The sequence below is a fragment of the Desmodus rotundus genome, chromosome 7 (genome assembly GCF_022682495.2).
Source record: "Desmodus rotundus isolate HL8 chromosome 7, HLdesRot8A.1, whole genome shotgun sequence".
Taxonomy (NCBI): Eukaryota; Metazoa; Chordata; class Mammalia; order Chiroptera; family Phyllostomidae; genus Desmodus; species Desmodus rotundus.
Window position 1 is genome coordinate 81,096,577 of NC_071393.1, and position 257,856 is coordinate 81,354,432.

The 257,856-nt window shown below is 41.7% G+C and overlaps 4 protein-coding genes across 9 annotated transcripts; 2 read left to right on the top strand and 2 right to left on the bottom strand.

The window, feature by feature from the left end:
• Window positions 1-18,370: 18,370 nt before the first annotated feature.
• CEP152 (centrosomal protein 152) lies at window positions 18,371-112,505 on the bottom strand. 5 transcript variants are annotated; one of them, XM_045202021.3, is made up of 27 exons: window positions 112,383-112,505; window positions 106,715-106,808; window positions 95,391-95,494; window positions 95,092-95,164; window positions 94,731-95,009; window positions 93,476-93,638; window positions 90,318-90,458; window positions 89,105-89,244; window positions 84,049-84,249; window positions 78,518-78,665; window positions 76,482-76,573; window positions 75,597-75,760; window positions 66,362-66,566; window positions 62,336-62,464; window positions 61,633-61,742; window positions 60,501-60,629; window positions 60,238-60,370; window positions 46,972-47,253; window positions 44,877-45,008; window positions 38,276-38,926; window positions 35,213-35,354; window positions 31,303-31,464; window positions 26,197-26,293; window positions 24,781-24,884; window positions 22,523-22,679; window positions 22,174-22,277; window positions 18,372-19,872 (listed from the first exon to the last, which is right to left on the bottom strand). In XM_045202021.3, exons 2-27 carry the CDS (start codon window positions 106,799-106,801, stop codon window positions 18,905-18,907), a joined length of 5,097 nt encoding a protein of 1,698 aa, XP_045057956.2. In that variant the 5' UTR covers window positions 106,802-106,808; window positions 112,383-112,505; the 3' UTR covers window positions 18,372-18,904. The 5 variants fall into 5 exon arrangements, with proteins under 5 accessions (XP_053784880.1, XP_045057956.2, XP_053784883.1 ...); XM_053928908.2 differs by having other exon boundaries at window positions 93,476-93,641; XM_053928907.2 differs by having other exon boundaries at window positions 46,972-47,256; window positions 93,476-93,641.
• LOC112311602 (thymosin beta-4-like) lies at window positions 105,846-106,064 on the top strand. The gene has a single exon (XM_045201728.1). It carries the CDS (start codon window positions 105,846-105,848, stop codon window positions 106,062-106,064), a length of 219 nt encoding a protein of 72 aa, XP_045057663.1.
• Window positions 112,506-123,384: 10,879 nt separating the features above from the next.
• On the bottom strand, window positions 123,385-228,285 carry SHC4 (SHC adaptor protein 4). Of its 2 annotated transcripts, XM_024568225.3 has the most exons (12): window positions 227,319-228,285; window positions 198,402-198,472; window positions 177,365-177,428; window positions 173,700-173,819; window positions 162,873-162,926; window positions 158,543-158,594; window positions 149,297-149,420; window positions 147,651-147,822; window positions 145,526-145,586; window positions 139,101-139,280; window positions 130,652-130,905; window positions 123,385-124,044 (listed from the first exon to the last, which is right to left on the bottom strand). In XM_024568225.3, the coding sequence occupies exons 1-12, from the start codon at window positions 227,901-227,903 to the stop codon at window positions 123,889-123,891; spliced, it is 1,893 nt and encodes a 630-aa protein (XP_024423993.2). In that variant the 5' UTR covers window positions 227,904-228,285; the 3' UTR covers window positions 123,385-123,888. The 2 variants fall into 2 exon arrangements, with proteins under 2 accessions (XP_024423993.2, XP_045057805.2); XM_045201870.3 differs by lacking the exon at window positions 173,700-173,819.
• On the top strand, window positions 166,171-167,918 carry EID1 (EP300 interacting inhibitor of differentiation 1). Its single transcript, XM_024568226.4, has one exon. It carries the CDS (start codon window positions 166,259-166,261, stop codon window positions 166,832-166,834), a length of 576 nt encoding a protein of 191 aa, XP_024423994.2. The 5' UTR covers window positions 166,171-166,258; the 3' UTR covers window positions 166,835-167,918.
• Window positions 228,286-257,856: the final 29,571 nt, after the last annotated feature.

Genomic DNA, 257,856 nt, shown 5'->3' on the forward strand with positions numbered 1-257,856 from the left:
TTCTGTTCCTCCTCAGCAAACACATGGCTTTTCCAGTTAACTTCATGGGCTGTACTGATTATGCTCACATTGGCACAGCCACCCACCCCAGGTGCTTGGCGGGAAAAGCAGAAATCCCAATAACTTGTAGACCCAAGATTTCTGGACTAGCATCAGTGAGAACAAAAGGAAGACATTTGCTCCCATTTAAATGGAAACCAGGCGTCTCTGCTCAGGATGAGCATCTTGATTAAGAAATCAAAACTGCACCCACCACAAAGGAGGCCATATATATGAGATACAGCATGGAGGGACTCTTTCTCTGGTTTTTTGCTAATAGAAACTCACATTATGGGTTTGGCCTTGAACAATTATCTGTAGTCTCTAGAATCGTGGCAGCAGAAAAGAATGAGAACACATCAATGTATTTTGCATCTTAAAAAACGCACAGAGAAGCTTTGTGTGATTACAAAGCCATGAATCTGGATGAGAGAGAGATCTGCCAGCTGGAGCCGAGGAGGAAAGGGCTCTTTGCGGTAAAGTAACTATGTGTCTTGAGAAAACAACTAGTATGTGTTACAGGCTCAGTGGAATTTGCTTAATAAGTTGCACATTTGTCACTGTAGGTCCGTTCTTTGGGTGCCAGAAGACATAATTTCTTCATTATATAATCAAATATTTGTCCTCGCCGGAAAATGAGTGCCAAAAAAGCATCAATCACCTGGCCGTTTCTCTGGCTAGCTGGGTGTTCTCATGGAGCCCACCATGGGGAACATTTTGAAACTATGTCTGCCACTGGGCTTGGTCCCTCTGCCACTTACCCCTGCACCTTCTCCGGGAGACTATGACCTGACCTCTCTAAACACACTGATGAGAAGGGGGAGGAGAGCAGCAAAGCGGGAAGTCAGAGGGTTCCAAATGTGTCAACTGGCAGGTTTCTATGTATCTGGCCACAGATTTTTGTCAGCTCCGGCAACATCTTCATTACTCTGAGGGACTTACAGACAAAACATTTTCATTCTTGAAAAATTTTTTCATCTTACAGTGCCCATACCCAATGTGTTCGGCTCTAAAATCTTTGAAGACTTCATCTAAGAACACAAAACTTTTCATTTCTCCTAAGAAGCCCCTTTGGTTAATCTTACCTATTTTGATTTTGAGCAAATTCAGAATTTCTTCTGGTGTTCTTTTTTGCTTCAGAGTGGGCAAATACATGTGAATAATTAGATTTGCTCCAGGGAAAAACCTTTGAAAGTAAAGTTCCTACAATATTTATTCAGGAGGTGACCTGAAGAAGGTAATTTGCTTCCAAAAGCCGTGACATCAAGAAAGTGGGTCTCACTCACCCCCAATCGAGAAGTTACACATTTCTTGTTACAGGTTAGTACTCCATTCCCATGTGGAAGGAGACACTTATTCGGAAGGAAGGTTTTCCAGAAGCCCTCCAGCCCTTTCCTTACATCAGCGTCTGTCAAAATTGAGTCATCACCACTTCTAAGCCAATCACTGGCAACTGGAACTGCGGGCGCTCATGCCAAACAGGAGTCAGCTCTGGAACTGGGACTGAGTCATGAGGGGAAGGAGCAGACACTCCCTCCATGCTCTGCCAACACGGAAGAGGTGGGTAATGATGTTGGATTCACAACCAACAGTGCCAACCACATATCCCTTTCTCAGTCGTGGGAGCTAGGTTCACTGGTAAGTGACGGAATAAAGATTTGAACCATGCTTGATTCCAAAGTTCTGATCCTAATCACTACCTCAGTGTCTAACCTGAGAAAGGTCTGGTTTGTACTGACTGGATTTGAGCCATTCAGCACATACCTAATCTAATTTCAGGAAAGCGTTTGGTTTTTTTTTTTTTTTTGGTTTTTTGGTTTTTTAGAACAGTGCAGCAATTCCTAACTGTTTTTAGATAGACGGCCTCTTATTAATGCTACAGTAGCATCCATATATATTTGGGGAGGGGAGCAATATCAATGTTAAAAATATATGGTTTTTGTTTAAAGACAATGCTTGCTGAGTGTATGGGCTCATATCTACCTTCATAGTCATGGCCACTATGGGTACCTGCTCAGCCACATGAGCCTTCTTGGTAAGTCCTTCCACCTTTCGATCCTTTCTCATCTGTAAAATGAGGGTGAGAAGACCTACTTTGAAAGACTATTGTAAGACTTAGTACAAAAACATATGTATGGAGCTTAATATGATGACTGCTCCATTATAGGTATCCAAAAACTACATGCTATTATTTTGTGTTTATGCCGAGGCCAAACCTTAAGAAACTTAACAGGTAGAATTTTGGAAAACTTTTAACCAATTAAAACAGAAATTTGAATTCATGGGAAGATTAGAAACAATATGTGAAAACTTAACCATCCAAAAATTAAAGTAACTAATGCATAATCAATGTGTTATGCATTACTTTGCAGAGTAGATTGTGAAATTGTGCTACATTTTTAAAAGTTTCCAAAAAACTCACTGGCGGCCCATAAAACCATTAAGGCCTATAGGGCCATTGTGATAATGCGTGAACACGGTTCGCCCCATGTCCTCATACAAATGAACTATGACTCCAGGGTGTGCGTGGTCCGAAAGGACGGGAAGCAGAATTTGGACCGATGTGTTGTGTACACAACATGATTAATTAAATTGTGAAATCAGACTTGTATGAAAACAAATCTTTCACACAAAAACAATTTTAAAAACCACATTTTTTGTGGGTTCTATTCAATTTACTTACTCCTCAGACAACACTTTTAAGAGCACAAGATTTAACTCAATTTCAGTCTCCATATTATTGTTGAACTTTATGAAAGAAGTTGTTCCATTTATACTGCTTTTTAAAATGAAGTTTTTCTTTAATGACATTTACTATTTTGATTTCTATTAATTTCCTGTTCTGAACCTTAAGGAAACATGTTGTTATAATAATAATAATAATATCAAGTTTTACAGGGGCTTGTTTACTGCTAGGAAATTTCTAAATGTCTTTTAATTTTTCTTTTTAGATTAACCATTATTGGTTGAATTTTTTAATTAAAAAATGGTTCCATTGTATTATGGGTTTTCCAGTTGTGTTGCTAAATTCCTAATTGCAACACAGCCTCCACATAATGTCCTATTGCAAAGATCTCCACTGAAAAGTTAAGACCTGTTTTTTCCTATATTCTACCAAGGAAGCAAGTTAAAAGGATTTCACATGTGGAAAAGCCTGCCGAATTTATTTTCCTTTTTGGGAGCATGGGAAAGAAGTGAAAGGAGAGGAAAAAGGAAAGAACTCCCGTTTAAAATGAATTCCAGCTCACCTATAAGCCAAGCCAAATAAAGACAGTATAGGGGTTAAGACCATAAGCTCTGCAGTAAAAAAAAGAAAGAAAAAAGACCTAGGTGAAATTGGCTCCTTAGTTGCGGCAAATACATCATAGTGATGTAAGATGTTAACAATGAGGAGTCTTGGTGAGAGGTAGATGGAGACCCTCTGTAATATCTTTGTAACTTTTTTATAAATCTAAAACTATTTTAACTGAGAAGTTCATTTAAAAAAAAAAAAAAAAGACCTGGGTGTGACTTCTGACTCTGCCACGTGTTAGCTATATTAACTTTGAGCAAATTATTTAACCTCTCTAAGCTTCAATTTCATTCATCCAAAGAACGTCCTTAAGGAGCCTACTTCACAGCCTGTTGTGAGGATTAAATGAGCTAATGAAGTACTTGGCACTAAGTTCAGCATGCAGTTAAGAGTCTAAATTACTTGTAATATGAACGTGCGCCCACCAAAGGCCCAGACGTTGTAGTATTTAATGGAAGGTCCAGCTATTTTGAGTGTTTGCCTTGTGCTATTTTCTTCCTAATTTCTCAAAAATCTCTTAAGCTTCACAGTCACACAAACTCTAAACCCGTTTTGGTGTTTCTTTTTCCCATGACCTTGTAGTCAATCAGGCAGCAGGTCTTGTTCAAGTTATTGCTGTAATACTCTCCATCTTACCACCTCTTCTTTCCTACCATTTCCACCCTGGCTGTGGCTTTGTTCCTGCCTAAAGTACCAGGACACTGTCCTCCTGGCTTCCCTGCCTGTCTCTCTGCTCCTTTAAGCCTGCCTGAAGCGGGGTCTCACTAATCCCTCTAAATCCTGCCCCCCAACCGTCCACAGCTCTCCATTTCCCACGGACACAGTCTCTCATTCTTTAGCTTTGGCATTCCAGACCAATCATGACCTAGCCTCAATTTACCTTCCAAACTGCATTTCCCACCCCTCCCCCTATATTCAGTTTTAGGTCTCCCTTACCCGAATCATTAGCTAGTTGTGAGATACACCTAAACATTAATAACAGCAGACACTGAGTCCCAGAAACAATAAGAAAAGGGTCAAATGTCACAGAGTTAATGGCAAAGCAGACTTCAGTTCATTGGATGACATTGTGAGTTAGTATTTGGGGAGTACCCAGCATCTCCCAAATATAGCAATAATGGGAGGGGGACAAAGAGAAAAAAAAGACATTAAAAAAGGATATCTCTGAGCACTTGAAGAATAAGGTATGACCTGCTCTGGATTCCAAAGCAGTAGAAGCCAGGAGTTCCTGAAGAGGAGCAAGGACTAAAAGCATCCCACTTGAAGGGGATGAAAGGCAAGCTAGCTGTTTAAACTAGTAACCCAAGCAGAGCTCCCTTACCCCAGGGAGACTGAAAAGCTACAATCCCTGTCTGAGGCTACAGCTTATATAAAAGCCATGCACTAGAGAGCCTGGAGACTGTAGGCAGAGCGTTGCAGCCAGGATCCAGGCCAAGCAGCCTGCTGGCTCAGTGACTAGATATAGGATAATGCTAATAGATCAGAAACCACCTATACAAGACCTGATTTTGGACTAGGAATACAAGGGGCCAGGGGGAAGCAACCACAAAAATCTAGAGAGGGTAGAGGGAGAGAATGCAGAAGGAAAAAAAAAGAAGTCCTCTGTACTATTAGACAGCAAGCTAAAATTCCACGCACATGGAGGAAACTAATTCTACAAAAGGCAATAAAATCAACAATTTGGATATGACCTCACTCCCAAGTGACAACATAATTACCTTAGAAGGAATTTTTAAATAAATTTTCTTAATTCTTTATAATATAAAGGAATAGAATCTATTAAAACACCAAGATTGTTAAATAAAACAAGCAGAAATTATACAAAAAGCATAGATATAAACACATTGACCAGCAATCCTGGACATGGAATAGACAAAGACAGATTTAGAAAACTCTTAAGATGGCACTGAGGAATTCCACAGAGCAGCACAGGAAAAGATGAAAATATACAGAAAAACAATTACGAGACACAAGGGATGAGACTGTGTTCAATAAGAGATCCAGAAGTAGAAAATATAAGAACTGGTGAAGCTACATTCACTTCCTTCAAGTCTTTACCCAAACATTACTTAGTATGACCTCCCCCTACTACTGCATTTAAACTTCTGCCCAGCCCTGTGCTACCACTCCTTCCCCTTCCCTGGCCCTAGTTCTCTCCACAGCACTTACCAGCGTCTAACACACTTCACAAATTAAGTACACTTATTGTCTCCCCTGACCTAAATGTGAGAGCTATGAGAGTAGAAACTTATGTTTTGATAACTGCTGTATCCCCATAGAACATTAACAAGCAATTAGTGCACTTCACAAATATTTGTTGAACGAATTAATAATTAATTATTGGCTGACTACTTTTCATAATGGAAGAACAATTTAAAGGTAAACAGCAAAGAAGTAAAAAAAAAGCTCTAACACACTGACAATTGGAGCATTTTGAAGAGACTGTAAGAAAATGTTTTTGTTCTTAGGAGAGGCATACTGACACATTTAAGGATGAATTTTCATGATATCTGCAACTAACTTTAATGGTTAAAGAAAAAATATATATTTATATGTTACATATGTGCATATATGTGAATATATACAAATAAATATAAAGCAAATGTGGGAATTTAACAGCAGGTGAACCTAAATGAAGGGTATATAGGTATTTATTTTCTATGGATTATGAAGTTTGCAAGATAAAAAGTTTGGGAAAATAAAGGGATTGAATTCCAGTACTAAATGGAATAAATAAAAATCAGGTAACTTCTGGTCATCGATTTCTCTCCTCCCACCAAAATAACTATAAAACCAGGAAAAGAGAGCCAAAAACAACCATTTCCGGGCTCTGTAAATCAACAAGAGGGAAACAAAATTAGGCTGCTGGGCTTTGGGAAACCATTGGGGCTCTCACGCATTCTTACCTGAGGCCCCCATTCTCCGCCGCAGATTGGTGGGTGAGTTAGAGCTAACAGGGCAGGGGTGGCAGTGAAAACTAACAGCTTCTCTGCTACAGTGGACTGACTTGATCCAGAGGACAAGATAAGGAGTCCATACCCAACTGTAGTGTTAGCAAAAGAAGAAAAGTTAGACGGGTAAAAATATAGTTCTTCTTGCCTGGGATTGTAGTCCCTGCTGGGACAAGAGACTGGCAGACTAATTTAAAAATTAGCAGACAGAAAGCCTGTAAATGAGGAGCTAAATAAGCTCTCCACACATCTGTGCCTGAGTGGGAGGTTGCATACAGGGACAGGGAGGACCTAACAGGGCCCAAAAAGGATACCTAAAGGATACAAAAAGGATGAGCACATGTGCAGGGAAGACCTGGAAAGGCTGAGGGGGTTGGGGGAGTCAAAGTGGGATAAGACTAGGAAATTGCCTGAACTTTGCACACTTTGACACACCACAGATACATCAGCAGGGGCATAGAAGACCTACTCACTCAAGGATTTTTAGTACAACCTCAGACCAATCACTGGGTGACCACTAAACTTATATAGATGCCAGGCTTAAAAACTAAAAATACAAATTAAAACAACTGAGCAGAGAAATCACCAACACATGACACAGTGGAGAGATTCTGCAGATTGAGTTCAGGTAAATTAAAGAACGAACAAAACAACAACAAAACCCAACAGCAATAAATATCAAATCCAGAGTTGCTATGTTACATAAAATCTCATTTTCAACAAATTTATGAACAGTATAAAGAAATAAGAAAGTGTGACCCATACTCAAAAAAAGTTGTCAAGAGAACGTGTGTATGTGCTCAGATGTTGAACATAATAAAGACTACAACTCACAGAAGGACAAATACTGCATGGTTCTACTTACACACAATACCTAAAATAGTCAAAGTCACAGAAACAGAGTAGAATGGTGGTTTCCAGGTGCTGAGAGGAACAGGGGGAGGAAGAAATTAGGAGTTGCTGTTTAATGGGAATATTAATTTTTTAAAAATAGCAACTATAAAAAAGATCCAAATGAGTACTGTACAATCAAAAATATAACTGAAATAAAAATTCCTGGATAGGCTCAATAGCAGAACTGGGATAGCAGAAGAATCAGTAAACCTGAAGAGAGATAGGTAAAAATAATCCAATTTGAAAACAACATACTCAAAAGTGAAGAAAAATGTACAGAGCATTACAGACCTGAGGCACAACAGCATGTACACCCATATACAGGAGAGTCCCAGAAGGAAAGGAGAATGACAAAGGGGGAGAAAAATTAATAGAAGGAAAATGATCAAAAAAGCCAAACCCTTCTAAATTTGATGAAAATAGTAATCTACAAATCCCAGAAGCTCAACAAACCCTAAGTAAGCTAAACACAAACAAATATACACCTAAACACACCATGGTCACTATTGAAAGCCTAAGTGAAAATCTTAAAAGTTGGAGAAAAATAACTCATCACAACTGGAGAATAATACAATTATAGCTAACTTTTCATTAGAAACTATGTTGACCATGATGCAGTAGAATGACATAATCAAAGCACTCAAAAGAAATGTCAACCTAGAAAGAAATACAACAGGAGGACCCAAGATGGTGGAGAAGTGGAAGAAGCAACACTAACCTCCTTCCAAGGCCAATCTGGAATTACAACTAAATTGTAGAGAAATCATCCTGAATAACCAACTGAACACTAGCAGGAGAGAAGCCTTATAACCACGGAAACACAGAAGAAACCACTTCACCACAATGTGACTGGTAGGGAGTATGGAGGAAGTGTGAGAGGGTTGGTTGGGCCCTGGGGCAGCTGAAGTTCCAGAGGGATATTTCAGGAGCTGGGGGCTCCCGCTGAGAAGTGTGGGATCTAAACCCTAAGCTGGGCTCCCCAGCCTACAGCATCACAGCAGGAAAGAAGCCCAGATGACATTCAGTTGTGAAAAGCAGCAGGATTTTTGTCTGCTAGGAAGAGATGGCTGGAGATGCAGACAGCCTCTTAAAGGACCAGTGCACAAAATTTTGTTTGCAGCCACTCACCCTGGGCTCTGGCAAAGGAAGGGCAGAGTGGACTAGAGACATGTGAGGAGAGTCTGGGATTGAGGGCTCTGGGGATAGAACTGAAGGAACAGCCACCAGGATCCCTGTACTGAGTCATCCCCCATACAACAGGAGCCATCTTTCTCAGGCAGAGCACTCCTCTCCAAATGGCATCACCTTGAGGGGAAGCAATACCCTACCTTCAGTAATTACTCTGTCCCACCCTGGGTGTTTAAGCAAGGCTGCTGATTACAACTCGATTAGATCAACAGCAGATCAGCTTAATAACTGATTATTTTAAAAGCTAAAGGAAAAAACGCAAAAAAGCAGCCAAAAAGGAAAGACAAAGAAACAGGCCCCAAATCAAAGAACAACAGAAATCTCCAGGTGAACTAGATGAATGGAGGCAAGCAATTTATCAGACAGTTTAGAGTAATGATTATGAGGATACTCAACAGCATCAAAAAAGACAGAAACCATAACCAAGGGCCAGTCAGAAATAAAGAATGCAATATCTGAAATGAATAATACACTGGAAGGAACAAACAGTAGGTTAGATGAAGCAGAAGATTGAATCAGTGATCTGGAAGACAAGGTAGAAAAAAAAAAACCTAGGCAGAGCAGCAAAAGGCAAAATAAATTTTTTAAAAAATGAGGAGAGCTTAATAAACATTTTAAACAACATGAAGCATAACAATATCCACATAACAGGAATACCAGAAGGAGAAGAGAGCCAGCAAGAGATCGAGAACACATTTGAAGAAATAATGACTGAAAACTTCCCTAATCTGGTAAAGGAAAAAGTCACACAAGTCCAGGAAGCTCAGAGGGTCCCAAACAAGTTGGACCCAAAGAGGCCTACACCAAGACACATCATAATTAAAATAACAAGACATAAAGACAAGGAGAGAATCCTAAAAGCCGCAAGAAAAAAAGCAAGTAGTTACATATAAGGGAGCGCTAATTAGACTGGCATCTGATTTCTCAATAGAAATATTTCAGGCCAGAAGGGAATGGCATGAAATACTGAAGATGATGAAAAGCAAGAACCTACAACCAAGGCTACTTTACTCTGCAAAGCTATCATTTAAACATCGAATGAAAAATAAGGAGCTTCCCAGACAAGAAAAAGCTAAAGGAGTTTGTTAACACCAAACCTGTACTGCAGCAAATGTTAAAGGGCTTGCAAGAGAAAGAAAAAACAGTAGAAAGTAGTCTAACAATAAAATGGAACTATATACATATCTGTCAATAATCACTTTAAATGTCAATGGCTTAAATGCTCCAACCAAAAGACATATGGTAACTAAAAGGATAAGAAAACAAGACCATATATACGCTGCCTGCGAGAGACCCTTCTCAGATCAAAAGATACATACAGACTAAAAGTAAAGGATGGAAAAAGATATTTCATGCAAATGGAAAGGGAAAAAAAAAAAGCTGTGGTAGTGGTACTTATATCTGACAAAACATACTTTAAAGCAAAGGATATAGTAAGAGACAAAGAAGTACACTACATAATGAGAAAGGGAATAATCCACCAAGAGGCTCAGACATTGTATATAACCCTAGTAACATAGGAGCACCTAAATATGTACAACAAATCTTGGTGGAGAGATCGACAGAAATTTAGTCATAGTTGGGGATTTTAACACCCCACTGATTTCAATGGATAGATATTCCAGACAGAAAATCAACAAGGATATACTGTCCTTAAATGACACACTAGATCAAATGGATTTAATTGATATATTCAGAGCATTTCACCCAAATAAGCAGAATATACATCCTTTTCAAGTGCACATGGAACATTTTCTAGGATAGACCACATGTTAGGACACAAAACAAGTCTCAATAAATTTAAGAAGACTGAAACCATACCAAGCATCTTCTCTGACCACAATGCTATGAAACTAGAAATCATCACAAGAAGAACACTTGAAAACATACATAGACATGGAAGGCTAAATAGCTGTTATTAAACAATGAACAGGTTAACAATGAGATCAAGGGAGAAATCAAAAGATACCCTGAAACAAATGAAAGTGAGGACACAACAATCAAAAATCTGTGGGACACTGGGAAAGCAATCCTAAGAGGGAAATTCATAGCATTAACAGGTCTGTCTAAAAACAACAAGAAAAAGCTCAAGTAAACAATCTAACTTCAAATGTGAACTTGAGAAAGAACAACAAACCAAGCCCAAAGGGAGTAGAAATGAGGAAATAATAGAGATCAGAGCAGAAATAAATGAAATGGAGTCTAAATAAATGATACAAAAGATCAATGAAGCCAAGAGCTGGTTCTTTGAAAAGATAAACAAGACTGACAAACCTTTAACCAGAGTCATCAACAACAAAAAGAAAAAGGACCCAAATAAATAAAATCAAAAATGAAAGAGAAGAAATAACAACTGACACTAAAGAAATACAAAGATTGTAAGAAAATACTATGAACAACTATATGCCAATAAACTGGACAACCTGGACAAAATGAATAAATTCCTAGAAACATACAATCTTCCAAAAATAAATCACGAAGAATCAGAGAATCCAAATAGACGGATTACACCTAATGAAATAGAAGCAGTAATCAAAAACCTCCCAACAAACAAAAGCCGTGGACCAGAGGGCTTCACAGGTGAATTTTACCAAACATTCTGAGAAGAACACCTATCCTTCTCAAACTATTTCATAAAATTCAAGAGGAGGGAAAGCTCCCAAACCCATTTTACAAGGCCAACATTATCCTAATTCCAAACCAGATAGACACTACAAAGGAAGAAAATTATAGGCCAATATCCCTGATGAACATAGGTGCTAAAATCCCCTACAAAATATTAGAAAACCAAATACAGCAGATTTATTCTGGGAATGCAAAGTTGGTAAAGCATTCACAAATCAATAAATGGGATTCACCACTTAAACAAAATAAAGGATAAAAACCACCCAATCACATCAATAGATGCAGAAAAAGCATTTGAGACAACCCAGAACCCATTTATGATTAAAACTCTCATAAAAGTGGGAATAGAGGGGACATACCTAAACATAATAAAGGCCATATATGACAAACTCACCACCAGCATCATACTCAATGGGCAAAAAATACAAGTGTTTCCCTTAAAATTAGGAACAAGACAGGGATGTCCATTTTCACTCCTCTTATTCAATACAGTACTGAAGTCCTAGCCACAGCAATCAGATAAGAAGAAGAAATAAAGGCACCCAAATTGGAAAGGAAAAAGTAAAACTGTCTTTATTTGCAGATGACATGATACTGTATCTACTTTTGTAGAATCCCTAAGATTCCACGAACAAACTACTAGAACTTACAAATGAATTCAGCAAAGTAGCAGGATACAAAATTAATATCCAGAAATCAGTTGCATTATTATATGCAAATAACAAACTAGCAGAAAGGGAAATTAAGAAAGCAATCCCATTCATAATTGCCTCAAAAAGAATAAAATAACTAGGAAAAAAAAAGACCTAACCAAGGATGTAAAAGACCTGTACTCACAAAATTATAAGGCATTGAAAAAAGAAACTGAAGAAGATACAAATAAGTGGAAGCACATAACATGTTCATGGACAGGAAGAATTAACATCATTAAAATGCCCATACTATCCAAAGGAATCTATAGATTCAATGAAATTCCTATCAAGATTCCAATGATGTATTTTAGAACTAAAACAAATATTCAAAAATTTATATGGAACCACAAAAGGCCCCACATAGCAACAGCAATCCTGATAAAGAAGAACAAAGCTAGAGGAATGACACTACCTAATAATCAAACTATATTACAAGGCCATAGTAATCAAAACAGCCTGCTACTGGCATAAAAACAGGCACATAAATCAGTGGAACAGAATAGAGAGCCCAGAAATAAACCCACACCTTTATAGTCAATTAATATTTGACAGAGGAAGCAAACACATACAATGGGCTACAAATAGTTTATTCAATAAATGGTATTGGGAAAAATTGGACAGATATGTGCAGAAAAATGGAACTAAACCACCTTCTAACACCACACAGAAGAATAAATTCAAAATGGGTCAAAGACTTAAATGTTAGACCTCAAACCATAATAATTCTAAAAGAAAACATAGTCAGCAAAATCTTGGACATTTCTTGTAGAAATTTTTATCGGCTCTATCTCCCCAGACAAGGGAAACAAACAAACAAAAAAATTTTTTTAATGGGAGTACATCAAACTAAAAAGGTTTTGTATAGCAAAGGAAATCATCAACAAAATAAAGCAACAACCCACAGAACGGGAGAACATATTTGCCAATACATCTGAAAAGGGGTTAATATCCAAAATATATAAAATACTTACAAAACTCTACACCAAAAAAACAACCCAATTGAAAAATGGGCAAAGAACCTGAATGGATACTTCTCCAAAGAGGACATAGAGTTGGCCAATAGACATATGAAACGATGCTCAATGTCACTAATCATCAGAGAAATGAAAATTAAAACCATGAGATACCATCGCACACCTGTCAGAATGGCTGTCATCAATAGATCAACAAACAAGTGCTGGTGAAGATGTAGAGAAAGGGGAATCCTTTTGCACTGTTGATGGGAATGCAGACTGATGCAGCCACTGTGGAGAGCAGTAAGGAAATACCTCAAAAAATTAAAAAAGGATCTTCCTTTTGACCTAGCAATCCCACTTCCAGGAACACATCCCAAGGAACCCAAAACACTAAGTCAAAAGAAAATAAGGACCCCTATCCTCATTGCAGCGTTACTTACAATCGCCAAGGTATGTCCATCGATACATAAGTGGAACATCAATAGTGTCCATCACTAGATGAGTGGATAAAACAACTATGGGACATTTACACAATGGAACTCTACTTGGCCATAAAAAAAAAAGAAAATTTTACCCTTCCCAAAGGCATGGACAGACCTGGAGAACATTATACTAAGTGAAATAAGCCAGTCAGAGAAAGACAAATACCATATGATTTCACTCATATGTGGAATCTAATGAACAAACCAAACTAAAAGTAAAACAGAGACAGGCTCATAGATGGAGCACAGATGACAGCTAACTGGGGGCAGAGGGAGGGGTACAGTTAAGGGGTGGAGAGATTCAGCAAAAAAGGAAAAAGTACTCACAGACATGGACAACAGTGTGGTGATTGCTGAAGGGGGGAGTAAAAGGGGACTAAATGGTAATGGAAACAAAGTACAACGAAGATTAAATTCTTTAAAAAAGGAAATGTCAACCAAGAATTCTAAGCCCATCAAACACAGTCCTTCAAAAACAAATTTAAAATATATTCCAAAATAAAGACTGAAAAAATTTGCTGCTGATATATTTGTTTTACACAGAATACTAAAATCCTTCAGATGAAAGGAAATGACAACAGACTTGGTAACTTAAATCCATAGGAAAAAATGAAGAGCGGCAGAAATGGTAAGTATGTGGGTAAATACAAAGGACTGTGCACATGGGTATACTTTACAAGACATGATTGTACAAAGACTTAATTATAACTGAATTGTTATTATATATAAGACAACAATATACAGATGTAATATATATGACAATAATGGCACGAAGGGGAAGAAAATAAAGCCATATTGGAATAAAGTTGTTATAGTCTACCGGAACTTAGTAGACTATAATAAATTAAGATGCCTAGGGAATAACTGAAAAATATGCAGATGATGTTTCATAGAATTGTACATTTGAAACCTATATAATAATTTCATTAACTAATGTCACTACACTAAATTTAATTTTTAAAAAACCCAATACTTTATTTAAAGAATAGTAAAAATTCATGAGTAAGTAAAATGGTACACTAATAAGTTTCTGTGTAACACAAAAGAAGGCAGTAAGAGACCAACCCAACAACAAAAAAAAGACGTAAGATACAGAAAAAGGAAACAGCAGAATGACAGGTGTAAGTCCTGGCTGGTGTGGCTCAGTGGATTGAGTGCCAGCCTGCAAACCATAAGGTTGCTGGTTCAATTCCCAATCAGGCCTGGGTTGTGGGCCAGGTCCCCACTTCAGGGCGTGGGAGAAGCCACCAATTGATGTTTTCTCTCACACATCGATGTCTCTCTCCCTCTCTTTCTCCATCCCCCTCTCTCTAAAAAATAAATGCATAAAATCTTTAAAAATTTTATAGATTACAAACTCTAATCCAAAAGCAAAGGTTGCTGACTCAATTTTTAATTTTTTTTAATCCTTAGCAGAGGACCTGTTTATTTATTTAGGGTGAGAGAAGAAGGGAGAGAGGGAGAGGGAAGAGGAGAGGGGTGAGGGGGAGGGGGGAGAGACAGAGAAACATAGATGTGAGAGACAAACGTCAATTAACTGCCTACCTCATATGTGCCTGGATCGAGAATGGAACCCACAACCTACGTAAGTGCCCTGACCAGTATGTGTTCTCACCGGGTCGCACGCAACCTTTTGGTGTCTGGGAGAACACTCCAAACAGCTGAGCCACCCAGCTGGGGCGCTGACTGGATTTCTAAAGAGGGCCCAGAGACATATGAAAAGATGCTCAGCATCACTAGCCATCAGAGAGTTGCAAATTAAAACCACAGTGAGGTACCATCTCACACCAGTCAGAGTGGCCAACATAAGCAAATCCACAAACAAATGTTGGAGAGGATGCGGAGAAAAGGGAACCCTGGTGCACTGTTGGTGGGAATGCAGACTGGTGAGGCCACTGTGGAAAACAGTATGGAATTTCCTCAGAAAACTAAAAATGGAACTGCCCTTTGACCCAGCAATTCCGCTGCTGGGATTATACCCTAAGAACCCTGAAACACCAATCCAAAAGAACCTGTGCCCCCCAATGTTCATAGCAGCACAATTTACAATAGCCAAGTGCTGGAAGCAACCTAAGTGCCCATCAGCAAACGAGTGGATCCAAAAACTATGGTATATTTACACAATGGAATTCTATGCAGCAGAGAGAAAGAAGGAGCTTATACCCTTTGCAACAGCATGGATGGAACTGGAGAGCATTATGTTAAGTGAAATAAGCCAGGCGGTGAGGGACAAATACCATATGATCTCACCTTTAACTGGAACATAATAAATAGAAGAAAAAAGCAAACAAAATATAACCAGAGACATTGAAGTTAAGAACAATCTAACAATGGGCAGGGGGGAGTGGGGAGGGGACAGTGAGGAGAGGGGATTACAGGAACTACTATAAAGGACACATGGACAAAATCAAGGGGGAGGGTGGAGGTGGGGGAGGGAGAGGGGTTCAGCTGGGGTGGGGTGGAGGGATGGGGAGAAAAGGCACACAACTGTAATTGAATAACAATAAAAAATTTAAAAAATTTTTTTAAAAAGTAAGACCCGACAATGTGCTGTCTACCAGAGATCCACTTCAAATTAAAAGACACAAATAGGTTTAAAAAACACAAAAAAATATATGTAGTAGAAATAGTAATCATAAGTGAGCTGAAGTGGCTGTATTAGTATCAGACAAAATGGATTTTAAGAAACAGTATTAGTGACAAAGAGATTTTATAAAGATAAAAAGTCAAACATCAGAAAATTTTATAAAGGTATATACAAATATAAAGGTATATACACCTAAACACAGAGGCCCAAAATACATAAAGCAAAAACAGACTTAAAAGGAGAAATAAACAATTTGAGAATTATAGTTGGAAATTACAATATCACATTCTTAATAATTAAGAGAACAAACAGGCACAAATCAGCAAGGCTATCACAGACTTGAAACAACACTATCAACCAGCTTGACCTAATTGACATTTTTTACTACTCCATCCAACAAGAGTGGAATACTGTATGCATTCTTTTCAGGTGTGACCATTCTCCAGGACAGACTGTACGGCGAGCCGTAAAACAAGTCTCAAGACATTTAAAAGAATTTAATCATTCAAAGTATATTGTCCAATGATAAAAAGTTAAAAAAATAAACAACAAGGAAATTTGGAAAATCCTTAACATCTGGAAATGAAGTGACATATTTCCATATAACCCATGGGTCAAAAAAGAAATCACAAAGTAGAAAATATTTTGAACTAAATGAAAACAAAAACACAACACATCAAATTTTGTAAGATGTGATTTAAATAATGCTTAGAGGGAAATTCAGAGGTTTAAATACCTTCATTAGAAAAGAAAGGTTTCATATCAATAATCTAAACTTCCACTTTAAGAACAGACAAAGAAGAGTGAATTTAACCTAAAGCAAGTATTAGAAAAGAAATTAAGATGGAGATGGGCGGGGGGAAATCAATGAAATAGGAAACAGAAAAATAGAAAAAAAAATCAAAGAAACCTAAAGTTCTTTGGGGGGAATAAGTCAACAAAATTGACACATCTTTGGCTAGACTGACTAAGAAAAAAGATGACAGAGAATACCAAAATCAGGGGTAGAAGAAGACACATCACTGCTGCTCTACTGAAACTAAAGAAATGTCAGGGTTTTGTCAACAAATTAAGACAATGTAGATGAGCCAACTCCTCAAAAAGCACAAAGTCCCAAGGCTGAAGAAGAAATAGAAAATCTGAATAGCTCTATAACAAGAAAATAAAGTTATTACTTAAAAATCTAGCCCAGGCTAGAACTGCCTCACCTAGTGATCCTATCCAGTATTTAAAGAAAGAGTACCAATTCTATACTTTTTTTCCCAGAAAATAGAGGCAGATGAACATTTTCCAACTCATTCTATGAGACCAGTTACACCTTTTCACCAAAGCAGGACAAAGTTGTCACAAACTAGAAACCAATATCCTTTGTGAGCATACACAGGAAAATCCGTAACACAATATTAGCAAACAAAAACCAGCAACATATGAAAAAGATTAAATGCCATGATAAAGTTAAATTTATAGGTTCATGTCGTCCCTGGGGCTCCTGCTCCCCTTCTGTTCTGACTTTGTTCCTCAAATGCAAATCACCTGAGCTGGTGTGGCTGCACAGTGCCTGCATTTGGACAATTATTGATGTATACCTTCCTTGGTAGTTGTGTGCATTTGAAATAAAGTAACCTAATCCTACTGATTAAGATGAAATATGGATATCAAAAAATAGATTGAAATTATAATATCAAAAAAGATTAAAGCCAACATAAAAGGAGCAGAAAGCAAGATTTCCCATTTCAACCTTGACGCTGAGGATTTAAATACCTGACAAGGATTCAAACAAACAGAAGGTGAAAACGTAGGTGAGCAATGAGCTAGGTTCTCCCCAGCTCAGTTATCCCCAGGGCTTAAAATGATCAATCACCAACAAGATCTATACATGCTCCTGGTTTAAGAGATTTCCTAGAGTCCAAAATTCCAGCCAAACTATTAGACAAGGGGCATTCTAATAGAGAAGAATTGCATCCTCAGGAACAGAAGTGAGACTTTGAAGAGATGGCGTGCTCCCTTCTCTAACTGCATGTCAACTCAAGGACTGAAATCCAGCGCTAATGTCACCTAACTGGTGTAAGCACCAGGTAGAGTGACGTAGCTTTCCAGGCTCCAGAAGGTTCAGTCATAGGTTCTTGTTTTTAGAGATGATTAGCAGCAGGATGATGCATCTTGCCACCCATCCCACCACCACGCACATTAACCTGGTTCTGGGTGGAAAATACACCAAATCAACCCACATATACAGTCCACAATACGGTTGAGGGTAAGTGGTACGAGAGAAGCACCTGCGTACACCTAAAACTTTCATATGCATCTCTAGGAATCTGACAAAGAAGTCCTCTAAAAACATCAGTATTTAGATGGTCATTCATTTCTGCATGGTGTAGAATTATAACCAGCAGTATTAATAAGTTAGCCAATTTCTACACCATAAATAAATATAAAAACTAACAGTTAAAATGTTTTTGGCTATATGACAAAGCTTATCATTTCCATTTTAAAAAGTCGTATTTTAGATAAAAGATTGTAAAACTGTAAAAGAGACAAAGAAAGCCTCTGGATGTCATAGGAGTTATGAAATGATGCAAATGTTAACTAAAAAAATTTACACTAATATTTTAAATAATATAACCAGGACACAGCTACATATTTTGTGGCAATCCCTGCAAAACCTCTTTTCCACTAACTGAAAGTAAGGATCAAAATTTTAGATACTTCCAGGAAAAGTATGTCTAGAATACGTATTCAATATATAGTCCTATTAAACATGGCCAATATAAAAAATTTAATTTGGCTGATTATACATGCAAATCATCAATGTTTACATTTTTTTCTGGATGAATTTCAAACATAATGTCGATAGAACATTTCTATATTATGAATTACAAAATAATTCATAACAATTCTATAGGCCATATGCAAGTTTTATTTAAATAATTTAACACTGCACAGAGAGCTAATTCATAAGTAAAAAAATAGACAGTTTAGCAACCAAATACAAACACCACACGGAAACAGATTACAGACACTACCAGTCCTTCGGAAGATTAAGGCAACAGTAATGTCTCAAGTAATTTTATGAGAATACTTTACTCATATGATAGATGTTATCAAAACATCTCAAAATAGAACCCACAAATTTTTCAGTATGAAGTGTTCCCTTCCAGTTTTCTTGTCAATATATTCTTCTTAAATACTGTACAACAATTAGCCGAGATTGACAATGGGGCTATCAAAGCCACTATCCTGTTGGCTAGACAGAGGAGCGATTAGTGTGCTGGAAGGCTGCTGATGCACGGAAGATGGTTCTGCACCGCTCAGCGTTTTGAAATCAGCCTTCCGATGCAGCGGGTGGCCAAGCGTCATCTGGATCTTCCCTGGCTGGGAATACATGGTTTCTTCTGACAGGTCTGGAAAGCGACAATTCTGACTATTTTTCTCTTTATCTGAAAGACAACCCACTGTTAAAAACTGTTTGAAATTACCAGACCCAGCTAGCGTATCCAGCGTTTCCCACGCCCCTCCATGACTGCTGCAGGGTCCAAGGGGGCTGCTGGAGCGCCAGCCCACGGAGTCACTGTAGTCCCCTCCGTCCTTCACGGGAGCTTCCTGGACACCCAAACATTCGCTTTTCTCAGATGCAGCATTCTCATTTCCCATCAGTGGAATACACTTATATACTTTTAAACCAAGTCTTTCATTAGGACCTTGAAAAGTTATGCGTGTAAATCCAGATTCAGAAAGACTAGGGACACTTCTAGGTGAGGATTTATTTCCACAAGTTCCAAGAAAGGGATTTTCAGCTGAATGCACACCTGATCCAGAGCCAGCATCACCAGCGAGTTCTTTCTTCTTGTGCAAACCATAGCCTCTTTCCCCTTCGCAAGGGACAAACTCAGGAGAAATGGCCCTTGGCAAAATGTCTGGTTGTTTGTGATTGTTACACCCAAACTGAAAGTCTGAATGTGACCCTTTGGGGCCCACAAGCTTTATGTCCCCATGTTCCGTGTCCTCCAACCGCTTTCGTAAGTCGCAAGCAGCCCTTCTCTTGGGAACGTGGCTGCACACAGTTTTCGTACTATTTGCGTTACTTCCAGTGTGACATGGTATATTCTGATTCGTGGCACTCCTGTTTGATTTTTCAACACCAATTATCTCTGAAGTCTGAGGCAGTACTACAACATACAAGGGAACACAAAATTAAGGAAATATAAAATTGGAGAAAATTAACATTGAAAGAAAAGGAAAAAAATTACATTTTTTATGTATTCCCAAAGAAGGTTTATTTATTTTAATCATTCTCAAAGAAAATACATCAATGCTGAACATTTTAAAATAATCTTTTACATACATCCATTAGATAAAGGTAGGGGATTTTGTTATTGAAATCTGATACATTATTATTGCTATCCACCTGATTATTTTCTGCAATAGATGTTACAGCATTTTAAGAGCCAACTATAACATTTCCAATCCTGTTCTGATGTCAAATATGGAGTTTCTGATGAAGAAAGTTTACTGGAAGAACCCCACTGCCCAAAACTTATGCCCAAACACAGTAACTCACAGTGATGAGAGTCTCTGATTTGATTAGACATTAAATCTGGTGGGAGGCAAAGCAGCCACATAGCATAGACTCACTAGAATCGGAGGCGTCTTATCTCCGAATAGTGTACCTTGATCTCAGTCCAGGAAAAGGGTTTGCTTCTACTGAAGATGTTATTTGCACACTATTGCTCCAGATCTAGAAAAAACTTTTCTTGTTGTATGCCACTGCCCTCTTCTACCCACAGTTCACATTACCATTGCAAAATTTACACAAATTATCTCTGTGCTTCTATGTGAAGAACATTTACAATATCAGACTCGTGGCTTCCTGAACAAGCTTTGCTTTCCAGAAGTCCAAAAATCCCATTTCCCCACAGATATGTTCAAAATCCCCTAGTGTGGAGTTTACCAAAGTTTTCATGTATTTTCATCAGTTTTGGCTTTCCTAAACATATCCTAAAGCTTTGTTTTCTTTTTGGTTGTTTGTTTTTCATGTAGAGAAAGAAACCATTTATATAGCTTCTTGGGAGGCTGTTGCTTTGTCATGAATTTTGGTCCCTTTTCATATTATCTCTGTGATTTACCTACTATTGTATTTAACTCTATCTACTATCAGCACTGCATTGGCTTGGGATGTCACCCTCCTCCCTTTATTTTGAAATTTAGATGTTCTTCCTGTGAAAATGACACACATCAGGATTATAAAAAACTGTTCAAAGTTGCGGTCTCTTCATGAGTCGGTTTAAGCTGTGCACATCTAGTTGATTGCCGGTATCTCAACCAGTAATTTTCTACTTACCCATCCTTTCCAGCTGTATTTTTCCTCTTTCTGGATTCCGTTAGATTGAAAACATTTTCTTTCAATCTTTTCCCCTACCGGTTTGAAAGTTACATACTCTATATCTCTATTGCTTATGGCTAGAGTTATCAGTGTCCATATCGTCTTGAAAATAGTAAAAATCTTAGCATATTGTAGTTTCCCCTACAATATCCTCTTAGATTTTCCTCTTACATTATACTTTTCTAACATTCTCAGGTCCTGCTGTTTATTCGAATGAATTCCATTTTTGTCTTGTTTTGAGTTTGGTGTCCCGTTTTCATGGTGCTGGCTTCCTATAGACACGTGATGACTCTTCGTTGAATGTTTATCTTTCAGGTGCCCTGCGTGTGCCATTTGTGCTGCTTGTTTAAGAGTTGGGAGTGGAGTGGGAAGAAGCGAGCTGCAGTGCAGAAAGACCTAAACGCTGGTACTCTGGGTATGTGGGCTCTCAGTCCCTGCCGCAGCTGGCCACCCACCTGGAGCACCGCCCTGCTTCCAGCCTCTTTCTTCCATTGCTCTTACCCAGCCCCATACTGAGGCTGAAAAAGGGAGAGGAGGAGAACTAAAGAGGGTGACCCCGCCTGGTTACTGCTGTTCTAGAACACCAGCTACTGATCCTGTTGGTATTCCCTAGGTTTGCTCCTCCAGTAACACACCACCTTCACATCACACGCAGACCGGTCGTAATGTTGCTCCTGCTTGCAGCTGTCATCTCTGGCAGTTCTGAACTGAGGTTCCCATCTCCAGTCTCAGACTGTCTTCTTTCCTTCGGGATTTCTCATGGCTTCTGGTCTGTCAATTATAACTTTTCTAAGCCCGGGTGTAACTTCTTCTTTTTGTCCTTTTAAAGTTGCTGTTTACCATCTTTTCTATCATTTCTATATATGGAAGCAGCAATAGAAAGCTGATGGTTTTGCTCACTCTGCCTACTTGAACTGGAAACTATACTCTTTTTTGGTACATTTCCATTTTAAGGAAAAAACACACACAACTTAATAAATTACCTCTTACTCCTTACATTTCCTGCTTTTTCATTCTAAAAATATTAAATATCTTTTTTTTAATAAAAGGGAGAGACAAGCCCTTCGAGTGACTCATTTTGACATACCTGACTCTGGAGTTTTGCTCTGGGATCTATTAGAAATAGGCGTTTCCAGCAATTTTGCCATTGTAGCTAGTTTGCTAGCAGCGTTCATAATCTTTTTCTCAGCTCTGTGGGAATTCCAGAATATGAAATTAATACAGTTTAAAGGAAAAAATGAGTCTCCTTAGCTCCAGGATTTCTGCTTTCCTATCAGCTCTGCCAACATTTAGGGTAGCACAGCATTTAAACAAACCTCTCTTAACCCCCGATGGCCGATCATGTAGAAATAGTGTGGTTAAGGAAAATGCTTAAAAAATGACAACATGCTGTCACGGTACTCTAAGGACACAGTGTTTGTTTAGATCAAACTTACCCTTCCTGTTTTCCATTATCCTGCAAGATCTGTTGGAGACAAGTCAAGTAATATTTGCGCATCTTTCGGGTGGTTTCTTGACGTTCTCGCAATACCTCTGCTTTCACCATTTCCGCGGCCCTTTCCTTACTCTCCCGAATGTAATGAAGCATATCACCTGGTGGTGAGGGGGAACAGAGGGATGCGTGTTCACTACCAGTTCTTCAAGACCAGGAGAGGCACACGTCAGACCGATTTTCTAAGAGATTAATTGATTATAGGTATAGTTTAAACACTAGTCTTTTCCACAGTCATTAAAATGGAATATTTCAGATCATTATTTTGGTAGACTCAAAGGAGAAGGAATCGTTTTAGAATTCTAAGTAAATGTAGCATATGCTCTAGGGAAATTCTGCCATATTCTGAAACAACGAGAGAAGAAAATAACCATAAATACAGGGTGAGGCAAAAGTAGGTTTACAGTTTTTTGCATGGAAAATACAATAATTAATAAATAACATAAGAATAAACTATGCTTCATGTGCTTACAACTATAAACTTACTTTTTCCCCATCTTGTATGAGGCACAGCAATGCATGCATTTTAGTTGTAAATTATGTCCAATTAAGAGAAGAGAAAAAAGAAATGCACAGGAAAGGGGGAGCCAGTAAGTAAGAGCCACCAGATAAAGACAGACAGAAGGAAGCACTGTGAGCTGAAGAGGCTCCTTTTCTGTTCACTCGTGGTCTGCAAATCCACGTTCACCATTTGTTCAGTTCTTTCAGCACCACTTACAAGTATCTGACCACTGTAATCTTACCGTCCATGAGAGATGTACGAAACACTACTGCAGAGAAAGGAATGAGGCTTATGTTGCCTTCTGAAATTTGCATTTAAAATAGTTCACACGTTTTCGAAACCTCTTCTTATCTTTAACTCAACATGCTTTGATTGGGACTACCATTTGTTAAGGTTGACAATTTTTACCAAGTCCAGGCCTGTTATATTAAGGATTCCAATTCAGAAAGGAAACTCCCTCTTAACATCAGTAAGCTTTCCTGAAAATCAGATGTTCTCTGCAGAAATTCTAACTGGTAGACTATTTTTAATTATTTGAAGTGGGAAAAATTAAAACAAAGTACATGTCAACACAAAATCTTCAACCAACTTCTCAAATGTAAAACAACACATACATACATAAAACAAGTTACCATATTAGGATGAAAAAATGCTTAAAATTTCACTTCCCAATCAATAAGATTACTAACAAAAAAATTGCCTTGTTTGTGGTAATAGGGCCCCTGTGAGCATGAGCAATGACTGAGATGCAAATCCTCTTAACTGATACTCAATAGGCTTTACAAACATCTACATGTGATTCTGATGATCTATCAATTACTGCTGGAACTTGAGACCTGTCCCACTCATTTTGTTAAAAATGAACGCAATTTTAGGAGGTATATATACATTTCTTCTATATAAACACTGGTTATTGTTCTGGAATATACATACATTCTATGCAAAATTGTGATTAAAAACCAGGAGTATTCTACTGGGAAAATACAACCAAAGATGCTCTGCAGGGTGTGTTGCACCTCCTAGCACTGCAAAGGACTTCATAAGTAAATTTATGTCTATGATTGAATCCATTATCCAAATAATGAGAAAAGAGAATGACCCTTAACTAGATCCATATTCCATGGTCCTTAAAAGTTTAAGATAGGAAAAATAATTGCTAATTTAAAACTCATGTGACATTTTCTTTGCTACCAGTTAAGGTGTAAGATTATGAAATTTTGTTCTAGCTGCTGTGGCTCAGTGGATTGAGGGCTGGCCTACAAACCAAAAGGTAACCGGTTCAATTCTCAGTCAGGGCACATGCCTGGGTTTGCAGGCCAAGTCCCCATACGGGGACGCGAGAGGCAACCAATCTATGTTTCTCTTGCACATTGATGTTTCTCTCCCTCTCTTTCTCCCTTCCTTCCCCTTCTCTAAAAATAAATAAATAGATAATGAAATTTTTAGTTCAATATCAGTGTCCAAAAAATAAAATAATCAACAACATACAATAAAAATAGCTCTATCCTTATGTCACTCCCAAAAGGTACTTGGGCAAAATGATCCCATACTGTCTAATTAGGAAATGTGTCAGTTGATCTCTTATATAAGCTTGTAAGAGTCGAACAAGGTAGTTTGAAAAATTCCTAAAAATTACTACTGTCAGTAACAAAAAAGGCCCAAACCATCTTAAAATCTTGGGACTCCCTTTAGGGACTTACGCTTGATTTTTTTTACTGCTTTAATGTACTGCCCACGAAGTTCCTCCAAGGCCCCCCGATGGCATGGCAAGGAAGCATTTTCAATGGCCCCTTCTGAAAGTGACCTAAACAGAAATAAAACATTGCAAAAACACAGCCAGTAAGTGAAAAACTTCACTTGAAAAAAATCTATTGGTATATATTCCAAAATAAACTGAAATGTGCTTAAAAATTCACATATGAGAATCTTTGTTATAAAGGAGAAAACTGAAAACAACTTATTTTTTAAAAGATTTTATTTATTTTTAGAGAGGGGAAGGGAGGGAGAAAGAGAGGGAGAGAAGCATCAATTGGCTGCCTCTCACATGCCCCCAACAAGAGACCTTACCTACAACCCAAGTATGTGCCATGACCAAGAATCAAACCAGCAACCTTTTGGTTTGCGGGATGATGCCCAACCCACTGAGTCATACCAGTCAGGGCATGAAAACAATTTAGGAGTTATGGTTTCTTAAATAAGTCATGGTAAACCCACATGATGAAAATCTATTTAGCTACTGAAAAGCATATAGAATATCTAATGAGATAGGAAAATGTTTATCTTATAAAGTTATTGTTTACAAAACAGCTTATCCAACATTCTCAATTTTTTTTAAACATGTACATATGATGTGTGTATATAAAGAAGTTTAAATGATACAAAACAAGAAGTCAACAGAGGATATCTCCCGGGGACAGGATTTTGGAAGATTCTTTATGCAATAGAGTCATGCACCACTTAATGACTGGGACGCATCCTGGAAAATATGTCATTAAGCTATTTTTGTCATTGTGCAGTCATCGCAGAGCGCACTGACACAAACCTTGATGGTCTAGCCTCCGACACACCTAGGCTAGCTGGTACAGCGCACTGACACAAACCTAGATGGTCTAGCCTCCGACACACCTAGGCTAGCTGGTACAGCCTGTTGCTCCCAGGCTGCAAGCCTATCTAGCACATCACTGGACAAAACTACATGAGATTAAATCAAGCACAAGACAAAATTATACCATCAAGAAACACAGTAGGTATGAACCAGTGACAAAGTTATCTTCAAGTATTATGCACTGTACATAACTGTATGTGTTGCACTTTTATACGGTTCAGCAGGTTTGTTTACACCAGCATCTCCATCTCCACAAACGAGTGAATAAGGTGCTGCAGCTCAACGGCTATGAAGTCTCTGGCAACAGGAACTTTTCACCTCCGTTACAATCTTATGGGACTACTCTCATGTATGAACAGCATCATTAACTAAAACATTGTTTTTTGGCACAGGATTATATAAACAATAACAATAACTGATATCCTTGGTATAATATTATTGATATGTTTAATATAAAACATTTTAAAGATACTTAGAAATAAGCAATTTCTGTACAATAGTAAAAGCATACCTTGGTGGTATTTTACAAAGTGCTCTCAGTTCTTCCAATTTACTCTTCATGTCATTGTTTTCTTCCATTAATTCTTCAACAACTTTACTATTCTCTTCTGAAAAAGAAGTTCATAGTGTATTGATCAATTGATCCCTCTTTTCCCTCAGTCTCCCATTTCCTTCAGTTCCCAACACAAATGTTTACAGAGGAAACTGCAGAATTTCCAGTTGCTCCCTGTGTCATTCATTCCCTGGTGAGCCCTAACATTACTACTCCCTGTTCTGCTTTCTCAGCCCTTGAAATCTGTGCTTCATCTTCACCTTCCCTTGGGTTACACACTGTTCTGGAATAGGTTTCCAATTGTTTCATATGTATGTGTTTTGTTTTCCAGCTGAGCTGCAGCTCTGTAGAAACTACAAGGTTTCTTGATTCCCTCTTTCCTGTGGAGCTTTGTGTACGGTCTCTGATCATAATGATCATTGAACAAGCACCTCGATACAAACATATTTTAAAAATAAGCTCATGTAAGTGCCATTTTCAGAATCACGGTCAGATTTTCAATTCTTTGAACTTTAAAAGACAAGATGGGGAGGCTGATGAGGTGACCTCATGTACCCTACTCTCTACCCTCTCAATGCACCCATAAACTGGGGAATGACTCATTCCATTCCCCCTAGTGATTGATGTTAACTTGTGTATTTTTAAGCCACTCACTCTTACCCTATCCCTTTCCAATAAATGGTACCAAGACAGTGGAAAGGAAATTTAAGAAACAAAAAGGAAGCAACCACAATAATAAAAATATTATCAACAAATTTACATTAACACAAATACTGAAATTAAACTACTGAATGACTTTCCATGACTACTGAATTCTGACCCTGACTGACCTCTTTTATCAGCCATTATTTTGAGCTAAGTACCAACTTTCTTGGATTATTTCTAAGTCCACAAATTACAGAAGATATCAGCCTCAAAAAGTACTGTGTAGAATACCAATTTCATGATCACAATGTTTGGTGTTAAATATTATTTATAAGTAATAATCCCATCCAGCTGCCCCTGTCATTTCATTATATAAAATAGATACGTGAGGTTTTCATCTAATTTTATAGTAGCTACATTTTATATACATCTACAGTTGGACAAATTAACTAAATAGTTAAGCAATCACTATGGGAACTATAACTGTTAACATTTCTTTTCTCAAAATTCTTAAAACCCATACTTCCAGCCAAGATGGAGGTATAGGTAGACTCATTTCACCTCCTTGCAGAAGCATAAGAAGGATAAAACCAATCTAAAAACAAAAATCAACCAGAACTGCCAGAAAATTGAAATGTATGGAAGTCCAACAACCAAGGATTTAACAAAACATTCATCCAGATGGGCAGGAGGGGCAGAGAGGACTCGGTGTGGCGCGGGCAAGGCAGCAGCAGTGGCAGCACGCACAATGGGTGGTCCCACATTCATGTGTGGCAGGTAGAAACCAGGAGGGACAACTGAGGTGCAAGCTATCCCAGCCCCAGGCCAGATTATGCAGCCCAGGGTTCCAGCACCAGGAAATAAAGCCTCATATCCTCTGGCTGTAAAAACCAGTGGAGGTTGGGGTGGGGGAAGAAAGTGCCAGTCTCACAGGAGAGTATGTTTAAAGGGCCCACAGGGTCCTAGAATGTATCCAAACCTACCCACTCGGGGAATCTGTACCAGGGTAGCAGCTAGAAGGGCACCAGTCGCTTACGGGAAGTGGAAAAAGTGACTAGAAACAAGGTGAGAGCCAAGCAAGCAGCATTATTCCTTCTCTGAACCCTCCCACACATACAGCATCACAAAGCAGCAAAGTGAGTTGCACCACCTAGGCAAATACCTAAGACTCTGCCCCTTACAACTTAACAGATGTGTCAAGACAGAGAGTCAAAGCAGCTCTACCTAATACACAGAAACACAAGAAGGCTGCCAAATAGAGGAGATGAAGAAATATGGCCCAAATGAAAAAGAACAGACCAAAATTCCAGAAAAAGAACTAAGCAACACAGAGATAGACAACCTATCAGATACAGAGTTCAAAACACTGGTAATCAGGATGCTCAGACAAATGACTGAGTACAGCCACAAAATAAAGAAGTAAAGTCTATACAAAGTGAAATAAATAAAAATATACAGGGAACCAACAGTGAAGGAAAGGGAGCCGGTATTCAAATCAACGATTTGGAACAAAAGGAAGAAATAAATATTCAACTGGAACAGAAAGAAGAAACAAGAATCCAAACAAATAAATAAATAACACAAGGAGAGGCTTAGGAACCTCTAGAACAACTTTAAATGTAATAACATCCAAATCATAGGGGTGCCAGAAGAAGAAAGGGAGAAGCAAGAAATTCAAAACTTATTTGAAAAAATAATGAAAGAAAACTTTCCTAATTTGGCATAGGAAATAGATGTACAAGTGCAAGAAGCTCAGAGAGTCCCAAAGAAGCGGGACCCAAAGAGGAACACATCAAGACACATCATAATTAAAATGGTAAAGGTTAAAAATAAAGAGAGAATATTCAAAGCAGCAAAAGAGAAAAGGGGACAGTTATCTACAAACAAGTTCCCATAAGACTATAAGCTGATTTCTCAAAAGAAACCTTGCAAGAAAGGAGCATCTGGCAAGAAGTATTCAAAGTGATGGAAAGTAAGGACCTACATCCAAAATTACTCTATCCAGCAAAGCCATCATTTAGAATGGAAGGGAAGATAAAGTGCTTCTCAGACAAAGTAAAGCTAAAGGAGTTCATCATCACCAAGCCCTTATATGAGATGTTAAAGGAACTTACCTAAGAAAAACAAGATCAAAACTGTGAACAGCAAAATAACAACAAGCTCACAACTACCAACTGAACCTAAAAAAACGAATTAAGTAAAAAACTCGAACAGGAACAGAATAATAGAAATGGAGATCAGATGGAGGGATACCAGCAGGAAGGGAGAAAGGGGAGAATGCAGAAAAAGGTACAGGGAATAAGAAGCATAAATGGTAGGTACAAAAGAGACAGGGGGAGGTTAACAATAGTATAGGAAATGGAGAAGCCAAAGAACTCATATGTACAAAACCCATTGACATGAACTAAGGTGGGGGGTAGGGTATTGCTGGAAGGAATGGGGGTACCAGGCAGAGGGGGGCAAAAAGGAAAAAAAAATGGGACAACTGTAAGAGCGTAATCAATATAATATACGTACAAAATAAAAATAAAACAAAAATTTTAAAGCCCTTTTTGCCTTAAATTTATTATTATCTATCTTTAAGGGACTTAGCAAGCAGTAGGTGGAAATTGACAGATTCTCATAGTTAACACTATTTACAAAGTGTGCTATGGTGACAGATATTGTGCCAATTGCTGGGACAGGACTTGGTCCTTGCCATCACCAAGTCAAAAGGAGAATACAGACAATCAATAGTTGTAAAGATGATGAATGTTTTAAAAATCGCAGGGAGTGTGGGGAATGTCCAACAGAACCTATTCAAGTCTGTGGTTGGGATTACTTTGCCGAGGAAGTAATGCATGAGGGACAGATGTGGATGAGTTAGCCAGGCAATGTGACCAGGATGGGAAGACAGATGTTTTAGTGGCAGGAGAAAATGTAAAGAGAACCAGAGAAAAGAGATGACGAAATCCATGCCATGGCCCTACGAAAGGGTAAGAGGGCCAGGGAAAGATGAGACTGGAGTGGGTGGGAGATGCTGGATCATAAGGGGCTTTTTAGACTCTGTTCAATGAGTATCTGTATTTCATACTGAGGAACACATGTGGCCCCGACAGGCTTTACGAGAGTATGATGATCCAATTTATTTTTTATAAGGTTGCTCTAGCTGCCTGATGGAGAACAGATAGGAGGAGCAAGAGGGAAAGCAAAAACTCAGCAAGTGACTGTTGTTGTCCAGGCAAGCAACAGAGGTGACTATAAGGCAAAAAGTAAACCTGTCCGCCAGTCTTTTATGCGTGATGCAATTATTTGGGACCAAGGGATTCAGTCTTTCATTCATTCAAACATTTACTATATTCTGGTATGTTGTGGGTGAACAACATAAAACATTCCTCATCCTCAGGGAACTTACAGGTTGGAAAGGGTATCAGTCAGGTAACCACAAAATTGAATACTGAATGGTGATAGAGGAGGAGCTATGGGTTATGGTATGGGGCCACACAGGAAAGGCCCATCTAACCCAGACTGGGGAAAATCAAGGAGGGTTCTGCAGACGAAGCACCTTCTCTGTTGAGTCTTAAAGGATGAAAGAGTTAGGCCAAAAGGAATGAGAGGGTACAGTGTAGGACACAGTGACATTATCACGTATAAGATCTAGCCGTAAAGAAAATTCCTGCCCAGTTCAGGAATCTGAACTGTTTCAAATGTAAAGAGCGCAGGGCATGGGATATAAGTGAGTAGTGGAAGGTAAGAGGATGCACCGTCATAAGCCCAACAGCTTCCCTTCTTATAAGGGCAACAGAAAACAGCAGGAGATACCCATTTTAACATTCCCTGAAACCACTGTGAAAATGGACTAGAAGGAGGCCCGATCAGACCAATATGCCTTTGTTCGCGTCTTTTCCCTCCACCTAGAATACTGTTCTCTTTGGCAAAGACCTTCATCTTTCAAGGCTTAGCCAAGCATTCCTTAACTCTAATAGGAGGAAGAGCCAATTAACATATTTTCTTCCCAGTTTACACGTCCATACTGCTGGTAGCACTCAATGCTGCAATTATTTATTAATCTGTGCTTAGTTCTCCTCACTTGATAACAAGCTTCTCGAAGGAAGACAGCAGGCTCGCACATCTCCATTGGAACCAGAATTTCGTCTGATGTATTTACTGTGGGACCCCCAGTGCCTAGAACTCTGCTTGACACACGCTGGGCACTCAGTGTCTACTCAGTCAAAACAGGAAGAAAGGAGTGTGATCTCTTCATCAGAGCTTTCATTTTCCTCTTCCTCTTTTGAGTTCAGTAATAGTAAAAATAAGGTCAAATTAGTTTACATGAATCCCCCCAGAGAATCAGTGCCTACATTAACTAAAATGTCATTTGGACATTTCACAAGGATCAAAGAGATTTATACTGGCAGCAGTGCTACCTTAAATGCTAACCTCCGATTTTCTCCACGACAGCTTTGTGCTTCCTTTCTAAATGCTGAAGATGCCTGCAGCATTTCTCCAGTTTTCCTTTGAGATCTTGACATTCCTGCTTTGCCTTTTCAAGTTCTTGGAAGCAGTGTCCACAGCATGAAGCTTTAATTTCAGGGATCTTTTCTGCAAAAATTAAATAGTAGAAAACCTTTATATATTTAGAATAAGAGATACAAGGAAGGAAAGAAGGAAGGGAGGAAGGGAGGGACACCAGATGACATAACTAAAGGCTACAGTGTAACTGGACAAAGAATGATGCTTAAGGGAGAGACCTGGGTTTAAATCGCATTTCCACTACTTACTGGCTGTGTGACTCAGACTGTGTTACTTAACCTCTCTGAGACTTAGTATTTTAATATATAAAATTGAATAATACCATCAATTTTAAATTGCTATGAAAAATAATGCTCAGACTTTAGTATTGAATGCCATTCCCCACTAAAAGGAACCTGGGATCTTCAAGAAATGGCTGATTCCAGTAATGGAATGGGGTATATATGAGATGAGGCTAGAGTATTTTGCTGTGCCAGAAAGTTAGAAATTACTCAAAAATACAGGCATGTCAAAGGACATAGGAGCCAGTTCGAAGAGGCTCTACTAGCTGAATCTGGGGCAATTTGAAATTTATTAACTACAGTAATGAGTCCATGAGTCATACCAATAACCCTACCAATCATGGGGTAGATGGATGGAAGGATGGATGGGTAGGCAGGTTGGTAAGTAGATAGGTAGATGGACAGATAAATAAACAAATAAATAAATAACCATACAAACAAACTGGAGGGGAGGATTCTTGACTATAACAAGCCACGTACCAACTGGCAAAAGTGGAGGAAGGTCTGGAGTTGGAAAAATTATAATTTTGCAACCACCGTGGTAAAGATTAGATCAGGTAAGTACCACCAATGATTGCTAAATATAAGAATATTTTCATGGCCTTGAAAGTGTCTCCTCACAGACTGCTCATCAGTTGCAAGGTGGGGAACCCAGTGAAGACGACTTCACAACACCTTGACCAGGTGCTCAAACAAACCTCACCAATAACAGACACCGTGCACCTCCAGACGTGAAACACGTCACCTACGCAGTACTCCAGCCAAGAAAACACAGCCTGGGTCCAATCATGAAGAAACATCGGACAAACCCAAAATGAGGAAAGTTCTGTTAAAAGCCTTGGGGGGAGGAGGAGGAGATGTTGGAGAGAGTGGAAAATGTGCCTCCCAAAAATGTCAATGTCATAAAAGGCAAAGAGGAGTTGTGGAAATATTCTAATATTCTAAATGAAAGGAAATTAAAAAGACATCTAAACATATGCCTGACCCCAGACAGAGTCCTGTACTGGAGGGGAAAAAAATGCTATGAAAGACAAAATTAGAATACAAACAGTAGACTGACATAGTATTTTCACCTAACGTTACAGTTACTGTACTAATAAGCTTACACGAGAAAAATTCTTTTTTTAAATACACACTGAGTCCTTTAGGAGTAGAAGGGCGCGATGTGTATAACTTGCCCACAAATGGTTCGGGAGAAAGTGAAATAGTCATGTACACACTCACAGAGAAGAACGCAAAATGGGTAAAATGTTAGCAATAGGTGTATCACGGTAGGGTACTTGAGTGCTCTTTGCAACTATTTTTATTTTTGCAACTTTTCTGTAAGTTTAAAGTCATTTCCAAATGAAAAAAAATGATTTAAAACTACCAGGAGGTATAAGTGTACAAAAACTGTTTGGCACAGAACCTGGCACAGAGCAAGCATGTAATAATCACTGTGGCTATCAGTAATATGTAGTAGCATGTAGAATTTATAAGATATCTAAAAATGACACAAAAATGGATTACTACTATTAATGTCATTGATATTATCATAAAGTAGAAATATCAACTGCAAAGGCTCAGAAGCCAATATCCAGTATGTTAATGTAAAATCACTGGCCCAGCAATATTACTCTTAGCTCTCTCCTCACTTTTTAGTTTCATTTAAATGGTGACATTTATGTTCATAAGCATTGAAGAATTAATAGAGCATCACTTTGGTACCATACACTGCTTTATATTCTTCACTTAAGATACTGTTGTAAAACTAAAAACCAGGCAAATGCCCATTAACAAGAAAGTAAATAAATTATTGCATGGTCATACAATGGAATACTATACAGCAGTGAAAAGGAATGGCCTAGAGCTATATGTGTTAACACTAACAAATCTTAGACGCTTGATATTAAGTAGAAAAGCAAGTTACAAAGATTACACATATTAATCCATTTTTACAATGTTAAATGACACACAAAATAAAGCAACAGCTTTTTGAGGGTACCTATACTTGATCAAAACATAAAGAAAAGCAAAAGAATAATTTTTTTAAATGAGACTAATTGTAGCCTCAGGGCGTGGGGAAGGTGTCAGAACGAAACTGCAGTGAAACAAGCGCACAGCAGTCTGCAACAGTACCGGTCATTTTCTGTTTCTTAGTCTGACGGCGGGTTCCTGGTTCCTGGCCTTCATCACTCACATGAGCGTGACATGTACTGTTTGCGTGTGTCAAGAATCTCATAATTAATGTTTAAATTGCTTTTAAAAATAATGCGATATTAGAAGAATATAACCACTCAACAGTGGCACTTTCTTGTAGGATTCCAAAGGACTTTATCTCTTACTATATGTTTTGGATTATTTAATGGATTTGTTAATGTATTTGTTTGTAGGACAAAAAAAAGACCGAAGAAAGAAAAATATATCCTTTTATAGTCTGATTTGACTTAGTTCAAAACACTTCTTTCATGTTGACAGGATTTCCCAAAGCCAAATGTTAACTAAAACTACCCCTTTCACAAAATAAAACATGATCCTCAGTAAAAAGCAAGATACAAATTAAGGTGGTATTACCGTGCATCTAATTAGCAATTAAATATTCTCAGCCATCTGGAACCTAGAAGTAAGGGAAAGGGGTCTAAGAACAATGAGGAAAAATAACCGTTGACTGATTTCTTAGGAAAGACAGAGGTTCTCTCAGATTCTGGTAATATTGTCTACCGAATTAGAAGTGAGGGAAAACTAAGGTTATTGGCTTAATGCTTGTGATTTGCTCTGGCAATTCTTAGTTCTTTTCAAGTTACAAATAGGAAGTGTGTAAGTGTTTGTATGTAGGGGGAGGAGCAGGCTGCAAGAGAATGCGAACTAAGATACGCCAATTCCTAGCACAAAAATCTCAGGCAGCAGGAATCTGTATTGCTCCATGAGCTCTGAATAACTCATTCCACGGCAGCACAGCACACTAATTCTTTTTCACAATGACAGCTCTAAGTCATTAAGGAAGAGTTAAACTGTTAATCCATCAAACTATTTAAGGAACACAAACTGTGCCAGTCACTCTGCCATATGTTGGGGAGGAAGAGGCAAAATCACTCACCCTGCCCTCAAGAAACTCACAGATCAGTCAGAAAACACCTAATACACTTCAAAAAGATTTCCGATTTTTAAAAAGAAAGGTTAAAATAAACGAATAATTTGAAATAAAAAGTCTCAACTATTTGGCAATTCTCTTACGTGAAAACTTGATTTCTCAGTAAAGCCAGGGAATAAAAACAAGACTGGTCTATTAAAATTCTTATTATTCTCCTCCTAATCAGAATCACTTCTGAATGGAGGGAAGGCCATGAAAAGACAGAAGTAAGAAGGCCTAAAGCAACCGTGTCTTCCAAATGCAAAATGAAATCTGCGGGGTGGACACGCACTGAGCAGGGGTAATATCACACACGTGTTTGCTCAAAAACTATGATATACCTTTGATCCCCTCTTATCTTGAAAGCCACCCCCCAGAACTGTGGTTATGGGTGTCACAAAGATCAGTAAGAATCAAACCCCATTACCAGCTTCTGCATCTGTGTCTTGCAAGGCCAAGGTCGGAGCATGGTGTCCAGAAGTGGGTGCAGGAAGGGCGACCAGGACTCCAGGGTCTCCTTTGCCAGTGACGCCCGTGCCAGGGTCCTTACAGACCTTGGCCATGTTGCTCTGAAACAGAACATCTTCATAGTTAATGCCTAGTATTTAACGTGCTAATATTAAAAATGTTCTTTAAAAAAATAATGCCTGAAAAAAAACCTGCCCAAATTGTCATCGATATTTTTCTTATAGTGTTAATGTGAATACTGTCATTACTATGAACTAGTCTCTGATGACCACGTTTTCCAAATTAGAACATTCTCTGGCAGAGGGCTGGTGGTTCACTATGAGACAGATAGAAGATATATATGAATTTAAGATACTGTAATCGTTTATGTGATCAACCATAGGACAGACTAGAAATCAACATTGTTCTTGAAAATCCAGAACATTTTCACTGCAGCATGAATCAAATTCATTAGAAACTATAATACCAATCTTTTGCCTTCCATGAATTGAAAGTAACAACCGTAAAAAAAAAAAAAGAAAAAAAAGGTCTTTTTTAACTTACATAGTATGCTATATGTCTCTAAACACTTTAATATACCCTGCCATTTTGTAAGGAAGGCCAGTTGAATTCCAATGTTAAAGAGAGAAACCGTGGCTCATCTAGTTATAAACCATCCTGCACAAGACCATTTCTTCACTGTCAGGTATAGGAAACTTGCATTCCAGTCCCTGTTACAGGGAATAGAGCTATAAAGTAATTAATGGTGAGACATTCTTTTAAGGCAATATTTTCAGATTTTGGACAACTACTGAATCCCAAAGAATGATCTGGAGAGGGCTGTCTTGCTTAATTACTTAAAACACATTATATGTGCTGATTCTAGAAGCCTTTCTCATCATCAAACTCATTTCACTGACTGTCAGGAAACCTACTTACAATGCCCGACAAAAGCAGAAATCAGCAGTTAAAGGGAAAAGGCAAATTCTGAGCCTTCAAAAGGACATGGAAAGGAGGAATCAAAGTGGAGCCCAAAGGCAGTTCGTGTTTCCAGTGTCTCCTCAAAACTGGAGAAAAGCTAAGATAAAACAAAACGTGAGAAGTGCCAACCCTTCTGTCATAGCTTTGACTTGACTTTGGTGGTAAGAAAAGATAGAATGCACATCCTTAAGTTTTGTTTGAAAATATTGTTTCAGTTGATATTTCTTTTCTTGTATCCATTATGAATTACTGTATTAATTCACACTGTATTGATAAGGCATTCATTTCCTTGGAGACTTGATTTTTAATTCATTTCATCCTTTCCATTTTAAAAAAACTTTTGATCATCCAAGTTATTTTAATGAGACTTTTTTATGTATACTGATCAGTTTTCCTGTTTTAATGTTCATGAACAGTTGCAAAAACTATAAATTTAATAAATCATCAATCATAGCTCTTCACTTTTATGGCATTTATATTGTAAATTTATAATCACTGCTTTACCTCCAGGTTCTGAAGTAAGTTAGCTTCAAAACAGCAAAAATCAAGTATTAGTTTATGACAAATAACAGATTAGGCATTTCAAAGCCACCCACTTTTAGGAATGGAATCTGATCCCACCCAAAGCCACAAAAGTCTAAGTTCTTAGCCAAATTACGTGATTCTGTCTCCATAGACATTGAAGCCACATTAAGTCATACAAATGATCTTACACTGTTTGCACAATTATAAGCCCTATTAAAGGACCTCAGGTTTGATTACATATTAATGGTAAGTGAAAGGTGTTAGATTTTTCTTGCTATGTATAGCAGAGATCGCCTTTTCAGGAAAGCAAACTTGAAAGCATATATAATGTGATTTTCCCATCAATTCTCATCATTAAAACCACCTATACATAATTCTTATTTTAATTATCTATTTTTCCCAAAATTCTCAGTAAAGTATTATAAACAGTATTCATGGGAAGTAGCTCACCCAATTACTCTTAAATTGAAAGCAACTACTAAGTAGTAACATCTTTGTGAAATCAAGAATTAAAAATATCAACTGGAATAAAATAGGATGAGGTGGACTGATCTTTCAGGTCCCTTCAGCTCTAAAATTCTGGGATGCAGAAAGGCCAAACTGCATTATGTATATCCTACCAAAACCCAAGGAATGAGACAAACCCCAAAGAATTTGTACTTTCTTTTTCCGATGATCAGCGATACTATATGACTACCCAAGGTAGTAAGTTAGTTATCCCCATGTATAACTAGACTCAGATTTTTTTCCTAGCTTATAAGTCTTTCCAGAAGATACTAGTATCAAATGCTCGATCCTTGCCTTGAAAATCTTTAATCATGCTGCATATCTCAATCCTTCTACCAGACAAACCTTATAATACTGGCATTTTTTCCTTCCTCTAATGTTGAAATCAGCTGAATCACAATGTCTAGGAAATCATTCTGGATTTTTCACACATACCTAATTTCTTTAATCATAAAGGGGCAAGATTTTGACTTTATCAACCATTCCACAAACTAAAAGCTGGTGTCAGAAAGTATTTATATAGCTAAAAGAATACAACTCACTCATTATACATGTATATATATAGTACACGAACAAAATAGTTTTGTGTGAGTGAGTCATACCTCTATGTGCTTGTTTCTACATCAATATTCTTTGTACTTGGTTGGTATTTTGCCTACATGAGACATAAATTTCTTGAGGGCAAGAAATAGGTTTCTAAACACTTTAGAAGCTCTTAAGAAGCCCTAGTTTAATGATGCATATTATCAAATATGCTGTGCAATGTATAGCATTTTTTTTTTGGAAAAAAAAGTATCTCCAGGCTAAAAGCTCTGCCTCATATTTATGGCATTATGAAGAAGTAGGGTTTTGGGCAAAAAAAAAAATTCAATCCTTTGGATTTGCTACAAAAAGATTTTTAAATCACTGGTTTAAAAAACACACAAGTCTTACATCTATTAAACTGTAAAATGAAAGGAAAAACTACCATATGCAACTTCTACAATCATCCTTGATATTTAATAGTTCTTTTCACTTCTCAGGAACATACCTTTGCCCATTCTGATTTGACATTTTCTTTAAGTAGGGACACTATATCTTGAAATGCTTTCTGAATGCAGGCCTTTAGTTTTTCAAAATATCGCACAGACACCCATTTTGAAGAACGAGTCAACACAAGGTCTGAGAGTTGCTTGTTCTCTGAACCACTGACATGCTCCTTTTGTGTGTCCTCTAAGAGAAGTTCAAGGACCTTTAGAATGTCTTCCTCATACTGATGGATTTCCAGTTGGATCCGCCTGGCTTCCTGCATAGTCCACTCTCTGCGACTCTGTTCTAGACATGTCTGTAATTCTGTCTCCTTCTGAAGAAGCAGTTCAGTTTTTTGTTTCAGAAAGTCTTCTTTAGCAGCCGCAAGCACCTCATTAATTTTATTTCGATGATCATCTAAAAATTGCCGGTAATCTTGCTCATTTTGTTCTTGAATTTTGTGAATTTCTTCCTGCTTTTCTTTGTTCCATTCACTCCAGGCTTTAGCCAACTCGGCCCTAACAATCACAGGGACTTCCTCATCCTTTAGTTCTAGCTCTCTCTGAAGAGAATGAATCTTCTCTTCCAATTCCTTTCCAGGTATTGCATTTTGCTTCACATTTTCAAGCTCACTTTTCCATTGCTCTTTAGCTTCAGAAACAGCGAATGATATCTAAAGGACATAACAATGTACATTTAATTCTCCTCATTAATAAAAAATTAAACTAAAGTAATAATTTGGGTTATAAGAGAACTTAACAAGAGATTTAAAATTAAAATCAAAGGCAAACAGTGAATTTAGATAAGACATTATTCCTAAAATATTGTTACACTACACTTACAAATGTTTTCTTCATTTTAAGTCACATAACATTGTATCTTATGGCAAAAACTACAAGCATTCCCCTTAAGATGGAGAACAAGACAGGGATGTCTGCTTTCACTATTGTTATGCAGCATAGCACTGGCAGTCCTAGACACAGCACTCAGACAAGAAGAAGAAATAAAAGGCATCCAAAATTGGAAAGAAGGAAGTAAAACTGTCATTATTTGCAGATGACAAGATACTGTGACATGATCCACCAAAAAAATACTAGGCCGAATAAATGAAATTTGGCAAAGTATTGGGATACAGAAATCAATAATCAGAAATCAATGGCATTTTTACACGCCAATAATGCATTATCAGAAAGAGAAACTAAAAAAACAATCCATTTACTATTGCAACAAAAAAAATAAGGTATCTAGGAATAAATTTAACCAAGGAGGTAAAAGACGTATACTCAGAAAACCATAGGACACTGAAGAAAGAAATTGAGGAAGACACAAATAAGTGGAACTGTGTTCATGGTTTGGAAGAATTAACATTATTAAAATGTACTACTACCCAAAGCAATCTATAGATTCAACACAATTCCTATTAAAATGTCAAGGACATATTTCACGGATCTAAAATATTCCAAAATATCACATGAAATCAAAAGACCCCAATTAGCCTCAAAAATCTTGAGAAAGAAGAACAAAGTTGGGGGAATCACAATTCCTGATATCAAGCTATACTACAAGGCCACTGCAATCAAAATAGCCTGGTACTGGCATAAGAACAGACCTACAGATCAATGGAACAGAATAGAGAGCCCAGAAATAAACCCACACCTTTCTGGTCAATTAACACTTGACGAAGGAGCCAAGAGCATACAATGGAGTAAGGACTGAGTCTTCCATACATGGTTTTGGGAAAACTGGACTGTTACATGCAAAAAAACAAAAATGAAACTAGACCACCAACTTACACCATACAACAGAATAAACTCAAGATGGATTAAACACTTAAATATACCGTATTTTTTGGACTATAAGACGTACCAGACCATAAGATGTACCTAGGTTTTAGAGGAGGAAAATAGGGGAAAAAACTCCACTCCACCACTGCCCCCCAACCCCCAGCAAGACAGGTAAGCTACATTTGGACCATAAGATGCACCCCCATTTTCCTCCCAAATTTGGGGGGGAGGTGCGTCTTATAGTCCGAAAAATACGGTAAGTTGCAAAACCATAAAAATCCTAGAGGAAAACATAGGCAGTAAAATTTCAGATATCTCAGGTAGCAAAAAAAATTTTAATATCCAAAATATATAAAGAATTTATACAATGCAACACCAGGAAGACAACAACCCAATTAAAAAAGGGGCCTGATTAGACACTTCTCTAAGGAGGACATACAAAATGCCCAGAGGCGTATGAAAAAAATGCTCAACATCACTAACCATCAGAGAGATGCAAATTAAAACCACAATGAGATACATTATCACTTCACACCTGCCAGAATGGCCATAATTAATACATCAACAAACACCAATTGCTGGCAAGAGTGTGGAGAAAAGGGAACCCTAGTGCAGTGTTGGTGGGAATGCAGACTGGTGCAGCCATTGTGGAAAACAGTATGGAATTTCCTCAAAAAATTAAAAATGGAACTGCCTTTTCACCCAGCAATTCCACTTCTGAGAATATATCCTAAGAATCCTGAAACACCAATTCAAAAGAACCTATGCACCCCCGTGTTCACAGCAGCGCTTTTTACAATAGCCAAGTGCTGAAACAGCTTAAGGGCCCATCAGTAGATGAGTGGGTAAAAAAAAATTGCAGTACATTTACACAATGGAAGACTACACAGCAGGAAAAAAAAAAAAAAAAGAATTCCTACGTTTTGCAACAGCATGGATGGACCTGGAGACTATCATGCTAAGTGAAATAAGCCAGTCAGTGAAAGATAAATACCATATGATCTCACTTATATGTGGAATTTAATGAATGAAATAAACTAACAAGCAAAACAGAATCAGAGGCACAGAAACATGGAACGGACTGACAGCAGTAAGAGGGGAGAGGGTGGTGGGGGCTGTGTGAAAGAAGGTGAAGGGATTGGCCAAAGAACACATCTGCATGACCCACGGACACGGACAACAGTGTAGGGATTGCCTGAGGGAGTCGGGGGGTGGGGGTGCTGAGTAGAGGGGGCCAAAGGGTAAAAAATTCAGAGAACTGTAATAGCATAAACAATAAAATATTTTTAAAAACATCAACAAAAAATCATTTTCTTGATGAGCTAGAAATTTAAACTGACAAAAATGTGTAATTATATAATTATTCAAAACCAATTTTAGAAAAACCCATATCGGTTTTTAATACAGAAGCAATCTCAAATTTTATCTAAGCCTCCCAAACAAATTAAGTATCTTTCACATGAAGCAAAAGCAGCCTCATGGGGAAATCTTGCTATGATTTAGGAATATAACATGTACCTGCATTATTACTTGCTGACAAACATAAATGCATTTTAATGCAATTTTAGTGGTTAGAACAGTTCATAAATGACCATAGCAAACAGAAAAAGTTGTTTTTTTCCTTTAATTTAATTTTCTTTTATAATGGAACAGAAATATTAGATCATAAAAAATAAGAATATATAACCAGAAAGTAATAGGGAATCAGAACACCCAGGCTCTAGCTCTAACCCTGTTTACGTGAGGAGGCTCTGGGGGTGAACTGCTGTGCGATCTCAGCAGTTAAGAGCTTCGGGACCTCAGGCCTAGCCCTCCACTTCTTTGAGCCTCAGTTTCCTCATCAATTAAATTGGGATAATTACCATGCCCACCTGAGAGAGTCATTTTAGGATCAAATGACAAGGAGATGAGCCATTTAAAGCACTTAGCCCAGAGTGTGGCAAACAATAAGGACTCAATAATGATATGTAGTTATTATTGCTTTTGGCTTCTTGTCCTTGGAAAAGTTAATCTCTTTAGCATTTTACTGTCTTCATCTGTATGATGAGCAAAACCGGATAATGACCTTGAGTCCCTTTTACTTCTAATATTCCCTGACTGAATCCAAAGAAGTCATCAGAATACAACAGTGTTAAAAGAACTGGGCAGCTCCAAAGGCTTGGCCTGGTCAGTGGTTACTGCTATAATTAATACTGCATCCATGCTCTGAATGTGGACATAGGATATCTGCTTGCTAAATTTTCTCTTCTATAACGATAGCAAACATCGTTACCAATACAGATTTATAAACACGTTACATACGTTTAGTCAATAGTATGTGCTCCTAAATAGTCGCATATAATAAAAAGTTTTTGAAATAACTGCATTTTAAGTTTACTAAATGAACCCAGTATCTAAGATGAGCTTTACAAAGGAATCACACAGTAAAGTTCTTTTGCTTCCAGCAGCATAATTCAGTCGCGTATGAAACATGTCTAAAGAATGTTTTAGAAAAAACAGTTCATGTTGCAATGGATACCTAGAAATCACTGGTTGGTGGCTTGGGGGGAGGTGGCGGATCCCACAGAATTTGGATAGCTGGCACAGTCTCACCAGAAGTGCACAGCCTCTCACGTGAAGTCTTACAAGGAGACTCGGACCGTATTTACTGACTCAGTGGCTCCCAGCTTTGCTGCACATGAGAATCAACTGAGCAGCTTTTAAAAATCCCAGTGCCCAAGCCACACCCCATAACAATCAAAAAAAAGTCTGGGAGTGGAAGCCAGAAAACAGCATTTTTTTTTTAAAAGATCCTCAAGTTTTTCCAATGTGCAGCAAAGTTTGGGAACCACCAAACCAACCTAAGTACTTATGGACTCTGGAAATTGGCCTTAAATTTCCACAGACTCGATGATCACTCTAATCCTGCAAGAACTCTCCTGCCAATGCTATGAAATCGGACCTAACCCACTTCCTCTGGTTTGAGCACTGATGCCCAACATGCTCGCACTGGGCTTTGAGGCGGCATAACCACCTAGAATAGTGTGACTCCTGCCCACGTGTGGTCCAAAGACTGGCAGTGTGTCACATCACCTGGGAGCCTGGGAGAAATGCAAATTCTCAGGACTCACTCCAGACCCACCAAGTCAGAATTTCCAGGAGCAAAGCCCAGGAATCTGATTTAACAAACTCCAGGCGACTCTTAGGCCTGCTCACCATCCTCAGCTTCTGTATGTCTGCACACCTTCAGGCCCTCTGCGTTCTTGAGGAATGATCTCTGGCTTATTTCCTATATTCTACACACCTGCATCACTCTTCTAGACTTCTCAGCTCGGAGACACATCTGCATACCATAATCTTATTTCCTCTCTCTCTCCCCCTCCTAAATTTCCTTTTGAACCGTTTAAACATACTAAAAAGTATAGAGAATAGTATAATAAACACTGAGGTACTTCCACATAACTTTAAAACATATTAAAACAGATTTTTATTTATGTTGAATTATTTCTTTAGTTTGAGGAATAAGCAGATGAGTACAGTATATGAAACCTTTATGTCCATTCTGCATATTATTGTCCCAAAGGGCTGTGACACCGGGAGAGCGGTACACGCTCGACACTGCAATGTGTCATGCTTTGTGTACGACAGTTAAGAGGGGTCTGTACACATGGCGCAAAATGGCACCTGAAGTTTGATCCAGTTTGCAGGTCTCCAAACTGGTGGATATGAATGTTTTCCATTGGTGTTTTGCTGTTTGGAATTCTCATGAACATTATTTGTTCATACCTTTGGCACACTTACTTATAGATGCTTGTTTTTCTTATATATTAGTATTAATGTCTCTCATATTTGATTCATTTGTTTTCCTTATTTTTTCACCCTCTTATTACAAAAAGTGTTTGAAATGTTTGTACCTATTTTATCCTATTACTTTATCTTTCCCACTGTGTCTGTTGCCTCAAAATGTATTATGATATACATCTGAAATATTCAATTTAATTTTTAAAAATAACTCCTTAATCAACCTGGATTATTTGTGATGCAGGGTGTGACTAAACTTAATTTTTCCAAAGTATTTTCTGGCTATTATTATAATATTATTTATCATTCTGTTGTTTTGACATAATTATTGAGTTTTTATGCATAGCTGGGCCTAACTCTGAAGTCTGTGTTTTACTGAATGAAAAAGAATTTTATATTTGTGACTCTATATTGTCTGAATTGTTGCTTTCCAACATATTGTGTGGGAGGGCTGGACTACTACTTATTTTCTACAATGTTTAAAAAAATCCTTAGCCCTTTTAGTTTTCCAAATAAATTTTAGAATCATTGTGTCAAATTTCATGACTGTGTTCAGTTTGATAGCATTTTGATTAGAATTGATTTACAAATCAAGTTGGGAGAATACAAATGATCATAGTGAAGGAACATGACATCTCTGGAAAGGAGTGTTGGATCGGGTATTTACCGAGGAGAATATATTATAAGACTACTGACACAGCACAAAAAAACAACCTTTAAGCATGTGAAAGAATGTTGTATAGCTAATAAACACAGAAACGCCTGTCCTCAATTCTTCCTAAGGATCTGGCAAGACAGAATGAAATTTAGTGTCACAGTTAAGGCTATCTTCCTGATTATGTGAGTTTCAAGACCCTAAAATACATTGTTTCTCCCTGAACAACTTGATGACGACGAGAACAGGTGCCACTAGCAAGGCTCTGAGCGAATAGTTAACTTTCATCATCATATATAAATCCTTCAACAACCCTGTGAGTAGCGAGTAATTCCCAGGACCGAGATGGGAGAAGAGGGCAGCGGAGGGGCCCTCCTACAGCCTCTTTCCAGGAGCGTTCTTACCCGTTTGGCCACAGAGATCTCTTGCTGTTCTTCCCACCTCTTCTGCTCTGCTCTTACACGGGCTTTATACTCCTCGAGCTCAGGCAGCTCTTGCAGCCATCGATGACGAGCATTTTGCACAGCTGTTTCTACCTGCAGGATATTGCAGGAGAAAGGGGTCAAGGGAAGTATAAAATTTCAAGAGGATCCCATTTGCAAACAGCAACCATGACATGATGTGTATTTTCCACTGCATTGTACTGCATCAGAGTTATTTATAACTGGCTTCAAGTACCTCACCTTACCCCAAACAACAGAATCTGATCCTCCTGTTCTAAACTTCCCATACTGTCCCATGTAAATGCCACTGCAGGAGGGCTGCTTGGTGCCAGCTGCTGTCCAACTGGCACAGCCACCACCTCCTCCACCCTCACACCCTACACATACACCCACTCACACACGTGCATGCCTGTGTGCAAGCACCAATAGAGTTTAGGGCCTTACCCCTGGCAAATTTTCCTGCTGTCAAGAATGAGTTTGTGACTAAAGAATAAGGGTAATACATCAATGCGGGCAAAAATTTCAGACTTGATGAATTGTAAGGGTCATCTGCTTATCTGTTACAAGTTTCCACAAGATCATTCATTAAATAATCATTCCTTATTCTCTTGTTTTGAAATACACACGTGCACACACACGTGCATCCACGAGTACACACAAAAGCTCAGGCGACAAGAGGCTGTATCTGTCACCAAAATATTAAATACATTTACAGGTAAACTTCAAAGTGTTAAAAATGTGGGGGAAAGATAAAGTTCCTATAGAAATTTATATTCTTTAAAAAGTTATTATGAACAATTTCCTTTCAACTATATTATGCTATTTGTTTGTCTTCACAAAATCTTTAATTTTATGAATACCAAAGCTGAACCCTTAAACATGTCTATTTGTTTAAAGAACACTCTCTTACTCTGTTCGAGTCTTACGGTAAACATTTCAGAAAATTATTTTTTATTGATTGAAGATATCCTTGATTCCATCACATATATTTGCCTGTTTCCAGACTTTAAGGGTGCCCTTTAAAATCAGGTAGAACAATTTAACAAATAAGCAGAATTTCATGCAGCAAAAGCTGAGTGTATTTTTCAAACATTACTTTAGGTTATTATCTTAAGACTTAATAAGTAATGTTTCTAAATAATACATATACAATAAATAATATTATATTAAGGTTCCAGAAACATCTAAGGACTAGAAGCCCTATCAGATGGTCTGTGAGGTCAGAACTATTTTGAAAATAATATTGAGACATCATTGGTATCTTTTGCTCCTACTCTGTCATGTGGAAACAGTGTAGTTCTGCAGGCAACACGCTATGTGACGGTGTCCCTGCTCAAACAGCCAAAGGGTTATGTGCCAGAGTGTCCAGTTTTTTAAAAATCTCTTATGCAAAGGTAAACTGAGGCCAAAAAATTCGAGAAGTACTATAATTGATAATAGGGATAAAACAAACAGCTCACCTTTATTCTGTTAACACAGAGCCGTACTTCCCTCAGTACGACATTTCTTGGAAACCAAGTGACGAGCCAGTTAAAAGTGAGTTGGTTTTTTGAGTGTGTCCAGGGGAGGCAAAGGCACTGCTTTGGGGCAGAAGTGGGATTTGTAGACCAAGCCCCACTTAAGGGACATGCCTGTACATTCCACTCCACAAGGCTCAACACAAATAATGCAAATACCTTATTCCCTTAGGCTTGCTTATCTATAACTGCTTTAGTGGAATGTTTTCTATAAAGTTAGACATGCAAGATTCATCATAAAATTGTGCTTAATTCAGCTGTAAAACCATCACCTTTAACCTTGGGTACCTGAATGCTTACAGTGACCCCAGAGGAGCCAACATTTTGTAAACTGAAAGAATATATAGAAACATCAAGGGCAACAGTTTTAAAACAGAAACATAACGAAGAAAATGTTTGGAACCACATAGGGGGTTCTCTACCCTAGAATGCACACAATGTTTAAAGTATGAAGTTATGAACAAGTTCAATGGTAGCATTTTATAGGCTTTGTTAATAGACAAGCAGTTGCAATAATTTTACCAAAATAAACCTATTACCTGCTTGGCAATGTTTTCACAATATTTTAGTTCCAACTCAACCTCAAGTTTCTTCAAGGCCCCCTTGACAGCTGTTTCCTTTTCTTGCTCTAAACCTTGCTGGACCTTTTGCTGCTGTTCTTCTCTGGCGACTGCCATCTCTTTCTGGGAAATAGCATCAATGGTGGTTACTGGGTCAGTCTGGCTGTAACAATCAGAGGTCTTCTTTTTCATTGCCTTTATAGTCTGATCCAGCTTGGACTGCCACTCCTTTTCGAGCTGTTGAGTAAGGTCTTCTTTCATCTGCTTTCAAAAGAAAAATCGTATGAGAAGAAAAATATTCAAATAATTATTAGTAAAAACTAGAATATAGCCAAAAAAGCAACCACAGCTGTGTCTGAAAACCATCTAGACATTGTTGTAATAATTACATGAGGTTTTGAAATTCAGTCTGTGGAAATACAGTCTCAAGTGAATCCTGAAAACCACTCTTTGACCTTATCTATGTGACATAAATCACCAGGGAGATTTAACTAAGTTGTGTAAGGTCAGGCTATCTTGCTCTCAAGATGCAACCAGCTGGAGGCTTTGACCTTGCCAATACAAAGATGGCACGACAGCCACGGCAGGTGTAGCTCAGTTGGCTGAGTGTCATCCCATAAACCAAAAGGTTGCAGTTTGATTCCTAGGTCAGGGTATATGCCTAGGTTGCAGGTTCAGTCCCCAGTCCAGGTGTGTGTGGGAGGCAACAGTGTGATGTTTCTCTCCCTCTCTTTCTCCCTCCCTTACTCTCTCCTTAGGGGGTAAATAAAAAAAAGGGAGAGAGATGGAGAGATGGGAGGGGAGGGGAGGGGAGGGGAGAAACTTTTGCTATTAATATGTGTTTTTCCAGCCCTGGCTGGGAGGCACAGTTGGTTGGAGCATCATACTAACACATCAAGGTTGCAGTTCAATCCCTGGTCAAGGTACACACAAGAACCAACCAAATGAATAAATGAGTGGAATAACTAATGTTTCTGTTTCTCTCTCTCCCTCTCTCTCTCTCTCTCGCTCTCTAAAATCAAGACTGTCCTTGGACTTCTGGTCAAGAGGGAGGCATTGGTAAACACAGCCCGCTTCCTCACACAACCACATTAAAATTACAACTAAAATATAAAACAACCATCACTCAGAACCATCACGAATCAAGTTGAATGGAAGTCTGACAACTACGGAATTAAAACAACCACATCCATCCAGACTGGTACGAGATATGGAGACAGGGCATGGGCTGGTCCCACACCCACATGTGATGGATAAAAGTTCAGGAGAGATATGTCAGGAGCAAGGAGTCCCAACCCCACGCCAGGCCCCCCAGCGCAGGGTTCCAGTGCCGGGAAGGTAAGTCCCTATAACTTCTGGCTGCAAAAACCAATGGCGACTGAGTTGGTAGAAGAAACTGATGGAGTCCCAAGGAGTTCCTCTTAAAGAACCCACACATGGACTTCCTCAGGCTCACTCCTCTGAGCTCCAGCACTGGGGTAGCAGCTTGAAAGGCACCAGTGTCATATAGGAATTTCAAGTGCCTGGCATCAAGTTAGAGCTGGGAAATGCTTTTCCCCAGACAGAAAAGCAGCGGGCAGAAGGTATTGTCCCTTTTCTGAACCTGCCCCCCCCCCAACCGGACAGAGCCACAGAGCTGGCATGTGGTGCCATATCTGAGACCCCATTAACCTGGCTAACACAGTTTGCCCCGCCCAGGAGATGCCCTGAGGCTCCATCCCACCCAACTTACAGCCCACCCAAGCAGTTAACAGTGGCTTTTCCAAATGAATGGCTGGTCTTGGCTCATGCTTCACAACTTCCTAAATCTGTTCAAACAAACAACTGCCCAACACCCGGTGTCAGTGAGCCCCCAACCCCCATACCTCTTGCTTAGTGACCTCAGGCCCTGCACTGGCAGCAACCAGCTTTGGGTCACTGGGAACCAAATCAATGATCTGAAACATAAGGAAGCAAAAACAACCAATCAGAACAAGAAGAAGGAGAGAGCCAAGATGGCAGCGTAGGTAGACACACTGCGCCTCCTCGCACAACCAGAACTGACAGAAAATCGAATGGCAAGGAAGTCCGACACCAAGGAAATAAAAAATAAACATTCATCCAGACCGGTAGGAGGGGCGGAGACGGGCGCCGGGGTGGAGAGGACTCAAGTGGCCATAGCGGGACCTAGACTGGCGGAGTGTGGGACGAACGGGGCAGGCAGTCCGACCACTAGTGGACCCTGCGGACCCACATTCCCTCACAGATAAACCGAAAGGGCGGGACTCAGAGTGGTGGAGAACGGGGCAGGCAGAGCGGCGGGTAGCACCCTGTGGCCCCACATTCGCGCACAGATAAACCAGGACGAATGGCAGAGAGCGAAGCAGACCTCGTAACCCAGGGCTCCAGCTCGGGGAAATAAAGCCTCAAACCTCTGATTGAAAGAGCCCGTGGGGGTTGGGGCGGCAGCAGGAGAGACTCCCAGCCTCACAGGAGAGGTCGTTGGAGAGACCCACAGGGGCCTGGGGCGTGCACAGGCCCACTTACTCAGGAACCAGCACCAGAGTGGCCCAGTTTGATTGTGGGTAGCAGAGGGAGTGATTGAAATCTGGTGGAGAGGGGAACGGGTGCCATTGCTCCCTCTTGGCCCCTCCCCCACGTACAGCATCACAGCACAGCAACCAGCATTACCGGCCTCAGGAACACCTAAGGCTCCGCCCCTTAAAGTAACAGACGCACCAAGACAAAAAAAAAAAAAAAAAAAAAATGGCCCAAATGACAGAACACTTCAAAGCTCCAGAAAAAATACAACTAAGCAAGGAAGAGATAGCCAACCTATCGGATGCACAGTTCAAAACACTGGTTATCAAGATGCTCACAGAACTGGTTGAATCTGTTCGAAAACCAGATGAAAAAATGAAGCCTATGCTAAGAGAAACAAAGGAAAATGTACAGGGAACCAATAGTGATGCGAAGGAAACTGGGACTCAAATCAACAGTGTGGACCAGAAGGAAGAAAGAAACATCCAACCAAAAAAGAATGAAGAAATAAGAATTCGGAAAAATTAGGAGAGGCTTAGGAATCTCCAAGACATCTTGAAACCTTCCAACATCCGAATTATAGGGGTGCCAGAGGGAGAAGAGGAAAAACAAAAAATTGAAAACTTATTTGAACAAATAATGAAGGAGAACTTCCCTAATCTGGCAAAGGAAGTAGACTTCCAGGAAGTCCAGGAAGCTCAGAGAGTCCCAAAGAAGCTGGACCCAAGGAGGAACACACCAAGGCACATCATAATTACATTACCCAAGATTAAACGCAAGGACCTACATCCAAGATTACTGTATCCAGCAAAGCTATCATTTAGAATGGAAGGACAGATAAAGTGCTTCTCAGATAAGGTCAAGTTAAAGAAGTTCATCATCACCAAGCCCTTATTATATGAAATGTTAAAGGGAGTTACCTAAGAAAAAGAAGATCAAAAATAGGAACAGTAAAAATGACAGCAAACTCACAGTTATTAACGACCACACCTAAAACAAAAATAAGAGCAAACTAGGCAAACAACTAGAACAGGAACAGAACCATAGAGATGGAGATCACATGGAGGGTTGTCAATAGGGGAGTGGGAGGGGGAGGGGGGGAAGGTACAGAGAATAAGTAGCATAGATGATAGGTGGAAAATAGACAGGGGGAGGGTAAGAATAGTGTAGGAAATGTAGAAGCCAAAGAACTTATAAGTATGACCCAAGGACATGAACTATAGGGGGGGAATGTGGGAGGGAGGGGGTGGGCAGGATGGAGTGGAGTGGGGGGGGAATGGGACAACTGTAATAGCATAATCAATAAATATATTAAAAAAAAGAAATGTAAAAAAATAAAACAGTATGCAAACTTAAATTAAAAAAAAAAAAAGAACAAGAAGAAAAAAGAATCCAAAAAAATGAGAATAGTATAAGCAGCCTCCAGGACAATTTCAAGAGGTCCAACATTTGCATCATAGGAGTTCCAGAAGGAGAATAGAATGAGCAAGAAATTGGAAATCTACTTGAAAAAATAATGAAAGAAAACTTCCCTAAATTGGGGAAGGAAATACATAGCTAAGTCCAGGAAGCAGAGAGAGTCCCAAACAAGATGGATGCAAAGAGGCCCACTCCAAGACACATTATAATTAAAAGGCCAAATGTTAAAGATAAAGAGAGAATCTTAAAAGCATCAAAAGAAGTTAGTTACCTACAAGGGGGTACCCATAAGACTGTCAGCTGGTTTCTCAAAAGAAACTTTGCAGGCTAGAAGGGATTGGCAAGAAATATTCAAAGTCATGAAAAGCAGAGACCTACAGCCAAGATTTGCTCTACCCAGCAAATATATCATTTAGAATCAAAGGGCAGATAAAGTGCTTCCCAGAGTAGGAAAAGCTAAAGGAGTTCATCATCACCAAACCATTATTATATGAAATGTTAAAGGGACTTATTTCTTAAAAAGATTACAACTATGAACAATAAAATGGCTATAAATACATATCTATCAACAATTGAATCTAAAAAGCAAACTAAGCCAACAAGAAGCACTGAGACAATCATGGATACAGAGAGGGTTTGATGGATTTAGGGGAATGGGGTAAAGAGGTGAGGAGATTAAGAAGTACAAATAGGTAGTCACAGAATAGTCATGGGAATGTAAAGTACAGCATAGGAAATGGAGTGGCCAAAGAACTTAAACACATGACCCATGGACATGAACAATGGTGTGGGGATTGCCTGAGAGGGGAGAGTGTTGGGTAGAGGGGGACAAAGGGGAAAAATCAGGACAGCTGTAATAGCATATCAATATAATATAATTTTTAAAAATTAAAGTATATTTTGAAAGAAAAAATAAATTTTAAAAATCAATCAATAAAATAATAATACGTGTTTTTCCATCAACACAAGGCTTTCCACAATGCAGGCACTGAGTATGTCTAATTAATGAACCTAACTTTACTCCCTAGAACACATTACAATCTTGTTTGTTATGATATTAAATTCTACTGATTAGAATGGGCATTAAAGAGGGAGGGTGTTCTTCTACCTTATGATTTCCACTTTCAACAGGGTAGTGGGATGGGTATAAACACAACCAATCATAGGCAAAACTGCAAAACAATGAAACTGCTTTCCCCTTCCCTGTCTCTCACCCCGCTGGGACCCAGGGGTCTCAAACTGCTTCCCTGGCTACCAGGCCCTGGATGTGCTGTGGCACTTGCAGTGGCCGTCCTGGGTAGCAGTCTATGATCTCCTGACATACAGTAACATTGGCCATCTATCTCATCCCCTCCACCCTCCCCATTAACTGGTTAGCAAATCCAACTAAAAAACAATGTAAACAGAGAATTTGTTTTGTGCCATCCAGATTTTAAATATGTTGAATAAAGTCAGGAGATATATATTTTTTTATGTTGAAAAATGACTAGTAGGAATAATTTTAGGTGCCATTACACAGCATGAGATTAATGAAATGCCATTAGGGAAAGGGGATGGGTAAGGAGGAAGAGTGAAGCCAAAACGCTGGACATCTTCACAGATCCCTGACCCCAACTACCAGCGATCGTGTGGGTAGGAGAAACTAAGTTTACATAAGCTTCAGAATGTATTTCACTTCCAACTCAGTTTTTAAGATCATAATTTGGTTCTTAATGTTCTAGAATGCTGTTAGCATCTCCTAGTCACGTTTGCTGTTAGGTAATAGAAGCAATGTTTTGTGTTTCTGAGTCTACCCAGTCATTACTTCTTCCTTCTAACCCATAATGTGGGTCTTTATTTGTTAATTATAGATCGGTCTAAACTTACCAGATCGGTCATTTCACAATATAAAATTAGGTCATGGTTTCATTTTAAAAAATCACAAAGTACCATAAGAAAGAGCATTATATCCTGAATTGGGTTGAAGAATCAAGTGGGGTGGGGGACTCTTTTTAACATCAAATTGGTGTAAGCTGCTAATAGCCCAATCCTGAGAAGTACAATGAAAAGTTATGCGAATGTTCAGGAAGCATTGTCTCTCAACAGTTAGTACACTTTTTAAACATGGTGACCCATGCCTCTTTCTGTTCCTCACCCCAGTGTGCTTCAGCTGACTTCACTTCACTTTCAACCTGCCCTGCAGTATCAGTTTCCTGTTCTTTGTGAGCCACTTGCTCTTCTCCGTCCTAAGGGTATCTTGGTAGTTTTCTTCTAGTTCCACCTGCAGTTTGCTTATATTTTCTTCTCTTTGCTGCAATAACTGTCTCTCTAAGCAAAATACAAGTAACTATCTCTGTACAGCACTAACATTCTCCAAGTTAAACTTATACAATAATCCTTATACGCGTGTAATAGAAAGCAGCAACAGAGACAAATGATCTTCCCAAATGCTAAGTCAACCGGTTGAACAAATTGCTTGTAAAGACCTGCATACATTTCAAATATTGAATAAAAAAAAATTTACGATGGCTTTATTAAAGGAAAAAAATCTAATGTAATAATAAGAAGTGAAACTCGCAACTACGTTTAGATTCCACCCATCAGGGGATTCATCAGGTATCTTAGCCCAGAGAAAATTTACATTTCTGAAAGCCTTCTCTTTTGAGATAAGCCAAAAATTATTGCTCCAAACTAAAAGTTATGCATCCTGTGATAAATCCAAATTGGTTTTTTCATTGTCAAAGACAAAAAAAATTTTTTTATCAAAACTAGCTAAAGCATTATCAAACAACAACTGTCAAGTATCAGTTTTTGAACTATTCATAAAACATTCTCTATTCTAGAAACCCAGTTCATCTGAAACCCAGAATCCCTTGCACTAGGCTACATCATTATAAATAGAACCCTACTCGGGGTCAAATCATCTCCAGGAGTTAGTTTGAGAATTTTTAGAAACAGTTTTCTGTTGGTCCCACTAAGATGCCATGAGAAGTCACACACTGCAGCCCGCAGCCCACAGGGCCAGAGGAGTACGCCTCACACGCCAGTGCCCACAGCCAGCGAGCTTTTGCTCTATACCTCTTTCGGTATTATTTCTGATCCCTGCCTACCTGGTTGTCTGGGTTTTTTCTGGTTCACAGCCGACCTCAACTATTTCTGTCTTAACTGCCATCTGATTCCTCTCCACCACTGGCATGTGCCAAGAAGATGATCTCTATGTTTGTTCAGGGCTGTATGAGTTCTGATCCCTGGAGACTGAAGGACTCGTTTCTTCACAGTCAGGTCTTGGGACTGCAGTTGTACTTACTGTAGGACAGCCTCAACCACATGGTTGAGACAGTTATCCTGTATCACATCATATGTCACTGTTATTATTTTCTGTTTGACTATAGAAGAAACCTTCAAATTTTCCTATCTGTCTATGTCTAACCCTCAGGAGTTATTTCCACTTGCATCTGCATTTCCTTTTGACCCACAGTAGAAAATTGCTGCCAATTTTCTGTTTGTGGGCATATACATTAATTTTGCTACATAATAACTAAGCCAAAATTTAGTGATTTAAAGCAACAAACCTCTATTATTTCTCATAATTCTGAGTCAGACAGGGCATGGTTCTGGTCTAAGCCAGTTCAGCTGATCTCTGAAGGTAACTGGGACTTCACGGTCTAAGACGGCCTCACTCGTATGTCTGCTGCTTAGTGTGATGTCTGCTGGTTAGTGTGGGGAATGCAAGGACAATGGCAATGACTTGATCACAAGTGCCACCATCCAACAGGTTACCCCAGATCACTCACTTGCTGGTGGTCACAGGCTTCCTAAGAGCATCAAGCTTCCAAAAGCCCTAATGCACCAGTGCTTTCTAAGCCTCTCTTTGCATAATGTTTGCTAGTATCCCATTGGTCAAACTAAGTCATGTGGCAAAGATCAAATTCAAGGATGAAAAACAAACTCTACCTCTTATCAGGAACAGCCACAAAGTCACATTATAAGGGGACAAGCACTCAGGGATAAGAGAAAGGTCTAGGCATTTTTGCAATTCACCAGTGAGGAAAAACTTGCTTTCCTCTCTTTACAGAGGAAAAATAACAGATTCATTGGGTATAGGGATCTGCCATCTGAACATACTACCAAAATACCTAATTCAGAAAGTTTTACACTAAAGGTAAAGAAATATTTGAATAGTTTTAAAACATTTAAACTTGTTTGGCATGGCTTGAACAGCAAAAACCTTTAACTCATAAAGACTCACTTAGCATGTATTATTATGAAATATGTATATAGGTATGGCATTATGAATGGGAATATTAAACATCTGTTTGAAGCGTTCTTTGTGGATGGCTTTTTTCCCCTTTCTCTGAACAAGCCAGGTTAACATGAGGAAAGTTATGTGTGTTAATAAAATCCCTAAAACTTGAAACTGAGCTCCTACTTAACCCCTAGCTGGATTCAACAACTGTTTCAAAAAAGAGCATATATGAAACATTTTCCACGCAACCTTGGACTCTTGGTGCTGAATGTCTTAAAAAATCTGTATCCATACTAAGTTCCCAACCTGAAGCTCAGCCACAGGAAAAAATGGCTTATGCCCCATAGGGGAGGGCTACCTCCAAAAGTTCCTTGGTTTGTTACACATTTTAATAACATTGTTCTGTTGTGTGAATGTGAAATATATCATAAGAAACTGGCATATCTTTACCCACCTCCGGAGGATATAAAATAATTAAAGTTTCTTAAATTTAAAGAAGTTCTGTTCTCACTGGCTTATAAAGATTCCTACCCTGGCTGGTATGGCTCAGTGGATTGAGTGCCAGCCTGCGAACCAAAGAATCACCAGTTCGATTCCCAGTCAGGGCACATGCCTGGGTTGCAGGCCAGGTCCCCCGTAGGGGACACTCAAAAGGCAACCACACATTGATGTTTCTCTCCCTTCCTTCCCCTCTGTCTAAAAATAAATACATAAAATCTTTTCAAAAAAAAAAAAAAAAAAGAGAAAAGACTCCTAAGCCTTATAAAGAGCTTATATACATATACAGGGTCCAGCGGAAGTAATGTCTGCTTGAGTGTGGTTGGTATGGTAATAATATGGGTGTTATCATTTATAGTTTTAATGTGAACATTTCACCTAAAGTGTCATATGGTGTGCTTGAGTATAATATTATGTTACACAATTACATGCTTATGATTTTGTAATAAAAAGGGGCATTATTTGTGCCAGACCCTTGTGTGTATGTATAAATATAAATATAAAAAACTAAAGAGAAGAAAGGAATTAAACTTCTCATGTTTTAAGTACACTTGTCCTTTAAGTGTGGGGTGTGTAACTACAAAGGGATAGTACAAAGGACTTCTTTTTAGGGTGATGAAAGTGTTCTGTATCCTGATCCTTGTAGAGAACTGTACAATAAATTTAAAAACGAGTTAATTTGAAAGGACTCATGGACAAGGACAACAGGGAGGAGGGTTGAATGTGGAAGAGGGGGTGGGCAGGGCAGGAGAGAGCAATGGGGGAGTAATGGGGACAACTATAATTAAACAACAATAAGAACTTTTTTTTAAAAATGAGTTAATTTGAGACATGGCTGACTTTTCACACAACATCAAAATTACAACTAAAATATAGAACAACCATCACTCAGGAACATAAGAAATCGAGCTGAATTGGAAGTCTGACTACCACAAAATCAAGTTGAATGGAAGTCTAACAATTATGGAATTAAAGAAACCACATCCATCCAGACTGGGAGAGATGCTGATGCCAAACTGGCTGGTCCCACACCTGTGTGTGGTGGATAAAAAAAATTCAGGAGGGACATCTAGGGAGCAAGGAGTCCCAGCCCCACACCAGGCCCCCAAACCAGGATTCCAGGGTCAGGAAGGTAAGTCCCCACAACTTGTGGCTGCAAAAAACAGTGGACATTGAGTCAGTAGAAGAAACTGCTGGAGCCCCAAGCAGTTCCTCTTAAAGAACTAACTCTCTCTCTCTCTCTCTCTCTCTTGCTCGCTCACAAATACACACGTGTGCGCGCACGCGGACTAATCTACTCAGGCTCACTCCCTCTGAGCTCCAGCACAGGGACAGCAACTTGAAAGGCACCAGTGGCATAGAGGGAAGAACTGAAATGTCCGGCATCAAGGCCAGCCAGAGGCCATTGTCCTTTTGCTAAACCCTCCCCCCACAGAGCTGGAAAGCTGGTGCCATATATGAGACTCCATCAACCTGGTTCACACTGTTTGACCTGCACTGGAGATGCCACAATGCCTGGGGGCTCCGCCCCACCCAACTCCCAGGCCCACTCAAGCTTCTTTTCCATAATAATGGGCTGGTCTCGGCTCCTAAATCCTATGAAACAAGCAACAGCTGGCTTCAGTGAGCCCTAATAGCAGCCAGATGACATTCACAGCTTGTCTTCACCTGGGAATCTCAAGCCCAGCACAAGTAGCAGCCATCTCAGATTCCTTTACAGCTCAGGCAGGATGCACCAGGCAAAACACAGGTGGGGGCTGACCTTGGCCTGCACCACCTGGGAAACCCCAGGGCCAGAGCACCCAGTGGACAAATACAGACCACTGTTAGAGCACCACTACACTGCCCCTGCACAGCTGATCCTCCACAGAGGGTGGATGTTGGGTGGTCAGTGGTCACAGCCAGTCTTTGCAGCTGACTGGCCTGAGTAAATCCCTCCCATTGACCTGCCAACAGCAACCAAGGCTCAACTGCAAGAGGGGGGTGTGCTCAGCCTACACAAAGAGTACCCAGCTTGGGTGATAGCGGAGGCTGTGCCACTGGACCCTACAGGACACCTACTACATTAGGCCATGCTACCAAGACACGGGGTCAAAATAGCTCTACCTAATCCATAGAAACAATCACAGGGAGGCTGCCAAAAGAAGGAAACAAAGACAGATGGCCCAAATGAAAGAACACATCAAAAGTCCAGAAAAAGAGCTAAACAAAATGGAGATAAGCAATCTACCAGATGCCGAGTTCAAAACACTGGTTATAAGGATGCTCAAGGAACTTAGTAAGGACCTCAGCAGCATTAAAAAACCCAGTCAGAAACAAATTATTCACTCATTGAAATAAAGAACAATTAACTAGGAAACGACAGTAGTGTGGATGAAGCCGAGAATCAAATCAATGATTTAGAACATAAGGAAGCAAAAAACAACCAATCAGAACAAGAAGAAAATAGAATCCAAAAAAATGAGGATATTATAAACAGCCTCTGGGACAAGTTCAAGAGGTCCAACATTCGCATCATAGTGGTGCCAGAAGGAGAAAAGAAAGAGCAAGAAATTGGAAATCTACTCGAAAAAATAGTGAAAGAAAACTTCCCTAATTTGGTGAAGGAAATATACATGCAAGTCCAAGAAGCACAGAGAGTCCCAATTATGACGGATGCAAAGAGTCCCACTCTAAGGCACATCTTAATTAAAAGGTCAAAGGTTAAAGATAAAGAGAGTCTTAAAAACCACAAGAGAAAAGTAGTTACCAGATGGTTGCCAGATGGGAGGGGGGAGAGAAAGAATGGGTGAAGAAGTGAGGGGATTAAAAAATACAAATAGGTAGTTACAGAATAGCCCTGGGGATGTGAAGTACAGTATAGGAAATGGAGTAGCCAAAGAACTTATATTTATGACCTGTGGATATGAACAATGGTATGGGGATTGCCTGAGGGAGTAGAGGGCACTTGGGTGGAGGGGGGGCAAAGTGGGAAAATTCAGGACAACTGTAATAGCATATTCAATAAAATATAATAATAAAGAGTTTACTGTAGGACAATTTTTAAATTTCAAAGTAAAAAGTTTAACCTGTAAGTTTCTTCGGAAGGGCCAAATAGCACTTCTGACTTTCCTTCCTGCCCCTGTGCAAGCACTCAACAGCCAAAGTATCAATCATAGCAGCTATTAGTTGCAACTAATTACATGAAATCCAATTTTTCAGCCACATTCTTTTTTTTTTTTAATCCACACCTGAGGATATGTTTTTATTGATTCTGGAAGGAGAGGAAGGGGGGGGAGATAGAGAGAGAGAGGGAGAGAATGACAGAGAGGGAGAAATCGACATGAGAGAAATACTGATCAGTCTCATCCCACTGGCCCTGACTGGGGATCGAACCCACAACCTGTTGGTACATGGGACAGTGCTCCACCAAGCCACCAGTCAGGCCCAAATTGTTTCTTTTAAAAGTACCAGAAAATATATTCCTGAAAAGAATGACTTCTCTGAGAGAATTGCTCATGTTCTTGCCAATTTATATATATTTTTTAAAAAGAATCACACTAGATATCTCCTTAAAACATTATTGAAAGTCAAGTCCTTAATTTCTAGGTAATTTAAGATCCCTTCTATTATACTGCCAGTACTAACTAAAACAGCTCCCTTTAGAAGTTGGTATACATGGCATGCTTTGTACCATATTAATCTACTCAAAAATAATCAAAATATTACATGAATTGAGTTCCTCACCTGCTCTTTACTATTCTTTTCAAGTCTGTGGTAGCAACAGCTTGCTTCAATGTAATGTATTCAAAAATCTCTGTATAAAACATTTACTCAGGCCTTTAAAAATATTTTCTAACCTTGATGCAGGTGGCTTTCAAATTGTGGTCTGTAGCTGGTCCAAAGAGGGAGAGTCAGATGTGTGTCTGGATGAGGCTCTGGCCAGGACAGGGCAGAAAAAAGGAGGGGCAGCTCTTTATGTGTGATTTTACTCCTGGACACTCACCAACGGCAACTTGGAGGATTCAGACAGGAGTAGAGAGTGCACTGTAGCCCCTCCAGGTTCCCTGAAAAAGGTCCCGCCAGCACTGACCTCCTTCTCCATGACCTCTACATCACCACCTTCCATCACGAAACCCAAGGGCAAATCCTCACTCCGCTCCCCAGAATAAAATGACGTTTAGACACTGACAGAGAAATGAGTCAGAGGAAAACATCTCTGAAGGAAATACTTTGTACAGGGCTCACAGGACTAGACAGGGTCACCTGAGCAGCGGAGAAGGAAATGCAACACAAGGATCCCTGGGTTTCAGACTCAGTCACTCAGGTCCTCTCTTATTTTCAGAACTCATTTCTGCCTCTTAGAATAAATCGACAAGGAAGAAAGATTTTCTTCTATATGTAGGCCAATTTCTACTAAGGTTTTAATCATCATCTCAACCGTATTTTGTGAGCTGTATTAGCGTGATACAGCCAAAAGTGAAGAGACTTCTAGGTATGCCTCCCCCATCGCATGAGAGAACAAGTGTATTGGTTTCACTCAATGACAATAGTGAGGCCGGAGAAATCAAATGAAGTAAACATAATGGGAACTTGTACTGCACCTTCTCCTGGGCCTGTTGCTCCTTTTCAATGGTCTTCCTGAAAGTCAACTCTAGATTATCCTTTTCTCTGCACACTTCCAGGTAACACTCCTGCGCAGCAGCCACCTCCTTATTCATCTTATCTAATTCAGTCCTGGATACACAAAACAGCAAGTAAACAACCACAAAAAAGTACAAGAGCTGCAGCACAATTTTCTCTAAACTATGAAACAGGGGAATATTATCTTACAGATTCAAGGGCAGCTAAACTCTTTTATTCTCACCTAAGTTGCAAGCGGGTGGCCTCATAAACTTCAAAGAGCTCCTGCTTCTCCAAAGCATGCTTTGCTAACAGGCTTTCTCGTATTTGGGCTTTCACAGCTTCATGGTGCTGCTGGTAAGTCCTCTCGCACCTGGAAACAGAAGGTGGACAGCAGATTCTAAGGCAGTGTCCAGCCTTAGAATCAGCATCCAGTGCCATGGATGAACTGGTTTCACATCCTTCCTTCCTCCCACTCTACTCTAATGCAATTATAATTGAGGTCAGATTGGTTTTCCCCAACCAAAAATGGTAATAATCTTCAATATATGATCTTATATGAATCTTCAAATTTTTATTTCTTCAAATGTTTCTAGAAAACAATTAAAAACTTGAATGTGAGGATGTCCCAGTCCTTCAAACAAAGATAATAGCCTGTGCAGAGGCCCTGGCTGGTGTGGCTCAGTGGACTGAGCTCGAGCTGTGAACCAAAGGGTCACCAGTTCGATTCCCAGTCAGGGCACATGCCTGGGTTGCAGGCCAGGTCCCCAGTGGAGGGCGCATGAGGCAACCACACATCGATGTTTCTCTCCCTCTCTTTCCCCCTTCCTTCCCTTCTCTCCGAAAATAAATAAATAAAAATCTTTTAAAAAATAGTTTGTGTTGAGGACTTAGTAAAAAAAAAAAAATTGAAATAATCTAGGTTGGGGTTCCAAAATTGCAAGTCATCCACATTAATACCAGCACTACCAAACTCACAAGTAAGTTATGCTCCAGAAGTCTGTTTCCCAGTTTATGATTTGGTATTTGGAAGACATATACCCTCCCACAGATTTCTTTCTTATAAAGAATAGTTTCCCAGACTAGCTTTTAAAACACCATTAAGCTATACCACTTCAATGAACTACCATTTGATGGTGCTATAGAATCCAACCCACTACATAACACCATTTCTATGGAAAATGAGTTCCAAATTCTAATTTGAGAAGCCAAGCACTCACCTTCTCCAATCCAAAGTCTCAACGGGGAGGGTTCACTCCATCATTTCTCTCCCATATCTTTTGTTGTTGTGGTTGGGTGTGGGGGGAGGGGAGATGGGGGAAACAAAAGGGGAAGGTGCCCAGGAAGCAGGCATGAGGTTTCTACACGGACCTTACCTATTAACAGTTTCTTGTTTATCACGGTCAAAATCTTGTACCATTTGTCTCATTTGATTACATAAGTCCTGATTTGTATTTCTCAGTTTTTCTTCAGTTTCTTTAAGTGCCTAGATACAAAATAATAAAGTATTTCATGGAAGTAAGTATCATTTTTTAATGATCAGTCTAATCTCATTAGCTCTACCCCGTAACATTATCTGACATAATATCATTTTTGTAATTCTACAGAAGTCTCTTCATGCCTTGATAAGAGTACAGAATCATTTATTCAACAAGTAGCTTTCTGAAGAGCAAAAATTTAAATTTTGTATTTAATTTGAAATGTATGAAATGAAAACACAACCAGAGAAGAATTGCCTAACTGATGCCTTCAAAATAAGTCTTAGAATTAATAGTCTTCAGCAACCTCCTAAATAAGCAAAGTTTTACTTTTTGGTCAAGGGCTGGCTAAGGAGGAAATGACATCTCTATCGGCCGAGTTACTGTGTAGACAGAAAACTGGATTTACACCAACTTACCTTCTAATAAACTACCACCTCGTGACTGATACTGAAGGGAAACAACTGGAATCCTTAATCACCTACTAATGTCCTTGTGTACTAACTCACACTGCCTCTGCATTTTTGAGAAGTCTATCACATCCTTTGCATTTAACGAGGCCATAAAAGTTCTCGCAAAATATAACAACTTTTTTAATTACCCGATTTTGTTGTTGTAAAACTTGAATTTCATTTTTAAGTCGCAGAACATCATCTTTGACGATCATTTCGGGCGTGGAAGAGTCAGGCCACAACTGATTAGCTGGTTTTCCTGAGGTATCTGTTTTAGCCTAAATGTTTTTAAAAAGTCAAAAGTTTTTCAGCTTTTAAAAACAGTCTAAGTAATTCTTTTGAAAATAATGTCATATTTATGAAGAAATTGCAACAACAGTACAAGTATTAATAATTTTCATACACCTTTTACCATGATCCCCAAATATAACCACAGCACAATTATCAAAATTAGGGAATTAACCAGGACACAGTACTATTAACTAACCTTCAGACCTTATGCATAATTTTCTAATTTTCCTCTAATATCCTTTTCTGCGTCAGGGTCCAATCTGTGGCTTCACGTTGCATTCCGTTGTCACATCTCATTAGTTTCCTGCAACCTAGGACAATTCTTCAGTCTCTGTCCTTCAAAGTCAGGGTCTTTTTGGATTGCTACCCCATTACTTTGTAGGATGTCCCTCAATTTGGATTTTTCTGATGTTACTTCATTATGAAATTCAGTTATGCATTTTGGGGCGTGAAGGCCACAGAAATGATGTGCATGCTTTTCAGGGGAGACTCGCTATCGATGTCTCATCACTGGCGATGATCAATTGATGAAGGCAGTGTCTGCAAGCATCCCCACTGCAAAGTTGCTCTTTTTCCACTTATATTTAATAAGGAGCTAATAAGGAGATACTTGGAGATTATGCAAATACTGTATTTTTCATTATACTTTCACCCATAGATATGTATTTTGTTCAATAGGTACAATTTAAGATTCATGATGAACTTGGGCAAATAGTTTCCAGAAAGTTTGTACAAATGTGTACTCTCATGACTTCGTCCCACTCTCCTTCCCTCCAGTGGCAGTGACGGTCTTTAAGTGACGACAGTATTTCGGGGGGAAAGGGTATTCAGCCATTGCTTTCACTTGCATTTCTTCTACTGCCCCACAGTGGAACCTCTTGCATATCTTCACTATTCATTTGGTTCATATCTTCCCACACTGGTCTGTTTACATGACTTTGCACATTTTCCTTGCCATCTAAATGTCTTGCTTATCTCTTTTTATGAGTTCTTTATTTAGTGAGAGGTCACAAAGATTTTTTTTAAAATACCTACTCCATTGGACTTGTTGGTTTATGTATTTACCCAAACTCTGAGCTTTCTTATACAATGTTTAAAAACTACCCTGTACCAAGGTCCATTCTACTCATTGGGGAGGAAGAGGTATGTGTATCTCAGTATCTCGTTCCCAGGTGGGGTGACAAGACACTGAGGCTTCGGCTCAGTCTTCCAGTTCACAGAGTCTTCACTTCAGAAGGAAACTGCTCCAGTTGTTGCTGTTCCTCTTTTCATTTGCCATCATTTCCCAGAAGCCACTGCTCCTACCCCAGGCAGAAGAGAGAATAGCTAAGCATACTCACTCTGTTAGCTTCTCTCCATTTGGGGGGATACTAATGAGACTTTAAAAGATTTTACTGACTCATTAAAACGGCTTTCATTTTTTTAACTTGGCCTCTACTTTTTAAAGTTTATGATACTCATCTCATTTGCCCTTCCCTCCCCACTGGTGAGGTTTTTATTACTAGGAATAAAAGTAATATCATACAGATACACTGGAAAACAATTTCACAGCTAGCTACTGCACCCAGTTTTGACATACGATCTCACCCTGCAGGCACACAGAAACTAGGAACTTTTCCCTGTCAGCACAAAACCCTTACAAACATCTTTAAAAAGAGAAGGACCACGTAAATGTCACAACAAAGTCTCTTTCTAAAGATGGAACACTGAAGACATTATCTTCAAGAAAACAAGAACCAACTCTCATACTACCTTCATAATTTCTACACCTGAAAAGATTCTAGCTAGGAAGCTTCTAAGGTGGCCACTGAACGCTGCCTATTAAGTGCCTTACAATCAGAGTACGGCTTTAACCACAACTTGTGGTAAGGATCTCTATCGAGTGTCAGACACAGAAAGGTCTCTGTGTTTTATTTATTATGCTTACAAAATATTAGGTGTAGGTGCAGGCCCCCGACTGCTAGTCAGCTAGCCTGGTTTTCCTAAGGCCTTTACCACATTCTACCTTAACGGCCCAGTTTTCAGCTGGAATGATCAGCACAGTATATGATCCATATAATACTAATATTTGATTAGTATTTTCTAACTCCATTAGAAAAGATGTGGGAAATAAGTGACAAAGGCAAGGTCTGAAGGTGTCCATGGGCTAATTAGATGACTGTAAACTTGAGTGTTTATTGAAAAAAACACCTGTTGGTTAAATTACTATATCCTGTCCTGTTCCCCCATCAAGGAAGTAGATCAGTATATGCATTAATTCAACAAATATTTACTGAGAAAATCTGCAGTGAATTATCAACACAATACTTTCAAGAATCTCCTATATAGTAAGTTGAAGCAGAACAGACATAAGCAGCAAGGGCTGAAGTCACACTTTAAGGAAAACCAAAGGCAGACTGCTGGGAAACCATGACAGCAAAGGAGAAGCTGGACAAGGAGTCTTCAAAGACGAGGCAGCTCCCGTCAGCTCACTGACCAACCAGACCACGGAGGCGAAGGACAGGGCCAAAACAAAATACAGCACGAGGCACGACCGCCGTCACTGCCACACACGTGTAGTGTAGCCGTACAACAAACGCCATCAGTAACTTCCAAACAAAATGAAGAAAGCACCGAGGCACCTGAGCTCAGGTTCAGACTCCATATCAGGGTCCTCCTCCCCAGAGTCTTAGGATCCTGAGTCTCCCCAAAATGCTTAAACCAATCAACTCTGATCTAACGCAAACTGAGACACAAACTTTCATTTCCATCCACTTTAAGAAACACATGGAAACAGTTAAAACAGCTTGAATTAAAGATGTTAGCGGTGCTGGCGAGACGGGGTCTTTCCTGTTTGGCTGTTAACGTTGAAACCAACGCTGTGCTCATCAAACACAGCTCCTGAGAGGAGGGAACCAGACTGGGCAGGCCGTTAGCAGTGGGAACACACTATTATTTCTAGAAAATAAATGAGTTAAAGTTCCACAATAACAGGGCACCCTAGAACATCCCGAAAACTTTCTTCTAAAAGGACTATTTTAATAAACACACTTCCTAGTTGAAAGGATCAGGACATAAAACAGTACTAACATAGGAAGTAAAAAATTATTTCCATCCAGAAGGAAAAGAAATACACTATCTACATTACTTTTCCTCCTTCCTTCTCCTTTTAGTTTGCTAAGTCTTTTCGCATTGCTTTCTGTTGGGAGTCCACATGGGCTCGAGTCTGTGAAATACAGAAGCGTGAGAAAGGCAGCTGCGGAAGGAGGGCCACCCTAGAAGGCTCCGTGATAGGACGATCTTGGGGAAATAGCCTTTGCCTACTTATTATTCAAGGGTTTTAATTCCAGTTTGCCTCGAGATTGACTCTGTAGCCTCAGGAGGGTCACAAACTGCTCCAGCTTCACTTTCCTCATGAACTAAGTGAGGAGAGTAACTGAAGGATGTAAAGGTGGATCAGCAAGTCTGACACAACCCGATTCTGTGCCTCTCCCCCCCAACACCAACACTATATAATTAATTTCCTTATATAGAATGACTTTCATTACAGAAATATGGGCCAGAAAAATCTCATGGACAACATGCCAAATAAAGAATTTAGTTAGATGTTAGGGCACCGTTGGTACAAGCCATCTTGAGGAAATACAGATACTTTGAACACAGGATGGATGATTCCTTGGATTTGTGATAAAGAAATTTTACCTAATGGGCATCTCATTTAGTAGGTGCCAGGAGTAGCCAGAAAATATATTCCTTTAAATGGCATTTCCTTCTCTAAATTTTACTTCTAAAAAAGTCAAATGAACCCCTGAAAAACAAAGGTCTCATTTAAATGTGAAAATTGTAAGCACTTTCTCTAGTAAGTCTTCTAAAAGTGGTGTTTTAGGTCTATAAACTCTACATACCTCAACCTCGATGCTTCTCACATCCTTCTGCATCTGCTGCAGATCTTCAATTCTCTCTTGACAGCCTCTGAGATCATTTTGTAACTGAGACACCAGGCGACGTTTCATTGAGTTGCTGGCGAGCAAACGCTGCACCTCCACCTTCAGCTTCAGGACCATCTCATCTTTGGAAAGCGCTTCCTGTGGGTCCTCTTGCTGTACAGTGCTAATGGGGAAATTAGCATATTTTCAGTTAAATCAAGTAACAAATCAAGCATGGCAATTCCTTAAAAACTACTAACTGCAATGAGAAACCCACAGCTAACATTCATGCTTTATGGAGAATGACTAAATACTTACTTCCCCCTAAGATCAGCAGCAAGACAACCATGTCTGCTCTTGCCACTTCTATTCAATGTTGTACTAGAGATTTTAGGTAGAGCAATTAGTCAAGAAAAGGAAATAAAAAGGGCCCAGGCCAGGTGGCTAAGTTGGTTGGAACATCATTTGTACACCAGAAAAGGTCACGGGTTTGATCCACAGTTAGGGTGTGCACAGGAGACAACAGAGCAGGGGTGTCCAACACGCGGCCCATGGGCCACATGCAGCTCGGGATGGCTAGAATGCGGCCCAACACAAAATTGTAAATTTACTTTAAAATATTACAAGATATTTTTGTGATTACATGTAGCAATGTATTTAATGTGTGGTCCAAGACACCTCTCCTTCTTCCAGTGTGGCCCAGAGACGCCAAAAGGTTGGACACCCCTGTTCAGTATTTCTCTCCTCTCCTCTCCCTTCCCCTTCTCTCCTCCTCTCTTCTCTTCACTCTCCCTCCCTCCATCTTATCAATAAACATTTTCTCAGGTGAGGATTTTTAAAAAATGAAAAAGAAACAAAATGCATCCACATTGGAAGGAAAAAAATACAACTATCTCTATTTTCAGATGACATGATATTGAATATAAAAAATCCTAAGGAGTCCACTAAAAAAACTTTTCGAACAAGTAAGTGCAGCTCGGCAATATGACAGGGTTCAAGGTCAACATACAACATCAACTGGATTTCCATATAGAAGTAATGAGCCACCTGAAAACAGAACTGAGAAAACAATCCAGCAAAGAGAATAAAATACCTAGGAATAAATTTAACAAAGAAGTATACCACTAGGACACTGAAAACCACGAAACTACAAGAATAGGTGACGGGTACACTAACAGAAATCAAAGATCTAAGTAAACAGAAAGACACCCATGGCCAGGGATCTGAAGACAATACTGTTGAGATGGCAATACCCCCAAATTTGATCTACAGTTTCAGTGCACCCCGTATCAAAACCCAGCCTGTCTGTCTGTAGAAACTGACAAACTGATGCAAAAATTCATGCGGAAATGCAAAAGACAGGGAACAGCCTAAACAGTCTTTAAAAAGAACAAAATTTGAAAAGCTCACACTTCCGAATTTCCAACCTTACTACAACGTACAACAATCAAGTGAGTGTGGTAATGGCCTGCACACAGACATATAGATCAATTGGAATGTAGATCTCAATGAGAGCCCAGAAATAAACTTCACATTTATAGTCAACTGATCTCCCACAAGAGTGCCAAAACAATTTAATGGGGAGTATTCTTTTCCAATAAATGATACTGGGACAATGGGATGTCCACCACATGCAAAAGAGTAAAGTTCGGCCCCTATTTCACACCACACACACAGACTCACACAAAATGGATCCAAGACCTAGTAAAAGAGAAAACTCTCAGAAGAAACCATGGGTACACATCTTCTGGACCTTGGATTAGGGAATGGTTTCTTAGATACCAAAAGCATAAGAAACCTAAGAAAAAAGGTAAGATGGACTTTCAAAATTAAACACTTTGGTGCTTCAAAGGATGCTATCAAAAAAGTAAGAAGGCAACCTACAGGAGACAATATTTACAAATCATTTATTTGACAAAGGACTTGTACTCAGAATACTCTTAAAATTAAACAATGAAAAAACAATACACTTTTTTTTAATCCTCACCTGAGGATTTTTTTTTAATTGACTTTAGAGAGACAGAGAGAGTGTGTGAGAGAGAAGGGGGAGGGGGAGCGGGAGAGAGAGAAAGAGAGAAACATCAACATGAGAGAGAAGTATCAATCAGTTGCCTCCTGTATGTGTCCCGGCTGGGAATCATACCTGTGACCTTGCTAAGTGCCCAGACCAGAAACCGAACCCATAACTTTTTGGTGTATGGGACGACCCTCCAACCAAGTGGGCCACCCAGCCAGGGCAAAAATAATGCAATTTTAAAATGGAATAAAGATTTGAATAGACGTTTCTTCAAAGAAGATATACAAATGGCCAATCAACACATGAAAAGATGGTCAACTTCATTAACTATCAAATCAAAACCACATCATTCAAATCAAAACCTCAATGAGAAACCATTCATACCCTTTAGGAGGATTATAATACAAAAAATTAGAAACTAACAAGTGTTAACAAGAATATGGGGAAATGGAAACCCTCATACATTGCTTGCAGGAATGCAAAATGGGGCAGCCACTTTGGAAAACAGCTGGATCACTCCTCAAAATGCTAAACATAGAGCTACCGCATGACCCAGCAATTCCACTAAGTATATATCTGAAAACATATGTTCACACAAAAAATTGTACACAAATGTTCATAGCAGCATTATCCTAACAGCCAAAAGGTAGATACAATCCAAATAAATGTCTATCAGCTGGTGAATGGGTAGACAAAAGGTGGTACATTCACACAGTGAAATGTTATTTGGCTATAAAGTGAATATAAGATGCTAATATAATAAGCCAATCACAAAAGACCACATGTTATATAACTCCATTACCTGAAATGTACAGAACAGACAAATCTGTAGAAACAGAAAGCAGACCAGTGGTTGTCTAGAGGCAGAGCAGGTAATGGGGAATGGCTGGTAACAGGCGTGGGGCTTCTTTTTGAGGATATTGCAATGTTCTAGAGTTCGGTTGTTGTGACGGTTGTACAACTCTGTGATTATACTAAAAACCACGGAATGAATGAATGAATAAAATAAAAATTAAAGCCTCTGAACTGTACACTTCAAATGGGAAAAATTTATGGTTTGTAAAAGGAAAAGAGCAAGCCTAAACCTAACATGTAAGTTACATTCATATGACAGCAAACCCAATCTATGGTGTTTAGGTACGAATAATTAGGTCTTAAAAGGATTTAAAACACCCAAGAAAGAAAATGACTGCCATAACAGGTAAGACAGCAGTCACTCTCAAGGGCATAACTGGAAAGAGAAATATGGGCCGTTTCTGGACCCGGGCAGTGGTCCCATGGGTACTCGCTGTGAAACCATTCATTAAGCGTATGCTTCATGTATTTTGTGTGTTACATTTCACAATTTCGAAAGCTTTAACAAGTGAAATAAAATTATAAAGGCACTAGAAGACACCCTCAAGAAGTACGGTGAAAGAGTGACGGATGTAACTACATAAAAATTTTGAACAGGAAAGTGCACTCTCAACACGGGCGAGGTACACAGCGACCGGCACTGACGGGGGTGGGCAGGGTGCCAGCCCCGGCCTGTTCAGCAGCACGCGCCAGGAGCCTCACATACTGCGCGTGCCTGTTAGCAAGAATATTCGTCCACCTCTCAAGGACATAATCCAAAGACATGAATAAAGATTTGACTACAAGGATGCTTGCAAAAATAATATTGCATTATTTACCATTTAAAAAATTTTAAACAGTGTATTACTAACTAAACTACATTACATTCATCCACATACCACTTAGTAAGTATATGTAACGATATTTACTGACATCTAAAGATTCCAGAATGTATTAAGGCTAATTATAAAACAGTATATTCTACATTATTTTATCTGTTAGAAACATCAAAACAGATGTGGAAATTATATACCAAAATGTTAAAAGTGATTTTCTTTATGAGAGGAAAAGATTGTGGGTGCTTTTGATTTTGTTTTCTTAACCTGTATTTTCTATTTTTTCCATAATAAAGGAAAAAATAACTTTTAAAAGAAATATTGATATTATGTACCCTTAATATCATAAAAATAGAACCTCATCCCTGTGATATTCAACCACAAAACCCATGAGAAAAGCATAACTGTGAGATACACATCAAATTCCAGGGGCTCCCTACAAAATAGTTGACCAGTATGTCTCCAAACTGTCAAGGGCATCAAAAACGAGGAAATTCCAGAGGAACCTAAGGAAATATGACTCCTAAATATATGCTGGATGTGATCCTGGAACAGGAAAAAGACATCAACTAAAATCCAAGACCATCTAAATCAATGATGGATATATTAATGATAATGTATCAATATTAGTTCATAAATTGTAACAAATGTACTGTGCTGATGTAGGATGTTAATAGGGCAAAATGGTACAGAGTATACAGGAACTCTTTGTACTATATTAATTTTTTTGTAAATCTAAAACTGTTTAAAAAAGTAACATCTATTTCTTAAAAAAGAAATAAACAGGATCTGATTTAAATTTTTTACTGCTTCCAGTTGCAAATGATTTGAAACATTAGAATATACGAGGTCTGTCCGGAAAATGTTGAGCCATTGTCAATATAACAAGAACGGTTTGCACGACATCGATGTGACCTGGAAGCCAAGGGGAGGGGGCTGGAATGTATATGTTTGAACAGTGATGACTTCACTGTACTGATTAGTGGGGGCAGTAGATGCATTGAGTGAGCCTGTGTACTGTGTGGCTGTCACACTCAAAGTGACTGAGCAAGTAGAGCAATGACTCTGCATCAAATTTTGGGTTAAGCTTGAACATTCCTCCACGGAAACTATCTGGATGACTCAGAAGGCTTTCGGGGATGATGCAATGAGTGCAGCGCAAATAAAAGTGTGGCACAAATGCTTCAAAGATGGTCGAGAATCTATTGAAAGTGATCCATGTTCTGGAAGGCCTGCAACAAGCAGAACACCTGAGAATGTTGAAGGCATACAGGCTGCAATCAACAAAGATTAGTGACTGACAGCAAGAGAACTAGAAGCTGATACAGGGATTCCAAAAACTAATGTGTCCAGGATCTTGATGCAGGATCTTGAAAGTGCACTCTCAACATGAGCGAGGTACACAGTCTTGAAATGTGTTGTGACAAAATTTGTTCTGCAGCTTCTGCTACCAGAGCAGAAGGAACATCGTGCTATAGTCACTAATGACTTGACTCAAACCACTGCCAATGAACCAGATTTCCTCAAGGTCACAACTCTGAAGGGGCCTGAGGTGTCAGTGTCCTATATACAATGTTTCTTGTATCTCGTATCTTCTTCAATATATGTCTCTATTTTTCATAGTACACGGATGGATACTTTCTGGACAGACCTCGTATATATACTGTGCACACATATACAGAGAGCAAGAATGTAGAACACATGATCATTTTAGCATTATGAAAGGCGCTCCTTCCCATATGCTACACATTTATCAATATACACTTCTGTGCATGCAGTATACATAGTATAAATGTCTGTTATATGTAGATCTAACCTATTTAAACCACTCACATTTATAAATAAATATAAGAAATAGGTGGGGGGAAATTGGGACAACTGTAATTGAACAACAATAAAAACAGAGAAAAAAGAAATAGAAAATAGAAAATATATTACAGTGCATCTTCCCGCGCCATGAGACGCGGTGAACTAACTTGAAGCAGAACACTCGTTTTGCCCAGTTAACAAATTATGCACTCATTTCTTTTCTTACTGAATGCTGACCACTGAAATAGCACATCATGTACTCCTAGAGGGAGCCAAGTCAGAGAGCACAAAAAGTGCTTGCTAAAATAATTTTCTCTTCTCTCTCAAGAGGGAAAAAGTCAGTGGTGGTGACCAGTCCTGCACAAGGCTCACTCCTGAGCCTTGCGGAAGTTGGTTCCCCTGAGTCCAAATAAACTGTACTCCCTTATGAAGCCTGCTGAGAAGACCAAAGGGAAAAGGCATTCCACTTGTTAAATGTTTATTATTTGAGCTTCGCAGCCAACTATAATAAGGAAGAGGGGAAGCTGTCTGCAAGCTGCATGCAGATTTAGTTACTCAAATTCCACGAATGTGAAATAGAACGCTGAGGCTGAATCCTTCAAATTTACTAGGCGGTAGCTTGAGGGAGGTAGTAGCTGAGAATAAAAGCTTGGAGCCACTAGTAATTGGGTCAGTGATTTGAAAGCAGCTCAAGTCAACAAAGTACTAAAATTCTCGACCCTGGGAAAACTGTCCCTTCCTCTTGTTCTAAGAATCACAGTCCAGCAGAGGAAAGGTACAAATCTCTCTCCTATATCTCCTCTCACTTCAAGCTAAGAATAATTCTTACTTTTTCCTCAAAACTGCATGCTTATCTGTTAAACTGCTGGTAAGTGGGATGACTATAAGCTAAGCCTTTCTTCACATATCCTGTGTTTCACTGAATTCCTTCGCCCTGAGCCTCAATGGCTGCCCACTATGTTTTAGTTACTCACTTTCCCAGCTGAACAGAGCTGGCATTCCTTCCACTACAACAGTGATGTGATGTCCCAGATTTGTCGTCTGTGGGAATGGGCTTTAACTTACGATAGGACTTGGGGAATAAGGACTAATTACATAGACAGGGCAAAAGCAGAATACATTTTGGTAGACATCGTGATGAAGTCAGTCGACTTGAAAAGACATATATACACATATTACTATTATTTACCCAATTCCAAGCTAATTATGGCACAAATTAAAATAAAATAATAGCTTATTGGAAAGAATATTTTGGCATGAATCTTTCCCAGCATTTATTTTAATCCTCTAAAATAAAACACATAAAGAATAAAGTTTTCAGGCCCAAAGGTTCGACTGTCACAAGAACATGAAACAAGAGGTTTACATGACAGTCACATTTTGGATTCAAGTACTGGCTCTGCTGATCATGGTCTGTCTTCCTGAGCGGAAGGGTTTAGCTCTCCGAGCTCTGGTTTTTCCAATTCTAATACGATGATAATGGATCTGATGCTTTTGTCAAGGTTGAGATGAGGATCGAGAACTTTTTATCAAGTGTGTGTTGAGTTGAAAGTGGATTAATATAAAATCCGTTGATGATATATTTTAAGGAACCATCTATTAACTAATAATAGTAATAGCTACCATCTACTGGAATATATACAAAGGCCCTTTTTCACTATCTATTCATTATTCATTATCTATTCATATTCATTATCTATTTTAATCCTCACTTTAACGCCCAAGGTATATGCTATAATCCACTTAACAGAAAAAGCCTGAGAAGAAAACAGGCTCAGAAAAGTCAAGAAACCTGCCCAAGATCACTAAGCTACTAATAAATGGCAAAACTATGATTCAAAACAAAATCTGGATCTGAAGACCAAGCTCTTTTCATTAGCCCGGTAGAAGTAATCTGGCATTAACAGGAAATGAGGCATGCACAGTAGACAATTTTCCAAATGACATTTTTAACTTTAAAATTTTATATAAATCTATCTCAAGAATTCGTATAACACTTACATCCTCTTTCATGTTCATTAACTAACCAAGCTGAAGGCTTTCTTGGACAGCATGGGATGGTGAGTGCGGATTGTGACGCTGATCAGCAGCCCCAGCCCAAGGGTTCCTCCAGCTCTCTCCTGGCAAAGGTGGAGCAGCCTGGCCGCACCGGCACCGTGGCAGCACCCGCCCAGCCCCCAGCCCCAGCTACTCTTCCATCAGTTAGGGAACCAGGTAACGCACAAGGCGCAAACAAATCCAAGTGTGTGCAAACAGACCACACAGCTTGGTTCTGCTGTTTTCAGCTTTGTTTTCTTCCAGATTGTCGCTGAGGTCTTTGGAGGTGACGGTCCCTACAACTGACCTCCAGACAACTGGAGCCTTATTCAACTAACATCTTGTTTCACAGTGTAACCCAATAACAAGTTATCAATGTAACAAATCTCATCCTATAGTTCTGAAAGTGGAATCCAGTAGTAAAATACATTAAGTTCCAAAACACTATAGAGCAAACCCTTCAGGAAATTTCTATGCTTGTATTTAGCTGCACGACGCCTGAAACACAACAGGCAGTAAATGCTCTCACTAAACAATAATGATGGTAAACTCAGTCCTGAACTAGAAACCAGACGGTGCTGGTGTGAGCCAAATGCATTCATGGAAGGTTTTCCTTAGACTGAGCGCAATCTCTCCCAAACACATGCCTCACCTTATCCCAGACCAGCAGAGAGAAGGATAAACACCCCTTTGTACACCAAGCATGACATGAACACAGAGCACTTAGCTGCTTACAGGCATATCTTCCTCTCCCCAACCAGACAAAAGGTAAACTACTTTTGGGAAGGGAGTATGTCCATCTACTCTACTCCCAGAGGCTTGCATCACACCTTCCAAAGAGCAAGTGCTTCAAAAATGTACATCTTCTCCTCCATTCATCTTTTAAGTATTTAATGATTTCCTAAACATACACTTTCCTCTACCACCACCACTTCCTCCCCCATCAGTCCCTGGGAAGGATGGCAAGACTTTAATCCCTTCCATAAGATTGCTAAAATATCTGTGTTAAGCAGTGGTATAAAAGACAAAATCCCTACTTTTTCAAGATGTTATTTATTCATTTTTAGAAAGAGGGGTAGGGAGGGAGAGAGAGGGAAACATTGATGTGTGAGAGAAAGACCGACTGGTTGCCTCTCACATGGCTCAACCTGGGACCTGACCCACAGCCCAGGCCTGTGCCCTGGGAATCGAACCAGCAACCCTTCACTTTGTGGGATGATGCCCAACCCACTGAGCTGCACCAGTCAGGGCCAAAATCCCTGTTTTAAAGTGTAAGGCCATGGTAAGATTCCTAGGGAAAATTAATGCTTATTCTTTCATATACCACTGATAAATGCCAGGTACCTGCTTTCAACACAAAATATTAATATAAAAAAATACGTTTTGCCTTAAAACAGATACATGATCTCCACTGTAGAAGTGACTTCGTATATTTTAGCTAGTCATTTTTTACCTTACTAAAACTGATGTGCCTATGGGTGTTGAAGACAGTACAGTATCAATTCATCGGGCTGCTGTTCATTTAGACCCGAGACACTGACACTTCCTTAGGTATGACTAATACACGCTGCCCACATTCCAGACCCCCGTCAGCTCGCCTCGCACCTGGTGCCCCTTGGTCACTGGGCATCACAAGTTTTATTATCACAGGCTCTTCTACAATGAACTATTGTCTCCATACCTCTGAACATTGTGCTTTTTCCAGTTGACTTTTTTAATACCCAAATCCACGTATGATTCAGTGAGTTCTGTATTTAATTCTCCTTCTGAGTCACTTGGAAGTATTCCTAGTTTTGCAGCAGATTCATAGAGAGAAATTTCATCTTTTAGTTCTGTTAATTCTTCCTAAAACACAAAATTATTCAAAGTTATTTTCATTATTTTCCTATGAAAAGGAATCATTCTACCTATGCTTCAAATTCATTTGAATGGTCAAGAGAAGGCAGAAACGCTTCTTCCAATACATTTTAGCACATGCTGAAAATAACTTTGTAAAGGCCAGCACGTATCAGGTTTTCTAGCACCTGAATGAACGAATGAATAAATGAATGAGAAAGCAAATGCAAGTAGTTTCTCTCACACCTCCCTCACTCACATGTTGTCCTCCACGAAAAGTGTCCCTTGAGCTGGGAAACTGGTGGCAGCACTGTTTGGCTCAGTGGAGGACAAGACAGAGTAGACTGGTTTTCCAACATGCTGCACTTTGTAGCAGCATGTCTGCCAGTGGTAAACAGGCAAAATCCCTCCTTCCAGTGGCGCCAACACTGGACCTCTTCCTCCAGCATTTTCCTTTTCCTGCTGCGGAAAATCTAAGTAGCGCCGGAGGGGGATGCAATAGGACTGCAGCCACACTGTAGGTTTCCCACACCTGTATATACCTTATCTCTAGGACACACCCACAGACAGACCTGGGCTTGACTACCCAGCTGTGTGGGTGACACTGTGGGCAACTCTCAGGGGCTGCTTTGGAGATGGTCCAATCCCCTTTTTTATACAGAGAAATCCAGGGTTCATAAAGGTGCTGTAATTCAGTTACCCAAAGTCTCCTCCAGGGGGCAACACTCACCTGCAAAGTCTTGTTCATGTTTTCACTCATAGCACGAGCCTTTTGTGCTTGCTGCAGCTGGAGCTGCAGCTGAGCCACCTCCTGTACTGAGCCTATGGGGCAAAGAGTCATAGAATACACCAATGTAAATGGCCAAGGCACCGGTAATGTACAGAAGACATGAATCCACTGAGACAACAGAAGGTGGAGTTCTGCGTTATTTCCTGTTTATTATCTTTCCAGGAGCACAGAGGAATAGCCAGTGGGGCCCAGAGGGCATAGGTCTGGAACACACATTTCCAAGGTTTAATATGACTCCCCATATGTCCTTGGGAAGTTGAAGACGTGGGCTACAGTGACCTTGCTATGAACTAAATCAGCCACACCTACAGACCTGACCACTCCAGAAGTCTTTTAATAGGGGCGTAACATTCCAACTCACAGAAAGCCAAAGCAAAATTTCTTCAGAACCCATTTCCACCCTCTAATAAGAAACTACATCTTGTTGCCCTTAGCTTCTTTCTAAATGCCTTTATTGCCACCACCCTGCCCTCTGTGTGAAAGAAGCCTATTAGGATTATGCTTCTGAAACTTTAGTAACCTAAAATTTTAAATGTACCAAGGGAAGTTCCCATTTAATCTTCTTCTTTTGTTTGTTTATTTCTTTTATCATTTTCTTTGGTGGGGGGGTTCCCATTTAAAAGGGACTTTATTGGGTTTCCTCAAAAGAAAATGAGCATCTGGGAAATGTTTAAGCAAAGTAATGATGACATATTATGCAACTAAAAGAAAATTCTTTTTTCAAAACCTTTAATGGCAAAGGAAACAAAGGAATACAACACCTAACAGGGAGGGGGGACGTAAATAGAGCATGGTCCAAATTTTGCCCCCAGCCAAAACATACACAAACACCTATTTACACAGTCTTTGATGTTAGCACTTTGGACTTTTGAACAACCCACTCTGTACACATTGTACCAATAATCAGAATTGTCTTAATGTGCCAAAGTGTGGCTTTCGTAAGCGGCGAGTCGGAACCACCGGACTCTCTGCACAGTGGAGCTACTCACCAGTAAACGGTGCTGCGTTTTCCGTGTGGTAGTGTTTGTATGTACGTTTGTTACTTTACTGTCTTCTATTCTAACATCACTTTATAAAAATGAACAGGAAATAAAAGTACTGCTGAAATTAACGATAAGAAACATATTCTCAAACTTAATACCATGGAGACCACAGGGGAAATCTTAAGTATGACAAAAACTGTAACTCCCTGGCTTCGATTGACCAGGTAAGTGCCTATTCCACTGTGAGAGGGGGAAAAAAATTAACGAAGTTCCCCAAAATGAGAGAACTATATGATCAAAGATCAATTCTAAAAAGCAAAATATAACAGGATTTCATATCATTTTTAGCTGTCAGAGATAAAATCTACCTTATAACATGTATTTTATTTTCAATTTCTGAACATTCAGCTTTGGTATATTTTCAAAAGCAGGAAATTGTGTGTGTGCATTCCTTTCACTTGAAGAAAATACATTCAAATGTTAACAATAGTTACCTCTGTGCAGTAGAATTATTGGTTATTTTTATTTTTTTTAAGGTTTTTTTTTTTTAATCCTCACCCTAGGATACGTTTATCGATTTGAGAGAGACAGAGAGGAAGAGAAGCAGGGGGAGAGAGAGACATCCATCAGCTGGCTTTTGTACACACCTGACCAGGGATCAAAACCACACCCTCGGCATGAGCTCTGGCTGAAGATTGAACCCGCAACTTTTTTTTTGGTGTGTGGGATGAGGCTCCAACCCACTGAACCACCCGACCAGGGCAAGCAGAATTATCAGTTACTTTTATTTTCTACTTTATACTTGCCTGAATTTTCCAAATTATCTAATGAATATGCACTATACCTTACACACATATGTACAACAATGTTGAAAAAAATTGTCACCCATGATTTTGCTATCTTTTCTTGATTTTTATAATTCAAGGATCCTCCTGTGTTCTCTCTGCATAGTATAGCGGCCTCCCGGGGACACAATCGCGCCCAGACGCCCACCTGAGTGCAACAAGCTGGCACACTGCCTCTGACTCTCCTCCAGACTTCTCGTCAGTCTGTTAATGGTCTCGGTCTTCCCTAGTTTGGTTGCTTCCTGATTCCTTTCCAGTTGTTTCACCTTATCTTCCAAATGGCAGCAGATGTCTTCCTAAACAGAGAAAGTGCTCAAGAAGTCATTTTCATGACCAGTTATTAAACGTGAAACTAACAACTATCATACATAATTGGGTTTTAAAGCAAATACGAAATCACCACATAGCAACAACACTTCTACTGGATAAGTGCACGAGACTGGGAGTCAGGCGGACAAAGCCACGTGATCTCAGGTAACTCATCAACTTCTTGGTCTGTTTTTTCTCTTGTAATTACAAAATAAAGGTTGTAATTACACTAATAAAGGTTGAATTTCATGATTTCTAAAGTTCCTTTCTGCGATACATTTACAAGACACTGCTGTTCTAAAATTACCTCTTATTCAAGCCAACGGAAATGTATTACACTCCTACCTGCACTTCACACTGTTGGTGTAAGTGTGTGCACACATGTGGAGGCAGACCACACTGACCCCGAGCCACGGATGGGGTCTGTCTCCCAGGACAGCGAGGACACAGATAAACACATGCAAACTCACTCGACTCTGAACATCCAAAAGCTCATTGTATTCTGAGCAGCCAAAAATGACCTCTCCCTCTTCTGAACACCTTTTACACTTGATTTGTTTCTCTCATGTTTTCCTTTCTACCTTTTACATGTCTCATTTCTCTTAACAGCCTCCTTGCAGTGCCTTTGTGGTGCCTTACACGTAGTGTGGGCTACAAAAAAGATGCATGCACGCATGTGTGTAACTGTATGGGGACACCCAGAAAATATAAAGCATGTAATAATGTATGGGGAACCGTTCCACGCGTGGGAAATGTGGCCCAGCCCCTACTCGGAAAAGCCAGTGGGGAGCGAGGTCCGGCAGGCAGGACCCACGCCCATGGATAGGTTCTGCAGTGGGGAATCAGGCCTGCATTGTACCTAGGCTGCTATGAGACTTGCTCTTGCTAAAACTCCCTCACCCTGGATTGAGGCAGCAAATTGTTTACTGAGTATCTTTAACTTCATAAAATCTGAGCTAAACCTCCCAAATATGGAGTGTAACCAGTTCAACCACTTTCTCCCTTGAGCTGTAACATCCTTCTCTTTGAAGTAATTAGCAGTATTCTGTCCTTTGTTGTCTGTAAAAGGTAATCACCTACAGTGAACCTGTGCATAGTAAATGAGGACCATCCTCGATGTAATGTGCCCAGAAAAGCAATAAAAGCCTGTCCAGGCAGGGGTCGGCTCTCTCTCTCTCTTGGACTCTCTCTCGCCCTCTCTCACTTAGAGAGTGGCCATGCCGTCCCTTTTCCTCCACAGGATTTCTGTAGTCCGTGTGTATTTGTCTATTGCAGCCACAACACAGGATCCTGCTGGCCAGGATCCGCATCAATAATGTATTCAAGGTTCTTCAAAAAATGCATTTGGGAAGTTGTAAGTCACAGGAAGGCCCACATAGAAGAAATCATCACCTCTCACTTAAAAAAGGCTTCAGAGGCTGAATTCCAGGCCAAAGGACCATGAGAGGGGCAGAGGAGTAAAGTAAGAAACTAATAGTTGGTTAAAGTTACCTGGAAAAGCCTGAAGAAGTAAGTAGAAGAGGAATATCAAGAAAGGGCTTTGAAGCAGAAAGAAGGTATTTGGGGCCAGGTCCAAAGGACAACCTAAACCCAGTAAGGCCTTAAGGACAGCAGCCCAGAGAACACCTCACAAGGGTACTGACAGCATCCTTAAGCAGAGGAAGGAGACTCTGAAGTCTGTTTCAGCTTAAAAATTTGTGTGAATTTTGTGTTCTATTTCATAATGTAGCTAGGTTTGCTTTAAATTTTTCTACTGAATTTTAGAACAAAACGAAGCTGCTGGAAACTGGTCCATGTTTATTCAACACTGTAAACCTCGTAGCACACTGCTGCTGATTCCCGGGCCAGCGTGCAAAGCACGGTCCCAAAGTGCCACAGTAACACAGCAAACACAACGAACGAGCTCATATTAATAATGACAGTGCGAACGTGTTGCAGGAAGGGGTGGGGAGACGCTAAAAGTTACGTGCTGGGAGGTCATGAGAGATTTTACAAAAGACTGCGAACTGGTTTAAAAAAAGGTAGATATGAAACACAGGGTAGACAAAAGGCAGACTGTGGCAATAATTTGACAATATGCAGCAATCAATTAAACCATGCTTTTTCCTGTTGACAAGTTCAGGAAAACAGATTATACTCATAAAACTGCAATTTAAACACACATACACACAAATAAAACCAAATGAATGGTTCCATCTTTTCCATGATTAGCTTGAGAAATGAGAACACTCAACTCAAGACAAATACAGACATCTTTTAAGACCGAACAAGACAAGTGTGGTAATAAAAAGAAGAACAGCTGAATCCATGAAAGCAGATAAAACTGAACAGATTTCTAGGGCACACACATTCAAAGAGGTCTGTGAGAGTCCCTTAGCCAACACAATGTGTTTAAAGTTGAGCCTTTAAATATAACATTAAAAGACAGGTAGGAAATAAACCATGTGAGGGTCATGACATAGGAATTCAAGTCCATGACTTCAACAAAAGCTGAAGGTTTCAAGATCAGAACGAAAAAAGGTTTTATACCATCAAGGACAAAATTAGAGATCTCCCCATGACCCCTCTACAAATGGGAGGCGTGGGAGGCAGTTTGGAGCGATAACCAGAGACATCAGAACACGACACCCCTGTGAGCTGGACAGAAGGCATTTTGGAGGAAAGAGTCTGGGAGACGGTTTGCTACTAACGAGTTCTGTCACCAAAGGAACATGGTGAGCTCCAAGAAGCTCATTTGTTCTCGTCTGCTCTGTCACACTGCAAAACCTGAGAGTCAGCCAAAGTAAAAAGAACTGTTATAATGTGTTGTGAGTATGTACAACCCTTTCTACCCAGAAAAGCTGGTGCCTGAAGGAAAACACCAAATTCATAATTAATTTTACAAGCCATATACTTCTCAAAATATACTGAACAGACACTCAGAATTTTTTAAAAATTTTTTAAAAACCCTAACTGTATCATGGGTGGCTAAATTAGGCAGTTCCGGTGTTGAACTCTGTCTGTCAAAATATAATTAAATATACATAAAGCCTGTTTACATCCTGACGCTCAGCTGTTGGTCAGTGAAGGTTTGCTGAACACATGAAGTAATATAACCAGTCTACAGCTGTAGTCCTTTCCCACCAAGAATGTGTTTTTCATAAAGCAGTAATTGTCAACCTTTTGCCAGGGAAGGGATGAACTTCTTAAAAAATCTGAGGAAGCTCAAGTCATCTCAAGAAGCCTGCATATATGCACGCCCCCTCCAAAAATCACATCCAGTTTCACAGCATTCGTCAATTCCCTGGGGCCTAGCCATGACCTGCCTTAGAAGATGCCAGGCTAGGAACCTTTCTAACTAGGAAAACCTACCGTGTGTGAACATCTACTCTGTCAACACCATAAATGACATAGTCCGTGGCTGCACAGTCGTGTGTAAGTACATGAGAGTAGCTCGGGACCTAGACACTGGCAAACGTACTCAAGTTCATCTACTGAATTGTCAGTTATTGTTACCTCGCTACTCCCTTCCAAGATTTGTTTTACTTTTCTTTGTAATCTGTTGAATACAGTGTAGTGGGAAGACATTTACCCGAAAGGGAAATAACTGACACCTCCCTCTTTAATAACGTTTATAAAGAAAAGGGGGTAAAACGTGGCATGTATACATGGTTACCAGTTATGTAAGAAAATCTCAATCTACCCTCTCCGTGCAGAACACCCTCATGCATTTTTCAGATTATAGGCAGACATCTCCCTAGCTCCTGGTTGACTTTCGCAGCACATCTAGAATCAGGAATCTCAATTCCAATTCCGATATAATATGGGTTGACCTTACATTCAAAATACTACTGAGACAAACGAGAGCAAATGGACAGCATAAAGGGACACAGCTAGAAACACTTCCAGAAAGAAAAAACTAGAAGCACTTTAAAATCAGCACTCTGCAAAGCAGTTATGCAAATATATGTGGAGGACTACATCAGTGCTAAGCTCTGTTAAAAAAAAAAAAAAAAAAAAAACCATCACAGAATATAACAGTGGAAAAAAGACCTTAATCAACCCTTCAGTTTGTGGTCTGAAGCCCAATCAAGACTTCATTCTGTGTTCCAGTCTAGGTTTCTCTACTGAAGGGGGCAGAGTGGAAGTGGTGAGAGTAAAGAACGGACTGGGCACAGGGGCTGAGTACACTAGGAACTCCTCCCAGCCCTCCGTGTAACTGTGCCTAAGTCAGCCAAGAGTGGAGAGATCCACGAGTAACCCAGAATGGAAAAGCCACCAGACTCCACTCTCTTGTCATCCACGGAGGACGATTCTCCAAGCCTAACTTTAACGCTATCACCCAAACATAGACAAAGTTAGTAAAACTGTATCTCAAATTCCATTGTTTAAATATTATGTAAAGTACATTTTCAAAACTTTGGCATAGCCTTTGTCTTTCCCCAGCCCTACATATATTCTACACTGATCAAATTCACAACAATTTTCTATATAAGAAGAAGAAAAACACTTCAGGAAAATAAAGCTAATAAAAACTCATATAAATACACATAAAAATAAAATAAAAGAGCATACAATCATTATTGCAATAATGCATCTTATACAGCTCTACCTAAATAATGGAAAAACTTAAGAGTCAGCTGTATAAATAAGAACCCAAATCAGGATGAATTTTAAGTGTGGTGGAATGTTCCATACCCTCACATCTTACTCTTCTTCTTCTATTTGTTTGGGTGGAGTTAATTCTGAAATTATACTAAGGAAAACGCACTCTGAAATCTTATTCATTGAAACGACTACCTGGAGCTTTGGAACACAGCAAACCCACCACCTGACTCACCGTCAACTTACAGCACATCATTCCCTGTGGGGCAAAAACAGTAAAAACTGAAATGTGTTCAAGTTTCAGACCTCAATAAATTTAGATCAGACTGCCTTCCCTATTTTATTATACTATTCTCAAAAGATACTTCTCTCCAGAACCATTTCTAGACAGTCTTAATGATAGGTTTCTTACCAAATGCTGGGAGACCCAAGAAAGGTTTTCTAGTGGCTAAGCTCCCAGACCAATCTCAAGTTCATGCCATCTCCCAAAACACTCATTCCTTTCGGTTTGGATTTATAAAAGGACAATATGAACAATTTCTATAAATATTCAACAAGGAAACAACTAGTAGTGTGAGAACACTCTACAAGAGGGGAGATTTCCAAAATCATGCCTGATTCAGGGTATATTCATAAATAAAAATCTTTGCCTTTAAAGTTTTACTTACAATCGAAAACCTACGGCAAACATGCAAAATTTCTATATGGAGAACCACAAAATGTCAGCTACAAGAAATAACCACCTTTACTTAGTGATAATAGTCGCTCATTTGTAATCATCCTGACCTGTTCCTTAAGGGCAGTCACCGTAGCATCCAATTTCTCCTGCAGAGACGACACCTGCTCTTCGTACTTCTTGGTCAGGCCCATAACGACGCTCTCGTGCTGCTCCCGGGCTCGCTGGAGGGATTCAGATCGGTGAAGGTCCAGCAGCTGCTGCTTCAGGCTCTCCAGAGCCATTTCCGTGGTTCTGGACTTCTTAATCACCTAGTAGAAAGATACAGGATTATCCATGTTTACAGTGTTGACTCTGTGCTCTCTTTATGTACTTTAAAAATCAACCATGCTTTAATGACAGAGAAGAAAGGGTCTCCCCATGGTGGCTCTAGTTCCTTAAGACGTCCCCCATCCAAGTACTAACCAGGCCTGACCCTGCTTAGCTTCCGAGATCAGACGAGATCGTGTTCAGGGCGGTATGGCCACAGACCCTTAAGACGTCCCTAACTTGGAGCCCCCGGGCCCATGGTTGCTGCAAACATTATTCACTGAGAAAAGAAAGTCTGTAGTTGCCCGAGATGGCGATGCGTGTATCAGACCAGGGATGTGCAGCTACTACCCTGGTCCCATTGCTGTGTGCGCTGCTCTGGGAGCCAAGTGTGGGGGCCACCCAAACGTCAGGTCCCAGAAAAATGACAACTGTTTCTTGAAAGACTAATAAAACCTGTCAGTGGTCACTTACTAAGAACAAAGTTTTGAAAGGTATAATTGAACAGTTGCAAAATAATGGCATAGTAAGCTAAAAACTGGCTCCCAAAAGATGTCCATATCCTAATCCCTGAAAACCTATAAATATCTTATATTACATGGCAAGAGAAACTAAGGTTGTGGGCTGAATTTAAGTTGCTAAACAGATGACCTTAAATTAAAGAGATTATCCTGGATTATCCGGGTTGGCCCAATATCCACAATTGTGCTAAAATGAGGAAAACTGAGGCAGAAAAGTCAGAGCCAATGGCTTCTGGCTCTGAGGATGGAAATCGGCCACCAACCCTTTGCATGCAGCCTCTCAAAGCTGGAAAAGGCGAGAAAATGAATTCCCTCCCAGAGCCTCCAAAAAGCAACACAGCCCTGGGGGCACCTTAATTTTAACCCAGTGAGATCCCTATCAGGCTTCCGACATCCAGAACCGTAACATAATAAATCTGTGTTATTTTAAACCACTAAGTTTTTGGTAATTGCTAGAGCAACCACAGAAAACCAAAACACTTAGTGATTCTGATAGTTTCTTTTATTTTATTCTTTTACTTATGCTATTTTTTTGATAAATGCAATTTCTAACTTAGATTACAAAGTTATAAACTCTTACAACATAAAACCAATTCAGACATTTTATCTAATAGCTTTATCAGTTTTCAAAAATGTTTAGATGCTAATAATCTACTGCAATATTGTAATTTCTAAGAAATATATATTTGGTCTCCATCCAAATTTTCTAAGTGTTCAGAGTGATAAAATATGTCTTTTGTTATGTTACCAAGGGTGGCTTTTCACCTAAGGATGGGGGCTGGCCTGCCAATGGAACCAACCGTGTGCTTAGAGGGCTGGAACTTTCAGTCCCAACCCCTGACCGCCAGGAAGAGGAGAGGGGCTAAAGGCTGAATTAATTACCAGTGGCCAAAGATTTAATCAGCCATGTTATTCAATGAGCCTCCATAAAAACCCAAAAGGACAGGGTTCAGAGAGCCTCTGAGCTGGACAACGCGTGGAGATGCAGGGAAAGTGGCACTTGGAGAGGGCATGGAAGTCCACACCCTTTCCCCACAGCTCGCCCTACGCATCTCTGCCATCTGCCTGTTCCTGGGTCATATCCTTTTATAATAAACTGCTGACCTAGTAAGTAAAATGTTTCTCTGGGCTCTATGAGCCCCTCCAGCAAATTAGTGGGACCCAGAAGGGGGGGTCAAGGGAACCTCTGATGTAGAGCCAGCGAGTCAGAAGTATAGGCGACAACCTCAGATGACAACTGGCATCTGAGGTTGGTGCAGACAGTGCAAGAATTGATGAATTCTTTGAAACCCAGCTGGTGTCTGAGAATTGCTTTGTATTGATTTGGGGAGAACAGGAGAAACGTGGGGGGAAAAACCCATGGGTGGGGACTTGTTAATCAGATAGCAGTATGCCATGGAAAGTTTTGTGCACATACAAGTACAGAAACACAACAGACTTGAGTGTGAGGAGAGAGAGAGATGAGATAGGCAAGGTTAGATGGTCATCTTGATGCTATACCTCGTCCCGCAGGTAAAGCAGGGTCACTAAAAAGCTTTAAGGCAAGGATGAGCAGAACAGTATTTTACAAAGATTACTCAGGTGGCCACAAGAGAGACTTTGGAGAAGCGTAAAAGAACAGAGTCTAGTAAGAGACTTTTGCAAAAGATGATAAAAACCCAAATTAGGGTCTTATGGGCAGCAATGAGGAGACTCAGCAGAACGTAGTAGATGAAGGGGAACAGGGAAGCTAAGGTCGCCTCCAGATTTCCCGTGTGCAGATGACTGGGTGGGGGAGACCATGCTTCCTCCAAAGTAAAGAAAAGAACTGCAGGCTTAAGGTGGAAAAAGGGATAAACTTCAAAGTTCTTCTAAATTTAGTCCTACCATACCCAAAGTTAACTAACTAAACTTTTCCTTTTTTAAATTCTTTTAAATAAAGTTTATTGATTATGCTATTACAGTTGTCTCATTTTTTTCTCTCCTTTATTCCTCTCCCCACTGCACCAATCCCCCACCAGTAACCCCCACTTAGTTCATGTCCATGGATCGGATATATATGTTCTTTGGCTTCTCCATTTCCCATACTACTCTTAACCTTCTCCCTGTCTACTTTGTACCTACCAATTATGCTTCTTAGTCCCTGAACCTTTTCCCCTTTTCTCCCCGCCCCCCGCTGATAACCCAGCACATGATCTCCATATTTGTGATTCTATTCCTGCTTCACTTGTTTGCTTAGTTTATGTTTTGGAGGGTTTTTTTAGGTTCAGTTATTGATAGTTGTGAGTTTGTCGTCATTTTACTGTTCATATTTTTTATCTTCTTTTTCTTAGATAAGTCCCTTAACATTTCATATAATAAGGGCTTAGTGATGATGAACTCCTTTAACTTGACCTTATCTGGGAAGCACTTTGTCTGCCCTCCCATTCTAAATGATAGCTTTGCTGGATACAGTAACTTGGATGTAGGTCCTTGCCTTTCATGACTTCAAATACTTCCTTCCAGCCCCTTCTTGCCTATAAGGTCTCTTTTGAGAAATCAGCTGACAGTATTATGGGAACTCCTTTGTAGGTAACTGTGTCCTTTTCTCTTGCTGCTTGTAAAATTTTCTCTCATCTTTAATCTTGGGTAATGTAATTATGATGTGTTTCGTTGTATGCTTCCTTGAGTCCAACTTCTTAGGGACTCTCTGAGCTTCTAGACTTCTTAGTCTAGACTTCTTAGAAGTCTATCTCCTTTGCCAGATTGGGGAAGTTCTCCTTCATTATTTTCTCAAGTAAGTTTTCAATTTCTTGCTCTTCCTCTCCTTCTGACACCCCTATGATTCAGATGTTGGAACGTTTGAAGTTGTCCCAGAGGTTCCTAAGCCTCTCCTCATCTTTCTGAATTCTTGTTTCTTCATTCTGTTCTGGTTGAATGTTTCTCTTCCTTCTGCTCCAAATCATTAATTTCAGCCTAGGTTTCCTTCTTTTCACTGTTGGTTCCCTGTGTATTTCCCTTTATTTCACTTTGTGTAGCCTTCACTTCTTCCTCTATTTTGTGGCCATTCTCAACCATTTCTGTGAGCATCTTGATTACCAGTGTTTTGAACTCTGCATCTGATAGGTTGGCTATCTCTTCATCATTTTGTTCTATTTTTGGAGCTTTGATCTGTTCTTTCATTTGGGCCATATTTCTTTGTCTTGGTGCACCTGTTGCATAGTAAGGGGCAGAGCCTTAGGCATTCACCAGGGCCGGGCCACCCATGTGGCTGCATTGTGGCACTGTATGTGGAGGAGGGGTCCAAGAGGGAACAATGCTGCTTGGTCAGCTCTCAGTCATCTTTCAGTCACTTCCCCCACTACCCACAAGTAAATTGGGCCCTTCTGGTGCTGATTCCCAGGTGGGTAGGTTTGTGTACATTCTAGGACCTGGTTGGTCTCGCCAACGAACTCTCCTGTGAGGCTGGCAGTTTCTCCTGGCACTGCAATCCCTACATATTTTTCAGCCAGAGGTTTTGAGGCTTTAGTTTCCTGCACTGGAACCCTGGGTTCCAATAAAGATCCTGCATGACAAGCCAGAACCCAGCATCTACTTCCAGAGTACCCTTCAGGGATGTTTGGGAGCCAAAAGTGACCTTAGAAACCTGGCAGGAAGATGGCCCACTGCCACCTGGCTGGCAATGAGGACCTTTGTTTCTTAGTCTGGACAGTTAAGGTGATCTGGTTAAGCCAAGGCTCAGCACAGTCTGTCCCACTCCCCAGTTTATCTGTACACAATGTGGGGACCGTATGGTCCGCCAGCCGCAGTCTTGCCGCGCTTCCTTGCTGCATATCCTCTTCACCCCGGCTTCCCATCTCCGCCCCTCCTACCAGTCTGGATGAATGTTTCTTCTTTAAATCCTTGGTTGTCGGACTTCCATACAGTTCGATTTTCTGGCAGTTCTGGTTATTTTTTATTTTTAAATTTTTTGTTGTCCTTCTTTTGGTTGTGCGAGGAGGCAAAGTGTATCTACCTAGGCCTCTATTTTGGCCGGAAGTCCTAGACTTTTCATTTATGGTAAAAAGTAAGTAATTTTTTAGTATAAATAATTAAGATAAAATATTTACCACCCTAGCCAGGTAGCTCAGTTATTTGAAGCATCATCCCATACACCAAAAGGTTGTGGGTTCTATCCTCGGTCACATCATGTACCTAGGTTGTGGGTTCAATCCCCAGTCCGGATGCATGTTGGGGGAGGTGTGGGGGTGGGGCAACCAATCAATGTTCCTCTCTCACATAGAAGTTCCTCTCTCTCACTCCCTTCTCTCCCTCCCTCCCTTCCTCTCTCTCTAAAAATAAATATAACCTCAGGTGAGAATTTTTTTTTTTAATTTACCTGTTCTTCGTTAACTTTTAATGCTTGTATTTGGGTCTCCAGTGCTTTTATTTGTGCTTCAAGTTGTATCTCTCTTTCTTTTCCATTCTGAAAGAGTTTCTGTGATTCTCGAAGGCTGAGAGCCAAACCATCCTTTTCATCTAGAATATTAAAAATGTTCATATAAATAACCTGTCAATGTAAAGGAACCCTACTTGTCATAATCTCTATTGAATATCAGATCTATATTACTGCATAAATTGTGCATAAATGTTGATGCATTCAATTGAATTCAGATAATGAACTTCAGTTGATTTTGAGAAAACTAGAGAAGTTCCAAAAAAGAATGCACGACTGACACAAAAGAAATTTAGAGAACCAGGACCACTGCCTTCAAAAATCTCATTGTATCCCTTTGGGGACCAAAGATTTCCTAACAATGATTTCAGCATCTGTTTACTTGAGAAGCTACAGGGATATGACAAACCCTAATCAAAAAAGAAACCTGAGGAATAACTACTTTTTATACACACTTGCAGTGAACTCTTAAACTCACCTATGCTTAAATTCCTCTCGCACACTTTTTTACATGGCAGCCCACAAGTTCTCTGGAAATAAATTTTATGAGCATTACAGAAAAAGACCTTTCATCACTATCAATTAAGTTTGAAATGAGCTGGAGTTCAGTCTATCAATGAAAGTTCAGCAATGACCAAAACTACAGACAGCACGAAGAGTCAGCAATTATAATCTGAATCTGTACTTTCTCTGCATGCTTCTCCCACGTATGGCTCCATTTTCTCCTTGGCATACCTAAAGGAGTTCCGGATCACTAGCTCTTACTTGGATTAAAACATGATGCTAATTTGTAGACTCAGAAATGTCTTGCAAACTAAACACAAGTCTCTCTGGGAATTGTAATACTTCATCCAAAATAAATTAATCAACAACTTTTTATGACAGGATGCTATCAGCATAGTTAAGCAATATGCATTTATTCTAAAAGCCTAAAAGAAAGAAAAGGAAAGAAAAGGGAGAAAATGAGGACCTCAAAATAGTATGTCCTGGAGAGAGGTAATCCCAGGAAAGGTGTCCAAAGTCCTGGGGTTGGTTTCCTTCTGACTAACTCACTATGATGCCCCTGAACAGTACATCAGCTCTCTAAGCTTCACATTTAAACTACAAACAACAAGATAGCTGTCTCTAGCATAGCTCATAACAGCCATTACCTTACCTTTGATTATCAGAAGCTGGTGGTTCAGATATCTGATTTGACGCTCACTTTCATTTAACTTTTCAAATAAATTGTCTAGTTGTCTCTCCTTTGCTTTGTTAAGCACCTGAAGTTGAATAATCTGCATATTTTCTGCAGAATCTGATTTGGAATTAAAAACAATTTATTAGATAAAAGAATACCAAAATATAAATTTGTGGTCATTGAGGGCAATGTTTTTCAAACTGTGGAGACAACTCATTGGAGTACCATGAAAACAAGTCAGTGGACTGTGAACAATATTCCTTAAATTAAAAAAAACCAACAAGAAAGAATATAATAGAACATATCAGGGAGCATCATGTAGTACAAATGAGTAGTATTTTGTGAAACTTGTTTTTGTTATATAGACATATATATATATATATTAATATTGTAGACCGCATCTCAATGTAAAAAATTTATTTCTCACTGTGGTCACTGCCAGAAAAATTTGAAAAGTCACTGGTTTAGAGTGTAACCTTAATCACTACCATTTTGGCTAATAAAAAATAAATGTACACCAATGTGAACAAAAAAGGGGCTGTGCAATAAACCTCAGGGAAGCACGTGGCAGGCCTGACAATCTCCGTGACCAAAATGAACCACACAGGATGTTGTACTCACAATTCCTACCTGGGCAGGTCATACCAGGTAGTCACATCCCAGGCCTACAGCATCATTAGCAAAAGTCAATCTTTACCTTAAGTGAGCCCTGTCCATTGTTCTTATGCACCTAGGCCAACATTCCTTTGAAATATCAGAGTAATCTTCTTTCCTTCCCCTCGAAGGCATAGCCACAGACACCAGAGCACAAGACCAGAGAAGCCCTCATTGCTCTCTGTTCCCCACACACCGCCTGTGTGTGCTGTCGATTACCAGCTACCACCCTGTGCCCACCAGTGTGAAAGAAGCATATGTCTCTCCATTTTGCTTCTAATCCAAACTTAGAGATTTTCCTGTTATGCGTTCTCCCACCCCTCATCCTATCACCAATGGATTTCATGCACCTTCCTTATGTCTTCTCCTTTGATTCTAGTGTATGAAGCAAGCTGCAAAACTGCCGCTCTCCGGAGCTATCACAACATGTGCTTCCTGGCATATGTCGTCCATTTGGCTCAAATAAACGCATAAAAATTCTCTACAGGTTTGGACGTTTCTTAAGTTGACACCAATTACAAGGGAATAGAGTTTTATGCTCTCATAAAATTGAAAAATAAGTATATCGGAGTCTCTAAAATCATTTTTAAAGAAAATTTCTAGATAATCTCCACAAAATATTTTATTATAAGCAGGAGTGAGGATTACATTATATTCATATTTATGCTGGCATTTAACTGTTGAATTAATGAATAGATTAATAAAGGATTTTGAGGTCTTCTTTCAGAAATGATTAAAGTCATTTTAAGGACCACTTAAAAATGACTGGGGGTAAAAAGAAAAAATGATTCATAGGAGAAGGATAATGGTTCAACTACACAATGGCAAACATTCATTTTCTACTAGAACAGCGCTCCTACTTGCTAGCGAACAAAGCAAGCCTCTTTTTTAAAAAAGAGATGTGGTTAAAACACACAAAAAATGAAGACTGAAAACTTTGTTACAAGTTAAACTCCTCTCGGAACAGGACTAGCCCAGGAATAAACCCAGGGTACATGCCACACCTCTCTTCAAAGTCATTTTTTTAAACTGCTGTTGCTAGGAAGCTGTAATCACTAAATCTGGCACTACCATTACATTTAATGACCTTCCAAATGTCAGATTTAGGCAAATGTGTAACTGGCTTAAACGGAAAATAAATCAACTTAATAAAATGCAGATTAAGAAAGTGATAAAATGTTATATACGCAGAACAACCACAGAACACGGGAACTGAAAGAGAAAAGACCCAGGCCATGGCTGCAGTGCTTACTTACACAGCCTAACCCCAGCTCTGACACCGCACTGTCCCCCTCCTCATCTCTGCATTCCACAATGCCTTACGATCAAAGAGAGGCCCCCCCACATTTGCGTTGACTCACTCGAGGGCACGTGAGTCTGCAGCCCAGCGCATGACGGAACCCATGCTGTCAAGTTAAAGCATGAAGCCCAGTTTTCTCTTTGGCACAGCCCCAGAAGAATCTAGAATATCCAATATGTCTTTCCTCTGGCTGCTGCTTTTTTTTTCTTTTATCCTCGCTTGAGGACATTTTTTCATTGCTTTTTAGAGAGAGAAGGAGAGAGAGATCCCCGGCCTCTTAAATGTCAAATTAACAAAGAACAAACTTGTTGTCACTCTCTAGAATCACACGGTTCCTTCGACATGCACAATAATCAGAAGTTATTTCACAGGTCAGAGAGTCTGACAATGAAAGGTGGATCTGTGAAAGCACTAATTTGGGTCGGAGTACAAGTTTTGATTTTTGGTTCTGGGTGTTTTATCTCCTCAAAAAGCTCTAGTAGTACTTTTCTCATTCTCATATTTATACATATACAATCCAAAAAACTTTTTTGGTAAGTGCCACATGACTAAAGCTGAGATAGGAGTCTAATTTAAATTCTGAACATTAAGTAATTCATGTCAGCGTTGTTTAATTATTATACTAAAACTCTAAAAGTCAAAAGAAAAAATTTAAGATGATAATGTTCATTTACTAAACTACATTTCTATATAATGAAAAATCTAGGACTAAAGGGACAAGTATATTTCATTTTCCAAATTAGACTTCAGTTAGAAAAACAAAAGCTAATGAAAAGTCTTAACCAACTGCAATGCTCAAATGTACAGTTGAGAAAATTCTATTTTAGTTTTTTATTACAGAAAACTTCAAATACATAAGAAGGTAGAGAAGAGAGCACAATGAATTCCACGAACTCATCACCCAGCATCACCAACTATGAACCCACATCCAGAGTCTCACTTGATCTGTGTCCCCACCCAGCAACACCCCTCAACACCATATCAGCTGAAGTAAATCCTAGACTTCCTATCAGTTTACTCATTAATACTTCAGGATATATTTCTAACAATAGGGCTCTTTTAAAAAAACCACCACAATTCAATTACCATACTTAACAAAGTAATGATTCTTGAACATGCTTAAAATGTTTCAAATTCTCCAATCATGTTATTAGGAAATAAATATAAACTTGATACATACTTTCACTAGCTCCTAAAAACTGCTGTTGCAGGCCTTCAAATGTGTCACCTCCTGCTATCTCCTGGGCTGGTGAGTCATTGTTCTGAGCAGGAGCCTGATATGGTTTGTACGTCACTGTGTACGGTTCCAGCCCTTGACAGCCGGGGCCTTGTGATGTACCAAACTGCTGTTATAAGATGATAAACGAAACTGACAATTAGGATTTGGCCTTTTCCTCAAAAATTTTCTGAATTAGGCACCTTAGGAACTTAAGGAACTGAACTGCGGTACAATGATAAATTTTATACGTACATCTTTGCTTTAAAATAACTTACTGTTATTTAACACTATTCATTGAAGGTCTGCAAACTATAATTTCACATATCTTAACTGCATTCTCAGCATACAATAGGCCAATTCCATAAATAACACTCAAGAATCCCAGTAAGACTGTAGAGAAATACTTAAGGGTGACTTAGATGATAGCAACAGCTTGGGAACGTCGAAGTACACATATGCAGTAATAAGAACATGTGTTACAACGTTGTATATGTGATAAATATTCAATACCTTCTGTGGAACCAATACTGTTTACACAGACAGGAAAGAACACAACTACCTTAAAAGAAAAAAAGTCACCCTGCCATTGGGTGACACAGAATAGCTATTGGCAAAACCAGGCATTCATTGTCATTAAGCAGTGTAAGAAACAGCTAACTGTATCCTGAGGTCTTACTTCATTAAACTATGCCAGGGTTTAAAAAAAAAAAAAAAAGTGTTTCTTTCCTTAGCATTCATCCTGTCTACTGCTCTATCATCATAAAACAGATATCAACTTTGAAGTGTTTGACATGAAATTTGTTATATTTATTATCTGGTGAACAAGAAAGTGACAGTAATTAACTAGTCATCACGTAGATTTACTGCTTTAAACTATATCAAGATAACTGAACAAAGCTTCTCACTGAGGCACAGTGAAGTAGTAGAAGCCAGAAGCAACAGTATATGAGGATGGTTATTCAACAAACTTCGTTTTTAGTGTTTAATTAACTGTCTCCATAAAGCCTCTAGTTTAAAATTCTGACTTACGATCATGCTTTCATTAGATTGTAAACAGCAAACAGAATGACTAATTCAGCATGAGCCTGAACAAATGCACTCAGAAATTTTTATACTTAAAATAGATCTTACTATTGCACTTATATACATTTCTTAAATACACACAGATGTGAGGGCACAAATAAGCAACTTCTTGAAAGTCAAGTTCTTATAATACCTGAAAATGATTCCTTTGAGGATCTGCAAATTTAACTACATTGGCTGGTTGGTTATTAAATTCCTGCTTCTGACCTTTGCTGTACGGCCTAAAGTTTTCAGGAAGGTGATATAAATCAGTCTGTTCGTATTTACTCGGAGGACTGTAACCACTTCTGCCTTCGTCTTCACTTCCTTCAGGATGATACCCAGGATGCTGCTCTTCGGTCTTACTCTGATTCTCTTCCCAGCTATTGCCGATTTCCTCTCCAGCATACACATCCCGAATCTCATGATAGTCCTATTAGAAAAGAAGAGTAAGGACAAAAACACTGAGACCTAGTCCCACCCTCACCAAAATCATTGTCACACCAGATACTCACATTTACACTTTTAGGTTTAGGCAGCACCTGATGGTCATTCCAGTTCATCTCCAATTGCTCAGAACGACGAGGTCTTGAGGAAAATCAATACTTTGGATTTAGAGCCTATCATTCATTTGGACATAGATACCACAAAGAACCCTATGATTTTAACATGTTTTCCCTCCAACCTTGACCTACAAGTTTAAGAATTAGTCCACAATTTTATAATCACATACATTATTATTACCTGCACAGAATCAAAAGACAGACACTTACGGAATTGTAAAAAACAAATGAACGTGATTTCACGCCCTTACCCTCCCTCTGTGTCATCCTCACTGCAGTCCGAATAGCGGGGCTCCGGGGAGGACAGGTCGTCGTCCAGCATATCGTGAGGCAGGTCCGTGAGTAACTGCTGCAACTGAGACAGAAGGTCAGCGTCAGCACCCCACCGGCCGAAAAACAAGACGCCAAGCCAAAGCTGCCTTGGGGTCAGGGACTGACTGTAGAAGTCAAAGAAGTTCCTAATTTCTACATTCAATAAATGTCTTAAATTCCACACGAATTATGTTTATCATTTCACTTGGGGAGAGGGGAATAGACAATCTCAAGATTTATATTAGAAGGCTTTATTTTTTTTCTACAAAGGTCTTGGATTTAAATACACATACATCAGAATTTAAAAACTTCTTTACGGAAGCACAGCAAGCCATAATAATGGTACAATCACTGTATTATGTTATCACAGGGTGGGCTTGAATCTCAGAATCCTGTTCTAGCAGAAACCAAACCTTGGGCACTGGATAATCAGACTTTCCCCAGGGAATCTGAATGCCAGATGCACTGTGCCCAGGTGGTGAGAACAGCAGAAGCAGCAGCAGGTGGCCTAGAAGCCCTTAAAAGCTCTAATAATGTGACAAAAGCCTCTTGGGAGGTAACTAATTAGTAGACAGCCATCTAATTCCAACGATGAAAAGATATACAATACTTGGCCATTGTAAAACAGTTGAGTAAAAAGAGAGCTGTAAGATTCAGTTTCTAGGTGAGCATTCTCAAAAGCCTAACTCAACAATTGACATTAAAAGCATTTGACTTCACTTTCCAATTTTTTTTCTAAAAAACTCACATCTTTAACATTCTGCCTATAAAAACTAGAGGTAGAATAAATTCATTCAAGTTTCAAGATAAACTGTGATAAAGAGATGAATGGTCTAATTTGCTGAATTTTACTTTCTATCAGCAAATGTCTTTCTTCAAATCCCAACACAATATGAAATCCCAATATAACTGTAACACTCAGATTCAAATATTATATTATTAAATAGTAGGAAGACTATTTATAATGACTTCTCTTTCAAATTAAGCACCAGTTAAATTAACAAATTGACTGAGTCCCTCCACAGTACATAAATCAATCCCATAAAATTATGCAGTGAGTGAATTTTAAAGATATTAAATACCCTGTGTAAAACCTTGGAGAAAGAAAATGAGACGTTTTGTCTATGATAGATTCTTCCCCCACTTTGTGTCATTATAATAAAATAAAACTCAGCTTTGAAACATATTTGAGTGTTACACTTATAATAAAAAAAACTTTCATAAACAAAATACATAAGGTAAAAGTTGAATAAATATACTTAAAGAAAGGTCTGAAAGGTGTGCTCCAATTGGTAACTTTGTTTTGGCGAAGTCAAATTTGGGAATGGAAATGAGGAGTGTGAGGAGGAGGGGGGGGGGACACTTCCTCGGTCCCTTATATATTTCTCATGTTCACTGGACAATTTTTTTAAATGGTTTTCTCAATCCCTTTGGGTCTTTACAAAAGAAACAAAAGAAAAACACTCTGTTCAATGAAAAGCTATTCGACACTATTATAAACATGTCAGGCCTTGGTTTATCCGCCCCTGCTCGTGCCGGGGAACTGAGAAATATCAGAACTGACCCAAAAACATCGAGAATAAGAGACACGGAAGAAACAACACTAAAAACAGTCCATGGCAACAAATTAGTACACGGCGTGTGCCTCAAGTGAAAGGCAGCAAAGTGATTTTACAAACACTCAAAATTTCCTAGGACAAAAACCATCTATAAGGTCTTTTTAAAAAATCCAAACTGTTTTGTCTATAATTATGTATCACTGCTTTAACAAAAAAGACTACCCCCACACAGTATACAGGAAAAGAAAATGACAGAATAAATCTCTCATACTTACATCAAGTAAGGACTCCTGTACAGAAAGAATATTTTCTTCTAAATCTTTGGTGAGGTTCGAGTACATAACCTTGTAATTCAGGGGACCCTTGACAGGGACACCTGCGCAGGACATTCTCCCCCTCACAGAGACACAAAACGCTACACAACAATTAAGCAGCTCTTGTAGCTTTCTTTGTGACACCACAAATGTGTCATTGAAAAAGTATTAACAAAAGATGCCAACTTTGAGTATAAGCAATAAGTTCTGCTGAATGTTTCTGGATCCATAAATAAATTATGAGCCAGTAAAATCATCCCTGTAGTATTTAGTGCCTTATAAATTATTTTTTATATGTGCTAACATTTTAAATCATTTTATTCACCTTTAAAAGCTTTCTCCGCCATGGTCTTTGGCATAGCTGGGCCATATTCCTCGACTTCCATAACTTTCAGAGCAGAGAGAAGCTAAATAGGTAAGTCCTCCTAATGAGGAATTCAGGAACAAAATCCCACCCCCAAAGCTTCCATTTCCCAGGATCAGAGTGTGCCCTCCTCTTTACCAGGTGGCCAGGACCAAGACACAGGCAGTGCCTGACCTTGGCCTGCATGAGAGCCCCTTTCTAGAGGTCCCAGAACCAATGCACTTGGTGGGCAGCTTCAGGCAACACCAGAGCGCCACACAATGAGCACCACAAATGGCATGCCCAAAGGGAGCCTCAGTGGGCACCAGAGCCCTGCTAAAGGAAATCCCACTCTGTGACATTAGCCCTCCACAACAGCTTGTCTGCTACAGTCTCGGCCAGTCCTCAAAGCCAGTCAGCCTGAGAGTCAACCCTACCCACTGACATGCCGACGGCAATCAAGGCCCAACTACAACGGAGGACGCACACAAAGGAAACAGGGACACGCCTAGGGCACCTGGCTCAGGTAAACAGGGAGATGGCACCACTGGACCCAAAAGACACCTCATGCATCAGGCCACTCTGCCAAGACTGGGAGATGTAGCAGCTCTACCACAAACAAACACAGGGAGGCAGCCAAAATGAGACAGAGAAACATGTCCCAAATTAAAGAACAGGAAGAAAAAAGAACTAAAGAACTAAACAAAATGAAGACAAGCAATCTGCCAGATGCAGAGTTCAAAACACCGATTACAATGATGCTCAATGAACTTATTAGAGAAAGAACAGATGATCTCAGTGAGAACTTTAACAAAGAGATAGGAAACAAAGAGAACCAGGCAGACATGAAGAATAAAATAACTGAAATGAAGAAGACATCAGATGGAATCAACATCAGATGAAGCAAAGCAGAGGCCTGAACAGCGATTTGGAAGACTAAGTAGTAGGAAAGACCCAATCAGAACAGCCAAAAAAAAAAAAATCCAAAAAAATAAAGATAGTTTAAGAGACCTCTCAAATAAACAACAAGTGTAACAACATTCTCATCATGGGGATACCAGGAAAAGAGTGCTAGGGATTAAAAACCTATTTGAAGAAATAACAATGGAAAACTTCCCCAACCTGGCAAAGGAAATAGGCATACAAGTCCAGGAGGCACAGAGTCCCAGATAATATGAACCTGAAGTGGCCCGTACCCACACACAGCATAGTGAACATGGCAAAGTTTAGAGACAATGAGAGAATCTTGAAAGCAGCAAGAGAAAAGCAGTTACCTACAAGGGAGCTCTCACAAGACTGATTTCTCAAGAGAAACTTTGCAGGCCAAAAGGGATTGGCCTGCACTATTCAACGTGATGAAAAGCAAGGACCTACAACAAGATTCCTCTACTGAGCACACAATCATTTAGAGTGGAAGCAGAGATAACGAGCTTCCCAAACAAGAAAAACCTGAAGGAGTTCATCACTAACAAACCAGTATTACAAGAACTGTGAGAGAGACTTACGAAAAAGAAAAATAAATAAAAAATATGAATAAGAAAAAACACAAAGAAAAAAATTCTCACTGACAAAGTCATAATAAAAGCAGTGGATCAAAATTCTCAAGAACAAAGGCAAACACGTAACAGCCAACACTAGAGCTAGTACAAAGGTTAAAAGGCCAAAGGAGGAAGATCGTGTGTAATTCCAACAGTAAATTTTGGGATGCATACACACGCACAAAAGAAGTAAAAAATGATGACAAAAACATACATGTGGAGGGGGTGGGTTGAAATGGTAGTGATTTTAGAACGTGTTTGAACTTAAACAGCCATCAACTTAAAACAGACTGCTATAAATGTAGCTTGGTATATATGAAGCACATGGTAACCACAAACCAAAAATCTGCAAGGGATACCCCAGAAATAAAGATGGAGGAATTCAAACACAACACAACAGAAAGTCATCAACACACAAAAGAAGACGGCAAAAGAATAAGAAAGGAACAAAGAACTACAAAAACAATCAGAAAACAGTTAATAAAATGGCAATAACTATTGGGTTGGCCAAAAAGTTCGTATTTTTTCCCATAAAATAAAATTTTTCATTTTCAACAATAACTTAATATTGACTTGGATATTTTGAGTATGTCGGCTCTCTCCCGAGTGGGAGAATGTTGATTGTTCTCAATGTCTCGATTTGATCGCCATCAACTGCTCGCCCGACTGCGGAGCACCGAGCAGCGAGGAATCTCCAGCTCGAGACTTCACAAACCACTTGTGACACGTTCTATCAGTCACAGCACCTCCATATACTGCACAAACCTTTTTTTGCCTTTCAGTTGCATTTTTACCTTTCTTGAAGTAATAAAATGCCTAAAATGCATAATATGCCTAAAATGTGTATTTTCTTCCATCTTCAATATTAAAATGGCTATAGGAAAATTCACCAATTTTGATAAGGTTTTTAAATGCACACTGATGTGACAGCTGTGACAATATAATCTAACAAAAGTGTTTCGACTGAAATTAAAGGCAACTAAGCACAGCTAGAACCATTGTATGGAAAAAACCAAACAGGCTTTTTGGTCAACCCACTAGGTACCTATGTAAATGGATTAAATACTCCAATCGAAAGATGATTGGATAAAGAAGATGCAGTACATATATACAATGGACTATTATTCGACCATTAAAAAAAAATGAAATCTTACCATTTGCAACATGAATGGACCTATAGAGTATTATGCTAAGTGAAATGAGCCAGACAATGGTGGGTGGTTGCGAACTGGGTGGAAAAGGTGAAGGGATTAAGCAATACAAATTGTCACTTACAAAATAATCACGGGATGTAAAGCACAGCATAAGGAATATAGTCAATAACATAATAATTACATACGGTGTCAGGCGGGTACAGACTTACGGGGAATCACTTCATAAGTTACATAAATGTCTAACTAGTACGTTGTTTACCTGAAACTAATAAATATTGAATGTCAACTATAATTGAAAAATTGAAAAAAATATTTTAAGTTTGCCCTCCTCATGTCCACTGTCAAATGGATTTTGCTTTTAGTCATGGAAACTTGTGTCATAAAACATGAAATTACCAGATCAACTTATGCATGTTACCAAATTAGAAATTTTATAAACTATAAATGTTCCTAATTAAAGATCCACCCAACTACCAAATACATTAAAAGGCAAAGATAACAATCCTTATAAATGACAAGATTTAATTCCACTCATTACTTTCAAATTCATCAAACTGCTTTTTGGTTGCAAATGCAATCTTCTCAGTGGGATGTTATTGTGTATCAACTGAGTTTAATAACTGAACAGATACCTTCCCTAGAAAAAAGATAATTTGCTATTGCTAAGGCTTCTACTGAACTACATTCTAAACCATTTGATAACACCGTCTCCCTTTACTACTTATGTGATTCTTCCTTGAAAAGAAAGGGAAAAATAAGGACATTTTACTCAAAGAAATTCAGCAACAAAACACTACAATAACCCATGCAGAACATCCAAAAAGTCTGTGTGTAGGAGGAATGTAAAGCAGAGAACACAAAACCTTTTGTTAGGATTTTCAACTTAAGTTAACTGAACAGACTGTATTCAGACTATAATCCTCGATATTCAGGAAAGCAAGACCTCTCACGTTACGAACGGTACAAGGCATCTTCCCCCAGGAGAAAAGCCGCAAAGGGGCTGCCAACAGTCCCTTGTGAGCCTTGTGAGCAGGCTACCTCCTAAGTATGAGGAGATTTGATGGTTTAAAATATGAATTATTGAATAATGCTTTCATGACACACCCTAAGCAGAATCTTCATTTTAACCTAAGAGCCAAGTTTAAAAACATCTTTGAAAAGGCCCAGTATGGGATTGATAAAGGTCCAAATAACTTGACAGCTGGAACTTTAGCTGTTGAATTATACTCTGGGCAGGATTAAAAAAAAATCCATTCCATTAGGTAAACTAAATTTTATAATGTCAGTGGGGGAGACCTTGTCTAGGTTGCCACATATCTGAAAAAGAAATATGGCAAAATTAGACAATACCGGCCGCACTGCAGATGACACAGACTAGAACTTTGGGCCTGGAAGCGGCTGTGGGGGTCCTCCTGGCCCCTCCTCTCCCAACAGTCAGCAAACCAGGGAAGGTCAGGGGCGGGCCCAAGGAAAGTGAGTGACTATCCCAGAGCCGACACAAGAGCCTGAATCTCTTCATTTCCACACCCATGTTCTTCTACATGACGTAGTAATCACTGGAAGGTACTGAGTTCCACCTGTCTGGATACAATCAAACTTCAGCCTGCCAGAGTCCAGTGTTTTTGTTCCCATTGTGACAGGCCCTGACATAGACCTACACATTATGGGAAACATTCAAAGGCCAATCTAGATAAAGAAACTGCTAAAGAAATACATCAGAAAAATATAATATGAATACTCAGCCATTTCTTTCTTTCATTTTCTTGGATGATGACAAGAAATTTCCAGTAAACAAGTCAAATAATATACTCCTAAAATGTAAACAAATATTAGCTTTACAACTCCCTCTAGTGGGGACAAAATATCAAAATGTTTCCATAATTATATCAAACAAGGTAGTAAAAAAAAAAACCTGCAAAAGAAAGGCTATGCAATGGAAACCTTACATCTAAAATGCACAATTCTAAGCTCAGAGGAGCTTTATAATTCAGTGAGAGGAGTACCAATATAAAAACCAAGAGGGACCTCAAAACTGGTATTGCCGAGTGCAAGTTTCTGTCCGCCATCTGCTACTTAAACCACCTACCTTTCTACTCAAGATCATTTTCCAGGTTCCAAATATAGCATCACTAAATGAACCAGCAAATGCATCAGCAAATATTATCTTGATAGCACAGATCACTAAGTACTTCTGCCCCAAACCACCAGCTCCAAAACACATGCCTATATACATACATACGTACATACGTACATACATAATTTTATTATCCAGAACCAAGCGATAATCACAGAGCTGCTTCCCGTGACACTGCAGAAAGCACCTGTATACTCCAGCCACCTGGAGATCCCAAATGACAATCTACCTTAAGCTGTGGTTTTACCAATAACTTTAAAGTTTATAACGATCACTCCTATCACAATAACAACTATGTTTCTATAATATCTGACAATGACATCCCAAAGCACAGTGACTTCAGGTGAAAATATTTTGTAAAATCACATTGTCACATTATGAATGAGCTAATAAAAGAACTTTTCAATTCTTCTTCCCTGAGCCAGCTTTACAAGTAAAAGCTGCCCTAAAACACTTCGGGTGAGGTCTACTTAGTAGCAAGAAAGATCACTGTATCAGTAGTTCGCAGATGGCACAGCAAGAAAGTGGCGCGCTCCGATGAGCGGCAAGGTGTACGAATACTGACCAACACGATACCGTATCTCCACGGTGTCACTGGCCTCACTCCCCTGCAGCCCAGTCTGTTACGCACTTCTCTGTGATGCCTTGGCCCACACTAGCCAGACTCGTACCAAGATATCATTTAGAACTGTAACAATTTAGAAATGATGACAGTGCCTTACTTTCCTGCAAAATTCTTGGAGCTTTAAAAAAAAATATGGGTCTATTCATGGTGGGCTGTGGATGTTAAATCTCTGAATATTAAAGTCACTTCGCTAAATCCTCTGTTTTTCTGAAGATTAAATGCATTTTCTCCATTTGCTCTTTAATGAAAACAATGGAGGGAATAGAAATGGAAAAGGCAAGATGACGATCGTAGAGCTGCTACTTAGGATGGCACAGAACTCGGAATCTGACTCTGGCTTATTCACTAACTGACGGGAAAGTGTGAACAAAATCCCAACTGACCCGAAAGCACCAAAATTAAAACTCCGCTCGGTAAAGCATGCTGTATTAGCAACTGACCATTCATACCAGAAGGGCAAAAATCAAGATTATTCTGCCATTTATAAGAGAGGATCCCGAACTCCTTTGCAAGGTAAACTCTGAGTCAGATAGGGCCTGCTTGGCCAGCCCTACAGCACAGCCTCGGGTACACACGTTCCTCCTACACCAGCGAACCCAGTACAAAGTGACTCACAAGTAAAGAAAGCCACATGCATTAGCCCACTCCTAACACAACCCAGCTGGCAACCACAAGGCTACCAACCAGGCAGGCAAGGAGACACCACTCTTTTCGCTAACCTCTCAAGGCTATGAACTAACTATTCTGCTACCGTAGGGTCAGGGAGGTTTGGAAAGGCTGTTGGATGTGCAAACAAACTCAGGTTTGATCAGCCACTTTATTGTTTGATCTACTGTGACAAAATGCATACACAGCTGGACTTCTAGGAATAATTCTGAATTTTTGTTGCTGAAAATCTAAAATTCCCTAGACTCGGATCTTACTTCTTCCCTTGCAGTAATTAACAAAAAGGTAAAACTACTTTTTATTCACATGAAACACTTTGTATTAACATGAACCACAATCATCATGTCAGAGTCAAGTTGTCTACACGCTCCCTTCTTCCACTCTGCTGGAAACACTTATTCTTAGGTACGTCACCTCTTCAGCGCTCCTTACCTCTGGAAAATCCCACCCCAGTACGTTATCTATCAAGACGTGATGCCAATGGCTATTTCCTAATGATCTAGAATGAGTTCCTTCCTTAACTAATACCCCTTTAAAACTTTCACCACACAATGCACTTGGCAATACATTCTAATACCCTTCCCATCTCTCTAATATCTTTTCCAGTGGAAAAAATCACCTATGTTTTCTTCTTCCTTAAAGTCAACTATAGTAATTACTTAAACTGATCCTCTTACAGAATCCCAGGAGCTAAATTCCAGCCAGCTATGCAAAGCCATCAGGGTCATGAAAACCTCATGCTGTGAGTTCACAAAGTAACGGAAAGTCCTCATCCCCATCCTTCCACACAGTGGTTGTGAAGGGCCCTGTCAAAATCCAAAAACCCTGACCAGGGTCACGAACTCCAATGCCCTCAGAGACCTGGCAAAGAATTTAGGAGAGCAAAGCTCGCAGGTACAAAAGCTATGCCCAGGTCTGTGTGAGAGGTGGGGACTGCAGACAGCTGGGATGGGGGGGGTGCAGGGGGGCCATTGTTTCACTCCAGCTCACCTGCTGCCTCGTGCAGACACAGGCCACAGGTGGCCAGGGCTTAGGACATCTGAAGACAAGCCAGAAACTCTGAATTGTTCTATGAAATTTTCCTATCTTTAAATATAGAGTCAGTATTTTAAATACATTATACAACCAAATAATACATGTCTATGTATAAAACCCACTGGGCTGCCAGTTTTCTATCTCTGCCCTAACTCTACTTCCAGCCACATGGGCAACTGACTCTTTATTCCTTGCTTTCTGTTAACCCTAATGGTCCACCATAACTATTAAAAAGGATTATTTTAGCCCTGGCCAGTGTGGCTCAGTTGGTTGGAGCATTGACCTGTCCTGTACATCAAAAGGCTGCAGGTTCCATCCGTGGTAAGGCACATACCTAAGTTGTGGGTTCAATCCCCAGTTAGGAAACCTAAGGGAGGCAGGCAACCGATCAACGTTTCTCTCTCACATCAATGTGTGTCTGTCTGTCTGTCTGTCTGTCTCTCTCTCTCTCTCTCTCTCTCTCTCCCTCTCAAAGGAATAACCATTGCCTCGGGTGCGGATTTTAGAAAAATTCTCCACCTGCTTCCCACTGCTCCTAGAACACACTAAAAACATCCTGCTGTGACAAGGTCTGGCCCAGCGCCGCTTTGCTCTCTCTCCACCATCAGGCCTTGCTCACACAATCCCAACACCACAGCCTCTGGCGGTTCTGCAGACCTCCAGGGTCTCTTCCCGACTTCCAGGCTTTACACTTGTTGGTCTAGAACATTCTTCCTCAGGCTTCTACAAGGCTCCTCCTTCTCAGTAGTCAAGTCTCAGCTCAAACATTTCCTCCTTCGAGAGACCGTCCCTCACCAGTTCCCTACCAGTTGCTTTGACAGAACCCTGTTTTGTACCCCTATCATTATTCAGTGCTAAATTATCACTCCCTCAAGTGACGTCATTCATTTGTTTACTTATTTATGGTCTGCCTCCACCAAGATGTAAGCTGCCTGAGGCAAAGACCCTCACCACACTTGGCCTAGATAATGTTCCAAGCAACCAGAATCTAGGCGTCTGCCTCCAAGGCCAGCCATTACCTTCTAAATGAAATACCATAAGAGATTCGCTGGCAGCCACCAAGCAGATCGGACTCTCATGTGTGCACCTCCCTCGGCTTCCTCAGCAACCACGTCTGATAAACCCAATGTGGCCAAGATTGAGAAATTCGACAAGTCAAAATTGAAGAAGATAGAAGCGCAAGAGAAAAATCCATTGCCTTCCAAAGAAACAACTGAACAGGAGAAGGAAGCAGGCGAATCATAATGAGGCTTGCACCGCCAATACGCACTGCACATTCACTCCACGAGCACTGCCTTCTTATTTTACTTCTTTTAGCTATTTAACTTTGTAAGCTGCAGAGGTTGGATCCGTTTAAATGACTGTGCTGCCCCTTTTCACATCAGAACTACTGACAGTGAAGGCCGCACCTGCCGCTCCCATCTGCCTCTCCGGCTGGCAGGGAAGGAAAAGAACTTGCTTGGTGGTGAAGGAAGAAGCTGGGTGGGAGACAGTGAAACCTACAGTAAAAACCAAGCTGGTCCATGGCGTCCTGCAGGCTGTAAAATGCAGTTTAATCAGAGTGCCATTTTTTTTTTCTTAAAATGATTTTAATTATTGGAATGCACAATTTTTTTAATATGCAAATAAAAAGTTTTAAAACCTGAAAAAAAAAATACCGTAAAGAATCTAACCACTTATCTAGTGGCATCCTTCAAGGCTGTGATTTATTCTTGTCTCCAAAAAGGAAGCACTCTATTCATCCACCTTTTAGAAGTCCAAATACAAATCCTGACTAGAATTTTTGAGTTAAAAAAATTATAAATTCCTTCAAAATGACAAAAGGAGACATAATTTTGACCAGGAAATAAAACCATTTAAGATTGGGTTTATAGTCTTCCTTCTGAGCAACTTACCTCTTTCTCCCTTTCATAATCTTCCTTGTCGTATTCGTCATCTTCATTTTGAGTCTGCAGTGCCACACTGCCAAAGTCTAGTGACATGGTCCTCCTGCGGGACGAGAAAGAGGCTGTTTTGAAATATCCCCCAAAACCTCGCCAGCCCAAACTGTACGAGATGCCACACAGAGAGACAACAGCAGCCAGGGAGAAGACATGCACAACTCTTGTATGACAAATGGTTAGTACTCCAAATATAAGGTGGGTTCTTACAAAGTAATTGTGGTTCCCGGAAAACAGTTATATGACAGCAACTCATAGAAAGACATGCAAAAAGCCAATAAACCGATGACTTCCTAGTGTTCTGGAAAATATAACGCAAAACAGTAAGACTTTTGTCCACACACAAAAAATAAGATAATAATAAACTAGAAATGTGCCAAAACATTAAAATTCTAAAAATGTACTCAAAGTTTCCAATTTTATATGTTCAATATGGCACAGGCAGCATCCTCCACAACTGGCTTCCTCCTTCGACTGGCACGAGCCCAAACCTCACGTGTTACAACAGGCGGGCCACTAAACCGGGGTGAATGATTGCACCCTATACCATGTACAGTCTGGTAGGCTGCAAGTAGCACACAACGAAAACATAAGTGGTAAACATCCTGCTCTTAAACTTGATAAAATCAGGTTCCAGAGGGGAAAAGCACTCCAGAAAAACAGGCTATGAAGTGGTACCACTGCGAGGTTCCAATTCCAAAAGCAACAGCAAGAGCTTCCTGGAGAACGGCAATTGCTGTGGCAGAAGCAGCAGCAGGAAATGGGTTTTCAAGCACTTACCGTCAAAAGGTTGCTGATGATTTGAATTATACACAGAAACTGACCCGGCACAGAAACTACTACTGAGATCCTCAAAGCTCTGAACAATCCTGACAAAAACGGAGGCAGGCGTCATCAATGTCCCTGCTCCTGCGTGCCAGGGAAATGCACTTCGACGTGAGCATGAGCCAGAGTTCATTCGCTATATTTTTCAGGCTCGAAAATGTCATTAAACTGGAAGTGAAATAAGGAACGTAGACCCAGCCATCCAAAAGCATTTCGCCATAAAGAGCTCAACTCCTTTGTGTTAATGGTTGAGAACTGTGATCGCAGACTTTTATACAAGCCAGTAGCTCTATAGAAAACGACATTCCACTTCCTCCGATCTAAGGCACCCTTGCTCGTATGACAGTTCCATTTGTACCACCAAGAAAGTGATGTGGCCAATTAAATTATGACGCACCATTAACTTTAAAAGGCGACCTGACTTTGTAGAAGTTAAAAATGTGAAAAGAAAATGTGCACTTAGAGTAGGTGAAATATGGTACTACAGATTTACACAAATATGACTTTCAATGCTGAAATCCCCATACGTCAAGTTTGTTTTTCAAGGACTCAATTATGTTTCTTGTCCAAACTCTAATTTGCGGTCCACCTTTTTTATCCCTTCCTCTCTGATCCCTCACCCTGCCCATCTCTTTCAACTCTGCCAATTAAACTCCTTGAATCAACTGTGAACCCTTCCAGCCGCCTCTGCTTCTCAGACCAGGCGTGCTCCTTGCTCTTCCTGTGCCAGAGCCATAAGGAGGAAGGGACATCAGCATGCTTTCACTGAGAGGGAAAATATATTAAGTTTGGGGAACCTAAACCTTGTCTCCACCCTGCAGCTGGGTGACCCCCTGCGCACCCGCATGAGACGGAGACCTGCATATGGTCAAGAGCCCATAGAACAGCTGAACTGGGGAGGGGAAAACACACAGCTCACATCTGTGAGTTTTTCACTACTGCAGACGAACATCAAGTCTACAGAATCGATAGATAGTGAAAACACTAGTCCATTTAAATCCTGGCTCCGTAAAAGAAATGAGATCAAGCTAGACCTTAAAGGCATCCCTAAAGTCTCCAGGCATAAATAATCTTCCATGCTTCTTATTCTTATGGTATTCTCCCCATCTTCCTGCATTTCGTAACTAAAGCCAGAAGATGAACTTTGGGTTAATTTCTCCTTTACTAGGTAACACAAAGGAAGGTTTTTTTTAAATTTCTTACTAACCTTCCACTCATCTGTTGAATATTGAAAAAGAACACTACGGTTTACAAGAGCCCACATTTTCTCAGATGGAGAATAATGAATTCTACAAGGTATTTTCATTTTTAAGTGAAGAGAATGTAAAAGACCAAAAGTGTATCTTTTTTTGAATGACATCTTAAATTCATACCATGTCATTAAAGGAGAAATCTGAAAATATCTGGAAAGGCTAAAACCTCTCTCCATTGGGGAAGAAAAGTTAGGAACAAGTTTTCCTTCTGAAAAGTGCAAACTACCAGAGACCTTAAGGAACTATTTTAGGCATAAAGGCAAATTTGATAAACATAATGTGGATAGGAAAAAAGACTAAAAAGATAATGAATATTTTAACTAAAATTTAAAATAAAAGCTAATGTTTTTCTTCAACTTATTAATCACTACTACTGACCACTACTATCAGAGACTTTACTATAATGCTCAGAACAATAAAAGAGATCACTTTAGAAAAAAAAAAAAAATAGCAAGACAGTAAACCCAGAAGCCATAAAGGAAAAACTTGATAGGAACTTAATCACAAAAAAATTTTGTATATGGCAAAAGATATCATTATTAACAAGTTAAAAATCATGTATGGAAAAATATATCACTAACAAAGTCAAAAGATAAACTAATAATAATAATAATGAGAAAAATATTTGCAAAACACATGATTAAGCCCCAATATACAGATCTCGCAAAGATATATGAAAAAAAATTTAAAAATAGGCAACTGACAATTTCATTTTCAAAAAAAAAGAAACATGCCCTGGCTGGTATAGCTCAGTGGATTGAGCAGGGGCCTGTGAACCAAAGGTCGCCAGTTGGATTCCCAGTCAGGGCACATGACTGGGTTATGGGCCAGGTCCCCAGTAGGGGGTGCGCAAGAGGCAACCACACACTGATGTTTCTCTCCCTCTCTTTCTCCTTCCCTTTTTCTCTCTCTTAAAATAAATAAAATCTTTTTAAAAAGATATTAAAAAAAGAAGCATAAATGCACAATTAACTTGACAAGATGCTTATGCTCTAGAAGAATTCAAAGTGTCATTTATACAACAAAATACAATTTTCAGGTAAACTGAAAACAAAAAAAACTTGATGACATCTATGATGGCTATTTTGTAGGAAACAGACATCCTCATGAATTGCTGGTAAAAGTATGAACTGTGAAAATCATCTTGAGCCCTGGCTTCTGTGGCTCAGTGGATTGAGCACAGGCCTGAGAACTGAAAGGTCACTGGTTCAATTCCCAGTCAAGGCATATACCTGGGTTGCAGGCCAGGACCCCAGCTAGGGGCGTGCAAGAGGCAACCAATTGATGTTTCTCTCCTTTTCTTTCTCCCTCCCTTCCTCTCTCTCTAAAAAATAAAATAAAATCTTTAACAAAATTTTTTAAATCATCTTGAAAATTATTATTAATATACTGAAAAAGAACATTTGCCCTCATAAACATACTTTTGAATAAATTTGGCAGTACTATGCCACTAATAAAAAGTACATATTTCTATATCTATTGAATGATTATTTTTAAAAATCATGATGCAAAATAAGTGTACAGTATGCTTTTCTAATAGTAAGCTAGTTAATAATTTCTTCCTAGGTAGATAACGTTTTTGAACCTATTAACAAGACTAGAGTTAAACTTGAGAGTTCGAGTTTTGCTCCTTCCTTTTGTGACACTCAGGTAGGAAGGACTCAGCCTCAGTAGTCACTTTGTTGTCCCTGGTTATGTTGTCTCATGGCCCTCCCTGCCATGAGAAGGAAGACCAGTGGGTGTTTAGTTGGACAAAACATTAAAAAGCAAAAGTAATATTGTTTTTGCCCCATCTGAGAGCCTACAAGCACTCTGAAGGCAAAAAATAAATGTATCTCTCCACCCTTGGGACATGGTAGGCACGGGACACTTGTTGAAGAAATGTAATATATTCATGTTGCCCTATATTGATTCATTATCTCAATAAAATTTTACTGAGTACCTACTGTATGTCACGTTGTATCCTACATATATCTAAGACAGGGTACTAGCCATGTGGAGGTAACAGTCCTTCAGGGAAACAATGATATTAATTAATAGTTACAGTAATACATTGTAATAAATTCTACAATAAAATACCAAAGCAAATATTAACTTTGCCTAAGAAGAAAGGACCGCTGAGAGAAGTTTCACAGAAAGAAAAGACTTGGTTAGAGATAGATGTTCCAGGACACAATACAGCTGGAAGTGGTGAATACTGAGGGCACTCGCTCACACAACCTGGCCTCAATTCTGGCTCTTATTTATCAGCCACACAACTTAGAGCAAACTGTTTCCATTTCTTCATTAGTAAAATGAGGGTAAAAATAGTAGCTACCTGAAAGATTGGTTATGAGGATTCACAAGATAATGCATAGAGTGCAATCAATACATTTTAGTTGTTATTATCATATTATTACTGATGAAAAAGAGGTTAAAGAAACAAAGGGCATTCGGCATATCTGAGAAAAGGGGAAGGTTCAGCCTGTGGGAAACTTTCAAATAACGCCACTGCTTCTGAGATAAAAATGCCACATCCTTCAAGATGCTCTCCTATCCGGTTCCCCCGTGAAATTAGTCCCTCTTTTGCACTTTTAGTCTATTTTTCTTATGCTTTTCTTATGGCTTCAGTTCCAGCCATAAGAAGATTCCGAGGCAATTATTTGAATGCATTCACGTATCTAGGGAATGCATATAAATTGTCACACATTGTGAAGGATATGACGAAATTCAGTTTAAATCACACTGGAGTTCATGACTTTAAGATAGAAAAGGTTAAGTTCCACAAAAATGGTTTGTAAGAGCCCTGAGAGTTAGTAAATTCTACTTGTTTGCTTACATGCTAGCTTCTCTGCTAGAATGGAAACAGCCACCCCACTAGCCGATTCTAGACTTGCATTGCCAGGTTTAGGAGGCCTATTCCTTCATTCAACAATTATTTACCTAGCACTGTTCAAGATAATAAAGTTTAACAGGACTTGGTGGAGGGAAAGAAAATAACCATGCATACAAACGATGACAATAATCTGTCACCAGTGCTAATGACAGCAGCTTGGACAAATCAATTCAGAGATCCCAGAGGGTGCAGCGAGTAGGCACCCACGGGCTGAACGAAAGACTAGATCAATGGCCTTACCAAGGAACTCCGTTTGGCGTCAGCTACGGCCCAACAAGTAGGTCCCGCGACACCGAAGCTGCACAGAGCCCAGGAAGCGGGGATTGCTGGTTTGGGCTGCCAGCGTCACATGTACTCGGTCAACACACGTGTACAGAATACCCACTGTGAGCTAGACGCAGCGCCAGGGTGACCACGGAGGGGGTCCCCAGGGTAGCGTCTCAGGGTTACCCCAGGAGCCTACAAGAGGAGAATAGGGCCTCCCAGACGTCACTGCTAAGCAGAATGGCACTTCAAAGTCAAAGGCTGAGCCCCGCTACCCGCGGGCGATCCACCACCGCGGGATTTGGGGAGGGGGCGGGCCGGTCCTCCCGGAAGCCTCGCCAGAACCCAGAGAACCCCGCTTCCCCTCTAACTCCACCCCCAAGCCCCGCCGCGAAGCAAAACTCACCGGAGGCCGCGGAGGCTGTCACCGCGGGGAAACCCTAGCCCCGGCCGCTGTCCAACTTCTAGCAAACCCCCTTACCCGGGATCTAATCGGCGAGCTCCTTCCTAGTGACAACCGACCTCGGAGCCCCGAAGTTACTGAGGAGCAGCTGCCTCCTTCAATCGTCCGCTAGAGGCCCCCCTGGTGGGCGGGACCGGGGCGGGACGTGGAGGCGAAAGTCCCCGCCTCGCTCAAGCTTGGTTGAGAAGTCCGCCTGCAGTTGCAAATGTAAGGCTGTTTAAAAGCGGGCGCCAGAGGTGGCGGGAAACTCCTCCTGTGCGCCCATTGGTGGGTTTGTAAGCCAATTACGAAAGTATTGACAATGGAAAAGGCGGGTTTATTGGTTGCCTAGAGACGCCCAAGCGCTTTGCCTCCAGCTTTTTCTAGGATGAATGGGTCTTGCCAGGGCCCCCTGTCCCTTCCCTCACCACCTAATGCTGGAGACTGGTGCGGTGACTCTTTCCCACCCCGCCCCCGCCCCATGCTTGCCACTCCTAAAGCCCAGCACACAGAACTCCTCATTTCCCAAAAAAACCCTTACCTTGGAGTTTGGCCCTCTAATTCCCTAAGGTGTCTGCCTCCCCATCACCCAAACAGCTTAAATGTTTTGTTTCGTTTTGTTTACTTTGCCTTCCTGCTTCCTAGGTCCTACCTTGTTTGAACTTCCGTTTACCGCTGCATCTGTAAAATACTGTGCTTCATTTTAACATTTAGCAAGATAACATTTACTAAGGACTGTCCAGACCTTGACACCCTTGTCCTACCTACACCACCTCACCATCCCAGCCCTGTGAAAACTACACTGACCCCTGTAACTCCATCCACTAGCCTAATAGGCACTACATCTGTAGCGACAGAGTGAGTGAAATCACTGGCTGAGCTGCCTATGGTTCCCAGAATGTTTTTGTTTGGCCCCCGCTATTTCTTTCACTTGTATTGCCCTACCTTACCCCTCCACCTATTCAGTCTTCAAGATAGATGAGCTCCTCCTTGTAGTCTTTTATTTATAACACACCTCCCTTCCCTGGCAGAAATGATATTTCCCACCTCTGTACATAGTGTGCATATCTTATTACAGTTCTTATATCTACTATAATTAGTTGTTGAGTGTCTGTTTTACTCAGTCCAATATTAATATCTCGTACTTACCTTTGCTTCTTGGACATCCAGCATACTTCATAGCCCCTGCTTGGCACTCAAAACAAATTTGTGAAAGGAGTAAATGAATGAACAAACAAACAATGAAGACTTTTTGTGCCACAAAAAGCAAATAAAGGCATTCAGGTAAATGGCAGTTGTTGAAATCTGAGCCAAGGTATCTGATAGTAAGAACTAGGCTTAGGGACTTTTTATGCCTCACTGAAGTCCATCAGCAAACTGTGTGTAACGTCCCGTGCTAAAGGTTAAGGTGGAGTGCTATGGCAAGAATGTGGAGTGATCCCTGCCCGCAAACAACGTTCCTCAGAGAGAAGAAAGCATAAAAGATGGAAGGAAGAAAAGCACACGAGGAAGCAGTGTTTGCCATCCCTTATGCAGTTGCTTAGAATGGGGTGAGCGCTTCCACAGACACTAGCTCCTGAGATCCTCACAACACTACCCTGTGAGGTGCTAGGACAAGTATTAGCATCCCATTTTACATCAGAAGAGGCTGACAAAAAATTTTAAATGACTTGTCTATGGCTGCACAGCTAATGTGAGCCAGTTTGACCCAGCTTATCTCCAAACCCAGAGCTTGTCACTAAATATAAAATGTAACTGCAACTTAAGCACACAAGTCACAAAGATGCAAAGTACAGAATAAACCAGAGACCCTGGCCTCTAAAAACGGATTTGAGTGGAATTATGGATATTTTATGATCAGCAAAATATTCTTGACTGCCTATCCTGTTTAATTCTCTAGGCTTAGGTGCTTGAACACAAAGTGTGAGGCAGGACCCCTACCCTCGAAGTGCCCACACTCTTTGCGGAGAGCAAGATGCTTACATAAAAAGACAACACAAAAGCATAGTTGACTACATGTAATTTGAGTAGAAGAGGCAAAAGTTGTGTAAGAAAGTAAACATCTAATGAAGACTCTATGATGGAAGGCTCCTAGAGGAAGAGGAAGAGAGTCAACAGGTGGGGTGATTAGCATGAATGACTGCAATGTGAAGACCAGACCAGCAAAAATGGAGGATTCTTATCATGAGAGCTAAGGTTGGAGAAGTCAGCAGATAGAAGGTAGCCAGTGGAAAAGCTTGAGACCTGGAGGAATGGGAAAGGCATACAGAGATAAGATACGATGCACGTAAGAAATGAACATGTCCAGAGGCACACAGAGAGAGGTGTTCTGGGGTGCTAAAGACAAATGTGGGAAAAGAGAGAAAAACTAGCAAAGACCTTGAATGTTGGGAAAGATTATTTGTGTATGGAATGTTGGGTCAAAGCTTATCTTCCATTTTTTAAATACTTTTTTTAAATTTAGTGATTCAAGAGAGAGACAGGAAGGGAGAGGAAGGGAGGGGAGACAGACAGGGAAAGGGAGGGAGAGGGGGAGAGGGAGAGAGAGAGAGAAACCAGGACAATCTAACCAGGTGAACTTCTTGGCCAAGGCTATCTTGCATTTGTTTAAACAGACACACCTGTGAGCTGGGAGGGGCTACCTCTCCCAGACTTGTTCACATTTCAAGTGTAAATGTCACATTGTTGATGAGATGTGGTCCTTCTCATTAAAAAGCATTTATAAAGGTGGAGTTAAGCTATCATTTCTCTTTTTTCCTACCTGCTCTTTGGCACCAAAGCTATCAGATCAATGCAATGCCATCATGAAATGAGTGCTATTCTAAAAAAAAAAAACCCTGAACTTAAAGAAGATCGGAGTTCATCCTCCAGCTCTCCTACCTACTAACTTTCATCCACACATCCATTTCTTTAAACCCTCTGAGCCTCCAAGTCCCTATCTGAAAATAGGAATGATACCTACTTCACAGGATTATAGAAAGGATGAAATAAGATTGTGTGAAAGAGCTTTTGAAATGTAGGAATACTATTTCAAGATTAATTATTTTTATTCGGTCTCTCTGTAGTCATGGCTGATTGGACCAGAGTACATACTGGAATCTGAGGTAGCAAGGAAAAATGAGGAAGTTATAATCGCCGGAACCCAAATGCTGCAGTGAGCTAAGAGCGGATGGCAGAAAAATACAAGTGTGAATGTGTGCGAAGGGCAACAGGAGCTTATGGAATGGGACAAAAGAGAAGTTTATTCAAGAGAGATAGCTTTATAATAACAAGACAAAAATATGAAATGCTAGAGATGGCGAAAGAGTACTTGAAAGAACTGAAGAAGAACGGACCATTACTTGTAGTATATTTAATCTGGTATTTTGGGAGCATCGACTTTGTGCCACGCAGTGTTCCAGAGGCTCATTTAATGCTGACACGTGGGTCAAAATGCCTGCCCTGATCAAGCTCCTTCTCGCAGAACCTGCTGCTGCCAACAGCCACTGCGACCTCACCGTCATCACCTCCCTACAGCCCTGAGGCCTGACCATACCCGACTGGACCAAAGGCAAGATTCAGATCCAACCAGGCCAATCTTGCTCCCTTCCCGGATAACGAAAATAAGACTTCATGAAACCAAGTCAGGTGGATACCATACAGAGGGGAAGCAGACTTTTATTACACTTGTCTGTATTTTGTGGGAAATATGCTACCTCCATAGCTGTGTCAGGTATATGGTGGAAACTAGACTGAAAATGAGCTTCTGTCACTCAAAGCCGTGGATCTATCTGGTCCCTGCACTTGTTTGTTATCCTCACCCGAGGACATGCTCGTTGATTTTAGAGAGCGGGGAGATAGGGAGTGAGAGAGGAAGAGAAACATCAATCAGCTGCCTCTCGTACACATCCCAACCAGGGACAAAACCTGCAACCCAGGCATGTGTCCTGACCAGGAATTGCACCTGCCGTGACCTTTCGGTTTATGGGATGAACTCCAACCAACTGAGCCGGACCAGCCAGTGCTAGTTCCTACACTTTGTAAAGGCTGACACTTCAGCTTTTCCTCGGGTTCGGTGATACCTGAACCTTATAACATCTTTTGACTTGAACTGGCTTGGCTCATGTAGGTGTTGAATAGTTTCCCCTAAAGTTTTATGTTCACCCAGAACCTCAGAATGTGACCTTATTTGGAAATAAGTTCTTTGCAAGTGTAGTTAGTTAAGAGGTCATACTGGGTGAGGATCGGTGCTAAATCTAAATACTGATGTTCCTAACAAAAGAGGAAAGGCCACGGAGTGACACACGGAAGGAAGATGGCCATGTGAAGATGAGGCAGAAGTTGGAGTTATGCTGCCACACGCCAAGGGACACCTGGGGCCACCAGAGGCTGGTAAAGGCAGGGAAGGATTCTTCTGTGGAATCAGAGGGATTCTACAGAAGGGATTTCAGAGGGAGCATGGCCCTTGAGATCATGGTCAACACCTTGATTTCAGGTGTCTCCAAAACTGTGAGAAAATAAATTTCTATTGTTTTAAGCCACCTAGGTGGGTTTCCATTTCTTGCAAGCAAACATTTATGAATAGGATGTACTTGTGATGATAGATTATATTTGAAAAGTCTAGACTAATTGAAACTGGAAAGGTTGGCATTTATGCTGCCTGTTACTACCAGAACCAATAAGTAGAGACAAGGATTGAATTTTTTTTTTTAAGATTTTATTTATTTATTTTTTACAGAGGGGGAGGGAGGGAGAAAGAGAGGGAGAGAAACATCAATGTGTGGTAGCCTCTCGCTCCTCCACTGGGGATCTGGCCCACAACGCAGACATGTGCCCTGACTGGGAATCAAACTGGCAACCCTTCGATTCGCAGGCCAGCGCCCAGTCCACTGAGCCACACCAGCCAGGGCTAGGATTGAATCTTTATGGGCGCTCTATTTAGATGCCAGCCATCTGAGAAGATGGCAGGTTATATAAACTAAAAACCATCTTAACACCTCATCTCAAGTCAACCATTTTATAGAAGAAAGGGTAGATAAAGAGTTTGAAGAGAAGGTTATCAGTTAAGAGTTGCTGTCCAGAGGCGATTTTCCTAGCACTTCTTTATCCGTTGAACAACAATTCTTTATCTGTTCCCTCCTTGGAACACAATGGCTCAGGTACCATCTCCATTGCTTGCAGACCCACCCCTGTCCCCATGTTGAATTGCTTGTCAACCTCCTGGAGTCCTGTGGTCATGCATTCCAGTTCCTGGAGTAACAACCTTTCCCGTGCATTAATCACTTAAGCCCATCAACTATGACTGAAGCTAAAATCATTAACTCTTGGGTTCCAAGTTCCCATATCACAATTACTGTCCCAATATCGGCCATGGTGCACTGTTGGAACTCGAGGATCCTCTGATGGGCCATTAAATGATACAAACAAGCAAGTCATTTCTTCAGTTACCATGAAAAAATATGTAACTTGTAATTTTATGTTTTTATTTTCACATACAACTAAGGCTTGTGTATTAGGGATCTACCAAGTAAGATACTAGGGATTACTAAGGTTTAGAATTCATAAATTAAAATTAGCACCTTATTCAAGTTTATCAGGAATGATTGTTCATAATTTCTATGTACAACATTGCAAAGCTCCTGTCATATATACTTGAAAATAATGAAATTCCCAATTTGGGGAGAAGGATGTTAATGATAAAATAACAAGTTTTTTAAAAAATGTATAAAGTAGTATTTTGGAATATAAAAGTCATATGAATGAGATCAAATTCTTCCCTTAAAGGTAAGTTAGTAAGCAATTCCTGGTGTTACTTTCCATTTCTTTATTGTTACTGAGTTACTTTTTCCCTACCATCCCCCTCCAACCAAAAAGGAGGGATTTGGGGATGAAATACACGTGACATGGTAGGTCTTTTGCAACTCCTTGTCCTTAGCCAAGAGTGTGAGAACCAATTGCCCAGGTTTAATGTTTAGGATTTTCAATCACAGGGTTTTTAATCAGAAAACCAGTGAATGCTATCAGAAGCAGTGATAACAACCATGTGATAAAGACACAAATCTACAAGAAGTATCTGAACCCTGGCGGGGTAGTTCTGTTGTTCCGATACACCAAGGTTGCAGGTTTGATTCCCAGTCAGGTCACATGAAGGATAAGTGGAAACAGATCGATGTTTCTCTCTCTCTCTGTCTCTGAAAATCAATAAATAACATTTAAGAAAAAAAAAAAAAGAAATATATTTTAACTTGAAATGCAGAACCTCCCAAAGGCCACTCCACTTATGTTTCTTGAAACACTCAGTAGACTACAAAAGAGGAAGTACCCAAAACGAGATTTTAAATTGGTGTACATTTTATTTTTCTTATTTTTAAGAATTTTATTTATTCATTTTTAGAGAGGGGAAGGGAGAGAAAGAGAGAAAGAGAAACATCAATGTCAGAGAGAAGCTTTGATCAGTTGCCTCTTGAACTGGGGATTGAACCCACAACCCTGGCATGTGCCCTGATCAGGAATCGAACCAGCGACCCTTTGCTTTGCAGGTCAATGCCCAACCAATTGAGCAACACCAGTCAGGGCAAACTGGTGTACATTTTTAAAGCTTAGGTAACACATTCAATGCATATTGGCCAAATACAACATAATGTAATCGTACCATTCATAAAAATAATACAGGATTTATTTAAAATGTTAACGGATCTGAAAACTAAGATAGTATAGTCCAGTAATGGATACACGTTTAAAGTTGTTTGGTGTTCTTCTGTCTTAGGTCAGGTTCTTAGAAGTGAACCTTGGGATGAAAATTTGAGCACCAATGACTGACTAAGGAAGGGCTTCCCGGAGAAAGTTGCCAGGGAGGAAAAAGGTCAGGGAAGGGCAAGAGGCCCTGCAAGGCTGTGCTTTGGGAGAAGTGCCCGCCCTCCACAGCCTGATTCACAGGGAGCTGTGGAGTGGGTCAGGCTGGGTCCAAGGAGCTGAGCTTTCCCGCTCCTGCACCAGTGACAGTGGCAGGGAAGGGGAAGAGGGGCAATCACAGGCGCTTCTGGCTTTGGGGGGCTCAAAACAACAACCAGAGCCTGAGGCATCCTCAGAATGAACAGTCACTGTGCAGGTAGTTTGGAGCAAGACGCAGATGCCAACAGCACACACGTACAGGTTCAAGGACCCAGCGGGGTCTGGGCGCAGCTGGCAGTATCCCCCTCCATCTGCATTTGCCACCCTTTGACCCTGTCAGAATATCTCTGCAGATGATAATAAACATCTGCTTTTGAGGCTCTTCATGAAGGTGAGGTCTCGTGCAGCTCCTCCAAGTGTCCCCGCCTAGTCCTAGCATACTGGAAACTAGGACCACCAAGAGGATCCCACCATGTTCTGTGCATTCAGGGAAACTGCCAAGAGTTAGTAAAGCGGCAATCTTCCTAAAAATCTTTCGACACATCTCAGTTTCACCACCAAACTTTTTTTAAATTAAAGTTTTTACTTTGAGAAAATTGTAGATTCAGATGCAGTTAGAAGAAATAATACATAGACATCTCCTGTAATTTTTACCCAGCTTCTACCAATGATAACATCTTGAAAAACTGTAGTCCAATATCACATCCAGGATATCCATACTGATACAGTCAAGACTGGAAACAATTCCACTACAAAAGGACCCCTTGTGTTGCCCTTTTCTCACTGTATCCACTCCCCTCCTACCTCCTAGTCCCTCCTTAACCCCTAATCTGTTCTCCATTTCTATAACTTCATCATTTCAAGAATGTTATATAAATGTAGTTCTAATCCTCACTGGTTTGGCTCAGTTGGTTGGGCACTGTCCTGCAAACCAAAAAGTTGCAAGTTTGATTCCTGGTCAGGGCACACGCTTGGTTTGTGGGTTCCCCATCAGGGCACGTAGGAGGGAAACCAATCAATGTTTATTTCCCTCTCTCTCTTTCCCCCTTCTCTCCCTTCCTCTCTCTATAAAAAGCAATGAAAAACTGTCCTTGGGTGAGGATAAAAAAATGTAGTTCTAAAGTATATAACCTTCTGAGATTATTTATTAGGAAAGCATTTTTTGCTCTGCATAATTCTCTGGAGATTCGCCCAAGTTGTTGGGTGTACCTGTATCTCATTCCTTTTTATGGCTGAGTAGTACTCCATGGTATAGATGTACCACGGTTTGTTTAACCATTCACCTGGGAACATCTGGGTTGTTTCCAGTTTTAGGTAGTTAAAGCTACCTAAAGTACCAAGGTAGTGAAGTTACCATGGACATTCCTGTAGAAGTTTTTGTGTGAACATAAATTTTCACTTCTCTGTGATCACTGCCCAGGAGCACAATTGCTCAGGTGAATATTAGTTGCATGTGTAGCTTTGTAGTAAACTACCAAACTGCTTTCCAGAGTAGCTGTAGCATTTTACATTCTCACCAGGAATGTGTGTAGGATGCACTTTCACCACATCTGAACCAGCATTTAGTGCTGTTGCTATTTCTTCATTCTACCCATTCTAGCAGGTATGTAGTAATATCTCCTTGTGATTTTAATTTGCATCACCCTACTGGCTAATGATGTTGACCGTATTTTCGTGTCCTTATTCGCCATTTCTGTATTTTCAGAGGAATGTCTGTGGGTTGTTTATTTTTTGGTCCATTTTCTAATCAGACTTTTTACTCTTAAGTTTTAAAGTTTTTTTTAATATATTCTAGATATTAGCCCTTTTTCAGACATGTGATTTGCAAATATTTCCACCCATTCTATTGCTTGTCTTTCATCCTCTGAACAGCCTCTCACAGAGCAAAAATTTGTAATTTTGATAAAGTACAATATACCAGCTTTTTTCTCTTTTTCTCCAGTTTTTTAAAATGGATGATGTAAAGTCTAAGAACTCTTTGCCTAGCCCTATATCCTGAAGATATGTTTGGCCTCTATGTTTTTCTTTCTTAAAGTTTCATACTTTTACATCTTACATTCAAGTCCATAACGCCTTTGAGTTCTTGTTTCCGCGAACTGTGAGATCCGCTCTTTTGCCCCCACGTCCGGTTGCTCCAGCACCATTTGCCGAATGGCCCAGCGTCCCACTTTGGAGTCACCATGACTGGCTGAGTCCCTGCACCATAGACCATGGCTCCTGAAAAGCAGCCCTTCACACAGCTTGCTCACCTTCTGTTACTGGCCTCCTCTCACTCTTCACGCCCCGCACAGCGTCCTACCCTGCGGTCTGCCACACTCCGCCCACACCTTTGTGAAACAGAGTCCCTTTATTAAAATATCAAGTTACTAAATTTAAGGGAGCCATCTGTTTCCTGTCAGGACCCTGACACATCCCATAAATGACGAATTTTCCCAATCCCAAACATGAGACATATACTGTCATTTGTCACAAAGTAATAATCATTTATTTTTTTGAAAAGTCATTTACAGGTATTTATAGGCAAATTGATTTCTACTTTAAGACCAATGAAGATAAGAATGTGTCATTAAGATAGCATGCAATCAAACAATTCCCTTGTTTCTTTTGGTTCTAGCTGTGTCTGTGGTATTTGTAAGTGCAGTCTTTGCTCATCCAGGTACTACACAATACAGCCAAACACTGACCATCTGCGTGTGCACTCATCATTTGTACTCCCTGAATCTATCTGTGTCAGGAACTCTTTCTTGCTACCCAGTTACCACTACTCAGCCAGACTGAGACCACAGCCTCCTCTGTCTCTGATAAAAGTGATTAGATCACCCATGAGTTTCTGTGATCTATCCCTCTCCTAAAGTGTATGCAAAATTGATGAAAAATACATTTCCTAGTTGTACAAAAGGAAACGAACCTGTCTAAGAAATTAATAGCAGAAGAAATAAAACCATAAATCTTTTCATAAAAATATTAGAGTTCAGTATGCTAGATTTCTGATTACTTCTATCCAAAAGAAGATTCCCATATCTTATTTAAAAGGTAGCAAATATATCACAGTTACAAATGTTAAGTTGTATCTACATAGCCAAAATGAAGTGGAGTTAAGGCTATTGTCCAGGCAGCTCAGGATAAAAAAGCACTCCACAGTAGTGGCCCTATCTCTATATGCAAAGGCGAGTAAAGGGCTGAAACAGTTTTCTGCTGCTCAAAACACCCAAATCCATTTTTACCACGTTTACTTATATTATTCCAAAGTGTCGACGTTTTTGACCAAAAGAGTTGGGGTGTCCACTACTTGAATGTTGTTCATTTTGAGCCATTCGTTTTGAGCCCAGACACATACTAAAGGAAAATACTCAAGTTTTCACCTTAACTATACAGACTGGTAATCAACATTGGCCCCTAATAAATGGAAATTTTGCTGTTCACAGACTCATATTACGTCAGGGCTGAAATGGACCTCTGAATGCACCCGGCCCCGCTCTCTCGTTTGATAAGCAAGGAAGTTGCGGTGCAGCAGCGCCAGCACCTACGCACGGTGACGCTGATGCCAGCCAGCCCGCAGCGTTTCCCTGCGCAATGCCTCACTCAACCTCGGTTTGCCTGAGCGTCTCCGTGCGGCAGACCTTTCCAGATGCTGCATTTCCTGTTTCTCCCTTCCGCATTGTGCACGATCATATTCTAGAAAAGGTGCTATGGGTTCCTGTAGGCGACGGAGTATCAATCATTCAGTCACAGCCAACCAGGAGGATATCTCCACATACTTTCAAATAAATTCAGTATTTTCAATAGCAATAGAACCAATTTGGATATTAAATATGATGAACACTGGTTTGTTTTCCATCTTTTAAATCCCTGTACTCTAGCTATTTTTAGTGGGGAAGAGGGAAAGAGGGAGAAATATGACAGAATCAGAAATGGCTGATAGATTTGGCCTCTTTAGCTTGTCACATGCTGCATACAGTCCAAATGGCAAAACCCGAGAAATACTGGGCAGAACAACTTGGGCCCCAACCCTTTAGCCAGCAAATGGGACAGGCCAGTGAAAGAGACCAACGCTTTCAGTGGCTTCTGACTTGACTCCACTGGCAGACACAGTCCAAATTCAATGTCAAATTTATTTTAACTTTGCAGTGAAAGTGCTACTGAACAGAAAATACAATAAAGTCAAGCGAATTGCTTCTAATTTTTCTAACAATGAAAAACTCTTTTTGGCAAATGGTCTGTAGTTGTAGAATATGAAGACGCATAATTAATCTCCCCATATGAAAATGTCCCCAAATTATCAAGTTAAAGGCACATACCACTGCCCCAGCAGTTCATTCAAGTTGTCTTTAGCATGTGAAACTTTAATTGTGCTTTTAGCTTGTTATTAATGCAATATGGCCTTAAAAAGTGACATCCGTGCATATGTATAATTTGTTCTCAAATAGACCAATCCTCTTCCCCTTTTCTAAAGATCAAGTTTTGTTAGTCCATGATGGTCTTGAAAGATGCACTTCATAGTTGGTGTTCTATTTCATCTAGAAACCATGTTTGAATAATCCTTGTGTCCTAACACAAAATGTATTTTCTTGAATTATCAGCATGATGGTATTTCATATTATTATTTGTTTAAATGCAAAAGTCCTGGAATATTATCTTTTCTCACTGGTTGTTTAAGGCTTACTTCACTTCCAGAAGAGATGATTGGCAAACTCTTATCCATGTGGTATCTGATGAGGTGGCCGACGCTATCAAATACGTGATCCTTGGTCCTCACCTTGAAATGGAAGATGAAATAATTTAGGTTAAATGATAATAGTTCTCTTGACAGATGTAAATAACCAAAGGGGAAAAAAAACCCAGACATATCCCTGAAGGAGATAAGAAAGAAAGAAAGAGAGAGGGAGGGAGGGAGGGAGGGAGGGAGGGAGGGAGGGAGGGAGGAAGGAAGGAAGGAAGGAAGGAAGGAAGGAAGGAAGGAAGGAAGGAAGGAAGGAAGGAAGAAGAAGGAAGGGAGGGAAAGGAAAGGAAGGAAAGAGGGAGGGAAGGAGGGAAGGAACTTTCTAACTGTGTATCTTTAGTAAATAATTTTTTTCATTCCCCAAAACCCTTTAAAGCAAGTATCCCTCCCAGTTAGGAAAATGATAAGCACTTGTCACCCAACCCAAATTTGCAATCAACTTCTTCCCCACATGACTGCTTGATATATCTGTGTCACCATTCCTGTAAATATTTAAGGGGGTTGTATACAAGCATGGGATTACAGTCAAATCCCATCAAGCGGAGTGCTTTCATAATATCCTGTCTGTGGAGGAAGGAGGCCCTTCTGGAAAAGTCCTACCTCTCTGTGGAGGCTATCAAATCCTGAGTCCTTCAACAAGCCTCCTCAGGCCTTCCTAATTGGTATCTGTATCTCCTTCCCGAAGGCCTCCTGGCTGTGATTCATGAATATTTGTTACATAGAACTTCTGGTCTGTATGCCAAAGACACTCAGTTGCCATAGGCCTGCCCTCCCCTGAGAACTCTCCTTCCTAGGATTATTAGACCCGTAGCCTGTACCTGGGCCTGAGCACAAGACCTTGCTTTCCATTATGGCTCCAATGGCTCAGTAGCCTGGCCATAACACACTCCTGTTCAGAGGGTGGCCGGGGACTGCCCAGAACAGGGAAGGCGTGCAGTCAGGTGTTATATCATTCTACTACCTCTCGACAAGGGGTTCTTTGAGTTCTGTCTAGATGCTGGTTTTCAGAATGTTAAATACACACACTTACTGGAATAACTGACCAAATTTCAATATGGACTGTGAATAACATCATGGTATTCTATCAGCACTTTAATTTCTCAATTTTGATCAATGCACTATGTCTATGTAAGAGAATATCCCTATCCTTAGAAAATACACACTGGAGAATGGAAAGAAAAGGGGCACAGTGTCTCCAACTTATTGTCAAAAGGCTCCACACCTGGGAGGGGTTTTGTCTCTTACATGTCATTCCCGACCCAAGTCAAACCAGCTGATTAGGCCTGCCAGCCTGTGTTCTCAGTGTCTCAGTCTGGCCCTTCTCTGCATGTCCCCTGCCTGCAGCCGGTTCAGACTTCCACTAGTTTTCACCTCAAATCCCCTAATTACTTCCTCCATCCTTGTCTTTCCCCTTCGCTCTGATTAATCCTACATACAAATGCCAAATTAATTTTCCTCGGTCAAGGATTATTACCTCTGGGGAATTATTACTCTGGCCAAACACCCCAGGAAATGTTTTAAGTTTGCTGGGAAGTAAGGTGGAAGGTGCCCAATAAGTTCTTAAGTAAAAAATGGGGACATTTTATGTACAATCTGGTTTTGTGGTTTCTATGGAAAAATCAAGTCTGGCTCTACCGGCCCCTACTCCAAACGGGAGCAGTTGACAGAAGCTGAGTTGTGACTGTCCCCCTTACACAGGACACACACTTCCCAGGGCGTTACAGCCCCCCACCCCTACGCCCACCCCACTGCTGGCCCAGCTTTACACACTTAGCGTACTGGCCAGGCCCTGCAGACATTAGCTGCCGTGACTCCAGCCACACAGGCTTTATGGGTATGTGTGGTGACAAACAGATGACAGAGTTACCCTCTGAACAAAACTGTAAGTGTACACTATACAGAAATATCTCATCTTATTGTACTTCACTGAACTTTACACATATCGCATTTTCATGAATGGAAGTTTTGTGGCAATCCTGTGTCAAACAGTCACCATTTTCCCAACAGCATTTGCTTACTTCAGATCTCTGTAACATTTTGGGAATTTGCACAATATTTCAAACGTTTTGTTATTATTCTATCTGCTGTGGCGACCTATGATGTTACTATTGTTGTTTGGGGGCAACATGAGCCACACCCATATAAACTGGAGAACCTAACAGATAAATGTGTGTGGTCTGACTGCCACCCGAAAAGGCCATGCCCCTGGGGTAAGTCTTCTGGGTAAATACCCAGAAGTGGGATATTTGAATCACGCGGGAGTTCCATTTTTCTATTTTTGAGGAAACTACACACTGCTTTCCATAGCAGTGGCACCACTTTATATTCCCACTGATAGTGCATAAGGGCTCCGATTTCTGCACACGGACACATGTTCCTTCCTGGCTTCTGGCCAATGGCCATCCTAACAGGTGTGAGGTGATGTTTTACTGTGAATTTGATTTGCATTTCTCTAATGATAGTGTTGTTGATGATACACCTGTTGGCCATTTGCACATCTTCTTTGGATAAATGTCTACTCTAGTTGTCTGCTATTTTTAAATCAGGTTACTTGTGTTTTTGTTTTGCTTTTGCTATTGAGTTGCAGGAATTCCTTATACATTTTGAAAAGTAATCCCTTGTCAGATATATGGCTTGCAAATATTTTCTCTCATATTGTAGGTCGCCTTTTCACTCTGTTGATTGTTTCCTGTGCTGTGTAGGAATATTTTAGTGCCATTGTTGCTTTTTGTTTTTGTGTTTTGCATTTGTTGTCTGTGTTTCGGGTGTCATATCCAGGAAAACACTGCCAAGACCAATGCTATGAAACTTTCCCCTTATGCTTTCTCATAGGAATTTTAGAGCTTCAGGTGTTACAGTTAAGTCTTTGACCTACTTTAAGTTGATTTTGTGTATGGTATAAAGATAAAGGCCTGATTTCATTGTTTTGCATGTGGATATCTGATGTTCCCAACACCTTTGTTGAAGAGACTGTCTTTTCTCCATTGTGTTTTCTTGGCAACCTTGTCCAAGATTATTTGACCACATATACATGGGTTTATTCCTGGGCTCTCTGTCCTGTTCCATTGGTCTATATGTCTGTCTTTTCGCCAGTACCACACTGTTTTCATTACTGTAGCTTTGTAATATGGTGTGAAATCAGTAAGTGTGATGTCTCCAGCTTTGGCCTTCTTTCCCTAGATTATTGTGGTTTAGCGGGGGGGGGGTCTTCTGTGGTTTAAAATGAATTTTAGCATTGCTTTTCTATTTCTGTAAAAAAAAGCTATTGGGATTTTAATATAGACTGCATTAAATCTATAGATTGTTTTGGGTAGTATAGACATTTTAACAATATTAAATCTTCCAATCCATAACATGGGCCATCTTTCCATTTATTTGTATCTTCTTTAATTCCTTTCAGCAATATTTTGTAGTTTTCAGTGTATAAGTCTGTTGTATCCTTGGTTAAGTTCATTGTTAAGTATTTTTATTCTTTTTTAATGCTATTGTAAATGGGATTGTTTCCTTAGTTTCCTCTTATGACTGCTCATAGTGTACAGAATCCAACTGATTGTTGTATGCTGATTTTGTATTACGTAACTTTGCTGGAATTGTTTATTAGTTCTAAGTTTTTTATGGAATCTTTAGGGTTTTCTTCATATAATATCATGTCATCTAAGATCGTTTTATTTTTCTTGCCTAATTGCTCTGGGTAGTACTTCTAAGACTATGATAAAAAAAAAAAAAAGAGGTGAGAGTGGGAATCCTTGCTTTGTTCCTAATATTAGATGAAAAGCTTTTAGTTTTTCACTGTTGAATGTGATATTAGTTGTGGGTATTATGTTATGGCCTTTACTGGTCTTTGTTGAGTATATCTTAATCATGAAAGGGTATTGAATTTTGTCAAATGATTTTTCTTCATCTACTGAGGTTATCATGTGATTTTATCCTTCCTTCTGCTAATGTGGTGTGTCATATTGCTTTTCATACATTAAGCCATCCTTGCAATCTAGGGATAAATCCCGCTGGTCATGGTGTATGGTCCTCTAAACGCACTGTCGAATTGAGTCCGCTAGTGTTTTGTTGAGGGTTTTTGCATCTATGTTTATCATGGATATTACCCTGTAGTTTTCTTTTTTTGTAATATCGTTTTTAATTTTTTTTTAATATCAGGGTAATGCTAGCCCCATAAAAGGAGTTTGAAAGTGTTTCCTCCTCTTCCATTTTTTGGAAAAGTTTAAGAAGGATTGGCATTAAGTCTTCCTTAAACGTTTGATAGAATCCACAAATATGCCATCTGGTCATGGACTTTCCATTATTGGAAAGTTTTTGATTACTGATTCAATCTCCTTAGTAATTCATCTGTTCAGATTTTCTATTTCTTTGTAATTCCATCTCAGTGGACTGTGTTTTTATGATTTATCCATTTCTTCTATGTTATCCAATTTCTTGGCATATGATTGCTCTTGGTAACTCCTCATAATGATTTAATTTACATGGCATCAGTTATTTGTTCATTTGTTGCTTTTTGTTTTATAGCCCACACATAAGTTAAATCATACAGTTCTTATTCTTCTCCATTTGACTTATTTTACTTAGTATGATACTCTCAAGATTCATCCATGCTGTTGCCATCAGTTGTAATGTTTCCTCTCAGTTCTTATTTTCTTTATTTGTGTCTTCCCTCTGGTTTTCTTAATTAACCAAGCTAAAGGTTTGTAAATTTTGTTTGCCTTTCAAAAAACCAACTCATAGTTTTATAGATTCTTTTCTATTGTTTTGCTATTCTCTTTCATTTATTTCTGCTCTAATCTGAATTATTTCCTTTCTTCTGATAATTTTAGGCTTAGTTTGCTCTTCTTTTTCTAGTTCCTTGATGTGTTAAATGAAGTTGTTTATTTCAGATCTTTGTTTTTATTTTAATGTAGGCATTTAGCACTATCAACTTTACTTCATATTGCTTTTGTTGCATCCCATAGTTTTGGTATGCTGTGTTTTCATTGTAGTTTGTCTCCAAGTATTTTCAAAATTCTCTTTTTACTTCTTATTTGACTCATTGGTTGTTCAAGAGTGTGTTGTTTAACTTAGCCATATTTATAAATATTAAAATTTTCTTTCCGTCATTAATTTCTAGTTTCATCCCACTGTGATTGGAAAAGATACTTTATAGGATTTCGATCTTCTTAAACTTATTAAGACTTGCCCTAGTCAGGTAGCTTAGTTGGTTAGAGCATTAACCAAATACTCTAAGGTTGTGGGTTTTGTCCCCAGTCAGAGCACATACAAGTATCAACCAATGAATGCCTAAATAAATGAAACAACACATCGATGTTTCTCTTTCTCCTTTCCTCTCTCTCTCTTTAAAATCAATATTTTTTTTTAAATTTATTAAAAATTATCTTGTGATCTAACATATAATCTATCCCAGGACTTGTGGCCTAACGTTAAGGTTCCAAGGGTGCTTGAGAAGAGTGTGCCTTCTGTTGCTTTGGGGAGAATGTTCTGTATATTGGGTTCGTTTGGTCCATAGTGTTGTTCAAGTCTTCGGTTTCTCTGCTGATCTTCTATGTGGATGTTCTATCCATCACTGAAAGTGGGGTATTGAAATTCCTACTAGTACGGTTTTTCTGTCTATTTCTCCCTGCAGCTGTGCTAATGTTTGTGTCACATATTTGGGTGCTCTGATGTTAGGTGCATATATATTGATAAGTGTTATATCTTTCTAGTGAATTAATTCTTTTATCATTATATAATGTCATTCTTTGTCTCATTTCACAGTTTTTGACTTAAAGTCTGTTTTGTCTGATATAAATATGGCCACCCCTGCTCTCTTTTGGTTACCATTTGCATGGAATATCTTTATCCTTTCATTTTCAACTTATGTGTGTCCTTAAATCTAAAGTGAGCCTCTTATAGAAAGCATATAGTTAAGTCTTCTTTTTTATCCATTGAACTGTTCTACAGCTTTTGATTGGAGAGCTTAAACTATTTACACTTAAAGTAATTACTGAGAAGAACTTACTATTACCATTTTGTTTTTTTCAGTCCAAGATCATTTCTGTCTACAGGCATCCTTTGCCCCAGTCACACATCTTTTATTGGCTTAATACCATTCTATGGCTCTGTCTGCTCCTGTGGCTCCTTTCCTACACTCCAACTGTCCCCGTTTTAAGATTTTGCCCTCTTTCAAGGTTCATTTTACATGTCAGACCCTGCGAGAAGCGTTTCAGTTTGCTTCATCTACAGCACTCCTCTATCCTGAGAAACACCACTATGCTTTGGTTGAACCACCCATATGTCATTCGTCCATATAATTATTTAAGCATCTATTTTATGAAATTATAAGCATCCGGACAGCAAGGATGAAGTATGTAACACTGAGCAATAGTCAACTGTGAATCCCTGTACTTCCATATAAGTATTCATTTAATTCACTGAGTTGAATTGAGAGGGGCAGAAAGAGGTTGTGCCCTACTCGATCCCCACAGGGCGGCTCCCACTCAAACCCCTCCACTAATCTCTATTTAGGATTTGCTGCCCCAGTTGGAGGGTTCAAGAAAAAGTAAACTCTTAGCCTTGAACACTCTTTAACAATATCAGGTTTGCAGTCTATCATTCAGAGTAATCACAACATCCTGTAAAGACTATGATAAGTCAATAGTACCTTGCCTTCAGGATCCACCAGAAGAAGATGTTTGGCCTGGCCTCCCTGTAGTCCACTCAGCACATATTGGCCAGGAGACGTTGCACTCTCTCGAACCAAAAAGTCCCCATCCTTTACTAAGAGGCTCTCTGCCGCCTTCCTGCTCAACTTGCCATGGTAGCAGTCTTCATCCCGCAGCTGCTGATTAATGTGTGGCAAAGAAAATGAGCTGGCAGGCTGGGCCGTGGCACCTGGCTGAACAGTTTCTGGTCCTTCTGAAGTCAAAATACAAAAGGAGACACCACCAAGTCACCCCCTCATCCATCCATTTATTTAATCATTTATTCACTCAGCAAATATAACTTGAGGCCCTACTATGTGCCAGGCACTATTTAAATAATGCTGTTGCTGGAACAAATCAGGTTTTTGTTTTCTGAACTTCCAACAGCCTCTAATTTAATGGTAGATCCAAACATTGCCTTTGGCTTCTGTTACCAGGAAATGAAAGGCTTATCCAGGTGCAGGAGTTTTTCTTTCAGATGAGACATGGAACTGACCCATGAGAACTGCTTTTATAACTGTGGCCAGAGGTTCCTCATGTCCCAGGGGCTGTATGTTGAAGAGAAAGAGGCTTAGGCTTTATTTGGATTATAGATAACCTCTAAGACTTTCCCAAACTCTTTGAAAATGCCTAATTTAGGCTGTGCCATTTTTTTTAGCATTTAACTTTAAAAATAAACCAAATTACTACTCTGCTTCAGAGATGCTTCTAACCAAATACTTCAAAGCTATGCTGAAGCTCATAGTACTTCTAGTAAAGGACTACTCTGCTGTTTGTGTCACTCACTTGCCTGGACAAAACAGAGTCAATCAGGTAAAAGGCGGCCAAACACAGGAAGGCCTGGGCTGAGCAGCTCCCCAAGGCTCTGCAGAGTAAATGTTATCCAGAGTTGAGAGCACTGGGGGATGACGAGGTACATCCAGGTAACACTTAATAATACTAATGATACTCAGTGATAATCATTATTGTGTACTTCCCATTTATTGAGTATGACAAGTACTGCTCAATGCTTTCACATATTATTTTGTTTGGCCCTCAAAATTAGATAGGCAAGGAAATGGATCTTTAAAAAAGATTAAATGACTTACCCAGTCACTCTGCTCCTACGTTGTAGATCTGAGATTTGAAACAAGATAGGACTCCAGTGCCAGGTTATTAATCACCACATTCTAAGGCCCTTCCTTACCTTGGACATGAAAATCTTTCCATTTGCACAACTGGCCTAGCCACTCTACTTCTGTAGTACCCACAAAGGTCCTTAGAAGATAACAAGGCTATCAGGATGACATACAGCATCTCCAGAAGTAAAAACAAAACTCTTATGTCTAAACCCAGGTAAAAGTCATGTGTGTATGATGGAAAACTTACCAAAACCACAACACAGAAATTGGACTTTGTCTTTTCAAATGCAAAGGACCTTTTGCAAGAAAAAAAAATTACCTTTCACCTTTATAAATTCAAAGGGCGGTTTACATGTCCTTATGCAAGGGTCTCACAAGTGAAAAACCCTCTGGATTCTGCATTTACAACTTACACATGACAGTCCCATGAAGTCACTGGTACAGGAAACCAATGCTCTGCAGACATAATCCAGTTCCCCTGTTGATATGTTCTAATTTTTTCCCTGCTTAAGAACTTCTTTCCACATAACACAATTATACTATAGCAGTCACAAATACATCTTTTAGAAATATCTTTAGTCTATATCTAGTGCCTATAAATATTCTTCCCTACAATCAAGCCTTTCTATCATTGCTGGAAAAAGCCTGAAGTAATATGTCTAGACTTGAAAACTAACGCTTGTAGTTGGTCTTAGTGCTGCCTACTTTCAGGCATAATGGGGAACTTCTGATGAGTGGCTGTGTGTGTGTGTATGTAAGGGAGAGAGAAAGTGTTTGTGTAAGTGTGAGGGAGAAGCGTGCGTGTATGTGGGCACGTACCTCTTAGTGCATGAGGGCTTTTGGTTTATTCTGATATTATGATGGAGAGCTTTTGGACAAGGACACAACAAAAGAAGACACATTATATCATCTTGAAAAGAGGTAACAGATCATGGGCCAGCCAGAGAATCTGGACAATATTTTCCTAACACAGTTCCTCAAATTAGCGAGAGGACAAGATGCACTGTGCTAGATTTCAATCATCCAAACATTTGCTGAAAATCTAGTTCTACTAAAACAGAATACCTCATAGACTTGCATAAATATTTGTTTTCATTTAAAAAGTTATACATGCTAATTCTTTTAAATTTTGGAAAAGCAAAGAAAATTAATTACCTACAGTCCTATCACCAAATAATAACCACTCTTAACATGGTGGTGCATTATCTATTATCTTGGTCCTTTCCTTATAGAAATTTAAATTTGGAAAAGATAATTATAATGGAAATATAGTTATTAATGTAATCCCCATACAATATTTAATACCGTATTTTGCCAAGTATAATGTGCATGTTTTTGCCCAAATTTTTGAGGGAAAAGTAAGGATGTACATTATACATGGTTAGTACTAATTCCATATCTATGTAAATGTTTTAATTCTTTTATTTGCTTATGTGGTAAAAGTGTAACTCTAGAAAGCAACAATGATATCCGTATGCTCAAAAATAAATGCTAAAATTCCTTTATAATGCAAAAAACAAGTATCTAAATATAAATAAATTATATTAAATTGAATTAAATGAATTGAATTAAAAAATTAAAATGAAAGATTTTTTTCCTAAAAGTTCGGGCAAAGAACACGGGTGAGCATTGGCAAAATACAGTACATTATTGACTTGACATATTTTCTCAGAAGTAGGGAAGGTTAAGGAAGCAACAAGGAAAGCCACTCTAGATTTAACTAAGAGCAAAAAAGACAAAAGTGATAGGAATCATGGAAGAAAGTAATCATGTCATCTTAGAGTTCCCATTAGCAACTGAAGACAAATTGTTCTCAAGCAAAACTGCAGGAAAGCACAAGACAGATATGAATATCACACCCATCTGCATCTGATGGGCAAGACCTCTGAGAAGGATAATATAGCTTAAGAAACAGGAAAATAAATCTAGAATAAACCATTGCAAATAGCACCAAAGAGAAAGGAAGGATGAGACATTTAAAGAAAGAAAACCAATGTGAATTGTTAAGGCAGCATTCAGATTCAGTACATCTGAGATGGCAGAAGAGTAAGTGGAAGCTACACTAACGTCCTCCCAGGACCAATGTGGAATTACAACTAAATTGTAGAGAAATCATCCCAGATAACCAACTGAACAATAGCTGGAGAGAAGCCTCATAACCACGGAAAGACAAAAGAAACCACTTCACCACAATGTGACTGGGACAGAGTGTGCAGCTGATGCGAGACGGCTGGCTGGGCTCCCATGGTGGCAGCTGAAGTGCCAGAAGAATATTTCAGCGGCCGGGGGTTTCCCCTTTAGAAATGTGGGGTCTAAACCCCAGGCCTGGCTCTCTAGCCTACAGCACCATAGCAGAAAAGGAACCCAGAGAACATTCAGCTGGGAAAAGTAAAGGGGTTTCTGTCTACCAGGGAAAGAGACAGTGAGAGCCTCCTTTTTTTTTTCTTTTTTTAAAAATATATTTTATTGACTGTGCTATTACAGTTCTCCCATTTTCCCTCCCACCATCATTCCCCCCCACCTTAGTTCATGTCCATGGGTCATACATATAAGTTCTTTGGCTTCTCCATTTCCCATACTATTCTTACCCTCCCCCTGTCTATTTTGTACCTACCAATTGTGCTTCTTATTCCCTGTACCTTTTCCCCCATTCTCCCTACTGCCCTTCCCTGCTGATAGCCCTCTATGTGATCTCTATTTCTGTGAGTCTGTTCCTGTTCTAGTTGTTTGCTTAGTTCGTTTTTGTTTTTTACGTTTCATTGTTGATAGTTGTGAGTTTGTTGTCATTTTACTGATCATATTTTTGATCTTCTTTTCCTTAGATAAGTCCCTTTAACATTTCATATAATAAGGGCTTGGTAATGATGAACTCCTTTAACTTGACCTTATCTGGGAAGCACTTTTTCTGCCCTCCCATTCTAAATGATAGCTTTGCTGGATAGAGTAATCTTGGATGTAGGTCCTTGCCTTTCATGACTTCAAATACTTCCTTCCAGCCCCTTCTTGCCTGTAAGGTTTCTTTTGAGAAATCAGCTGATGGTCTTATGGGAACTCCTTTGGAGATAACTCTCTCCTTTTCTCTTACTGCTTTTAAGATTCTCTCCTTCTAGGAGAACCAAGATGGCGGCGTAGGTAGACACACTGTGCATCCTTGCACAACCAGAACTGACAGAGAATCGAACGGCAAGGAGGTCCGACACCAAGGAAATAAAAAATAAACATTCATCTAGACCGGTAGGAGGGGCGGAGACAGGCACCGGGGTGGAGAGGACTCGAGTGGCTGTGGCAGGACCGAGACTGGCGGAATGTGGGACGAACGGGGCAGGCAGCCCGAGCACTAGCAGACCCTGCGGCCACACGTTCACGCAGATAAACCGAGAGGGCCGGACTTGGAGTGGCGGAGAGCGGGGCAGGCAGAGTGCGGGTAGCACACCGCAGCCCCACATTCGAACATAGATAAACCGGAGGAACGGCGGCGGGGAGCAAAGCAGACCGCGCAACCCAGGGCTACAGCTCCGGGAAATAAAGCCTCAAACCTGTGATTGAAAACGCCCGTGGGGGTTGGGGCGGCAGCAGGAGAGACTCCCAGCCTCACAGGAGAGGTCGTTAGAGAGACCCACAGGCACCTAGGGCGTGCACAAGCCCACCCACTCGGGAACCAGTACCAGAGGGGCCCAGTTCGATTGTGGGTATCGGAGTGAAAGATTGAAATCCCAAGGAGAGTGAAGCGGGCGCCATTGCTCCCTCTCGGCCCCTCCCCCACGTACAGCGTCACAGCGCAGAGACCAGCATTACCCCGCCCTGGTGAACACCTAAGGCTCCGCCCCTTAAAGTAACAGACGCACCAAGACAAAAAAAGAAAAAAAAAATGGCCCAAATGACAGAACACTTCAAAGCTCCAGAAAAAATACAACTAAGCGAGGAAGAGATAGCCAACCTATCGGATGCACAGTTCAAAGCACTGGTTATCAATATGCTCACAGAATTGGTTGAATCTGTTCGAAAAGTAGATGAAAAAATGAAGCATATGCTAAGAGAAACAAAGGAAAATGTACAGGGAACCAATAGTGCTGCGAAGGAAACTGGGACTCAGATTAATGGTGTGGACCAGAAGGAAGAAAGAAACATCCAACCAGAAAAGAATGAAGAAACAAGCATTCGGAAAAATGAGGAGAGGCTTAGGAACCTCCAGGACATCTTGAAACGTTCCAACATCCGAATTATAGGGGTGCCAGAAGGAGAAGAGGAAGAACAAAAAATTGAAAACTTATTTGAACAAATAATGAAGGAGAACTTCCCTCATCTGGCAAAGGAAACAGACTTCCAAGAAGTCCAGGAAGCTCAGAGAGTCCCAAAGAAGCTGGACCCAAGGAGGAACACACCAAGGCACATCATAATTACATTACCCAAGATTAAACGCAAGGACCTACATCCAAGATTACTGTATCCAGCAAAGCTATCATTTAGAATGGAAGGGAAGATAAAGTGCTTCTCAGATAAGGTCAAGTTCAAGAAGTTCATCATCACCAAGCCCTTATTATATGCAATGTTAAAGGGACTTACCTAAGAAAAAGAAGATCAAAAATATGAATGGTAAAAATGACAGCAAACTCACAGTTATTAACGACCACACCTAAAACAAAAACAAGAGCAAAGTAGGCAAACAACTAGAACAGGAACAGAACCACAGAAATGGAGATCACATGAAGGGTTATCATCAGGGGAGTGGGAGGGGGAGAGGGGGGAAAGGTACAGAGAATAAGTAGCAGAAATGGTAGGTAGAAAATAGACAGGGGGAGGGTGAGAATAGTGTAGGAAATGTAGAAGCCAAAGAACTTATATACATGACCCATGGACATGAACTATAGGGGGGGAATGTGGGAGGGAGGGGGTGGGTAGGATATAGTGGAGTTGGGGGGGAATGGGACAACTGTAATAGCATAATCAATAAATATATTAAAAAAAATTACCCCCCCCCAAAAAAAATTCTCTCCTTCTGTTTAATCTTGGGTAATGTAATTATGATGTGCCTTGGTGTGTTCCTCCTTGGGTCCTTCTTTGGGACTCTCTGAGCTTCCTGGACTTCCTGGAAGTCTATTTCCTTTGCCAGATTGGGGAAGTTCTCCTTCATTATTTTCTCAAGTAAGTTTTCAATTTCTTGCTGTTCCTCTTCTCCTTCTGAAACCCCTATGATTCGGATGGTGGAATGTTTGAAGTTGTCCCAGAGGTTCCTAAGCCTCTCCTCATCTTTTTGAATGCTTGTTTCTTCATTCTGTTCTGGTTGAATGTTTTTCTTCCTTCTGCTACAAATCATTAATTTCAGTCTAGGTTTCCTTCCTTTCACTGTTGGTTCCTTGTATATTTTCCTTTTTTTCACTTTGTGTAGCCTTCACTTCTTCCTCTATTTTGTGACCATACTCAACCATTTCTGTGAGCATCCTGATTAACAATGTTTTGAACTCTGCATCTGATAAGTTGGCTATCTCTTCACCACTTAGTTCTATTTTTGGAGCTTTGATCTGTTCTTTCATTTTGGCCATATTTCTTTGTCTTGGTGCACCTGTTGCATAGTAAGGGGCAGAGCCTTAGGTATTCACCAGGGTGGGGCAAGCCTGGTATCTGCATTGTGGCACTGTATGTGGGAGAGGAGTCTCAGAGGGAACAATGCTGCTTGTTCGGCTCTCAGTCGTCTTTCAGTCACTTCCCCCACTACCCACAAGTAAATTGGGCCCTTCCAGTGCTGATTCCCAGGTGGGTAGGTTTGTGTACATTCTAGGACCTGGTTGGTCTCGCCAACGAACTCTCCTGTGAGGCTGGCAGTTTCTCCTGGCACTGCAATCCCTACATATTTTTCAGCCAGAGGTTTTGAGGCTTTAGTTTCCTGCACCGGAACCCTGGGTCCCAATAAAGATCCTGCATGACAAGTCCCAACCCAGCATCTACTTTCACGGAACCCTACAGGGATGTTTGGTAGCCAAAAGTGACCTTAGAAACCTGGCAGGAAGAAGGCCCATTTGCCACCTGGCTGGCAATGAGGACCTTTGTTTCTTAGTCTGGACAGTTAAGGTGATCTGGTTAAGCCAAGGTTCAGCAAAATCTCCTTTTAAATTTTATCTTGCCGTCTGGCCACGCTAGCTATAAAGTTGCCTTTGGCAGTTCTGGCAAGGCTTCCTAGGCTAGTGAAAAGACTTGTTCAGAGACGGGTTCTCCATCTTTGTAGTTAACCAAATTTGACACCTTAGCCAATCTCTGAACCCAACATGCTTCCATATGTTATGAAAAGCATGTTTTGTTTATTTATTTTTCAGTTGATTGTAGGCTTTTGGCTTGTTTTTCCTTTTATTTATTTACATTCCTGTTTCTGCATTTATCCCTGGAAGCAATTTTGTAAGCAAATGATATATTTTAAGATTAAGTAAGATCTTATTGTTTTTACTCAGAGTATATGGTTTTTAATAGGAGCCATCTTATTTTAGTCTGTATAAAAGACTTACCAAGGGGTTTTGAAATGAATAAAATTAACACCATCAATAAACAGAACCGAAATCATGGCCATTGGTCCTCATGCAAACAGACAAATTCGAAAGTATCTCCTGGCTTTGACAGTCTTTCCCTCAGCAAGAGCACAGAGCAGAAACCAAAATCTGGGAGTTGGTTTAAGGTATTTGAAAAGATTGTTCAATGTCAAAGTCCCCAAACCCTGAAATTGACTTAACATCGCCACAAATTTCTGTTAGTAACTGTTATTAACAGTTATTGTGGTGAGGGACTGAGGTAAGAAAGAGTCCTTCTAGCTCCCTGAAAATGAGCCTTCTGTACAGTGTAGTGAGTTGAATAGTAACCCCAAAAGGGCAGGTTCAAACCCTAACTCCCCATACCTGTGAATGTGACCTAATTTGGGAAAAGGGTAATTGCAGATATCATTAAATGATCTTGAGATGAGATCTTCCTGGATTTAGGTGGACCCTAAATTCAGAGGCCATGGTCTTATACTCGAAAGAAGAGGGAGATTTGAGACACTGGGGTGAAGCCCGTGTGAAGACTGAGGCAGAGATTGGAGTGATATGTCTACAAGCCAAGGAACTAAGAAAAGCATGGAACAAATTCTTCTCCAGAGTTCTCAGAAGGAACCAACCCAGCTAACATCTTGATTTAGGATTTCCGACCTCCTGAACTGTGAAACAATAAATACCTGTCATTTTAAGACGCCCATTTTGCAGTAACCAGTTTGTGGTCATTTGTTATAGCACCCACAAGAAACTAACACAGACAAAAAGTTGCTACTTACTTTCACGGTGCCACAGGCTGCCTGTTGGCTGAGCTGAGCTTTGATTTCGGGCAGGACTGAGTGTACTTTGAAGAGCCTGCGTATTAATGTAGCAGGGGTCGTCGAAGAGATCCACTCGACATGTGTGCTTCATCAGTGAGGTGTCTCTTCGGGACTGCACCCCTCTCTCATGGGCATTACCTGTAGCGGTTAGTCGTGATCAGTGCATGATGCTTTGCTTTGTAAATAATAAATAAAATCATCTTTGAGTCTAGAATTGATAGGAAGCAGAAAGCCACTCCCAACACCTGCAAGGATTGTATATTGACCTTTAGATTTGACCTGTAAAAATAAGATAAGCTCTGGTCTCTGAGGAAAAGCTCCCTCTCCTTGGTCTCCATGCTCTGCTGCTTCAACAACAGGCAGAACAGGAGCCACAAGATCCCAAAGAAGAACAGCCAGGGAGGAAAAGGCCAACTGCCCAGCAAACAGCACGAACGTGCAGACAACACTGCTCAGAGCTGCAGTCCAGGAAGCAAGCAAACACACACGCCACATGGAACTTGAATAACGATAACTTACACTCCTTTTCAAAGAACTGAATATTTGATTTAAAATTATTAAGAGTGGGAAGTCTCTCTTCTCTCTACGCCCAAAGTTTTGTTCTGCCCAGCTCAGCCTTGCCACAACTCCTGAGGTTCACTCTGTTCTTTAACAAGAAGGATTCAGTCTTCAGGTTATCTCCTCCTCCCCCCTTACTCTGTCCTCTCCTCCTCTACTCTTTCTACATATTATGGCCAAAATGACTGTTTTACGCTTTATTTTATTTTTGATTTTAGAGAGAGGGGAAGGGAGGAAAAGAGGGTGAGAAACATAGATGTTGAGAGAGAAACATCTATTGGTTGCCTTCCATACACACCCCTGGGGGAGCAACCTTTTCAGACACAGGGGCAGAGAGGAAGAAAGAGAGGGAAACATCAACATGTGAGAGATACACTGACTGGTTGCCTCTCGCATGCCACCAACTGGGGACCTGGTCCGCAACCCAGGCATGTGCCCTGACTGGGAATAGAACCAGTGACCTTTCGGTTCACAGGCTAGCGCTCAATCCACTGAGCCCAACAGCCAGGGCAAAAAATGACTATTTTAGAACTGAAAATCTGATCATATTTCTCAGAGGTTCAAAACCCTTTAACTCCTTTCCATTGCATCTTCAAATAAAGCTCAACACAGTCAACAAGCCCTAGGCCCCACTCCTGGCCACCCGCCTTCCCTTGCAACCCCTCCTCCCCAGTGTCTGCCAGGGCTCTCAGTGGCCTCCTTGCAGTATGATCTCCACCACTGGGCCATCTTCTATGATTGACATGCTCTTCTGTCCCCTTCTCCATCATCCTCACCCTTCAGGTGTCAGTTTAAACATCACTTTCTCAAGAGAGCCTTCTCTCACCTTCTCAGATGCGGCTAAGTCTCTCTGCTTTCTGAGCAGTTTGTGCTTGACCTTTGAAGCCGTGTCACAAGTGTAGTGTGTTCTGTTGCCTATGTTATTATTTTTTAACATGTGTGCTACATCTAGACTGCACTTTCCATGAAGACAGGGATCCTATCTGTCTTGTCCATGCTGCAGACTCCTGCTCCTAGCACATGCCTAGCACAGAAAATGGCATCAACCAATAGTTACAGATGAATGGATATTAGCACCATATTTCACTACCTGATGGCAAGTAAAGTAGTTTGTAGTATCCAGATGGTTCTGTCCTGAGAATGCCAGGACAGAGTATTTTTGCTTTCCTGTTGTAACTAGTACATTTACAGTTGTGGCCATACGTGCTACAGGATGACCAGGAGGCTGCACGTGAAGTGGTGGCCTCGACATTCCATTGTCTCACTGTAAAACAGCACCTGTCCTTCTATTGTTTCAGTTACGAAACCCCTTCCACGTGGTCCAAACAGGACTGACCTCATATTGAATTTCACATAGTGCTATGATTCTTGTAACGTATGGAATGGCAATCCAAGAGTACAACCCATAGGGGAAGCCCAATCAGAAGACAATAGTTCTTACTACCTGCTCCTCCTCTACACCTGGTCTGTCTATCAGCGTTCCGTGTCACCTACGGCATGTCATAATCTGTTTATGGGGTACCCTGAGAAAGGACCGGGTTTTCTACTGAGGAAGGGGTTGACAAGGCACCTCATTTGTTTGCAGCATTTTAGAACATATGACAGTTTCCGTTTGCTTGGTTAAGTCACTTTATGAAACGTGTCATCTAATTTAAACTAAACTTACTTTCACAAATGGATACGTGGCTAAATGATTGCTGCAAAGAAATCAAGGACTGAAGATTATTCTTCTTAGTCCAGTCTCCTCCTTAGATGTATCCAAACATATGAATAAGAATAATCTAATCTGATCAAACGTTGCCCTACCAAAAGTTAAAATTAGGATTTTAATGTATATTTATATCAACTTTCTTTATCAATAAATGCTTTAAATGTATATCAAGCCTTGAGATATTATCTAATGCTGGTATTAAGCCAATGTAATTAGCAAGACTTTAAAAAAATGTTTATCATTAACTTTAACTTTGAAACTTTTTATTTTCGTGTATTTTATAATACATGCATAATATATTATGTATGTATTGATAACTTAACATAATTGAATTATCACTTATTTAGGAGTGCCTGCTCATAAAAATTTACTGAAAGTGGAATATGACCTAAAGAGTTTGCAAGCAGTGCGTTCTGAATTACCATGAACCTGACTGCGGATCCCTTTGTTATTTGTGTGGGCGAAGCATGTCACTTAACCTAAGTGTCAGTTTTCATATATGTAAAATGGGGGTGCCTCGCATAAAACACAGCTGTGAGGATTAAATGAAAGAATGTGGGTGAAACACCCACTGAGCATATGTCGGGGGTGTCAAACTCATTTTCACCCGGGGCCACATCAGCCTCACTGTTGCCTTCAAAGGGCCGAACGTAATTTTAGGACTGTATAAATATGACTACTCCTTAGCCAGGGGCAAGGAGCTCTACCTTTGGCCCTTTGAAGGCAACCGCGAGGCTGATGTGGTCCCCAGTGAAAATGGATTTGACGCCCCTGGCATAGTGCCTGCCTCGTAGTAGGCATTCACTAAATACTTCCTACATCAATGCTCAGTTGTGTGTTTATTCACTGATGCTGGACCTCTGCACCTGATGCTCATCTGTGGCTGTAATATCCTCCCCATTCCTTTCTTTACCTAACTTCTACTTATCTTTGAAGATTCTGTTCTGCCCTGGCTAGGTGGCTCAGTTGATAGGCATACCGTCCTGTACACCTGTACAAAAGTTTTCAGGTTTCATTCCAAATCAGGGCACATACCAAGGTTGCAGGTTCAATCCCTAGTCAGGGTGCATTTGAGAGGCAACCAATCGATGTCTGTCTGTCTGTCTCTCTCTCTCTTTCCCCCTTCTTCTCTCTTTAAAATCAATAAACATATCTTCAGGTAAGGATTTTAAATAAAAATTCTTCTCTGATCCACCTCCTTCAGGAAGGCTTCCCCTAAGTTCCTCCCTCCCCCAGGCCGGGCAAGGTGCCAGTCTCTGACATACCGTAGGTATCTGTTTACTCGTCTGTCTTCCCCTTGGGACTACAAACTCCCTGAGTCCTTGAGGAGAGACTGGAATCAACTCTCCCATGGATCTTCTTCATCTACAATGCCTGGTAGAAAGCAGATGCTCAGAAGGAAAACGTTTGCCACCTGAGTGAACAGATGACTGGGTGTCTCCCCATTTCAACCCTGGCATGTTCAAAAGACCCAGCGCCAGCCTTCAGCACCAGGCGCTGAGCGGCCTGCTCCTCGCAGGGCGCTGACACGAGCTGACCACATCAAGCGTGCCATCCCATGGGGCCGCACAAAAGCGCCAATGTCTCAAAGACACCTGGTCTGTCTTGAAAACTACCTTTCTTTTTTTTTCTTCAAATGTTCCATTATATTTAAGTCAACAGTCTTGTCTTAAATTTAAAAAATAAAAAAGAGATATCTCACCCTGTACCCAAATTTAAAATGTTTCCAGGGTAAAGTGTGTGGTGGACGAGGCTTAGCCACACATGCCACCCATTACACATTCCACACGTTCTTTGGGCCAAGCATTACTCTGAGATTCCATCCAACCAGCCTAAGAGAAGATTTGTGGCAGAAAATAAATACACGCACAGTGTATATATTGTAAGTACCGATGTTTTTAAGTGCGAGCCCTTAGGGTTTGTGGGAATTTAACATCTTTTTGATTAAAAATATCAACATTTCCATTTTAACTTGAAAGCTGGGAAACATTATTCTATTTTGCTAATTCTTTTTTCCATAAGGGAATTTGTTGCTAAGGATAAGGATATTTTTATACAGCTGGCAATAAATACCATTAACTCCTTCAACAACCAGAAGCCTATTGTTTCTAGAAGTCAAGTTTAGGAGGAAATGTCTTGGGAGGAAAAAGCCAAACCGTATTGAAAATATTTGTATAGGTGTCTCTCAAATGCTTATGTATGAATCTCTGGGAAAAGACATAAAAATATCTATTTGCTATTCTGCTAACGACTATGAATTTGCTCATTGGTCCAGAGTTTTGGATCACTGTTTAGACATATGCCCAAGCAGTCACAGGCAGGCCCCAGGACAGGACACCTGATTGCTGGGTGTCTGTGGATGAAAGGATGCGGAGGTAGGGAAGTCCTTCCTGCCACAGTGGGAGGAACCACACAGGTGTCATGGCCCCAGGAGCAGGGGCTGGGTCTTTCTATCCCTCAGAGCCTCGGTGACTGAGGTCCGGTGATTGAGGTCTGGGGAGACGGCTTCCTAGCGTTCTGGCTCCCATTAGAAGTGGGGGGCCTGCTTTTTTAAAGAAACAGTGTTGTAGCTCAGTGCTTGACCCACTGGACAAGAGCCACTGGGTGAACTGTTGAGTAAATGAAGAACATAAAATGAGATAAAAACAGGGCATGGGGATAACTCCAAGAGAGCTTCAGCACAGGCAGAGAGCGTTACAACACAACAGGGCACGTGTGCTGTGCTCCTGGCTGTTGGGTCCTCAGGTGAGGGATTCCGGAGTAAGGAAAAGGAGGAAGGGAGAGAGGAGGAATGATGCCTCCTAGGAAGCACAATTTTTAAAAGACATTTATATTTACCATCAATTTAATTTGCTTTAGTCATATTATTAAGAATCAGTTTAAAATTTTATATGACTTTAAAGAATGGCATGAAATTTTCATTTCATCACAAGAAGCCATGTTTTTGAACAATTTTAAATACTGCATTAGCTCACTACTCCTATTATTTTTGTAGGTTGGATGAAAGTGGTAATTATAGCTGTACCAAAAAACAATAAATCCTCATGTTCCCCTACTGTATAAAAATAAAAAAAATTAATAGATTACATTGGCATAATTCCTTAAGAAATACAAAAGTATCCTTGGAAGCGACTACCTTCCAGACAGCCAGTTCCTGCTCCTGTAATTAGCATCCCTGAGTGTGGTTATCTAACCCTCCCCTCCCCCATATTATCCACACTGCCCAATGATCTCCCCCTGGAAAGCTGCAAAACTTCCCTTCCCAAATAAATAAATATTGCCAAGGATCTGTAAGAATGCAATGACTCCCTGTCGTATGCCTCGTTTTTATGAAAATATATTTCCAGTCTGATAGCTGCTGCCCTGAGCTGGGTGTTGTGGAAAAGCAAGGCGGAGGGGGGCGGGCAGAAACCATAATCGGGACTCTCACGTTTCAGATTTCTTTTTCTTGGTTTGCTTTGCTAGGCGGAAATACAGGTTTTATATTGATCCTAATGGCTTTGAAGAGCATTAATTTTCACATTAGCCTACTGTCTGATCTTTGAAGTGGGGGGTCCCTGGAGTTTTGAGCAAAGGAAGCGCCTTTTCAGTGAGAGTTTTCATGATGTCAAGACACTGAAAGACCCCGTAAGGCAGAACGGCGGCGTGGTAGGAGGAGGAGCATGAGCCTCTAAGTGACACACACGTGGCACTCGGCGTCTCTCAGCACGTGGGAGCCTCCTGCTGAAGTAGCGTGTGTTTAGTTATGTGCACCTGCCTTTTCCCTGAAGTGTTTAAAAGCAAGGTACATATGTGACCACATGACTTAAAAGGAATAAGAAGATGCCCTGGCTGGTGTGGGTCAGTTGGCTGGAGCCTCATTCTATAGACCAAAAGGTAATAGGTTCGATTCCCCATCAGGGCAGATATCTAGGTTTCAGGTTCAATCTCTGTCAGGGCGCGTACAAGAAGGCAACCAATGGATGTTTCTCTTTCACATCTCTCTCTCTCTCTGTTTCTCTCTGTCTCTGTCTCTCTCTCTTTCAGCAATGAAAAGAAAAAAAAATATCCTCAGGTGAGGATAAAAGAAAAGGAGTAAGGAGAGTGGCAGCCGGGGAAGAGTGACTGTACCTACCTGTTGCCCTGCTTTGCTCCAAACAGTTCTCATACACGCTGCTGCACTTGGAGTTGCCAGGCTGTGCGAACAACAAATCGTGAAACATTTACAAACATAGCATATGTTCCTAAACTTCAAAAAACAAACACAACTCTAATAATACTCCCAGCAGAATATAGCAGACAACTCACTTTCTGATACAGGAAGTATCTGATGGTTAAAAAAAAAAAGGAGAGGGAGGTTTGGGGTGGGGAAAGGGTAGACTCCATTCAACAGTGCATTGTTTTGCAGCTGCAGAGACTGGGCTGACGGTCATCAAGGCTGCCACTGTGGGGCTCACATCCTGAGGGACATTGCTTCTGCTTGGGAGGGCGCATTCCAGGACTCATTCCAAGCCTCAGCAAGAAAGTGCGACTTCCAGGACACTTGAATAAACACGGGCCATTTAGCAAACCTCTTTCTAACCGTGAAGGGGCAGATTGGAGCTCTTCTCTGCTGAGGTTTGTGCCAGGTTCACTTTTCAGACTTAAAAATCTCATGTTCTTTTCAGTATTGGAATGGGATCCACTGAGGCCTTTAAGAAGGAGCGCCTTTGCTGTAGAACGATTAATCTGGCAGTTTTGTGCAGGACCATTTGGGGGAGTGAAATTAGAGATAAGGAAAGGGCTTTCAAATCATCTGGGTAAGTGAGGACAGGAACTTAGAAAGATGCAAAAGGAATGCAAAAGGTTGGACATATTCAAAAGATTTTCAGGATAATTTCAGGAATTATTTTCAGGATAGACCCTAGGTCTGGAGGATTGTTGATATGGGGCTCAAAGTGTGAGAAACACAAACGACTGTAGAGATTATGGAAAGAGCAGCAATGCCGTTATTTAACATGACTGAATCAGTAGAGAAATCTGGTTTGGAGTCAAGGAGAAAACGCTCACTTCAATCCTGATATAAACAAGCAATGTAATGTTTGTGGCGTGACAGATGGAGAGAGAGGCAGTAACTGGAAACGGAGAAACTGCAAGAGTATACGCATAGGTGTCAGGCCTCAGGAGAAGTCAGGGCCAAGGACAGGGCACTGGAGCACGCTTTCTTGCTGGTAAAGCAGGGGCTTGGATTCCCAGAAGAGGGGATGCAAGAATACAAGATACAAAAAGAAAAGATGCAACTTACTTTGAAATGCATCAAAAATAAGATGGACTGATGGATGATAGATGGCTACATAGGATAACAGAGCAAATATAGTAAAATGTTAATTGTAGAATCTAGATGATAAGTATATGAGTGTTCACTGTATAATTTTTTTCAACTTTTCTGTATGTTTGAAATTTTTCATAATAAAATTTGGAAACCATGACAAAAAAAGAACAGCAACTCGAGATGCAAGAGCAGTATCACACAATGAAAACATTTTAGAGGCTAACAGGAGAGGCCTAAAAAAAGCAGCAGCAGAAGGCAACAGGTATCAAATGCCAGAGACAAATTCAGACTATTGAAGAAGGAAATATATTTAGCAATTAAACCATCGGTGACCATTGTAAAAGTAATTCCTGTCAAGTTGTCAAGTACAGTTCAGACCTTAAAAGTGTAACATAGATTTGAACACAGAGGTAAAGACAGTTTTTTTCTAGAAGTGTGTGGGTAGAAGACAGATAAGGAGGTGGAGCATTATTAGTTGGGTTAGAGGAGTCCGAATATTTGCAGACAGAAGGGAAAGAACTGGTAGACAAAGGGAGAAAAAGGATTGAGACAGAGGTTGATGGACAGAACAAGAGCACAGAAGTGGTAGGAGGGGATGGGATTAAGAGCTCAGGGGAAAGATTAGCTGTGGAGACAGTAACTAAGGAAGAGAAGCAAAGAGAACACAGAAGACTTGGAGATGGGAAAACATGAGGTTGAGGATAGCACATTGGACTGCCCTACGATTCCCAGTGAACTGAGAAGTGAAGTCAGCTGCCGGGCCGGAGGTTGGGGAATTAGGAGTCAAAATGATCTACTCCAGGCTTCATCAATGATTCACCCTCTGGCTCTGTACTGAGGAAGATGATACCTTCTCTAAACTAGCATTTGGAAACCCTCAAATTAAGCTCTCTAGTGATAAGGACAGAATCGCATTGATAGTTCCAATAATAATAAAACATTCACTTACCAAATAGCACAACTTTTCACACCGTATTGGGCAGTAAGCCATTTGTTCTGTGGCTTGAACTTTGATCCGCACATCTGAAATGCCACCCATGGGTGGCTGCTTTCCTGGTATTTCATTGTAATACTCATGATCTTCTCTTTCCTCCGCGTGGCCTTCAATATGCACCTCCTCACTACAAGGGAAAAAAGAATCCCCAAGAGGCTGGGCAGGAGTTCAAATGCTATAGGGGATGCAGAGGGATCAGAACCATGCAAATCATCCTGAAAAACTTTGCATTCCTGTTGTAAGTTTACAGATGTGCTTAAGTAATGTTGAACATCTGGGTGGAAGCAAGCAGATGGCTGAGTTGTTTAGATTTCTGCAGACAATTAAAACGGGGTAAGCCAACCAAAATGCCAAGGGTGATACTTTTGTGTCTTTCCCCACTTCGGTAATTAAAAAAATGTATATACATATATATGAACTCCTTGAATGTAAGGCATTTTGTCAATAGGATATAAAAATGCTAAGTTTTCCTGGGTATCTGCAGCATGCTTTGTACTATTCTATAAATGTTTTGCTTAAAGAAAATGTAGATATTAGGCAGGGGACCTGGCCCAGTTTTTTTAAAGAAGATGAAAAAAATTAAAAAGCTATGGCCAGCTCTCTTGCCTGCACAGATCTAGAGGAAAATGCAGGATTCATAAAGAGGTGCTACAACCATAGGCGGCAAGAGGATAGATTTATGTAAACATGCATTGTTTTTAAAATTGAAACTGGGCAAAAAAATAAAGTACTTTTCTTCCCAACTGGAATTAGTAAAAGTTTCTTATGAAAAGGAACAAATCAAGTCCTTTTGAACTGAACCGGCTCCGCTGACAACACACACAGTTTTGCTGGGTTCCTCACACGCCAACAAAGTGGCAGCTCTGAGACATGGGCACTACCCTGGGGCAAGCCCACGACTAGGCCTCCGGGCAACCCCCTCTCCTTTGCTACGCCCCACCACCTCATAAAGGGCGCCTCCAAACCCAGTGTTCGTTGATACACAAAGTGACAAATTATTGGGAGAAATGTAATTAAAAGTGCCCAAGAGTTCCATTTCTCAGGTGTGAATTCTGTTAGCCAGGGGCCTCACTGCGTTCCACTGGCCTGTTGCCAGCAGCCCCTCTGGGCCTCAGAACAACTGGGACCTCGGGCCATACTGCCTTTCATCCCAGCCACAGTTTGGCTGGGGCTCATCTATTTACATTGCAAACCAACAACTAACAGGAATTCTTGCAACAGTCTCATTATTTTGCTCTTTATTCTTGATTTTTTTTTTTTACTGACATGCTAAGGATTTGGGGTTGAAACATATCTGAGAGATTTGTTGATGTTTATTACTTTATTATGCAATTTAATCAATTCATAGTTCTGTATAACATCAGAGAAACATGGCTGATGCCTTCTCACTTTTAATGTCTCCTTTAAATTTGTTACAAATCAAGAGGAAATATCTGGACAAATATGAATGGAACAAAGATATAAATGTTATGATTAGTTTGAACTGAAACTGCCTATTTATAAGAAGAAATGACTAATTTCATTAGTCAATTTTAAAAATGCCATATTAATTTTAAAATTAAAACATAGTAAGTCAAATAACTATAGAACTCTTGGCTGACCTTTCACAAGAAGCACTCAAAGAGGGATTTTTCAAATATTGTTTAAACCGGAGCTCAAAAGCCTGCCCTATGGTACTTATGACTTCCTGGGCCATTCCGTTGCTGCATTCCAGTATGTGGCAGGCTGCAAAAGGACACACGAAAAAATTATAACAGATTTTTAGTAAAAGAAGATTATACAAAATCAAAATACTTCCAGAGCGTGAACTGGTAGTTGAATAAAAGGGTGAGGTTTACAAGCTCTACTCAGCTCTGAAATGACATAATAATACTTCACATTTCACATGCATCAAAGAGAAGACACACTCAGATTTTATAACTAAATATCTCAAAACACAAATTTTGCTCTCACGGCAGGTATTTTGGGGCCACGTTTTTATAAAAGCAGGATGATTTTGACCAATACTCAAGTTCAGTGTTAGCTCTCAAATTCAATACAAGAAATGCTTAGGACAGCAACCTGCAGGGAAGATTAGGTTTTCAGTCTGGTCCCTGCATGGTATGCTACAGAAGACTGAAAAAAGGTAGCTTTCCGAACCTCCCTACCCCTCTGCCCTCAAAGGGGTATGACCTACTAGTGAAGACAGAGGCTTTAGAAGACCCCTCCTCCAGCCATCCCTTTGCCCTCCCATTGCCGGCAGTGATGGTATGGTAATCCCTGTCCTTGAAACCAGAGGGAACAACTGTCTCCAATAAGCATCAACATCAAGATTTTGTGACGCTGACACCACCAGAAGATATCACAGTTTTATTAGACACTTTCTCTGAGAAGCAGTTACTGGGAAGGGCTACTTTGCACAAGCAAATGAGAGAAATAAATTGTGAAGGGGGCGGCTCACAGCATATCACAAACAAATTAGCAAATCCGCTGCTGTATGTACAACTGGGAGCTTGTGTTCGGGAGCTGCAAAATAGTCTCTCCACTGTAAAGCATATCATCTTGCCTCGATTAGAGTGGGAATATGGTGTCATGCTTAGGGCCTTGCAATATGAAGGTTTAATTGAATCTGAAGTTTCATAACAATGACTTAGAAAGAGTCCCGAGGATGACTTCAAGATAGAAGCAATGTCTCATGAGAAATGTTAAAAATATATACATAGGTTTGTATAGCCTGAGCCATTGAGGGATGAGGAAGACCTTGATGTTGTAAAAACTGTCAGCTATTCTCTGAGAATAGGCAAGTGAGTACATGGGAACTCAGATTAGATACTGGGGAAGCATCATGGGTCTTGGGGACCCTAAAACCAGCACTGGGGCTGACTTTACTACCTGACTTTATGGAATGATTTAACTGTGTTGACTTGGAAACCTAATTTTATGCTTTGCATTGTCTCAGAAAGATTTTTGCATTTATTCAAAGTAAGCGCCAATTCATTCACATCTGACTGAACTTGCAGAGCCTGCAATAGCAGGTTATGGTAGTCTTACATTGATAATCATATCGAGAAATATCAGATAAGGCCCTAACTGGTGTGGTTTAGTGGGTTGGGCATCGCCCCACAAACCAAAGGTTCACCAGTTTTGATTCCTGGTCGGGGCACATGCCTGGGTTGCAGGTCAGGTCCCCAGTTGGGGGCATACGAGAGGCAACCACACATTGATGTTCTCTCCCTCTCTTTCTCCCTTCTCTAAAAATAAATTAAAATTTTTTAAAAAATCAAATAATTGTCATTCCAGATTAGCTTGATGTCTAAAGGATTTATGCCTTTGAACACTTTGGGAAGGGATGGGGGGCAGGGTGCTATGACTAAATCAAATAACACTAAGGTGTCAAACTCCCAGAGTTATTGATCATTTCTTATAAAATTGTCCATTTAAAGAAGCAAATTGGACCCTAAGGTAGACTAGGAGCCAATTACAGTTTTGAAAATCCAGTTGGGAGTATCTATAAATTTATATCCTTTCTACCATAGGAAGATGTTCAACCTACCTTTTAGTCTGACATTTTATATAGCCCTTCTTTCTCTCTGCAGTAAGTAGCTTCGCATAGTGACTGACACATATATGTTTTAAAATTATGTTTTGAAAAAATATGTATGATTTGATTGAATAAATACTGATTTCCCTCAATCACAGCAGTAATTCTACTGTGAGGCATTGTCCTCGATTGTATTAAAATGAGGCCCACAGCGAGCCCGCATCGTGAGGCACATTCTTGCAGCACTGACCGTACAGACGACTGCCTGGGTCCTTCGCGGACATGGCCTCCTCCCTCCCGGTCAGGCCTCATACCCTCAAATGCACAAAGTGCCCTCGGAGGTACAGCCTTTAGTTGTGCCCAAAAAAGTCATTTACATTATGAATTTTTTTTAAGTAATTCACTTGAATTATTTTGTTTTTCATCTAATGAATTCCTTATCCAATTAAAAACAAAGACCAGAAATTATATCAAAACAGACATAAACATTTTTGTAACTTTATTTTTTCTTAAGATCAAGGGGATGTCTAAAGATAACCACGGAGAAGATAACGAGAGAGGCAGAAAATTCAAACATAAGTGAATGGATAGATGGGAGGGAGGGAGACTAAGTGTGCCTCCCAAGAGAGGGATGAGAGAACAAGGATGTTTGAAAGAACTTTATGAAAAGGTTCAGATCTAAGTTCAGGTTCCAATGATACCACACTCTGTGTGACCCCAAACAGGTTGCTCTACAGCAAGGTCCTCACCTGCCGAGACAGGGCACTGGATGATCTTTGAAGTGCCTTATTGTTTTATAGAAATCTTATCCTTCCTCTGTCACGGGACCTTAAACCCTCTGAGGAGCAGGGCACGTTGGGCACACAGGAATGAATGAACAAACTAAACCCACAGCCGTCCTCTAATATTCCTAGTATGTTTTATTTCTCTCAATTTCTCTGATTCTGATACCTGAGGTTTAGGTCCTGGACCTGGGATGCTGCCTCCAATATAATTTTCTGCTTTATCACTTTTTTTGAGAAGATTAAACGTTAAGAAAAACAAGTGACGCCCGTCTCCACGAAAGAAACACTGGAGGAAAGGCAGGCTCTGTGCGGAGCCTTCAGCGCACGCATCTGACAGTGCGGTGCTGCCGCTCACACGCTGCTGCGCGACGCAGCCTTGGTTCTTTTTTAAGTTGGCCATGGGCCAGAATAGGACGGTCTCTAAATCACACACAAACATGCCCATTTTCTTGACACATCGCCAAAAACTCAGAAAAGCAGCCAGTTTGGCCAAGAATTGTCCAACCTTTAGCTAATGGAAAGGAAGAAAGACAAGTATATAAAAACTCCCAATTCCCAAAAGAATGTGACTTAAAGGCCTTGAGCTTTGATCTCCATGTCTAGAATCAGATGCCCGTCTGGGTTCTTTTCATTCATCCTTGTACCCAGACAGACCCGCACTTACACCCTTGGGTATCAGGCACTACGTATACTAAGTAGGATTGAAGAGAACCTTAGATTCAAATTCTTCCCTCGTTTACACTTGGATTCCCAATGAGACAGTCATGAACAAGAGGCGGAGACTATCCTTAGAGGATAATACGCTCTCCTTTATTGTTATATTTGTTTTTTAAATTATTTATTTATTTTATTTTAAACAGAGAGGAAGGGAGGGAAAGAATCATCAACCTGTGGACACCTCTTAAACACTCCCTACTGGGAACCTGGTCCACAACCCAGGCACGTGCCCCGACTGGGAATCGAACTGGCGACCCTTGAGTTTTCAGGTCGGTGCTCAATCCCCTGAGTCACACCAGCCAGGGCTGTTTTTTAATAGACTTAAAAAAAATTTTGTTTCTGGTTTTGTTGCTGCTGTTACTAGAAAACAAGAAATTCAAAAGTGCAGCTCCTCAGATTAACCACCAGATGGTGCTGTGGGATCAAAGTATGGAGTCCACCTCCCCTTAAATCAGTCCCCATTTAACTAATGTAACCAAGCACACTAGTGCATGTATTTTATAACTATAAACATAAATCTAAATAAATGGCTAATTTAAATTGGTTTAACAGTCTTTCATATTTATTTTCTAACTTTCTTCAGAGACTCAGAACCATGGCCTTCCTGTATCCAGGTAGTCCAGGTAATCCAGGTCCTTTTAACAGATTAGATTCAGAGAAAATGTTTAAACCTCCCTGGACCGCTACCCATTTGGAGTAAGAGGTGAAGAGATTTCCTCATGTATGGCAGTTACAGGGGCAGGCTGTATTAGTCACTAAGTAAACTCAAAACATTCTTACTAGAACTTACCTCTTCTGCAGAAAAGGCCTTTTATGAAGTGAGGAGCTCACTAAAAGGTTCTAGCCAAAATGGAAAAAAGTGGCAACTGCACTGACTTGAACGCACTAATGCTAAAAGTGAATAAAGCAAGCAGGAGACAGTGGGAACATTCAGGATTATTAGCAGGAAGCCTGGTCTCCCCTGCGCGTCTTCACTTCCTGTCAGCCACTGGCCTCCTCATCCCTGAGGTCTGGCTCCTGCCTCTACCAGTCCATTGACAGTCTGCTTCCCAAGGTGACCAATGGCCTGTCAACTGCTGGACTAAATGGCATTTTCCACTTTCATTCCCCTTGACTCCTTTTCTAGTATAGGACATTCTAGAGTATCTTCTCCCAGAGAAACCTGCTCTTCCTCCTTCTTAGGTGCTCAACTCACCTCCTGGTTTTCTCCCCTCGCCCTGAACTCCTCTGGCTCCCCACTGTCTCCCCCACTTCTTCCACTCCCTGAAGCCCCAGCCCTCTCCTGTCTGGGCTCCTCCTTTAGTGAGCTCACTCACCCTTAGGGCTAAGAAGTTGTAGTTTTTCCAACACCCCCACAGAAGACCTGATCTAATATATTCCCATTCACTCATTCTCTCTCTCTCTCTCTCTCTCTCTCTCTCTCTCTCTCTCTCTCTCTCCTCCCTCTGCCTACCACCATGACCCTCTCACCCCCAGACTTCGCCTGCCTGCTGAACATTTCCCCCTGAATGAATCAAACTCACCAGGAAGATTTTATAACATTGTCTTTTTGTTTTCATTATTTTTTGTATTTATTCAAAGATTTAGAATACTTTTCCTTTTAGAAATGTGATAATTATTCATTGTAGGAATTTTAGATTAAAAAAAAACAAGAAGAAATTAAAATTACACAAGTCTCACTTTCCACAGATAGCTACAACTAACATTTTGGCATGTGCCACTTCAGCTTTTTCCATGTATATCTACTTCCAAAAATTACCCGGGATCATACTACATACATTGTCTCATAGTCTGCTGTCTGCGCTTATTAATACTGTGAACATTTTCCCCATGTCATTATTTACCCCTCTAGAATACTAGCTTTAATGGTTGTGTAGCATTGTACAGTCTATGGGTTTATTTAAATACCTTGTTTTTCATGAATATTGAATTAATTTCAGTTTTCCATTACATAAATAGTATGAGAAAATCATTTTTACTGTTTAATCTTTGTTGATGCCCTAATTATTTCCTTAAAAGTGCAAGTGCTGGTTCAAAAGTATTTACCTATTTTAAGTTCTGATGCAAACCGTCAGATCGCTCTCCCAAACATTTGGACCGCTCTCCCACCAGAAGTGTTCAGGAGCGCCTTCTGCCCTAAACCACGTTTCACCTTCACCTGTTTGACATTTGACGATGAAACATGATATCCAATTATAACCCATGTTTCTTTGATTGTGGTAAGGTTATACTTTTTTTAAAAATGTAAATACTTCTTGGTGCCTCATAATACTCCGTTGTGAACGTGTGCTTGGGATCTGCACTTGGTCCGGGTGCTTACTGGCTGGGTGAGCTTCGGAGAGCCACCTCATTGTTCTCAACTCCAACATTGGCATCTGGGAAAAGGAGTAATATTCACACTTCCCCTCTAGGGCTGCTGTGAAGATGAAATGAGACAATGCAGGCAAAATACTCTTGGCATGTAAGAGCATACAGTAAATGGCAGCTATTTCTTTTTTTGACGGAGGGAGGGCTAGATTTCTATAGGGTTTTTGTCTTTTTCCTATTTGTAAAAATCCCTGTTCCAAATCGTAAAAGATAATAACAGCTACCGTTCATTCAATACTTACTATAAGCCTGACACTGAGCTATTTGCACTGCATACAGTATCTCATTAAGTCCTCACCCTTTGTATCTAAACAGTTCCCAAGTACTGTTAGGTTTCAAATTTGTCCAAATGGTCCTTTCCTCCTCTAAGGCAGTTCAGAACTAATGAGGTGTCCACTGAACTGGACTCTGTAATTCCAGACTGCTTCTCTGCCCAATATCACTTTTACAGATAGAAATGCCAGAAAAAATGATCACTTTATAATTGTAATGGAATGAGCAAAGCCAGAACAATTTTTATCAAGTTCAGAATCTGCAAAGGTTCCCAGTGACCATTTGACCAGCATTCAAAACCCACCACAGTCTGTTTCCAGCCTATCTGGTCAGCCGCAGTTCCCCTACTTCTAGCCCCTCCCTTCTGTGTGACCCCGCCCTTACACACACGCGGGCGCACACACAGCACCGGCACACCGTCCAAACACACAGCCCAGAGCGCTCACCACACAGCCCTGGGACCTGGGTCTTTCTACATTTCTCCCACACGTCCTGATGGCGCCGGCTGTGTTCCAGGTTCCGTTCTCAGGGCTCCCATTCCCTGTGCACATCCTATGGGTTACGTTGCTCTCTGCCGCTTAACGAGGAGCCCACAGTGGCCACCGGGAATTGTTTTTCTTGCACAGCGCTTAGCTCAGTTTCTTGTGTACTGGTATGTAATTGTTTGTAAACTTGAAAGCTGTGTCAGTACCTCTGCAGAAATTCAAGCTCAGAGGTTTGGGTAAGGGGAAAGGATGTAAGCCTAGAAGGGTGTGCAAGCAGGGCCATGTTGAGAACAGAGTGGCTACTCACAGAAGTTTTAATAGCCAAGATAAGAGAAGGGATGAGGCGACTGGAAAAGGGGCAATAAGTGATAGAGATGTAGTAACTTTTTAATCCAAGAAAACTACGCTATGTTTTTAAGTCATCTGTCTACTAGATAGAACTGTTTCCCTAAAGAAGAAAGATGAGATGAAGGAGGAAAGAAACTGATGCTTTCTGTGTGTTCTCTCAGCTACTCAATCCAACACCACCAGCGACGAGTTACTGTCACTCCCACTTACAGACCCTGGGGTTCAAGGACAGGAAACAACTTGACTAAGGTCATATGGTGAGATGATGGAAGAATTAGGATTCCTACCCAGTCTGTCTGGCTCCAGCATCTTTCTTATTTTCTATTTGGTCTGAGGCTAGAGAAAAAAAAAACCCTGAAACTATTTGAATTGTTTCTGTCTCTCAAATCCCATCCATAAACTCAGTCCATCGTTTCCATAAATACCTTCTCAGAATCCCTGTGCCAGGGTCCCTGTGGATCCCACGTAAGCAGCTTAGCTCTGAAGAATTCCTCAAACACCAACACATGACCTTTCAAAGTGAATGAGCTACAGCATTTTCTCTGCTTCTCATGTTTCACCTAAGCAAAGGGGATATTTGCAAGCATGTAGATCCTCTTTGGCCACTCCCCTCAGCCAACCGCATTAACTTTGAACTTCTCACCACCATTCACTGAAGGGCAATGGCATGCCCAGAGATGGTCAGTGACTGATGGCAGAGTTACTAAACATCACGATTTCCTGATTTGTTCTTCTTTTCACCCTGTCCTTCTTGGGATAAGATAAAAGACTTGGTTGGTCAGAGGCCTTCCTAAAAATAGTATGCAGTTATTCTTCAGGGAGGCTCAGGCTTATTTAAAAGAGGTTGCTCTTTTCTGGTACCCTTTGTTCCAGTCCTACACCCCCATCTCCCCTTCACTAGTTCCTGTCTCTCCACCCACTCTGACCATTACTTGTTCTTAAGAGTGAGTCCGTTTCAGTGAAGTACTGCCTAGTATTTCCTTCACCTGTTCCCTCCTCTCCACCTTGTCAGGGCCATGATCTTTTGGCAAGCATTTACTGGGCACTTACTATGTGCCAGGTTCTGTGCGAGCAGCCAGTCCTCATAATTTGAATTCCAACCATCACAACAGTTCCTGCTGTTGGATCTCCCAGCCTTACGGCTTTTCTCTCCGAATCCATCTACTACATCCTGCTGTGTGAACAGCATGTTCCACCCAGTTGCCCACAGGATTATGTGCCCTCCAGAAGCCTTTCGGACTCTTTTCTTCCAAGTGCAATCTGCTACCACGTTCAACCTCTGCATCTTACAGCTCTTTGAACTTCCAAATTCCGCTCCATATATACTTAATAAATGTCCTGGGGCAAACGGGATTCCTGGGATGGCAGAGGCTGCTGCCCAGCTAATAGGCTCCAGTTAAGGAGGAGAAGTGTCCTAACACTCACCCCTAAGAGCAGTCTGAATGATCCAGAGTTAGGGATGAGAAGCAGTAACAACCATATCAGTACAGAGAAGTCCAATGACCTACGGAACTCACGGTTCTTGACCCAAAGTGCTGCTAGGAGATGAGTTTCTCGAGCTATGTTGCTAAATCCTGAGACGAGAAATCCAATCAACCCACTCTCCCATTCATTCAGCCATTCAATGGGATAGTTATTGGGTGCCACCTATGTGCTAAGCATTGTGATGAGTGCCTGAGGAAAAAAGTGAAAAAGGTCAACAGTTCCTGCTTTCCTGGAGCCCTCAGTGAGCAAACAGATTGATAAGTGAGTAAATAAAATAAAAACGTGGGAGAAGTGTCAATAAAAAGAGAAATAGAGTGCTATGATGCAGCAGAGTGGGATATGGAAACTGGACATAGGAGGCGCTCTCAGCCAAAGACGGTCTCTCCGGAGAAGAGACATTCAGACTGAGGTCAAAGTGATGAGAAGCCAAACGCTCAAAGTGACGTGCCAGGCTCTTGCAAGTGCATAAGCCACACACACACACACACACACACACACACACACACACACACAGAGGCCATGCAGGCCAGTAACCTCACAAGCTTGGGTCTCATCTGTAATCCATTTGTCCACTGAAGATGTCCAGCCCTTCCTGTCAGAGCCAAAACAGCTTTCCTTTTGATTAAACAAATAGATAAGACTTTTGGTTTATGGGTCTCTCGAGTGACTGGGATTTAAACACCACCTATATATTCTTTCCACTGTGCTCTGCTATTTATTTCCAATCCAAATTTATATAATATTTCCAGAACCCAGTACAGCACTCTGGTGATCCTCATCACTCTGTATACTGAAAATAATTGTTTGTTACTTCTTAAAGTTGGCATATATAAGCTCTTATGAAAATCTAGAAGTTGCTTTCCATACCTCGTTGATTAACTGGATCTTTAGCTACGTAGGCAACATAGTCTGTAGTGTCCTATAAAAAAGGGAAAACGATTGCATTTAAAATGAGTGGATTGTACTATTGAAAATAAGAGTACATCTGACATGATACTGAGGCAAGTGAGGCAAGGACTTCGATATTAATGTTAAGAGGAAAGAAAAGCATCTTAGGAGAAACATAAACAAATATACACTGCATAATTTAGTACTTATGGGGTCCATGTTCTCTACCCCTGGAGGAGAGACTCTGAAGACTAAGGATTAGAGGCAGACCGTGTCATTAAGATGAAAAGAAAACACAGGTAGAAAGTATGTTAGCACACGTGTGCTTTAAAAACAGTTAGGGACTGTGATTCTCTCCTGTGTTGAAAGGTGAAATACCAGGGGTCACGCCATCGCAAAGGTTCATAAACTAGGACGTGGAATCATGATTTCCCAGTTGTCCAAGTAGACACCACGTACATCAGAAAACAGATTACAGAGAAACTTCTGGTTTTGTGGTAATTAGCTTGCTTGTATACAGTGCAAGTTAACTTAAGGAACAATAAAGCAAAAATACGAGCATTTATTTGATCAAGGAAAAGAAAAATTTTTAAAAAGGAAAACCCATTAAAACCTAAGGAGTTTAAATAAAAAATGATGTGCCCTGGAAGGTGTGGCTCAGTGGACTGAGCACTGGACTGTGAACCAAAGGGTCACTGGTTCGATTCCCAGTCAGGGCACATGCCTGGGTGGTGGGCCAGGTCCCCAGCAGGGGGTGTGCGAGAGGCAACCACACACTGATGTTCCTCTCCCTTTCTCCCTTCTCTCCAAAAACTAAATAAATAAAATCTTTTTTTTAATGTTTTAAAAACATTTGCTAATTTCGGAAAACTAACAAATAAAAAGCCCCTTGGTAACTCTGGTTTGTATTGAAAAGAGTAAGCTGATAGATGAATGATAAGATTTTAATAATTAAAGATGCTTTTTGTTATCTCTGTTCTCAGGGGAAAAATACACACTGCCATTTGAAGATTAGAAGTATAATTCTCCAGAGGGAGGATACAATCAACTGGCAGGAAATAAGAGCCCGTGTTTGTGATACCGTCAAGGACAATCACTCAATCCACAATGAACCATACAGGAAGAGGATCTCAGGGTCAGCATAACTTGTCTTGACTTAATTAAAAACTACCACACATTTAAGTGAACTTATTTATGCAAAATGATAAAAGGTTTGAAATATCTTACATATAAATAAGTTCATATCTATAGGCTTTGTTTTATATTAATTTAGAAGGAAAGCCACAATTTCTAGGGACTTGGTTGCTATTTTTAACGTTACAGGGGTGGTGTGATGCCCACAGTGTTGTCTGGAGTGTTAGATGCCGGGAAAGAGGCCAAGGGACCTCTCCAGACCTTGGTTTCCACATCTTCAGAAGAGTGTCCAACAGTCTTACAGTTTGAAAATTCTGTAACTGTAAAATCTGGGAGAGTTTAAAGAATGTTAGAAGTAAAGCACAAATAGCGGGGGAAACTCTATGAAAATGCATTTAATATGGTCATGCTCATTAATGCATTTTGAAATGGATAAAGTATATGTAGATACAGAAGCATTACAAAGAACTGTCTTCAGGGCTGATAGAAGGAAGACAGGTAAACTTTATGAGAAGAGAGTAAAGGTGAGGATGAGCAAAGGTCATGAAAAGTAAGGAAGAATACCCAGTGTTCTTTAAACTTTGGAGAAAATAGGGTAGAAAGAAGGGCTCTACATTAGGCTACAGAGACTTAGCTTCTGACCCCTTGAACCCAGTTAGCTGTGAAGTTGCAAATTATCTCGGTGAGTGTCCTAAAAAAATAGGGACATGCCTTAGCAACATTGGTGGTAGCTGTCCCTTATCACTCTGTGCCAGGCACGATCAGTTTACATGCATCATTTCACTCAATTCTTGCGACACTAAGAGGCAGGGGTAATCCTTCCCCATTTTACAGGTGAGGACCCTGCAGCCCAGACAGGATAAAAGTCAAGTCTACTCGACTCCTAAGCTTGGCACTCTACCCTACTACCTCCCTGGCCTGAGGGAGAAACTTCACTGGGAGACCTCTAATGCTAAGGTTATGGTGGCTCAAGTTTTAATTTTGAATCAGTAGGCTGTTGCCCCAGCTGTAGGAAGCACAGAAGTCCCACTCCATTCAGTACGAAAAACTTTCCCACAGGGGCTACAAATTCTTTACAGTTCGTTTTTGGTGGGGCGATGCTTTGGTGGGTTGAAAGAGCTACAGAACTAAAGCCACATGAAGACAGTCTCAAAATAACTTGGATTCTGGAGAACTATGAGAGACACCAAGCAGGGCACACTTACGAGAAATACTTATGGTAAATAAAACATTTGCATCCCAATCCTGTATATGACAGTAACCCTTGAAACTCGAAAGGAGAAATTTAAGGCAGACAGCAACAATTATTTTTCACACTACATTTATAGAACTTGTTACTTAAAGTATCTTCAGGAAAGTATTTTTGTTCCTTCATGGATGACTGAACCATAATGGGTTAGAAAGAGAAAAGACAGTGTAGGCATACTCAGGCTGGATTCAATCAGCTCTCTCTGCCCAAACGTGTCCCTTGGTGTCCCTGTGGGGCCCAATCACAAAGCTGCATGGATCAGACTTCATATTCAGTCCTGGGCTCACACTGCAGCTGCTAAGTGGCAGGCACCTTGCATGTCCCATTTGCTGGTGAATCCACAATTAGCCATTTGTGAAATCTCTTGGGGGAAAGGGTGGGACTCTAACATTTGGATTACTTTTAAGTGGTAGCACCACAGAACTAAAATAGTCATTTGAAAATAATCATACTCTAAGCTGAAAGGTGAGGAAGTAGTGAAGCCTAAAGGGGAAATTAAGTATCCATTAATAAGAGAAACAAAACCCCAATGATTTAAAATCCTTTAAAGGTTGCTTTCCTCCCACAGGTTTCAAGGAAGCTCGAAAGGCAGGTTGTCAGGTTTGACATGGTTAAGTACTTTGAGTCACTGGTAGCCAATGGGGAGGCCAGTAATTACTGAAATATTTTAAAGAGTGGGCTGATTTAAATAGCATTTAACTTCTTTTTTGTATGTATTACACATACAAAAAAGCCAACATTCAAGCGGAGGAACTTGCTTAAACATTAGAAGCCAGTAAAGGAAACGATGTTTACACAGAGAAACTTCAGAACTTTATTTGCTTCTAGGATAGATTTATTTTTCCTTTAAATATTTAGCCTCGAGATCAAAATCAACCAAAACCCTGCAATGACCCCAGCTGCCAGATTTAGCTTTTACTACCATTCCATACCTCTCTTGGGATTCTAAGTCATGTGTCCTATCATTTATGACCCTAAATTTTATTCCTCATTTGGAAGAAAGAAACCAAGTGTGGTGGAGAGAAAAAAATGAACTGTTAAAGTGGATTTTACTGCCTCATTTCTGAAGGACATACTCTTTAATAATAAATGCAGAGAAGGAGGTAACATACTATCAGTAAGGACAGGGACTTCACATGTTCCCTGAGTTTTCCTGACATTACTGATGTTCAATCATTACGAAAGCCAGACTCTGCCGTCCTCTGGCCTTCTCTACGTTCACAGGTAGAAAGACGCCATGACGTCACAGAGGAGCGAAGTCCTCCTTCTACTCCCTCACTTTAAACAGATTTTTTTTTTTTTGTTCAGTCACAGGCTTCTTAGCTTTAACGCCCCTCTGTTTTTGCTCTGGTCCAGAAATGATGCGGTATCTAATCAGGGAATGACCCTCCACTCTGCAAAGAGCTTGCAGAGAGAGTACCATTCCTGGGAAATGAGCACCACGTGGCCTCTTGGTAGAGACAAACTGCTGTTCTCTCTCCCCACCTGAGTGTTACCTCCACAAGTTTCTGCAAACCTCGTAGCTCGTTCTAAATTAGACTAAGTCGTCTTGTATGGTAGATCGGCTTCCCCTCATGTGCCACGCCTGGAACTCTATGTGGAGAAGATTCTGAGGAAGGACTGGCAACACACGTATGACACACTTGTTTTTCCTGACTTTGATGTTATCTACGAAAAGCTTCTCAGAGTATCACTCTACAGCTACTACCACAGTGGAGTATTTTTATCAGCTTACCTACTAATCCAAATATTTTAAAAATCAGTGACAGGACATATTTTGTCAAAACCAAATTTTTGATTACCTGCTACATGTAGCTTTTCACAAATTCTAATAAGAGACTTGGAAAGGACATGTGGTGGCTAATACACTTTACGTGGAAGTTCTTTTACCTCTTATAAAAAGAACTTTTATGAATCCATACTTACAGGATCCCCTCCAGAGGCAAATGAAATAGACTGCATATGATGATTTGCAATAATCTGGAAAACATAACAAATTAAACATGTTTGATGCTATCAATTAATTAGTCCTGGTGACACACACTCTAACAGTAACAGACATACATGTTTCATTGTGGCTTGGACAGCATCCTTTGAAACCACTCCACCCACACTGGATCTCATCTCACTTAGACCCTGAGATTCAGGTGGGTGTGACATGCCCATCTCACTGGCCCTCTCCTTGCAGGTGGGCACACGATCCAGGCCTAGACAATCAGAAAACATCTGAATACATCAGAGCCAATCAGTACCTTTGGGGAGAAACTGCTAGGGACGAAAGGAAAGAATACCTCTGTCTCTCTCTGCCGTTAAAGACATGTAAGCCCAGAATTTCTGTGAGCCATCTTTTGCTGACATGTGGGAAAACCTTACTGGAAAAATGAAGCTTTACCTCTGGAGAAAATCAGCTGAGAATTAAAAACAGAATAAAGTCTGGTGATAACATTGTTCCATCATTTGAACAATACAATTCCTGTCTCCCTTTATCTTTTTTCTTTTATTAACTTATCTTTCTATAAATTAGTTTGAATTGGGTTTCAGTCATTTGCCACAAAAAGTATCCTAAAGAACTAACATGAAGATTTCCAGTATGAAGTAAGATTATTCAAGTGAACTTGGCATAACTTAGCCAAGAAGATTATCTCTTTTATGTGAGATGCTAGGATTACTTGTTTGTAATACCCACAGTGTAACAACCAATTTGCAGAGACACATTTGTCATACTATATTTGTCATACTGTTGAAGGTTCATTAAAATACCAACTGTGCACCTATTAACTAATCTTGTCTTCACAGGTGTTTAACAGAATATACTAAAGTAGCTTATAGAAAATGACCAGGCAATTCTACTCCTAAATGTGTGCATATCCAACAGAACTGTGTAGCTATGTGCACCAAAAACATGGTAAAGAAAAATAATCACTGCCCTTTTCATAATAGAGCACAACTGTAAACAGTCCCGACCGGGACCGTTGGGATATTCAAGCAATGACCTACCACATAGCAACAATATGCTTCTTCAGCAGAAGGAGCCAGAAACAAAAAAATACATGCTGTTGTGTTTCATTTACACAAAGTTCAAAAACAGGCAAAACTATTTTATTCTGCTTTAAGTCAGGACAGTGGTTACTTCTGGGCAAAGAAGAGACAGCAAGTAGTTTGCTGGGAAGAAATGGTGTTGCTTCACCTGGGTAGTAGTTACACAAGAATGTTCATTTTGTGATAATCTTGACGTGTGCACTTTTCTCTACTTACATCTCAGTTAACTTGATTACTAAAAGCTAATCAATACACCAAATCAATGTTATTCCTATATATCACCAATAGCCTATTAGACACTGTATGCAGAGGGTAGAGGGAGGTACATTTTACAAAAGTACCTATGTGTAAATCTTAGAGGAATTCTTCAAAGATTTTTGGAAAACCTCATCAAAGTTTGTAAATATTACCTGAACAAGTAAAAAGTAAGAAGATATATATCCCCTTTATGGATTAGAAGAAAATATTGTAAAGATGTCAATTCTTCCCTAAATTAATCTGTAATCTCCATGTAAATTCCAATAAAAATTCTACCAATGTCATTCAGGGAACTTTTCATGCTATTCTAAAATTCACATGAAAGAATACATGTGCAAAAAAAGCTAAACAATTTTTTTTGAAGAACAAAAAGACTAGCATTTCCTTATTAGCAAAGCATATTATAAAACTAGAAATCCATTAGAATATGAAGTCTAAAAACAGACTCACATGGTCATGGACTTTTGGTCTATGATAAATGTTGCAGCAAACAGACAAAAGGATAAATGATTAAATTGGTGGAGTTGAACACACTCACACACGGGAAAAATATAAATAAACCCTGTCTTCATACGATGTATATAAATGTTTGATTCGTAAAAGGTCTATAAATACACCAGGAGACCGATAAAAGATTATGCTTGTGATCTTTGAGACAGGAAAAACCCATCTTAGTAGACAGAAAAAGACATACAAAAAAAGCCTTAAATTAGATTATATAAAGACTCATTTTAAAACTTTTGTATAAGAGCCCTAAACAGGACAAACAACAGTAAAGGAGAATGAATACATGTGCAACATGTAAGACAAAGTATTCATATAAGAGTTTATAAGGCATTCGTATGAAACAATACAAAAGAAAAATAAACTCAAAATAAGACCAGTTAATTTTCAGAAGTAATACAAATGTTCAATAAATATATTGAAAAACAATCTCCAGGAAATTAAGACTATTCAAAATAAAACAAGATACATTAAATTGATAAAACTGTCAAGTTCAATGCAATCATGTGTGGCAAGGGTGTGGATATTCTCAAACACCGTTGGCTAGAACTTAAATTTGTACGGCAACTTTGGAAAGCAATTTGACGGTATTTACTACAACTAAAGTATGCATACCCTATGACTCCACCTTTCTGCTTCTAGGCATTCATTCTAGAGAAATACTGGCACACGCGGACATTCATTAGGCCAGTTTATAATATCAAAAAATCAGAAATTATTTTTTACACACACAGGTCAACCATAGCATAGCTATACAAAGGGAATGCTATGAAAAAATACACATACTAACAAAGCTAAATCTTCACGACAATGCTGAGGTGTTTGTTTTATAAGTTGAAGACAGTTACATGAGACGTAATAAAAAAGTAAGATTTTCCAGTGAGAACTTAATATCCATATAAATGCAAAGAAAAAGGATTTAAAGAATACACACCAACCTGATAACGGAAAGTTACCTCTTACGAAAAGAAGTGGGACCATTTCCTCACTACAACTTTTTAAAGAGAGCACGGATTATATGCTAGGTATGAATTTAACTTTCTCTAATGAGGATCAGTTCTTAACATGTTGATTTGTGGTTGAGAACACTGGGATTTAGAAGTCACTAGCACAGACAACAGGTAGTTAAAAACTCAGAGCAGACGCGATAGTCGGAAGTGGAGGGAGGCGCTGGAGGCAGGAAGGGACGGGAAGGAGGACGATAGAGCGTGTTACAGCAGGCACGTATTTCCCGGTTTGCAGCATCACAACGGTTAAGTAAAAGGGAGATGAAGTGATGCTCTTCCACACACAGTCTTAAGATACGAATTCGATCGAACAAAACATAGACCACCAACCCACGCTGACAGTTCCCCCTCCATTCCCGAGCTACGCTCCAAGTGGGCGGTGGCGTCTGGGGGTCACGCAGACGCAGGGGGTCGCGCACGCCGTTTGCGCACGCGCACAACCGCACAGCGGCATAGCTCCGATCTTGCTGAAAACGCCTTGCAAGAGATTGAGCCCTTGGTACCATGTCGGAAATGCACGAGTTGTCCGAGCTGTATGAAGAAAGCAATGACCTGCAGATGGATGTGATACCTGGCGAGAGTGACCATCCGCAGATGGAGGTAGGCAGTGCGAACCGGGCGCCATCCGAGCCATCCGAGAACCCCTCCCGCAACCGGGCCCCGCCACGGCTCCAGGAGGACGGCCTGATGGAGGCGGGGGCCCAGGCAATGGCGGGGCCAGAGAGCGACCGAGGCCTTGCTAAGCGGCCCAGCCCCGGGGAGCAGCCAGGCCAGGTTGTGGGCCCTGACTTCGAGAGCGACGGTGAGGAATTTGATGACTGGGAGGATGACTACAACTATCCAGAAGAGGAGCAGCTGAATGGTGCAGGCTACAGAGTCTCAACGGCCCTCGAAGAAGCCAACAAGATGTTTCTAAGAACGTCCAGAGCAAGAGAAGCAGGCCTGGATGGTGGTTTTCAGATGCATCAAGAGAAGACCTCGTTTGATCAGTTGGCTTTTATCGAAGAGCTTTTTTCACTTATGGTCGTCAATCGTCTCACCGAAGAACTGGGATGTGATGAGATTATTGATAGAGAGTAGTTAAATGCAGTTACAGAGGAGGAAACTACTTGAGGAGGGACCCAAAATTCCACTGTCTGGGGTTTATTTCAGATAGTTCTGTGCCAACAAAGAACTTGATCTTCAAACAAAATGTATTTTTGTTTTGCAGGATAGACTAGGCAGTGACTGTACAGTTGTGAAAAAGAAAAAAAGCTGTTAAACAAAAAGGATCTTAGGACTGTTGAAACTTGTTTTCAAGAATATCCTGAAACACCTATGGCTTTGACTTTGTTATCAATCCAGATTATTTTCTTTGCACTGGGGAAAATTCCATATTTCACTGTAAGGAATGATTTTGCAAGAATAAGTCAAAACCAAGACAAACTGCCAGCACAAGAGCTAATTACTGATACTGATTACAAGAGGAAAAGTAGTATGTCCAACTTAAAACACCAGATGTCTTTGAATTATTTGGACAGGAAGCCTATTGAGAAAACTTTGAAGATTCCACTTTGTGATCTGTCCGAGTTATAGTTATCAAAGGCTAAATTTTTAGTGTATGACAATTGAATCTTCTTAGTATTCCAGAAGGGTAAGCAAACCCTGAAAGAAATATGTATCATGTGTAATGTATCTTAACAATTTTCCAAGGGCATCTGAAATTTTATTTGTACATATGTCTTGACCAATAATAAAGCTACTGTGATCTGTAATTCAAGAAAATTCATTATCTTGATCATTTTTTAAAAGTCAGAAATGAAGAAATCCTTATTAAATTTTCAGATTCAGACATTAAAAATGTGTATAAAAGTGCAAAGAAAACAAGCTACTTCTAATACTCTCATATCTTAGGAAAATTTTGTTTTATCTCTCTGGTTTTCATTTAACTTTACAGGGAAAAGACTGGTTGAACTTTGTTACAAAAGAAGTGTTAAGTGGAAGTTGTCAAGTAAAAGGAAGGCCCTACATTGAATAAAGAGGTTATGAACAGTTATGCCATCGGCCTTTAAAGGTTTTAAACCCTGTCCAGAAATTTCTGGTTTCCCTCTGTCTCCTCCTCTAATTAAGCTTGTTATTGGTTATGAACCAGCATTCGACTCAATAAAATTTCTTGTTCTGTGTATTTTGTTTGGTTAATAGTATTGCATATATACTTTATGTACTATTTTTATTGTATCCTACCTTTTAAATGTATTATTGCAACCACATTATGATTTAAATTTAACCACTATAAGGTAAAGTGTTCCAGCTTCAAATACATGTTTTGCAACTTAATTTGTGGAAACTAAATTTAGTAAGTTCATATAAGAGAATTTGCCAACCTGGGAAAGTTAATGAGCACATTGCTGTGGTTAATTTATTAGGATTCTAAAGTTCTCTGATAATTATGTCAGAAAGCTGTGACTAGTAAAACTGAGTGTATCAGCAGGTCTTACGATCAATGAAAAGGTACTAGGCGTTCCTGCTCCATTATGGGAGTAAAAGACACATCAATACAACACAACTGGCAGCCTTACCAAGGGGATTTGTTTTCTGCAAAATGTGGGAACTGACAAGGATGAGCATAATACTAACACTAGTTTGGTGGGGAGGAAGAGAGAGATGGGGGAGACTAGATAGGAGGTGACAAACGTAATCCTGTCTCACTTCTTTGGCTACACTTTCAGACAGCCTATAGCTGCAGTGACATGAGCCTGTGGATGAATAATCAGTTGCCTGTGTGATGGGAATTAATGGTACTCTGAGAAGAAAAAGAGGATGCCAATGCACAATGAACTGACCAGCTGCATTTACCTCCAGATAAGGATGTCAGGAAATAGGCTCAGAAAAAACAGGTCTGCACACCTGGAGGTGTGATTCTGTTTTTCTGGGCTGACAGAAGCAAGAGAAGGGGAAAAGAAAAACACTCCCTGTTGGGTTTGAAGTCTTGTTTTGCAGAGAAAGAACTGCATTCTGCAATTGATGCCGCACCAAATGGTTGATTGTTAGTCCTTAAAATAAGCAAGGAACTGGGAGACTACTGAAATTAATACTTGGTAGTTTACTGAAGGTAGAAAATGGTAACATATTTAACACCCCTGTTAGGGGTATAAAATCACTTGTATTTTTTATTATATATTAAAGTTACCACAGACTGGAACCAACCTACCTGACTCAAATCTAGGCTCTACTACTTACTAGCTTTGTAACTAGGTAAATTAATATTTCTTCCTTATGGTCATGAATTGAAAATAGGGATAATTAGATATATGTATGTCTCCATTAAATGGGAACTAAAGAAAGGATTCTGGGGAAATTCTGTTCCTGATTTTGTGATGTGGGGAGAGGGACCTTAAAGAAGCTTATGAGTGTGTAGTGTGATTTTGGGAGCATTTTCTGGATCTGTTCATAAGTATTACAAATGTTTGGTTAAATCAGATATCCCACATCAGCTGCCTAAGGACACATGTGTGTTTTGTTTGGCTCATACTTCTAATTTTAATTTTTTTTAAGATTTTTATTTGGTTTAGAGAGAGGGGAAGGGAAGGGAAGGAGAAAGAGAAGGAGAGAAAAATCAGTGTGTGGCTGCCTCTTGTACATCCCACACTGGGAACCTGACCCACAACCCAGGCATGTGCCCTGACTGGGAATCAAACCAGTGACCCTTTGATTTGCAGGCCAGCACTCAATCCACTGAGCCACACCAGCAAGGGCTAATTTTAATTTTTTAATTATTTTTTAATGTTATTTATGCTATTACAGTTGTCCCACTTTTTGCCCCATTGCCCCCCTCCACCCTGCCTGCCTGCACTACCATAGTCAGTCCCCTCACCGTTGTCCCCATCCATTGGTCCTTCATGTATGTTCTTTGACTAGTCCCTTCACCTTCTTTCAATTAGTGCCTGCTTCCCCCCTCCCCTTTTACAGCTGTCAAGTCTGTTCCATAGTTCTGTGCCTGTGGTTCTGTTTTGCTCATTAGATTCCTCTTATAAGTGAGATCATACAGTATTTGTCTTTCACCAGCTGCCTATTTCACTTAGCATAATAGTCCGCAGTTCTGTCCATGCTGTTGCAAAAGGTAGGAGTTCCTTTCTTTGTACTGCATATTATTCCATTGTGTAAATGTACCAATTTTTTTTTTATCCACTCATCTACTGATGGGCACTTAGGCTGTTTCCAAATCTTAGCTATTGTAAATAGTGCTGCTGTGAACACCGGGGTGCATATATTCTTTTGAATTGGTGATTAAGGATTCTTCGGGTATGTTCCCAGCAGTGGAATTGCTAGGTCAAAAGGCAGTTCCATTTTTAATTTTTTTTTGAGGAGATTCCATACTGTTTGCCTTAGTGGCTGTACCAATCTGTATTCCCACCAACAGTGCACTAGGGATCCCTTTTTTCCACATCCTGGCCAGCACTTGTTTGTTGATTCTTAACAATGGCCATTCCGATGGTGTGAAGTGATATCTCATTGTGGTTTTAATCTGCATCTCTGATGGCTAGTGATGTTTAGTGTTTTTTTTTCCATATGTCTCTGGGCCCTCTGAATGTCCTCCTTAGAGAAGTGTCTGTTCAGGTCCTTTGCCCATTTTTTAATTGTATTATTTGTCTTCCTGGTGTTGAGTCTTATAATTCTTTATACATTTTTGAGATTAAACCCTTGTTCAATGTATCATTGGCCAATATGTTCTCCCATGCAGTCAGTTCCCTTTTCATTTTGATGATGGTTTCTTTAGCTGTGCAGAAGCTTTTTAATTTGATGTAGTCCCATTTGTTTATTTTTTTCCTTTTATTTCCCTTGCCTTAGGAGATACATCAGCAAAAATAGTGCTACATAAGATATCTGAAATTTTACTGCCTGTTTTCCTGTAGGATTTTTATGATATATTCAAGTCTTTCATCCATTTTGGTAATTTTAGTTTCTTAATTAAAAACCAACACTTCATAATCGAGAGAGCAGTAAAACTCCCCAAGTTTCCATCTTTTCCCCCACCCCCAAAAGTGGGAGATCTGGCAGTTCTTGACCCATACTGACATGGGAAAAATCATCTGATTCACCTTTACGTAGGGAGGGTCTTCTGTTTGCCATGTTCCCCAGCGTTGTCTTGCGGATATGGAGTCCAAGTGGCACTCACCATTTATCACTGCGCCTGCACCACTGTTTTTTCTTGCACCTGAACACTGCATTACCTGCCTGGCCTCTGTAAATATGTACGACTACAGGACATCTCTGTTTTCTGCTTGTTTTACCCTCCTTATCTCTTTGTTACCCTTCTCAGTTTCAGTAGCTGTTAGAGTTGGTGGTAGGAGATGTAGAAATGAATAAAGAAATAGTAACTGGAAGCTACTGAGACTGACATTGTTGTTTAAGGCCCTAAAATACTATATTAAAGTATGTCGAGAAATCCTGTTACTTGATAACAAGGACTATACAATAAGAAAAAAGCCTATAACTTGCTCTTCCAAAATGTATTTTGTCATCCCCAAATACGGTAAGTTTTTAAAACTGTAAGCATTAAGTGTTTAGTTTTATTTCCTGCCTCTGAGGTTCCATCAGACATTTTCTGGAAGTGAACGGTTACATTTCAAAGTTCTCAGTGGCTGGAAATAAACATGAACCATCTGACCCATAAAATCTCTGTCATCAATGTATCTATAAACTGGAACCTGTTTATGTTTTCAGTCCAGAGCATATCTTAGTAGTCAAGGGGCAGGAGGCATTAGTATATCTTTGTATTTATCTTGGCACTTCAAAAGGTAGCTTTTTTTAAAGAAGAATATAATTAATAAATCCTTTGCTCATGGTACCTCATGAAGTCACTTCTCTGCTGCCTTCATCCTTCAAACCCTTCGGTGCCCTTTTGATGGAACATATGAAGCTTCTTGAGTTCAAGCATGTGGAGTGTGGCGCATTTTTTTATACACCTCCCGCCAAGCCATTTCTCCCAGGCCTGCAGAATACTTTAAAATTATTTGAACTATTATGTACCAGTGAGATCCTAATTTTAGTCCCTGTTCCGGCAGTGAGATGATCACAACCCTATTCCACGCCACCAGTGAAGAAGGGGTGTGATTCACTCCCAAAGTCACCTCACTTTTATAATTATTGGTAGCAGAAGCCACCCAAGCCCACTGTCCCTCCTTCTGTCCTGCCAGAACAATTATGGCTGTGTGGCAATACCACCTCTAATTGCAGTGACCTGGGGAAAAAAGGTAGTGGAGGAGAAAGAAATTCTGAGAGTAAACTATACCCACCACAACCCTATTATTCCTAAATTCCCCATTCCTCAGGCACACGGGAAAAAGACATTTTTTGAAATGCTCTTTAGATTCCGCACATAAGGCTGTTGCCATATTGGCTCCAGCTCTACCTCCTTCCCTACAATACTCAAATAATTCAAGGGCTCCTGTGCTCAATGACCTCTCATAACTAAAAGCATTAAGCATTGCTGGTACCATAAGCGTGGGTGAAAACTAAAAATAAATTTTAAATCTACAAATGTCTTCAAGGCAAAGCATCGGAAATAAGGAGTGTTTTACCTTCCACCCGATATGTTGCATCTTTTAAGTACAGCCCCCAGTGTTCCGCTGTCATTACACCAATGGTATCACCTCTCTTGAATAACCAATGAGGACCCAACTGGACAGAAATCTATTTTAATCTGTTTCATGTTAAGCACTTTCCTCTATGATAATTTACACTACTGTGTAATCAATATATTTTATTCTGCTTTTGAAGTTAGAAAATAAAGCAGCCCTGGAAACCGCAATAGAATTTTTTGGCAAAAAAGGAAAGTCAAAATGTATATAACTATACTTACATGCTACTGATAATTCTGTAATTTTATACAGTATGTTTCCCCTGTTAAGTACTGAGTATATGAAGAGGTCTCGAAGAATGTTGGAGTAAATAATAATAATAATAGGTATCATATGACTGGCACTGTGCTAAGTGATTTACATCCATGATCTTACCTAATCCCCTGAATAACCCTGTGAGACGTACAGCCTCTAATTCCATCCGCTCAGAAACTCCATGAATAGGTCCTGTAACTCTCGTTTCGCTGACGAGGAAAATTCAGTGGTAGGGTAGTATACTCATTCATAGCAAAGCCAGGATTTCAATCCATGGGTGACCTCAAACTCTCTGTTTTATCATTGCCAAGTACACATTAAACCTTCCATGAGTCCCTGATCAACAGCACTCTCTACAGTAAAACTTAAATATTAAAAATCTCAAATCACTACAAACTAGATAAAAACTAGACTAACCCACATAAATAAGCTGATATAAGGAAGTTAGTTTAAAAAGTAAAAAGCAAGTCAAAATGTTTCCTATTTTAAGGTACACAGCCCAATGCCTGTATGCTTCAGCAATGCTGTTCTTTGAGAAATAAGATTAACAATGAAACCTCAGGCACACCGTAGTATCATAAATCATCAAAGATGAGAAAATTATGTTTATATAATAACATTTTAGAGAGCTTTCAACCTCAAGGGTTGTAAGAAAATGTTTTCTGCTTAAATTTCATTTAGCTAGAACATTAACCTTAGTATCACCCTTCCTCTGTCCTTAATTCTGATAATGAAATTGCTTTTTCTTCAGAGAGAGTTGGTGGAAAGGAATAAGTGACTGATTCAAGGACAGAAGTTGCCAAATGATATTTGCCATATTCTTTGCACCTTGGTTCTTACTACAGAGTTAGTTGGGGAGAGGGAAAGTATGCAAGCAGTCAGATGGCCCTGTGCTGGATTAGAAATGCTGTTCCAATTTTTGTTGTGTATAAATCCTTGGCAGGTTTTTTTCCCCTCTGCCTCAGTAAATTAGGTATGGTCTGTCTGAACCTGTATTTTCTTTACTATGCTCAGGCTCCTCCAGAGAAATAGATAATATGTTCATCTATAAATGACATCCATGATCTTACCTGTTGGTTGTCAAGATTCATCAGTGTGAGGCTGCATGTTGAGATGGTCAGTTTTATATTCATCCCCGAAAACTGAAGATTACTTTTGCCAAGAACTGTTGATAGGAACTTAACTGGAGGCTTTAAAAACAACAAACAACACTCTAAGTTATGAATTTTTGTTACAGAAACAATGTTCTTTAAATGTTAAAAAATAAGTCAAATGAGATGAAATGATTTTTTATTAAAAACTTTTTTAAAAATGGGAATGCAGTAAATTCTCCAGTGAAATTTGAGCCCTCAGAACTTTTCTCATACACTCCTCTCTTCCCAAGCATTGGGAGTAGGGGCCTGGTTTACATAAAAGGATTCCTGTGACAGTTTGGACTAGCTGAACTCTCTCAAGTCCTTTTGGACACCACAAGTATTAAAAAAAGAAAAAGTTGCTGTCTAGGTTTCTTGTGATGACCAGAAATACGAAAAACTATATACAAAAATTTATGGGATGTAGCAGTGCGTAAGCAGAGAATTTATTATTATAAACATGTAGAAAAAGAAGAAAGATCTCAAATCAACAACCTAGCTTTACAACTGATGGAACTTGAAAAAATAAACCAAACCTAAAACTAGCCGAAGGAGAGAACAAAAATGAAGATTGGAGCACAAATAAATGATAGAAAGGTTAGAAAAAGAAAAGAGAAAACACAACCAAAAGTTGGTTCTTCACAAAGGTCAAACTTGACAAACTTTTAGTCAGACTAATAAAAAGAGAAGATTTACATAACTAAGATCAGAAATGAAAGTGGGGACCTTACTGCTGATTCAACAGAAATAAAAAGAATTAAGAGTACTATAAACAATTGGATGCCAACAAGTTGGATTACCTAGATGAGATGGACACATTCCTAGAAACGTTAAACCTACCAAGACTAAGTCGTGAACAAATAGAAAATCTGGGCAGACCTGTAGCTCATCAGAACAAACACATGTTGACAAGGATGTGGGGAGGCTGAAATCCTGTGCACTGTTGGTATGAATGGAAAATGGTGCAACCACTACAGAAGACGATATGGCAGTTCCTCAAAAAACTAAAAATAGAATTACTATATGACCTAGCAATTCCACTTCTTGTTATACACCCCAAAAACTGAAAAGCAGAGACTTGAACCAATATTTGGATCTCTGTATTCATAGCAGCATGATTCACATTAGCTAAAATGTGGAAGCAACCCAAGTGTCCATCAAACAGATAAATGTATAAACAAAATGCATTATGTACATATAATGGGACATTATCCAGCCTTAAAAAGTAAGAAATTCTGATACATGCTACAACATGGATGAACTCTGAGGACATTATACTAAGTGAAAAAGACAAGTACAGTGTGAGTCCACTTACATGAAGTACTCAGTAGTCAGAGTCACAGAGGCAGGAAGTAGGATGCTGGATGAAGTGTGATTCCTGTTGCCTATTTTCTTTATTCCAATCAAGCACAGTTCCTTTCTCTCTCTCATTCTCTCCCCGCACCCCCAACACACACACACACACACACACACACAGTGGAATGGAGAAAGAGAGGAATGGGAGGTTATTGTTTACTGGGTATAGGGTCATGGTTTCACACGATGAAAAGAGTTCTGGAGATGGTGGTGGTGTGAGTTGCCCAACAACATGAAAGTACTTTGTATTACTAAACTGTGCACTTAAAAATGGTTAACAGGTAAACTTTATAGTACGTATATTTTACCATAATTTTTTTTAATTAGGGGAAAAGAAAGTATAAAAAATAAAAAGTGATTGGAAGAGTCTGTGGCATGTATTATTCAATAAATGCTAGCTTATAAAAATCAAAATTTTCTTTTTTTTATTCTTTAAAGGTGTACTTTCTGGACCAGTAACAGCCTGGTTTGTGTTGTCTTGTGTTGTTTTGGTGTGTGGGCTCCCTACTCCTGAAATGAGGAAGTCTTAAATGAAGAAGCCTGTTTCTTGGGATCATCCAGTTGACACATCCTGTTCATAGAGGTCCTGAGAAGCAGGAGGATGCTGGAGGCTACTTGGAGGACATGGGCTCTGTCAAAGAAACTAGCGATAGGCAGCTCTAATAGAATTCAAAGGCCATGTATCAGTTTTCCATACCAGGTGGTTCGTTCTGGGTTAGTCTGGGTTCAGCTCTATGCAAGATGATGAAGCATGATGATGAATGAGGCAGGGTGGTAGGGAACAGAGCACAAAGATGGGAATCTGAAGACCTGGCTTCTACAGCATGCCCTGATCTTCTTCGTCCTATGACACAAGGCAAATCCTTCTCGGAACCACAGCTTAGAAGCTGGCAAAATGAGAAGGGTAGACTGGAAAATACCTAGAAATTCTTTCCCTCTTAAACAGTTCACATTTCTATGACTTATATAGTTATCTTAAGAGCCTTTACATCCCTTTTGGACTTTTCAAAGCAACTAAACATTCTAGGTTTAAGAGCTTAATAACAATAATTCTAATTACCATTGTTGTTAAAAGTCTAAAATGTGTCAGACACTGTGTTAGGTACTCTGTAAATATCATTTTATTTTATTCTTACACAACTCTATAAAGTAAGTGCCATTTTCTCCCATTTTACAGATAAGGAAACCAAGGACCCAAAGGGTAAAGTGATGAAGTGACTTGTCCACATCACACAGTGAGTTAGTAGTGTTAAAAGAGAAAAACCACAGGCCCCAAATGGAGTCACTTGTGCTAAAGCCCACGACACTGAACCTAAACTTCATGCCTCACCTAACTGCAGTTTCAGACTTCTCCGGGAATACAATCTTAATCTGTCAATCTGGAATGTTCTGGTCAGTACCAATGAGGTAATCTCTCACATGGGCCCTCAGCATCCTGAAGAGGAAACTGAGGCTCTGCCAGATAAGACCCCCGCTTTTCCCTAGTGGAAGGTAACCTTGCCTAAAACAGTACTTTCTTTTTGGTCTTTTTTTGCTAATAACTTTCTCGTCCAGCACAGCATCTGCCTATAAAAGCCTTCTAAATTGTACAGCTTCTCAGAGTACCTCTCTATTTATCAGATGGGATACTGCCCGACTCATGAATCACTCCATAAAGCCAATTTGATCTTCACCTTTACTTGATTGAATTGTTGTTCTTTAAAAGAAGGAGGCAGAGGCAGGATTTAAATGTAAGTCTATCTAACATCAAACTTGTGCTCTTCCATCATGAAAAGCTCCTTCTACGTGTATGTTATTATCTCACCTCTACCAGCACCCATGTTGCCATTTGAAAATAGGCCAAGGAATTGAACAAGTCTAAAATGTTAAAATGCAGAATACACACATTATGTAATATCCAAATTGGAAGGGACCAAACTGGTCATCTGGTTCAACAATGCAACTACAGGAACAAGAACGGAGCCTCAGAGAGAGGAGAGACCACGTTCAAAGGACCAGGTTTTCTAACTCGAAACCCAGGTGCTTCCTCCGCTGCCACTCGAGGCACCGCCATTTAAGACAGTGTCAGGCAAGTTGGAAGAATTCTGGGGACGAGTGCGACTTTGAGTTGCATCTCTAATATCATGCCAACTAAAAAAGGCCATTCTGGACTTAAGTCATGTGGTGGAACGGACTAACAACTATCTTGATACCATCTTTCCCATAGTTGGGAAAATATAAAACAAGAAAACCACACCAATATTTACCTTTCGCTTTTTTATGGCTCCATTTGCCCCAGGGACAGCTTCACACAGGCGACTTATTGCTTCCCTATGGAACAAAAACCATATAAACACTTAGCATGCTACCTATCATGTAGTAAATGTTCAATAAATGTTAGCAAGCATTATGGATAAAATGTACACACATATAATGGTGAATCTGAAGTAAACAACCTTCCCCCGCCCGCATAGGAGAAAATATCATGCTTAGTACTTCTGCAGTTCAAACCCAAGAAAACCCAGCAACACCCTAATACTGAAAAACTGCTTTATAAGAAGCAGTTCCACCATTCACCTTCATCTTTTTTTTTCCCTTGTATTTTCAGGTTTGGTTTTTAGTGTTGTTGATTTTTAAACAAAAAGGGGCAGAATTTGTTTGGGAATATCTTGCAAACCTTTAGCATAATCCTCTCTGTGGCGTTTGAATAAGAAGCTTCATAGTATCTCAGCACCAAAGACAATTAAATATAAAAGAACGTGACTCTAGAGGAAGTTTGAAAGGATAGGGAGAGAAGTGAACTTCTAGGTGGTCTCAAACGGAGCCTTATTGACTAAATCACTACAACAAGCCATTCAGCTTTCATGTAATTTCACAGAAGAAAAAATCAATAACAAATTTCCTCCTTTGCTTGTTTTTCTGCCTTACTATATATTGGACTTCCTGAGAGAAAGGCACCACTAAAACAAGTAGTCGTTCCTTAATGGAAGTGGCGAACAAGCTGGCGCCCTCCTCTCCAGAAATGCAGTTAGAACTAAGAGCTTTTGTCTCTGGGACCCAGCATTCACAGCCACCTGAGCTTCCACTCGCGTAACACGAATCCTCGTCTTGGGTCTTTCAGTACACATCTTAAACTTTTCACAAAGCAAATGGAAATCTCTAAGCTCTTTTCCAGATCCCCTAGAGATCACTGTTTAAATTGGCAAACTAGATGAACACACACACCATGTTTTATGTATATTTTTTATTGCATGGAAATATTTTCTATGAGATGTTTTAGAAGAGAGGAGCAGTCAGAGGAGAGAGAGAGAGAGAGACAGAGACAGACAGAGATTAGCAGAATTCCCCAAAATTCTAGGCATCATTCTGATTTATAACGTATGTTTTAGTTCCAATTCTTTTTTTTTTCTGGATAAATGAAACTTTTCTCAAGGTATTATCTTGTCAGCTTTTTTCAAAATTATCTGCAACCAAAAGCTAGAATGACTTTTTGGTTTAGCATATTTTCTTGGGATTTCATATTTTTTGTTTCTCTAGAATTCCAAACTTTGCCTCTGTAGTCAAATAGAAGGGTAATATAGAAGGTTGGGCTGTTTTGTTTGGTTGGTTAATGTTTTCAGTCATCTTAATGATTAATCAATAATTGATGAGGCATATATAACTGATCCAGATTGGGCTCTGGTAGTACCAAAATAACTAGTGCAGGCACCCCACTATGTTTTTGGTATTTAATAAAGAGGTATTTATAAGAATGGTATTATCGGGCCCTTTATGCCATGAAAGCCTACTGGTCTACTGGCACGGTTTGGTCTAAAAGGCTCCTTGTAAATGGTTCGCAATAAAAGTAGAAACAAAGGTGAGCATTGATGCTGCTAAGTATAATAATAGTTATTATTAGAAGTTGTTACTTTTTATATAGTACCCTGCGGTTTTACAGAGTGCCTTCCCAGACATTGTTGGGTTTTTTTTATTCTCATACCAACAGTCAATATGCTCTAAGAAAAAGTAAAGTTGTGAATTTGAATTAAAGTGGGTGCTTTATAGCATGAGGAGCTCTCGAGAGTTTGGGAGGATGGACCTGCCTGGCAAAGTGGTGTTGGGAATTCTGCACAGAAGGGAGATTCTGTGCAAAGATGCCAAAACATAAATGATCACAATATGAGGGGAACTCATACAAGTCCTCTGTGACGTGCTAGAGCACAAAGTGAGGTAGAACAAGAGTGTATAAGGGCTAACTGGAGTCTGAAAACTTCTTCAGTAAAGGACGAGACAGGAAATGTTTTAAGAGTTTACTTGTTGCAACTACTCACCTCTGCAGTTGTAACTCAAATTCTCTTGACAGACACTTTGCTCAGAAGAAAAAAAGAGGAAACTTGTGCTTATGAACTTGGTTTTAAAAAGTGGTTATATTGTACACCATGTTCCTGACCGTACTATTCACAGCAGCTAAAACGTAGAAGCGGCCCAAGCGTCAATGTGTAGATGAATGGATAAGCAAATTGCGGTACTATACATACGTGCAGTGGAATATTATTCAGCCTTAAAAAGGAAGGACAATTCTGCAACATGCAACGTGGATAAACCTTGAGGACACCATGTTAAGTGAAAAAAGCCTGTCACAAAAAGACAAACAGTACATGGTCCCACTTATAGGAGGTATGTGGAGTGGTTGAAACCATAAAGATAGAGAGAAGACTGGTGGTCGCCAGGGGTCCGGGGAGAGGGACGGATTGGGAATTACTGTTTAATGGGTTCGGGCTTTCAGTTTTGTAAGATAAAGAGAAGATGGGGTTGGATGGTAATGATGGCTGCAGAACAATAAGAATTTAATAGCACTGAATAGACACTTACAAATGTGTTAAGATGGTAAATTTTATGTTATGTGTATTTTACCACAATGAACAAAGAAAAAATATCAAAAAGTAATTATTAATTTGAGACTCTGAAGAGAGTCGCACACTCTCTCCAGTAAAAGGCCTGTCCCTACAAACTTTTCAATTAGAGGGCCTACCCTGCCCCCCATCACCCCCAGAAAACCATCTGTGGGCCTCTTGGGAATCCACAGATCCCTGGTTAAGAACCACTGCTTTAAAATAACTTCTCAAATTCTGCTTTCTTTGCTGATATCAGTGTTAACACACCTCCTGAAACTCCAGCCGAGGAAGACAGATACATTCCTGAATTTTGTTGCCTTTCTTTACAAAGATCTTTTCTTCCCCTGAGACCAGGACCAAGAGATTAACTGTAATATTTTCAAGAACAAATAGTACTTTTAATGCTTTTCTGAAGTTTCAGCTACCCGCTCTGACCTAAAGCACTGACTTTACAAATGCTGAGGAAAAAGAAAACAGAGAACCCCACGCAGGGATTTCTCACAGGACTGGGGGTGCCCCCGCCACCCTCAGCTGCCCAAGCAGCCTGCATTTCTGCATAACCCCTTTTCGTAGCTGACCTGCCCTGAGATATTCTCCAGCTAGCAAACCTTCAGCAAACATCTTCCCTTAGAGGAGCAGAACTTTTGGAGTTTAAACAGCTACAGATTTCCACCCTGGGAGCCTGTGCTAGAGGGAAAGCAGGAGGAACGCCCACGGCACCAACAGTGGCCACTTTGTTTATTGTTTTGCCACATGAGCAGGGAGGGGAGAAGTGGGCTGATGTAAGAGAATGAGAATGCAATTGAAGATTTGCTTTTAAGCATATAAAACCCTGCCTACGCCATAAGACCAAAAAAAGATATTTTGTCTGTCTTAACAGAGTCCAAACTAATCATGCAAACAAAGCCACTTTTCTTCATCAACCCACGGCCGCTACAGTACTGAAGTTACAATTTTTCTGTGTTTTTAACCCTTAAACAGTTAAGCTCCTGTGGAAGCAATGTTGCCTAACCGCCCCCTCCCCTTTATTTTTAAGTTTGGAAGGCAATATCACAATCCGAGACAAAGTGGAGCATTTACTGGGGGGAGGGGCTGTGGGACAAATTGTTTCTAGTGAATGTCAAAATGCACTTCTTCAGTAAATAGGAAAGCCAGAAAATGTGTAACATGAAACCAGGCAAATGGCCCACTGGAGTGGTTACAGGCAGCTCTCTCCGCCTCCCACCACACACACACACACACACACACACACACACACACAGGGAAGGAGCGGTTTCAGTTTTGTCTAGGCCAACAGAAATGAGAATAAATTTAAATCACAGCCACAGCCTTTCTAAAACAAAAGTCAAAAAAAGTTAGGCAAACAAAGCCTGAATTTTTCCAATTTTACCTGTATTTCCCAAGGGACTTTCCCTTCCTTATCATCTCCAATGTGAATCCTTAAAAGAAATCAGTGACCAATATGGAAGGGACAATTGTCACTTGAAGGTCTCAAAGAGCCTTCATATTGATAAATGAAGGGACTTGTAATTCAGACTACACATCAGTGTGGTATTATGTTGTTCTGATTGTTCTAGGGAAACTAGTACCTTTTTAAAATCTTTGCCTTTAGAACATCAAGGCGCAGCGATCTATGTGTTCAATTTCATTCAGCTTGGTGAAATTAAAGTCGTCCCAGAACTTGTGCTAGCCCTCAGACAGGACACTTTAGAGCAGGAGCCGGCCTCCATGGCGATAAGCACACAATGAATGCAGTCAATGCCCAGAGAACAGCTGAAAATGGAAAGCTTCAAACTCCCTTTGTGCTGCTATCAAGGGCATCGCCCAGGCACTCTAGGAGGGTAGACTTGGCCCACAAAATACATCCTTTCATTTTAGAAAGGGGCACTTGGGCCCCAGGGTGGTCAAATAAAACCCTTCAGTACTGCCCACAGCATCTATTCTCACACTGACTTACCGCATCACTCCATTCAACGTGAATCATATTTAAAATCTGACTCTAAAGCACATTGGCAATTCTACCCTGCTCCAGCAACCACAAAACACAGGTTGCTCTGTCCACTCCGCCATTCTGCGCTTTGGCTCTGCTGCAAATGTTGACCCATCAATTGCACTCTAAACGAAGCAAAAAGACCATCCTGCCCCTCCCATGGCACCTCCCCCACAAGTCTCCCCTTAGTGAACAGAAACAAAGTGATTTTCTCCTATCCTCACAACGATTTCCTGTAATAGAATCACATATTTCAAAATGCAAAAACCTGTAACCGCAAACTGATGGCTTACACACCTTCAAAATATTTAAGCCCTATGAAAATGACGCCAGAGAAATGGGGTTGATTTCATATGAAACACACTGGAATTTGTAAACCCAAAAGACTCTTCTCCTTTACCTTAAGATAAACTGTATTTTTCTAAAACTACTCTGTTTTAGATAAAATATTCAAATATTATGAAAGTACATCTTTTGGAGCTGGAGAGTGTATTAATCATTTAGTGTGGTCACTTAAAAGTCAAAGCTCATTTTTTAAAAAAGAAAACTGATCCAAGTTAGTCACTCACTGTATTCACCACATTTCACTACAAATGATGTTGATTGACTTACAAAAATTAGGCCTATCGTCAAAAAAGAAAGATTGGAGCCATTTGGATATTTAAAACAGTTTGCCATGGAGGTATAATACTGAGGAAGGCAGAAGTCAGTGAAATGAATTACTGACTTACCGTACCACTCAACTTCCACCATTGTTTAAAAAGAAACTTAAGGGCCTTTCGGCATATATACACACACACGATTTTATTTGATAATTCCATCTTTTTCTTTTGTTTTTTTAATATATTTATTGATTATGCTATTAGTTGTCCCATTCCCCCCCCACTCCACTCCATCCTGCCCCCCCCACCACATTCCTCCCCTATAGTTCATGTCCATGGGTCATACTTATAAGTTCTTTGGCTTCTACATTTCCTACACTATTCTTACCCTCCCCCTGTCTATTTTCCACCTATCATCTATGCTACTTATTCTCTGTACCTTTCCCCCCTCTCCCCCTCCCACTCCCCTGATGATAACCCTTCATGTGATCTCCATTTCTGTGGTTCTGTTCCTGTTCTAGTTGTTTGCTTAGTTTGCTTTTGTTTTGGTTTTAGGTGTGGTTGTTAATAACTGTGAGTTTGCTGTCATTTTTACTGTTCCTATTTTTGATCTTCTTTGTCTTAGGTAACTCCCTTTAACATTTCATATAATAAGGGCTTGGTGATGATGAACTTCTTTAACTTGACCTTATCTGAGAAGCACTTTATCTTCCCTTCCATTCTAAATGATACCTTTGCTGGATAGAGTAATCTTGGATGTAGGTCCTTGCCTTTCATGACTTGGAATACTTCTTGCCAGTCCCTTCTTGCCTGTAAGGTCTCTTTTGAGAAATCAGCTGACAGTCTTATGGGAAGTCCTTTGTAGATAACTGTCTCCTTTTCACTTGCTGCTTCTAAGATTCTCTCCTTCTATTTAATCTTGGGGAATGTAATTATGATGTGCCTTGGTGTGTTCCTCCTTGGGTCCAGCTTCTTTGGGACTCTCTGAGCTTCCTGGACTTCCTGGAAGTCTATTTCCTTTGCCAGACTGGGGAAGTTCTCCTTCATTATTTGTTCAAATAAGTTTTCAATTTTTTGTTCTTCCTCTTCTCCTTCTGGCACCCCTATAATTCGGATGTTGGAACGTTTCAAGATGTCCTGGAGGTTCCTAAGCCTCTCCTCATTATTTCTGAATTCTTGTTTCTTCGTTCTTTTCTGGTTGGATGTTTCTTTCTTCCTTCTGGTCCACACCGTTGATTTGAGTCCCAGTTTCCTTCGCATCACTATTGGTTCCCTGTACATTTTCCTTTGTTTCTCTTAGCGTAGGCTTCATTTTTTCATCTGGTTTTCGAACAAATTCAACCAATTCTGTGAGCGTCTTCATAACCAGTGTTTTGAACTGTGCATGCGATAGGTTGGCTATCTCTTCCTCTCTTAGTTGTATTTTTTCTGGAGCTTTGAAGTGTTCTGTCATTTGGGCCTTTTTTTTTTTTTTTTTTTGTCTTGGCGTGTCTGTTACTTTAAGGGGCGGAGCCTTAGGTGTTCCCCGGGGCAGGGTAACGCTGGTCACTGCACTGTGCTGCTGTACGTGGGGGAGGGGCCAAGAGGGAGCAATGGCGCCCGCTCCACTCTTCACCAGGCTTCAATATTTCACTCTGCCACCCACAATCAAACTGGGCCCCCCTGGTGCTGGTTCCCGAGTGGGTGGGCTTGTGCACACCCTAGGCCCCTGTGGGTCTCTCCAACGACCTCTCCTGTGAGGCTGGGAGTCTCTCCCCCTGCCGCCCCAACCCCCACGGGCGTCTTCAATCAGAGGTCTGAGGCTTTATTTCCCCGAGCTGGAGCCCTGGGTCGCATGGTCCGCTTCGCTCCCCACCATTTGTCCGGCCTATCTGTGCGCAAAAGTGGGGCCACGGGGTCTGCCAGTGGTCGGACTGCCTGCCCCGTTTGTCCCACACTCCGCCAGTCTCAGTCCCGCCATGGCCACGTGAGTCCTCTCTGCCCGGTGCCCATCTCAGCCCCTCCTACCGGTCTGGATGAACGCTTATTTTCTATCCCCTTGGTGTCAGACTTCCTTGCCTTTCGACTCTCTGTCAGCTCTGGTTGTGTGAGGAGGTGCAGTGTGTCCACCTACGCCGCCATCTTGGTTCTCCCATCATTTTTGAATGTGCATGTGCACCTCGGGAAGGAATCAGTAACCGGCCTACCCAGCTGTGTCCACTGCACAAAACAATGGTAGGACAGCTGCAGCCCGCACACCAGCTAGGCATTCACTGGTGTAACCAGTTAGGTAACTGGTGATCGAGCATTAAAGTTCTCAATTGAAATTGGGATGCTGGTTAAAATGCAGATTCTTGGGATTGAGTCTACAGATTCTAATTCTATACATCTGGGTCGGGGCCTAGGAATCTGCCGTCTAACAAGCCTCCCAGGTGACGCTGAAGCTGATCAGTTCATGGACCACACAGCTGAGTAGAAAATGAGTCTACTTGGACTCATTGCCCAGCAGGCCTGGTGCTGCGCTCTACAGCTCCGGCCAGACGGTTGCATTAGTGGGTGCTAAAGAATTAGGTCACCTGTTTCTAGTGGCTACGGTAAGGGAGGAAGGCCCCCAAACCCCCGCACATTGGATGATGTTCCATGTGGGCAAAAATCTGTCTTCAACTTTGTCACTCAGTACGCTGGAATACATATTTGGTACAATCCATCCTTTCCTCTTCCCTTGGTTCCCTTCATCCCTGCCATCTCCTCACTGGGGAGATGACCATCTGGAGGTCTTGAACCTCTTTGCTCACATCACCCCCCCACCCTGGCACACACAGGTCGTGATGAGTGACCTGCATTTTCTGTCCCATCTGGCAGCCTGGATGGTGAGAGGCCTAGTCCATCTGCTCCTCAAAATGCACTTATGCCCTAGGCAGTGGCTCTGGACCCTGGCTGGACATTGGGGAAACATGGAGGAGATTTAACAAATCCTGAAGACTGGGTCTCATCTCTGAATACACTGACTTCACTGGTACAGGGTGGGGCTTGGGGACTGGGAGTTCTAAAAGCTTCCTCAACTGCTTCCAAAGGAGCTAAGGCTGCGAACCACTCAATAACAGCACTCGACAAGCCTTTGTTGTAAAGGGCTAGATAGTAAAAATGTTAGGCTTTGTGAGCCACACAGTCTCCGTGGCAACTACTCAACTCTGCAGTGGTAGTTCCAAAAGCAGCCACAAACAATAGATAAACCAAGGGGCGTACTTGTGTGCCAATAACACAGATACTGACATTTGAATTTCATATAATTGCCACATTCACAAAATATTCTCCTTTTGATTTTTTCCCCAACAATTAAAAAATGTCACAACCCATTCTCGGCTAAAAAGGTGGCAAAACCAAAAATCAGGCAGCAGGCTGGACTTGGCTGGCAGGTTGTGGCTCGCCGGCCCTTCTTCTGGAAAAATGAGAAATGAATGTAAGAGGCTTTGGGGTCAGTCTGCTGTTAGCTTGTGCATGGCAGAAAACCTGTTAGAATACAACCTTTTAATCTTTACAGATGAAGATTATTTGTATGTCTTTTGGACTTGGTTTTGTTCAGTTCCTTGGTACAGGAAGCTACATTTTATAAGAGATGAGTCTTCTACCATGTAAATAGAAGGATTATGGAACTCCTTCTACAAACTGTAAGTTATTATCTTCCTTGCTTTTTTCTCTCCTACCAGCATGCAGTGGAGGGAGAGAGGGGGGAACTAAAATTCTTTTTTGAAAATATCACCTAAGCTTCATGAAGTGACACGATGTGCATGACCCAGTGCAAAGTGCTTGGGGAAATACAAAATCAACAGAGTGCAAAATTGCGGTAAGTGACGAAAGGAAAGGAGTCAGGGGCTTTGATTCATCTGTGACTCCTCTAGGATAACAGAGAGCAGAAAAGCTGGTTAAGTGGCTCTGCCATCAAACAGCCATCGCTAAAAATCTAGCTGTTTCTTATCAACTCTGCGACCTTGAGCAAGTTTTTGAAACTCTTTGTGTCTCCATTTCTTTAATATATAAAGTAGGAATAATAATAGTGCTTTAAACAAGGCCTCTGTAAATGCTAGCCGTTATCATTGCTTTACCTTGTAATTTCTGCCTAAAAACTGGGTCTAGGGGTAGGGGAGGCAGAAGAGAGTAAAGTGGGGATTAACGATGATGGAAGGAGACTTCACTTTGGGTGGTAAACAACATACAGATGATGTATTACAGAATTGTACACCAGAAACCTCTATAATTTTATTAACCAATGCCACCCTAGTATTCAATAAAAAAGTAAAAAAAATAATAACTTCGTCTAACCCGCTTTTTACAATGCCTCATACCCAGCAGAGTATTCTTACGTGTTATAACTGGAATGCTACAGATAATGTGCTGTACAAGGGGTACAACTCTGTCTGTCATGCAAATAATAATGGTTAGTACAAGCCTATCTGATTTCCTTTAGATAACCCATGGCACGTAGCAGACTTCCTTGGACATGTCGTGTGTTCCAAAACGTAAATGTTTAGACAGCTCTATGGCATGAAAATACGTACGATCCTTGTCCTCCTATATGACCCGCACTTCCCTTCAGAAGGGAAGTCCTCATTCCCAGCTGTTGGAGTGTTCAGTGCTAGTAGCTCATGGCTGAGTTCCCAGAAAGTGCCCTCTCTTTGAGGCAGTTACCTTGCCTACAGATATGTTCCCTTCCCAGAGGCAGCAGGCAACCAGTGACAAGTCAATATGGGGTTTTAAGGCCTGGTCTGTTTCCCACAGATCTGCTGAAGCCTTTGTTGAGTCGGCATCACCATTCAACCTGCCCCCTGCCAAATATTGCACCCCTCACCCCCTCGGGATCTTGAGAGCCCTCCCAGTAAACTTTTTGCATTTAACTCTCCATCTAAAGTCTGTTTCTAGGTCCAGCCTAACTCCCGCTAATGAGCGGCTGCCAGAATTATGCTACTCTACATTGGCACATATGCTTAATTAAAGGACACCTTTCCTTTTTGGGATGGTTTTTTTTTTTTGTAGTTCAACTTCAGCAGGCAAGTTTATGATCAAAACTTTCTTTTTAAGGATCTGTGTTGTCACAGATGACAGTGTAAAAATCTTTTGCAGAGAAATTTCATAAGTGGTTCAGATGATCTGGATGAAAAAGATCCACCTTCTTACTGTGCAAACATATGTGAACATATACATTTTCCTAGAGTAGGTGCAGCGCTCACAAGACACAACTCATGTTGAATTAAAGGGGTCAGAGCTGAGCATTCCTCCATCAGGCCTTTCCCAGTTTTGCTAAGGAGAATACCAGCAGGAAATGAAACGTCCGCGTGGCAGGTGAACACAGGTGAAGACACGCACCAACTGTCTTGTATTTTTCTTTGGCTGCAAAGCTCTCTTTTTATCTAAGATGCTCTCAGGCTGAGATTAGCCTTTGATGAATATTGAGTGCCTTCCATCTAGCTCGCTCTTCCCCCAAAAAACTGTATCCTGATTTTTCTGGCTACATATACATATACATATACATATACATATACATATACATATATAGCAAAATTAAAACTCACTGCTCTGGGATTCCCTAGGCTTTACCCTTATCCTCTCGAAAACAAAATAAAAATCTCATGCTGTTTGGGATTTTCTGGGGAATCACCTTTCAGAACTAGGGGTTTCCATATGATTTCTGGTTCAGCTGGGGACCTCATTTGGAAACCACAGGGTAGGCATCCCTTACACCTGGGGCCTCAAAGTGTGGCAACACCTGGGAACTTGTCAGACATGCAAATTCTTGAATCAAAAACTGGGAGTGTGGCCCAGCATTCCACTTTAACAAGCCCTCCAGGTGACTGACTGATTCTCTTGCATGCCAAAATTTGAGAACCACCCTCTGACACAATCTCTTTTTTTCCTCAGCAGGGATCAGAAAAGGACACTGAAAGAATCCACTCCTACAGATTTCTGATCATCTGTATGAAAAGTCTCCCAGAGGGAACTCACAAACTAGGAATCTGACTTCTTGATTCCGGCCAATTTCCTAACTGAGGATTGAATGTTTCCTTATTCTGTCTCTTCTGGCTTTCGGCATTTCCCTGAGTTTTGTTCCTTAATATTCTCATTCTGATTGAGGCATAATACACAAGAGTCAGACAGATATGATTTCTGGCTCCACCATGTATTAACTTGCTAGGTGACCTTGGTGAGTTCTGCAATGTCTCAGTATCCTCGTGGGCACAATAGGTTTAATAGGAACATCTATTTTATAAATGTTAACTTCTGTGATGATGACGATGCTGATGATAGTAGCTATTAATTAATAATAAACTGGTCTATACACTTTTTGCTCATAACTGAAAATCATGTTTGAGTACCTGAACTAGAAAGTAGTGAAAGTTTAGTCAGTTCTATGTGGATTGAGAAATCCCACTCTTCATCTGAATCATCTCCTTGGGCCCCCAAGGCTCTCTGAACCAAAATGAGTATCTTCAGTAAATTTAATGTTAGTCCTTTGTTCAGTAATATATACACATGGTACCTATGTGCCAGACAGTCTATCATGGAACCAGGGACCTGACCCAATTGTGTAAGAGCTCCGCATTCTGGAATTTGGCCTAGTTAAGGATACCAGATTCCATGTTTATAGATTGTCTAGTTCTTTTCTCTGACTACCAGCAGTGACCATGGGGCCTTCAAGACCCCCAGGGACATGTCAATATCTGTGAGAAGCCCTGAAGCCTCTCTGTTAGTAAATACTTATTAACCCAGCTATGCCCCCGGGACTGTGGCTCTGACAACTGCCAGACCATGGACTAGGCGCACGGACCAGGGAACCTTCAAGCCCAAAGACGATGCGTGATGGAGCCCTCAGGATTGCTCCGTTGAAACAAACCACAGGGGACCCAATCCCTTCGCGGCCAGAGACACTCTGGGGCACTCTCTGAGCTTCCTCAGGAGGCTCCCATGCAACTGCAGCACGAGCGTTTCCAGAACAATGGTTCCAAAGGCCTATTCTACTTGCACTGTAAAATGATTCAGACCAGAAGGTGAGCACTGTGTCCATCAAAATCAAAATTAGAAACCCACTCTCCTGCTCCTGGGGAACGTTTGCAGAGTACAACTGAGACTGCTTGGTGTGCTACAATATTCAGTACTTCCCAAAGGAAGCCAAAATAGACCACGAAAGGGAGAGAGATACTTGAATGCATTCTCATCTGGCTCTACATGTTGTAAAGAAGGCCTGGGGTTGGGGGTGGTGGGGGAGGTGAGGGGAATCACTGGATAAAGCTATTTCATTCTGCAGGCAGATCTGAAAATGATGAGGTCTCCCAAAAATGCATAGACTCTAACATTCATGCATTTTAAGCGCTGAATTAATTTGTTTCTCCTCAAACACTTGAGGCCATTCACTACCATCCATACTTGCACAGGGACAGACAGCTAACAATTTCACTCGGGTCAGTGAATATATGTATGTGCACCATCTATTTGAGAATGTGTGTCTGTAGTGAATATGTGTGATAATATCTACACATCTGTGAGTTTTTATACATCATATGGATGAAGTGGCAGGCCCTGGTTTTAGTTGCAACATATTTTTAGAAACCGCTCCATAAAGTAGATCATATTTTCCATGGAAAAGATGCTATAATTGGGAATTTCATTCCTGACCAATGGCTTTTTGGCAAATAAAATACAGAAACTGTAAACAGTCTGTCATGGGACAAAAAATAATAACCATTTTACAAACCTCTATAAATAACTAAAATATTAAAACAATGCCCTAAGTCCTAGAAAAAGAGCATAAACAAATACAATACCTACCCATGTAGTCTCAAAGTGTTCTTCACCACATAAAAATACAGCTCCATTGAATTATGTTCGAAAATTAATGCACTAGCTATAATAAAATGAGACATTTGATTAACAACTTTGCCAACTTTAAATTTTAGTGGACCATTTTGGGGATGACTTAAATAGTCCCAGTCCCAATATCTCTCCCCTCCCGCTCTCCATCTCTCTCTTGTTCAAAGAAATCGATCTAATGTCTTCATTTCCCTTTGAGGTAGAAATCCATTTTGAACTGCATCTACTACCTCCACTTGACAAGCTTCTTTCTCCTCCTGCTTTTTCCTCTACTCCGCCTCCTTCTCCCTCAGCCAGTCTCCTTCCTAGGACATAACTTAGGGAATTATTATATTGCCACAGTGCAATTCTGCCCTGGCCAAAGATGACTGATCCAGGATTAGACCCCAATCACCAGTTTACCTGATCATTTGATATTTGGAGCTGAGAGGACCAGAGATGGGGAGTCTCTACACTCTGGTTGCTGAGGCCTCAGGGAGCCCAGACCCCTGTCCTTCCATGGGATCCTTTACTGCTCCTAGGTCCCATGAGCTGCCCCAATATCCTTTCAAGAAATCCCCCTTTTGGTGTAAGCTACTCTCAAGGTTTGCCATGGTCTGAATGTTTGAGTCTTCCCAAAATTTGTATGTTGAAATCCTAACCCCAAAAGGTATTAGTAGGTGGGTCTTTAGGAGCTCATGAATGAGACTAGTGCACTCATAAGACGGAACTCCTCAGCCCCTCTGCACCATGAGCACGGCCGGACCCATGCAGCTGGGGCAAGGGCAGCTGGGTCACAGACGTTCCAGCTTCCAGAGCTGTGAGAAATAAATTGTGCTGCTTGTAAGCCTCCCAGTCTGTGGTGTTTTGTTGTAGCGGCACAAACGGACTACGACAACAAGGTTCATCCACGCTGTAGCAGGTGTCAGGATTCCTCCCCCTTTTCCCCAGCTTTACTGAGGAATACTTGACAAATAAAACTGAAAAATATTTAAAGTGTACGAGGTGATGACTTGATGTACATACACATTATGAAAAAATTCCCACAAGTCAGGCTAATTAACACCATCACCTTTTTACCATTTTTGTGTGTGAAAACACTTCAGATTTAGCATCTTAGCAACTTTCCATTATACAACACAAACCATCACCCACAGTCACCATGCTCCACACTAGCTCCTCAGACATCCATCATCATGTAACCGAAAGTTGTGCCCTTTACCAACGTCTCCCCATTTCCTCCCACCCTCAGCCCTGGCCACTGCTATGCAACTCTCTGTTGCTATGAGTTAAACTTTATTGTTTTCTTGTCCAGAGTTTTTTTTTAGATTCCACATATCAGTAATACCATGCATTGTGTGGCTTACTTCACTTAGTGTAATACCCTACAGTTTCACTCATGTCGCAATTGGCAGAATTTCCTCTTTTAAGGCTAATTAATATCCCAGTGCACGTGTGTCCACCACATTGTATTTATGCATTCATTCGTCAATCAGTACTCGGGCTGTTTCCATCTATGGCTGTTAATGAATAATGCTTCTATTGTACGAACATAGGTATACAAATATCTGCTCAAGTTCCTGCTTTCAATTCCCTTAGGTGTATACCCAGAAGCAGAATTTCTGGATCATATGGTAATTCTATTTTTAATTTTTTCAGATTTCCTCCCATACTGTTTTCCAGCACGGCTACACCATTTTCCATGACCACCAGTAATGCACAAGAGTTCCCAACTTCTCCACATCCTCAAACATTTGTTAATTTCTGTTTCTTTTTTTTTTAATAGCCATTCTAATGAGGGTGAAATCCTATCTCATTGTGGTTTTGATTTGCATTTCCCTGATGATTAGTGATGCTGAGCATCTTATAATGTGCAGATTGCCCATCTGTATGTCTTCTTTAGAGAAATGTCCATACAAGTCCTTTGCTCAATTTTTAATAGGGTTTTTGTTTTTGTTGTTGAGTTGTAATAATTCCTTACATATTCTGGATACTAATCCTTGATCATATATATGATTTGCAAATATTTTTCACACTCTATGGGTTGCTTTAGGAACTATACTCTTGGCCTTAGACCTACCCATTCACATAGTAACTGTGCACCTACCTGTATGTGAAAGGCGTGCTGAATGACTGAGGACAAGGGACTGTTGACTTTCATGCCCTCTCTTTCTTCACCTGACTCCGTCATGCTCTCAGAACTCTTCTCAATCGCTTGGAAATTTTTTTTGCTACTAGATCTTTGAAGTCTTCTAAAAGGACTTTAATTGACTATTTCATCTCAGATATGTGAGAAGTGAGATCCCAGTCCTAAACGGATGGTGAGGAACTGAGGAGCAGTAGAACATGAAGCTAGGAAAGGTGGTTATTGTACACACACACACACACACACACACCCCAAAACCTCCAGGAAGGGCCTCCTGACTTCTACTCTCATGCAAAAGGAAGTACGTCCAGTGACACCAGGGTTTGCCCAGGAGTGTTTGACTGTTATGTTTTATTGTGTGAGGGGGGAGACCCCCCAAACAGGAATTTATTATAAAAATTGTGTATTTATCCTTACATGTTAAACTTCAGTCACCTTCAAAGTACTCTCCATTTGAGGCAATACACTTATCGAGACATTTTTCCACTGCTCAAAACAGTTTTTGAACTCATCAGTTTTGATGCTTTTTCATGCTTCTGCCATTTTTTTGTTTCACCTTTGCCACACTGGCAAAACTTTTCCCTTTGAGGACTTTTTTAATCCAGGGTGACAAAAAAGATGCCTTTTTTGAGTGACAAAAAAAATGTCACTCAAGGCAAAACCAGGTGAACAGGGAGGGTGGGGTGTGAGGGTCATGCTGTTTGGTCAAACACTGCTGAGCACTCAGCACAGTGTGGGCAGGTGCGCTCATAAATCACCCACCAAGGAATGGGCAGATACATTGACAGAGTCTTCAAAAAACATTCACTGAAGCCAAACACAGCCTCTCACAACAGCGCCAACTGGTACACTGATACAGACAGGTTCCTAGAACACTCACATAGCTGGAGAAGCCGGTATTACAAGGGCCTGCTCTCCAGGAGATAATTCTGGGGTTTTTTTGGGGGCCCCCCTCCATATTTGTTCTCACTAGTTGATAAAGGTCATAAACCTTGACCTTAGAACACTACCTTTACTGGCGTCTTAACATTCTTTCCTGACCAATGAACAGTGAAACTTTTTTTTATCTAACCATGTACATCCCATCTCAGCCAGAGTACATGTTTTTCCATCTTTGGCATGAATACTATGAACTAAAACTTTGAAGCTCCTCAGGTTTTTTATCCTTACCACTCTTGTCAGTAACGTGTTCCCTGGGGAGTGTTCCCCTGCCTGGAGAGTGAACAGACTCAGCCTTTCACCCCGCTCTGGTGGTCTTCCCTTTGCAGGTCATGTGGGCAGCAATCTTACTCCTGCCTCCGTGGCCTCTTCACAAGTCAACACACACACCTGATGCCACACAGTTCCTCCAAGTCTACGGCACACTTACTCATGCGTAGCTGCAACCGATCCCATTACTACAATTCTCAGGAGATTTAGATGAATGCCATCTGGTACTCAAACAGATTTATTAATGTAGCTACCTTACATGAAGATATTTGACCTCTACAGAATACTTTCCTTTCTAATGTTCACATATCTTAGAAACCACATGCACAGGTCTTTGGGTAAATGTTCAGCCGCATCCTGGACCCACTTTGCATCTAATGGTTGTTTGCACACACACACACACACACAAGTAATATGCGTTTGCCTCTGAAGAACCGCCTTTAATGTCCTGTTGAAGCCAAAGAATCACAACTTCAAGCTCATGAACTAAATTTGCAGAATCACTGCTCAGGAGCAATAACATTTCAAACAGGAAATTAGTCCAATTACAATATCCTCTGAAGTATGGTCTCTGAGTCCTTGTTGTTTTACCTAGTACAAAATTGCCTGAACAGCTTGCTGTGTCTATAGCAGCAGTACAAAAAAACCCCAAAAATGCTAGCCAGGATTTTCATCCCCACAGAATGGATGCAGTAAATGGCCCATGCCATGCAGTCCCTGAGGATCAGCTAGAGAAAATGAATCTTGGGCCAGGACTCCAAAAGTGAACATTCCCTACCCATTCTCTTGACTGCTCCCCATTTTTCCTCACAGGCGTCCAGGGACAATCGCAGGATGAGGCGAGTCCTGTGCCAGCCACATCTTCCCAGCTGTCCTGGAGCACGGTGCACACAGATCCTGTGCTGGGTGCCTCACACTTTGTCTGTCTGATGTTGGGTTTGTTTGTTTGTTTTTAACTAAATAGGAGTTACAAATATAAGGCAAAAAAAATGCAGGAGGATGAGAGTAGTAAGCCAGTGACCTGAAGCTCCCTCCCACCAGCAGTGTGCTTTACCCCTTGTGGCATACAGGGTGGGGCAAAAAGAGGTTCAGTTGTGAGTACACAGGACACAGTTTATTTTTGTATTATTACTTCTTAGGCATTGTATTATTTTCCCTACAGGCAACCAGAAACCAATTTTTGCCCCATCCTGTGTAATGTCCTGTGGTGATGAACTCAATGTCCCCATGGACAGTTTGCTATGAAGTTATGTTCTTCGGGGTTGGAAGCCAAGCCCTGTCCCACCAGCTCCACTTACAGTGTTTGCCTCTGATGGGTTTATTCCTCCTTCAGTACCTCAGGCAGGTCCCTACATAACACAAAGAAGCAGGCATCCTTAGGGAGAGAGAGACTTCTTCGCATGGCATGGATGCTTACCCAAGGGAGGGTAGTCAGGCTTTAGGTTTTAGACCTGATTTCTTGCACATGTGCACAAGTGTGTGCGTGTTTCAGATCAAATGAGGTTATTTTTGTTTTCTTTGGCTTTGTTTTTAAACTCACGATGAGAAGATTTTTATAGGAGAGTACAAATGACTATATCATCCTTAGCGTGATTTTCATCTTACCCCTTTCCTCATTTCCTTTCGGTATTGTCTTCCAGTCATTTTGAAGACAACTGTGGCTGTGAGCCTTTGTTTTCCTAATGATCTTGCTTCTCTTTACTATCAAGAAAACCCCCTGCTTTGCCCTTTTGCATGAATACTCAATTACTAACAATCGAGATCTGGTCCTGAGTCAGTCAAGAAGATAAATGCCTGGGTGAGAATCAGGGGCAGAACGACAGTAACAGCCACTCCAGGGCTGTCTTGGGACTAAATCTGGACTGAGGTACAGAAGTACAGTTGGAGCCTGGAAAGTAAGTGGCCTCTTGTCCTTTTTATTTCCTGTGCTGCTCTATTTGAGTGCTTTCTGTGTTCTAGACGCTGTGGACCCAGCCCTCAAACCAGTGGCAGATAAGTCCCTCATAAAGACAAAAACTCTACTCCACTTTTCTGCTTGGCTTCAAATGCTGACTCACATTGGTGGGTCTTAATCATAGCTCCTCCCCTCTTCTCAGGAACTTCATGCTGTGTCTCCCTGTTATCTGGAAAAATGTGTGAACTAGGATAGGGATGGTAAGACCATTTACCAGTGTGGGACATTGGCCTGAATAAGTTGTTTAGATGTTGAAGTGGCAATTCATTACACAGGTTTATCAGCATCAATGCCTGATCAGTCTTATGTTGAACAGTAATGTGGTTGTACAAACCAAAGTTCCTTCTCTTGGATGGAATTCTAACTAGTCCACTGAAATGTTTTTTCTTGCATTAAATAAAATTATGTGCAAAATGAAACTTAGTCAATATGTGAAAATTAAACTTGAAATCACTTGAAATTTGATTCAACAGTAATGTTTTAATGATAACATTTAAGATAACTGGTAATAAAGCAACTTGAGTAGTGGGTGAATGTCAAAATACATAGAAGTTGAGAGGAAAGGAAAACGAGATGAAGAAGGAAACATTAAGAGACAGAAGAAGAAGAAATGTTTGGGAAGCAGAGTGGAAATGAGAAGTTTGGGGGAAATTGAACCATTTTCTTATGCTGGTCACGTCGTTCTCATGCTTACAGCAATACCCACATGGCTCTGAGGTACATCCTTCACTGAATGCACCAGTCTAGTATCGAGAGGAGAGGGAGACCTACAGAAGAGATCCTGATTCCCCCAAAATGTTCCCACCCAGGTAACACATAGGAAGGCCTACTGTTGTGCACTAGCCCTAAGCGTGTACCCACTTGTAGAGGCCCTATAAGACCTAGAGTCTCCAAGCACTTCAAAGATCACTCCCAATGTCAGCGACATGTGTGAGAGCTCCTGCAGGAGGAAAGTACAAAGCTTTCTTTTGTATGATGAATTTCCTGTGAAATACCAGCATGGGATTCGTTACTTAAAGAAACTCAGAGGTGAATTCTGCATGATAACTGTTCTGCTCAGTAAGTTTCCATTTTTGTTAATTCCTTAAAGTGGGTCATACCTATTTTATATCTTCTTCGTCTTCTATCTCTCTTTCCTTGGTGGTTTTTCTCCTTCCCCAATCTGGGTCATGGAATCTTAGGTCTGCTGCTGAGTCCAGGTAGCTACCGGATACAGTACCTCAAACTCAGCCAGCTCCAGAGAAGGGGGTCAGGAGCTGGGAGTGGACCGCCTAGAACATACGATTCTGAAGCAGGGAGACTGATATTTAGCCCTGATGTGTGGAAGTCAGCTTCACTGCTTTCTAGCCCTACCAGAGACAAGCCCCTGGGCTAATGCGGCTGGAGTCTGCTGACTTCAGGCTGAGCCACTTGTGCCATAGGGCACCTTGACCTATGAATCTCCCATCCAGATACCTCTCCTTCCTCTGACTTGGAGCCAAACTGGACATTTTTTTGTATCCACTCCTGGGAGAAAATGTGAGTTCTTCACACTCTTACCAAACCACCCGCCCAGGTTTGGGTCCACGTCAGCGCTAATGCTATGGACTGATGGGGTGTGTGGCCATCTCTCCTCTGCCTGCTCTCTGTTCTCCAAACACTGCTGTGGCTGGATCCCTCACTGTATTCAGGGATTAGCGCAAATGGCTTCTCCTCAGAGAGGCCTTCCCCACCACCAAATCTAAAAAAAAGACCACCGACCTCGGGCTTCTACAAACCTGCCCAGAGCACAATCAGCCGAGCCCAAATCACGCACAGACACATCTACAAAGAATAATACCCAGAAACAATGCCAGACACCTTCCCTTGCGTGTGAACATTAGTCACACACTGAAACTTCATGGCATAGGAAAAAAGCCCTTCACCATTTATTAAACAATAGGAAAACATAGACTTCCAAGTTTACAACAATTAAAAAAAAATGGATCCGAACAAAAATAAGTGCATGGCTGGGAGGGGGGAGTATCATCTAGTACAGTTCTTCTGCAGAACAACCTAGTGATATACATCAACAGGCTTCAAAATATTTACATTGTTTGGCTCAGTGATGAACACTGAGGACATTGTGCTATGTGAAATAAACCAATCGAAACAGACAAATGTTGTATGATTCCACTTCCATGAGGTACCTAGAGTAGTCAAACTCATAGACATAGAGCAGAACGGTGGTTGCCAGGGGCTGGAGTCAGGGGCAGGGAATGGGGAAGTATTGTTAATGAATACAATTTTCAAAACGGGAAGATGAGAAACAGTTCTGCTCTTCTTGTCAGCTACTTCTTCAACAGGTCAACAGGACCTTCTGTAAGGTCCAATTTCTAGGCCTAATTTTAAATACTTTTGGTACCTGGGGAAGTGCCTATTTTTATGACTATACCATCTTATCAGTTCTCATATAAAATTCAGGTGCCCTGCCACAGAACGGGAAAATCTTTCACGTTATGAGATACGGCCGCTGATCCAAAGTCACTGGACTATGTTCTACCTTCCAGTCACTCTGGTGACTTTAATAAAAAAACAGTCTTCTTCTGACTTTGTAACTTGTTTTCCTGAGCCCACACAGCCCAGCTAGCTCACTTTTTCTACCTCTGTGACTTTCTAAATAAACTTTCTCCTATAATTAAAAATAAAATAAAAAATAGTCCTTAAAGCCCCTCCCATTTTTGTTCTCTTACCTTGTAACTTGAGTTCTCTTCCCAAAATCCAGTGACCTCATCGATTGCAGCACTTCAATACAGCCCATGTACTGGAACAAGGAAAAAAAGACAGGTGGGGCAAACGTAGCACAAAGATATCTCTTAGCTTTAGAGTTATTTCCTGAGAAACATCTTTAATCAGTTCCTGCTATCAAGTTACATTTACAAACCACTGATATTTCTGACCATTAATGGGCATATACCTTAAACTTCAGCTCAGTTACACAACATCAGCGAAAGCCAAACTATGATATCGAGGATGCAGGTAACAACGACAAATATGAACTCAATGGTTAAGATCTTGAGCTCCGGGGTCTGACCATGGAAGTTTGAATCCAGGCTCTGCCACTTGTTATGGAATCTCAGTAAGGTATTCTACATCTCTATATCTCAGTTTTGTCACCAGTAAAATGCAGATACAATTAGAATATTTGTGAGAGTAAATTATTTCTTGCAGGGGTCCTAAGAGCAGTGCCTGGTACATAAAATTGTTAGAGGGAGTAAAAATAAATGTGAGACTAATAATACAGAAACACTGCATCTTCTAAGGAGGTAAAACAGGCACATAAATGCAGATAATATAGGCGTTAGTAACATAAGATCTTATTTTTTGCAAAATCATGTAAGGGAGCTCAAGAAAAGATAAAACATTATATCCTACTCCAGGAATGAGTGAATTGAACTGGAACATGAAGTATTAGAAAAGGAATTGTCACTTATAAAGCTCAAAGATAGTTGATACTTAATGCAGTAGCAGTGGGAGGCACGTCAGGCTGCTGGTAAGAGAGGGATGTGATCAGTCTGTGTTCCAGGAACCTTAAGCCAGCAGCGATTTGAAGGGGGGTTAATAGCGGAGGAGTAAGCAAGGATGCGCCTGTCCAGAGGGAAGTAAAGACAGCCCACGCCGAAAGGGGCTGGTGGCAGTAGGAAGGAGGGGACAGATTCAAGTGGCATCACGGAAATAGATACTACGTGATTTGGTAGCTGATTTGATGTAGAGAATAAGAGAAGGATGAGTCAAGGATGACTCAGACATTTCCAGCCAGGGTAGCAGAGGGAACAGTGATTCCACTAACAGAAACAGGAAAGTCAGGGCCGGGGAAGATGAGCTGGTTTGGGACCCATTGACTGAAAGACACTATTGGAGTATCCAGGAAATAACAAGCTGGCAGTTTAAAATTGGATTCTGGGATTGTGGGAGAGGAACTAAGCCTGCAGATGCAGACTTAGTAGTCGCCTGTGCAGCTTTGCCAGGTGAGGCCGTGGGAGTAAATCCTCTTAGCAGAGCCTTAGTTGATGAGGAAGAGGGTTTCTCAGAGAATGAGCTCAGAGGCATTATGAGCGCCCAGTGGTCTGATTGAAAGTGATCTGTCGGCTCCTTGAAATTTACATATTTATTGTTTGGAAGCAGTCCAGCCTCCCTCTGCTTGGAAATGGCAGAAGCACTGTGAAAAGATGGCAGGAGCCAGGGGGTGCCTCCCCAGACACTTCGGGTAGTGCTTCTGAACAAATTGTGTAGATTTAGCATCCTAAGAGCCCATCGGTCCACCAAGGACTGCCTAGAGCCTAGGGTTGGGGAGAGTGCTGGCCAGGACAACCACCTGGTGATTCTCGGCCAGGTTCCTGTTCATCACACTCCTCTTGGGGCTCTGGTATTGACACAAAAAAAGTTGTTTGAATGCCCTGTTCTGTCTTCCCAAGGCTTGAGTAACTCAGGGAAGTAAGTGATATGTAGAGATTTCTGTTCAATGAAGCATAAGACTTAGTAGGGCAGGAAAGCTAGATTTAGGGGGGATGGTAGAACACCTGTCTCAGAACTGTCATGAAATGAGATTCCAGTGGCCCAAGCCCCACATCAAGGTGGATTGAAAGGATGGTTTTCCTAACCTCCCTGGCTGCTCCGGCTTTTCCTGCCTTTCAGTGTCTTCTTCCATTCCAGCGTTTACTTCCTGCTTCCCTATTTCCTGCGCCCCTTGTGCTGGGAAGAATGGGCTCCCCTCACAGGTTTGGAGACGGGTCTCCGCTACACCTCCAAGTCCTTGTCAGTGCACAGGAGGGTGTCGTTTTTTCCCTTCAGTGTAAATCATCGATTTAAGATGAGGTAACTCAACCTACCAAGGCACATTTTTTGAAAATGGGACCAAGCACCTACATTTTTCATACTCTGCCAGAGTAGTTTTTCCAAATTGAGTATCAGAATGTGCCCTTCCATTGCTTAAAATTCCTGGCATTTATCAAAACAAATACAATACTATAAACCTAGACCCTGTGTTTTCTGGCCGCTGCTTGCCCCTTCCTCTCCCTCTGCGTCGCTCTTCCCCATGCACTCTGCTACCACATGGGCCTTCTTTCTACTCCTCAAATACTCCCAACTCTTTCCAAACACAGGGCCTTTGTACTTGCTGCTCTTCTCCCCGCACACTGCTGGCTCTGCCTAGCTCTTCCCCCATTGCTCTGCAGGACTGGCTCTTCATCCTTCAGGTTTTAATTCAAATGTCACTTCCCCAGAATCTGCCCCTGTCACCTTCATCACCACTGACGGATTATCAGGTTTGCTTGTTAATTTGCTTGTCACCCATGCTCTTTCCTTATCTGTAAGCACCATTAAGGCAGGGCCCATGATCACCTCTGCTTTCCCATCACTTGGGACAGTGCCTGGGACACGGAAATCTAATGAAAGAATGAGTAAAGCTTCTGTGGTTCAACTCCGACAGTATCTTTTAAAGGAGCGGAGGAAGGGAGAAGAGACGGAGGGAAGGGCAGATTGGACTGGGAATACGTGGGGAGTACAGACCTGTGGACTCAGAGTGAGACTCAGGAATTACAGACCAGGAAGATAACCTTTGGAAGGTTTCTAGATTTCTTTGTTATTTCCTCCATGTTTGCTGTTCTCCCATCTGAGAGACTGGCAACAAACAACCTAAACAGAGAGGGCTTTTGCAGTCAAACGGGTAGAGGGGAGAACAGTGCACTGTTCCTCAGGTGCTATGGGGAGAAGCCCTAGAGGATAATGAACCCTCCCACGTGAGGGACAGTGTCTAAGTGGGCAATTCTCAGCCCATTTAGTGACGCACCAATGGTGGGATTTTTCAGTGGAGAGTGCCAGCAGAGGACAGGGAGGGAGGGGATCTTCCAAAGGTTTTGTTTGTAATCACATTTCATGGTGCTAACCCCCTCATGCCTTTCCTTCTAAGGCAGAACCCAGCATCACCTCTGATCCCCACTTCCCTTCCCTGAAACCTCTGCTTTGCTTCGCATGCTTGTCCGTCAGCAATGGCACAGGTTACCTCCTGCCACCCCTCTGAGAAAAACTGAACTTTCTGAAGAAACGTGAGTGGTGAGGTGCTGAAAGGGGAAGGTTATCTGACCACTGCCCCCCCCCCCCCCCCCCGCTTTCTCACCCTGCCACCCACAGAAAGGCCTGAGGCCAGCATGAGGATGCGCACATGTCCCCTTCCTGAGCAGACTGAAGACAGGGGATCAAAGCCAGATTGTTGCCATAATTACCCCCAATACCAGAATGGACTTGCCCCCCTCCCCGTCGACTCACACAGTCTACTTCGCTCAGAAACCACTGCTGTGAGGAAGCAGGGACCATGCAACACATAACAACAATCTATCCACTTCTCTCCGCCTGCAACAGCGGGCAGCAGCTGAATGTCAAGGCCTGAGGGACAAGTCGGGTTTGTTGATTTAGGTATAAACTGGGGATGACAAAACCTCCCATTCATTTACTAAATGCGGATCTACGTAAGACATGGTCTGTGTTCTTAAACAGCCCAGCCCTGGTAAGGACAGGCCAACTGTGAAAGAGATGACTTTTCTCTCTATGGGGTTAGTCATTGTTGTTAATGCCATTTAATAGAGGAGGAAATTAAGGCCTATTAAAGGAGGAGTGCCAGGCTCAGTTTCATTTGTTCAGTGCAACTAAGTCAGGGTTTATTCTAGAGTCCACAGTGCATTTGGGGGGCTCGGTGTGCAAGTCTTGTAAAACAGGTGTCATCCAGCTGGCTCCCACTGACTCTTCTTTGTCGCACCCAGGTGGCTAAGAAGGTGGCCAGCATGGGGGCCACCTGATAAGAACAGGCATGAACACAGGCTCTTCTGGGGACTGCGGGAGGTGGCACAGGAGACAGCCAACACTCCCTAATTCCTTACCGTGTGACGAGGAGAGGACACTGAAGATTCTTATTAGAGACACACGGGGTGGTGAGAAAGTGGCAGAGCTCAGCGGTGTTCACACAACCTCCCCATTCAGCACCTACAGACAGCACACCCCACTCTCCCTCACGCCCAAGGCAGTAATAATATTTTTGTCCTGTCTCTAAGCGCCAATCACTTGCTCCCAGGGAGAGGTGAACAGCCTATATTCATGGCCAAGTGTATCGTGGGCTTTGCATTCCAGAAAAGAAATTACTGGGGATTTTCAGAGAAAAGGAATGATATGGAAACTTCTCTTTCTGACTCTTGTACAGAATGATATACTCTTACATCCTCAGAAAAAAATGTCTGAAGGGTACACAAGACACTGATAACTGTGGCTACCTCTGGGAATGGGAGAGAAGCAGCCTTCCACTTTCTACTTTACACTTTGTATTGTTTCTATTTTTAAAAATAAGTAGGTAGTATTATTTAGAGTTAAAAATTAAATAAAGTCTACAACTTAACCTCTAGGAAGCACAGTTTATTACTTACTAAGTAGGGTTAGAGCCCTTTTTCTTTGTGGCATGTCCCCTCCTTGAGAATGTGCCTGGCCCTGCACTAGGAGAACGGAGAAATTGTTCAGGAGGAGGTGTAAGGCCCAGGCCACAGGCACGCTCAGACTAGGAGGGACGGCCCTGCACTTTGAAACAATCGGAACACTGAGAACGGTCTGTAAGCAAGGACGGCACGAGGAGGGTCTGACCTTCATGCAATGATGTCCAACAACAATAGAGGCCACCAAGGTGGCCTGAAGACACTGCAAGATTTTTCGGCCACCTTTAAATAACTCTTAGTCTTTCCCATGTAAAATAAAAAAAAAAAAAAAAGCAGGGAGAGGGGAGAGACATTCTCTTTATAATCTTGAGACTCCGTCACTACGTTGCACTCATGCTTGAACTTACAACAGTGGTGTCTGGCCTCCGGGCCCCACTGAAGCTGCCCGAGCAAACCAACCGCCTCCTCCTAGTCCATTCCAGTGAACCAGTGGCTGCCCTGGCGAGGGCATCCGCCACTGCCGGCCTCTAGCCACCTTCTCTTCACTTGGAACCTCTCCCTCTTTGGTTTTCATGAGAGCATTTTCTGGTCCCTCATGTTTACCCTCTGACTATTCTGTCTCAGTCTCCTTTGCTGGGAGAAAATATTTGCAAATAACATATCTGAAAAAGGACTTTCACCTAGAATATATAAAGGACTTTTACGATTTAATAATAAAGACAAGTAACCTAATTTTCTAATTAGCAAATGATCTGGATAGACATTTCTCCAGAGAAGATACACAACTAGCCAATAAGCACATAAAGAAAACCGCTCGATACTGCCCTTCACTAGGGCATTGCACATCCAAACCACAGTGAGATGTTAATTCACACCCTCTGGGATGGCTATGATTTAAAAAACAAGCAAACAAACTGAAAATAGCAAGTGTTGGCAAAAGTGTGGAGGAACTAGAACCATCATATATTGCTGATGGGAATGTAAAATAGTGCGGCCACTGGGAAAAAGAGGTTGGCAATTCCTCAGAAGGTGAGACTTGGAATTATCATGTGACCCAGCAATTCCGCTCCTAGATATACACCCATGACAACTAAAAACATTGGTCCACCCCAAAACTTGCATACACATGTTCATAGCAGCACTATTCATAATAGCCAAAAAGTAGAAACAACCCAAGTATCCATCAACTGATAGATGGATCAGTAAAAAGTGGTGTATCACACAATGGAATAGTATTTGCCAATAAAAAAAATGAGGTACTGATACATGCTATCACATGGATGAATCCTGAAGATGTTCTTCTAAGGGAAAGATGGCAGTCACAAAATACCACTTGTTGGATGATTTCATTGATATAAGTGCCCAGAATCAACACATCTATAGAGCTAGAAGGTCAAGGGCATGAGGTAAGACTGCTAAAGGCTACAGGATTGCCTTGGGCATTGATAAAGATGTTCTAATATTGGTGGTGGTTGTGCAACTCTGTGAATACACTAAAAGCCATTGAACTGTACACGTTCAATGGGTGAATTTTATGGTACGTGAAATATTTCTCAATAGAGTTATTACCGAACACCCATGAAAGCAGCAATAACAGATCACACAAACAGTATCTGCAGGCGGTGTTTGGCCCTGATAGAAATGATTCAGGAAATATGTATGAGTGGATGAGTGATGAATAAATGAGTGAGACATCAGAAATCATTACAGTTGTGTGAAGTCTTCTTCAGCACCCTTGGGGCAGAGCTCACTGCTCTTCCTTTGGGCTCCCAGAGCACCTATGTCATACCCCAAGGTGGCACTCACCCAGTGCTGCTGCTGTTTATCTGTTTAAATGTCTACACCCACTGCTGGACTGTGGGCTTCTCAAGGGCAGGGAGTGAGACTTAGTCATCATTATCCCCAGAACCTCTTACAGGGCAATAAATGATTTATTTGAATGAAGTAGCCAAGAAATGATGTTCAGGAAGTCTCAAAATAACCTGCATCCTAACTGGACCATCTGTAATATGTTCCTTCTTAAAGGGATATATTGCCAGTTGAAGTAGCCCTGACGTTAAGCTGGTCAAAGCTCTCCTTATGCTTTGAGTCAAAATGTGCATCATGTGGGAACGGAATGGAAAGCCCTTTCCCCTTTTAGTGCAGCACCAGCCTAATGAAAACCCAGGCAGGCAGACACTGGGGATGAGGGACCCTTCCTTTGGAATGGGAGCTCTATGGAAGAGCAGGTTTAGAGGGAGTTCAGGGAGACAGGTCTCAGTGGAAGAAGCACATGTGGTCTTGCCAAACGCTGACTTTCCTTAGAGTGATTTTATAGCACCTTTGAAAGTTCCCATCCGAGCGCCCAGGGCTGCTGACACCTTCCCTCTCTCCGTTTTTCTCTGCCCCCTGGTGTTTTTCTTCAGAGCTCTCGGTACTGGCAGTACTGTGTGTGTGTCTGTGTGTGTTTGTTTGTTTGCTATCTCCCCCGCTAGAAGTTTAGCAGCAGAGAGCTGGACTGCTCTATCCGCATCACCTAGAATACTGCGCGACACACAGTAGCCCCTCAAAATAAACTTTGGTTAATTGAATTGAACATTTTTTTTTAAATCCAAACATCTACTCTGCTGAAAGCTCCTTCTTCTGCTCCAGTTTCAAAAGCCTGAAAATCTGGATTCATTCATTCATTCGTAGTTGAGGTCTTGGCAACCCTCTGAGTCCTTAATGCTCGCAAAGATGGAATCTTCTAAAAGTAAGTTGGGTGTTCTGCTTGTTCTTCCAAAAGCAAGACCTCTCTCTTCCGATTTCCTGACCAAACCAAAGCAGGGTTGTGCGGGGAGCAAAGCCCGTTGCTCCCACCCAAACCCTCACCTTGCGGCACTTTCCCTGCTAAGCAGACTCCATCGCCCACAGCAGATGGAGAGAGTGCCCCCTTTTTTTAAAGTCCATTCCTAGTCCCTCCAAGGCAAGCAGACCCAATAACATCTGAGTATAATATCCTGAGGGGTTTTAATATTAAATAAGAAAAGTTTTAAGTTGACTCAGAAGACAGGTTTCTTTTTGAGAGCGGGTTCCCCAGGACCTTGCACATAGAGTGTCTTGAGGGCCAGAAGCCCAGGTAAACAATAAAAATCTTGGGCTGGTTGACACCGTAGTGGCACTCCAATATACTACAAGTGTCCAAAACAACCTTCTAATTCAGCTGGAAAAAAGTACTGGGTGTCTGTGGGCATGGAAACTATGACAACCATCTGCATCGCAGGGGGCGGCTCTGTGGCATCTCATACCAACTCCCACTGAGAGAGGCTTCATCTCCACCTGCAGCCCTGAGCACACACACAGGCATTCAGATGGAGGTCATTTCCTTGGCAAAACCACCCTGAAAGCATTTGGAAGGCTGTGACCTCTCCTAGGAATATCCTTACACCCTTGTGTCAGGAGACACGAGTGGCTCTTTCTGCCGCTGGGCATGGCCAGAGAGGCAATCCTCTGTGATCCTGTGCTTCTGCAGAGAGATTTACACTGTGCCTGTTCTCATCAGTATTGGCACAGTACGGTGTCCCTTTCACAGACGGGAAAACTGATTCTCGGAATGCAGTAGTCTGCTCAGGGGTCTGCTCAGGGGCCGCAGGGCTGGCTGATGGAGAAGAGCACAGATGTTTTTGATGATTACACCTGTGCTCTTCAGTGTCATCTGCCTGGCCCAGAGAAGTTCACCATCTAGGGGAGACGCCAAGCCCAGCCTCTGTGGAAAACACAAGATAGTACACAGTGACGCTGAACACTGGCTCAACAGATTCAAGCGGGTTTCATCCTATGGATGAGACATCTGCTGACAGCAATTCCCTCACGGTACCTGGGTCAGTAGGAGAAATTTCCCCATGAGGCTTACGCCCTGCAGTGCCCCATGCTCCACAATGCGTAGAGTTGGTGGAGGTATTTAAAATGAAAATAAGTCCTGACCAGTGTAGCTCAGGGGGTTGGGTGTCATCCCACAAAGCGAAAGGTCTCCAGTTCAATTCCCAGTCAGGGTGCATACAAGAGGCAACAAATCAACGTTTCTCTCTCACATCAATGTTTCTCTCCCTCTCTTTCTCCCTCCCTTCCCCTCTCTCTAAAAATTAAAAAAAAACTTTTTAAAAAAATGAAAATTTCAAGAAAATAAAAACTTCGGTTCTAAATATACTATATTGTATCTCTCCTCCATCCATCCAATCTCTCTCTCTTCCCCCCCCCCATATGTAAAACCATTTTTCCATGAAGAAAAGGAAGAGTAGAGTGGTGAAGCCAGGCACCCTCCACAGGTGGTCGATGTCTTCTATTCTGTACAAACTGGGAGTGACGTGAAGAATGGCTACTGCATCCACCACCTAAGCCAGTAAGTACCGCACTCATTCCATACCATGTCAGTCACCCTTCGTGTTCTCGAAAAACAGGAATTATGAGGTACAAGGGCCAATTCTCCTTGTCCCAGTGTGCTTTTTGCAGAAACTCCTTGGGGGCCTTGTATCTTATATTCAATTTTAATGTTGAGTTTCAAAGGCCAGAGCCAATAGCTTTAAGCTAAGCCCTTTGTGGGGAGCAGCGAGTGTTGACAGTGCGTCCCAGCCTACTGAGAAACGTGGAAGAGATTTTTATCCCTCTGTACGCATGATCCCAGAAGACCAGCAATCCTGCTTTCTGTTGCTCTTGGAGAAAGCCTCTGACCTGGTGGGACTGGCTCCCCAAAATGGAAGTGAGACCTGGAAGACAGGCCTACTCAGATTAAGTTGCTTTTGTAATAGCAATGGACTACTCTCTCCTGATGGAGCCAGCAAAATCTCAGGTTGTGTCAAAGTATTAATGCAGTCCGAGGAGGGGAAGCCTTAACACTGCTGCTTACAGGAAGAACAACTGAATAATTGATCCGAATAGCTGTTTAACTAGACACCTAGGGTTCAAAAGGCAAGCTTTCTCTTATTCCCTGGAAGGCCCTCCTTCCTCTATACACTTTATTTTTCTCTTTTGTTTTCATTTGCATGCTTCTTCTAGTCCTGTACTTATATAATACAATGTGGGCATTTTTAGTGCTGTTCCACAAATATTTCCAATGTTTCACCTTCCCAGCACATATATAGGACTGCACTTCTACTGCCCCTTTGAGGTTGGGTGTGGCTCCTGATTTATCAGGGACATTCAAGCAGACTCTCGCAGTGGGGGAGTGATTTTTCACATTTCTTTTCTCTGGAAACTGAGAAGCATAGAGACGGAGCCTCCCTCAGCTCACTCCTACGGGAGATGACACAGATTAGACACCCCCAGACAATTTGCTGTGGGCACATAGCATAAACAAGAAATAAGCCTTGTTTGTCTAAGCCACTGAGATGCTGGGGGGCATAGTCCACCCTGACTGACACAGTAACCATGAAAGGGAAGAAAGACGATGCCACAGTCTAGCAGCACAGGCTCGAGAGGCAGGCCTGGGTCTGAATCTCTGCTTCGCCTGCCCCGGCTGTGAAACCTTGGGCAAATAACCTGACATCTCAAGGCCTCAGTTTCCTCATCTATAAAATAGGAACAATAACTTATCTGCTTCAGTAGGGCTATTATGAGGCTAAAGAAATGTAATGTGTGTGTGGTGCTGAGCACAGCACTGGCACACGGGAAGGTCTCAGCAAATGGCAGCGACTAAACTGAGACGACAAAGTTTCTCTCCCGATCCTCTTCAGTTTCACCTGGCTCCCAGTTTGGAGAGCTGATAGACAAGCCTCTGCTGAAAAGGGACCGGATCCAAAGCACTACCTACAGGAGCGTGATAAACACTGGGATGCTAGGTGTATCGGGGGGTCTCTGACCCAGCCTCTGGGAGTCTGTGAAGATTTTTCAGAAGAAGGGATGCTGCTGTGAGTCATAAAGGGCAACTAAGGAGAGACTGGGGGGAGGGTACTTCCAGGCAATGAGCACAGCATGTGCAAGAGGTAAGGGCAAGAATAAGGGGTGCTCCAAAAATACCCAGTTCTTCAATATGACTGGAGCCCAGAGATATGGCTGGGGTTATAGGTAGTGGTTACAGTACATTAGTTAGCTAGCTAACTGTCTGCCTGCACAATTCAATGGGCTCTTGGGGGACCGGAAGCTGGGTGCAATTTACCTTGCATCCTTACAGTTGGCACAGTATGTGGCACACAGTAGGCTCTCAATAAATGTTCACAGAATGTCAGATGACTATAACCACATTTCAGAATCCTTCAGCTTAAGTATGATGCCAATTTCTCCTCATCTTTCCATAAGTTTCCAAACAACACTTCCATCCAGCCCACTTCTCAGACCCAAATAAATACAAGCTAAAAATACAGCCCAGGTCATGAATCATAAATGAGATGGAAAAGCAGTGACTCACAGAAGTTAATCTGCTTCCCAAGAGGGTGTTGCTGGATGTCCTTTGCTCTGAAAGGTGAGGCAAAATGCCAGCACCATCGCTGTACAGATAAAGTTAATGCAATTCCCAGGCCTGCCATTGGGCGCCCACCTGGTATTCTAAGGCTCCCATTCAGAAGGGCCAAGAGGCAGCAGCCCTGTGCATCCCCACAGAAGCTAATAAGGGTGTGCTGGGCATGTGCTCAAGATTATGGCATAGGGCCCTGCCTACTGTCTCAGTGGTCCAACGTATCCACCGTCTTGTTAACTATGGCCTTAATTTGGTTACTGCTGTAGCCAAGGCAACGCCTTTGCAGAATGGCTTAGCAGATGACCTACCAATTATATTTGGTATCCTTGTCCAATTAAGTTGCAAAGGTAATCTAATCTAATATAGATGTGGGGGGTGTGCGTGGTCTCTCCTGCCAACCCATAATGCAATTAAAATCTTACATCTTTGGGTTTTCATGACTTTATTTCTCAGTTCTGAGCTCCTCAAAAATATTAAATAAATTACACCCTCCACCCCAAAGTAACACAAATCTGACTCAGCCTTGGGTGCCTAGAGTATTTGGTTGTGCCAGGACCCAGAGTTTTCGGTTGAATCGAACACTATTGGAGGAACAGTACACACCACAATGAGGGCATGTGCAAGCACTAACACAAGGGAAACAACCGTTAGCAGCTCCATCAGCCTGTCCCTTCCATTCCCTTTTCCCCACACAGCAGTGTCTGCACCCACCCCACTGTAGAAATGGAAATACCCTTAAACATTTGCTCCTATCCCTGCCCATCAAATTAAATCCCATTCTCTGGGAATAACCTGAAATCTTGGATAATAATACACATACCTAAATTATTAAAGATGGGGTACTATTTAATTGTCACTGGAATAAATTAGTGGAAAAGGTCAGCATCTTTGTCATCAGTTCCATGCTTAGTCAAACATTGTGTCCCAGCAGAAGCACTGTATGATGGTGGTTTCAACCTCCCCAGCTCTCCGGGACGATAACTGCACCCAGTGTGTGGTCGTGTCTGGAGGTCATGGTGGCCAAAGAACCTCATTCACACCAGCCCCCTCCAAGTCACAGTGCTGAAGTTGGACTTGAATGGTCGGTTGTTCTGTTATGCTGAAACCACAGCCCCCATTAGTCAGTCTCCCACACGGTGATAAACTGCCGAGTGATGTCGTACTGGTTTTCAGCTTTTATGACTTTTCTGAAAGAATCAGCCAACAATGTGCCTCTGCAGAATCACGGCCCAAATGTTAATCATCTCTCATTACCCTTCTTTTTACATGAAACAGAAGAGGTTTCTGTAGCTCGAGTCAGTGAATTCTGACTCCTGATAATATGACTTAAAAGGATATCAGGGCTTGAAAGGACCTTAAGAGATTATCCATTCCAACCTCTCTACTTTTCATGGATTAAAAAAAAAATCAAGTGGCTTATCGGATGTCACTTAGCATTTAAAGGACACATGGAGTAGAACCCACTAAAGACACTAAAGAGGAGTCAGAATGTACAAGGAGAACCAGAAGACTATGAGGTGCTGAAAGTCAAGGGCACACACAGCTTCAAGGAGAACAAGCTGTTAACTGAACTGAGGGCAACAGAGAGGACCAATATGCTGAGGGGCTAGAAAATGTCCACTGGAATTCGGCAACTGCTGGCTTTACCTGTTGGCATTAGTGGAGCAGTAAGAGTAGAGCAGGGGAGTGGAAGCCAGAGAAGAGGGGATTTAGCGTGTGCTATAAAGGTGAGGAGGTAGACCAGTGAGCACAGTGATTTTGTTTTTATTTTTCTTCTGAGAAATTTATATTTTAACAAAAGATGGAAGATAAGCTAAGGGGAGGAGACCATTTAAAGGATGGAACAGACTTGCACTTGCTTATAGGACAGACAGGCTGACAGTGGCAGAGGGGGAGAAAGTGGAAAGATCGCAGAGGAAGCAGAGGTGGACACTATCCATGAAGTGCGTAAGGCCCGATTTCAAATAAATTCTTTTAATTATGAGTCAGAATCTCCCAAGTGCTCAAGTCAAATACCCTTCAACACTGAAAGAAACTTTTGCCCTTTTCACATGTCTGGACACTATTTGGGGATTCCATAATATTCATAAAAATAACCAGTTTGTGTAAGTGGAAATGGTATGACAGAATAGCAACAAAATCTCATCGTTTCAGCAACTTCAGGGTTATTTGCTTCAGAGTTAAATCGCAGAGGCATCATGATCAGAGTTAGAGAGAAGTGACCTGCTAGTCAATGCTTTGAAAGAAAACCCTAGACTCATAACATCTTTGCATTGGGAAGGCTACCTGCCCCAACCCCCTTATTTTTGAAGCATTTAAATCACTTCAACAAGTTCGTGCAACATTGCAAAGCTCTAAGCAAGTACAGAAAATTGCTAACCTGTTCTCCCTATCACGGATATCAAGTTCTCAACAAATTCTGACATAGATTTGTTAATCAAACTCAAATGATGCCTGTAGATTATTTGAAGTGACACCTTCAGAAAACAACTCAAATAGAATCTCAAGTTTATTTTTCTTATTTTGTAGCTTGAACTTTTTTCAAAATATCAGCATTTTTAGCTGAACACAAAGAAAAGAATACAAGGAAGATCTTTATTTTCTTTAAAGTCTATTTGCTTTAAAGAGAGGTAGATTATTAATACTCTTGGTTATTACATTAAGTAATGACTTTCCACGAGGACATGGAATTCATTGTAAGCACTCAAAAAGATAGGAATGTGAAAAAAGATTCTAGAGGTAGGAAGAGGTCAATTGGCGGTAATAGCTAATAATGGGAGTCTAGTTAGATTTGAGATTCTCATGGAAATCAATGAGCTTCTTTCCTGTCCTAGCCACTGCCTACACTCCAAACCTCCAACCACTACCCTAAATACCCCTGTCCAATGGCATTCAGTGAGTACACAAATGGAAACCAAGAATAGGTGACACCATGCAGATGGCGCTAGACCAGCCATTCCCATCATACTTAAAGAAAGTCTCTGTTTGTAGCATCATTCCCTTTAACATCCTTCTGAAATTCCATACCCTCCAGAAAGTCCTCTGATGCTCCCACTGAAGAAATGAGATGAACAATTCAACTATCACCAAAAATCATCCTTTTCAACAACCTAGGCCTACAGACTTTGAAGTGGTCCAGGGACAGGCTGTTGTAAAGCTCTGCACGGCACTGGGTGTCACACTGTGTGATGGCCTGTGTTTGTCTCATTCTTCTTAAACCATGAGCTCCTGGGAGGTCAGAGCAGAGACTCTGGTTTGCCTACCTATATCCTTTCTCTGTTTTTCCTTTCCTCTTCTTCCTTACTAACAGAACCCCCAATGTACCCAGCCTAAAAACCACCATTTCCCAGCTTCCCTTAAAGCCAAGAGACCAATGAGATTGAAGAGAATGTCACTGGGTTCAAGGAAAGCTGTTTAAAAGGGCTATCTCAGCCCTGAGGGGCACCATTTCTGTTCTTGCCCTTACTTCCCGCTGTCTGAGAAACGAGCATGATGGGCATCCGTCTGAGCGAGCCTGAGGATGGAAACCATGTGTTAGGGGCAGCCAAACAAAAAGATGGAAGCAGCCTGGGTTACTGAAGGCAGCGGGACCACGACACAGTCCTGGACTACCCACCTACGGGCTTCTTTTACGTGAGCCAAAAAGTAAACCTCTGTCTCATGTAAACTCCAGTTATTTGAGTCTTTGTAATAACCTAATCCACAGTCATACAGAGGCCTTTTAACCTGTTTTGCAGACGGCAGCCAAGGAGTCAGGGCTCCCCCGCAGCTTCCCTCCAACCAAACAAGGGTTAGTGGAAAGGTTTGGGACTGGAATCAGTTCAGCAGTCCTTAAATTGACTTTCCTACATTCTGGCAAAAATGCCATTTTAAAAGTAACAATCAAAGGTAATAATCCCTATTATCTGAAAGTAGAGACTTCATACAATGAACACCTTAACCAGAGGGCTCACACTTGACAACTTCAAGTGCCCTAAACATGACTGAGAACACAGAAGTAGCTTCCCAAATAGAATTTTTTAATTAAGTCAACACTAAAGCTTGTGTGTGTGTTTTTTCCCTTAAAAGGGCACCTCAATCTTTCATTCAGAGTCCATTTACTCTTGCCTTAGCTACAGTTTTAACAAGTTGTCTGCTCTGGAGCTCAGACGCCCAAATAAAACTTTTGGGTTCCCCTGGAGACAGTCTCAGTGTCAAAAGCAAAGAGTGACAGCTGACTAAGCAGAAGGAAAATCTGAAAAATTGTAAAAATATAGACATAAGTTTTAAAGTCTCATTTGTCTGGGGACCCGGAGTTCAGGGGCAACTAACCCATGGCCCTCGTTAGCTTCCGAGAGTGCGACCTGGGTCCGGCAGAACACGACACCAGAACAGAACCTCCATCCCAGCTGTATCCACTCACAGGTGTTTCTCGGACCCAAGAAAGTGGAAAACACAAAAACATATACCTGAATGTTCATAGCAGCACTACTTATAAAAACCAAAAAGTGGAAACAACCAAAATGTCTATCAACTAATGAATGGATCAATAAAATGTGTATCCACACGATGGAATATTATTTGGCTTCCAAAAGAAATGAAGTACGGATACGTGCCACGACACGTAAATCTTGAAAAGATTATGCTAAGTGAAAGAAGCCAGACACAAAGGACAGCATATTATGTAATTCCATTTACACGAATGTCCCAAATGGGAGAATCCACAGAGACAGAAGGCTGATCACTGGCTTCCAGGGGCTGGAGGGGGTCATGGGGAGGGACTGCTAATGGGCACATGGCTTCTTTTTGGAGTGATGAAAGTGTTCTATAATTTGACAGCAGTATGGTTGCACTATTGTAAAAATATACTTAAAGCCATTAAATTGTACATTTAAAGTGTGGATTTTATGGTATGTGAATTATATCTCAATAAAAGTTACAAAAACAGCCCTGGCTGGTGTGGCTCAGCGGACTGAGTGCCAGCCTGTGAACCAAAGGGTCGCTAGTTTGAATCCTAGTCAGGGCACATGCCTGGGTTGTGGGCCAGGTCCCCAGTGTGGGGCATGCGAGAGGCAAGCACACGTTGATGTTCCTCTCCCTCTCTTTCTCCCTCCCTTCCCCTCCTAAAATAAATAAATAAAATCTTTTTTTTAAGTTACAAAAATAAAACATATATCTACAGAAAAATATGGCATTTCTCTCTCAAAAGAATTTATTTCAATCAGTTATTAAGCATCTTGGAAGAGAAAGAAGCATATAATCTTCATTATACAATGGCTTCCATGTAAAATATTTTAAGCTGAAGAAGACTTGTAAAGGGAGAAGCTTCCATCACTTGAAAAATTCAACAATTTCCTGGTGATGTCAACTAAACGAGCGTGCCTGTCTCAGGATTCCTACCAGAGGATGCTGACAGCATCTGTGGGCCTCTCATTCAGAGAAAACAGCCCCCCCTCAGCTCACTTAAACAGTCGGGCAATGACTCACAGAGTTTCTGCCCTTTCACTTTTCCAGAGTTGCTCAGTGTGTGTAGGAAGCATTAACTCACTAGTAGGTGAGCCACATCAAAAGCTTTCTGGAAGTCAGCAGGCTATAAATCACAAATAAATATATTATCCGTGAGTGTGCACATTACGCTTCCTGGAGGCCTCCAGGATCAATACTCACTCCCTGCCAAGGCCCAAGGGCCTCCCACAGCAGTGCTGACATCCTACCTCAGCCATCCATCCTCCTCCTTCTCCTTCTATTCCCCCTCCTCCCCCTCTCCTCCTCAGAATCGCTTTCCTTTGTTCTACCTTGGGGTGTGCTGCCTGGCTCTCTCCCCCTCCTCGGTGATCATCTTTGCTCTCTGTGCGAAGCGTTCTGAACATGCCCTCCTCAAACTCCCATCACTGAATGCTGATAGGGTGAGTGTAGTCTCAGTCTTTTGTTCATAGAACTTTGCAACTTATTACTGCTTGACATAAGAGATAAAGAATTGAAGATCTGGCACTGAATAAGGACATCTTTGTTGTTGAGTGAACAGCTTGTAGCTGCTCCTGATAGGTTACCATATTTTTTAAAAACTCACCGCTGTATTTGAAGGGATTGAGAAGAGACACTTGAGCAAACTCGGGTCCCCAGAGTGCAGCATTACGCAGACGGGCGCATGTTGGCTCCCAGGGGCTGTCTACCCATAACGTATACAGTGGGGAGTTGGGGTGCGGAGAAGTTAAAGCTACTCGAAAAAGTTCTGGTATTTGTTTCAAACTTTCAGTACTTCTAAGATATATTCAAATCAAAAACTCTTTCCAAGCATCTCTTCATCTAGCCAGATTGAGTATCTTTAGCATCATTTCAGAAACCAAAAGAAAACTAGAATAAAAATAGATGAGCCTCTGGTCAGAGTTCTCCTCCTTCCCACCCACAGATTCCATTCTTGGCCAAAGCACGAAGCCTGTGTCCTCTCCAGCAAAGCCACTCAGGTCAGGGGGCAGGAGACAGAGCACCCCGCCTGCCCCGGAATACCCTTCCTCAGTCTGCACCTTCTCTCATTTGTTCAAAGGGGGCGTTCTTTTCATATATGACTGGGTTTGACTTCTAGAAGCTGAGTTGAAGTGCAACAGTGAAGGAGAAACCCAGAGCCTAAAAAGATGTCATGCTTCCTGGCTCTAAATAAACTAGCCTGCTCGCTAGCATGAACCAGCCGGCAGCCGAAAATGCACACTAGAACGCATTTAATTCCAGTGTTGTTCTCTGGTAGAAATACATCGACAAAAGTATGGGCTGTGTTTTCTGAAATAACATACATGCTCACATTTACAGGCCGGCACCCACACATAAGGTGGCTAATCTTAGTTGAGACTCTCTCACCTTCCTTGAGGAAATGTCTGTCTTGCTGGACCTCAGCCACTGCAGCTACCCAATACGTGGGAGAGCATGTTCCCAGCCTGGGGACCAGGAGCCCCTTGTTCTGTTGGCAACAGTGCGGGGAACTAGAACATCACATGCTTTGGGTCTTCTTTGTAAAAGAAAAGGCTTAGGGTCATAGATGAGTTTCTAAATTTAAACCTCCATCCCCAGAGATACCCTTCTATTTGCAGATTCAGTTTCATCTTCTGAAAACAGGGTCTCGTACAGGATGCTGCAGGGCAGCCAGGGTATCTGCTGTATCCCTAGTTGTGTTTTTCAATTTCTAGCTCGCCTTGGGACATCCTATGTGTCACTTTCCCTAAACAGACACCTGTGGAGACGAAGCACCACAGTATTCCTTAAACGCTGTCTGCTCTTCAAGGACAGGATGTTGTTGTCAAGTTAACTGCTGGGAAATTTGCCGAATGTAAAACATACCCATTGATTGCAACTATGCAACGAAGCACTTATACGTGATGACAAAAATCGAACATGTATTGTGAGTCATATCGACAAATCAAGCTGGTGAGTTGCTAGCACACAGTACTACAATACAACTGCTGAGGGGCAGCCCCTTAACCAATTCGCTGTAGCCGCCAGGCTACCAGAATGTCCGCACCTTCTGCTGCCACCATTTGAACTGCGGACTTACCACAAGTCCCGTTGTATCGGTGCCACACCTATACGTGGCAATTGTAATAGCCAATGAAATCACATCATTTAAGTAGATGTTGAGTAAACTGATAAAATGCGAGGAAGGACCAGGAAAAAAACCCCACGGAATTATCTTTTGCAGGCTGGGTCCCTTGTAGTGCAGGCTTCCCTGGGCAGGTGAGTGTTCTAGGAACCCGTCTGTACCAGTGTACCAGCTGGCGTTGTTGGGAGAGTCTGTGTGTGGATTTCTTTAAAGGTAGTCATTTCTATGAAAATTAAGTCAAAAGTTTTGGAAAGACTTTATGAAGATAAGTTGCTTTTAAAAATAATGTTACATGTGCCTAAGACAACTCTAAATGATTTTTAAAATAAAACTGATTCTGCACTCAGGTTGTGTTGAAGATGTCTCTAAGATCTCACTTCAAAGAAACTAAAAGGAGGAAGGTAGAGAATAAACTATGGGGAGAATTCACGCAAAAAACAATGAAGGGGGACATTAATCATTGTATTTATAAAACTGAGAGTAAGACCTTGACTCTACAAAACAAAAGCACATTTATATAAGTTTAACTTAAGTGTCAAAAGAACATATGGAACATTTTTATCAGAAAAGAGGCCTTCTACAATGTAATATTAAGAAACACTCCATTCTTCCACCCTCGAAAATCACCTAAAATCTATTTGTTATAATAGGACAGTTGTCAGGTAGGGAAGGACGCTCGGTCACCTGACTTGATCCACAAAGTGCACAGCAGGCCTGAGACTCTCCCTACCTCTGCCTGCCTGCTGGACACCATCCTCTCTCCTAGATGACTCTCAGCGACTTAGAGTTCAATGTCATGGAAATCAAACCTCTTGCCTTCTCAATACTGTTCCCCTCCTGTGTTCCTTCGTGTCTTTTACTGGCAAGTCCTTGCTACCTCAAAACCTCAGGTGCGTTGTGTTGGAATCTGTGCTTCCTCTGTGTCCTCTTCATCACGTTTTTCCTCCATAACATTTTTTCCACTGGTGCTTCCTAACTTCACGTCCTCTATTAACACTCCAATATGGACGCTTCTCACTGTGACCATTGCTAGAACAGACTTGGAACAGGATCCCCCACCTGCAGTCACTCCCTTCTCTCCACAGATGAATCCTGGTGCCCCTGCTCAGACATCTCTTCTTAGCCTGATGGCTAAGGCCTGCTCCAACCTGCCTTAAATCTGTTTATCTACCAGTCTTTCCCAAGCAGCTTCTATTCTAACCAAACTGAAACTGGTGCTCTCCCTGGTATTTAACCCATATTTCCTCACCTATGCCCTGTCCATATGTGATACCCTTTCTAAAATATACATTTCCTGTGGTAAAACTTCGATCCATTCTTAGGGACCATCTCAAATGCCATAATCTGCCCTAGAAGCCTTCTGTGACCACCCACCTAGAAGTTGTCTCTACCTCTCAGAGTTTGTTACACTGATATATTTGACTATTTTCTGGTGGTATATAGCATTTTCTACCATGTGTTACGACTAGTCACCTCCTAGTTTCGACTGAGAGTTTCACAAAGTGTGTTTGACTAGAGTACTTCCAGAAAGAAGCTAAACAAAAAGTTTGAAAATGCTGCTTATTGTAGACCCCACCTTAGGAATTCCAGTGTGGATGGAGAAAAATGAATGTGTGACAAATGTCACAAAGGAGGAATTGACGGGAGGCCATGTGGAGTAAGACAGAGAGAGTGGTCTAGAATGACTCGGATTTCTGACTCGAACAACTGGGGGATGTCACTCACTGAGAACACAAGAGGAGGGAGTGGGGGTGCCGTATCCAATAATGTTTGGTTTGCAACCATTGAATTTAATATCTTAGTGGAGACGGGCAGTAAGATGATAAAAGGCCAAATCCATAGCTCTCAGTTCTCATCTCCCTTGAATTCCCCATGGGTTCTGACATGGTTTGGTCCAACTTTTCTCCTTGAAACCCTCCTCCTGCCCTAGATGACCATCCTCTCTCCCTTGTGCTACTCACTCTGCAAGTTCTGTCACTGATGCCTTTCCTTCCTCTGCCTCCAAAAAATACCTAAATGTGGCTCTCTCAAAGCCCTCTTCTCTTCTTGCTCTACACTCTCCTTTTGGTAGCCTCGTCCATTCCCTGCATTGTGATGATAACAGCAGCAAAAATAATTTCGCCTCAGTTCTAACTATTCTACTTTTGCTGGGGACTCCCACCTAGATGCTTTGAGGTCACCTTGAATGCAGCACATGCAAAATGGAATATACCCCCAAACGCCTCCTGCTTCCCCACTTCCTCTTCTAATGGGTCCTACATCTTTCCTTATTTCTATTGCCACTGCCTTTGTTCCCAAACTTCTTCTCGTCTGAGCTCCCTTTTTCCAGTCCCCCTTCTTTTGGATCTTCTCTGATCATTGTAGGCTATATAATCTTTCTAAAACATACCTGAGTTTGTCACTCCCTTATTTAAAAAGATATTCAATGGTTTTCTGTTGGAAACTTTTCAGATATTATACAGCTTTCTTGTAGTATCAGTCCATCTTATTTTCCCTCAGATCTCCTAGCTATACTTTGCACCCTCTCCAAACAAATCGAATTGCTATTTCCCACATTCATCCTCCACTTTTGCACCTCCACGCCTCCCCTCCTGCCATTCTCTCTTTATCTTTAACCTTTGAAATTTTATTAATGATGTGTCTTGGAGTGGGCCTCTTTGCATCCATCTTTTTGGGACTCTCTGTGCTTCCTGGACTTGTATGTCTATTTCCTTCACCAAATTAAGGAAGTTTTCTTTCATTATTTTTTCAGATAAGCTTTCAGTGTCTTGCTTTCTCTTCTCCTTCTTGCACCCCTATGATTCAAATATTGGTACATTTGAAGTTGTCCCAGAGGCTCCTTAGCCTATCCTTGGTTTTTTAGATTCTTTTTTCCTTCTTGCTTTTCTGATTGAATGTTTCCTGCCAGTCAAGTAGGAAAGGGCTTGGTGTTAGATTTCATGTGATTTAAAAATATATACAACTTAATGACATTTCTTGTGTACCTAAGTTTATGGTTGCAAATTTATATGTATGTATCATCATTGCTATGAAATAAAAAAATTTCTTATGACCTCAGCCAATGTTCTCAATCTGAAACCCAGTTTTTTGAGACTCTTCAACTTTTCCAAATACCCCCTTGCAAAACTCTCCTGTTTCAGGAAGAGGCTCTTTGTGGGCAGCACTGAGGCCTGTGTCTTTGGGTCACCGTGGTGTTGATATGTCAGTGCAAATATGACCACTCCTCCTGAGCTCCAAAGCTTGTATCTTTTAGGAGAGGGGAGAAACCCCAGCTACCACCTCCTATCCTACGGCCAGTGGGGAGGGGCATGGAACCACCTTGCCTCACGGGCTGCGGGCCTCTTTTAGATCACTGTCCTCATGATGGAACTGTGACACTGGGAACTGTCTCTCACTGGGGAACAGGGTTGGTTCAATACAACCCATGTGGTGACGTGGTACTGGCTTCAAAGTAATGTGAACATGGAAGTGAAAAGAAAAGTCACATTGGGGAAATGACCCCCAAGGGTCATGGAAGATGAATGAAATGGGACCAGACCGCACATGTTGCACGAGTACTTGTCCATTGTGGACCTGTTACCACCCCCAGGAACCGCCACAAACAAAAAGGTGGAATTGGCAAAAAGCAATGTACTTTTGGCTCCTTGCTACTCCTTTCTTGCTTTCTTTTCCCTTCTTACTGCTTTTTTTAAGAAGTTGATTTTAGAGAGAGAGGAAGGGAGAGAAAGAGAAACATTGGTGTGCTGTTCCACTTATTTATGCATTCACTGGTTGATTTTTGTATGTGCCCTGACTCGGGATCGAACCTGCAACCTTGGTGTATTGGTACAATACTCTAACCAACTGAGCTACCCCACCAGTGCTCCCTTCTCACTGCTTTTTAAAGACAGCTTTCCTATTTAAAAAAAGTTTTCATTCTGGTCTTGTAAAAAGCACATGCACAGCATTTTAATCAAGTAGACACATTTGGCATGGCACATTTCGTTTGGGCAGTGAGGGACGATGGTAAAACAAGATACGGGTAGAAAACAGAGCACTGTACACAGAACTTGGAGTTCTCATCTGGGATCCACCACTAAATTGCTGTGAGGCATGGGGAAAGTCCCTTCACATCTCTGAGCCTCTGTTTTCTCAACTATAAATAAGGTATTGAACTTGGTCATCTCTAAGACTCTTTCTTCTAGTTAATGCTCTAGTGACCACGGGTGGTCAAGGACTGGACAAACAAGCCATGTGTGAGGGTTTAACGAACAACCGGTCAAATCTGCTAGGATTTTCTTAAGCTCAAGCAGAATCTTCTTGTACATGTACTCCAAGAAAGAAACAGGAAGGAAAATACAATATCTTCAATGCCAAATTGTCAGTTTTAGAAGGAATTATTTCCTCTCACCCATTCTACCTCCTTTTTAACCACCAATAACTTAGAAAAGAGGTAAAATGTCAGAGGCAGAAAGCCATCTCCATTAGCTGTGAGTACCTGGCCCCCACCTCTCAGGTCCACCTTTATTTTACATAAACCATGGGACTATCTTTTCAGGGGTTTCCTGGAGAGTTACCAGACTGTCTCTGTGAGTGACAGGGCCTTTCCTCTCAGCACTTTGTCTATAGGAAATAGAGGATTAACTAATTTTGCTGCTCCTGTAGTCCCCATTTTAGATACCATGCCCCAGCCTGGCCTCGCTAGACTAGACCACATGATGGAGGCCAAGTTCTCAGCATCCCAGCCACCATCATTCACCCTGGCCTGCCCCGTGGACCAGCCCGCCTTCTGTCCTCCTACAACCTTACCCTCGCCTGCTGTTCCACTCCCTGACTCCCTTCTCCCTGAGCCTGTGCCAGTATAACACACCCCTTTCTGCTTGACTGGTGAAGCAGGCTCAGTGTTAAAAAGGGGGTGCTAAGGGCATTCCTTCTCCTCTCTGTTAATGAAGAGATGTTAAAAATTATTTCCTTCAAGAAACTGTCCTGAATCTGTTTTCTAACCACAAGAAATCCTAAAAGAAGCAGATTAAAAACCAGTAGAAAAGGAGACCTAGAGTCTCAAAATCTCAGACAGCATTTTGTTCAAACTTCTAGTTTTAAATCTGAGAAAATGAGAACCAGAGAAGTAAAGTGACTTGCTCAAGGTCACACAGCTATTTAATGTGAGTGCGGTGACTTTAACCCAGATCTCGTCACTCCTAGACCTGTGCTCTCCTGCAGAAAAGATACTTGGGGCAGACAGAACATTGCAACTCTGTGCACCAAGTCTAATCCAGACAATAGACAATGCTGAGTATTGGCTCAGTATTAAGACATGGCATTAGAGACAGGAGGATTGACAGGAAGAGTATACTGTGAGATTTACAAAGGAAGCAAAGAAAACACCTCAACACAAATTCACACTTGCATAAAAAGATGAGGAGCCCAATACCCAAGAACATCTATGTGGGCAAACACATGGCAATAAATGTTCTAGGGGATGTTTATGGATTGAATTACATTGCCCAGAAAGGTAGGTTGAAGTCTTAACCCCCAGAACCTATGAATGTGACCTTATTAGGAGGTAGAGTCTTTGCAGATATAATCAAGTTAAGATGTGGTCACACTGAATTAATATGGGCCCTAATCCAGTGACTAGCATCCTCATAAGAAGAGGAAAATGTGAACACGGACACACAGGAGAGAAAGCCCTGAAAATGGAGACAGAGATTAGGAATGCCAAGGACTGCTGGCACCCACCCGAAGCTAGAAGAGGCAAAAAAAAGATCCTCCCCTAGAGCCTTCAGAGAGAGCATGGCCCTGCAAATAGCTTGATATCAGAGTTCTAGTCTCCAGAATTGCAAGAGAAGAAATACCTGCTGTTGTAAGCCACCCAGTTTGTGGTGTTTGTTACAGCAGCCCTAGGAAACTCATACAGTCTGAGGAAGTAGTTGGGCTGGGATGGGATGAAGTGAGGAGACTGAAATCATGCAAATGAATGCAACACAGCAAGTTCTATGGGCTGTCCCGTCATAAAACTATCCTGTACAGCGTGGTCCTGCGCGTGCACTACTCCATTCACAAACTTCCAGGACTACCTGGAAGAAGACGAGCAGTGGAGAGAGACAAACCTGGACTTGAATCCTGTCTGCTACTTATGGGTAAAGTGTAGGGTAGGTAACAGACTTTTGGGGGTCTCCATGTCTTCATGTGGAGAACGCAGCCTGTCTCAGAGGGTTAGTACGTTAGAGAACTACTACGTCTACCTGTAGCAGCAGCTCAGTCAGGGTGAATTTCTTTGTCTCTGCTTTATTTAGTCTTTGAACTTCAGCATAGGCAATTTGGGGGTTGGGGATGGGAAAGTTTAAACATTTCCCATGTGGAGAAAGGAGCCGAGTCATTAAATGCTGGTGCTGGGGGCACCTTCAAGGCCCTACAGATGAGCTTCTCATTTTAAAGACGAGATGAGCACACTGGTCACATTGTATGTTTTCCACACTCACCGCAGACTGGGTGGGGCACCTGGGAGACCTCCAAGGATGTTCATTGGTGGATGAAGTGACTTGGGAAGACCTCATAAAGAAACAAGCCTAAATCTTATGGTGAAAATAAACCATTTGGCATTACTTAACAGACTTCACCCACCTCACTACTTTGCTCAGGCCTGCCTATCCATTTCTGGCCCAGTATCTATCAAAGAATGATTAGCTAGGCCACCTTCCCTGAGACCTTCAGGGGGTTCAAAGCCTGAGCTTAAATGAAAATGACTCAAAAATAGGTGCTCAGGATTCATGAAGTGTCTTCAGCTGTGTAATTGCTTCTACATCGTAAGACCAAAAGAAGAGTCATTGTAAAGTAGCATATTTAACTCAAAGCCAATGCTAAGTTAGAGTAGATGGCAAACACAGTTGCTATTGTGAAGATAAAACGCAAGCAAACGAAATGAGCCGTGCCATTTTTAAGTCCCCAAAACGTAACGCCCACCACTGCCTTCCTGACTCCCCTGCTCTCGTGCTCTCCTAGCGCTTCCCGCACGTGGCGTATTAAACTGGCTCGTTTATTCAGTCAGGGCCCGTCCCCACTCACTGGAGTGCATGTTCCGTCAGGGCTCAGACCTGGTCTCTTTTATTCACTTACATATCCTCAGGGTCTGGAACAGCTCCTGTCACGTAATTGGTTCACAATACATATTTGTTGAATAAATGAGTGAATGAATGAACAGGTAAACTCAGGCAGGGAGGGGAGCAATTGTGTGACGTGGATAAGAAAGTAGAATATGTGGCTGCTTTTGCCCACAAAAGTTGGCCCCATGCCCCTCCGCCCCGCCCTTGACTTCTCTCTCACGTCTCTGCCCGAATTCCATCACCACCAAGGAACCTTCGATTTCAGTCTTCCTGTGTGCACGCTTCTCTGTGGGGTCACAACTTTGGTCCCTTTTTTTCCCACTGTAAATTACTGGGTTGGCATTTCATTTTTTTAAAAATTGGTTCACATCTCAAAGAAGTCTGAGGAAGAGAATCTCAACCAGGATGAAAACCTGTGGTAAAAGAGCAAAGAATGGCACCAAAGGGGCTTGAGTTCTAGAGTTAATTGTCCTCTGGACTTCCAGGTGGCCTTAAAAAAAACACTTGTCCGGGTTTCAGTTTCCCTGCAGAGGCATTGAACTTGGTAACTTCTGAGTCCCTTCCATCTTTCAAAGTTAGGGTTCTATCAAATTTATCAAAGTAGGCTCTTCCATGTATTTTGACATCCTGAGAGAGGTGATAACTGCTATCTTGTGTCACTAACAGCAAAATAGTGTGGTTCACTTGGGTCATGGGTCAGCACTTTTCCTGGGGTCAGTTATCACGGCCAGGAAAAGACAGATGGGGTTCTCATTACACATGTAAAATGCCAGTGGAGGCATTCCCCAGGGACAGTGGGGATCACAGCGCAACTCTCTTCACATTCGAAGTTGTGCAGGCGTGTGGGCACGGGGCGGTGGAAGGCGGTACAGGAGGGAAGGAAATGCACGGCAGAAGGTAGAGGATGTCTACGTGATGGGAAGGCAGGCTCTGAGACCGTGGGTGTGAGGAGTCACTCGTGTTCCTGTTAGGACCTAGCAGACACTGAAGCTTGACCAACGAGAACGTGCCCATGAACTTTTTTTTAGTAGGTGCGTGAAACTATTTCCACTATGAGCCATGTCGCTGTGGTGGAGGGCAAGAGCTGAGCGTCCCATAAATGTATCTTCCTTAGGGTTTTAGTTCTCCATTTGCCAAGGTTGCTCCAAGCCTGCTTTCTTTTTAACCCTTCCAATGTTCACTGTTGCTCTTCCTAGAGATCTTGATGAACTGTTTGTAATACAGTTATTGGGCCAGCTCTCAAATTTACACCTTTAGATGAGACTTCTCACCTGAGTGCTAGTCTTATATGACTGCCAACCTACAAGTGAGTACCACTTAGACATCATTACTGTAAATGTAACATGTCAAGAGCAAACAGCACGAGTCTCCCCAGTTCACTCAGTTTCTATCACTAGCATCACTAATCGTGTTCTGAGGCTTAAGGTTGCAGGTACTTTTTCACCCTTGACAGCCTCCTTCATCAGTAGTCATCCACAACTTGCATAAACAGCACTGACAGACTCACCAGTCTGCCCCCTGCTCCACCAGTGTTGTCTATTCTGTTATTTGTATTATGACCTGAAATGATCTGATCCATCACCCCAAACTGTGAGCCTTCTCAGAGTCTCTCTCGTTCACCCCCTTTCTCGCACCTCCACCATCATCGATGTCTTCATCCTTCCTGCCTATGCTTCCAGAGCATCTTTCTTACTGGCCTTCCAATCTCTAACTTTTCCCTGCTTCAATCCATCTCAAACAAATCCACAGGTTCATCGTTTTTTAAGATTTTATTTATTTATTTTTAGAGAGGGGAAGGGAGGGAGAGAAACATTGATGTGCCAGAGGTACATCGATTGGTTGCCTCTCCCACGGCCCCAGCTGGGGACCTGGCCAGCAACCCAGGCTTGTGTGCTGACTGGGACTCAAACTGGCGACTCTTCAGTTCACAGGCCGGCACTCAGTCCACCAAGCCACACCAGCCAGGGCAAGCTGATCTTTTCGAAAGCACTTTCATCAAGTCACAGTTTGCCTACAAACGTACAAGGGATCGTGTTTGCCAATCAGTGTTTAAAAACTCCTCATAAGCATTTAAGAGCTTCGGTCAACTGTTCCCTCCTCCCCGAGACCTATCCATGTCTATTCGACTCGTATTTGTTTGAGTACCAACTATGAACCAGCCACTCTCTCTCTGCTGCCTTCCAGCATTCCCCCCTTCTCTCCAGTTAAGCCCAGCTTAAGTGATGCTCCCCTGTGGCCACCACAGGGATATCTGCCTTTTGGGCTGTGCTCAAACCCTTGCCTTGCCTGCAATCTCTTCCTTTCTGCCAATCCACTTCTGTTCTCTCTTCCAAGATGCACCTTCCCCAAAGGGTTTCTAGTGTGAATGGATGCCAGACCACAACCTTTCTGAATTTCTATATATCTATTGCTAAGTATATCTCTCTCATTATTTCACATGCATTCATTGGTCTGAACATACCAATTGACATGTGAGCTCCAGAAAGGTAGGGACCAAATCTTCTTCTCTTCTTTTACCCAGAACTGGAATGGTCAAGACCAGATGCAAAGCCAGCAAGAACCTTGATTTTGCACACAGCACACAGACAAGGCCTACTTGCCACATTGTAGGCAATGCAGCAAAAAATAGGCACCAAAGACCTCAGACTAGCTCCTAGTGCAAGGCTACAGACTTAGCCATGATTTGAGAAGTGTTTGTTAAATGCTGAATTAAAATTTTTAAATAACTCAAGTACCTTACGCACGGTGTATTCCTCTAGCACAGAAATACAATGGCCGGTATTACCTACCAGGTCTCAGTCACTAATCAGATTCGAAATTCTTGACCCTTCCTGGCTAGAATGCTAGGTCCAGAGTGAGTGCAAAGACTCCGTCTTGGCTGCTTCTATGAGAAATTGCCCCTACACCTGGCAACTACCCGCAAGTTAGCACCAGTTCATGTCCTTGAACCAAAGTTGTCGGACTCCAGCACAAGCCAGGTATTTGCAGAATCTGAAAGCCCAGCTCCCCTCCTTTCCTCGGTCCATTTGCACAAAGTCTTGTCCAAAACTAGTCCGTGCAGCCCCTGCAGAAAGCAGAGAAGCCGCCCCTTTCCCCAAGAGTTCTTAGGAGTGCAGAGAAGGGAATACAAATGGACTTACCTTCACATAGTAGTTCATGCCCATCCCCAACAGGTGCTGCAGAAAGTGCCTGTCCTGCCTGCTCCCTGGGGTTGGCGCCCCAGGGCCCGGAAGGGGGCAGGCATCGGGAGTTACGGCGGTTGCCCTGAGCCTCACCACGTCCTGCTGTGGCGGGGGTGCAGACCCGGACCTATTTAGACTGGTTTCGGGGGAAGCCGGGCTATTGGGAGCCGGATCCTGGCTCTCCTGGAGCTTCAGGCGGGGTACCTCTTTGGTACCCAGGCAAAAGTTTTTCAGACTCAGCAAGGTGGCTGGGTTTGCTAGCTTTACGCTTGCCATACGCGGGATCAAGGTGCACAGTGGGGTGGGGCTCTCCTGGGACGCCAAGGTGGCATCTTCAGCCGGCAAGTGAGGCGCCAGCGCCGGGCAGGGAGGCTGCGGCGAGCCCTTGTTCCCTACGGAGCCTCCGGGACTGCCTTCGTCCAAGGACGTGATGGACTCGTTCCGAAAGCGGCTGTACTTGGCCCTGTGCAGCATCCCTGGGTGCCCGAAGAGTCCTACATACAGCACGAGTCCTGCCAAGCTGTCCTGACCGCGTTCTCGCATAGCCTTGGCAGTGTTGAAACAGGATACTGTTGCATAAATCGCCCCGTAGTCTGCTAGATAAACGGTCCAGAAAACAAATGCCTCGACGCTCCGTGCAACTCTCCGCGGCTACCTCTCCAGCGCTGCTCCCGAGCCCTTCGGGATGACAGCCGAGAGGGAAAACGCCTCCCCAGCTTTCAGTCCCTCCCTGGCCCAGGCGGCAGCGCCCGGTGTTCTCGCCTCAAATTCCTTGCTGGGAAAGCCTGTGTCCAGGCTCACGGAGGCGGGGATCACTCAAGGCCAACTGTTAGGCACAGAACGAACCCGGCCGAGCACGGGCCACCCGGTCCCGCCGCATCGCCAGCGGTGTGGGAGCTAGCAGAATTATTTGGCGCCCCCCACCTCCAGCCACCCCTCTGCGCACAGGAACTTTCAAACCTGCTCCCTCCGGTTCCCACAGGGCGGGGCAATAACTGGCCTATTAACCCTTTATTTGTTCCAATGACTGTTCATTTAAAAAAGAATAGAAAGAAAAGATGAACAAGAGCCAAAGGGCCTTCTGCTTGAGTTCGTTGATTCTGATGGCTGTCCTCTCTTGAAAGATTTCGTCTCGCATCCCCTCCGGGCCGCAAGCCAGGAATACTAGTGACCCGAGCTGCTCGGCATTATTTCAAGGACTTGCGATAGCTTCGCGTTCCTCAGATCCCCTCCTAGCCCGCCCGCCCGCGCTCAGAGCTCCCCTCCCTCCTCCACCGTCTCGGAGCCTCTCGGCAGCGGGAGCGCATTGGCAGCAGAAGGCTGAGATGTGCGGGATGATACGCAGAGTGTTGAAATTTTTATGAATGAACTTTGCTGAATGAATTTCTATCTGTGTGTGCAAGCTAATAAATCTGTGAATGAAGCTGAGAATAGCTGTAATTGACTGATGGGCTCAGGGGTGCTTGGTTTTTATCCAATCAGGCAGCAGCATGGTGACTCATGCACCATAAATACACTAAGCTAGTAGCCAGGAGAAATAAAGCTGGAGGGAGAGGAGGGAGAGATTCTGTTTCGTGATATCCGATGAAGGGGTTAAAAGGAAAGGCGAACATTTAATATAAATCATCAGTCAGCTGGGCAGCAGCAGGTTAAAAGGTCTATTTCCTTCTTTGTGGAAATGGCCCGGAAAGCCAAGCAGAAGAGCTAAAAATTAGATCCATTGTTCTACAGATATTAGGACATATGGTACATAACTCCTGTGGGAAGCCAGTGATGCATTTTTCTTAGAAACATAGTTCTTTTTTTATTGATTGCTGGTTTCATCTCCCATCTGGTGCAACTTCCTGTACCTATCGAATGCATTCTGAAGACGTGATGACAACCGCCAGAGGCTCAGCACACAGGAAGCCAGGAAGGAAGCCAGGAGGGGGAAATGCAGGTTCTTTCGGGAATGGAGAAGAGGAAACTGCTGGAACGCTGGGAGGATGTGGAAGTCACTTATTGGAGGAAACAAGAAAAATCTCCGCTGAAGGTTACATTTCTTGGTGGGCCAAAGCTCTTGTGTCTGAAATTGTTCATTGGAAAATTGTCCACCACAGGAGTCAGGGATGCCGCCTTCATTGTCTGATTGCCCAGAAAGCTCCAATCGGCTCATGTGTATTCGTGACATTCGTGGCCTGAGCTCCTTTGGGATCCAAACACAGGTTCTGGATTAAGTGGTTGCTTATGACCAGCCAAAAGGGCATCCCCACTGGCTTCCTGCTCCCCCACGGAATAGCGTGCCTTTTCACGTCTTGTCTGCCAAACCTGTTAGGATGTGTTTTCCCTTGGGCAGGCCCTCTTGCATCTTCAGAAATCTTGCCTTCAATCCTTGCTGACCTCCTCTCCTGGCCCCAATACCTCCTCCTGGCAAAGCTGAGGAGTATAGTTAAATCAGCTGTAAGTCACAATCTTGGGGCTAAACAGACAGGCTCTGGGCAAGGTAGTGACGTGATCGTCCTCTTTTTCATTTTTCCCCTTCTCTCTCCTCCCCTCCCTGGGACTCCTTCCTTGCTATCACAAGCACCACACTATGCTGCTTGAGAAAGGCACAGAAACCTGTGCCTGAATGCCCTCGTGTGCTAGGAGCAGCTCTCTACTGGACATATTATGAGGGTTCATGCGTCATTCTAATTCTGGTAAAGCACTTGGCGCCATGCTCCACCTAGTGCCTGGCTCATAAGTACCTGTCAGGCAGTGTAAAGAAGGCCGTCTGAACGAGGGCCACCTGCCCCTGAAGCTGGTACCCTTACCCCCTACAGTCTACCTACACCTGTCTAGGCTAGTAAGAGAGAAATCTGCACAAATTACAAGCCAAGAACGTCAACACTGTCCAAAACCAAATTTTTTTTGCAACAATTTTGTGGGCCTGGAACAATAGAAGGCCACCTGGCTGGTGTGAATCCTTGCTGAGGTCTTTATGGCTGGAGGGGAGGGTGCCCAAGGGGGGCGGGTGCCCAAGGGAGCCGGGTGCCCAGGTGTGCACCTCACCAGCCAGACCCCAGGGGCTCAGACCAGCCCACGTTCCTCAGGCCCACTGAGTCCCAGGTGGGTTTGGAGTGGAGGGGAACCAGGTGGGGCCAGATAAGGTAAGAAAGCAGCCACGGCCACCATGGGCTGCTGCTGTCCCTGGGAACCCTGGAGACCTTGGCTCTCCTAGGCAGCTCTGCCAGGACCTTTTATGAGGGTGAGAGCAACCAGAGCTGCAACTGGGGAGCTGGGGAACAGCCTCAAGGCCGAGCCAGCCCAGCAAAGCAGCTCTCAGCACCAAGGCAGGACTAAAATGCTGCCCTACAGTCCAGGAAAAGGCTGCTTCATTGGGTAGATTTCTATTCCAGGTAGGTGGGTGGGCAAAGCAGAAGGTTCTCTTTTTTCCAGGACATTAAAATATCTTTTTCAAATAGTAATGATGAAAATAACATTAATAAAAGCTACTATTTATGTGCGAGTCAGTTTACCTGTGTTAAAAAATATTCAACCAAATACCCTGAAGATCTAATTGATTTTATTAAACAATTTGGGCAGCATCCCAACTAGCAGCTAGAAGGGTCTCCAACGGGTTGTACAAAATGGAGGGTCTTTCTGGGAAGCAGGGTGGGGCAAGGGAACTATCAGCCAGAAGGAAAAGATAGTTTCTTGGAGGAAACGGAAGGGGAAGGGTTTTTATTATGTAGATTTTTATTATGTAGATTGCCCCTTCCTTCTATGGAGGATGGAGAGGGCCAGTGAGACAGATCTTCTTACTAGGGCTTGGCCAGAAAATTCTGCACTGGTTAAGATTCCGTTTCTGGGAAAGGTTGGAACTGCAACTAGATCAGGTATTAAATCTAGGTTTGGTACCATGGGCTTTTAACACAAGTGATGCCATTTGGGGCCTGTGGGTTTTTTTTTTTCTTTAACACCTGCGTTCTCATTTAATAATCATTATAATAACTTTTGGAGGCTGGGACTGTTTCCATCATAGCCTTACCCATGTGCAAAGAGACTCAGAGCAAGTTTATGACTTGGCCCAGGTTCCCTGATGGCTGAGCGAAGATGCTGGGGCCCCTCCAACAGCTCTGCCTGGCTGCAAAACCTGTGCTATAACCACTGTGCTCTGCTGCCTCCCAGGGCTCCAAAGAGCTCAAGTACAGATCCCAGGACTGTCCTCTCCACACTGCAGGAGAGACCGCAGTTGAGGCTCTGAGTTCACAGTAAGCCACCAGGTTTACTGGCTTGTCTCAGCCCCACAGCCAGTCAGGGGTGGGTCTAATGCAGAACCAAGCGCTGACTCACTCCAACCACATGTCCTGCCTGCTGGGATACCAGCCAGCACGTTCAACAACCCAACTCACACTCGGAGCTCACTAACTGTTAGTGCTTGCTCTCTCTCAGAATCCTTGGAGATCATATCTATGCCATTCACCCTAAATACCTCACAGGATTGCCAGGAGTAAAAGCATGAATAACAGATAAGAAAAGCATTATTGTCATTAAACCATCAGAGCCCCATTAACCCCTCACATCACTTCCCTGGAAATCAAGGCTCTGCTTAGACCGCTGTGGTATATGCCTCCTTTGCTTTGAGACATCCCCACTCCAAGGGCACCTGCTATGAACCAAAATGCCAATTTTTAAGGACCAGCCAGCTGTGACTGGGCTTCCTGGAAGGAACAGGCAGGTTCCAGGAAGAGTTGGGTCAGGCTGGGACATAACACAATAGTATTAGCCAGGTCCCGCCAGGATTTCTTAGAGGAGTTGGGGAGAAGGGGACCTGGGCAAAAACACCTGCCCAGCTTTGGAAGATAAACCAATGTGGGATTTGGGGTGGAGGAAGGGTGTGCTAGGGAGCATAGGGAGGTGGAAACAGAACAAGACAGAAATAACTCTGGGGGAATGTAGGCCAATTGCTACTTTGGAACAAAAATGGAGCAGGTGGCATCAGAGTGCATAGCACCAGACACAGAATACCATTTCTATCACAAGGCTGAGCTACTCCTGAAGAACTTTCCCTGAGGATGAGTCCAAGAGCCCATCAGCGAGGAAGGAAAACACTGTGGAAGCTCTATTTCGGGGGAGGGAGGAATCCACAAGACAATATTTATATGAAGCTCTTATCAGAGACCAAAATAGCATTTTGAGAAAGGGGGAGAGACAGGTGTGGAAGGGGTGAGTCTCTGCGAGTCAGAGCCGTGCATCATAGCAATGGAGGCAGGTCCGTGCACCCCAGAGCCGCCATTAAAGCAACACTTCCCTTTGCCTCCTGACTGAAATGCTTACAGTTGTTTCAGCCTTCCACCTTTGCAGGTGAACAGCTCTCTGATGGCTGCTGTTGGCCCTAACTGGCTCTCCTGGAACCAGGGCCAGCTAGAAACAGATGTTTTCCCATCTGGAAAAATGAGATAAGATTCTAGGAAGTGCTATGTAAAGAGTTAGACATCATGCAGATAAAGAGTAGATGAGTTACTTAGGGTCAGGTTCAGTTGCAAATAACATAAAAACCCAAAAGAACAGTGGCTTAAACAAAAAATTTACTTTCCTGGAAGTGGGAAGTCCAGGCATAGTATCAGCTCTTGGCCATCCTTAAAGTATTTCTCTTCTCCTCATAGTCCAAAAGGGCTGATGGAGCTCCAGCCATTTAAGCTGCATTCCAGGCAGCAAAATGGATGAAAGGACACAGAAGGACATGCCTACTCTCTTTAAAGCAACATCCTGGAAACCCAATAGAATGTTTCCAGTGATATCATATTAACTGGAACTTAGTCATATGGCTGCACCAAGGTGTGGGAGGAAACAAAGTGTTCATCTGAGAGTGGAGCTTTTCATCTGAGTGCATGACTGCCACACACAAAGCCAGAGTCTGTTACTGGGGAAGGAGCGGGAAATGGACACACTGGGAGACAACAGTATCTCTGCTGTCACATTATTTTCAGAAGACCGTCTACTGATATGGACTGTAACACTAGGATAGGATATTGCTTCTCAGCCTTTTGGCTAAGATCAAGTGTAGTAAAGGTAGCACCGGATAAAAATGTTCTTGGTCAGTGTGGCCCATTCTCCTCTTTTATTATACACACATACACACACGAAGCTTAAAAATTACCCATGGAGCCTTGGCTGGTGTGGCCCAGTGGACTGAGTGCCAGCCTTCAAACAGAGAGGTCATGGGCTTGATTCCTTATCAGGGTATATGCTTGGGTTGCTGGCCAGGTCCCCTGTTCGGGACATGTGATAGGCAGCCAATTGATGTATCTCTTGAGCATTGATGTTTCTCTCCCTCTCTTTCTCCCACCCTTCCCCTTTCTCTATAAATAAATAAATAAATAAATAAATAAATAAATAAATAAATTTTTTAAATGACCTATGGAAAAACAGGTGCTGTCAGAACAGAAGCTTTCCTCTGCATGAGACTGGCGGGGACTATAGGCCTCTGAGAAGTGGCCAGGTGCTTCCTGGGCCAGCATCCAGCAGTGACAGGAAGTGCATCCAGGCCACCGCTGATGGCAGTCTGACTGGTCCATGGGCTCGGGGTACCTCACAGGAAGGAGTGAATGGGTGCTGGACAGGGAGTCAGAGTACAGTCCCCAGGAGGCGTCTGACTCAGGAGCAGGATCCAATTCTAATTGCAGAGTGGCAAGAGAAAAAAGGCAGAGGCCGGGCCCTGGACAGATTTAAACTCTGAGTTGGCTAACCCAAACTTCATTTCCAACCCTCCTTGTTTCCTTTGCCCACCTCTACCAGGAAAAACAAAACACTTAATTTCTCAGGCTTCCTTGCAACTGCAGGGAGAAGTAAAATGTGAGAGGGAAGAGAGAAATTGAGAAAAGGACAATTACACAAATAAAGAACCAGGGTTTGACAGTTTTGAAAACTCTCAGATGATCTGGATTTCAAAAGATGCTAAAATTAAGATTCGCTGTCAGGAATACGTGCTCTACAGGAAAAGCCAAGGGCGCGATACCTCCGAAAAATCAGAAGGTCAGAGTATAAAGTCACTCGAAAAGGCTCTTAGATGCAGCGTGCGCCCCACAAATACCCTCCGTCACACTAGAGAGCTTAAGGTCTGTTCTCTCAGCCATGGAAGCAAAAGCCAAAAATAGAGACGGGATTATCTCTCCGAGGTCTGGGAATGAGACTTGTCTAATGAAGTAAATCCCTATGACATAAAAGAGAGACACACCAGGTCCTTGAGAATGTCCTGCCAGCAGAAACACTGCCCAGGGGACGGAGCCACAGGTCCAGAGGATTATTCCAAGGCCTTGAAAACTAGTCGAATTTGTTCAGCTGTATTTAGAAATTACTTGAGACGAATGCCTCTTTTTTTGCTTTCAGGTTTCTTCCCGTTTGAACTGGAATACCTCTGTTACCCTACGCCTGGGGTACGCTGTGCCTGTCCACCACTGCACTTTGTGAGCAGGTAGTTTGTTCCTTCAGTTCACGGGGCCCCAGAGTGGGCCCTTCCCAGAACTTCACCCACGCCTGATATAGATGATGGGTTTGGGTCTTCCGAGCTGATGAGATTTTGGACTCTGAGTTGATGCAATAATAGGCTGGGACCTTGGGGACCTTGGCATGAGGTGAATGTATTTTTGCATGTGGGACAGATGTGAAATTTGGTGGCCTGAGGATGGACTTACCTAAAGGAAGTTAAAATATTAAATTTGTGTGTTTAAGCTGCTAAGCTTGTGGTTTTATTTTTGTTTGTTTTGGGCAGCCATAGAAACGAATACATATACTTTTTACTGAGTGGGGCGGGGGAGAATTTTTGCACCCTGAGATAAATAAGCATCAGCAACAACCAAAATAAATAAGTAAACATGTAAATGGGAAGAAAGCTTACTCCACTCTAATTCTAGCCCCCCAAATAAGTGATATCTGAAGCCTCTCTTGTAGCTTACCGACTCCCTAACCAGACGCTTTCCCAGGCTGTGCAGTGAAGCTGTGGGCCGGCCTCTGCACACGTGATCCTCGGGGGAGAGAGGCGCTGTTCCTCCTCCGGGAACAGACTAACTGCAGGCTCGGCGATCCTGTGTTTCTCCCTTCGCATTCAACGTTTCAATAGCGTTTTATTTTATATTTTGCATGCCAGTCTTCCTAAAGCTTGGGTTCCCTGCAGAACCTCCTTATACGGTAAACAATTTTTGCATTCAAAACGAGTCTCTGAATCTTCCTTTCACACTATCTGTGCCATGGGCAGATGACGTCATCTCTCAAAGCCCCAGTCTCTCTTCAACTGCTCAAAAATGATAGTAATGTTGCCTGATACGTGGCATTACCGTAAGGACTAAATGGGTGTGTGGCACACAGTAGGCCATCATATCAGATAGTCATTATTATTGTATTAGAGCAGAGGCCCAGAGGAGGAGCAGAACCAAATAATAGTGAAGCTGAATGGATATTGAGCCCATGCATTCTAATCTAGAATTCTTAAAAATTTCCCTAAATTAGCCCTGGCTGGTGTGGCTCAGTGGATTGAGCACCAGCCTGCAAACCAAAGGGTCGTCAGTTCAATTCCCAGTCAGGGCACATGCCTGGGTTGCAGGCCTGGTGCCGGGTTAAGGGTGTGTAAGAGGCAACCACACACTGATGTTTCTCTCCTTCTCTTTCTCCCTCCCTTCCCCTCTCTCTAAAAATAAATAAATAAAATCTTTAAAAAATTCCCTAAACTGTGTTTTCAAAAGAGTCTTTATCTTTTAGAGATACACATGGACGTACTGAGTGAAGAAGTGATGTGAGTATTGAAATTTACTTTAAAATAATCTGTCAGGGGAGAAAATGGGGCAGAGGTGGGGTGCACATGAAGCGAGATTGGCTATATGTTGATAATGGTTGAAGCTGGGTGATGGATGCATGGGAATTAACAGCACTCAACACTTGAAGAGTCTGGATAATGTTGCTCCTACAGGTGAAGCACAGAGGTCCCTGCAGAAAGCAGGGCTGGGGAAGGACACAAAAGAGGGTGGACAAACTATCCCATACGCTCTGCTCTTGTGGGGCTTGTCAAGGAGAGGGCAGGCATGAGCAATGTGAAGTGTGGGCCAGGTCATCTGTGCTTGTCAGGACAGCAGGGTTAACGCTAGGAGGAGTTTCCAGTCTAACGTTCCACTCCTGAAACAGGCATTTAAGAAATTTGCTGACCTGGCTAATGTAGCTCAGTGGATGGAGCACCAGCCTGTGAACTAAAAGGTCACCGGTTCAGTTCCCAGTGGGCTGTGGGCCAGGTCCCTGCTTGGGCGTATGTGAGAGGCAACCAGTCGATGTATCTCTTACTCATTGATGCTTCTCTGCCTCTCTTTCTCATTCCCATGTCTCTAAAAATAAAATCTTTTAAACAATAAAAATTAAAAATTAAAAAAAAGAAATTTGCTTTGTCTTCCTGAGCCTCCATTTCTACAAAGTAAACTGGGTGTGAGGAATGTATATTCTTTGCCATAGTCTTGGGCAATTGGCTGTTCGTGGCTCTAAAAGCTGTGGCCTGTTCACTGCTCCGTGGGCTGTTCGTGGCAGTAGCATACTGTAATCGAAGAGGGGGCCTTCGGGTGAATCACGCCATCGCTCTCTAGACAGCAGCGTAGTGGAGAGCTCTCCCAATGCATGTTTTTCTTCAACAATCATACACGTGTCCATAAATTCTATTGATAACCAACGCAATGCTAAAACCTCAATTTTTCTTGCTAGCCCAAACTTAGAGTTCTGAATTCAAACTTCATCAAGACAATCTTCAAACTCAACAGGTCAAAACATCAGCCTTCCTATCTTGATCACCAGCAGCTTCTTCCAGCCCACCCCTCTGTCAGCCCAGACTCCTTCCTCTGTCTGTGCCCCACGTCTCATTGCCAGTCTTTTCATTCCATCTTTGAACTATCTTTTGACATTACACTTCATTTCCCATCCACATAACTTCACTTGTGGGTTGAGCCCTGGTCATTTTTCCCTGAGACTCTCCCTCCACCCATCCAATACATACTTATCCCAATTACCTTTCTTTCTAATTCAAAAATATCATCACATCAGTTAAAATCTTTTATGACTACTAGGATTTACAGGATCAAATTCTAATCCTCCACCATGGCTAACCCCAACCAGCTTTTCAACCTCTTCTCCAATCATTATTCCTTATAAATCCTATTTCTAGTAAACCAGGCTACTGGCTAATATTACAGGACAAAGAAAATACATGACAAAATGAAGGTATTCTGGGACAACTGTCTTGAGAATTTTGGTTAATCCCTCCACCCCTTGCACCCTCTCCCTCATCTTCCTCAGATTTCAAATATTGCATTTTCCGACTTCTCGAAACCTGTTCAGACTGTTCACGCACACTGAAGCAGACTCCTGATAACATCTTACAGTGGCATTGGTGGTGGGCACCTTTAAATAGACTTTGTTCAGCTCGTCAAAGAGGGAATGAACCAGCCATACGGTAAAGCTGGCTCAGATGGGATTTTACAGTCTACCAGGAAAGGCATTGTAAAGTAATTTTGCCAAGTTAGAGATGAAACCATAACCTTTGGGATTATTGTTTCTACCGGACAAAAAGTATTTGCCTCTATTCCAGACAAGCTCTACCAGGTAACATGTAACTTCATAGTCTGAGTCCTTAATTAACAGTAAAAAGTAAAATAAAGACACTACCTTTCCCTGGATCATTAAATAATTCTTGATTGACTCTGTTGAACAATGCTTCAGTATAAAATTGAAAAGACCTACGGTCTGTCTTCTTACCTTATTTCCAATTTTTTATTGATTTTTTTTCAAACGCATCATCAGATGAGATAAACCTGGAGGAATTTCAGGAATCAATTAGTAGATATACGAGAGTAGACAGGGATTCTAATATATGCTCTTCCCTTTAAAATCACCAGTATCAATAGCTTTGCTGGTAAAGCAAACTGCAATTAGGGAGGAATCTCTCTGAAAGGTTAATACCCTCTTATGAGTTCAATGATTTTTAGATCAAAGATAAAATTTGAGCCCCTGGGTTTACTCTGGCGACCCAAGTTTAGCCAAGACTTTGAAAAGCAACTATTTCCTAGAAGAACCATAAAGGCAACCTGGGTACACAGACGCAGTCTGGGTGAGGGGAGGCCCCTGGTTCTGGAGCACACAGGCTTGCATTTGTGCCCTAATTCAATCACTTCTTAGCTGACACCCTGAAACGGTTCCCGCACAGACAAGTGGGCAATCCTGGGGGCGCAAAACCAGTAGAGAAAGGTTCCCAAATGTCGGTTCCCAAACCAGCACTTGTCTACGAAAAGGTTTTGTCAGTTTATGTAAAGATAGTGATAATTTTAAATGTTTATAGGGGGAGAGGTAGACCTTATCATAAGAGTTTTTATAAAATTAAATTTAAATACTGTATTTTCAAAAACAAACTCATGGATACAGTTAACAGACAGATTGGTGGTTATCAGAGGGGCTGGGAGTGGGGGTAAATGAAATGGGTAAAGGGGGTAAAACATGTGCTGAGGGATGGAAACCAGACTTTTGGTGGTGAGCATGCAATAATAATAGAGTACGCAGATAGAATTATAATGTTGTATACTTGGAATTTATACAATGTTGTTAACCCATGTTACCTCAATTTAAAACACCTATTTTGTATTTTGAAATTGTCTTTCCTATTCTGTGTGTGTAGCAAAATGTCTATTTTATTATAAAATAATGGTAATCATAAACAGTAGTTTCTTTTAAATGGTTTTATAGTCAAAGTTGGCAACTCTGCCCTGGCTGGTATATAGCTCAGTGGATTGAGCACGGGCTGTGAATCAAAAGGTCACCAGTTCGATTCCCAGTCAGGGAACATGCCTGGATTGGGTGCGAAGTCCCCAATAAGGGGTACATGAGATGCAACCAAGCATTGATGTTTCTCTCCCTCTCTTTCTCTCTCCTTTCCCCCCTCTCTAAAAATAAATAAATAAAATCTCTTCTTAAAACAAGTTGGCAGCTCCATGCCAACTCCCACTCTTCTTTGATACTGCTCGCGGAACCACGGCAAGAGAGTGTGTGAATCTACTCCGTGAACTAAAAGTATGAGCACAAAGTGAGCTGTTATTTTCTGTGGTCCCTGAAAGCGCCACTGCTTGAGTGGTGATGAAAATGTCATCCAGCTGGTCCCAAGGGTTCCCAAGGAGTCCACCCTAACGCAGCGCTCCCCTGGGAGTCTAAGTGGGCGGGGCCTCCAGACCCAGGGGCAGCAGAGCGCCTCGGGGTTAACCTCTGGCCCTCTCTTTAAAGAGGGTAATTTCACCCCTGAAGACTTCTCCTTTCAGTGGGGGAAAGAAGATACAGCATGATAGGACTCTCCCTCTTTAAGTGGCTAAGGAACCACCCTGGCCTAATAAGAGTCAGTGATGAAAGAGAAGAATCCAATTTGCTGCAGGAAAGTGGGGACAATGGAGAAAAGGAGGGCTTAGTGCTCTTATTTGGAAAATTGTGGGGTTGAAAGAGCTCTGAATTGCCAGGGCAGCGCGACACAGACACGGTACAGACGGGCTGGGACAGCCCAGGACTTCTGTCAGGACAAGTGGGGCTGCCCTGGCTGGCGTGGCTCAGTGGACTGGGGTCTGGCCCGTGAACGGAAGTGTCCACTGTCTGATACTGGGTCCCCAGTGGAGGGGCGTGCAGGGGGCAGCCTTGCGCGTCAATGTTTCTCTCCTTCGTTTTCTCCTTTCCTTACCTTCTCTCTAAAAATAAATAAGATCCTAAAAAAAAAAAAAGATAAATGGTGCTAGAATAACACCCCCGCCCCCGTCTCTTGAGCTGACCATATGCTTTAAATCCCCCTTTTCCCTTTACACAGAAGTAGTTCATTGAAAGAAATAAAATAAGCCAGCTGAAAATTAAATCCACCCATATCCTAATTTAGTGGCAATGCTGTTAACATCTTAAAATATAACTTTAGGGTGCTTTTTTCCCCCCTATGCATAAACATTTTTTCAAACAAAAACAACAACATTGTGCATACAGTTTACTTATTTTTTCTCATTTAACATAAAAACACCACATTTTTCCATGCCACTAAAATATATTATATTATTTTAATTGCTATGTAGTACCATTGTGCAGATGTGCCATAATTTAACCAGGGGAAGGGGGCGGGAGCATTTAGAATTTAAAAAATTCTACAGACACACTGCCGGACTGTGCTAGCTCTTGTAGCTAAATCCTTCCATACAAAATGTGAATTGCAGGCTCTAGATAATGAGGATATGAGTGTCCACTGTACCATTCTTTCAACTTTTCTGCGTGTTTGAATTTTTTTAAGAGTGAAAAAAATCGATTCCCTGGTATACAGAATGAGTTCTTAGAAGTAGCATTGCTGGGTCAAAGTGGATGCCTGTTTTCAATGGGATGGTCAGTTTCCCGGGCTCCTCCCGGGCCTACCCAGCGGTTCCCCGGAGCGCGGCAGCAGCTGTTGCCCACCAGGCTCCGCGCTGCCCGCGTCTGTGCGCATCTCCCAGGGAGCCTGGCCTTCGCAAGAGCGCCCTGTCCCCGCTTTCGCACGGCCTCCCTGAAAAAGACCAGCAGAGTGCCAGGCTGCCAGGCGCGCAGCATCAAAGCTGCAGGCGTCCTGAGAAGAAAAGGGCCAGTGTGCGTTCGCGAAACTCAAAAGCCCTTCTCCAGGCACAGGGACTCACGCGGGAGGGGGCGAGGGCTCGGAAACTGCGCTTTAACAGTGTGGGTAGTCAGGCTGTGGGTGCCCCGCCAGGACAAAAGGGCCTCAGTGCCGGAGAGGAGACCGCCCGGGGGCCTTGTGGGAGCATAAAGGGAAGCTGTGTCCCTGCAGCACTCAAGTTCACCTTTGTCTTCTGAGTCCAAGTCAAAGGAAGGTTACAGAAGGAGCCTGCAGGCTCTCCTCCCTCATCAGGGGTCTGGTGGACAGGAATGGCCAAGTTCTTTCTCCAAGATGCTGGGAATTCAGATGAAAATAGAACTGTGCTTGCCTGCTAGCTGGGACAGCGGTCAGTGTTTGTATCAATAGCTTCGTCCTCTGACCAGGGCCAAGGAGGAGGGGGAACTCAGTGCCACTTACTGGAAGGGGTGGCCGGGAAGGAGACCCAGGCAAACATGTTACACAGCAGTAAGAATTTGCCATTGTTCGGGGTGGGGGTGGGGCACAGGTGGGACAGGAATGCAAGGTGATCAGATTTCCTTCCCCCAGACCCTACCCAGCTCTCCGCAGCGCAGATGCTGCCGCTGCCTCTGCGGAAGAGACGCCACGCTGTGTTCTGGCCTGACAGCTACCGCCCGTCTGCGGTGGAAGAAGGTTAAAGGCTGCTTTTCTTATTCCTGACCTTTGCTGAGTCTTCTCCTGGAGTTGGCAAAACATCAGACATCCGTTGGCACTTGAAGGGAAAAAATGTTCTTGGCTGAATCACCTAATTCTAGTGGCTTGAGGCAGAGGGAGCAGTAGCTGTAATGCAGGCAATTCGCAAGGCTCCCCCACTGCACCACACAGCCCAGCTGTACTACTTTTGCAGCCCTCCTTTTTGCTATGAGAGGTGAAACGGTTAAAAACCAGGCAACAAATAAAGCAGCTAACACGCAAACTTTGAATCCCAGACCTGAGTTCCATTCCTAGCTTTGCCACTTACTGTCTGTGACTTCGGACAACTAACAACCTCATTCAATTGCCTCATCTGTAAAATGGGCATACAATGTCTGCCTTTTGAGTTGCTGTTAAAATTAAAAGATGTGTGAATGTATCCAGCATTGTGGTAAGCTGTCAAATAAAGTTTGCTGTTTGATTTTTAAAACTTCAGTATTCCTAATATCATTCCAAATGGATTTGAGGCTGTTTGCACAGAGTACTGCACCATAAATACGAAATGAATACTTTCAAGTTTCGTTCCGTATAATTCTGAGTTCTTTTCGTCTTTACAACAAGAATGTATTCCTCCAGTAACTCGTGAAATAAGTACAGGGGTGAGCAAAGTAGGTTTACAGTTATGAGTACACAAAACGGTATATTCTTGATTGATTTATTTATGTAATTATTTCCATGCAAACAATTGTAAAGTTACTTTTTTGCCCTGTACACTGAAGAACCAAGTGCAGAGGACAAACAAGAAGGAAATGCAGGTGACAACAACGGCTGTGTGGAGTGTTTGACAGAAGGGCTCGTAGGCTGTCAATTTAATACTGAACTCCCAAGCAGCCAAGACAAGGGGAACCATGATCATTTTAATAATTTGTGGTGTCTACTGATGAAAACAAACCTGCTTCTCAGGATCACAAGCTATTTCTTTAGAAATTTCTTTAGCCCTGGCCAGGTAGCTCAGTTGGTTAGTGTCGTCCCGATACACTAAGGTTGCAGGTTCAATCTCCAGCCAGGGCACATACAAAAATCAACCAATGAGTGCATAACTAAGTCAGACAACTCATCGACATTTCTCTCTCTCTCTCTCTCTTCCTCTCTCTAAAACCAATAAATAAAATTTAGAAAAAAATTCTTTAGGAAGTTTTTGTGAAAATAAACACTGCACTTTTGTGGATGTCAGCCATGCTTTTCTTTCCCAGCAGAGTGAATTTCACAGGCTGCTTTTCATTAAGCTCCTCAGTGATGGCCTGAGTAAATGAAACTCAGCGGGGGCCCCTCTCCAGGCAGCTCGCTTAAACTCCTTCCCCACGAACAATTGCAAGGGCACCGTTCATTTGATTAGCACTTACAACTGGCACATCCCTTTCACACACACTAGTGCATTTACTCTCCAACAATCCTGTGGGCTTGATCCAGGCCCCTACTAGAAGATGGCAGGGCTGAGACTCCAAGTCAGACGTTTCTACACCTGTACACTGGCTCCACCAATACTGAGTAATTAACTCATGGGCAATAGTAAGAGAATCAGAGAAGAAAAGAGACCTATTGTCTTATAATAATATTTAATGGGCCAGAGAAGAGCTGATGAGACATGGAGTAACAGAGGACAGCCAAATTAGTCGAGCTAATGGGAAGGTGAGAGATTTGAACTGAGAAGGTGAGAAATGAGGGACAGAAGAGCATAAGCAGTAGTGGGGAGAAGACAGGATGGTAATCACTTGGGTAAATCGCCCAGACTCAATGCCTTAAAGTGGGGGTAGAGGGCAGACATTTAGGTCATGGCAGCTGTAAGAGTGTGCTAGGGCTGCCATAACGAAATACCACAGAGTGGGTGGCTTAAACAATAGACTTTTATTTTTATACAAGTCCAACATCAAGATGCCATTGAGGCCTCTCTTCGTGGCTTGCAGATGGCTGCCTTCTCCCAGCACATGGCCTTTCTTTTGTGCATGCATGGGGAGACAGCATGCTGATGTCTCTTCCTCTTCTTATAGGGACCCCAGCCCTATCCGGTTAGCACTCCACCCTTGCATCCTCATTAAACTTTTATCACCTCCTAATGCTCCATCTCCAATACAATCACATTGGTGGTTAGGGCTTCAATATATGAATTTGGGCGGAGCACAATTCAGTCCATAACAGGAGCCAAAGTTGGGGTGGGGGGAATGTCCCTGGAACATAGAAAAGGAGAACTCTGCCAGTGAAAACCTTACTCCCTCAGGCCTAATGGGGGTTCCACCAAGTAAAGAATGTAGAGCTAAGAGGCTCTTTGGTAAGGGCAGAACCTGTGCAGGGTCTGACAAGGGATTAATACGTGACATCGCAGCGTTTTAGCACAAGAATCTTACACACCCAACTTGTGGCTCAGCTGTATATGAGCTCTGTGACCTTGAGCAAGTCACTTACATGTTCACAGATGCTAAAGTGGGGCTACTAATACTGACCCAGTCCACCTCAGAAGGCAGAAAAAAAAGGTAGAGTGAGAAGAGTAGCAACAGGGAGGAGCCGTTCCCAACCTCCCCTCCATACCCACGCCCCAGCTGTGCATCAACAGTGGATGAAATGGTGGGTAAAAAGAGCAAGGTAAACTGGAAGATGCTATATAAGTGATGCGAAGAATAACAACAGTGATGACGGCGGCAGTAGGAGCCACACTCACCCATCTCACAGCCTCAGTGTGAGAGGCGCTGCTCATGGCCAGGGCTCATCACAGTGGTAGCCACGGGTGGCCCATCGAGGGGCTGCCCTGTCAGTGTGGGACTGAGAAGGGACTAGCTGCCCACTTCGTTCAATAAGCTGCCTGATTACTTCCTCCTCTGTTCCCCTTCCCTCCAGCCTTTCCCCAAAACCTAGACAGATGTAGCAGAGGCAAGAGCAGACAGAGATGGAGCCCCATATCCTCCTGAATTGGGTTTGTACTCTGTCTAGTACACCCCCTTCTTTCCACTATCACAACTGTGAGTGAATCAGTGAGTGTGCATTGAGGCTTGGTGGTCTGTCTCCTCACAGGAGGAGGAGCTCTAGGGGGCTGGAGCTGCCTGTTTGCTCCTGCTCTCACCCAGGCCCAGCCCAGTGGCTTGGACATAGCAGGACTCAGTACAGGCTGAACAGCAAGCAGTAAATGTTGCCCCAGAAATGCCCCAGTCCCCTGATGTTCTGATCTTAGTGACTCTCCTCTCTGGGGAGCCAGATGATAATAGGACAATGAGAAGGAAGCATCTGTTTCTGCCTCTTCCTTGGGAGTTCTCCAAGCCTAGGTTTCCTTCTGTGAAAAGCGTGTAGGACTGCTGGTCAAGATGGTGACATAGGCAGACATGGCTCACCTCCTCCCACAGCCACATGAAAATTACAACTAAAATCTACAACAACCATCACTCAGAACCATCAGAAATCAAACTGAATGGAAGTCTGACAGCTACGGTATTAAAGAAACCACAACCATCCAGACTGGTAGGAGGGGCAAAGACACAGAATGGGCTGGTCCCACACCCACATGTGGTGGATAAAAATTCGGGAGGCATCTCAAGCGTGGAGTCCCAGCCCCACACCAGGCCCCCCAGCTCAGCGTCCCAGTACCAGGAAGATAAGACCCCACAACTTCTGGCTGCAAAAAACAGCAAGGATTGAATCTGTGGAAGAAATTTCTGGAGCCCCAAGAAGTTCCTGTTAAAGAACCCACACACGGACTCACCTACTCAGACTAACTCCATCTGAGCTCCAGCACTGGAGTAACAGCTTGAAGGTACCTGTGGTACACAGGGAAAAATGGAAGTATCTGACATCAAGGTGAGCAGAGGCCATTGTCCCTTAGCTAAAACCTCCCCACAAGGAGCCAGTAAATTGGTGAACTATCTGAGATTCCATCAACCTGGCTAACACTGTTTGACCTGCCTTGAAGATCCCCAGAGACTCTATCCTACCCAATTTACAGGTCCACTCAAACTGCTTTTCCATATGAATGGCTGGTCTTAGTTCATGCTTCACAACTTCCTAAATCCTACCAAATAAGCAACACCTGGCCTCAGTGAGCCCCAGACCCAGCACTAGCAGCAGCCAGCCTAGATTCACAGCTTGGCTTTAACCTGGGAATCTCCAAGCCCAGCACAATTAACAGCCATCTCAGATTGCTTTATAGCTCAGGCAGGGTGACCCAGGCAAAACACAGGTGGGGGCTGACCTTGGCCTGCACCACCTGGGAAACCCCAGAGCCAGCACACCCAGTGGACAGCTACAGACCACATCAGAGCACCACCACCCTGTCCCTGCACAGCTGATCCTCCCAGGAGGGCAGAGGGTGATGGTCAGTGGTCACAGCCAGTCCTTACAGCTGACTGGCCTAGGTAAATCCCTCCCATTGATCTACCAAAAGCAATCAAGGCTCAACTACAAGAGGAGGGCATACTCAGCCTACACGAAGGGTGCACCTGGAGTACCCAACTTGGGTGATAAGGGAGGCTGTGCCATTGGACCCTACGGGACACCTAGTATATTAAGCCACACTACCAAGACATAAAGTCATAGCAGCTTTACCTAATCCATAGAAATAAGCACAGAGAGGCTGCCAAACAAGAGACAAAGAAACATGGCCCAAATGAAAGAACAGATCAAAACTCCAGAAAAAGAGATAAATGAAATGGACATAAGCGATCTATCAGAGGCAGAGTTCAAAACACTGTTTATAAGGATGCTCAAGGAACCAGTAAATTGACCCCAAGGACCAAGGACCTCAACAGCATAAAAAAGACCCAGTCAGAAATGAAGGATACACTAATGGAAATAAAGAACAATTAACAAGTAAACAACAGTAGAGTGGATGAAGCTGAGAATCAAATCAATGATTTGGAACATAAGGAAGCAGAAAACAACCAATCAGAACAACAAGTAGAAAAAAGAATCCAAAAAATGAGGATAGTATAAGCATCCTCTGGGTCAACTTTAAGAGGTCCAACATTCACATCATAGGGGTTCCAGAAGGAGAAGAGAAAGAGCAAGAAATTGGAAATCTGTTTGAAAGAATAATGTACGAAAACTTTCCTAATTTGGTGAAGGCAATAGACATGCAAGTCCAGGAAGTACGGAGAGCCCCAAACAAGATGGACACTAAGAGGCCCACTCCAAGAGACATCATAATTAAAAAGCCAAAGGTTAAAGATGAAGAGAGACTCTTACAAGCCACAAAAGAAAATAAGTTAGTTACCTAGGGAAGTACCCATTAGACTGTCAGCTGATTTCTCAAAAGAACTTCTGTAGGCTTCAAGGGATTGACAAGAAATATTCAAATTCATGAAAAGCAGGGACCTACAACCAAGATTGCTCTACCCAGCAAAGCTATCATTTAGAATCGAAGGGCAGATAAAGAGCTTACCTGAGAAGAAAAAAACTAAAGGATTAATCATCAGCAAACCATTATTATATGAAATGTTAAAGGGACTTATTTAAGAAGAAGATCAAAACTATGAACAATAAAATGGCAATAAATACATATCTATCAGCAATTGAATCTAAAAACGAACTAGGAAAACAAGAACAGAGACAGAATCATGGATACGGAGAGCATTTTGATGGTTGCCAGATGGGAGACAGGTGAGGGAGAGTGGGTGAAGAAGTAAGAGGATTAAGAGATACAAATAGGAAGTTACGGAATAGCCATGGGCATGTAAAGTACAGTACAGGAAATGGAGTAGCCAAAGAACTTATATCCATGACCCATGGACGTGGACAATGGTGGGGGGATTGCCTGAGAGAGTGGGGGGTGCTGGGTGGAGGGGGACTAGGGGCGGAAATAAGGACAGCTATAATAGCATAATCAATAAAACATAATAAAATAAAAAATATATAAAAAGAAGAGAGTAATTCCATCCTCACAGGGAGGCTGTGTGCGCTGAGACACAGGCGAAACGCCAGTGACAGGGCTGGCACGTGGTGATCCCAAGGGGAGGGGCTACAGTCGTGGTTCCTGTGACAGTGCAATGCTTGCCCTCTCCCCGTGCTGCCTTGGCACCCGGTATATATTCCTTCTATGGCATTTACTCATATATAAAATCAGATGTTATAATTACTAAAGTCACTCTTCATTAAATGTCTATCATAAGCCAGGCAGTGTTTTAAGTTCTGTGCATTATTTCACTTAATCCTCATAACTCTATATCATGTCTTATAGACAAGGAAGCTCAGGCAAGTAAAGTAACTTGTCCAAGATGGGATTTGAACCCCAGATCCAGCACATCCCCTTCTTTTCATTGTCGCGTCTGTGAATTAATCAGGAGGTGCACACCCTGCATTTACTGCTTACTGCCCATTCCGCTGTACTATAATTTGTTGGCTTACATCTCCTTATACTGCTTTATTTTTTTAAAGATTTTATTTATTTATTTTTAGAGAGGGGAAGGGAGGGAGAAAGAGAGGGAGAGAAACATCAATGTGTGGTTGCCTCTCAGGTGCCCCCTCCTGGGGACCTGGCCCCCAACTCAGTCAAGTGCCCTGACTGGGAAACCAACCCAGGACCTTTTGGTTTGCAGGCCTGCGTCCAATCCACTGAGCTACGCCAGCCAGGGAAGGGTCACCTGTTTTAAATTCTAAGCACTTTAAGAGCCAACGGTCCCTTTTATTCATCTCCTTTCTCTTGTACCTAGCAGTGTCTGACACATAGTAGGCATGCAGGAAATTGTCCCCACTGACAGACTTAGGTAGGCCTAGGAGGAATGGGAAATCACCGGCGGGAAAATTGTACTGGGGAAAACTGCAGCCTGCAAAAATGCCTGCTGACCCTACCCGGGACAAACACAGGCCTGCCTAAGACTAGGGTCTGGGGTCGGCCTATCCGGCATGACAGGATGCAGCTTCAACTTGAGCCCGACAAAATGTATCGAGAACAGTGCTCAGCAGAAATAGCACCCAGCAACCAGCTCTAGCCAATCAGACTCTGACACCCAACCAGTTACCCTTTGAGGGTTTTTGCGCTTAAAAACCCTGCCCTAAGAACAACTAAGTGGAGTCCTAACCTCCCTTGGTCGGCTCCCCAGCCTCCCTTGGTTGGCTCCACTTTCCCCCATGAGTCCTAACCTGCCTTGGTTGGCTCCCCAGCCTCCCTTGGTTGGCTCCACTTTCCCCCATGAGTCCTAACCTGCCTTGGTTGGCTCCCCAGCCTCCCTTGGTTGGCTCCACTTTCCCCCATGAGTCTTAACCTCCCTTGGTTGGCTCCCCAACCTCCCTTGGTTGGCTCCACTTTCCCCCATGAGTCCTAACCTCCCTTGGTTGGCTCCCCAACCTCCCATGGTTGGCTCCACTGTCTCCACTTTCCCCTGAAAGTCCCAGCCTCCCTAGGTTGGCTCCACTTTCCCTCTTATTCCCCGCTAATAAACCCTGCTCCTTAGCTCACTGTGTCTGTCTGGTTTCTTGAGCAACTCCAACCTAACACCTATTTATTAAACACATGTATTATGTACTAAACATGTTATGCATACTTCCTCACCCATGTGTCATGAGTTGTTATGTCCATTTGTCAGATGAGAAGGCTCTGCCTCAGAGAGGTTATGTCACATGCATGGGATCAGTGCCAGTTCTGCCCCGGAGCGGCCTGACGGGGGGTGGGGGGGTGGGTGGGGGGGTGCACTTTCCTGAAAGATAGACTGCCCTCCCCTGACCACATGAGCAAGATTGATTCCTATGAAAGGCAGCTCCACATGCTGAAGTGGAAAATACACGTTTATGTGAATAAAAGCTATCTCAATTCTATTCACACGCTCACATATGTGCACTGATTAATCCTGGGAGGCTGTGTCTGTAGGGAATTGCTTTTGGGGGGAGCTGATAAGCAGGGAGGAGACTTACCTTTCACTGCACACTTTTAAAAATCTTTTTGGATTTTGAATGATGTGCAGGTATTGTCTATTTAGAAGAAATTAGACTTTTTAAAAAGACTGCTACATTTTTGGTGGAAAGATACTGGATCCAGAGACCCATGTTCTAATCTCATCTCTGCCACTGGATAATTTGAAGAATCGAAACTATGTTCAGTTTCTTGTCCATAAAATAGGAATATCTGGCCTACCTGTCACAGGGTCCAAGGCAAAAGCATCTCGCAAGGCGCTGACAACCCTGCACATTCAACGCATTGCTGTATCATAGTTGCGCATCCAGAGCGCACCCACCCACTCTGGAAGCCCGAGGACCTTGGAAAAAGCAGCATGGTCTTAAGGGAGACACTTTGCACTTCCAGGTTGGAAGAGGCTGGGATACTCAGCAGACATCTGTGGCTGGAGCAGTGTGACGCACCAGAATAAAATCTTTCCTCTGAGCATTTGCATTTCCTCTTCGTCACTGTCACACACCCACAGGGGGCAGTCTCATGGCTCTTGGGGTTTAAGAACATTTGCAGAAGTAAGAAGACGGCCAAGAGCAAGGCAGCCCTTCCCCAATTGGTGCAGGTAAGTGTGGCGACGACGGTCGGCGCGGCTGCTGGTGGGCAGTGCTGCCCGGGTGCTGTTTCCTGCGTGGGAGGACAAAGGCTCCCGGTGCAGGGGAGGTGCGGCGTCTGCAGTGGCTTTGGGGCACAGTCCTGCACGCTCTGCCTCAGGAGTTCTATGATCCCAATTTGGCAAGCACAGCTATTTTGGCCAGAACATAAAGCTTTCCTTAGAGAATCTATTTTCAAAAGTAGAATGGGGGGTGGCGGAGAACCCCAGAGGATTTTCCAGTTTCTGAGGCAGAGGATGCAGTAGCAAAAGCCTGGAGACTGGAAAATCTGGGTTCCCCTAACATGCCTCCGAAAGTCGAAGTGAATTTGGGCAGGCTCCCTCACTTCCCTAAGCCTCAGTTTACTCATCTGCAAATGAGAGAATTAAACTGAATCATCGCTTGGTTGTGGCCTTACCAAAGACCCTACATCCTGGAAACTCTGCCTGGGGTTCAGCTCTGGTCGCCCTTACCCACATGCTGCTGGCCCTGGGCCTCTGTTCCACACACTCTGAAAGTCTGCTGTGTTCCCTCATCCCTGCCATCCGCATCTGGAGGCCACAGAGAGGAGTGTCTACCCTGAGAGAGACAGCCCAGCCGGGGCAAAGGGCACTGGTTTGACATCACAGCAGGGCACCTTGATCCTCACTACCCCGCTGGGGTGGGAGTTTGGATAAGAAACAGACTGTGTGCATGTGTTTGCACACATACATGTGTGCACACATGCATGTATACAGTCATATGTGTTGTTGATAGGAGGGGCCAGGAATTGTGACTGTGTACCTATTAGCCTGAGTTACGCACTTTCTCCAAGGAAAAAGGGGAAATCACAACCCCGGTTTCGATCCACATAGCTGAAACACTACGTTTGCAAGCAAAAGCATTGCTTCCTGTAGTTGTGTGTGTGTGTGTGTTGGAGCAAAGGGAATTCTATCATTTCAGCTCCAATATGATTTACATTTAGGGCCTCTGGAGTTTAGCTTATGAGTACCATCGGCACTTTAAATGGTTTGTCTGGGAAAACGGCCTGTGCCCCCTGCACACAACCACGTGTGAGGTGGGACTGCCTGTACTTGTCAGTTCACCGGGCACCCCATGCGGTCATGGGCACTGAAGCAGCCATGATCGAGTAATTCAATTAAAATGTAATAAAGGATGCTCCTTTCATGACCTGTCTCCTTATGTCTTTGAACAGTAGGGTGACCGCTCTTCACAAATGATCTGGGACTGTCTTTGTTTTAAAATGAAGTCGCACATTTGAGGGACCCCTGACTCTGGGGTAAACCAGGGCGTGATGATTTTAACAAGAGAGCGGATCCTTTGCAGTCCGGCACGGGCTTTGTGCTCCATGCTCCTCTCCAGGAAGACAGAGGCTGCGCGGGCGTTCCCGAGGAGGCCGGGTGCTGGGATCCTCCCGAGGGGCGTGGTTCCTTGAGGAGTGGCTGGAGCATCGGGCAGGGGCTTTAATGCATCTGCTTCGGGGATGTTGCTCCCAGTGCAGCTGGTTGGATTCCACTTCTCGGTGTCCTACAAGGTAGGCCCCACCATTCTTGCTAGTAGGCTCAAGTGTGTGGTCAGGGCCAAACCTGCTCATTGTCCAGGCCTCTGCTGGCACTAGGCTCACGCTTTTCTTGGAGCATTCTCTCACAGCCTTTGCCAGAGGTGTGTCCCTGCCTTTTTGTTCACACACGTCTCCACTTGTGATGGGAGAAAATAAGTGGGGGGTCACAGGAGGAGGCACTGGAATGTGATCAGAAGCTTGGGGTGAACTCTCCTCATCCTCTTCCCCAGGAAGTGCAGGGGGGGAGGCCAGTTCTGTCCAGAAGATCTGAATGTGTCTGGCTAAGTCCACTCTGGGACATTAGAGAACGTCTAAACATGTGCCAGAAGCAGAGGTCAAGAGCATTTGACTGCACCGTGTGAGCACATGCCCACCGACTTGGGGCCCTGAACCCATTTGGGACAAATCCAGCATCTTGGCGTTAAGTTAGCCCAGTTTTTCAACCTCTGTACTACTGACATTTTGGGCCGAATAATTCTGTGTTGTGGGGAGAGAGGGGGCACTGTCCTGTGCATTGCATGATGCTTAGCAGGTTCTCTGGCCTCCACCTAAGAGATGCTAGTGGCATGCTCTCCATCTGTGGTAATCAAAAATACTTCCCGACTTGCCAAAAATTCCCCTGGGGAGAAACCGCCCGTGGCTGAGAACCTCGGAGCGACAGCGGTCCCACCCTCCTGGAGCTTCACAGTTTAGGCAGCGTGTTTCGACGCAGGGTACGTGAAAGCCAGCTCCCCAGGGTGGTCACAGTGTTTGCATGGAGAGAGCACTCTGTGGCCGAGAAAATACGGAGAACTCTGTGCGCCACGGTCCGGCACGCCAGAAAAATGCCGCCTGGTTTACCATAACTCTTTCCCCGCACGGAGCGTCGAAGGTATTAGGGTATTGGAGGCTCTGAAACTCCTGAGGGTAAGAAAACCTGCTCAACACTGACTTTGCTTTTTCACAGCCACCGATGGCCTTGGACGGCACTGTCGTAAAATCCAGGCATCCAAAACCAACTGACCCAAATCTGAAAATCCCAAGAATGAGACCCATTGGCCCAGTCTGGATTAACTGTTTCAGGATTCCAGACCGGTCAATGGTTTCAGAATCAGTTAACTGTTTCTGCTGCAATTAAGAAATCATACCTGTGGGGTGGGGGTGGGGCGGAGGTGGAGTCATTCCGCAAAGAAGGGACCTACTAAGCTGGTGAAATAATAGATGCCTGGCCATAGTTCTTTAACAGTGATTTGCTTCCAAAGTTCTTTTAATTTTTTTTTCTTTGTGCTTTTCCTAAAACCTGGGCAGCCTCATCATCTTGCTTCTTGCTCAGATTATGTGAAAACTGGGGGCCGCATACTCATATTGCTGCCAAAGTTACAAGAACATAGAACAATGTTCTTACATTCCCAAGTTAAAAGAGTTTGTTCAGCATTTCCTGGGCCTCTAAAACTGGCAAGGGTGAGTTGGCTGTGGACACAGGTCGGGAACTCTCTCTACGATTTTATTCCAGGCAGTTACCCCTGTAGAGGTTTGCTCCCATGAATAGCCAGGTGAGGAAGAGTCTTTGGAAGTTAAAGCAGCCCTGAGCTGATCCGGGGCACCAGGACCAGGCTTGCTCAATTTCTATTCTGAGCGAGAGTTGCCGTCACTTTAAATACTGTGCTCTGGTTACTAAGGAAACTAGATAAGTGGGTCGCCAACACAATCTTCAATCTTTCTATGAAGATTAAAGCACCTTGCTCCAGCTAGACAGCAGATGAGAGAGTCGCAGGTGTGAGCCACATTCCTCATCACTGCGGGGAGGTGCAGGCCAGGTGAAGGATGAAGTGGCACAATTTCTGGTTCATGGGGAAAAGATAAAATTTGTAGCTACTGGCTATTTATCACATCGTAACTATTTGCTAAGTCAATCAAGACAGAGGTTTAAGACTGACTTCTAGTTTCATTCCTACCACCAACTTTCTTTGCCAGTGTTCTGAAGTCAGACAGTGCCAAGGCTGGGAAGTCAGTTATGGGAGAGAAAATGGTTTCATTCAGTTGGCCATTCCTTTTGGTTACTCTCATTAGATACCTCGAGCATATAAAACTATAACAAATAATATACCACATTCTCACGTCCTGCTCATACAACCTAAAAATAAAACATCATAAACACTGGAAGCGGCTTGTGCATTCCTGCCCCCTTCCCACTTAATCTCATAGAAACGTCACGCAACTTGTCACCTCCCTCCACATAGGAATCGTTAGTTACTAAACGTACCATATATTCTGAGCTATAAGCAACATAGGGCCATTAAGTACGGAGTAACTCAAGGAATCCCCTATTCTAGGGTGAGCCCTTTCTGTTTGAGATTCAGGATAGTTTTTCCTGCAATCCCAAACTCTGAACAACATGAGAAAGTAGGAGTGGTCAGGGGGTCAACAAGTACGAGTGCAAATGCTGCACAGGGCACAGCTGCATTGCAGAGGCGCTTTCCTTACCCACGCAGCCTTCTCTCAAGCATTCATTCAGCAAAGGTCTCCTGCGTGCCCATTTCGTGCCTGGCACTGTGCTAAACACGGAGCTAAAGCAGTAACAGTTCAACGTCCCTGCCCACAGAGCTCAGTAGGGGGGGAGGCGAGGAGACAAGATGATGTCAATAGAAAGTTAGAGCTTGATAAGTGCAAATGCGGGGAGGGGGAAAGAGGGAGAGAACAGGTTTGGGGATAAGTGCAAATGAGGAAGGAGAAGGAGTGGGGAAACAGTTGATCCAGAAGAATCAGAAGATTGTTATCATTTTGGACAGGGTGGACCCCAACTCCCCTGAGGCCTCACTGTGAAGGTGCACTTGAGCAAAGACCCAAAGGAGGTGCAGGATGGGGTAAATGAACCTCCCAGCAGGGAAAGCAGACAGTGCAAAGGCCTTGAGGCAGCAGCAGGCTGGACACGTTCCACATCTAGCAAGGAGGCCAGTAGAGTGAGCAACGGTGCGGGGAGGTGTGGTGGATGAGGCCAAAGGAGTAATTAACGGTGTGAGTGCAGTCACGTGAGCCACTGCAGACAGGAAAGGGTTTTTCTCTGGGTGAGGTGGGAGCCATTGCAGGGGTCAGAACAGAGGAGATGATCTGTTTAGATGTTTGACAGGATCATTGGGGCCGTTGTGTGGAGAACAAACTGTAGGACAAGAGTGAAACAACTGGGGGGGCTTGGTGGGGGAGATAATTGCAATAATCCGGTAGGGAGAGTGAGGAGAGGAAGGAGAGAAGTCATTGGATTCTGGATACATTTCGCTGTGAAAGTGGTAGAATTTCCTGACAGGTAAGAGGCAACGGGGTCAAGGGTGATCTCACAGCTTTGGGCCAGGTGGGTCGGGACATCCTGTACAGGTGTGATGGAGCTGCTGAAGGGCTTCCGCACCTGTAGCCCTGCCTGGAGGAAGTGCCCTGCTGGCCTGGGGCCACTCCTTTACACACCCAGCTCCCACCCTGACACGATGCTGACTCTTGGCACATGTCACCACGAAGCGGGACGTCCTCAATGCGTTCATGATGAATCCTCTCTCCACACAGCCAGAAGAACACTTAGATCACCTATGTAGAACTCTGTTGGTCGTCCAAAGCAGACCAGCTCTCCGTAACTGAGAAGAACCAGTGTGGATCAAAGGCCTATTCTATCCTGACACAAAGCTGTCGGGATAGAAGGCAGCTCCTTGCTCCGTTGTTCTCATGGCCTCTCTACTGTCTCAGCATACCTATTCCACTCTGTTTCTGAGGTCTCCGGTTCACTTTTTTTGAGGGACCTAGGGTGACTGGCCTAATTACCATGCCCATTCTGGGTTCCAACACACTTTGAGGGTGCTGGCAGTCTTCAGCTGTGGTGGCCTTTGCAAAGTGCCCAGCCCTGGCCCAACTCGTAACCATTCTTGACGAAAGAATGGCCTCAGTTTCCCCAAGGAGGATCCAAGTTTCAGAGTTCTTTAACAAACTCACCCAGTACATCCCTCATTGGTAGAGGAGAAGCTAAGAATCAGACAATCAGGGGACTTGCCCGATGTTGCAGAGTCTGTAGAAAGTGGAGAAACGAGCCCAAGCCTCCCAAGCCCTTGTACAATCAGAGAGCACAGGGCTTGTTTCGGATGGTGTCCCTCCCAGGCATCCACATGCCTTCTACCACTGGGCAAAGCTTACAAAGTATGTAAATACATAACAGATACATCATTCTCAGAAATAAAAGGAAGCACTGGGAGAAAAATCACACAGAATGAAGTGTGGCCGGACACCCTCTCAGTTTCAGAGGCGGGCAAACTTTCTGTGGAGGGCCTCGCCTGGCACACGTTTCCAGCTTGGTCCCTACGGCCACTGCAGCAGGAGAGCATCCACGACAGTGTGTAAACGCACGGATGTGGCTGTGTGCCCATAACACTTTATTTACAAAAGCAGGCTGCAGGCCCATTTGGTCCACAGGCAATCTCTTTATCTAAGATTATGAAACAGTTTAAATGGTGTATCTTAAGTATTAGGGAAAGAGTGAAAGACATAGTTGTAACCTTTCTCTTGGCCAACACTGTATTTGAATATTTGTAAAGTAGCCACAGAGATCTCTCTTACCTTCCCAATTCTAAGTGTTACAGAACTTGTCAGGAACTCACCATCTGCCTGAGCACATCGGATTTAGGAAAGCAGGGAAAACCACAACAGGGCTGATGGTCTCTTAACACTTATCCCTTGATTGAGAAACCAGTAACTTTGAAACTTTGCTCATTCCTCCTTAATCAGAGCTTACAAAGTTAACTGCTTACATTTTAATTCATTATCCCATTCTCAAGCTGAAGGAGTGCAAAGCAGTGAAAGCGCTCTAACTCAGGTGAACACAGAGAAAACTGAGAAGTGATGGCAACCTGGGGAATCTGTGCTCACCTCAGCAGGTGACCATGTTCGCTGACGGCTCTCTTCCGTAAGAGTCTCACCACAGGAAGGCTGGGGTTGTTACCTGCTCCCTCTGGGTAACTCAAGGCCATGGCCAAACCTGATGTTTCCGAGATGAAGCACTCATTTCTTCCACAGGAAACTCTTCTACTCCAGGATCCAAACCATGGCTCACCGACTCAAAATCGGGTTATTTGGTTGCTCAGACCATCCAGCTCGGCTGAGAGCTCCAAATTTTATGCAACTCAATATCTCACTTGCTCCAGCCCCTGCTTCCACACTATAACCTGAGATAAAGGTAGCCAGGTTATAGCCAGGCAGTTAGTCAACCCATTTCTGCAAGAGTCTACTTGCCATACGGTTGCCAATTACTTGGTGTGGAAAAGATGGAAGTGGAATGGAGAGAAATACAGGGGGTGAGACCAGGTCCAGAATCGAAGCATTTCCCTTTTGAAAATTCTGCACTGTGGGAAATCCAGCAGAACATGCTTTTGGCCCTGCAATCCACAAGGCTGCCATTAATACGTATTCTGTAAGAAGCAGGTGTCACATTTCATACATGTCAAGAACCCAAGACAACCTAAAATATGACCAATATAATTTAGAAATTTCAAATTGAACTACTTAACATGCAGTCTAAATGTCTTCTGACAGTGTGCTTTTCCAAAAGGGAATGGCACTTACCGGTATGGTTCCTGAGTTCTCAGCTTAGCCTCAGAGCTAAGAGCCTTCTATTAGCAAAGCCCACAGCCCGGGATTCTCTCTCTTCCCACTCTCCCCATTTACAAAATTTTCACATGGTAACCTTTTTCAGGGGCCATGGACACCCTCTTCTGGTCAGTTAGAAGAAAACTGACCATTGTTAGGATTTATCAGAAGTGGTACAAACATTGGAAAAAAAATTAAAAGTATTCTGATATAACTGAGAGTGCATTTGCCTTTTTTTTGCAATCACCAAAAATTCATTTCTTCTCATTATGAAAACTAATGACATATTTTCTAACAGATCAGGCTATTCTTTTCAGATTCCCTACATTTGTGACACAGTGACAAGGTCTGGGACCACTTAAGGGAAAGAGTGATTAGGTGAGGCTCAGTAAATGAGGCAATCAGGTCAGTCCTGGCACACTCAGGGGTGGGGGTGGAGGAAAAGCACTGTTCAGTTTGCATACCCTGAGCGTTTTGTGAAGCAACGGAGCCCAGTTAAGACCATGGACTTCGCCACAGGACTGAGTTTGAATCCCAGTTCTGCC

Coding starts and splice junctions, on each gene's coding strand:
- CEP152 (XM_053928905.1), bottom strand. CDS start 97,399: ATGTCCTGCGCAGGTGTCCCTGTCAAGGGTCCCCTGAATTACAAGGTT. Junction 95,165..95,390: donor GAGGATGACACAGAGGGAGG/GTAAGGGCGTGA, acceptor ATTTTCCTCAAG/ACCTCGTCGTTCTGAGCAAT. Junction 78,666..84,048: donor TGACTGCCCTTAAGGAACAG/GTCAGGATGATT, acceptor TTCTCTGTTTAG/GAAGACATCTGCTGCCATTT.
- SHC4 (XM_024568225.3), bottom strand. CDS start 227,903: ATGCGAGAACGCGGTCAGGACAGCTTGGCAGGACTCGTGCTGTATGTA. Junction 173,820..177,364: donor GAGCCATAAAAAAGCGAAAG/GTAAATATTGGT, acceptor TTGTTTTTAAAG/CCTCCAGTTAAGTTCCTATC. Junction 139,281..145,525: donor GGAGCAAAGCAGGGCAACAG/GTAGGTACAGTC, acceptor TAACCGCTACAG/GTAATGCCCATGAGAGAGGG.
- LOC112311602 (XM_045201728.1), top strand. CDS start 105,846: ATGAAATACCATAAGAGATTCGCTGGCAGCCACCAAGCAGATCGGACT.
- EID1 (XM_024568226.4), top strand. CDS start 166,259: ATGTCGGAAATGCACGAGTTGTCCGAGCTGTATGAAGAAAGCAATGAC.